General features: G+C 42.7%; 3 protein-coding genes and 1 long non-coding RNA gene across 5 annotated transcripts; 1 reads left to right on the forward strand and 3 right to left on the reverse strand.

The window, feature by feature from the left end:
• Positions 1-9951: 9951 nt before the first annotated feature.
• Positions 9952-15528, reverse strand: LOC119792150 (glycoprotein hormone beta-5-like). 2 transcript variants are annotated; one of them, XM_038298643.1, is made up of 4 exons: positions 15380-15528; positions 15236-15308; positions 12987-13182; positions 9952-11593 (listed from the first exon to the last, which is right to left on the reverse strand). In XM_038298643.1, the coding sequence occupies exons 2-4, from the start codon at positions 15262-15264 to the stop codon at positions 11402-11404; spliced, it is 417 nt and encodes a 138-aa protein (XP_038154571.1). In that variant the 5' UTR covers positions 15265-15308; positions 15380-15528; the 3' UTR covers positions 9952-11401. The 2 variants fall into 2 exon arrangements, with proteins under 2 accessions (XP_038154571.1, XP_038154570.1); XM_038298642.1 differs by having other exon boundaries at positions 15236-15439.
• Positions 15529-26439: 10911 nt separating this feature from the next.
• On the forward strand, positions 26440-175803 carry LOC119792143. Its single transcript, XM_038298627.1, has 99 exons — positions 26440-26560; positions 35176-35302; positions 38267-38328; positions 41254-41349; positions 41431-41508; positions 43503-43595; positions 43714-43916; positions 44164-44363; positions 47667-47767; positions 47886-47975; positions 53574-53687; positions 54111-54248; positions 54510-54674; positions 55577-55689; positions 56087-56255; positions 56465-56558; positions 56704-56903; positions 57779-57955; positions 58622-58765; positions 58861-58962; positions 59136-59315; positions 59425-59583; positions 59664-63059; positions 63461-63595; positions 63790-63856; positions 64683-64926; positions 65536-65608; positions 65690-65778; positions 65887-66007; positions 66097-66396; positions 67192-67787; positions 71690-71845; positions 74577-74727; positions 74816-74974; positions 77101-77268; positions 77350-77451; positions 77536-77727; positions 77805-78012; positions 78999-79111; positions 79194-79396; positions 79478-79585; positions 81733-82012; positions 83703-84023; positions 84103-84432; positions 84690-84989; positions 85080-85307; positions 86845-86961; positions 88383-88706; positions 92109-92453; positions 92604-92782; positions 95284-95500; positions 95582-95680; positions 95760-95924; positions 99018-99365; positions 99479-99615; positions 100289-100418; positions 100551-100724; positions 100826-109426; positions 111479-111601; positions 111739-111894; positions 111964-112205; positions 114859-116920; positions 118196-118530; positions 119937-120081; positions 121106-121306; positions 121836-122095; positions 123506-123665; positions 125103-125246; positions 125584-125724; positions 126563-126739; positions 127418-127555; positions 127654-127839; positions 128000-128113; positions 128190-128342; positions 128412-128489; positions 129040-129171; positions 133115-133234; positions 133740-133808; positions 134861-135022; positions 140393-140482; positions 154209-154502; positions 156107-156265; positions 156556-156722; positions 160307-160469; positions 163651-163838; positions 163912-164062; positions 165520-165702; positions 167006-167143; positions 167493-167687; positions 168414-168690; positions 168951-169087; positions 170998-171127; positions 172508-172719; positions 172810-173010; positions 173093-173206; positions 173717-173908; positions 174061-174111; positions 174919-174965; positions 175363-175803. Exons 2-99 carry the CDS (start codon positions 35215-35217, stop codon positions 175559-175561), a joined length of 30228 nt encoding a protein of 10075 aa, XP_038154555.1. The 5' UTR covers positions 26440-26560; positions 35176-35214; the 3' UTR covers positions 175562-175803.
• Positions 175804-175918: 115 nt separating this feature from the next.
• On the reverse strand, positions 175919-215180 carry LOC119792139 (estrogen receptor beta-like). The gene is made up of 10 exons (XM_038298623.1): positions 215016-215180; positions 202605-203097; positions 199823-200010; positions 199629-199745; positions 197758-198108; positions 195621-195759; positions 193053-193186; positions 179265-179448; positions 177339-177653; positions 175919-177171 (listed from the first exon to the last, which is right to left on the reverse strand). The coding sequence occupies exons 2-10, from the start codon at positions 203027-203029 to the stop codon at positions 177069-177071; spliced, it is 1956 nt and encodes a 651-aa protein (XP_038154551.1). The 5' UTR covers positions 203030-203097; positions 215016-215180; the 3' UTR covers positions 175919-177068.
• LOC119792140 lies at positions 184260-184884 on the reverse strand. The gene is made up of 2 exons (XR_005281944.1): positions 184826-184884; positions 184260-184369 (listed from the first exon to the last, which is right to left on the reverse strand). It is a non-coding gene; the product is annotated as an uncharacterized LOC119792140 (long non-coding RNA).
• Positions 215181-264387: the final 49207 nt, after the last annotated feature.

Genomic DNA, 264387 nt, shown 5'->3' on the forward strand with positions numbered 1-264387 from the left:
CACAAGTCTCTGGGCACTGTTGTTTTTATGAGAAGCTCTCGGATTGTTTTTGTCTACCTGTGTCTATGCATTGTTCACCACCCGGCCGTCACACCTCTGCACAGAGACAATTTTCCGGAAGACGTTATTAATGAGCATTGCAGGCTGTTTGCTCGTCTCTTCATGTCATTCCCATTGCATGTTTTAGGGATGCAGTAAATCGACTTTCAGTTGAGTTGGGACAATAACCGAGGTGAGAGCTGGGTCACAGAACAGCTTCAGAAGTTTCCATCTAATGATTATCAGCACAAAACACAGATTCATTTTAGGTTTTTAAAATGCATTGAAAACATAATTATATTACACAACGAGTTACCGTAGTGAAATTATTAGCAAGAAAAGGAAACAACGTTGAATGTCAAACCTGTTTGATCAACAAAAATCAAATGTATGAATAAAGTTTGAAATATAAGCATACGCCCACTTAATCAAAAAAGACATGAAAAAAAAACTTTTTTTTTCTTTTGGCCATCATCAAGCTTCTGTTCTAATTCAATCTGAATATGTTCAGGTTTATTTATCTGATTGGTTTCTTGGTACAAACAGATCCTTCAGTGTTAGCCAGAGTTTTTCATCAGAAAGCAAACCGTCACCTGATATCTGCAGGAATACTGGAATAAAGTCATCAAAATGGAGCAGATGCTGAGGACAGAGAGCTGGTGAAGCGCTTTGTGGCATGATGTGGAAACAATCATCTGATCCTGAAGGTCAACAAAACAAGGAGATGATTGGAGATTTCAGAAGAAACAGGAACAAGTTAAATCCTGTTAACATCCTGGGAGAAGAAGTGGAGGTGGTGAAGATGTAGAAATCCTTTGGTGTTCGCCTGGACAATAAACTGGACTGGAGACACAACTGGGAAGCCGTCTGCAAGAAGGGACAGAGCAGACTGGACTTCTAGAGGCTCCATCATCATCATCATTATCATCATCATCATCATCATCATCATCAGAGCTAATAACTGAAAGAAGCTCAACCAGCTGATAAAGAAGATCGGCTCTGTTCTAGGAACTCCTCTAGAACCTCTGGAGATGAAGAAGATGATGGACAGCAATGAACATCCTCTTCATCAGACTGTGTCTTCAGTCAGAGGCGGATCCAGACCCACTGTGCGACAGACCTCTACAGAAGACAACATGAACTTTTTGAAAAAGAATCCCACAGATTTCATTCAATTAGCTTTTTTAAATGAACTGCATAGAAACCTTAGAACCTGCTTTATACTGATTTACTGCTTCAATGGAGAAAATTAGCTGCTCATAGATTATTAAACTTTATTTAACCAGATTTAACCTGCTTTTTTTCTGTCCTGGCCAAGAGGCAGAAAAGTTACACATTGAGCAGAAATATGTTAAATGAAATGACAGGCCAGTTTCCAGTCTCTTTGTAAAAAGCGTGGATAAAGGCCTTCTTCTCTAGCTCTGAGCTGATCGATGGATCTCAGGGGAATAAATGAATGAATGAATGAATGTGAATCTAAGTGTCCCTTAGCTCAGAATAACAAAGACAGGTGCAGCAGGTCTCTGCAGCCCATTTAAGATCAGCTTCAGCTTTTCAACATCGTTTTTTATGAACAGTAATTCCTGGGTTTACTCTGGGGTTTATTCCTGGGTTTACTCTGGGGTTTATTCTTGGGCTTATTCCTGGGTTTACTCTGGGGTTTATTCCTGGGTTTACTCTGGGGTTTATTCTTGGGCTTATTCCTGGGTTTACTCTGGGGTTTATTCCTGGGTTTACTCTGGGGTTTATTCTTGGGTTTACTCTGGGGTTTATTCCTGGGTTTACTCTGGGGTTTATTCTTGGGCTTATTCCTGGGTTTACTCTGGGGTTTATTCCTGGGTTTACTCTGGGGTTTATTCCTGGGTTTACTCTGGGGTTTACTCCGGGGTTTATTCCTGGGTTTACTCCGGAGTTTACTCTGGGGTTTACTCCGGGGTTTATTCCTGGGTTTACTCTGGGGTTTATTCCTGGGTTTACTCTGGGGTTTATTCCTGGGCTTACTCTGGGGTTTATTCCTGGGTTTATTCCTGGGTTTATTCCTGGGTTTACTGCGGGGTTTATTCCTGGGTTTATTCCTGGGTTTATTCCTGGGTTTACTCCGGGGTTTATTCCTGGGCTTACTCTGGGGTTTATTCCTGGGTTTATTCCTGGGTTTACTCCGGGGTTTATTCCTGGGTTTATTCCTGCACATTCGAGGGTTTCAACTCAGCTCATCTTTAGCATCAGAGGCTTATATCAGATTTTTTTTTTTTCATTATGCTGAATCTTATTTCTTGTTTTTTTATTTCGACTCAGTCATATCTGACATTAAAAGTGATAGAAATAGATAAAAATGATGCCGCTGTTATTTTCTTTATTATTGTTAATTGATGGGAGAACCAAGCAGATTAAATAATTGAACTCAGTCTATTTAAAACCAAACTTCTGATCTCAGGCCTGGATATAGAGATGCTGAGTTTGGAGGTGGAGAACAAGCCAATGTTGGATGAACCTAATTATCCTCTATTACAAAGATCCACAACGAAAAGAAAATGTTTGGGCAGAAACATGTGATTGATACTGATGGTGGGTTTTAATGATGTCATATTAATCTAAGGGTTCATTACTGCATGTTTTGGTCCTATGAATTTAATAGTATATAGTGCATGCTCTTTTCACGCTCCAGGGAAGTTGGAGCAAAACTGGAGGAACCGTGGAGGCCATAGGCTTTGCTTTGCAAAGGCGGTCTGGAATGGAGCGGAGCAATTACGGAGGATGTGGGATTTTCGGGTTAGTCCTGCCAGGGTCGGGTGATACCTATGTTTAGATATACTTTGGATTTTTTAAATTTCTTTATCATCGTCTTTATCTCTATGTTTCTACAACATTGATTATTCATTCTATCTATTCCTGTCATGAGACCATATGATTGTTTAGTTGTTGATTTGTGTGATATTTTGGGATGTTTTGGAGGATTTAGGAAACACCTTAGTTAGTTTCATACAGGGCTGCTCAGTGGCACCTGGGGTCTTTCTGCATGGAGTTTGCATGTTCTTGTTCTCCGGGTACTCCAGCTTCCTCCCAGGGTCCAAAAACATGACTGTTAGGTTAAATGGCGTCTCTAGATGAGTGTGTGAATGGTTGTTTGTCCCGTTTGTCTCTATGTTGCCCTAAATTGGACTGGCAACCTGTTCAGGGTGTACCCCACCTCTCGCCCATTGACAGCTGGAGATAGGTGCCAGCAACCCCGCTTGGGATTAAGCGTGTAAGAAAATGGATGGATGGATAGTTTCAGTAATTTGTCAAAATCCATCCATCCATTATCTGACACGCTTGTCCCAAGTAGGGTCGCGAGGGGTGCTGGTGCCTATCTCCAGCAGTTATTGGGCGAGAGGCGAGTTCCACCCTGGACAGGTCGCCAGTCCATCACAGGGCAACACAGTGACACACAACCATTCACACACACACTCACACCTAAGGACAATTTTAGAGAAGCCAATTAACCTAAATGTCATGTTTTTGGAATGTGTGAGGAAGCCGGAGTACCTGGAGAGAACCGACGAATGCTCAGAGAGAACATGCAAACTCCATGCAGAAAGACCCTGGGCCGGGAATCGAACCCAGAACCTTCTTGCTGCACTGAGCAGCCCAATTTGCCAAAATATAATACATAAATAAATGCATCACAGGAGTCACGGCACTCAGGTGACAGCCGGAATGGATCGCTTGGCATATACAGTATGACATAGGGTACATTTCCATACGGGTCATTCATCAGTGAAGTGTTTTTTTTCACCACCTGAAAAGCAGGACATGTTGAAGATTAATTTATTTGTATTTATTTTCTGTTTCAAATAAATACCAATTGTCTATATTTGTTAAGTTTCTGTGTAAAGCCGGGCATACCCTGTACGATTTTTTGCTCCTTTCAGGGCGATTCTCCAGTCATGTGAGAATTTTTCAATCTTGCCGACTTTCACCCTGATGGTGCAAGAAAATGAAACATGTTTGAAATTCAGTCGGCCGTCTTAAGGTGGTCGTTGGCAAATCACTCAGTTGGCAAACAAGGATTCTTCTTCTTCTCAGAGGAAAACCCAGAAGCATGGCGGCGATGCAATGAGTGAAATGGAGCCACGTTTGCTCAGCCATGTCTTTGTCCAAATACGTCGTCGCCTTTTCTTTTTAGGTCTTTCAGCACAAAATTGCCCAAATTGCCAAGGCAGCGTGTTTCACTCTAGTGAGCTTCATATTCCTCTTCTACTCGTCTGGCTTCTGGATAGATGAGTCTGAGTAGCGCCACCTCACTGTGGAGCTGAGTGCTACCTGGTTTTTAGATGAGGCCGTCCAGTGTGAGCGTGAGCTGTGAACTCACACTGAACGATGAAACCCTGCGGCTTCATCGTACAGTGGGAGCTGCAGCTGCGTGCAACGATTGAAAATATCCCACACTGGCTTAAGCCAGATAGAATGACTTTCAATTCTTGACCTATGTTGACTAAACAGGTTCTACCATCACCTTATTTGGTAATGCGGAGGTGTCGGGAGAAGGCGAGATAGTGACTCCTGAGGCGGCCCCGCTAGGTTTGGGGTATTTTTAGAAAAATTATAAAACATTTATTATTTCTGGGTCATTTAATAATATAATAATAAATTTCCACTTTTCAACTTTTGAGCAACACTAGATTTAATTAAATATGCAATTTTAGGCGGAACTTGCTCCTAAAACCTTCTGGGCTTAAGGAATTGATGTTGTCAGAGGGGAACATGCAATTCAGACGCATCTGGGTTTTATCCCATTATTTAGAGGCTTGAAGAAACAAAAGGAAAAAGACCTGCAGTCAATCCCATGAGGAGCTGCACACAGCAGGGACTAATGGAGCTACCGGTTAAATGAAGGTAACACAAAGTTCATAGTTTTTCTCTTTTGGTTCAAATTACATTGTTTGCTCATGCTTATCTTAAACAATACATGCAATACTTAATTAATTATCAAGACATGTGGTAATAAACTGCATCCAAGGAAATGTGCTGCAGGAGCTACAAATATCCACGAACAGCCTGAATAAAGATGCTTCCAGCCATTTCCCCGCTCTAATTCATTAGTTTAAAACCTGTTATAGCCAGCCCCCCCTTTGGTGCCCAAATAAGTTTTCACGCCCCACCCAAGTAAAGTCCCTCTGACCAGCTGTTCAGGCAGTCCAATAAAACTGCTATAACTGCCACCTCCACAGTGTAAATATTTGAAAGGCAACATTTAATTTTACTACATAACAGAACTGAATCATATTATTAATACTAATTTAATTAAACTCATTTCAGTTTATTTATATGGTGTCAATTCACAACACATCATCTCAAGGCACTTTACAGTTCAACCAGATCATAGTCAAATTGATTCAAAGTTTTCTATCTAAGGAAAACCAGTTGATTGCATCGACTCATTGACTCTTCAGCAATCCCTCACACTAAGCATGCTTGTAGCGACAGTGGAGAGGAAAAACTCCTTTTAACAGGAAGAAACCTCCAGCAGAACCAGGCTCAGTGTGAGCTGCCATTTGCTGAGGCTGACTGGGGTTCAAGGAGACAGAATCAGAGATAGAAAAAGCAGCTGTAAAAGGCGGCCCCATCCAGGAAACACGCAGCCAGACAGACGAGCTCCGAGCCAGCTCCCATGCCAGAGAACGAAGAGAGCACATCCAGCCAGTCACGGTCAGAGAAACAGGAATACACTGGAAAAGAGGCAGATCTCCAACATCTAGAAACAAAGGTGTTGATGGCAGCAGCACAGCTGATATTTCTCTCCAGGATGGAGTCACAGCCAAACAGGAACAGACCAGATGAAGCTACTATGAGAAAAAGCAGAGAGAGCAGAACGTTAGAGATTGAACTAACAGATAAATCAGAATAGGAGAATAGAGAGAGAATGAAGCAGAATGATGAGAAAGGGGTCCCTATGTCCTCCAGAAGTCTAAGCCTATAGCAGCATAACTATAGAGATAGCTCAGGATAACCTGAGCCACTCTAACTATAAGCTTTATCAAAAAGGAACGTTTTAAACCTACCCTTAAAAGTAGACAGGGTGTCTGCCTCACTGACTAAAACTGGTAGTTGGTTCCACAGGAGAGGAGCCTGATAACTAAAAGATCTGCCTCCCATTCTACTTTTAGAAATTTATTGAATTAACCCCTTAAAGCTGGTGGAGAAAAAGCCTTAAAACCCACAGAAGACCTGCAGTCAGATGGATTATTCAATGTTGCGATTCAGAGAGACTGAAAAAAACATCTTAACCAGAGTATTAGTTGTTAAAAATACAAAAATAATTTCTATGAACTTTACAGTCATGCTCGACTTTGTGAACTCCAGGTAAATTCAAGTTTTCTGCAGTAAAATGGGTTAACAGAAAAAGAAAAAAGATTTTTTTAGGCTGTAGAATATTTTATTGTTCTCCTTTGAGATACTATGTTCTACTCTAGAGTGCATGTAAAATAAATGATTAAAGATCATATGAAGCTAATTTTCTGATATTCTTTTATCTGTAAGGATGTGTTAGCATGAGAAACACTGCTCTGTGACTCCTGCTTGGTTCTGCTTCAACCTTCAACCCTCTAAATGCAGCAGAAGAAGGAAGCAACAATGTCAGAAAGGATTAGGACAGCAGTGGCTGTTAAACGCTGTCTTGTCAGAGTTGCTGAAGATAACAGAGTTCCCAGGAGCGACAGCAGCCCGGAAAACCTCCCGCCCACCGCCCACCTCTGGTTCCCTGTTTAACATGACATCCTATCCTCCGCTGAGCTTCAGTAATAAACGCTTTCACACCCAAAGTTTTCTGAGGGCAAAGGTCTGATTAGTTTGGCAGTTTCTGGTTATACACACTGTAGAAAGTAAAAGTGATGCTAAACTGTTAAAATACTCTCTAACCCAAAGTTACTCTCAGGATTTAGCCTGATTGAAGCTTTGGTTTGTTGGTGCCATGACCAGCGGACTGGGCTCATTACAAACATCCAATCAGACAAAGAATATTTATTTTCTAACTACTGAGTTTGCTGGATATCAGAATAATGAGGAAGAGGAGTTTTTAATGCCTCCCACCCTCAGACCGCTGCAGATAGACGCCCGCCTCACCATGACCCTGATGATGGGATAAACCAGAGAAGATTTATTGGATGGAGGAATTTAATTCAATGTTTAAGATTCATGAGATTCAGTGGAAATAAATATACAATTGTAATTATACCAACTATTAAAAATAAAAATTATAAAGAAAAGTGTTTTCTAATTGAACATGTAAACTGAGGAATTATACATTTTATTTTTAAATGCATTATCAAATGCTGCTATTTCAGAATATGGAGAGATATGATCTCTGTTTTTCATTTTCATCAGAACTCTGGCTGCAGCATTTAGGATCAGCTGAAGACTTTTAACTACAGTTTGTGGACTTCCTGATAGTAAAGAATTACAATAGTCCAGCCTTGAAGTAACAAATGCATGGACTAGTTTCTCAGCATCACCCTGGACAGGATATTTCTAATTTTTGCAATATTCCTCAGACAAAAGAAGGAAATTCTAGAAACCTCTTTGATATGGGATTTAAATAACAGGTCCTGATCTAAAATAACACCAAGATTTTTTATCTGAGATCAGTTTAATCCCATCCAAATGAAGGGACTGACTAACCAGCTTTTTTTTTTCAAAGACTCTGTTCCAAAGACTATAACTTCTGTTTTGTCTGCATTCAGGAGCAGAAAGAGTCATCCAGGTTTTTATCACTTCAGACATGCCTGTAATCTATGTAATGGGTTAGCTTCATCTGGATTATAGACAGATATAGCTGGGTATCATCAGCATAACAGTGGAAATTAATAACATGCTGTCTAATAACCGATCGGGAGCATGTATATAGCAAAGAGAATCAGTCCTAGCACTGATCCCTGTGGTACTCCACAGGTAACCCTGGAGCATCAGCAGTTGCCTTTCCCCTTTATTTAACCCTCTGCATTTAGCTTTTCAATGACTTTTGGTCTCTGAGCGCATTGAAAACCAGTTAAACCAATCACAGTAGCTTCTCAGATGTAAACATTTCTTTCATTGGGTAATTTTGTGAGCCAAGTGAGGCATTCTAACCAATGAGAGAGCCGGTTATGTCTGGGTCCCTGGCTGTTTAGGAACTGCTGGAGGACCAGGGCTGTTTCTCAATATGCGTTCTTGAGCGTTCTTGTGTACTCGTGATACGTCATCAGCCTCAGCCCGAGTGCTGCTCCAATTGCCGAGAACGCCAGGCTGAGAGCGCACCAAATCCCCAGAAGTTGTTCTCGCCCCGCCCTCTTTATCAAGTATGCATCAGAGCAGACTTGTCCGTTCTTGAGATTGACAGCCGACCCAGCATGCACTGCGGCAGCAGCAGCGTTCAATAAAGTGCTCCATTGAAAGTTAAAATTTTTTTTGTTGTTCAATAAAAGTACGTTTTAAGATCATTTGAGGCGAGAATATTATACTTTAAAGCGTCACTATATGGTCAATTTACTGATTTAATGTGTAATTGAAAAACAATTTTTGAAGTTGAGAGGACCGCGGCAACCAGCAGAGCTCCGAGGGTAACGGCAGCCAAGGCTAACCACTGCCAGGCTGCAGCAGCCCTCTCTCGACATAGCCGTGTGTGAAGGACCTCTGGCTCTCATTGTGATTTTTTTGTTTTATTTGGCAACGTTTTTATTTGATTTGTGTTTATCTAACTGTGTCCATCATTATTCCCCCACTAAATGAAAAAAGTAATAATTCATTATTATCTATAGCAGTGGTCTCCAACCCTGGTCCTCAAGATCTACTGTCCTACAGATTTTAGATGCATCCCTGCTTCAACACAGCTGAATCAAATGATTGATTACCTTTTCAAGCCATTCATTTAATTAAGCTCTATTTAAGCAGGGATGCATCTAAAATCTGTAGGACAGTAGATCTTGAGGACCAGGGTTGGAGACCACTGATCTAGAGACTTATAACAGGAGGTGAAATGCAGCTCTAGAAGAGCCAAGCGTTTGGTGATGTCATGAGTATGTTTCTGTTCCAATTGACCCATAACTGTGCTGCGTGCTCACGTTCTCGCCAAGTCCATACTTTCCCATGTTCTTGCCAAGACCGGACTTGACATGAACGTGAGTCCGTACTTGCGTGTTGCGTGAAACGGCCCAGTACTTCGATTTGTCCCTGGTCTTGGTGGCTCTGAGCTTTTAGCTACCAGGCCTGGTCTAACTCCTGGATGTTCAACATCCTGAAGCCCGAACTCTAACTCTGACCCCCTCTCCTCCAAGGCTTCAAAAACACTACAACTGTTTCACATCCCATTATCACTAAAAGGGGCAGAGGGATAACTGAACATCTGACACGGAAATACAGAGAGGGCAGCCAAAGTAGTGCTAGGCTAGTGCCCAGTTCAAAAAGGGAGACAAGTAGAGGACGTGTTTCTCAGGGCTTCTGTACAGTTAAAGTGCTTTAGAGATTTCACGGATTGAGTGGAACCACAGAACGTAGGTCTAGAAAAACCAAAACAAGAAGTGATGCAATACTATCGCCAATTAGACAACAGGGATATTATTGAGACTTTAATTGACTGTGCTGCTTCCTGCACAGGTGAATATTTTCAACGTGGACGAGCTTCCGCTGACTGATGGACGCCTGCAGCAAAGACAGGTGCTGAAATTCAAGAAGGACGCAACCCTTTAGCTTAACGAATCCTTTGGGCTTTGGTTTCTATTCTATGTTCATTTGGAGGTTTTATTTTAGTCTAAGTAATTCTTCTAGTCGCCAGGAGTTTGTAATGAAACTGCAGTGTTTTTACCTTCAAGCTTTTTCTCCCAGAGATCATAGGGAACAAATATTTTAAATCAAACTTTTCAATGTTTATTCATAAAATGACTACAGAAGACGATGACAGGTTTAACAGAATTTAATTTTATTCAGACCAGAGGAATGGCTAAGGGCTCTGACGCTTCAGAAAAGGTCCTAGATAACATTTAAAAGAAGCTTTTTATAGATCTGCAGAATCACATCCTGCTGCCTCATCAAACCATTACACCATTTAAAACATTTTTCAAAATGATGATTGCTGGCTTCAGCCTTATTGACACCACCAGAGCTCTTTCTGTTAGGAATTATAATGTCTGATGTGAATTAGCCTCCATACTTTTTAGTAATAAACCATGAGTAGGAAAACTATGTAAAACATCTACTATACCAAACAGGAATGTAATATCAGGGTCTAACTCCTTCTGATAAGGTCCAGTTTTTACAGAAACCTTCAAACATCGGACCAAACATCCTCAGGCACCAGGCTGGATCAGATCATGTCTGTAATGGGGACACTCTTCTGGATTTAATGTCCAAAAAAAAACCTCCCTCCATGTTCATGACCAGGATATCAGAACAGAAGTATAAAAACGAAAAGCGAAGATCTGCTGTAACATCATGGAATCTATATTAAACAAGATAAATGTTGCTGTTCTGTCTTCACGTTTACTTTACTTCTGTTCTAATCCTAATTAATAATTAGTTACTGCTTTTAGACATTTATGAGTATTAGCATCATTGTTAGCATTTAGGTATATTAAGTAATCAATCTCAGTTCTCCCCATTAGTTAGAACTGAAGAACCTCTTGGATGAGAGGAGAAACGTCTCCTAGAAAACCTCACCTACATAGACTGAACCTTTCAGGCTGATTTTGACCTGGAGGACTGATGGAGGTTACAGAAGCTATTAGTCAGCTTTATATGTTTTCGATATATAAAAACTATTTTCTGAGAATGTGTTTATTTAAGAGCAACTATGCACATGAACAAACATGTAGAAAAAAGTAGACAATATTATATTATTTTCCATGTGAATCCCAGATTGTACTTTAACGTTAGAGATTGAAGTACTTGAAATCAGTCCTATCTGTCTTTATCCATGCTGGCTCAGATCCTGACCTTTGAAAAAGGAGGCAGGGAAACCAGGATACAGAGATTTTTGCACCCAAGGCGGAAATACGTCACCAATCTGACGACGAATGAAACAGCTTTAATTGGCATTAAAGATTAAATATTTTTCTTGCACATCTGAAAAATATATATGTACATTTCATGTCTTTATCAAGGTCATTGAGTGGGTGGGGCGGCACTCTAGTGCCCTCTATTGGCCAACCACCACTGTTTGCATAGAAGGAGTCTGAACCTAACCTGAGCTTCATGTTCATGTCAATTTGACGTTTTTATCTTAAGGACATTCAGATAAACCCGTAATATAAAACAGCTGTGAGGTCCGACCCTGATATTAAATGGTGAGCTCACAATTTGCCTAAATATACATTTTATCAACAACAAAAAAAAGAAAGACTGTCTGGATGAGTCTTCAGACAGAGGTTATGCATTCAGTGGTACTGGTCAGACAGACGCCACAGGAGCATTTCAGGGCCACAGGGTAGGTGTAGGTCGGGTCCATGTTGTTCCTGCAGTTGGGTAGTTTCACCGTGACCAGACGGCTCAGGTTGTAGGTACAAACTCGCTGGTAGGACTCTATGAAAGGAGGCTCCAGGACGGGCTTCTGGAAGACGACAGAGGATGAAGTTAATTAAGAACAAGAATTTACTGAAATCTAAAGCAGTTCTGAAAACAACCACCCCCCAAACAAGCTTTACAGCAGCTGGCTACCATGGAGACTCTGGATCTAGTGGAGCTTTTATAACATAGAAAGTATTTATAGATCAGAGCTTCTATGTTTCTTTTCTATGCCTGCTTCTGTCTCCTTGAATCCCAGGTGGCCTCAACAGATGGCAGCTCACAATGAGGCTGGTTCTGCTTGAGGTTTCTCCCTGTTCAAAGGGAGTTTTTCCTCTCCACTGTCGCTACAATCAGAGTCAATCTCTCCTGCCTCTACCTGCTCATCCAGGAGGATAGATTCCTGTAGAGTCAGTTACTGGATTCAACCAGCTGCATTTCCTTGGACAGAAACTTTGAATCTTTAATCCGACTGGGACATCTGGTTGATATGGATCTATATAGAGATCCAACATTACATATGTTGTCAATTAATGGTGCTGAAATAAAAGTTAAAGTGATAAAATTAGAGCTGATCCAGTGTTTCACGGCCAGGATGAAAACCACACTGCTGCTCCTGAATCCGAGATTCGACTATCCGAAGGACCCTATTTTCCAGAACCCCTGAATAGACCTTACCAAGAAGGCTTAACAGTGTGATTCCTCTGTAGTCGGAACCCCATCTGCGGCCCCCTTTTTAAATAGGGGGGGGCAACACTCCAGTCTACTAATCCAGGGGAAATGCCCCCGATGTCCACTCAAAGTTGCACAGGAGGGTGCATGGGAGTTTGCCAACCAGTCTACATGTGTTTTAAAGATCTGGAGAAGGTATTTAAATGTGTTCCTTAGGGTGAAATGTGGGGGGTACACTGGGAGTATGGAGTACCGGGCCTTTAATAAGGGCTGTTAGGTCTTTGTATGACTGGTGTCAGAGCCTGGTCCGCATTGCCAGCAGTAGGTCGGACTTGTTCCTGTGAGGTTTGGACTCTGCCAAGTTTGCCCTTTACCACCAATTCTGTTCAGAACTTCTAAGGACAGAATTTCTAGGCACAGCCAAGGTGTTGAGGGGATGTGTTTTGGTGGCCTTTGCATGATGTCTCTGTTATTACAGTAGAAGATGATGTGCTTCTATTGGCAGTCGAGTGTGAATCGGCCGGGATGAGGATAACTAGATTCTTCTTGAGAAGTATTTCTACATGCAGGGTTTCTATTCATCCGTGTGTGTTTCTGTCTGGATGTTAGTTCTGTTTCCTCCGTGTCCTTCACTTTCCTCAGCTCTACGCAGCAGGCTAACTCTCTTCATCAGTACAGTCTGCTTTATCTCACTCTGCTAAGATCCCACCAACATGCAACTTGTACTTGTATTACCCTGAAGAAGGAGTCTGGTTTGTGCTTCTCACCTCCCAGGTCTCACAGCGCCCCCAGCAGGCATCAGTAGTGATGTGCAGCCCACCACAGCCAGGTTTCTTGGCCAGGAAGGTGAATTCTCGAACTGCACATCCAACGAACTGCCGCAGGTTGACAGCCGACACATGGTGTAAGGGGGGAGGTGGTAGAGAGGTCATCAGCATCCAGCCCAGCACCAGGGTAGCAATCCTAGGGGGGGAGAAGATTCTTCAAATGTGGTAGTACTGTATTTAAACCTGAGTAGGTGACAGAGCAGCTCTGACACTGAGCCCAGGTTCTGGTCAGTCCGACTGGTTCAGCGTTAAACTACTGTTGGCTAATATCAAAGCTTCAGTCACGACACACAGTTGATTCATTTCATCATTTTAAAATTAGAATTATTTAAAAGTAAATAAAAGGTTCTGACAGCCGAACTGCTCAGGCTGACCGTGACCTGGATGACTGCGGATCCTCACAGACATGACATCCAATGTGTGCCTATGAATTTATGACACCAGTGAAAAACGAACAAATTGAAATGAGAGTTAAAGTGGAGGCAAGCTATTAGCCAATGCTAAGGCCATCATCAAACGTTTCTATCTAAACATTATTAGTTACCATTAGTCCTTTTTTAAATGATTTTATCTTTTTATCAGTCATTCAATGCTGTTTATATAACTGTCTTTGTTATGGTTCTCCCCTTTTGGGACTCTGAGTTTTTAGTTTTCAGTTATTCTGTTTTGTTGATCTTTGGTTATGTTATGTTTTCTAGTTGTTTGTTTTCCCTCTGAGGTTGCCTTGTCGCGGATGAGAAAGTTACACCTGAATATTCCTGTTAATAAGTTGGTTTCCTACTTTTATAATGTCCTGAATCTGACTAATGTTAAACAAACTCCAGGTTGCTGCTAATCACAAGATTATTTAATTCAGGTGGGTTTAAGTACAGACATATCCAAAAGCTCAGGGCAGCAGCTCCAAAGTCTAAGTTTGTTATGTTTGATGACAAAGATCAGGACTGATGAAGGTCCTTTCTTTTCAGGGTCTCCGCAGTAAGCTCTGACACTCAGGCCCCGTCCACACGAAGACGAACCCTGGCCTAAACGTACAAGTTTTTCACCAAACCAGCCTCTCATCCACACGAAGCCGGCGTTTCGGGGGTCTGTAAAGGATCTTTTTTTTATTCAGCCTTCAGAGTGGGAAGATTTCGAAACGCCGTTTTCGCGTTTCCATCTTTACGCTCTAACCGCATATTTTTTTTTACACGCATGCGTCATAGCGTCGCCTCCAAACACGCATGCGCGACACATCACAACAACAATGGCGCTGTTGCTGCTAATGCTACTCACCCTGCTGTCGGGCTTACAACAGAATCTTCTTCTTCTGGAATATCTCCAGGAAGAACAGAGCAATATAGATGACATAGTTCAGCACCTGAATTTGACTTAACCACGAAAATGGACCCGCAGGGCAACCATGTATAAATATTAGTGCCATGCCCAACATTTCGTCGCTTATTTTTGCTTTGGCACCACAGCGCCACTTACAGGCCTGGCATACATTTTGCAGCGTTTTCATGCATTCGTGTGGACGCTCACATTTATTTTACGTCTCCGTCTTTACGGCAAACGTTTTGGAAAATATCAGCGTTTCGTGTTCGTTTTGACTTCGTGTGGACGGGGCCTCAGACCTGCCTCCGTCTTTACACCATATTTACTTTACGATCTTTCTAATCTAGATCCAGAATTCTAGATTGGAGGTGGAGGTGTCATAGTTTGGGGATGCTTTTGTTCTTCAGACCCAACTTTTAAACGTTTTAATCAGTGAAGCAAAGATGGCCGTTTACCTGTCCCTCTGAGACAGACGGCAGGAGGGAGCTCACCTTGATGCCGTGGCTCTGTGGAAGGTTAAAGTCACAATAAGGCTGGACTTTCACTTCCACAGAGACACACAGAACATGGAGGATTGTATTCAGCTTCGGGGTTTTAACAACATTTGATGTACTGAGTCAGATGAAGGACCACTACAATTTAAAGATTTTTAGCGGACACTTGTTTTACATTAATTATTGATTCTATTAGTTGAATAGTGTAAATATAGTGTTGTTAAAAGTCAGTTAATTACGGTCTCATTAGGGAATGAGGGAGGTGGGGTGTTCATTTCTTTAACTGTAAATTAATCCTTTTTTCTAACAGATCAGAGAAATGAGGCCTGCATGTGGGAGAAGGTTTTAGTAATAAAATCCAGCAGAGCTGAATCGACTCACCGCTGGTTCTTTGTCCTTCTCGGCATCATCTCCTCTCTGACCAGCAGCTTCTCTCTGGGATCTAAACTCTCAGCTGAGTGAAGAAGGTTTTAGTTTCCAACGAGCCTCCTGCCTCCCCCCCCTGCTCCCCAGTTACCTTCCTACCTGTGATGTTTTGGATGATGGAGCTCAGACCTGAGCTGCTGCTGATGGATCTAACAGAACAATCCAGCTCTTTTTATCTTCTCCTCTCAGGCCAATCAATGGCTAAAGTTCTGCTCACTCTCTGAACCCCCAGAGGCCTTTCTGCATGTCATTGCCCATCTGCTTTACTCACCAGATTCTTCCCACTCCATTACCTTAATTAGGCAGAGAAACTGCTCTTTTGTTAATATCCACCCACCTGGAAGAGCAGGAACAACATGACGGCTCCTCCTTCTTAAAGCTCAGTTAGCTGGCTCCACAAACACACTTACTCTTGTCGCCACAGGCCAGCTGCACTCATTTCACACTGCTCCCCCCCCCCCCCCCCCCCCCCCGTGTTTTCTGACTGTGACAGTTAGATGGCCGTTTCTTTAGAAACTGAAGAATGAGGCATCAGTCTTCATGGGTCATTGTGACCGAACAGGGTGAATTAAATAGAGACCATCAGAGACTGCGGCCATTTGGATGCTTCAGAGGAAAATCAGGGTCTTATGGGGACCAGCAGGCCCCATAAATGGAACTTTAAAACTAAAGTTTAGACATAAGTCAATTAGAGATAATGAAAGACTATTTAAAGATGTTCTCCATCTGCTCCTTGTGAAGGACACTTTAGTCTCCCTCCACACTACAGACATGAAGTGATGATGAAAAACAAGTTCTTGCAGACACCATGGCTGTGTTTCAAAATGTGTTCCTGTTTGGACTAAAACTAGTCAATCCACATCAGCCTCAGAAGAAAAGCAGCAAGTCAGACGCTGGAAGCCTTTTTTACCAAAATCCACGCAATGACGATGATTCCAGAATCAACACAGTTCAACTGAATGAACTGAATCCACTTTGATTCCATCTATGAGCTCTACATCTATGAGCTCCAGTGCCAACAACAACAAGCCTGATAGCATAGACACTACCTGGAAGATGACCTCTGCAGAATGACAGCCAGCATACCAGAGGTCAATGTCCATCCATCCATCCATCCATCCATCCATCCATCCATCCATCCGTCCATCCATCCATCCATCCATCCATCCATCCATCCATCCATCCATCCAGCCAGCCAGCCAGCCAGCCAGCCAGCCAGCCAGCCAGCCAGCCAGCCAGCCAGCGACAGGTTCCAGGACAGAAGCAGACATAGAAAAAGAAGCATAGATACAAAAGGAAACTGTCAACCAGCTCCACAGGCGGCCCCGTCCAGGAAACACACAGCCAGGCAGACCAGCTCTGAGCCAGCTCCCATGTCAGAGGATGAAGAGAGCACATCCAGTTAGTCACAGTCAAAGAAACAGGACTACACTGAAAAACAGGCCAAGCTCCAACATCTAGAAACAAAGGTATTGATGGCAGCAGCACAGCTGATATTTCTTTCCTGGATGGAGTCACAGCCAAACAGGAACAGACCAGATCAAGCTACTGTGAGAAAAAGCAGAGAGAGCACAATGATAGAAATTCAACTAACAGATTCTGCAGAGTGGGAGAATAGAGATGGAATGAAGTAGAATGATGAAAAAGGGGTCCCTATGTCCTCCAGCGGTCTAAGCCTATAGCAACATAACTATAGAGATAGCTCAGGATAACCTGAGCCACTCTAACTATAAGCTTTATCAAAAAGGAAAGTTTAAGCCTAGCCTTAAAAGTAGATAGGGTGTCTACTTTTGTTTGTGTTTTTATCTTACAATTGCTTAGATAAATCCTTAAGAAAGAAATAATCCAGTCTACAACATTGTGCTTTTCCAAAAACACCAAAGCAAGAAGGCAGCTGCTCATATTAAACCCCAGCTTCCCTGATTGCCAGGCGAGTGGAGCTTAAATGGAGCTGTTGTGAGATGGAGAAGCTGGTGGTAAACCGTCCAATCAGGCTTCAGCAAAATGTCTCCTGGGAGGAGACAGGAGAGGCCAACCAATCCCAGACATGTGACAGAACAGCGGGGCAACAAATAAAGATACAACTGCACGGCTTCATTGGAATCCAAGATGGTTTCTGGCCATTAGACATAGACTTAGACTCAACTGTATTGCTTCCTTGGGATTAGTCCTTCAAGAAAACTCTGGTTCCAGTAGCTTATATAGAGTTGAAAGAGCTAAAGCAAGATGCCATTAAAGATAAAAATGCATTCAGACAATATAAAAAGACTGTATATAGTACCTGCGATGGACTGGTGACCTGTCCAGGGTGGTACCCGCCTCTCGTAGACAGCTGGAGATAGGCACCAGCACCCACTTTTTAGAGTGCACCAACAAAGCCTTGTTTTAGCTTAGAAAACATGCAAATTTAACTGGAAGAACAGGTCCACCCCTCAGTAATGGGGAGTCGTTAAGGTCTTAGTTAATCTGCAATACCAGATACTGGTCTATGCCCCTGAAGAGGTAGTCGTTCGGGTCATGGATGGCCTGCCATCAATGCCATCAATAACAGGTGAGATATCTTGGTCCCCTGCATGGTGAAGAGGATTATGATTGCAAGAAGGAATCAACTCTATCACTGCATTGTAGGATTTTGAAAGCTGAAATCTGAGTCCACTTCTGCTGTTTAAGGTTGGTTTTTCTTTCTTATAGGTTTGAGTTTTGAGAATAACTCAGAATGTATGAAAATTCCACTGGTAAAATTTTTACCAATATAGACAGGTTAGACATCATTGGAAAGCTTAGATTCTTAGATTTTATACTCCATTTGTCCATAAGGGTCCGCAGATTCTAACTAATCCAGCATATTCAGAATAAAAATATTCCATGATGAGAAAATCGCCCATAATCCGATTGTTGACATCAGAAAGGTTAGCTGGTCATAGCGTATTCTCAGCATCTTGCCAATATTTACTTCTGAATAATTATCCTCGGTTGTTGTTATGTTCTTTACATCGTGTTCTTATCTACAAGACACAAGTGTCTGCATATTTTTATGACACGATTTGAGCCAGATATAGTCCCCGAAATCTCACTTCCGGTCCACTTCTGGTCACTTCCTGTCAGCCAGTGACACGCAATATTCCGTGTCATAATTCTCTGCTGTTATTGATTAAGACTCGTGGGCTGTTGGGCTTTGTAGCCAATGAAATAAGGTTTCGAACGAGCCCAAATGGGCCTGGTTTATTTAAAGGGGTACCATATTACAGGCTTGTGTTAGAGAGAAACACAGACACCAGCGGGTGGAGACATTGCGCGCCGCTCCAAGTTCAAAACCCCACAGCTCTGGAACTGTTGTAGCTAGAGGTCTGAAATTTTCTGCCTTTGTGATTGACATAATGTAGAGCAAATATAATACAATTAGACCTGCCTATTCTCAAGAATGTATTTATTACTGCTGTTCAAAAAATATCTATCATTTCAAAGAATAAAAAAAATACTTTGAGTCATGTTTGAACTGATGCAGCTTGGTCTTGGTAATTTATGTAGTCAGAAACTACGGTGTGTTAGCTTTCTAATAATATATTGCACATGTAATTTGGGCTTACAGTTCCCTAAGTTATTTGCTTTTCTAATTGGCTCTGCAAAATAGACCAGAATTTCCCAAAATGAGGTGGATTTTAACATAGATGGTTTCCTTCACACCCTTCTCAAACCACCTGTCTTCTTTGTCTAAAATCTGAACATTCTGGTCCTCTAAATAATGTCCTCTGTCCATAAAGTGTAGATGTACCGCAGTATCTTGTCCAGAGGAGGGCGCTCTTCTGTGTTGGGCCGTGCGTCTGTGGAGAGGTTGTTTGGTTTCTCCAACATAAAGATCAGAGCATTCCTCACTGCATTGAACTGCAGGCACCGCTTCGCTCAGATTTGGTCTGGGGGTTTGGTCTTTAGGAGGAACTAGTCTCTGTTTAAGGGGCTGTTTGGTTTGAAATCTTCTGGGATTTTGTGTTTGGAGAAAATCCTCTTGGGTTTTTCAGAGACTCCAGCAACATATGGGATGGAGATGTTGTTGCCTTTATTCTTCTGACTGTTATGTTCTGCTGCGTATCTTTTCCTTGCTGATTTGACAATCGCCCAGTTTGGGTATCCACAGGCCTGGAGAGCATCTTTGATGTGTTTCTGTTCTTTGTGCTTATGTTTTAGTAGGGACATGCTCTGCCCGCTGTTGGAAGTTTCTGATAACTGAAAGTCTGTGTTCCAGTGGGTGGTGTGAGTCAGAAAGAAGATATTGGTCTGTGTGAGTGGATTTCCTATAGACTTTAATGTTGAGGTTTCCATATCCTTCCATGCTCACCAAACAGTCCAGGAAAGGTATATTGTTGTTTTTAACTTTTTTGGAATGACTATGACCTGAATGACTGAGAATCTTTACCAGCATTCTGGAATATATATAAAATATCTGCACAGTAGAGAGCTAAGGGATGATCACACAGTAGTTGACTTGGATTATTGCACTTTTACTGCAGAGATGTACTGACCTTATAAATAAGCAAAAATTAAACAGGCTGCACGGTATTTGGCATGAGTTATTGCACAGTGAGAGGGAAGAGTATTGTACATGAGTGACAATAGGTAATGTTTAGCATCAGATGTCCAAAGAGGGGGGTGCTGACCCTTGTCCCTCTTCCTATCCGCTCCTCTTTCCCCCCAGTGAGGGAAGGAGGTCCAACTTTTTTCTCATAACAAAGGGAGTGGTGACCTAGTTGTTAGGGCGTTGCACCTGGGTCCCAGAGGTTCAGAGTTGAAGTCCCATACACTACCACAGACTGCCACTCTGGGTACCTGAGGAAAGACCCTTAACTCCACACTGTTTCCTGGGCGCCAAACAATGGCAGCCCACTGCTCCCCAAGGGGATGGGTTAAATACAGAGAGTGAATTTCTCCAGTGTGAGATCAATAAAGTTCAATTATTATTATAATGGAGATAGAAGACCAGTTGATGAAGTGAAGACAGAGATCTTAGATATGAAGCTTCATAAGGAACTTGTGGGCGATTCTCCAAAGACAAGAGGAGGTGGAGCAGCCAGCAAACACCAAGGAGGCTGGGAGGGAGCACTTCCTGTCAACTGATAGGAGGTGCAGCAGGCTGACTGCAGCTTGATCAGGAGTTTATCTTCCTCTCACAGATTAATTCTCCAATTTCTGCTAAAGTTCATCTTTACAGTGAATCCTTCTAATTACCTACAGACGTGGTTTGATGGATCTCTAGTTTTGGTTAGCTTATTTTATTTGAAATGTGAACATTACTGAATTAAAATGGAAAGCTGCACCTTTTATTGTAGTGTGATGCTAAGCTGTCCTCTAGTGTTCACTGGTGAGACAGCAGTTTTAAATGATCAAAGATTTCATTAACTGAGCCCAGATGAATGAATGAATGAACAAATAAATGAATGAATGAATGAATGAATGAATGAAAGAATGAATGAATGAATGAAAAGGGATTTATTTCACAACATTTCAGAAAATTTTGACAAACACTAATAAATGAATAAATCAACCAAATACACATAAACAGAGAATACTGTAGGTAACATCAACGAAACCAAACACCAATTTCAAAACTAACTAAATTCAACTGAACATAAATAGAAACTAAACCCTCCACCAAATAAACCTGTCGGTATAAACAGCCATAGAAATGACATCCATTCATGGAAATTGTCTAAAATTGTCAGCAGCACAAAGGCAGTTCAGGTTAGATACAGTGTAGATTTAGGGCAGGAGAAAATTGCCAGAATGGGTTCTCCCGTCTCTGGTGTTGAAGTCACTGAGGTGGTTAAAAAGCTCCTCGTGGCAAAGCCCCAGGGGTGGATGAGATTTGCCCTGAGTACCTTAAGGCTCTGGATGTTGTGGGGCTGTGTTGGTCAACGCGGCTCTGCAACATTGCGTGGACATCAGGGGCAGTTCCCCTGGATTGGCAGACTGGGGTGGTGGTCCTTCTATTTAAAAAAAAGGATGGGAGGGTGTGTTCCAACTACAGAGGAATCACACTCTTAAGCCTCCCTGGTAAGGTCTGTTCCAGGGTTCAGGAAAGAAGGGTCCATCGGATAGTCGAATCTCGGATTCAGAAGGAGCAGAGTGGTTTTCGTCCTGGCAGTGGAACACTGGATAAGCTTTTAACCCGCAGCAGGATCCTGGAGGGTGCATTGGAGTTTGCCCAACCAGTCTACATGTGTTTTCTGGATCTGGAGAAGGCATTCGACCGTGTCCCTTGTGGGGCCCTGTGGGGGGTACTCTGGGAGTATGTAGTACAAGGCCTATAATAAAGGCTGTTAGGTCTCTTTATGTGGATCTATTGGCTTCATCAGGGTGTGATCTACAGCTCTCACTCGAGCAGTTTGCAGCCGAGTGTGAAGCGGCCGGGATGACGATCAGTGCCTCCAAGTCCGAGACCATGGTCTTGAGCCGGAAAAGGATAGAGTGCCTTCTCCAGGTTGGGGAGGATGTACTGCCCCTAGTGGAGGAGTTTAAGTATCTTGGGGTCTTGTTCATGAATGAGGGCAAAATGGAGCGGGAGATCGATATACAAAGTGGTGCGACATCTGCTGTGAAGCGTGCGCAGTACCGGTCTGTTGTAGTGAAGAGAGACCTGAGCCAAAAAGTAAAGCTATCGATTTACCGGTCGATCTACGTTCCTACTCTCATCCATGGTCATGAGCTTTGGGTCATGCCCGAAAGAACGAGATCCCGGGTACAAGCGGCTGAAATTAGTTTTCTCCGTAGTGTGTCTGGCTTTCCCTTAGAGATAGGGTGAGGAGCTCAGTAATCCGGGGAGGACTCAGAGTAGAGCTGCTGCTTCTCCCCCTCGAGAGGAGCCAGTTGAGGTGGCTCGGGCATCTGATTAGGATGTGTCCTCCCCCTCTGCTTCACCTCATTAGATCAACCAAGAGAACTCTAGCTCATCTGCAACTGAGAAGAATAGACCCAGACTCAGACTCCCTCTGCTGGTCGTTGTTTCAGACCAGTCAAAGAGGAATCCTGACTACAAAAAAGACATTAGCAACAAGATTAAGCTAATCAATAAGCAGAACGCCCGTCTCTGAAGAAACAACCATCATAGTACAGTAGGTAGCAGAATGACTGCGTTAGCATCACTATAGAGCAGAGGTTCCCAAACCCTTCCAGGAAAGCTATGACTCACAGAGCCTGGTTCTGGTTCTGCTGGAGGTTCATCCTGTGCAAATGGAGTTTTTCCTCTCTACTGTCTCTACAAGGATGCTTAGTGTGAGGGATTGCTGAAGAGTCATTGAGTCGATGCAATCAATTGGTTTTCCTGAGATAGAAAACTTTGAACCAATTTGACTGGATGATCTGGTTGACCTGGATCTATAAAGTGCCTGAGATGATATAAATTGGAGCTATAGAAATAAATTGAACAGAATTTAAACTTAGAGTTGACTCCTGACCCAGATAATTGGTTTACTTTATCAATGTATCTACAAAATCAATTAATCAGTAGTGTAATAATATTACAAACAGCACTGATAACCAAAGTAGTTGGTTTGCTCCATTTCTAAGTGATGTTTTAGATCTTTAAACACGTTGGCATAAATATTATTGTTAAGATGAATTTCTATGGTGGTTGTGAGGGCCCCCTCCTGGTTGATCAGGACCCCAAATGGGGTCATGATCTTTATTTTGGGAATCATTGCTAAAGAGCTTGGGACAAAGTCAATAATAATTCCCACCATCTGCTGTAACGGCTAACGAGCTAAAGGTATCTGACCTTCAGGTCATTGCATAATCTTCTGAGGATTCATATTCTGTGAGAAGCTCAGCTGCTGAACTCATTTAAAGTCCCGTCCACTGCAGCCTCTGTTGCGAAATAAAACACAACAGCAGCACAATGACAGAGGAGGCATCATTAGGATTCATAAGGAGAGAAAACTGATTAATGTTACCTAGAAGGTTCATATTTTCCCAGCACCTCTGCCAGCTCATCCTCACGCTATCCATCTAATAAAACAAAAATCACTGTACTATTCCCACACCTGTAAGAATGTATAAACGTCCAATCCAAAAATAAGCATCTCCGTTGTTTTTAACATACCATGTCCATCCAGATGATAACCCCTCCCAGCTAATATTCTCCAATGGGCATTATGGGCACCGGCCCATGGGCCCATGTGGTCCTATCCATATATGGAATCCAGTAACCAATAAGAGCTGATGTTGCTGATACTTAAAAAGTAGTAATGATAACAAATCTGACTTCCTCTGATACTTTAAGCAATAAGATATGTTGTCACTAATGAAAACTCAATGATGTTGTGCAATTTTACCCGGAGATTAATAATATTTTAAACTAGAAATGGAAGTTATAGTAAATTAATAGATTATTCAAATTGAGTGTAAAACCAATTAATGGTTATTAGCTGAATGATTCTAACTGTAATCTGCAAAGGTAAGGCAGGTTTCCTAGACACGGGAAGGGGGTAAACCAGGATTGGTGAACATGCTTATCTAGAGGCTGAGAAGGTTAAAGACTTAAAAAAGAAGAAATGGAAGAATGTAGTATGAAAAGCTGAAGAGGATGAAGAAGGTGAGAAGAGTGGTGAGAACAGCAGAGAGGATCATGGGGGCTCCTCTTCCCTCTATTAAAGACATTTCATCCCAGCGCTGCGTGTCCTGAGCTCGTAACATTATCAAAGAACCCTCACCGTCCCACCATGGACTGTTCTCCCTGCTGCCCTCTGGAAAGAGGCTTCACAGCATTCAATGCAGGACCAGCAGGTTCTGCAACAGCTTCTTCCCCACCGCCATCAAAAAAGGGGTTAAAAAGAAAGAAAAAAAGAGCGCTTATGTTTACTTCCGTAAAAATTCAAAAAAATATCCACTGGACTTGGTTTCCAAGATTTGAAGACGTTTCGCCACCTCTCCAGGAAGCTTTCTCAATTCAAATGTCTGGATCCGCAGTGAGATTGAGTCTTATATAGACAAAGCCTTGTATCGGTTGGAAACATGCAAATGGTAACCGATTAATGGGTCATTGGTTCCATCCATATGGACAAGGCTTTGTCTATATAAGACTCAAACTCACTGCGGATCCAGACATTTGAATTGAGAATGCTTCCTGAAGAGGTGGCGAAACGTCTTCAAATCTTGGAAACCAAGTCCAGTGGATATTTTTTGAATTTTTACGGAATGACTATGACCTGGATGACTTAGAACCTTCATCAGCGCTTATATTTACATTTTATCACTGCTGCACTTTAAAAATGGAAATGTCTTGAGAGCTGTACTGAACCAAATTTATTTTTGTATACACTCTATGTGTACAAAATGTCAATAAAATCAGTGTAAGTCTAAAAAAAAAAGTCCAAGTCTCAATGACTCAGAGATGGAGGGAAGGACATGGAGAACACGGAGGACATGGATGTCATTGAGGATATAGAGGACCCATAAAACTATTTTCACAAGGATATAATTGATCACTGCGTTTACAACGGGGCCGTTAGGTGATCTGGGTCAGCATCATTTCAGTGTTAGAGATGTGGATCAGTCATTATAATCAGATTGTGGGAGGGAATGCATTAATATAAATAGATCGTAACATAACGACTATGTTTTTTTTTTCCTGTATAAATACATTAAAGTGTAAAGGTAACAAACAGTTGTTTCATTGATAATAGTTCCAATCTCCACTGGTTAAACTGATGGTGGGTATTAGTATGCACGTTTTTAGGTGTAGATTAAATTAGTGAATAAAAAGGGGTGTGTGCGTTGACGCGTGCAGCTGGATTGGAGAGGAAAGGGCAGATTAGACTTCCTTAACCGCACACATCAAATGTCGCTTGGGTCTGGTCGTGAACCAGTTTTGTTGGTATGCTTCTGCACCGTCGGTGTGGAATTTCTAGGGACACACGGCAGTTTCCCGCCAAAGTGAAGGGGGAGCATATTCCAGAACTTGCAAGAACTTCAGTGGATGGTCACGAGAACTTTGTTTTGGCAGAGACCTTGGCATCTTTATATAATTTGTCTGAGGCATTGTACAAGTGGTTGTACTTCCGAACCTCCTCGATTAACCTTTCGTAGTAAGTGTCCATTGTTCCTCAGTTTTAAAAATGGCGCACCGCGGCACCGAATCATGAAGAATGACCACAAAGACAGCCGGAAAGGCATACCAAGGACCAATCACAGCTGCTTTTTGTCTGCACACTTCTGCGACCCTCCGCAGCGTTTTCAGGGTGTTTTTTGAAGTGTTCAATGATGGTCGCAGTACCTCTGCTCCAGGGGTGTGGTCGCCAACAGAGCCAGATTTGACGGTTGCATGGGTCAGAAGCATAAATTGGCCTAAAGACGCTCTATGGCAGGCCGTTTTGACAGTTATTAGAAGCGCTGTCCTCTCTATTGTTCCATTTGTTGACCTTAAAAATAAGATTCTTCCTAGTCAAAACTACATCCCTTCTAGTCAGAAATGTGCATATAGATATCCTAAAATACATTTTTGCTGGCAAAAATTTTATTTCAGGCTGCCAAAAATATAATTGTACTGGTAAGAACCAACTTTCAAATACCTAGGCCCTTTTGACATGTATTAGCTTGACTGAATATATATTTATGATGTCTAAATGCATTTCCACGTCTCTTCCACGCCTGTTGCATAGAACATTTTCTCCCAAGGCCTCTAATAAACTTTGATAAATCATCAAATGGCTCCAGCTGTAAAGCAGCATTGAGACATCAACACTACATCAGGGCAAGTTTTTCCTCTTACTGTTACTGCGTGCATGCTGGGCTGCAGAGTCAACAGTAGCTTCTCTGACTGGATTCATGAGCTTTGATCTAAATAATAAACTGAACTTGTCTGCATTGTGGAATGATGAGGATCAAAGATAGTGTTTGACTGAATGGTTGTGATTTAAGGACTAAATGGTGAAACTGAGCTGCTCTGAGTAAACAGGAAGGACACAGAGACTCTCCAGGTGGAGCAGAGCTCAGGCTTTAGATGCCAAGCTTCACTTTTTGTGCGCTCTGGACAGGAGGATTGCTGGACTGGAAGAGGTGTTGTGAGCTGAAGCCTGACTCCTTCTAAATTTAGCGCCCTGGCGAGTCCTCTGCTATGGCTGTGGTGTCTCCAGTGACGGCCCGTCCCATCCAGGACCCAGCATGCCACTGATCTGGCAGACTGTGCTTTAGGTTTCATCTGCAGCCACTACAGCAGCAACCAGCCAGAACCAGAGATCCACTTTGGACTTCCTCTCTTTCTGGGCTTCCATCTGTAAAAGCCTGTTTCTCTGTGTGAGTACTTCTTTCTGACCGTCTGTCCTTTCAGGGCAAACAATCAGAGCTTCCTGTCCTGTTTCTCAGTGACCTTTTAGAGCCTGCAGGGCAGCTGTCAGGTTTGTGTCTTATCCAAATGTCCTTTGGTCTTCCGGAAGGAGGCCTGGACCGTTTGGACCGAGGTGGCGTGAAAACTTCCTCATGTTCCTGCTGCTATTCTTAACCACAGCTCTATCTGACTGGAGGAGAGCACTTAGTCCCACTTCATGTTACAGAGCCTCTAGATGATGATGATGATGGTGATCCTCTGTCTTATGACTTCTGACAGTCAAGCTCGGTTCTGATATCTACTGAAAGTTTTAACACCCAGAAATCAATCACAGGGATTTAAGGATAAAGTGTAGAAATATTCTTGGTTCATGGTGGAAACATCTGGAATGGATTAACATTCAGCCATTCTAAGTCTGTAGATCCACATCTGTCTCTGCCTCTCCAACAGCATAATGCTGCCATCACCATGCTTCATTGTGGCAAGGGAAACATTTCCTGAGCTCCTTTGTTGCATTAAAGGGAGGTGTTTTGGATCCAAAGCTTAAAAAAAGAAAGAGGAAATGAAGGATCCTGGACTGTCGTAGTAACCCATAAGGAGACCGTAGAGATTGGTCTTTGTCTGGGCAGTTGGTCACAGCGTGTCCTCATGTGCAGGATAGCACTTCAATCTAGATTTATTGGGCTTTGATTGATTATTTGATTTATAAATGTTCATCTGATACCAACCCAGCAGACCCATCAGCTCTGGAGGGATTGCATTTCCTGCACAGCGACTAACTCTTTGGTTCCAGGACTTCTGGCCTTGATTCCCTGATGGATCCTTTATTTCCTCTCATAGAAAATCTGTTGATGAACTCAACAGTTAGTCTGTGGGGATTGAACTGGGTACTTGCAACTTTCTCAGAGCACTGCTCTAACCACTAGGCTATCACTCCCCTAAATCTGAGTATCAAATGTGTTTCAGTATATTTATACTGATGTTAAGAATAACAAGGAAAATCACTGGGATAAAACTCAGAAAGAAGAAATCAGTCCCGCAGAAAGCTTCATTTTACGCTTTAAATCACTCCAGCAAACATTTTCAGTTTTGGTTCAGTAGAGAAGCAGCTGAATCTTTTCCAGTCTGAACCAAACCAATGATGATGTCTCCAGTAAGGATGAACTGATTAAACTGGTCCGTGTTCTGTGGGCCCATTTAATGCTGAGTCATGTCAGGTGTTTTTCTGTGGCTGATTCCCAGGCTGCGTGTTTGGATCACTGGGTTTCTACGCCCTCCTTCATCTTTCTGCTGGACCTGCACATTAACCCTCTCATAGATGACTGTTGGTGAATTGCTGCACATTAACCCTCTCATAGATGACTGTCGATGAAGTGCTGCACATTAACCCTCTCATAGATGACTGTTGGTGAATTGCTGCTTATTAACCCTCTCATAGATGACTGTTGATGAATTGCTGCACATTAACCCTATCATAGATGACTGTTGATGAATTGCTGCACATTAACCCTCTCATAGATGACTGTTGATGAAGTGCTGCACATTAACCCTCTCATAGATGACTGTTGGTGAATTGCTGCTTATTAACCCTCTCATAGATGACTGTTGATGAATTGCTGCACATTAACCCTATCATAGATGACTGTTGATGAATTGCTGCATATTAACCCTCTCATAGATGACTGTTGATGAATTGCTGCACATTAACCCTCTTATAGATGACTGTAGATGAAGTGCTGCACATTAACCCTCTCATAGATGACTATTAATGAATTGCTGCTTATTAACCCTCTCATAGATGACTGTTGATGAATTGCTGCACATTAACCCTCTCATAGATGACTATTAATGAATTGCTGCTTATTAACCCTCTCATAGATGACTGTTGATGAATTGCTGCACATTAACCCTCTTATAGATGACTGTTGATGAAATGCTGCACATTAAAACTCTCATAGATGACTGTTGGTGAATTGCTACTTATTAACCCTCTCATAGATGACTGCTGATGAAGTGCTGCACATTAACCCTCTCATAGATGACTGTTGATGAATTGCTGCACATTAACCCTCTCATAGATGACTGTTGATGAATTGCTGCACATTAACCCTCTCATAGATGACTGTTGATGAAGTGCTGCACATTAACCCTCTCATAGATGACTGTTGGTGAATTGGTGCTTATTAACCCTCTCATAGATGACTGTTGATGAATTGCTGCACATTAACCCTCTCATAGATGACTGTTGATGAAGTGCTGTTCATTAACCCTCTCATAGATGACTGTTGGTGAATTGCTGCTTATTAACCCTCTCATAGATGACTGTTGATGAATTGCTGCACATTAACCCTATCATAGATGACTGTTGATGAATTGCTGCATATTAACCCTCTCATAGATGACTGCTGATGAAGTGCTGCACATTAACCCTCTTATAGATGACTATTAATGAATTGCTGCTTATTAACCCTCTCATAGATGACTGTTGATGAATTGCTGCATATTAACCCTCTCATAGATGACTGTTAATGAATTGCTGCTTATTAACCCTCTCATAGATGACTGTTAATGAATTGCTGCATATTAACCCTCTCATAGATGACTGTTAATGAATTGCTGCTTATTAACCCTCTCATAGATGACTGTTGATGAATTGCTGCATATTAACCCTCTCATAGATGACTGCTGATGAAGTGCTGCACATTAACCCTCTCATAGATGACTATTAATGAATTGCTGCTTATTAACCCTCTCATAGATGACTGTTGATGAATTGCTGCTTATTAACCCTCTTATAGATGACTGTTGATGAATTGCTGCACATTAACCCTCTCATAGATGACTGTTGATGAAGTGCTGCACATTAACCCTCTCATAGATGACTGTTGGTGAATTGCTGCTTATTAACCCTCTCATAGATGACTGTTGATGAATTGCTGCACATTAACCCTATCATAGATGACTGTTGATGAATTGCTGCATATTAACCCTCTCATAGATGACTGCTGATGAAGTGCTGCACATTAACCCTCTTATAGATGACTGTAGATGAAGTGCTGCACATTAACCCTCTCATAGATGACTATTAATGAATTGCTGCTTATTAACCCTCTTATAGATGACTGTTGATGAATTGCTGCATATTAACCCTCTCATAGATGACTGCTGATGAAGTGCTGCACATTAACCCTCTCATAGATGACTGTAGATGAAGTGCTGCACATTAACCCTCTCATAGATGACTATTAATGAATTGCTGCTTATTAACCCTCTCATAGATGACTGTTGATGAATTGCTGCACATTAACCCTCTTATAGATGACTGTTGATGAAGTGCTGCACATTAACCCTCTCATAGATGACTGTTGATGAATTGCTGCTTATTAACCCTCTCATAGATGACTGTTGATGAAGTGCTGCACATTAACCCTGTCATAGATGGCTGCTGATGAAGTGCTGCACATTAACCCTCTCATAGATAACTGCTGATGAAGTGCTGCACATTAACCCTCTCATAGATGACTGTTAATGAAGTGCTGCACAGTAACCCTGTCATAGATGACTGCTGATGAAGTGCTGCACATTAATCCTGTCATAGATGACTGCTGATGAAGTGCTGCACATTAACCCTTTCATAGATGACTGTTAATGAAGTGCTGCACATTAACCCTCTCATAGATGACTGTTGATGAAGTGCTGCACATTAACCCTGTCATAGATGACTGTTGATGAAGTGCTGCACATTAACCCTGTCATAGATGACTGTTGATGAAGTGCTGCACATTAACCCTCTCATAGATGACTGTTAATGAAGTGCTGCACATTAACCCTCTCATAGATGACTGTTGATGAAGTGCTGCACATTAACCCTGTCATAGAGGACTGCTGATGAAGTGCTGCATATTAATCCTGTCATAGATGACTGCTGATGAAGTGCTGCACATTAACCCTGTCATAGATGACTGCTGATGAAGTGCTGCACATTAACCCTCTCATAGATGACTGTTAATGAAGTGCTGCACATTAACCCTCTCATAGATGACTGCTGATGAAGTGCTGCACATTAACCCTCTCATAGATAACTGCTGATGAAGTGCTGCACATTAACCCTGTCATAGATGGCTGCTGATGAAGTGCTGCACATTAACCCTCTCATAGATAACTGCTGATGAAGTGCTGCACATTAACCCTCTCATAGATGACTGTTAATGAAGTGCTGCACATTAACCCTCTCATAGATGACTGTTGATGAATTGCTGCTTATTAACCCTCTCATAGATGACTGCTGATGAAGTGCTGCACATTAACCCTCTCATAGATAACTGCTGATGAAGTGCTGCACATTAACCCTGTCATAGATGGCTGCTGATGAAGTGCTGCACATTAACCCTCTCATAGATAACTGCTGATGAAGTGCTGCACATTAACCCTCTCATAGATGACTGTTAATGAAGTGCTGCACAGTAACCCTGTCATAGATGACTGCTGATGAAGTGCTGCACATTAACCCTCTCATAGATGACTGTTAATGAAGTGCTGCACATTAACCCTCTCATAGATGACTGTTGATGAAGTGCTGCACATTAACCCTGTCATAGATGACTGTTGATGAAGTGCTGCACATTAACCCTGTCATAGATGACTGTTGATGAAGTGCTGCACATTAACCCTCTCATAGATGACTGTTAATGAAGTGCTGCACATTAACCCTCTCATAGATGACTGTTGATGAAGTGCTGCACATTAACCCTGTCATAGATGACTGCTGATGAAGTGCTGCACATTAACCCTCTCATAGATGACTGTTAATGAAGTGCTGCACATTAACCCTCTCATAGATGACTGTTGATGAAGTGCTGCACATTAACCCTGTCATAGAGGACTGTTGATGAAGTGCTGCACATTAATCCTGTCATAGATGGCTGCTGATGAAGTGCTGCACATTAACCCTCTCATAGATGACTGTTAATGAAGTGCTGCACATTAACCCTCTCATAGATGACTGTTGATGAAGTGCTGCACATTAACCCTGTCATAGAGGACTGTTGATGAAGTGCTGCACATTAATCCTGTCATAGATGGTTGCTGATGAAGTGCTGCACATTAACCCTGTCATAGATGGCTGCTGATGAAGTGCTGCACATTAACCCTGTCATAGAGGACTGTTGATGAAGTGCTGCACATTAACCCTCTCATAGATGACTGTTGATGAAGTGCTGCACATTAACCCTCTCATAGATGACTGTTGATGAAGTGCTGCACATTAACCCTGTCATAGATGGCTGCTGATGAAGTGCTGCACATTAACCCTGTCATAGAGGACTGTTGATGAAGTGCTGCACATTAACCCTCTCATAGATGACTGTTGATGAAGTGCTGCACATTAACCCTCTCATAGATGATTGTTAATAATGTGCTGCACATTAACCCTCTCATAGATGACTGTTGATGAAGTGCTGCACATTAACCCTCTCATGCTCTTTTGATGTTTAGCTGTTAGTGCCGCAGTGTCTGAAGCCGCTCTCCCTTTTAAAGTCAGCCTTCCACTCAGCCACATACCGTGACTTCAGGCCTGCATATCCAGTTTTCCTGCTTGTTAAGCTAATGAACAGGGTGTGATTATATCTCGTAAGCAGAATCAGCTGTGAATTATATTTTTTCAACTCTTAAATTAGACGCTCCTTTGGTCGCCTTTGGTCAGCCACACAGACTAACAGCAGTAAAACCATCATCTAAAGCTTGGTTTGCCTGGAAAGCACTCTGAAAAGTGCTTTATAAACACGTTAACCTTGACCTGTTGACCTTGTCAAGTGGTTCTATTGTCTTTTTCTCTCAGGTGTGTCAGTGAAAGCACAGAGAGACAGGTTGAGCCGCACGGCCTGCAGGTTTGATCAAAGAGCAGCTGATAGGGCGTTTCCTCACCAATGCAGGGTGAGGCTCTGCACTGATTGGAACACCTCCATGTTAAAGGTTAATGGTTTCAGGGAGGGTTGTTTACCAGCTGACTGAGAAACAGGCAGGAAAAAAGACTTCAACTCCAAACACATGTCATCTCAAGGCATTTTCCAGTTCACCAGATCATCCATTCAGATTGATTCAAAGTTTTCTATCTAAGGAAAACCAGCTGATTGCATCGACTCATTGACTCTTCAGCAATCCCTCACACTAAGCAAGCTTGTAGCGACAATGGAGAGGAAAAACTGCCTTTTATTATCTGCTGAGGCCGATCGGGGTTCAATGAGACAGAAGCAATGAGACAGAAGCAAATATAGAAAAAGAAGCATAGATACAAAAGGCAACTGTCAACCAGCTCCAGAGGCGGCCCCATCCAGGAAACACACAGCCGGGCAGACGAGCTCCGAGCCGGCTGCCATGTCAGAGAGCCCAGTTTAAGGACTTGAGAGATGATATATTGAATAATTTTTATCACTGCAATGAACCATTTCAGCCCAGTGTTACCAGATCTCAGGTTGAACCTGGTTGTAAACCAGAGGATACACTCTGGATGTTTACTCTGGATGTTTACAGAAGCAGGAATCCCCTCCCCCCCGTTGGTTTTCCAGTGCAGTGTGTTTCTAAACTCCCTGAATGTGTCTGACAGGGACCAGTCTGTGGCTGGCAGTCCTGGGATGGCTGACATGTTGAGCTATTGTGGTCCTGTGAGTCCTCTAAAACGGTTTGGTGTTTGGATCTGAGGTAGATAAAAACCACTGAGACCTGTAGGAGTCATTAGACTGGTTAACAGGATTACTAATCAACACCAGCTTTTATTTTACTAATATTATCTATGATAGACTGAAACCTCTGTTACTGAATGAATCAGTGCGTCCTGTAATGGGATCTGGACCAGATTCATTTAGTCACTCTCTGATGCCCCCTTAGAGCTTCAGCTACATCATGATGGAGGATCTGAATTTAGTGTGTGGAGTTAGGAAGATGAGGCAGAGGTATTTCTTGCAAGAAGAAAGGTTCCAATTTATTTAACGTCCTCTGACGGAGAGATAGACCTCAGTAAAAATCCCAACACACACACTCCCCTCAGTGGAACCAACCCACCCACCTTCTCACACTTGAACATTTGGAGGAAAAACAACTTGAGTTCATCAAGGCTATTTGCTGTTAGGTTAATATATTGATCTATGGATCTTCTCTAAACAGCAGTCCTCATTCTTATCCCTCATAACCTTCGTTTGGAGCCTGTGAGGCTATCTCATCTATCTCATATCTCAACATATTTTACTCCACAAGTGTTAAAGAGCTTTCCTCTCGGATCTAAGCTCAGGTTATGGACGGTTCTGCATTCTACCTCCGCCTCCAATGTGTGGGGTCTCCCACTGGATCCTGGCACCACTACTTTTCTATTCTGACCTGAAGGTGTTGGAGTAGTCTTTCTGGCTATGGGGCATCCAAAGCAGCAGGCAGAACCTTCAGAATCCTAACTAGGTTCCAGGCAGATGTTCCCTTTACGGACCTAATCCCCACATCTGCATGAACTACTGTGATTTCATGCTTTGCAGATATTAATGTTGTCTATTTGACATAAATAAAAGGCGTGGACCTCAGTGTCTTCCTGTCTGTGATACAATCTCTTTGCTGTAGTCAGATTAAGGTTCTGCCTCTACATGCAGCGGCAGCATGAAGCTTCCTTTTTGGCCAAAGCAATGATCATTGATTGAAGGATCAGAAATATATTAAACATTGAGCGTTCTTGATGTTCTAGTTCTATGACAGACAGCGTGGGGCTCATGGATATTTTTATAGATGTTGTAGCTTGGCCTGTTTTTCAGTGTAGTCCTGTTTCTCTGACTGTGACAAACTGGATGTGCTCTCTTCATCCTCTGACATGGGAGCTGGCTCGGAGCTCGTCTGCCTGGCTGTGTGTTTCCTGGCCGCCTGTGGAGCTGCTTGACAGTTGCCTTTTGTATCTATGCTTCTTTTTCTATGTGTGCTTCTGTCTCCTTGAACCCCAGTCGGCCTCAGCAGATGGCCGCTCACACTGAGTCTGGTTCTGCTGGAGGTTTCTCTCTGTTCAAAGGGAGTTTTTCCTCTCCACTGTCGCTACAAGCATGCTTAGTGTGAGGGATTGCTGAATAGCCAATAAATCGATGCAATCAGCTGGTTTTCCTTAGATAGAAAACTTTGAATCAATCTCACTGGATGATCTAGTGAATTGTAAAGTGAGAGATGACGTGTTGTGAATTGGCGCTATAGTAATAAACTGAATAGAATTTAATTGTATCCAAGCCCTAAAGTAAAGCAGAGCTGCAGATGTTCTGTAGGTACTTTGGGTTTCTAATCGTCTGCAGGGTCTGAGGGAAACAGGCTGATCAGTTTGGATCAGAGGGAGGAAGGCTTCTGGAGCTGCAGAGGAGATGCTTTTCTATGAAATGGTTCGAGGGCCGCGTCCTGGAAGAGCCTCATAGCTTTCTGGTTCAAAACAGAGTTTGTTAAAGAAATGCAGTGAAAGACTTGTATCATTGTTGGAAAAGCTGCAGAACGGGTTGCGATGTCAGGATTCCTGTTTTTTCCGTTTCTCTCTTCTTTGATGCTAACTGCATGCTACCTCTCTCTCTGTGCCTTGCAGGGCTGCAGCATGCTTTCAGGAGCCTGTTGACCAGACAGGATGTCGTCAGACCTCTACCTCAGCGATGGTCAGTCAGAGAGGGGGTTCGTCCCCTTGGACATCGACAATGTCCAGATTCTGCTGCAGGGTCAGTCTCCTCCTCCTCCAGTCCATGCTGGGTTTGGTGTTCACAGTAATACTGGGCTTTCCTGGAGAATGTGTCCTGATCCAAACCCCTAGATGTTTGTCTCCTTCAGGACGACAGAGTTTAACCTCATTTACTGGGATGTTTGCTGATAGACCAGATGTTTCAAACTCAGTCTATTCCAGCTGCACAGTTTAATAACAATATGTTGATTTTAATGCTAATAGGTTAGAACATTTTTATATGGCTTAATGGGAAATGTTTAATACCTACTTAAAGGTTATTATTTTTAGAGGACTTTATCTGTGATGTGGAGCTGCTGCAGAGGTGAAGACCAGGACAATGAGCTGTTCTAAGAGCAGAACCTCCAAACCCAGAAGCACAGAGACATGCCAGCATCTCTCCTCCACCTGCAGTCCGCTTCCACATGGCTTATCTACACAAAACATCCTGTCATCAATGTGAAATTTCCAGCATGCACCTAACAGGCCTCCCAGCTTCCCATTCAGATCAGTAGTGGGGGTTATACTGGGCTGAGTCTCTGAATGTTTGCCTCGTATCTCTGACTCACCCATGATGCAGCCAGATGTTAGCTTGGTTTGGGGTCATGTTTGAACAAGCCTGAGGTGTGAGTCAGCATCAGAGGAGGTGGAGCCCAGGTACGCTCACCTGCTGCAGGCTAGAAATGGAACCAGACTTCTAGCTGGTTGAACAGGAAGACGTTTCAGGTCAACTTTCCGTTCGCTGCTGCTCTGCAGACATGGAGCCGCTGTGTTTACTGACAGACGGTTAAACATGTTCCCACATGGTGCAATGTTTGCTTTCAGCTTCTTTAGGCTTTGCTGACTGTTTACAGCAGAAGAGGTTCAGCTGAGCGGTTCCATCATGGGTGAGTAGAACTGTCACCTATTGAGAGATAAGCTTCAGAAAGCAGCAGATAGAATCTGGATCCATAACTAGAACCAAGAACATCAAATCAGTCCTGCTCTGAGATTGTTGGGTCTGCCTGTTATATGTGGCACTCATGCAGAAAGCTGAGATGGAGACCAGGTTGCATAATGTTCCTCTGATGCTGCTACTCCACCAGGACTCCTCTGCTGCTTAAACGGTTCAGAACAGCAATGATGGAGAGAGTCCAGGGGTCCAGGGGTGAAGGACGGAGGAGTTTGTTCTGTAGCCACAGGGTCACTGGGTCAAACCTACTCTGATCACCTCCTTCTGTCTCTGTTCGTCTCTGTCTCAGTCCACCACTGTCCAACTCTCTCTCCGTCTCTCGCCATCCCTCTCTGTCTCTGTCCACCTCTGTGAATCTGTTGGTCTCTGTCCATCTTGGACAGTCTCGGTCCCTCTCTGTAATTGTCTCCTTGAAGAAGACACTTCTCCCCTCTGTCTGGTGATGGTGGTCAGAGGACAGGCGGTTCCTGTGTTTGGCAGCCTGGCTTCTTCAGCGTGCCCCGCAGCAGCTGTGGCTACAGCGTAGCTCGGTGGATGAATGGATGAATGCAGCCAAAGCACTTTGGGTTCCTGATTAACACACACGGATGTTTCTGAGCCTTTCATTTTCTGCTTCCATTTAACATCACATCATGGCGGGCTTCTTGAAATACAAAAGGTTAATTTAATCTTATTAAAGAGATACTAATTTACTGAGTTTGGTAAATCTAATTTAATCAGGAAATGACCAAAGATGGATTTATCTGCTTCAGATTCAAAAAGCAGGAAATGTTCCCACCAAATATCGGCGGAGCGTCTGGCAGACGGAGCTGATAAAGATATTACAGCTGCTGTTCCTCCAGCTGGTGTCGCTCTAGTAGACCTCATCTATCAGCTTCCTGCTTTTCTTCTGTGGAAGAGCTGATTGTTTCCCTTTAAATTAAAAACACATTGAGGTCTCCTGAGAAGCAGGGTTGAATCTTTGGTTTAACCATAAAAAAAAGTGACCTAGCTTGTTTTCACAGATAACACTCGAAGGCTGAGGCTGTTCACCACTATTTATCTTCCTGTATGAAACACAGATTTAGTGAATTTACTGTATGACATATGACTGTAGTCATATATTAGGTGCAAAATAGGAAATAAAATGCTGTTCTGGTTTTATGTTCACATTTAACTTTACCACACGCACTTTTTTAAGTGGATCGCTGACATTTTCTCCAAGTGTATTCTGGGTAAATCACCACTTTTTAATATGCCGCTGCTTTGTTTTCATGAATGCTTTTATCAGATGAACATCAAAGCAGATACTTTTTACACCAGGTTATTAATTGGAAAAAGTAAAATAATGTATTTATATATGGTTTCCATTGAACATAACAAAATCTGCTGTTTGTAATTATTTTGATCTTAACATCTTAGGTAGCAGACAGAGAAAGAGAAACTGCACGCTGTTAAATTTTAAACTCTTTAAACTCTGAATTGATGAATGTTTAGTGCATTAAGTGTAATAAAAATTATTTGGGTTTAGAACACATGAAACAATTTAAGTTCAGCATAAACTTGAACCTTTGTTATAATCAAACGTTTTTATGATATTCAGTCAATTTTTTTCTTTTCCGTTAAAAATGAATTTCATGCTAGTCCTATAAAATAAACACACTTATTTCTTATAGCTAAACCAGTTTTAAAATAAAATAATATGTAACTAACTATCTAACTATAGTATTTCACCTTTACATCATGTTGCTGTAGACATGAACTAAAATATTTCTGTCAATTCAACAGTCTTCATTTGTTGTGATGACATCACAACATTTTCTGTCATGGAATGATGACACTAAGCTTTATGTTTGCTTTTTACTCCAATTTACATTTGACAAGACAAGTTTTCACAGGCTGGAAATTCTTTCCTAATGATTATATATGAAAATATAATGAATCCTTATCAGGGGCAGTGGTCATTTGAACTCTGCAGAGTATCTGTGACCAGGAGAGAAAGTTATAGCTGTTTTTCTTTTCTTTTTTTAACAGTGGAACAGGAGCAGATCCAGAAGAGAACCTTCACCAACTGGATCAATGCTCAGCTGGCAAAGGTGAGGCTGCAGCCTGAACATTGGTTCCACTTATAAACCAGTAAACGGCTGCATCTGGTTACCAGAACCACCAAGCATCAAAGAAACATCAATGGGTAGATTTTACGCAAGAGCACCCAGAGAGATGATCTAAAGTAGATCTCACTCAGCCTGAAATTAACCAATGACGTGTTTCAACATGTCACAGAAAATATTTGCTCCTTTCAATTTAAACGTTTACTTTTGACCTTGATAGATACTGAGATTCAGTGTTATCAGTGTGATAGAGCTCCCGTAGAGCTCACAAAGAGCTCACATAGAGTAAATATAGAGCTCACATAGAGCTCAGATACAGCTCACATAGAGCTCCCACGGAGCACACTTTGAGCTCACATAGAGCTCACATTGAGCTTACATAGAGCTCACTTAGAGCTAACATAGAGCCCACATAAAACTCACAAAGAGCTCACATAGAGCTCACATAAAACTCACAAAGAGCTCAGATAGAGCTCACATAGAACTCTTGTAAAGCTCACATTGAGCTCACATAGAACCCACATAGAGCTCACATTCAGCACAAACAGAGCTCACATAGAACACACATAGGGTCCACATAGAGCTCATATAGAACTCACAAAGAGCTCAAATAGAGCTCACATAGAAGTCACACAGAGCCTTACATAGAGCTCAGATAGAGCTCACATAGAACTCACGTAGAGCTCACATAGAGCTCATATAGAGCTCAGATAGAAGTCACAAAGAGCCTTACATAGAGCTCAGATACAACTCACATAGAGCCCACATTGAGCTAACATAGAGTTCACTTAGAGCTCACATAGAATTCACGTAAAGCTCACATAGAGCACAAATACAGCTCACAAAGAGCAAAAATAGAGCTCAAATAGAGCTCACATTGAGCTCACATAGAGCTCAGATACAGCTCACATAGAGCTCAGATACAACTCACATAGAGCTCACATTGAGCTTACATAGAATTCACTTAGAACTCACATAGAATTCACGTAGAGCTCACATAGAGCTGACATAGAGCACAAATACAGCTCACACAGAGCAAAAATAGAGCTCACATAGAGCAAAAATAGAGCTCACATTGAGCTCACATAGAGCTCACTTAGAGCTCACATAGAGCTCAGATAGAGCTCACTCAGAGCTTACCCTAGAGCTCATATAGAGCTCCCATAGAGCTCACATATAACTCACATAGAGCTCACATAGAGCTCCCATAGAGCTCACATAGAACTCACATAGAGCTCACATAGAGCACAAATAGAGCACACATAGAGCTCAGATACAGCTCACATAGAGTGCAAATAGAGCTTACATTGGGCTCACAGCTGAGGGTTTGAAGGTCACCTTGAAAATGATCTCAGTTCTTCAACTTTCTGATCACTTTTGTTCTTTTGTTTAGATTTTAACTGTTCTTGTATTTTTATTAAGAAGGGAAGGTGAAAGTTGTCGGTTTAAAACCGGGGACGTCCTTGTTATGATTTCTGATTATCAGCTGTCGCCTCTCCGCTCTGTCTATTTTTAGCAGCCATGAGTGAAGCAGTGAAGGGCAGTGGAGTGGCGGTCATGGTAACGTGTGGGGGATAAATATAGCAGTCAGGGTCAAAGTTCACAGGAGGCAGACTGACAGCGACAGAAGGGACCTCCCTCCTTCGCTCTAACATGGTTGTGCTGCTGGTTTCATTTCATGCTTTAATCCACCTCTGCAAACCCATTCCCACATGATTTGGTTCTGAGTCCAGAACCCAGGTTCTGATTACTGATGGAACCAAATAGCTCCCAGCACCTCCCTGCAGACCAGGCAGATGATCTAATGACTGTCCGAAGGAGTAGGAAGCTCCTCCTGATCGCGAACATAAGCTGTGCTTCATTTCCAGCTTCAACCACCTGCGCGCCTCTCCTGGGGGCCCCAGAAGGCCCGACTGGCCTCGAAGTGACGTTTTCAGTATCTTCTGTTGAGCTTAGAAAGACGTGCATCAGGTTGTTTTCATTTCCAAGCAGGAAATGTTGCATAATGTCTCCTTAAAACAGAGGCTGCAAAGGCTGCAGAACGACCATCGTAATCACCGTCTGAATGTTCCAAAGCACATCTGATTGCAGATATAAAACCAAGGCTGTTTCTGGTTTGATAACTTGATGCTGTCAGACGTCATAAGGAAGAAATCATCCGCTTCATTCACTGGAGGCTTCTTCCAAGAACTGCTGATTAATCCAGTTTCATTCTACAGGGTTATTCTTTATTTATCATTCCTGACTGGATGTGCAGCTCCTGATTTAGGTCCCATTTCTGACTGTCCAGATTAACTACCTATTATTTACTCTTGATGCTGCTGAACCAGACAGGAAATAAAGACTGACCATTTAAGCTAAGCTAGTGATTGGTATAGCCAGCTGAGGCCATCAGTCTATCTGAGGAAGTAGATCCTTACCTGAGTCTGAGGTTCCCAAAGGCTGCAACACATCAGTAGAACTGAAATAAACACGGCATCTCTGAAAACTGGAGGCTCCTTCAGTAAGAAGCCTGCGTCCTAAAAGCACAAAGGATTAGAACCACCACTGCTCCCTTCGAGTGAAGTTAATCTTTTTATTTGCATTATTTTCTCAGCACCTGTTTACAGCCATGCTGATGTTTGTACAGGTCGTCCCTTTTTTTCCGTTAGTTCTGAATCCTGTTGGAGAATCATGTTGTATGGATTTCCAGTCCCCTGACTGTCAGATTATTTAATTTAGTTTAATGTGGTCTCTCTGATAACCACCACTTTTTTTTTTACCAGAGGATAATGATCTGATTGATTCCTGATCTGCTCTTCCTCGCTTCAAGAACCCATTAGGTTTCCAGATGGGATCAGTTTGAGCAATAAAACAGCAGCAACTTCACTTAATGTAATGTCTAAAACATGTTTGTTTGCGTTGTGACAGCGGAGGCCGCCATCTAAGATTAGAGACCTGTTCCATGATTTCCGTGATGGCTCTAAGCTGCTGGATCTACTGGAGGTGATGAGCGGTCAGCGCATCGTGAGTACCACCGCAGCTCCACCGCCTCAAAGCCAGACTTCGCTCTAAGCCACCTGTTGACTCGGTGGGTTTGTTTTTCAGAATCGGGACAAAGGACGAGGGATGTTTCAGAGCAGGAGCAACATTGAGAAAGCACTTTCCTTTCTGAAGAAAAAATCGGTAACGTATTAAACTCATTTAAGTTTCAAGAATACAAACTTTACTGGTGTCACTGAGAGGACATGTAAAATGCACATTTTGCTGAAAACAGAAAAAGTAACGATTCCCAAGTCATTTAACTCAGATGTAGAGTAGAAATGCTGATCTAGGTGCTAATCTGTGTCATCATGGTGAATCTCCAGATTAATCCGGCAGTGACCAGAGATTCCCGTTTTTGGGAACAATGGCTCCACCTTATAGAAGCTTCATAGACCCATTAGATTGTTGCCAGAAGGTCTAATGGCTGAAATCAACCTGTCGTCATGTACGGCCTTCTTTTAAACACAGGATGAAATATTAGAACATGGTTCCCTGCACGTCAATGGTCCAGATTTAGTGTTTAATCTCTGATTTATTGCTGTTTGATGCGGCTGACCAGCCAATGACCAATGAAGCTGCTAGATCCCTACCATGACCAGCGATGCTCTACTGCCTTCACATTGAAACCCCCAACCTCAAACATCAGAGAGCAGTTTGCTGATTTCAGCTCTGCGTTTAAGTCCCTCCTCTCTCAGTGGATAACAGAGGCTAACCATAAGGATCAGGACCCCTACATCCTCCACCATTATCTCCCTCCTTAGTCTGACCCTGGAGACAGTTCCATTGATGTGGAAGACCTCCTGCCTTGTTCCAGGACCAAAGAAGACTCAGCCAGCAGTCCTCAGTGTCTACAGACCTGCTGCCCTGACAACCACATCCTGAAGGTCCTAGAGAGACTTCTGTTGGTTCACCTCAGCAAGCAAACCAGCAGTTATCAGGACCCCCTGCTGTTTGCTTATCGCCATGGAGATGGAGTTGATGATATCATCATCAACCTGCTTCAACAAACCCACTGTCATTTAGACATGGCAGACAGCACTGCGAGGATCATGGTCTTTGATTTCTCCACATTTAGCCTGACTGACTTTGATAGAAACTCCAGCAGACTCAGGTGGAGGCATCAACAATCCCCTGGATCAACGACTACCTGACAAACAGACCACAGGTTGTTAGACTGAAGGCTCAGCTGTCTGATCCAGCAGGACAGGAGCACCACAGGGGACGGTACTCTCTCCATTCCTTTTTCCTCTGTTCACCTCTGACTTCCAGGACCAGACAGAGTCCTGTCATCTGCAGAAATACAGGGATGACTCTGCAGTCATTGGGACATGGTGGCATGGCATGGTGTGGAAACAATCATCTGATCCTGAAGGTCTACAAAACAAGGAGATGATTGGAGATTTCAGAAGAAACAGGAATAAGTTGAATCCTGTTAACATCCTGGGAGAAGAAGTGGAGGTGGTGGAGGCGTAGAAATCCCTTGGTGTTCACCTGGACAACAAACTGGGAAGAGGTCTCCAAGAAGGGACAGAGCAGACTGGACTTCTAGAGGAAGCTTAGGTCGTTCAGATGCAGCAGATCTTCTATCACGCTGCTGTGGAGAGTCTGATCTCTTCCTCCATCATCATAAGAGCTAATGACTGAAAGAAGCTCAAGCAGCTGATAAAGGCTGGGTCTGTTCTAGGATCTCCTCTAGAGATGATTTCACAGAGAAGGAAGAAGATGAAGCACAACATTGAGCATCCACTTCATCAGGCTTCTCCAGATCCAATCAAAGACAGACCTCTACCGAAGATAATCCCTGCTTAGAACTATCAACATCTACGAGTGGTTGAACAAAAAGCCAATAAGTTACGGCAATATCTCATTACCCTTTGGGTTTATTGTATTTTTAAAGAAGTAAAAGTTTTATCTGTTGAACTTCAGTGCTAGATTACCTGGAATCTGCATTGATACCAGTTTACTGCAACTTAAACTATGTCCATGACTTTGGTCTTGATGGATGTTTTTAACACCAGAGTGAAAAAAGGTCCAACATTTCTTCATGATGCTGTCAATTTCCACAGAAAAAGCTGAATCTGTGTAGAGTAGTTTTACAGACATACAAAATAAAGATGCTCTGCCTGTGTCTTCAGGTCAAACTGGTCAACATAAACATTCCTGACATCATTGAAGGTAAACCCTCCATCATTCTGGGCCTCATATGGACCATCATCCTTCAGTATCATGTAGGTTTACTTCTTCACTCTATTACACCTTTTTTCCTGTGTGTTACAGCAAAGTAGGAGCTGGTGGGCAAGCCTTTGAATGTTCTCTGGGTTTTCTGAACTGTTTTTGTTTTCCCAGATCGAGGAGCTGGCCAGCTGCCTCTCCTTTGATTCCCGCCAGTCGTCCATGGAGTCTTTGGCCAGTTTGGACACTCGCTCCACGCTCTCCAGCCGCTCGGCCAGCAGCAGCCCTGTTCCTGCTAAAGGCTCTCCTCTACACAGTCGCTTTAGGGTTTCTGCAAAGAAAGCTCTGCTGCTCTGGGTGCGGGAGCAGTGCCACAGGTAAGACGATGGTTGTTTATCAGTGAATGTGTGGAGGGTGATCTTCCTCGCCATGTTGACCAAAAATCTGAAGCAGCTGAACTAGTTTGAAACGGGACCGCTGGCTGTTACTGTAATAATTCTGACCTTCTCCTTAGTTCTGCTATGAATCCTTGTTTGAATGTTTTTTGTTTTAAAGTAAACCGGTCCAGGTTTAGAGTGGACGAAGAACTCCACCGACCTTAAAATTTTTTCTTTTTTTCTTTAGAGCTGGCTGCTCACTGAGCATAAAGGACTTCAAGGCAAGCTGGAGGAGCGGCGTCTTGTTTCTCGCCATCCTGAATGCTCTCAGACCCAACCTGGTCAATCTGTCCAAAGCCAGAACCAGGACCAACAAGCAGAACCTGGAGGAGGCCTTCCACATGGCAGAGATGGAGCTAAAGATTCCTAGACTCTTGGACCCCGATGGTAAGTACCTACAGTTAGACTTTCTCATGAAATTGTTGAAATGCATTAACTGTCAGTAGAAACCATGACATCCTCATGAACTAATGATCAGAGCGATTTTTCTTATCTGAGAGGAATATGGATCAGCTGTGCCACTGAAGTGATCCTATCGCAGCTTAAGCCACTCTGATCTTCAGTTTTTTATGTCCATGTGGGTATTGCTTACTCTGACACAACATGTTGTCGTTCTGAAGCTAAAACAGCTTCTAGTGTTATCCTTAGACCAGGGCCGTTTCTCCATTCATGAGAACGTGAGTACTGACTCGCGTTCTTGTCAAGTCCGGTCTTGGCGAGAACGCAAGCATGCAGCATAGATATGGGTCAATTAGAACAGAAGCGTACTCTTGACGTCACCACACGCTAGGCTCTTCTAGAGCATTAAATCGCTAAATGGACCATATAGTGACGCTTTATAATAATAATAATAATAATAATAATAATATTCTCTCCTCAACTTATCTTAAAAAGTATTTTTATTAAGAGAACATTTTACTTTCAATGGAACGCTTCATTGAAAGCTGCTGCTGCCTGATGCATACTCGATAAAGAGGGCGGGGCGAGAACAACATCTGGGGATTTGGTGCGTTCTCGGTCTGGCGTTCTTGGCAATTGGAACGGTGCCCGGGCTGAGGCTGATGACGTATCACAAGTACACAAGTACATGAGAACGCTCAAGAACGCATAATGAGAAACGGTCCAGGTGTGTCTTTGCTGAAGTGGAGAGACATCTAGCCAATGCTTGGTGTTCTGGTACCAAGCATGTGTCCAGTCCCACCCCACTGATGGACCTTTTTATTCCTCCAGCAGCTAAAGCAAGGGGCAGGGACTATGAAAGCTAGAAGTTGTCAGGATTTTTCTTTGATGAACCCAGAATGCACACCACACACATGGAGCTAGTCTTGAAGGTTTATTGAAAATAATGAGTTGTGGATGAAGGTAACCAGAGGCTGTACCGGACTAGAACTGGAGGTGTAGATGGAACCTGGAGAACCGGAGAGAGTACTTGGAGATGCAGGGCTGTTGTTGAACCGAAGGAGCAGCTAGAGGGAGTTTTCCTTGGACGTGGTGCTGCGGAAGCAACCAGGAAAGCAGTAGGTAGAGAGTCCATAGAATGCATGGCTGCAGTGGTTCGAGATTAGCACAGAGTGAGCATCAGCTGCAGTAATCCACAGGGAAACAGCAAGAGTTCTTGGAGAGACATAGGCTGCAGTAATCCACAGAACAACAGAGAGAGTTCTTGGTGAAGCAGAGTCTGCATAAATCCAGAGGACCACAGAGAGTATTCTAGAAGACGCTGAGCTGCTGTAAATCCCCAGGTGCAGATGAGAGAGTTCACTAGGCAGATGGCAAAAAATCCAGCAGCGCAGCAACAGAAGCACAGAACCTGACTAACAAGGTGCTGGGTTAATAGTGACTGAATACGAACAAGCGGGGAAGAGCTAACTGAGGGAGGTTTTTGTAGAAAAGCTGGCAGGTGGAGTGGGTATTGACTAACTGGTGCTGAACAGGTGTGACTAATTGTTGAGTGAGTGAGGTGAGCTGTATGAGAGGAGGAGGTGCTGGAAAATAACAGGAGGTGATAGCCAGGCCAAAACTGAACCATGACAGAAGTAGGCACCGGAAATCTGTTTCATCCGAGGTTAATTAAGCTGATCTAACTCTGCTGACCTTAGGTTAAGGTTTTAATCCCACAATGTTATGATTTAGATGGTCCTCAAAGGAGGACTAAACTAAAGCTATGAAATTAGGTTTAGATGTAAAGATCACCAACCTTAAGTGTATGGTAAGCTATGCACTAGTTATGGTTAGGGTTATTTTCAGGGTTAGGATAAAGACAGGGTCAAAAAACACTGAAAAGGAATTGGAATCAACACATGGTCCTGCCTACGTGTAGAAAAGACAAGTGTGTTGTTTTAATTTTAAGTTGTTAAGTTTTAAGTTCAAAGATCCTTAAAGTGTTAGAGGCGGGATAGAAGGACCCAATAGACAGTGGGATAATTCAAAGGCGTTTATTAAATTACAGAAAAACGAAGCAGCTGTAGATCTGCAGTGGCTTTAGACAGCCCACCACTGGAAATTGGTCCGGGGTTCCAGGTGGGAGCAAACAGTTCAGGCAGACCATTCAAATGGGAACAGGCAGGCTCAGTGGCTCAGAGGCAGAACAAGGCAGGATATCAGGAACCCTACGTTACCCTAAAAACCTTCTCTCCACTGAGCCAAAAACAGGAACAGGGCACACTCCGTGGCAGATCAGGATCAGGAAATCAGGACCATTATGAAATGTTAAAAAAGTCTTTCTCATCACTGTCCCCAGAACGAGAACATGAACTATGGAATCAGCAGTAATTTTCCAACCTCAGCAATAATCCCCAACCTCAGTAATCACAAACTCAATAATCTGGCCCCGATAGCTGGGACTGAGCTGTGTATAAGGAAGCAGGAGCAGGAGCGTTACATGAATGATAATTGGAAACCAGGCCGTTAGGCAGGTGAATGAAATTAGCAATTAGGCCAGCTCTCAGAGTCATGATGATGACTTGAAGACAATAATGTTTTGTTTATAAGAACGGTAAAAGCTGCAAAATAATTCACTTTTATTCCTGCATTTTGTCTTCATAATGACTGGTCCAAACTGGTATGACCTCCATGGTACATATCAGTGTGTTATTATAATTGTTATGTAGTAAAATCAAACTGTTCTAATCATGAAAGCATTTTGATATTTCTGTAGTGGAGTCTTTGAGGTTGGACGGCCTCCTTACCATCACCCTAATCACCACCCTCTGTACAGTGGTACATGAATAGACCTAACTCCTGCATGGATATGCAGGGCCTAACATCTGATCTATTAGTTGTTTTCTACAGACAGCTATTAGCCTCGTCACCAAATCGTTGGAGGGTTTTACATGTTTGAGCTGCCAGGCTGTGAAACTGGTTTAGGTGATATTTTTAATGATCTCAGTGCTGCTAAACCAGTGGCTGTTCCACAGCGTTTCTAACCGGGACGTCCTGAGGGAGAGTTGGATGACGCGTAAGACGTCTGCTGACTCTCTGCTTACATGAATTCCTCATTTGTTTTCTCTGATCCGCCTGCTGATTTATGACCACAGACACACTGGGGATTTTTTAAAGGAATTAGCCCTCCCCTCCACAGATTTGTTCCTAACAGCATTACCTCCTCATGCCTCTGGAGCAATTATGGTGTTGATCGTGGGGTTGGTGGAGCAGTGAGGCTGATTATGGAGCTCTGTGATCTTGATCCAGATGTAGATGTCAGAGATCCAGATGAGAAGTCCATCATGACCTACGTGGCTCAGTTCCTGCAGTACTCCAGAGACGTGCCGGCCCAAGAGGAGGAGATGCAGGTCAGTGTCTATCTGCTTCTCTTATCTGCATCCCGCTGGACTAAACCCGGGTCTCCCTTTGAGATGTTCTTTAAAATGTCCTCCTTTCACCTCTTTTCTTCTTCTCCTTCCTCCTTAGACACAGATCTTGACTCCTCCTAAAAGCCCTTCACCTGTCAGCCTGCCTGTTCACTACACTCCTGCTATTTCTGCTTCACCTCTTCGGCAGGTACGCCAAACTGGCCCCGCCTCCTCTGTCCTCTACACCGTTCATCCTTTCTTCTGTTTCTCAATCATGCAGCTGAACATGTCTGACTGAAACCAATCAGGAGATTTAGCAGAAGCGATCTGATTGGCTGGGAACTACCTTCACTTTTTGGAGTGAACCTTTTTAGATGATTTAGTTTATATTTTAGATCAGCTGCTTGGAAGTTTAGTTTAGTTTAGTTTATTTAGGATCCCCATTAGCTGTAGCAAGCTACAGCTATTCTTCCTGGGGTCCAACAACAAAACATGAAATAAAAAAAATTACAAATTAAATAAAATTATGTGGACATTAAAACAACATCTCCCATAATCTATACATATACATATATACATACACACATATACACATACATATACATACCCATATACATAAACAGAAACAATCCAAACTAATCAAAACAAACTACAAAGCACAGCAAGTGAAGAAGACAGTCCTAATCGTGTTTTACCTCTATATTTAATAAATGTTCTTTCAATGATTTTTTAAATTTCCTTAAATCAGTTATCAGTTTAATGTAATTTGGCAGTAAATTCCATGCTTTCATACCTCTATACATAACAGTTCTTTTTAAGGCATTTGACTTTACTTTAGGCAAACTAAAGTTTCCTTCAGTCGCATGCCTAGTCCTGTATTCGTGATTCTCTGAACTAAAAGCAAGGTTTGTAAATAACATATAAGATGTTTTTAATACAGATATGTTTCTAATCATAACAGTCAATGAGTATGAAAGTCTGTCTTTAACCAACAACCAGTTTAACTTTTTATGCATTGTTATGATATTTGTCCTTAAATCACACTTCAATATTATTCGGGCAGCTCTATTTTGTACACGTTGTAGTTTATTTAGCATCTCCCCAGGGGCATTTGACCAAACGACTGGGCAGTAATCCATTTGAGAAAAAATCAATGATTGGATTATCATTTTAAGAATATGTGGGGACATAAAGGTTGCATGTCTTCTTATGACTGTGATTCCTCTACCCATCTTTGCAATCATGTTATTAATATGTTTTCTCCATAATAACGTGTTATCCACCGTCACTCCCAGAAGCTTGGACTCATGCACATTCCTTATCGAGACGTTATTGATATTAATATTCAATATATGATTACTGTTTACGTTGTAATTTGACCTCACAATCATGCTGTTAGTTTTTGCTGTATTCAATACCAGCTTATTTGCTTTCACCCATTTATCCACTCCCACTAGTTCGTTATTCATAATAATTTCTAATTCATTATTTGTTCTTGCTGATGTATATATAGTGGAATCATCTGCATACATAATTATTTTAGTTTTTTTGAGTATGTATGGTAAGTCATTAGTAAATATTGAAAATAATAAAGGACCCAGGCAGCTCCCTTGAGGCACACCACATGTTACAGTTTGTTTTTCAGAAAATGCACCATTAAAATATACCGTTTGCGACCGGTTAGTTAAATAACTGTAAAACCAAGTAAGTGCAGATTGTTCAAAACCATAGCAGGAAAGTTTTTCTAATAGTAGATGGTGGTCAATTAAATCAAAAGCAGCTGAAAAATCTAGAAACACAACTCCCACCATATCTTTTATTTCAAAACTCCTAAGCCAGTCATCAGACATACTAATTAGTGCTGTTGCTGTAGAATGAGCCTTTCTATAAGCATGTTGAGAGTGACAAATTATGTTATTAATCGACAGATAATTATTAATTTGTTCATATACTATGGTCTCTGTTATTTTTTCTAACACAGGTAGTAGACTTATCGGACGACTATTTGAGCTGGAAAAGGGCAGTTTCTTATTTTTCTGTAATGGGATTATTTTGGCTGTTTTCCAGGCTTGTGGACACACTGAAGACATAAAACTTAAGTTAATAATGTGAGTAATTACAGGAGCGATTTCATCAGCAACCAATTTGAGAAGTCTGACATCCAGTTCATCAACACCCGGTGGTTTATCTTTGCACTCTTTCAGGCAATCCTTTACCCTCTGCAAGTTAACCATTTCTAATTTAAACTTGGACCTTTTCCCTTTCATTATTTCGTTTCTTATTAATAAGTGAGATATTTCATTACTTAGGTTTGGAAGATTCTCAAAGAACGTCTTCCTCTATCAAAAGTATTTTTTTAAAGCCCTGAAACAACAAAAGATTTCTCAAAAACCTTTATAGTTGTCATGAAGCTATCATGCTGTTTCATTAGGAGGGCACACATCATACACTGACATACTGTAAAAAACACGCACCATGAAACCTGATTTACCCCCCCCCCCCTTAAATAGAAACCATAACACTCACGAGATTGTCTCTGGCACCTTCAGTGGAAAGAACTAAGGAGACCTTAATATAAACTGATTATTATCCACAAATAAACCAAAACAAACCAATGTCCTGCATGTCTGTTTAGCTGGAAATAGAGTACAGGCATATGAAAATACACTAGACCTCCACCTGTTAAGTATTCCTCGCCTTTTTGCAGACCCACATGGAAAAACAAAATAACTAAGGAATTGTCCAAATAACATGTGAGATGCATAATTTGGAAGCTAGCCTTCTAGTTCTAGAAAATTTAAATCTAAACTGTGTGACTAAAACACAGCCTAAACTGCATCAGTTGAAACATGACTCAAAGTTGGTTTTATTCCTTCTGAAAAATAATAAGTCTATTTTGAATAGCAGTAGAAGAAACATGCTTGAGAAAAGGCATGTGTCATTGTTTTACATTAATTCTGCATTATGTCAACAACTGCAGAAAATTTCTGACTTTTAGGTATAACAGTTCTAGAAATATGGGACTTTAACTTTTAGAGTGATCAGTGTCTCCAAACCTCTCCAAATGTGGCGATGATGGGCGGTAATTTTGTTTTGTAGGCTGGAAGGTGAGGAAAACAAACATACCCAACATTGACATGATATATCTATGTCACCTATGGTAATCAGCAAGACGGTTGCATTAGCTATAAGGATTGAGCTTTTCTGATGGTAAAAAACTGACTTTATGTGGCGATATTCTCATCATAGAATATTTTTATTATGCTTGATTACTTTTATCTGTGGATCCTTATGGACCAATGGAGTATAAACAATTAAAGATTTGATTTATAATACGGCTTCTGGATGCCTTGAAAGGGATGTAGTTGTGGCTGCTTTGTATTACCATGCTGCTATATCTGTGTTAATTGTGCTTTGGTGCTCGCTGTGTCCATAAAATGAACCTGGTGGACGAATTGTGGCGAATCTAAGCTTTCTAACGATGTCTAACATGTTTCTATTGGTAAATATTTTACCGTTGTTAACGAAATATATCAAACCACCCGCGGGCGTCCAGGTGGATGTAATGACAGTAAAAGATTAACATCTAAGAAGAGTTCTGTGCAAAAAGTATATGGATAAATCTGATGACCACAGGAAAATTGTTTGCCATAGGATTTAAAATGTCCTTTTCTTCTTAGTGTGAACAACCAGCATTTACTGTGTTTATTATGGAGCTTAGGGTCTGTTGAAATCAAACACGGACACATGAGGCACGTGCAGTTAGTGATTTCCATCTATCTCCATGCACTTCCAAGACACTTTCAGCCACAGCTAAACTATGACTGATGTGAATGCAGCATGTAGGGCAGTCAGAGTGGTTAAAGAATCTGAGCCTCTACCAGTAAACCTGTTAGGGATTGGATATGGTTGTGACTCGGTAAAGGAGAGCAGTGGAGGGGACGTCTTTTAGAAAACTCAGCAGCGTTAGTAACACCGTTACTCCCATCACTGGCTCTCCAATATGTATCTTTAAAAACATCTCGATAACACACAGAAGAACGTGGGAGACATCTCCATCTTAGCAGGTACTAATTTTTTCTCACTCCAACAAACACAATATAGCACAGAGGTTCCTATCTGCCAATAGCCTGATACTACACACGGTTTCAGGAAACACTGCGTTCAACTTGTCATGATGCTTTTAAGTGATCTGACCCAAAATGCAAGAGAACCACTCAGACAGCATGGCACATTTTTAACAGGTTTATTGTGGTAAGGGTTGAGGGGTTGGATCTGGTACTCAGAGGGCTGGTGAACCGGAAGTTGGGGGGGTCTTCTCTCGCTTTGAATCCAGTCAGTGTGGGTTGACCTAGTGAAGAGGGGACTCGTTGGAGAGCGGACAGAACTTGAACAGCACATGTGGAGGTTTCTCCCCTGCTCAGTGTGAACACAGATTATCCTTCCAGGGGGAGAAGGCCAAACATCCAGTATGCAGGAAGATATCCTGCCAAAGGCAAAGACAAAAACAATGTTAATCTCAGAGAAACAAAACCCAGATTAGACTCAGCTAAACTCAGCTTGGCTAGAGTACCCATAACTGTCAAAACTTCTGGCCACGAGGTAGTGGCAGTCAACAGCTCAAATACTCCCCAGTGATTAACCAACAAGCCGCAGGTGTGCAGGAGGGCCAACGAGGACAGGGCGCCACCTGGTGATAAAGGGAGAGACAAACACAAAACAATAGACCACACAAACTGGATTCCTGACACAGCTAGGTTTGAAAAGCAGGAAGAAAAACAAAGACAGTACGTTCAGCTCCTTCTGAATCGTAGGAAAGTTAGCCTGGCTCGGTCCAGCCGGCACAGACCTCTCAGAAAGTTTAGCTAGTCTAGCAATTAGCAGCTATGGGGCTACCATTAAAAGGAATTTGAACAGGAAGTTCTTGCTTTTTAAACTCCGTTGGATGGGTGTGCCTTCAGGGGGGGAGTCGTTCCGGTTATGTTATTGACATTTGATCCCAACACTAGGTTCACTGAATTAATTACTGTTAATCCAGAACAGCTGTGAAAAGGGTTGAAATGTCCAGCTAATATAGCCAGAAAACTGGTCAGATTTGTGTTTCCTGTGAAGTAACCTTTAGAGATGCTAACCGTTCGGATTAAAGGTTGGTTTTATTATTTATAGATATTAAACACATGTCTCTGTAATCCTATTTTATGCTCATGTTTAGTGTTGCTGCTTCATGAGGTTCTTTGGTAAATGTCTCTTTGACTCGATGCCTCAGAGTCTGCAGGTCTTTTTAATTCTTCTCTATAAATATAGTTTGTTTTGCAATAAAAAGTCCAGCCGCAGTCCTCCAAACCTAGAAAAGATGTTCCCCAAGGCTCAGTTCTTAGATCCCTTCTTTTCTGTTTTTCAGATTAATATCTCCTGGTAAAGTTTTCTTTATGGATGTTTCCAACCGAATCTGATTATTCAGTTGTTGATCCACAGCTTTGTTTCTAGAATCTGGGAAACAGTAACCTGAAAGAATAACCTTAGAGGCTGGACAGTAGTTGGGCTGTTCAGTGAATTCTTTGTCTGTAAACAGAACCTCATTGCCCTGTAGAGTTCTCTGTTAATATTAATGACCAGGATCCATTCAACTAGTTGCCCTGTTAGTGCAAGTTAGGTGCGTTACTCTGCAGAAGTTAGAGCTCTAAATCAGCCAGAATGGTTCTCATCACTCACTACATCTAACTTGTACTGCTATAAACGTGTCATCATGCTTTGCCCTTTTTTATTGTTTGTTGATCTGTTTCTGTTTTCTGTTTAATGGCTCCAGGCGACGCCGGATCGAAAGGCGCAGGAAGTGACCTGCTGGCTTCTTCAGGCCTATGATGAGCTGTTGGAAGGATGGGACTCCACAGAAGGAGAAAGCTACTCTGAGCGATACCACGTGAGTCTGAAGGCCGCAGTAAAAAGTATTCACGCCCCTTAAAGTGTTCACATTTTACCTCAGTCAAGTCACAGTTATTAATTAAAACAGGCTTATGTTTGGGATTAAAGAAAATTAGAGTTTAAAGGGAAAGAAATTGGGTAAACATTGGATATCCGTCCATCCTGATCCTGATTAGGAACAGTGCATTTTGGTTTTTTTTATTAATGAGGGGACTTGGATTTTCTTTAGGGGCAGCACAGGATAGGAGGCTTAGTTTTAGTATTAGGTTAGTTTTTTTTTAATGAGCTGTTGTGTGTTTGTTTATCTGATAAATCAGCTGACCATGTTTAGTCTGTGGACATGCAGTGACCTCCTACTCTGAAGTAGTTGACATGGGTTAAAATACGATCACAGTGACTGATGCAGACTGGCTTTCTTCAGGTTTTCCAGACCTTCCTGGTGTCTTTCAATGAGCAGCGCCGGCCCATCATGCCCTTACTGACCTCCATGAAACGAGCCCCAAAGCTGAGCGAGCAGCAGCAGGCTCTGAGGGAAGCCTGGGAATCCCTCAATCAAAAGGTTCTGCTTGCTTCTCATGAATTCACTAGATTCCAAACTTTCTTTAAAAAACAGAAAAAACACTAAGAAGAAAACTTCTAACAAATGCTTAATTCCTAATCTATTACATCAGTTGTACACAGAAATCTCTTAAGTCTGACTCTCTTCTAACAATATCTGCAGTTTAGCGTTAAAGAGCAACTTGGTCCCGAATAAGGCGGGAGACTACAAGAGTAATGGGCTAAAAGTGTAATGGGCTTTATGTTCTGTGTTTACACCCAGCTGCAAGAATACAAAGCTGAGTTAGACCGGAGTCTCCCGGCCCCCCTGGACACCATAGCTCAGTGGTTGGTTAAAGCAGAAGGAGCTTTGGCGGAAGAACAGGGGGAGCCCCCAGATCACGGCCGTGCCGCTGATGAAGCCAGAGAGAAACAAGAGCTGCTCAAGGTAAAGGATCCATTCTTTGATGCAGACTTGGAGGGATGGACCATCTGGGACAGGTTCCGCCATTTTGAAAGGTTCAAAATGGCCTCTGCAGCATTCAGCTGTAGAAACAATACTTTCCTCCCTATTCTTCTGGTTTTGCCTTTTTGTCTTCATGTAAACCAGCAAATAAAGAGAAAATGAATGAATGGGAGGAATAATCCAGGAGCTATGGTTGTTTAAACTGTAACCTATTATAAAGCTTAATCCTAACCCAAACAATCCCTGGAAAAGGATACATGGCCAATGGTGGGTTAATGTGGTCAGGAGGATGAATATGGACAAGAAATCTGATGTAACTTCTTCACCTAAGTGTTTACAGTGATGGTCTAAGCTCGCTTAAATACTCACCTGTAGAATGCTCCTCCTGACCCCCATGGCGGCGCGTCTCAGAGGATGGTAGCTCTAGACAGGAAGCTCGAATGACGTCCGCTCAGACATTACAGCCCCGGGCCTTTTGCTGAAACGCCGGCCTGTGGTGCTCTTAGCAGTAGGAGCAATAAACTCAGTTGCTGTTGCTTTGCTTCCACCCATAGAGGGCAGCACTAAGAAACTTCAAGGCCAAATGTTGCAGAATTAGACAATTTCCTGGAAACTGTCAAAACCTGTGCAGTAGCATTAGGATAACATTTCTAGGTTCCTGTTTCTACAGCTGATCTGCAAAGAAGTTGATTTAGGGTTTATCTAATCTTTAAAAAAACAATAGATTCAGATGTAAAAAATATAAATAAATAAGCATCTTTCTCTTGAAATCCATGATAAAACGTGTGAAAGAAGGTCAAAAAAACAAAAAAAAACAAATTGTCGATAAGTCGATCACTTCTTGGGGTAGAAGTCGATCATGGTGTGTTCTTCTGGTGTTGCAGATCTGTTTGGAGGAGATGCCGCAGCAGCTGAAAGTCTTCCAGTCCTTCCCAAACCTCAACGAGTTTGGAAACACAATGGTTCCATCAGAAAAGATGGATGAGCTGAAGAGAAGGTACTTTAACATTCAGCACCACAGAAACTCTTCCGGCATTCCTCCCTGTTAAAAGCTTTGTGACATAAAGTTTCTGAACTTTCCTCCAATTACCATGTAACACATTTCCATTTAGATTCAGTTCCAATTTTTAGTCCTCTTCAGTTATAAATCAACAGATTTTCAGTAAATTAGTGTTAAATAGTTTTGATGTTCCCAAAATTACGTAATTTGCTCGCAGCGACGTCACAAACAAGCATTAGCCACCACATCTATGCATGTCCTGTACTGAGCCCCCACCTCTCTATCTACCAGAGCTTTGGTTTGAGCTGCCATGTTAATACTGCACTGACAGGGAACAATGATCTGCTTTATCCCGATTGTTTTATGATGTTTGATCTTTCCACAACTGTACCAGATTCACCAGTGTGCGAGTGTCTGCTAAGTACCATGGAATCAAGCTGGAGTACAGAGAGAACCGACACACAGTTCTGGATCTGCTGGGACAGATCAGATCCAAACTCTGCATGTGGAGGAAACCCTACATTTCTCCAGAGGCTGTCAGAGTTCTGCTACAAGAATGGCATGTAAGGACTGAGGATGCATCCATCCATCATCCATCCATCCATCCATCCATCCATCCATCCATCCATCCATCCATCCATCCATCCATCCATCCATCCATCCATCCATCCATCCATCCATCCATCCATCCATCCATCCATCGCCTCATGCTTGGCTGTGGAGGTCCACTGTAGAATCTATCCTAAAATCGATGTCAAATCTTTCTTATCAGGAAATAAACAAACAGGAACTGCCATCTGTGCTGGAAGCTGCCCTTCAGAAGCTGAAACACATTGCAGAGAAATATTCCAGTAAATCTGCCCTTGGTAAGTTTATATACCTATACCGCCAGTTCCCACGCATGGCGTCTTCAGGCCCTTTACTGAGTCAGTTCCAGTCAGATTGGTGAAATTAACTTTAAGTTCTGAGCTTTGGAACTTGGCATTTCTCACTGTAGCGTTTGCTCCTCAGCTGCAGATTACCACCGTGTCAGTCAGCAGGTGAAGCAGCTTGAGGAGAACACTGCTGCGGTTCTGGAGGAGATTTCCTCAGCCAGGATCAGGATGAGCCGGGTCCTGTCCGCCTGGGACTCTTACAATGACTGCCAGAGCTCCATTCAGGCGTGGCTTGAACAGGGCTCTGTGACTCCCAGCCATGGACACTCATGGATGGTAGGAAACCCTGATATCTAGTGGAAATGATTATTGGAGGGAATATTATTTCTATCACTCAGATCCTGCATAGAGGTGTATTATCTACGTATGAGGCCTCCTATAGTCGGGATCTGTTTGGTGTGTATTTAAAAACCCGGGATTTAGTTTGACAAAAAATTGCTTTTTAAACAATCAATGTAAAATGAGCTTTATTCTTACATTTCTAACTAAACACCTTTGTTTTAGTCATTTAAGCAGTGGCGGACTTGGTCCCTCTGGGGCCCCAGCTTTCCTGTCCCAGTGGCCCCTGACTGTGACGGGTTGTGTGGATCTGCCTCAGTGTTCCTGATATTGTACCGGGAACCAGAGGGCAGCTCAGTTGTAGCTTTGACTGTCGTCTTACATTTCTTTCTGCTCCAAAAGGATGTGCTCCTTTCTTCTGCTAAATCATAACTCTTTTATTGCATTGGTAAACAAATATTCCAACATGGCTGTCAGATTCTGCAACAGCTTCTTCCCCACTGCCATCTGACGGCTGAACTGATGAGAAAACTCCAAATCATGTCCCAGACTCTGCATCACACTGATGACACCAAACCAAAACACTGCAGATTTGTACCATATATACTAATGCTTTGAACTACCAGATCAATGAGTTTTTTTGCACCATGTTTTTTTCTCCCGCACTATTTACATGTGATGACTGCCGCACTTTATGGAATGGAAATGCGCTGAAAGCTGTACAAAAGAAAATCTTTTTTTGTATACAGTCTATGTATACAAAATGACAATAAAAGTTTCTAATTCTAGTCTGTTAAAAATGAATGGTCTCTGTAGGAGTTAACATAAAATGTAATTTCTATTGGCTCTCTGTCTGTCCTCTGCTGCTGCAGGCTTCTCAACGGGTGACGTCTGAGTCCATGAGTGAGTGGGGCTCCAGGCATGCCCATTTAAATGAGGTGAGCCAGTTCCTGATGGAGTGCACAGACCCTCAGACCAGCAGAGCTCTGGCTGAGGAGCGGCGGAAACTCAACAAGCACTGGGCAGAGTTTGTCGAAAGAACCAATCTGGTGAGTTTTCTACCAAACAAGATGTGGGATCTAGATATGATCTAACAGAGCAGACATACCTGCCTGGATTTCAGATCATGGATGAATACACCGTCCAAACTTTGCAAACCGCTTTAACTTTCTGACTTTTTCAATGAATTTTATTTTGGCGTTCATAGAAAAACAAAAATTAGCTCCATATCAAAGAAAAAGGCTTAATCAGCTATCATTAATTTCATCACGTAAGACACTGAAGCATGGAGTGTATTTTTATTTACATTTGGATAGTCATTTGAATAGTCTGCACTTTGACTAGGCCACTCTGCTAATGCTTAAAATAGGCTTAAAAAAAGGAAAACTACAATAACAACATACATAATAAAATAGATGTTATTATTTACACGTTATTAGCTCAATCTTGTGTTCAGGTTTGATATAAACAATTCCAGAGCTGCTCTCTCTAGATCATCAGGGTGGTTCTGCTGCCGGAAGGTCAACCTCTGCTCCAGTGTCAAGTCCTCTGCACCCTCTAAAAGCTTTTCATCCTGGATTTAGCTTCATCCATTTTCACCATCATCTCTGACTCTTTTCCATGTAGACATCGATCATGATGATGTCATTGTCAATAGGTTGGGAGAAGTTCCAGCATTTTTTCACATTATCTTTTGTTGCGATTTTTGTTCTCAGGAAAACTCAACAGAGCGGAGTGCTGATGTCACAGCTAGCACCTCCCAGGACCTCCAGCATTTGGTCAGAGAGGCCACTCTGATTCTTAAAGAGCCTCTGGAAGCAATGGCGGGTCCTTTAAGAGTGTACAGGAAACGGCTACAGGTAAAACTACTGGAAACATTAGATAATTATTACAAAGACAATTCCTTCCCTTTTTCCATCATCATGGAGTCACTTGAGATGTTTTCCTCTATTAGTTCACAATAAGAAAGATAAAGGAAGTAAATCTTGGTACCCTTGAGCCATCTGCAGAGTGTCCACCTGATCAGCTACAGAAACTCCGGCTTGCTATTCCTGAAGTAAGAATGAGTGAAAATACATCGATATCATATATATATATATATATATATATATATATATATATATATATATATATATATATATATATATATATATATATATATATATATATATATATATATATATACCATACATAATATCTTATCAGAGTTCTTCTTTATTTTCATTTCAGGTAATGCAAACCCTGTTTGAAGCTGAAAAGGTTTGTGCTGAGCTCCAGCATAGTGTCACTGGGTTGGACACCAGACTAGCTGAACTCCTTCTCTGGGAAATCGAGGCCAGGGAGCTGTACTCAGTGCTGAGAGCCACAGATCGACAACAATCAGTACAAGGCCAGGACCCACGAGCCAGGGTATGATGCCCCACAGATCAGAGTGCAGTCTGTCTTAGGTTATTTCATAAGGAATGCCGACAGTTTATCTGGTGAAACAATGTTTACTTAGGAGCATTTTTATTTGCAGATCATCATTTCCCGTGGTCTTCAACTAGAGGGCCAGGTGGTCACAGAGGAGCAGGACCTACAGGTTATCGTTATGACTAGTCAGAAAACCACCCCCATCCAATACCTTCATGCATCTGCTATGCAGAAACGGGTCCAAACTGCCGTTTCCCAGTCCCAGGCTAGTTGTTTTCTCACATGCATGTACACACATACATAGGCTACAGACAGATGTTTTCTAAAGTATATGTTCAATTTCAGGAAGCTATCGGTTTGCTCAGTAGCCTGGGTTCAAGGAGAGACAGAAGCAGAAGCCCTCCTGAAGCTGTCCAACCATCAAATGTCTTCATCCAGGCTAAAGCTACACCTCAACACCTGAGAGAGTCAGAGACTGCACTGCCAACTCATCAGTCAGAGATGAACGTCATCTCACATTGGAGTCAGGAAACCTTTGTGCCAAAGATAGTAGTGCAAGAAAGCAGAGAAGAAAAGATGTCTCCACCAATGCCATATACCTATGCAGAGGCTGTGATGCAGACAGGTACAAGGGCACGCGAAGAGGTCCAATTTCAGGTTTGCCAAAATGCCAGCGTGGAAAGAAATCAGAAAGTTCAAGATACCCATGAGCAACAAGTCCTGCAAAAGGAACTTTCCAAAAAATCTGATCAAGAAAAGCTCGAAGCATTAAATTACAAACTGGAACCCAAACCAGAAGAAAAGAAAGAGAAAGAGATGGTTCTAGAGCAACCACGCAAGGCCAAGCAGAAGGAACAAGAAAATGAGAGCAAAGTTTTTCAGGTTCAATTTGAACAGCAGAGCATTGCAAATGTAAAAGAAGAAACCCCTTTTAAACTGACAGCTGACCTTTATCAGGAGAGTTCACATCAGCAACCACCTGCAAAGAAAAAGTATCTGAGTTCAAAAGAACTCCAGAGCAGAAAGGCTCAGGCAACAAAAAATCGACCATGGCTTCAGAAAACAACCCTAGCAGAAAATAAAAGCCCAGAATCTTCTCAAAAACAAGATCCTGTCCATTCAAGACAAGTCAAGTCACAGTTAAAAAGAGAAACAAAGTCTGCTCAGGTTGTTTCCCAAAATACACCCAGAGGTAGGGCACACCCAGAATTACAACAAAAGGTGACAAAGCAGTCACCAAATGAACAACACCAGTCTTTAAGGTTAGACCAGCAACAGCGACAAAAGACGCAGGTTCAAAGCTTTCAGAAACGGGTACAACCACCTGTAAAGCAGGCTGAAACTGATTTAGAAAACAAGGGTCAATCCCAAGTCCAGTCTTTTACAAAGCCAGAATCTACTGCAAAGGTTCAGCCTCAGTCAGCGGCCCAGCCTCAAGAACAGTCAAAAAGTCTGGCTTATACTTGTGCGAATAGTCAACTAACAACCATGTCCCAAACCAGAATAGGTGAAACTCTGTCACAGAAACAAACATCCCCACTAAACCAGAGTCCCTCTCAAACAAGTGTCTTTTATGGATCTCGGCTTCCCTTGAATACGCTGGAGGGGCCTCCAGTCAGACCCACCCCTACAGTTCAGGCCCCTCTACCAGGTCCCATCCAACTCCCTTTGCCTTCCCATATCCAGCTTCGTAGTCATCCACAGTCTTGGGCTCCTGTTAGACCACCTTCTCCTAAGCCACCAACAACTGATAGGCCTGAAACCTCTGGTCAGCAAAGTTCCACTCAGTCTCACCCCCAGCTGCAGTTTTTTAAGCAATCTCATCTTCTCAGTCCTCCAACTCCACAAATCCAAGCAAATGATCAATCTCCTGCCCCACATCAGCCTCGGGCTTATCTTCAAAGCCCTTCCCAGTCAGTTTCCCAGGCTCAAATCAGTCCTCAACAAAGAGCCATCCTTCAAACTGATGCCCTTTCCACAGAGCGAGCTGTCAAATCAAAGTCAGGGGCCAATCAGCCTCAAACACCAATTTATGATGAATCAAAATGTCAACCTGTAGTCCATTATCAAGCTCGTTCAGCCTCTGATCCCACAAGTCTCACTCAGCCAGCAGTCCCACACCAAGGTCTTTATTCTCAAGGCCAACTGCCTGCTTGGCATGAAGTTGGGACACAAATGCCTATCCAACATCTTCAAACTACTGTTCAACCTTTTCCTTACCTTAATATATACCCCCAGCCTTGTTTTCCATCCCAGCAGTGGGCAGAAAAACAAGAACTACAAAATCAAGCCATTTCCCAACACAGGCACCCAGTTTCACAATTATACCCTCAGCAGATGACTCATGCTTTACATTCTCAGGGGTATCCAGCAGGTCAAGCCTCACCCCAGTGGGCTCAGCAAGGATCTCAGATCAGTCCCCATGGGTATATGGTTGGTCTATCCTGTACACAGCCTCAAATAAGTCCCCAGACAAGCACACCATCCTGGACTCAAGCCCATTCCCAACAGAGCCATATCCAACAGGGTCCTCCAACAGGAGCTTATCATTTAGTACAGAATGAACAAGGTCAGATTCAGCAAAAGACCTGGTTCCAGCCTCAGCCTCAGCCTTACCACCAGCCTGTGTCTCAGACTTATTTCCCAGCTCAGCAATCAATCCACGGGCAACATCACACTCAGCCTCAGATGCAAATTCAAATACCTCTACAACCACCACCCCCACACCATGCTCCTCCTCAGCTCTCTACACAGAACCAAGGACACACTCCTCAAGGCCAGTCCCAAACACAAACCCAGCAGCAACCAGTGCTACAGACTAAAATACATACCAAAACCAATCAGCTTCCTTCTATAACCCCCATTCAGTGGTCCTCTCCTCAGCCCACACATGCCCAGGTGCTGCCAAACCCAGTGCCTGAGAGCAAAAGTTCTTCACCTCCAGAACCCAAACCTCTGGCCTTAGCACACTCAGATCCATCAGTTGTGTGTTTACCATCTCAGCCAAAGGTGGAGCCATCAGTTGGCTTAGAGAAAGAAGGTGTAACTGATCACAAACAACAAATTGCCACAGCAACAGTAAATATTGAGTCTTCACCAAAAGACGGGGAACAGAAATGCAATGAAGAAACTGTGACCCAATCAGAGACATGGTCCAAAGCACATTCTCTAGCTGTAACTGGTACTGTGTCTGTCAAACAACCTTTACCTGAACCTCAGGGGCAGAAAATGTCTGTCGTTGTAAGACCGAGCAAGATTGATATTGAATCTACACAGCCACCCGGCATGACATCAGAAACTGCCTCAGAACCAACAGCTCAGACACAAATTCAGCCTGTTGTTCAACCAGCGACTGAACTTAAGGCACAATCACTAACACCGTCCAAACCCCAGAGCCAGTTCCCAAGTCCAACCCAGCAGCAGCCTCAGTCACCAATGCTGAACAAGTCCCAAACTTCAACACAACCCAGGGCCTCATTTTCACCTCAGACAAGTCCTAAGACTAGACCAGTACCTACAATGGCTCCTCAGAATAAGGAAGAATCATCAAATCTCTCTCCTGAGACATTTCTTCTGCCTCAAGCTCCTGCTAAGGCCTACACAGAAGCCTACGCAAAGGCCCAGGCTCTGGCCCGCAACCACTTTGAAGAGGCCAAGCACTGCCTGCAGGCCCACATCATCGAAGCAATCTCTGTCTTCAAAGATAGACGCTTGTCACCTGAGCAGGTCTCAGCCAAAGAGGTAGAAAGAATTTCCTTTTATGCATGATATACTGTATAGTTAAGACTGATAAAAAACCAGCAGCACACAGATTACCGTTTCCAGGAAACTGGAGGTAAAGGAGACAGCTGGAAACAAAAATGACATAAATTAAACTTACCTGATAATATAGAATGTCTTTCCTATATCTTGTAGCATAAAATTAATAAAAAAATGTCTCATCAAAGCAACATCGGTGGTCTAAGTTTATTACAAGCAGCTTTTCCGTGTTGGCTAAACTAAATCTAAAAAATGTTTGTGGTGTGGAATTCATTTAACACATAGTAAGAGATTTAGGGCATTTTTAGGCTTTTACCTCTTTGGCCAGCATAATAAAGACCTTTGCACTTACCTTTTTTGCCTCTTTTTGCCTCTTTCCTCAGCGGACTCTAAAGACCCTTGACCCAGAGTTGCTAGAGGAGTTCCTGAGAGCAGCCAAAGGCATGGAGGCCTTCTGCACTCAATCTCAACTCAAAGAGATGGAGTTCTTCACGCAGTCTGTGCAGTCACAGTGGAAGGTAGGACAGTAAGAGCGCTGCTCGTGATTGGTGTCTGGTTTTAAATAATCTAACCTTTAAAATGTCTTAAACCATTTTAAATCACATAAATGTAAATTAATATTAACCTTAATGTGTGTATTTGGTCAACCTTGTCTGTATGGCGTGTAGCTTCTAATTGCTGTTTTCTGAACTCATTCTTTTGTTCTGTCCAGGATGTGAGAGCTGATATCTCAGGGTTTTTGCAACAGTTGAGATTTGAAGTAGCAAGAAAAGCTTTTAGCACAGGTTTGAGGGACAGTGAGATGAACTTAAGATCCTCCAGAAAAGGTCAAACACAGGTAGTAAAACTTCTGGAGTGTCTAAGTGTGCTTCAGGTGATGGGGATGGCGCTTATGGTGTCTGTTTGCTTTTATATCTTGGTCTTCTGTGTTTGCATGCCTCCTGTCAGTGGGGCTTTGGGTGTCTGGAAGTTTTATCATGGCTTTAACGGGAGTTCTGTCTTTTAGCAATATCAGCAGGTTGTGTCTGTAGAAGTACTTTAAGCAGACGTCCACTTATGATGAAGAATAGATCAACTGTCATTGTTGGGGAAGAAGAAAACTCTATATTCTGCTTTTGTTCTCTGAGCAACACCCAGCTTTCCCTTGAGCTCCCCGAGCTCCTATAGGAGAAGCAGAGAAACCCAGTCAGCTCTACCTTAACCTTCTCCTGGACTGCCAAACCTCACCTTAGCTCCTTAAATTATCTCTAAGGAAGGCCACGGTCACCATGCGTAGAAAGCTAGGCTTCTTGTTTCCCATATTTTGGCCGTGGCTAAGATTTCACAGTTCTAGGAAAGAGTAGGAATGCAGACCAACCAGTAAACTAAGAGCTTTTTCTTTTGGCTCAGTTCAATTGATCCAGCTTTTCATTTCCTCCTCCATTATTCTCTCACTCTGGTCTCAGAGAAAGAGAAGATAAAATAGACTTCTATTCTTTTATTTAGCCTCTTCCATTATAAACAAAGCTTGGCTAGCCTCTTCAGTTAAGCTGTGTTTCTTTATGTTTTCTAGTGGGCATCAATATAAAGTTAGAATAGTGATAATCTCACTGGTTTTAGAGTAAGAATGTTTAATCATTTTCTGTTTTTTCCTTCCTTGGATGTGCGTGATGGTTCCCCAGGCCTGTTTCTCAGCTGACTTTACGAAGGCCGAGCAGCACTTGGAGGCTCTGCAAGGGCTGAGTAGGACCCTGAGTCCTGAGGAGGCTCACCGCCTGGCTCAGACTCAGCTCCTGGAGTGTGAGAAGAGGCTGGCTGCCATTCAGCATCAGCTCAGCAGAGAGCAGGATTCACCGCAGCCTGATTCAAGGTAAGCTGATGGAAGGAGTCCAATAAAAGCTGGTCAGTGGATCTCTGAGTGCTGAAATAACTCAGCTAAGTGGCTCCTGTTCACATTCGTTAAAGGTATTCATGTTTAGTACTCCAGCAGAAAGATAAATCCTGCTTTTATAGAAATTAGAGGATCAAATTCAGATTTTTACTCCAGTAAAAGTGTAAAAGTACAATTTCTAAAACTAATTAAAGTATAAAAGTAAAACTGGAAAAACTGTTTTCTTGTTCTTTACTGCCCTAGCCTATTAAAGGAAAATTTTTCTACAATTCTGGATGATAACTTCCTTAGACTTCAGTTTCTTAGTTTTATAACTAATGGTAACGGTGTCACATTTAACTTTGCATCATCTTGAAAAACTTTTTATTTTGCTATGTGGTGAGCAACAAGTTGGGGCAGCACCGAGTCCAACCACAAAGAACTTGATTGTCCGGATGAAACTAATTATTTTGGTGGTTTATGCAATCACTCTTCTGAAATATTCCTCTAGATTTGATTGGTTTAGGAAAGTAGACCAGGGAAACTATATAAAAAACATCCAGAATGTGCCTGCAGAGCCCCTGTCCTCATGATGATTGTTTCATTTAGTGGACCTAATGAAGCGTCTGTGGAGAGCACTTCGACTGGGCCTGAGGTGACAGGAGAGGAACCACCTTCAGAGGTACGACTGCTGCAGAAACAGAATCAGTTCTTCAGAAACAGACACAGAGATGTGACGGTGTCTGCTCTCTCTGGGGTCCAGGTCACCGAGCAGAGGACGTCTGAGGACAGGCTGGACGCTGACATGCAGACATCCATGGAAGAAATCACAAAGAAGGAGGCTGTAGAAAGGTGCATTCACTGCAGAGTTCCTACATTTTAGGAGCTTTTCTCACATCTACATCACATTATTCTGCATTTAATTTTGGTCTCCTTCTTTTCTATTGATGAAATCTCCAGATATGAAACCTGCAAACGGACGCTGCAAGCTCAGCTGGCCAAAAACGAGCAGAGCTTCAGAGAGGATCCCTCTGACTTCATCTCCCTGAAAGGCCTTCACACACGACTCCAAGAAATACAGGTCTGAACCAGCAGGGGCAGAGTTCAGAGGTAAACAGATCCACCCCAGCAATCAGTCACTGTCTGACATCCTCTCTGTTTCCCCCAAAGTTCCTGAGGCAGGAGACCGAGGTACTCTGGTCCGAATATGTAAACCAGTCTTCCCAGTGTTCCCAGTGGAGTGGGGAGTCATGGGTGGAGCAAGAGAAGGCCGAGCTGCTGGAGCGGTGGCGCCATCAACAGACAGCCCTCCAGAGGAGAGGCAGTTCTCTGGGCGCCGCCCTCAGACAGATCGATTCCACAGAGAACCACATGGTGGACTTCAACGACCGCCTGGACCGCTACTTGAGACACTCCAAGGACATCAGTGGCTTCACGCTGGCCAGCGCCAACATCCTGAGGGACATCAAGGTCAGGGGGGGGGCACTAAGTTAGACATATTTAGTAGATTCATGCTTTCTGTTCATCATGAAGATTTTCTGCAAATCACTGATAAAAAAAAAATTAAGATTAAGATAAAATCATCAGACCAAGAAGGAACACAGAAATCTTTTCACATGTAGCAAACTATTCCTATTTAATTCTATTCAGTTTATTTCTATTGTGCCAACACACGTCATCTCAGGTCACTTTCCAGTTCACCAGATCATCCAGTCACATTGATTCAAAGTTTTATATCTAAGGAAAACCAGCTGATTGCATCGACTCATTGACTCTTCAGCATTCCCTCACACTAAGAATGCTTGTAGCGACAGCGGAGAGGAAAAACTCCCTTTTAACAGGAAGAAACCTCCAGCAGAACCAGGCTCAGTGTGAGCGGCCATCTGCTGAGGCCAACTGGGGTTCAAGGAGACAGAAGCAGACATAGAAAAAGAAGCATAGATACAAAAGGCAACTGTCAACCAGCTCCACAGGCGGCTCCGTCCAGGAAACACACAGCCAGGCAGAAGCGCTCCGAGCCAGCTCCCATGTCAGAGGATGAAGAGAGCACATCCAGTTAGTCACAAACTGATTCAGTCTGACTGAGTTTTTATGTTTATTTTTTTTTATTTATTCCAGATAGGTTTTTGGAAGATAAACCAACGTATTCCAGAATCCATGCTTAGTTTAGATCTTGTTTTTTTGTTTTTTTTTAACCTGACCTTTTTTTGGACCTAGGATTTTTAAATATGTGTTCTATCTAATCATTGTCACCTTTCCCTACAGGAGCTCCATGACAACATTCAGAGCGAGTTGGACCAGTTGTCCCGACTGGACCTAGAATCCAGTGACCTGGACCCCAGAGAATGCTTCCCTCTGACTCGAGAAGTGGAGACCCATAAAGCCAGCCTTGATCAGCTACGACAACAGGTCCAGAAGAGCGAAGCGGCGGCCCGCGCTCTCGACCGATTTCTCATCTCACTCAGCAAGGTGGACGATGACATATCTGGGGTCCAAGGGGCCCCCTGCAGTGATCCTGTGGTACTGCAAGACTGTCGCTGCAAGCTGTCTCTGATCAGACAGAGCATTGACAGTCTGAAAGAAAAGGCCCCTCAGCTGGACCTGCTGCTGCAGGGGGCCAGGCTGACCGTCACCAGGGACGGGTCCCCGGCCTCCTGCCTCGACATGGTGACCGTCCTGCTGAGGAGGCTGGAGGAGGCCAACGCTGGGCTGGCCAGCCAGCAGAGGGGCCTTCAGAAAGAGAGCCAGAGCAAATCGTTTGGCCTGAGGAAGAGGATGGTCCTGGGGGAGCTGAGGAGGCTTCAGGATGCTGTTGAAAAACAAGGCCTGAAAGAGCCAACCATGCCCGCTGTGCAGCACATGTAAGTAACCCACACTCTGATGTCAATAGGAGCTTCTGGGCAGGTTCCTGTCACATCTATGCTGTTTATAGAGGAACCTCTTCAAGTGCACTGCAAAAACTATCTAGAAATAAGTCAAAATGTCTTAAATTAAGTGCATTTACCCTTAGTTTGAGTAGGTAAATAAAATGATCTTCCAATGGAATGAGTATTTTAACTCTTTCAAAAAGAGAATTAGATAATATGGACTTAATAACCCACTTATTGTTTGTTATTTTAAATGTAAATTGTTCCATTGGCAGATGGTCTCACCTCATCAGTTTAAGAACAAATGCACTTATTTTAAGAAAAAAATTACTTACTTAGATTTCAGTTTTTAGCAGTGTAAGAACAAGGAAGCACATGGTGGTTACCATGACTACTGGTTAAGCCTCAGGGTGAAACTTTAGTTGTTGTTTTGCATTTTTTTTTTTTATAAGACTGGCCTGCAGCCCTGAACTGCTGATCTTCATTTTAACAGACTGTATGAGCTGCTACTGAGGGAACCGTGTACAGTCAGCATGCTTTACAGAGTAGCTATGTGTTACTATCAATGTGTGTGTGCAGGTGTGAGCATATTGAATTTTATGTTAGTCTAATCAAGGCTAATCTGCTTTAAAACACATTCTCATTAAAATAAGACCCGGAGTTATTTAATACAACATGTCCATGAAGAACGAGGACCCTAAAGTCCTTCAGCTGATGGTGCCCACCCGCCCTGAGCCTCTCTGACCTACAGCTTGGTTTAAGCTTGACTCATCAGCAGGAATACACTGGAAAAAATGGAAATCTAGATAAGTCATTTTTTCTTAATATAAGTGCATTTGTTCTTGAATTGAGGAGATAAAAGAGACATTTTGCCAATGATACAAGATTTTTTTAGATTTGAAATAAGAAAACACAATTGAATTGTCTTTTTTCAAGTGCATTTTATCGAATTATCTTATTTCAAGAGTAACAGTACTCATTCCATTGGCAAACTATCTCATTTACCTACTCAAATTAAGGGTAAATACACTTAATTTAAGAAATTTTTACTTATTTCTAGATCATTTTTCCAGTGTAAAATTAGAAATTTACATAAATAGGACATTTTTTACAGAGCAATAACTTTTTTACAAAGAGCATATATTTATTCAGTTAGGACATCTTTAAAAAGTAGAAATTTTTACAAACTGAGGACATTTTTACAAAGCAAACACATTTTTTACAAAGAGCACTTTTTTTTTTTACAAAATTATGAAAATTTTACAAAGCAAATATTTACCAATTTGGACATTTTCACAAACCAATTACAGTTTTACAAAGTAAGGATATTTTGACAAACCGGACATTTTTACAAATCGAGAACATTGTTAGAAAGTGAGGATATTTTTTACAAATTAATGACATATACAGACATAAACACGTGTTTGCTTCTGAGAATGTGAGACTATTAAAGATCTGACTTTTTTTAAATTTACAGCACTGCTAAATGTTGTTGTTTTAATCGGAAAAAAAACCCCACTGGATTGAAACAGGAGGAGAAAAATAGAGGATACTGTAAAGGCTGGAGAGGAAGGACAACACAGCCTGATGAGGACGTCTCAATTAGCTTTGTTGTCACTGAGGCATAAAAACATCACATGATGTTTATTTTCACCAAGCATGCTTACTGTGAGGGATTGCTGAAGAGTCAATGAGTCAATGCAATCAACTGGTTTTCCTTAGACAGAAAACTTTGTATCAATTTGACTGTATGATCTGGTTGAACTGTAAAGTGCCTTGAGATGACATGTGTTGTGAATTTGGCGCTATATAAATAAACTGAATTGAATTGAATTGAATCCATTAGACTTTTGAGGGATTCAAGTGAGAGAATACCAGTGAGGGTTTCACTCAAAGTGGTAAAAACGTACTGGTCAGTTTTCATTACTAACAGGTGGCAAACGCCTCAGGAAACAAACTGAAAACCTGAGTATTTAAATATTTGACTGTTTTTGATTTAGTCTTTTAAAGAATACTTCCACCTAAATGCATCACTTCGTTTCTTTCTCTTAGCTCTTAATGTAACATAGCCTTCCTAAGTGTGCTTTCCTGCTTTTAGAGACATGAGGAATGTGTTAAAGTAATGCTCTCCACTTCAGGACTCCTCCTATTAGTTTTACCCAACATGGAATTAGTGAAAAGCAAGAGTCCTCAGTCAGCAGACTGGCAAGCACCCATGTGACGTATCTGTGATGGAAATCAGCTAATTAATTGTTAAGAACAATAATCAGTCATGCTCAGTGGCGGCTGGTGAAAAATATTTTTGGTGGGGCTGATATAGCCTAGTGTATGTCTCCAACTAATCCGGAATAAGAATTCAAATAAACAATTGGACAATGCATACAATTTAACAGTAATGATTTATTTTACTATATAATAACAATAACAGTGATGATTTGGGTCACTGTGACGGGGTTCTTTGGCATCCAAGAATCCAGTCTCAGTCGGGTTACCGGTGTTGGTGATTTATTGAGCTCAAAAACTCAAAACAGGGTGCAAAAGAAACTAAACATATACAAGATACTCTGGGCCTCAGCCTCCCTCCAGTTACCAGCAATGTAACAAAGAAACAGAAAAACAAAATGGCCGCTCTTCTTCCCACAGCCCTCATTAAATAGTTTAAGCCCCTCGCTTCAGGCTCTCTTATTTCTGATTTCTTCTCAATAATCAGTTTTGTCCATATATTACCTCCACAAACAATTGATGTACAAAAACAAATAATTTTTACAACTTAATTCTTTTACACAGATTCATTGACTTATTCAATTACACCAAACTGGGTTTGAACCCAGCAAAGACGCCGCCAGACTGAAGATGACAAGTCCCAGTAACATAAACACACACACACACACACGGCTAACCCCACTGAAATATTAAGTGTGCACCCTCAATACGCCAGCAGGTAACCAGGAACAGCTTGTGTGTTTTAAGTTAATGGAGCTACTGGGCCCAGCGCGAGTGAATTGGTCCTCACAAGCACAGTATAACAGGAATGTGTGTGTGGCACGCAAAGTTTTAAGCGACGAGGTGGATTCGTCACAGTCACAATAACCATGACATGAAATGTTCATATCCTACAACAGGGATGTTCTTCTGGCCACGGGTAGATAAATAAGGATCTCACCGAATTTGGTGGAAGCTGCATCTCGCTCGTTACGTTCGCCATCGTCCCTCTAATTGTCTGCACCTGCGCTTGGGTGCAGAAGCCTGTTAAAGTGCAGTATTTTCAGCGCCCCAAGACCATAAAGTTCTGAGACGCTGATTGGCCATTGAATTCACCTAGCAATAGTACATGATTGACAGATTCTCTGCAAATGTGGGTCTGTCTGATCAGCGCCCCCAGAACAGAGACGGTAGGAGTCTGTCTGTGGAAATCCACAAATGAATGACAGTAGATAGGGAAATGTAGTTTATATAATTTGTTTTGCTTATAGGTGCACACTCTAGAGAGTAAAACTGACATTTATGAGTTAATTTCTAAAAATATATTTTACGTTTCTCTCTTCTTATCAGGGAGGGCGGTGCCCCAGCGCCCCCTATGGGCCGGCCGCCACTGGTCATGCTGATCCTGACAATGCACCATTACAGATATTGTTCGATAATTTTTCGTTAAAAGTTTTGGCCTCAATGTCTGTTTGTGTGAGAACAGTGTTTGCTAACAGCACTGGTTGTGACGTTTTTCTCTAAAATACTGCATTTAGCGCTTAAATCCATGTAAAAACGGTCTTGGTAACCATTATCTGCATCAGGCCAGGGTTTTTTCTTTTTTTATTTTCTATTCCTCATAGCATTAAATCTGCAGCTTTCACATGTGTCAGAATATCGTGAATCGGCTCTAAAGGTTATTTGACTTCCAGGCTTCGTGGTCTGGTGGACTTAGAAGGACAGCTTCACACTCAACAGTCGGAGGTCCAGAGTCTCCGTGGACTGCAGGAGCAACAGGGTGGAGAAGAGAACCTCCTCCAGGATCTGGAAGCTCAGTGGGAAGAGACTCAGAGAATTTTCTTTGACAGGTGAGGCAAACAGAGGAATCCTAACCTGCTTAATCAAACAGACTCTCTTAGTAATATTGGCGAGCAGTGATCATCTCATTTGAGCCGCCTTCTTTTTTTTTACTCACTTTCATTGAAACCAGTTCCAAAGTTATTCTACTGTACTTTTACAGGATTTGCCAAGGCGCATCATATGTAGCCCATACCTGATGTCCAAATTATCTTTGGTAATCTTGGTAACTTGATTCATTACATCCAGAACCAGACGAGAAAGATGACATTCTGGTTAATTCCTTTCTTTAGTTATTGCTTTCCATAAACATATAGTTAGCAGATGGCCGCTCACACTGAGCCTGGTTCTGTTGGAGGTTTCTTCCGGTTCAAAGGGAGTTTTTCCTCTCCACTGTCGCTACAAGCATGCTTAGTGTGAGGGATTGCTGAAGAGTCGATGAGTCGATGCAATCAGCTGGTTTTCCTTAGATATAAAACTTTGAATCAATTTGACTGGATGTTCTGGTGAACTGGAAAGTGCCTTGACACGACATGTGTTGGGAATTGGCGCTATAGAAATAAACTGAATATAATAAAGATAGATCCCTGTATACATGCATATATACCAAAGAAAAAGAAATAACACTAAAACAATCATTTAGTCCCCAGCATTAAACCTTGGGGGTCTGCTGCACCACTGTTCTGTCTCAGTCCATAAACCTGATCTCAGTGGTGAAAGTGTCACGTTTTGGTTGGTTTGAGGACCCAAAATGCAGAAGCAGAGAGACTGAGGGGATTTCTTGCAGTTTAATGATGAAAGCAATTAACAAAGGCAGGAATCCAAAAATCCAACAAAAAAATGTAAAACAAACCAGAACCATGGAGACATCAGGGAAAACCAAACACGAGGAGCCAGAGAGAGACGAGGTAGGAAGACAACAACATGAGAAGCCAGCAACGACAAGGAATCAACAAGGAGTGACTGCAGAGGGAGAGAATATATAGCTGACTGAGATGAAGGCAGGGCTAATGAGCAGATAAGGAGCAGGTGTGAGAGGAGACAACGAGGGAGCCAAGGGGAAAGGAACACACACAAGAGGGCAACAGAGGACAACAATAGAAACACCTGAGAATAAATCTAGAAACTACAACAAAACAGGAATTAAACCAAAAAAACTAGGAAACATGAAGCAAAGAAAAGCACAACAGAAGCAAAACCATGACAGTTAGAAAATCCACCCCGTGTTTTCAATACTTCTCTAAGATGCCAGATCATAATAGGTGCCTGCCATAGCGATGATAGGAGCATGGAAGGCCATGCCATGCATGGAGGCACCTACTATTATTATTATCTCCAAAAACCGACTCTTTATATCTTTGTAAGTTAAGATTTTTTTCTTCCATCAACAATAATGTGGCCTGAACCGAAGAGTTACCATGGTGACCCATAGGAAATCCCATAGGAATGAATGGTGAGAGGGGAGAAAGAAGACATAAAAACCCACCAGTTTTGAGCCTTTGCTGTGTGGTCATACATTCACCTACAAACACAGTTTAAAGCTCAGTTTGTAGATACATCTTTCACCTTTCTAAAACTGAAAACGATTTGTTGAAAGCTGCTACGGTTTTTCTAAAATCAGCCTTCAGTTCAACAAAGCCTTTTCAGGCTCCCACAGAACGATTGTTGATTTTCTTTACGCCGGTCCCTGATGTTCCCTGTTCCATTTCTCCATGGCAGGAGCGCCTGGCCTCACTGACTCCGCCTCTCGCTCCGCTGTCATGGCCGGCGTCTCATAACTGATTTGACCGTTTTTCATGCAGACTTCTGAACCCCTCTATGCATAAGGGTCAGAGGGTGTATATAGAAAGAAGAGAGAGATCTGGGCATATGCTAGCAGTTGTTAGTGTTAACTAGTTTGATTTACTAGAGTCACTTTTAACCAAAGCTTTTTAACTTTTATAATTAGTCTCTGCAGTGTAGTTTTTACTTTTACTTTAAAAATCTCTACATGAAGAATAACTCCTCTTTCTTGATTGAACCTTCAGTTGATTTTCCATTTTTACTGTATGCAATCAAAATGCTATAAAACAAAGTTTATGTAAAAATAAATTGGACTGGATGACCTCAAACATACATTACTACTTATAATGTTCTGGTTTATGTATTAGAAAAGGGATTAGGACACATGTCTCCTCTGTCTCATTAGTTGGTATTAACTTTTTTTAAATGAATTCACTGCTGAGACTTCCTGCTTCCATCACCTGCAGGAAGCAGAAGACAACTAGGATTATTTCTATGAATTATCTTATTTGGAGTCTTTCAAATACCAGAATTTCTCTCCGCACGCCTTTTTTATCAAATAATTTTTTACTCTGCAATATTTTCTTGGATTGTTTCCTACTTGGTGGGCAGGTCTAAACTCAGGAAAGGGGTTTCAGCTTAAACTGCGGTGTTCTGCTTGGTCCTAGTGCTCCACGAATGTCGGCACATTGTTCTTTTGTTCGGACCAAATGGACATGGCCCCCCGCAACCCCTCCCCATCCATGGTTACAGGCCCATATTTTAGGCAGTGGTGTACATTAAGAAATACATTGGATCTGATGTCCTGGCTTCTTGTTATCTGCAGCCAAAAGTCTTTCTTCTTCTCTCCTACTGTCTTCAGATTTGTGGTGTCACTTGTTGTCAAACCTGAAATATAAGTGAACTAGATGGTTTCAGCATTGATTGAAATGTCCTTTGTTGTGTTTGTTTTGTTGACAGGAAGAAGCTCTGCAATGTTCTGCTGGAGCTGTTGAAGAAGTTTCAGACCTGCCGCAGTCACCTCAACACCAGCATTCAGAAAGCTGAGCAGACCATCGGTGATCAGGCCTCCTACATGGGCAAGGATTACCTGCAGAGAAGTGTGTCAAAGGTCAGCCCTTTAAGCCTTTAGTTATGCTCTAAAGTGATTGTGTCTCATTCCATAGAAACGTTGTGTTCTCATGTGGACCCTCTTTCAGGTTTGTGAAATGAAGGAGGAGTTGGCTGGTCTTGCTGAGAAGATGGAGGAGATGAGGGCTGCTTGCAAACAACTTCAATCAGATCTGAAGAAATTCCCAGATTGCACCGAGACTCCCTTTGAGGCTGAGGCTGAAACTTTGATGGACAACTGGCTCGATGTAAGAACTGATGCACATAAACATATGCAACTATTTACTGAAATCACTACAACATTCAGAGTATGAATTTTACATTTTCAATCAATAAATAAATGTTCACTATGAAGTTCTGTAAATTAATCTCTATTTTATTAGTTTAACAGCTTTTGGAAATGAAGTTGTTGAGTCCAAAGTGACCCAAAGATACTTGAATTCCTGAACTTGACTTACAGAGTTTTAATCCGATTTTCATCCGATTCTACAGAAATCGTGTCGTGTCTTACTTCATTCAAACATAACTCATTACATTTAAACCAATCATTTATATTAGCTAACAAAAAGTACTTTAAGAAGGACATTTATTGAATATGCAAAGTGATTTTATTTATTTTATTTTTTATTTATTTATTTGTTTATTTGTTTATTTAACAGGGACAGTACAATTAAACATTGCAACCAAACAGGTGGCCGATGTCCAAGAACATAAGGCTTGTAGCCATGGGCTAATTTGCAGCCTTCGTCCCTGGTTAGGTTTTTAAAAGGTGTTAGCATTAAGGGGGAGGGAGGTTAGTAACGGCACAGAGTTGCATAAAAAAAACAAAACAAGAGAAGTTAAAACAAACAAAAAAAATGTACAGTACAAGCCAGTTTAGTGCTCACACTCTTGATTGTCTTTGAGCCATTTTTTCAATCTTGTGGAGAAAAGTTGAATATCAGTCTGTGACTTAAGCTCCAGAGGCAAAGAGTTCCAGAGATGTGATGATTTCAATAGAAATTTAAGGTTACAATGGGGATTGCTGTTGTTGATTTGCATATATTGCTTAATTCCAGAAAAGTCAAGATCAATGGTATCAAACATGTCATGTGTCTCTCTGGAAGTGTCTGCACAGGATTGCAGCCTTTAAATTAGATTAGATTAGATTAGATTCAACTTTATTGTCATTACACAGGTAAAGGTACAAGGCAACAAAATGCAGTTTAGGTCTAACCAGAAGTGCAATAGCAGCAAGTGCAGGATAAATAATGGTTCCATAAATACAGGAGATGGGTTTCTACCAGAGATGGGAAGTAAAAAAGTACAAATACTTTGTTACTGTACTCAAGTAGATTTTTCTGATATTTTTACTTTACTTTACTACTTATTATTATGGCGACTTTTTACTTCTACTCCTTACATTTTTACACAAATATCTGTACTTTCTACTCCTTAGATTTTAAAAATTGGCTCGTTACTTTAGTTTTGAATCATTTCAATGGAGTTACCGTTATTATTTTTCACGTCATCAATACCAAATTCAATCTAATTGGATGGGAATCTAAGTTGCATTTGACGCACCACTACAAGATGAATCGACAGTTTCTGCGGTATTAATTCGCGGCAAATCATTGCAGCTTGGTGGCGGTGGTGTTAGCATAGTAGTATGGACGACGAGATGATTGAAAATGAACACAACGGAGATCTAGTCCTAATGGCAGACATCCATTTAAAATGTAGGCAACGGCATGAAAAAAGTGGTTTCTACTTTTACTTTTATACTTAAAGTGAATTTACAAGCCTGTACTTTGTTACTTTTACTTTTACTTGAGTAAAGAAGTTTAATCAGTACTTCCACTTTTACCAGATTATTTTTTAACATAAGTATCTGTACTTTTACTCAAGTACAGAAAGTGAGTACTTTTGCCCTGAATGAGTATAGAGATGAATAAAGTTATAAATATTGAATATAATATATAGATCACTAGTGTTATGAACCAAATTTACAGCTGGATATGTACCGAATATAATATGCAGGTGGATATTAATATAAAAAGGGTTTTTACAGTTATGTACAATAGTATATATACAGATGGGTTTTACTATAAAATGATAAATAAAGTTTGGACAGAAGCTATCTTTAGAGTTTACAAAGAAGACTAGCACATGAGAAGACAGTCCTAAATATCCAAAAATAATAACACAGCTTATAGAAAGACCATAAAGAATTAGAATTTAATTTGCATAAGTCTATAGATTGTTAAAATGGAACATAAATTACAGGGTGTTGCAGCAGAAGTAACATAAATAGATATTTACTCAATAAATCATTAGTACATCAGCGACTCCCCATTGAACCCCAGTAAAAATCAATATCCTGATGTTTACGCAGGTAACTGAAAAGACGGATGCCTATTTGGATAACCTCCGGGTGGGGCTGGAACTCTGGGAGAAGCAGCTGATGTTAGGAGGAGAGGTGGACAGCTGGGCTGGAGCTAAACTTGCCTTGTTTGCTGAAGGAAATCCCTTCAACAACGAACAACAAGTTCTTGCCTTTAGGGTAAGTCTGAGTCTCTGAGTCTTAGAGAAAGACTGTCCAACACCATGAGATGTTATTCAGGAAAATGCTTCTGGCTTGCAGGATGAGATTCACTCAAATGAAGAGAATATCCAACATTTTCACAAGAAGTCAACTGAAATTCAGCAGATGCTCCAGAGTCAGGAGGCTCCTTTGGAACTCCAGGTAAAAAAAAACACCACAAAGTTCAGGTTTTTAATAGCTGGGATGTTTTTTAGTTGTTTGCTATGTATTCCTCTAAATGTCCAGGTGATGGAGACCCAGCTGAAGAAAAGAATGGAGCAGGTGAAGGAACTGTTTACCGACTGCACAGATGTTTTTGAGGAAATCATAGCTGTGAAAAAACATCTGTCTGAGAAGATAGAGGAGTGTCAGACGGCTGTGGATAATATTCAGAAGAGTCTCAGCAGAACTAATGCAAAAGCAGAAGCTCAGATACAGGTGCAGAGCTTGGTGTCAGAATAGCCTCTGAAATACTGTCAGTTCACTGATTAACACGACCTTCCACTGCTTCCCAGGACCTCTGTGCCGACCTGAACTCACAGGAGGAGCAGGCTGAGGCCGTGCTGAAGGAGGTGGGCTTGGTGTCCAGTGTAGCCAGTCCACTGGTGCTGGAGGAGCTATCTGCAGACTGCAGCAGGCTGACAGCGGCTATTGCCCACACCAAACAGTTGATCCACATGAAGAGGGAGGAGAGGGACAAAGGCCTCGACAAGGTCATCAACGGTCAGTTTTTACATACGTCTAAGGGGTGATGCTGATGCACAGAAACAGGAACTGATGCATAGACTCGTTCCTATCGCTAATATAAGAAGCTGATGGGGAATTGACAGCTTCCAACCACCTACATGACTGTCTGGTGCTCAGTAGTAAGAGCCAGGAGGTTAGAGGCCTGAAGAAGCACCAGAGGGACATCCAGGACGAGGATGAGAAACAGTTCCAGGTTATGCTGATTTATACTCAAAAACCAAGTCGTCTGCATGTGTGTTGCAGTGAATACAAATGTGCCCCCCCCCCAAAAAAAAAATCTACATCTGCTCTTCACTATGTGTATTTCTTCTTTGGTACCTTACCGTCTTGTTTTGTTTGTCTGACTGCCATTGTGGAAAACGACTGGTGAAGATGGACTAGCTAGAAGAGCGAGGTGCGCGAGAACGCTGGGACCCTTTTTCCACCTGGATCCCCGCTCTTTTTGGCCCTCATGTCCCTCCGTTGTCGCACAAACTTGCTCCCACTTCCTCAACGCCTTGGCTGTATCTAGACCCACAGCTAATTCCTGATTGGCCCTCTGGCGCCTTGACGCGGAATAACATAGCGCACACCACGCTTCAATATTGGGCATAAATCTAAAATATTGGCGACAGGCTCACTGCGACACACTGCTGCAGGAGGAGAACCAGGCCATTAGGCGTTGGGCAGGCAGACAAACAGGGATCAGGCCGGCTTAGAAACAGGGAAAAATCAAGTCAGGCAAACAGGCAGGAAGTCAGGAATCTGAATGCTGAAAACCCTCTTACCTCGGGTGATCTGGCACTGATGACTGGTCAGAAGGCTGGTTAAATAGAGGCTGAAGCAGGGGGATCAGATGAGCACTATTGGAACTGGGTGGAGCTAGGCAGGTGAAATCACTAATCAGACCAGACATCAGAGCCAAGATCATGATAAGAGACACATCAGGCTGGATGATAACTTCTGAAATCCTTCCTCCCCAGATGAAAGGGAACTATTTGAGGAATGGTTCCAGGATTTACAGCTGTCTGTCAACGAGTGCTTTGAGAGCCCAGAGAGCAGAACAGATGTGGAAACATCCGTGCAAAGACTTACAGTAAGAATTACACAGGTTAGTGACTGACTGCGGCAAAGTTGAGAGGCTGGTCAGCTCAAACCTCTCCTCTCACATGGACCAGGGTTTCCTCAAGTCAGAAGATACAGAAAGACGTCTGAGCCGGCTAAGTGATGAGCTGGAGAGAGCAAGGCAGCAGGTTCCTCCTCAGCAGCTATCAGAGTTAATGGACTGGCTGAAGGAGCAGCAAGAGGAGGTGGCTACATTCAGGACCCACTGCCAGAACCGCCAACAGCAGATGGAGTCTCTGCTGGATGACTTGAATGGGTAAGAACCTCCTAGACCTTCCTCATGGAGAGCCATGCTGTTTAAAAGAGCTGAGAAATGACAGGTTTGATCTAATCTCAGCCTAGAGAAGCAGCATGGAGATCTGAGTGACTGGCTGCAGGACAAAGAGAAGCAATCAGCTCTACCAGAGAACAGGAAGCTTCTCCTCATAGAACTTCAGGATCACAGGTATGTATGTTAGAGAGTCAGCCATTTATCTGGGAGGCAAGAACATCAAGATGATCCAAAGGTTTTTATCAACCCAACAGATTGATTACTGATGATGGCAATGAACAGGGACAGTAAAAGCATGATTGGTCACATCTATAGACCAGCAGTGGGAAAATCCAGGTCCAGGGCCGCTATCCTGCAACTCTTAGACCTGCCTTTGGTTCAAAACACCTGGATCAACTAATTACATGATTGAGAGGACTCTGGAGGAACTGACTGCTTGCTGAGGTGCTAGCTCAGCCATTTGATTCAGGTGTGTTGGACCAAGGATGGATGTAAAAGTTGCAGGAAACCGGCCCCCAGAAACTGGAGCTGCCCACCCCTGTTTCTGTCCACGTTCTTTCATCTGAGCAGCAGAGCATTTTTCAGACCTAAATAATAATGAAATGAAAGCTTTTACAGAGCGGCTTCCATCCATCCATTCATCCATCCATTCACCATCCATCCATCCATCAGTTCATCATCCATCCATCCATCCATCCATTCATCATCCATCCATTCATCATCCATCCATTCATCATCCATCTATTCAGCATCCATCCATCCACCATCCATCCATTCATCCATTCATTCAGCATCCATCCATTCATCATCCATCTATTCAGCATCCATCCATCCATCCATCCATCATCCATCCATCCATCCATCCATCCATCCAACACCAAGCCATCCATCCATCATCCATCACCAAACCATCCATCCATCCATCCATCCATCCATCCATCCATCCATCCATCCATCATCCATCACCAATCCATCCATCCATCCATCCATCCATCCATCCATTCATCCATCCATCACCAATCCATCCATCCATTCATCCATCCATCACCAATCCATCCATCCATCCATCCATCCATCCATTCATCATCCATCCATCCATTCATCATCCATCCATTCAGCATCCATCCATCCATCCATCCATCCATCCATCCATCCATCCATCCATCCATCCATCCATCCATCCATCCATCCATCCATCCATCTTTATGTCCCAGAAGTATTTCAAACACAGAAGGGTCCAGCTTCTCAGTTAAACATTTACTATTTCTTAAAAACATATCAGACCTCAACATCATATTTTGATTGGCTACGAGTCAAACCCTCATCAGGTCCAGTTCAGCAGTCCAGTGCTCTACTTCCTTTCTTTAAAGGATTATCATTATGGAGATTTTCCCAGGTTCCTCTGCTAACCTCACACTAGAGGAAGACACGTTCATTCTAAAGCACAATTTAGTATGAGGACAATTCAAAGTGCTTAAATAGAAGAATAAATAAGTGAAAACAGGAAAAAGCTAATGAAGATAAAAAGCTTATAAATGCAGGTAGTAAAACAAATCAATCAGTTGGACCACAACCTAAAGCCGGCATACACTGTAAAAAAATTTTCAATCAGGCCGACTTTCAGCCTCATGGTGCGTCATGTAGTCTACAGGGAATCATAAGGTCGGGAGAAAAATTAAACATGTTTGAAATCCAGTTGGTCCTCCTGAGGTGTTTGTGGCTAAATCCTGTCGTTGAAGCAGAGCTACGAGCCAATGTACCAGAACCTCCAGCACTGAGCATGGGCAAACAAGGGAGTTCTTCTTCTTCTCCCAGACTAACGAGTCCGACCAGCGCCATCTTTTGGAGCTGAGTCCCACGTTGTTTTTAGACGTACAGTGTGAGCAGGTAGATCGCATCAGAGCGTCGGGCCGCATAGTGTGAGAACATACATCCTGAGCTTTGAACTTTCGAAACCTGCGGTTCATCGTACAATGTGAGCTGTAGCTGCATGCAACGATTGAAAACATCTTACAGTACTTTAAACTAATAATGAGTAATAATGAAAGTAGAGTTTTTAACTCTGACTTCAAAGAACTCAGGCTTTCAGCTCTTTTCCAGTCTGCTGGGAGTTTGTTCCAGATCAGTGGAGCATAGATGCTGCTTCTCCTTGTTTGGTTCTAGTTCTGGGTGGACAGAGTAGGCTGGAACTAGAAGACCTGAATGGTCTGGAAAATAGATCCACTGAAAACAGATATGTTTTGCGGCAGAGACGGATTCCTTCATGTTCTAGAATGACAGCATCCAGTCGTTTATCATTTTGTGTTTCTTCTGTCCATCAGTAGGAGTGCTGCAGCCCTCAGTGAGCTCCTGGCATCCATACGCAGGCAGGGTGTTAGAGCTGAAAACATCCTGAAAGATGGGGACAATTTGTTACAGCGCTACCGGAACCTGGAGGCTCGGTTGCAGAAACAGGCTGCAGACCTCGACGTTCTGGAGGAGAAGTACAGCAGCTTTAAAGCTCAGGCAGAGAGCACCAGAACCTGGATTACTGACCTCTCCCAGCCTCTGACCTCAGCAGGGTCCGACACAAGGACTGAAGAGATGAAGCGCAGATCTCAGGTTAGTAGAACATTTCTAAACTGGATCCAGCCCGTGAAGAACTCCTATTCTTTCCTTAAATGTTGGTAGAAGAAGCTGTTATCTGGAACTGATCTTCTTCCTGATGCTGAGTGACTCGACATCTTTTAAAGAATATCAACACGATTAGAACTAAATGTTTCTTTGGGCTTAGTGCCGAAGGGGAAAAAGCTCTTCTGGGAAGGATTGAGGTTTTCTTGATGTAGAGAATGCCTTAAGCTATTTCCTAATGGCTAAGCTGTCTGTGAGGAAGAGCCCAGCCACCGTGGGGAGACCATGGAGGAGCTATGACCATGGGGGAGCTATGGATGGTGGAGGAGGTGGAGGAGCTATGAACCATGGGGGAGCTATGGGCCATGGGGAGCTTTAGATCATAGGGGAGCTATGGACCATGGAGGAGCAATGACCATGGAGGAGCAATGACCATGGGGGAGCTATAGACCATGGGGGAGCTATGGGCCATGGAGGAGCTATGGACCATGGAGGAGCAATGACCATGGAGGAGCTAGACCATGGGGGAGCTATAGACCATGGGGGAGCTATGGGCCATGGAGGAGCTATGGACCATGGAGGAGCAATGACCATGGAGGAGCTATGGACCATGGAGGAGCTTTGACCATAGAAGAACTATCGCCATGGGGGAGCTATGGATGGTGGAGGAGGTGGAGGAGCTATGGACCATGGGGGAGCTATGGGCCATAGGGGAGCTTTAGACCATGGAGGAGCTATGGACCATGGAGGAGCTTTGACCATAGAAGAACTATCGCCATGGGGGAGCTATGGATGGTGGAGGAGGTGGAGGAGCTATGGACCATGGGGGAGCTATGGGCCATAGGGGAGCTTTAGACCATGGAGGAGCTATGGACCATGGAGGAGCTATGGACCATGGGGGAGCTTTAGACTATGGAGGAGCTATGGATCATGGAGGAGCTATGGACCATGGGGGAGCTATGACCATGGGGGACCTATGACCATTGGGGAGCTATGGACCATGGAGGAGCTATGACCATTGGGGAACTATTGACCATGTGGTAGCTTTAGACCATGGGGGCTATGGACCGTTGAGGAGCTATGGACCATGGAGGAGCTATGGACCGTGGAGGAGCTATGACCATGGGGAGCTATGAACCATGGGGGAGCTATGAGCATGGGAGAGCTATGGACCGTGGAGGAGCTATGACCATGGGGAGCTATGAACCATGGGGGAGCTATGAGCATGGGAGAGCTATGGATCATGGAAGAGCTATGACCATGGGGAGCTATGAACCATGGAGGAGCTATGGACCGTGGAGGAGCTATGACCATGGGGAGCTATGAACCATGGGGGAGCTATGAGCATGGGAGAGCTATGGATCATGGAAGAGCTATGACCATGGGGAGCTATGGACCGTGGAGGAGCTATGGACCATGGAGGAGCTATGACCATGGGGAGCTATGGACCATGGAGGAGCTATGGACCGTGGAGGAGCTATGACCATGGGGAGCTATGAACCATGGGGGAGCTATGACCACGGGGGAGCTATGACCATCGGGGAGCTATGACCATGGAGGTGCTAGCTTTGGACCATGGGGGAGCTTCTCACAGAAGGGAGCAGTTCTAAGCTGATATGATTTACCACTCTATGTATGTTATGATGTATTTATGTTCTCATCACCATCTTGTTCCTTACAGGCTATCCTAAGCTGCAGAGCTGAAGGAGAGTCTAAAATGAAAGACCTGCTTGGAGAAATGGAGAAGCTGTGTAATCAGGAGGACCCCGATGGAAGGAGGACACTGGATATTTGTCTGTTGGTCAGAGAGATGCAGAATCAGTGGAGAACATCCCTCCAGACTGCAGAGGAGGCTCTCAGGAAGGCAGAGACACAAGCCATGGTGGAAGAGCTGCTGGCTGCTTTCCAAACCCACAGTGAACGCTTTGAGGCCTGGATCAAAGACCAGAGAGATGTTCTAGATTCTCACATGGAAGCTGAAGAAACCCTCCAGAAAGCAGAGGTGTGTGTTATCCCCAAGGTGAAATTGTTTAGGATAAAATGTTAAAGCAGCTTCACAGGTTTTCATCCCCTTCCTTTAGGCCATCCTGAGCTCCAGGCCTCAGGGGGAGTCCAGGCTGCAGGATCTGAAGCAGCAATGCCAGAAGATCTGTGAGATCTTAGGCTCTGATGACAACTGGAGGAAAGAGATCTGTGATGTTGTGGAATGCATGGAGGAGCAGTGGAGGAGTGTCCTGCAGGACGCTGAGGTGACTGAGAAGAAAGCGACAAGCCAAGCTGCCACTGAGAGGGAGCTGGAGGCTTTCAAACATCTGGATGAAAGCTTCCAGTCCTGGATCAGAGAGCAGAGGCAGAAGCTGCTGGGGCTGGATGCTCGCCTGCCCTTTGAGGAGCGCTGGCAGGCTGTGCAGGTAAGCAGGACACCTGATTGTGGAGGTTTGATTTATTCTGTAGGAGGTTATCTCTGACCTGGACCTGACTGACCCCATCACCTGCTCAGCAGTGACCTTTTCACTTATGGTTCCCTTTATTTCAACACTTATCAGCTTTTTATTGGAATTAAATAAATTTAATCTATTTATTTTATTGTTTATATTATCTACTTCTTCCAAAGTACTTTGAATTACTTTTTAAACAAATAACTGCAAAGCAGAAACTTGTTTTTCAGGCAGTAATGAGGTCCAGACCTGAAGGAGAGTCCAAGCTGCTTGAGCTGCAGGAGCAATCAGCCAGTCTGTCTCAGCAGCTTGAGGAGAGCAGGCAGGCAGAGGTGGAGCAGCGGCTGAACGTTTGCAGACAGATGTGGGACGGTCTGCTGCAGACCTGCAGACAAACAGAGCTCCGCAGTCTGCTGGACGACTTCGACCACCAGAGCAAAAACACCGAGTCCTGGATTAAAGACAACCAGAACAGGCTGCAGTCAGTGGGCCAACACTGCCCCCCTGAGGAGAGACACCAGCGGGCACAGGTCTGCTCCACCCATCCATCCATCCATCCATCCATCCATCCATCCATCCATCCATCCATCCATCCCTCTTTCTTTCTGTCCTCCTTCCAGGCCATCTTGAGCTCCAGGCCTGATGGTGACTTCAAAGTGAACAACCTGAGGAGGCGGGGTCAAACTCTTTGTGATCACCAGGATGCAGAGGAAGGACGGAAGGTAGAGGTTCACCAGACGGTCAAAGAAATGGAGAAGCAGTGGAGGATGGTCCTCCAAGCTGCCCAGCAGGTGGAAGCAGCAGCAGCAGCTGAGATAGCTCAGCAGACTGAAAGGAGACAGATGGATGTGAGAGCAATGTGGAAACAACTGGATCCAGTTGTTTCTGCTCTGGTAACCAATTTGTACCTTTACACGTACACATGTATCTTTAATCGTATCTTTAGTCGTACACGTTAGACACCTCCATCTTAGCAGAACATCCTCTTTTCTAATTGACCCAGTTTGCTTTAGATTCTCAGATCCGGTAGCTCTCAGATTGGGTCAAGCTGATGCAGTGGAATGTAGCGGGGCAGTGGAGGATCAGTTACTAGTTATATTAACTTAGTTTTTCAGAAAGGTAACTGCTGAGTGAAAGGAACTGCTCAGTAGCCAGAGTAACTCTGCAGTTAGTTTTCATGTTTTAAATTGTTGAATAATTGGGAAAACTTTACTGTTGTTGGATTTTTAAATATAATGTTTGTTATTAATTGATAAACAGAATAATTAATGTAAAGCTCTACACATCTGAAAACTAATCTGCCCTATTTCTCTGGTTTGATAAGTGAGATGTAAGATGATGTTTCCCGTTTATATAAAAGAAAAATAAGATGTTTTTTTTTTTTTTTTTTTTTGCACATTGACAGCCTTCATTTGGCTATAAAATGGGTATAAATGTGAGAAATAAAGCTCTTAAAGCCATTTAGCAGAAATAAAATCTATACTGCAGTAAAATTAAATAGGAGTTCCTCTATACCAGAAAAAAAAAAAAAAAACAAGAATGAATGATCCCTGGATGTTAGAGGGAAAAAAGATATGCAGGTAAAATGATTCCATCCCTCAGACGTTAAGAAGATGTTGATAAAAGGCAGCAGCTGTCAGTCAGGGTTCAGATGATGGGCGGAGCTTCTTTAGGTCGCAGCTTTTAACCAACGCTGATAAAGTCTTTGTTCCTTAACATGAAGAGAAAGTCCCAGAAACATTCAGCAGCTCTGCTCCATGACCCCTCCTCTCTGCTCATGCTGAAGGTGCACAGCACTGTTACCTGCATGCCTCTTTAGTCCTTATCTATACACATTGAGTAACTAAGAGCTAATCCGTTTAAAGCGCAGCAATTATTAGGTCGTTACTGACTTTTATGAAGTAAGCAGTTACAGCGCTAGCTCCTGATAATGTAAAAGAGTTACTTTAAGGCGTTATACCCGATGTTGGTTTCATGGAGAAAATAGAAAAAACATCAAGAACAAAGTTTTTGCAGCTTGTTTGGTGTTTATCTGCAGTTTAGGCCTAAAACTTCTACTTCTTCCTGGACCAACAAAGATTCAGACTGCAGGCGAACCGCTCTGATGTCCAGATAAAGTAGTAGCAGTAGGCGCCATCGTGTCTGGGTTAGGTTCTAGGGTCCTCCTCTGATTTCTCGATGGCTTCACATGGACAGGATCCCGTCCACAAACCAAACTCTGGCTCAGTTAAAAATCTGTCAAAAATTTAGTCTGAATGCTGCTTTGCTCTGATGCCTTCCTACTCATGAAAGCTTCAGTTTAACATTAAATCCACCTTGATTTCTATAAAATGATGTTGAGCAATATTTGACATCTTTGATGAAAAAATCTTTTTGGTTTTTCAGTTGAGAGAATTGGAAACCCAGCAACAGGACACTGACTGCTGGCTGGAATGTCTGCGTCAGCAGCTGGGCATCCTGAGAGGGAAAAGCGACGCTGAGGAAAGACTTCTTGCCGCCCAGGTGAGCTGAAGCAGCTGGACTTTAAGGAGGATTAGGTTCTTGGTGGCTGAATTGGAAACATTTTCCCATTTCCCATTGTCTGTGGGCATTTTTATCAAACACTAGTAGAAATATTGGAATTCTGCTTGTTAATAAAGATCTTTGTTTTTAAAAGCACATGAACAGCTGCAACAAAACAACATCTGCTTTATAATCGCTATGTCCATATTTAGATCCAATGTATGTAACATGGAGGTCACAACCCTCAGCATCCTCTTCATCCCTCTGTGGGAGCACAGCAGTGTCTCAGCCTTCTCAGAGCATTTGTCCTCTACAAGAGAAACCGTATTATATAAACTACAGCAACGTTTTATCTCCTTTGGTAGTTAGAGAAGAATTTTGGAAGAGAACCATTTTAAGGACAGGATGCCAGAGCAGAGGCGCTGCAGCTGCTGGAGCCAAATGCAGAGAAACTGATTCCGTCACCTGAAAACCACTGGAGAACAGAAGCTAATGCTTCAATCCAAAAAAGTAAAAAAAAAACAATCCAGTGGACTTTGTTTCCAGGTTTGAAGACATTTCTCTTCCCATCCAGGAAGATTTTTCAATTCCAAATGTCAGAAATAGCGTTGAGTTCCAGGTTTTATACAATAGCCCAACAAAGCCTTGATTTTATGTAGAAAACATGCAAACTGAAACGGACGAACAGGTCCACCCCCTTGGAATGGGGGTCGTTTGGATTCTTTGTTAGACTGCAATGCCCGAATTAACTCTATTGCTGCATTTTAGGTTTTTGAAAGCTGAACCCTGAGTCCCGTTTTTTTTTTATCTTAACAAAGATAGCTTCCTTCACGCCCCTCTCAACCCATCGGCTAATTCTTCAGTATTAATTTTTTTATAGAATAGAATTCAATAGTTTTTCTTGTTTTTTTTTTTACTTTTTATTTAGTATTTTTTTCAATTTTACATTAAAACAAATAAACAAATAAACAAAAAAAAAAGAATATGAACAGAGAAGGGCGATAAAAATACAGCAAAGGTATAACAGAGTCCGAGTTTAGTGAATGTGGGGGTCACACAAGTCTTAGAAAAGGTTTATCTGTCGTTCAAGTCTTATTGAGGGTGTAATCAAACCATTTCCTCCACTGTTCTTTCAGGTATTTGTTCTTGATCCTTAGGTGGTAGGTCATTTTCTCTATTGTAAAGATTGAATCGAATTCAATTTTATTGTAATTATATTATCACAGTAAAGAGCAACAACATCCCCTCTCTGCATTTAACCCATCCCCTTGGGGAGCAGTGGGCTGCCATTGTGCGGTGCCCAGGCAGCATTGTGGGGTTAAGGTTCTTGCTCAGGGACCCAGAGTGGTAGTCTGTGGCAGTGGGGCTCAAACTCAGAACCCCTGTTGGTCTCTATGGTGACATCTCTCCTTCTGTTTTAGACCATCATGAGTTCCAAGGCTGAAGGTGATTCCAGGCTGAAGAACCTCAGCAGATGTCAGAGGGTTTGTTCTCCGGATCTTGATGAGCAGAGAAAGAAAGACATCCTGCAAAGAATACGAAACTCTGAGGATCTCTGGGCGAAGCTGCTAGAAGCTGCTCAACAAGTAGTGAGGGAAGCTGAAAGGCAGCATGCTCTGGATCTCCAACTCAGCAGCTTTGATGCCCTGAAGGAAAGCTCCAGCAGCTGGCTGGAGGACAAGCAGCAGATCCTGACCACTCTGGATTATGAGACTGATCCAGAACAAGCCATAAAAACAGCACAGGTAGGTCTGAGGCTGCAGGAGAGGTGGGGGAAACCATAACGCTGGTCCAAACACAGATTATAAATTAAGCTACACCTTCAGACTTCCTCAGCCCAATACATTCAATTCTGTTCAGTTTATTTCTGTAGCACCAATTCACATCATATCATCACAGTTCACCAGATCACCCAGTCAGACTGATTTAAAGTTTTCTATCTAAGGAAAACCAGCTGATTGCTTCGAGTCATTGACTCTTCAGCAATCCCTCACACTAAGCATGCTTGCAGCGACAGTGGAGAGGAAAAATTCCCTTTTAAGAGACCTCCAGCAAAACCAGGCTCAGTGTGAGCGGCCATCTGCTGAGGCCAACTGGGGATCAAGGAGACAGAAGCAGACATAGAAAAAGAAGCATAGATACAAAAGGCAACTGTCAACCAGCTCCACAGGCGGCCCCGTCCAGGAAACACACAGCCAGGAAGACGAGCTCAGAGCCAGCTCCCATGTCAGAGGATGAAGAGAGCACATCCAGTTAGTCACAGTCAGAGAAACAGGACTACACTGGAAAACAGGCCAAGCTCCAACATCTAGAAACAAAGGTGTTGATGGCAGCAGCACAGCTGATATTTCTCTCCAGGATGGCGTCACAGCCAAACAGGAACAGACCAGATGAAGCTACTATGAGAAAAAGCAGAGAGAGCAGAACGTTAGAGATTAAACTAACAGATTCTGCAGAGTGGGAGAATAGAGATAGAATGAAGCAGAATGATGAAATAGGGGTCCCTATGTCCTCCAGCAGTCTAAGCCTATAGCAGCATAACTATAGAGATAGCTCAGGATAAGTTAGAGTGGCTCAGGTTATATGCCTTCCTGAGAAAATATCACTATGAACAAACACTTTAATCTTTAACCCTTTCCTATGGATGTTTGTTAGATGAAGGTAAGACTTGATTGAACGTGTAACAGACTTTTATCTTATCAGGAAAGACCCCTAATAACAGTTAAAGCATCTTTTTATAGATCTCCGGAGTCCATGCCACACATGTGTGATGATTTTAGATCAAGGACAATCACATGCACACTACCAGAGCTTTTCTATAAGAATGATCATCTCAGTCAATCTGCCCACATTTCATTCCCAACACCTTTGATCCTGACAGCAGAACTGATCCAAATTAGATAAGCTGCTGGGAAAACCTCTCTACTTTATAGAGTTATATCATGGGTAGGAGAACTACATAATATATCTTCTCTGCTTAAAAGGTTAGGAGTGATAGTACTTCCAGGTCAGTACAGGAAACATAATCCGCAAAGTTTAACTGCCTCATGTTTCTAATCCTTCATCATTTCTTTATGTAAAACTGAATCAAATCCACAGGATTCACATTATTTCACTGTTTGACAAACGCTGGCTCATATCTTTATCTCACTCAGTCATAAGTCATTATGGAAAATACAACATATATAAGGATTCATGGAAGAAATTAAAAAATTTTTTAGATTACAACCATCAATATTATTTTTTATGTGAGTCACAATTTATTTTATTCACCAGATATTTGCATAAAAAAAATTCTCTTAATTTACTGTAAATTTATGGTAATTTCTTGGCAATAACCTCGTCAGTAGAATACTGTATTATTGCACTGCTGTATTTCCGAATGACAGCACTTTCCTGTTAATTTTTCGACAGCTGTAATACTACAACTACGTCTGAAACTACCGCAGCTACTATTAGAAATATTAATAATAACAAAAAGGATATAAAGAATTGAAAGCTGGAAAAAAAACTCATAGCGTTTTTACAAACATTTATTTAAAAAAAATAGTCCAACACAAAAATTACAACAATAAATATTAAACCATAGGATTTTTTCCCTCTAATGTGTGCGTGCACTTGTATAGACACCAGAGTGTGGACCATTTTTCCAATTTATCCATCAGATTGAGGACCAGTTGCTGTAAAGTGAGAACATTTTGCTGGTCCTGACGAGCTATTTAGCTAATGGTTAGGTTCAGGTCTAAGGTGTCAATTGGGCTAGGGTGAGATATGCATTGGTAATGGTTGGTTTTAGGGTGAGGGCATAGAAGAACATAAAGAGCCAAGAGATGACATGGAACCAGAAGGTGTATATATGGGAGACAGAAACAATGGGAGGACTAATTAGCTAACGAGGAGCAGGTGTGGGAGCTAGGGGAAGAATACTGACACAAGAGGGCAAGAGAGGGTAAACAAGAAATCCATAGAAACTCAAATACACCCAGAAAACACCAGAAAATGGGAATAAAACAAATATTACAAATATTATGATCAACTGTATCAAGTACAGATACAAGTCAATTATCTGAGGCAATAAGAATATCGTCAGTTACTTTTACCAGAGCTGTTTCAGTGCTATGATGAGCTCTAAAGCCAGACTGAATCAGGTGAACTGTAAAGTGCCTTGAGATGACATGTGTTGTGAATTGGCTCTATAGAAATAAACTGAAATGAATTGAATTAAAAGTAGAAAACACAGAAAAACTGAAATCTTAAACAGAACCAGAAAGTTCAGAATCACGACAGTCAAGCTAAATTGTAAAGAATTGTAAACAGGTTCTAAGTGGACAGTGTGAAGAACGTCAGGCAATTTTCCTGTTTTCTTTCTCCTTCCCATAATGCTTTGCTGTTTACGGTAAAAATTAAACCGTCTGAAGTTGCTGAAATATTTTTTTCTCCCAGATTGCTTTGCAGCTTAGAGGATGATCCCCGTGGAAACAATACAGTAAAATACCGTTAGATTTAAGTGTAAATATACATCAAAGGTATACAGTGTAATACAAAACAAAATAAAACAAGCAGAAAGGGACATAAGGGGATAATTTTTTACATGTCCAGAGACTTTTTTTCCCTTATAAAAAAAAAAATAGATAACGAAGCGCGAAGAGCTGAGAAAAAAGGAGAAACACCGGAGGAGACGGGAGGGAGGAGCTGAAGATGAGAGAATCTGAGAAAAACAGAGAAGGAATCTAAATGTGCAGAAAGAGGTGAAGAATAAGTAGAGAAAAGGATCAATAAAGACGACAACAGAAACAATCGCTGCTGATAAACCATCAGCAGGGTTATGACAGAAACAAATAAAACCACCTTAGCAGCAAACTGTCCAGCTGTCTGCATCGGTCCCAGCATAACTGCAGCTCAGAGGGTGGAGAACATTAAAGAACAAGCAGCTCCATGAAGCCAGTAGATGAATCAGATCAGGGAATAATCTCCAAACCTTTGAACATCAGGCATGCCGCTGTAGGGATGCTGCTGGTCATCATCACAATAATCCCACTCAGCTTTTTGGTTCTTTTATGGTTCTTTACACAGATTTAGCTTTTTGACAATTAGAATCATTTCATTTAACTGAACATTCAAACTTAGGAAATGTTTTTAATCATCAGAACATCCTGAGTCTGAAGCCTGAAGGAGACTCCAAACTGACTGAACTGAGAAGAAAGAGTCAGACTTTGTCTGAGCAGAAAGATGTTTCAGAGCGCGCACGGCTGGAGGCCCAGAAAGCAGCAGAAGCTTTAGAGGAGCTCTGGAAGGCCGTCCTGCAGACAGCTGAGGACACCCAGCTGAAAGCTGAGCGCCGCTACCTGCTGTCCAGAGAGATGAAGGCCTTCAAGAACCATGCTGGCAGCACTAAGAGCTGGACTGAAGGGCTGCAGGAACAAGCTGATTCTCTGAACGACTGTATGCAGGGCAGTCAGGCCCAGCTGGAGGAAAGGCTGAACACTGCACAGGTAAGAGATACAGAAAACTAAATATGTTCCTGGAAGGAAACCTACCCGCCAGAGGGGGATTAGTCAAACCAGGTTTCCATATCTGGACCTCTGCAGACACAGAAGTCTGTGGTTTATTCTGATTAGTTTCCATCACCACCCTTTGTTCAGGCCATCCTGAGCTTCAAGTCAGCAGGTGAAAGTCAAGTGATGGAGCTGAAGAGACGAGCGCAGGCTCTCTGTGAGCACACAGACATGGAGGAAGACGGGAAGCTGGAGGTTCAGCTGATGGTCCAGGATGTGGAGACACGATGGGGGACCGTTCTGCAGGTCGCTGAGGAGACTCGGAGGTAATAAACAGGTTTTAGAGTCACAGAGGTTTGATCAAGCAGGCTTCACAGATCTCTGTGTTCTGTCTCTTCCTGTGATGATCCACTGATTGTAACTCGTTACCAGAGTCAGTAGTTCTCTACTGAAGTAGAACCTCATATCTGTCAGTTCAATAACTTTCAAATGATTTACTTTGTCAGAAGGAATCCTACACTCAGTAAAGGACCAGAGGCTTGTGGCATGGTTTGTTGGAGCACATATTTGGGGCATTTGTTAATGCATGCTTTGCCAGCGTACCAAAGCCAGGAAAGTCAGGAGAGCATTGAGTGAGAGCAGCACGTTGGAGTGGAAAAGAAGAGAAAAACGTTTTATGGGATTAAATGAACAGAATCAGGCGTACGCTTCATCACCCTGGTAGCTTCAGAAACCCCATGAGAGGAAGTTTCTTCTCTGTAGTCTTTCCTTCTGGATCAGAGAAATGCTTCCAACAGCTTCCAACATTACCAATGTAGAGCTCAGCAGTGATCAGAATGTAAACAATGAAGAAAATAAACCAGTTTAAACAATGGGGCAAAAGGGCAGAGATATGAAAACGTCCAGAGCTGTGCAAAAATAAATATGATGCAAAATCCAGTAGAAACATTGAGTTTTGTTCCATTTAAATTGATTATAAAAGTTCAGCACTTTTGTAGCACAGAATAACCCCTATTTGTTTTTGAATTAAGCAAATAAATGCGATGTGTTCCTTTCTGGAACGGAGGATGTTTGCTCCTTCTTTGTGATCTGAATCGTTTTGTTTTAAGAATTTACTCTGTGAAACATATCAAGACTTTGATTCGTATCAGATTCTACTGCTGCTGTGATTGGCTAAAAAATCTATTGAATTTTTACAGTTGACCCCCCTAAAAGGTGAAGAGACAAGAGCAGAAGAAAAAGGACCTATAGAAACACGAACTATAGGAACAGCAACTATAAGAAAAGGAACTATAGAAACAGGAACTATAGGAACAGGAAAGATAGGAAGAGGAACTATAGGAACATGAAAAATAGAAACAGGAACTATAGGAACAGGAAAGATAGAAACAGGAACTATAGGAACAGCAACTATAAGAAAAGGAACTATAGAAACAGGAACTATAGGAACAGGAAAGATAGGAAGAGGAACTATAGGAACAGGAAAAATAGAAACAGGAACTATAGGAACAGGAAAGATAGAAACCGGAACTATACGAACAGGAACTATACGAACAGGAACTATAGGAACAGGAAAGATAGGAACAGGAACTATAGGAACAGGAAAGATAGGAAACGGAACTATAGGAACAGGAACTATAGAAACAGGAACTATAGGAACAGAAAAGATAGAAACAGGAACTATAGGAACTATACGAACAGGAACTATAGGAACAGGAAAGATTGTAACAGGAACTATAGGAACAGGAAAGATAGGAACAGGAACTATAGAAACAGGAACTATAGGAACAGGAAAGATAGAAACAGGAACTATACGAACAGGAACTATAGGAACAGGGAAGATTGTAACAGGAACTATAGGAACAGGAAAGATTGTAACAGGAACTATAGGAACAAGAAAGATTGTAACAGGAACTATAGAAACAGGAACTATAGGAACAGGAAAGATAGAAACAGGAACTGTACGAACAGGAACTATAGGAACAGGAAAGATTGGAAACGGAACTATAAGGACAGAAACTATAGAAACAGGAACTATAGGAACTGAAAAGATAGAAACAGAAACTATAGGAACAGGAAAGATAGGAAACGGAACTATAGGGACAGAAACTATAGAAACAGGAACTATAGGAACTGAAAAGATAGAAACAGGAACTATACGAACAGGAACTATAGGAACAGGAAAGATTGTAACAGGAACTATAGGAACAGGAAAGATTGTAACAGGAACTATAGGAACAGGAAAGATTGTAACAGGAACTATAGGAACAAGAAAGATTGTAACAGGAACTATAGAAACAGGAAAGATAGAGACAGGAACTATACGAACAGGAATATAGGAACGGGAGATATAGGATAAATTTATGGGAACAGCTATAAACAGCTATAACTAAGTTTATTTCAGTTGATGCTGCTTGAAGCTGACCCTAAGATTCTTTAAAGAATCCTGTAAACTAAAGGTTATAAGGTTAACATTCTTTTTCAGAACAGATTCAAAGATAGAGCAAAACATTAACCAGCTGCTCTTTTATTAGATATCATTAATCGATTTAAAAAATGTGGTCATAGTTACCAGAGTGACTAACTTTATAAAAACAGGTGTCTCTGGATAAGAAAATTTGTCAAATTGTACAGATCCAGCAAGATCAGATCAGGAGATCCTGGTCAAAGCTCCTTCTTCCTGTAGACCAAAGGGTTTGTCTCGCTGTGTGGATTTGTTGGTGAAACTCTGTTCCTGAAGTTGTGAAAGCCTTAAGGTTCTAATTTCCTGCTGCATCATGTCTGAATCTGTTTTTCACATTTCTGTCTACCATCTGCCACCTTATAGCCAGTTGCAGGCTGTTATGGAGAAACTGCTATCTTGCAAGTATGAGAAAGACCATGCTGAGGCCCGTCTGGTAGAGATCCAGAAGCAAACATCCAACCTTCCTCAAGTATTCCCCTGGCCAGGCCTGGGAGAGCGAAGGCAGGCCGTGGACCAGGCCAGGAACCTCCTAGACCAGAGCACAACCTTGGTCCCTGTGCTGTCAGCTGTCCGCTCACAGGTAAACACAGAGAAGTCTTCAGCTAATGAAAACTCTTTCATTCATCAAACTCCAAAGACTCTACCTGACTGTTTGCTTAAGGCTGAGGAGCTGTTTGAAATGACAAAGGACCAAAGTTGGACCGATCCTTCTTGGACAGTCTGGGAGGAGGCCATTCCTGCTCTACTGACACAGCTGACCGTGAGTCTGAGCAGGCCATGGCTGTAGAGCTTAACAGCAAGAAATCTGTTTTATTTAAACAATAAGTATCTGTTTCCAGGATTTGGTGACAAACTTGGAAGAGGGAATTGAAAAGGAGCGACAATGTGCATTGCTCATTGAGCAGCATGAAGCAGCCCAGGACTGGCTGAGGGAGCAGGTCAAAGGCTTGGGACCCCCACCTGCAGACAGACATGGGCTCCACAACGCTGTCAACACCCTGAAGGTTAAACACATGTCATTTCTTTTGTTTCTGACACTTTGGCTCCTACGTTTGTCCTTTGTGTCCTTTAGGGACTGGCTACATGGTCAGATCATAGACGGTTTGGCCTTTGCTCTAACTTTAACTCTGTGACACGCTACTTTTCCACATCATTGTGGAAAGTCTGTCTCTGGGTTAGTAAAAGTTGCTAATGGTGACAGTGTTGATTCCATAACTGGTTTATGTTATTGACCTTTGGCAGAGTTGGGAGGAAGTTTGCTTCCGTTGATGAGAATTGCTTCCATGGGATCTGTGATTGCACCAGAATCCTGTCCCTCCCACTCCTCACTTATTGAAACTAACCTGGGTTTGCAGACTTTTGCACCCGCCGAGTAGACCTGAGCTAATTGACTCATTCCTAAAGACATAAAGATGTTCTACCTAGGGACTTCCTGCTTTCACCGGTCTCATTAGTTAAAAGATTTCTGCCATTGAGATAGTTTTATCATTTAGGTCAACCATTTTTATTGACGAGTCCAAAACAGGTTGTTTAGAAAGGTAACCTGCTAAGCTCTCAAGGTATGGTACACTTAAGAGCAGCGCCCATGCATGTGTTTTACACCACTGAAAATCTTACCCATACAAATGTGACACACCACTATATGAACTTTAATATGCTTTATTGGTTGGATCTGGCAGGGGATTGATACAGCAGTATTACAGGTGCTGGTCATAAAATTAGAATATCATGAAAAAGTAGATTGATTTCAGTAATTCCATTTAAAAAGTGAAACTTGTATATTATATTCATACATTACATACAAACTCATATATTTCAGATGTTTATTTTGTTTAATTTTGATGATTACAAATGACAACAAATGAAAATCTCAAATTCATCATATCAGAAAATTAGAATATTGTGAAAAGGTTCAAAATTGATGGCCCCTGGTGCCACACTCTAATCAGCTAATTAACTCAAACCACCTGCAAAGGCCTTTAAATGGTCTTTCAGTCTAGTTCTATAGGCTACACAATCATGGGGAAGACTGCTGACTTGACAGTTGTCCAAAAGACGACCATCGACACCTTGCACAAGGAGGGCAAGACACAAAAGGTCATCGCTAAAGAGGCTGGCTGTTCACAGAGCTCAGTGTCCAAGCACATTAATAGAGAGGCGAAGGGAAGGAAAAGATGTGGTCGAAAAAAGTGTACAAGCAAGAGAGATAACCGCACCCTGGAGAGGATTGTGAAACAAAACCCCTTCAAAAATGTGGGGGAGATTCACAAAGAGTGGACTGCAGCTGGAGTGAGTGCTTCAAGAACCACCACACACAGACGTATGAAAGACATGGGTTTCTGCTGTCGCATTCCTTGTGTCAAGCCACTCTTGAACCACAGACAGCGTCAGAAGCGTCTAAAGAGAAACAGGACTGGACTGCTGGTGAGTGGTCCAAAGTCATGTTCTCTGATGAAAGTAAATTTTGCATTTCCTTTGGAAATCAAGGTCCCAGAGTCTGGAGGAAAAGAAGAGAGGCACTTCATCCACGTTGCTTGAAGTCCAGTGTAAAGTTTCCACAGTCAGTGATGGTTTGGGGTGCCATGTCATCTGCTGGTGTTGGTCCATTGTGTTTTCTGAGGTCCAGGGTCAACGCAGCCACATACCAGGAAGTTTTAGAGCACTTCATGCTTCCTGCAGCTGACCAACTTTTTGGAGATGCAGATTTCATTTTCCAACAGGACTTGGCACCTGCACACAGTGCCAAAGCTACCAGTACCTGGTTGAAGGACCATGGTATCCCTGTTCTTAATTGGCCAGCAAACTCTCCTGACCTTAACCCCATAGAAAATCTATGGGGTATTGTGAAGAAGAAGATGCAATACACCAGACCCAACAATTCAGAAGAGCTAAAAGCCACTATTAGAGCAACCTGGGCTATCATAACACCTGAGCAGTGCCACAGACTGATCGACTCCATGCCACGCCGCATTGCTGCAGTAATACAGGCCAAAGGAGGCCCAACTAAATACTGAGTGCTGTACATGCTCATACTTTTCATGTTCATACTTTTCAGTTGGCCAACATTTCTATAAATCCTTTGTTTTTATTGGTCTTCAGTAATATTCTAATTTTCTGATATGATGAATTTGAGATTTTCATTTGTTGTCATTTGTAATCATCAAAATTAAACAAAATAAACATCTGAAATATATGAGTTTGTATGTAATGTATGAATATAATATACAAGTTTCACTTTTTAAATGGAATTACTGAAATCAATCTACTTTTTCATGATATTCTAATTTTATGACCAGCACCTGTACAGGAAGATTAAAAAAAGACAGACTCCTAAAAGAATCAGTTTCTTACTCAGAACCCTAGAAAGTGATTCCTTTAGCTCCAGGATGGCCAGTCCTCTTGTCCTTTGTTTCTACAGGACTCTCTTAAGAAACTAATGTCTTCAGGCTGGATAGCCAATCAGATCCACTAATCCACAGATCCACTGATCAGGTTAAACTACAATAAAGTACTAAGGTTTCCTGTTCCCCGGAACGTCAAATTGAGGAATGTACAGCTTGTACTTCTGCTAAGATAGAACAGATAGCTGTCTTTTAAATCCTGAGTAAAGCAAAAACTATTGTCAACATTTCCCCACTTGGCTGGTCGTTGGTTGGTCCTTGATTGGTCCTTTGCTGTGCCTTGGGTGGTCATTGGCTGGTCCCCTAAAATTCCTCTTTAAACATCAATCTTTGTACTAAAATATTCTTTCTGTCATGATTTGTGGACATAAAGATCTAAAGAGAAGTGCCATCTCCTGGTCAGACCCTGTAATTCAGTGAATGGGTGGAGTCAGAGTAAAATGATAAGGAAGCCCAGGAGAAGGCCACTGGTTGGAGGGGATTTTGCTGGGAGTTGCAGGGAAGTGGGCTGCCATTCGGCTGGCATTTGACTGGGAAGGGCTATTTTGAATGGTTGCTATTGTAAGTTTATTGATTACGTTTCGTTTACAAATTAAAGTGGACTACAGTTAAAATAGCATTGAAACAAGGATAAACACTCGTATAAACATCATGGGAGTCTGGACTTCCTTTTATTGTTTTTTTATTTATTTCCAGGCTTTGCTGCAGACAGTGGACAGGGAGCAGAGGGAGATGATAGAGCTGGATTCTGCCAAAGACTCTTTGCTGATTCTCTGTACTCCTGGAGGTCAAGATGCCCTCACACTTGAGGTCAGCCACCTCCATGAGCTGTGCTCCACCTCAGAGCAGGAAGTAAGTGAGCGACTGCAGACCTGCAAAGGCCGGTTAGAGGAGATGGACCGTGAGTTGGCCCGGGTGTCCCAGGAGCTGAAGGAGAGAGCAGCTGCGCTTCAATGGGAGCTCCGCTCTCTGGACCAGGCGTTTAGCTACAGCGAGCCGCAGAACAACATGGCTCAGCTTCAGCAGCATTGGCAGAGTCTGCAGGTAGCAGATCAATCTGTCATTATTAAAAACATTTCATAAAATCCATTCAGACACAAAGATTCATCTTCAGCTTTGCTAATAGTGACTCATGTCACCTTTTGTTTTCCTGACAGAACTGTGAGGACTCATTGCAGGACTTGGGGGTCAAAGTTCATGATCTGTACCAAGAAGTAAAATCAGCAACCTTTACCAATGAGCTTCCTTCAGAAGTTATCAGTTTGGTTGCTTCTTTATGCCAGCAACATGCCAGGTACTCCTCTCATATTTCAGTAGAGCAATCATGATAAAGTTGTGGTAGAAACAGGTCAAATATGGATGTTTTTAGGTGAGGTTTCTACCCAGAACTACATTTCAGGGGCATCTCAAATGGACGGAAAAAGCAGGGTTCACCCAGAAACATCACATCACAGGGCGACGTCAAACACAGGAACGATTAGTGATGAATAACCCTAACCCTAACTAACCAGGGATTATTATGAATAAAGTCTTTATAACAGAAATAACATTAGTATATAGATTTGGACATAAAATTATTCAAACTGAAATATAGGTTCTGCATTATTAACCCAGGCAAGAAAATCTTAAATAACAACACAAGAAGGATTTTATTGGTTCAATAAAACTAAAGTTTAAAGAATGGATTCTAATTCAACATTAAATTCAGAAAAATATAATACTAAGAATTGATCTACGACTCGTTCTTTTGTGAAAGATGGTTTAGCTGCTCTGCTGTGGTCCTTTGTTTCAGTTAATGTTCTGTTTGACTAAAAGCCAGAAATATGCGCCATACTGTAGGTTCCTCATCTCTAATACTTACACAGAAGTCATTTGCTTTAGTTGTTTCTTATTATTTGAACCTTGAACACATATTTATTTATATCTGGAAATAATAATAATATATTCACATTTCCCTGCATTTACAGTCTGGAATGTAGGCTCAGTGACCACCAGGGGGCGTGCTCTACCAACACAGCTCATTATCTGAAGGACTGTATCTCTGCCATGCAGCGCTGGAGCCACAGCGACCTTTCAGGCTCAGCTTCTGCTCTGCAGGTTTAAATCCTTTTCTATCAACCATAACCAATAGTCTGCTATCCAGTTACAGCTTGCATTACGCTCCTTCATTTCTGCTGTCTTGCTCAATAGCATGTAATACACAAAACTGTTTATTTTTCTTTCTTTAAGGTTATTTTAGAAGAAAGTGAGAAGCTGCAAAACAATCTGCAAGAAGCTCTTTCTCATGAACAGTTTCTTACATCCTGCCTGACAGCAGATTTGTTTGAGAAATTTAAGAAAGAGTGCTTAGAGACCCTCGGGAAAGTAGAAGTACACAAGGCCTTGCTAAGTCACAGATTGAAGGTAATGATATTACTTGATATTTTGTTTCTTTCCCTAAATAGAGAAAATAAAGTTCTCATAAGAACATGTTTTAAATAACTCTCTTCTCTGTTTCATTGGAGGACATTGAGCAGAAAGACAAACAGCTGCCTGATGATTCCACCTCAGATGTTAAACTGTTGGACAACAAAACTGCTGTTGTGGCGCCACCGCGTAAGAATAAGCGTCCCCATGAGAAGCAAAGTGTAGCAGATAAATCCACATCTTCTCGGGAAGAACTGTCAGTTGAGGAAACACAGATAAAAGTGCAAACATGTGACGTCTTAAAACATCCTACCTGTGAAGAACCTTCACCACTACCACCAAGAAGAAAATCAAAGAGTTTTGGAAAAGAATCGGGTCCTAAAAAGATGGACTCTGAAGTGAAGAAAGCCATAGCAATCCACAGCACTGATGACACATGTAGAGAGCCACAGGCCAAGATAGAAGAAATCAGTAGTGAGGCCAGAAATCGAGCAGTACCCTCAGAGACAAATGATGCTGAATCGGAACCAGATCAGGAATGTCTGAAGAATGCTCCATCTGTTGTGGAGGCAGATGTAGGTGCTGTTCATGATTCACAGTTTGTTCAGGACCACAATGATCCGTCTCTTATGGGACAACAAGAAGTTTTGCCTCCGAGACGGAAATCAAAGAGTCCAAAATTTACCCCCAAAAATCTGAACCAACAAACTGAGACCAGTAATGGAGAAGACTCCAAACTAGTACCAGTCAGAAGAAAGTCAAAGTCTGCCATGCCACCCGTAACTTCTATACCAACTGCTATTGTTGGCAGTAGAACAGTGTCTGAACCTGAAGATAATAAGATCACACCTGTCAGCTCGGAATCTTCAGACATCCACATTGAAACAGAAACAAGAACAACCACCAATGCAGAGATAGATAAACCTCCAACCAATGGAAAATCAAAAAACAAACTATCGGAAATAACTGATAAAAAACAACCTAAGGCTGGTGTTACCAATCCACTACTTAGTTCTGAAGAGCAGCAACTTAATGTTGTTGGAAGTGCTGCAGTTATACCAAGTGGACAAATTTCAAAGAGCATTGAAGATTCTGCAGCCCCTGAGCCGGTTTACTCTGCCAGTAGAATCCCAGGCGTGCACCCTAAGGGGACCCAACATGAAGCCCTGAGGTGCTCTGCCACAGAAACCTTTACAGTACAACAGAAAAGTAATGTTCTGCCACCCAAGAGAAAGTCAAAGAAAACAGAACCTTTTCTTGTACCTCCTCCTAAGACCGGGGATGAGCCTGAAGGTGGTAAACCTCCAGAGTTTTCAACTTCAGATGAGCACAAAGGATTAATTGAACCTTTCCAGATGGAAAAAGGAAAGACTTCACCAGCCACAAGGACCTCAGGAATCCTGGAACCATTGCAAGACCCCCGCGCTTCAGATGGAACAGAGATTGCAATTTTAACAGAAACAGTTAAGAGAGAATTTCCAAGTAGTGACCTTTCAGCAGCCGTCCAGTCTGTGACCCTTCTGGAGTCTTGTGAAACAAAGGAAGTACCTGAAAGTGTAGGAACTTCTGATCAGGAAGAGCATGGGCTCTCCCCAACCACAAGGTCAAATATTCCTGAAAACCTTAACAAGGAAGAAACAGTGGGCATGCAAAATGTTCAGATAACAAAAGGTGAAGATGTCTTACAAACCCAGTTAGCAGGTTCTGACAGTCTGCTTCTTCTAGGCCGACAGTTGGTCACACCATCAACTGAAACAAACTTCTCACTTTTGCCTGAGACCACAGAGAAATCCAAATCTCCAAGTTTCAAAGAGCAGGTAGCCATTGTTGATGCAAACAAGGCTGACATTACATCAACTATACTTACAGAATATGATAATCGGGAAACTCAAAGTGAAGAGCCAGTTTTAGTGGAAGAAGGACAGGCTGAAATATTAGCAAGCGTGTCCATTAAATCTTTAGCAAACAACGAAAAGTCAAAGAATGGGAAGCTTTCTGTTGAAAACCTGAATAATGATACAATTCCAACAAATGTTGAGTGTAATAATAAAAGCTCAATCCAACCTTCCACTGAGCAAACAGATTTTATGTTGGTAATAACTGACCCTGGTCAAACAAGGGAAGACCCTAAAAGAGCTGAGCCCTCAGCAGTTCTGGAGTCACAATATAATCCTGAAACAAACGCCGATATAGTCACTAATGAAGCTAAAATAGAGCATGACGGTGCTAAACCAACCACAGCTATGATGTTCCTTACAACCAAGACAGAAAAGGATGGCGTGGACAGTAAAACTACTACAGAAGATCTAAACTCAGAAAATGAAGATGTTTTCCAAGACCAGAATCAACAAGAAATTCCTACAGTTGTGCCTCAAAACCTGGAGGAAGAATCTTCAGCCTTCTCAGTAGTACCCTACAAAACTTGCAAACCACGATTACAGATTTTAGAGAAGACCGTGACAGATGCTTCACGGCAAACAGATGCCCAATGTTCAGAAGGAGACTTGGACAGCGCTTCCAGAGAGCAGTTCTCTACTCCCTCTGACTCTACAGGTGGTTCTACGGCCGCACAGTTACAGCTTATGGATGAATGGTCTGGTGGTTTGCAGGCAAATGAAACAGAAAAGGAGCCTAATACAGCGAGAGGCTCTTACACCCAACAACCAGATGCACCAACAACCAATCAGGTGAAATGTGACTTATTCATAACACCAGCAAGTCCCCTAGTTGCCCGAGTCCCTCCGAAAAAAGAGGAACTAATGGACATGAAAGCATCAGAGAGTCAGATAACAGAAGAGGCTCCTGGGGTCATTGACTTTAGAGAACAACAAGAACTTCCAGCTTCAGTGATAAATGAACAAAGTCCAGACTCATCAATAAATCTAAAGAAATGTGATGAAACTGAACCACCAAGTCAATGTGGAGAAGCAACATTTGCAGCACAGGAGGACCAAGTGCAACGGGCTACAGAAAAGGACAAAGTAGAACCTATTACTGCTGTAGTGGAACTAGAACCTTATATGTCAACCAAACAAGAGATAGAAAGTCCTGAGGACTTGGATGGAATTAAGGCATCCATCGCTAGCCAAGTAATCACTGCAAAGACAGAGCATGACGATGCAGACAATCAATCTGTTATAGAACAATTCAGTGAACTAGGCAAGAAAAATGAAATCCAAATATTTGAAGATCAGGCTCTAGAAACCAATAAAGTTGCCACAATCATTCTTGATATAAGTGAAGCATCTATGGATGAATCAGATTCTCTCTCCTATAATGTGGAAACTTCTGCCTTAGGCTCAGATGCTAAAAAGCCTGAGGCAGATATTTCAGTGGATGCTGCTACCAAGGAGCAGCTTTCTACCTCGTCTGACTCCATTGATGGATACAAACCTTTTCACCCAGAGGCCATGGTTGACTGGACCAGTGGTCTGGAGATGAAGGAAACAGGAAAGGAGACAGACACAGCCGGGGACTCTTTAACTCAACAATCAAGTGAATCAACTACCGATCAGGAGAATAATAGCAGATTTACTGCAACAACACCAACAAGTCCCATAGTTGCCCCAGTATCTCCTGACAAGGTGATAATACTGGACCTTCAAGCAACAGACAGTCAGTTAGCAGAAAATAAAGTTGAGTTGATAGAATTTGAAAAGCAACCAGGACTTACAACTTCAGTAAAAAATGACCCTTTTCAAGACACGTTTGACTCAAAGCATCGGAGGAAATATGATGAAATTGAAACATCAAGTAAAAGTGGAGAAGCAACTCTTTCAGAAAAGGACAAAGTAGAACCTGGTACCTCTGTAGTGGAACTAGAACCTTATATGTCAACCAAACAAGAGATAGAAAGTCCTGAGGACTTGGATGGAATTAAGGCATCCATCACTAGCCAAGTAATCACTGCAAAGACAGAGCATGACGATGCAGACAATCAATCTGTTATAGAACAATTCAGTGAACTAGGCAAGAAAAATGAAATCCAAATATTTGAAGATCAGGCTATAGAAACCAATAAAGTTGCCACAATCATTCTTGATATAAGTGAAGCATCTATGGATGAATCAGATTCTGTCTCCTATAATGTGGAAACATCTGCCTTAGGCTCTGATGCTAAAAAGCCTGAGGCAGATATTTCAGTGGATGCTGCTACCAAGGAGCAGCTTTCTACCTCCTCTGACTCCATTGATGATTCCAAACCTTTGCACCCAGAGGCCATGGTTGACCGGACCAGTGGTCTGGAGATGAAGGAAACAGGAAAGGAGACGGACACAGCCGGGGACTCTTTAACTCAACAATCAGGTGACTCAACTACTGATCAGGAGAATAATAGCAGATTTACTGCAACAACACCAACAAGTTCCATAGTTGCCCCAGTATCTCCTGACAAGGAGGAATTACTGGACCTTAAAGTATCAGACAGTCAGTCAGCAGAAAATAAAGTTGAGTTGATAGATTTTGGAGAGCAACCAGGAATTACAACTTCAGGGAAAATTGAACCTATTCAAGACTCATTTGACTCAAACAACCACGGGAAATGTGAAGAAATTGAAACATCAAGTCAAAGTGGAGAAGCAGCTCTCTCAGTAAAGGAGGACAAAGAAGAACCTGGTACTGCTGTAGTGGAACTAGAACCTTATATGTCAACCAAACAAGAGATAGAAAGTCCTGAGGACTTGGATGGAAATAAGGCATCCATCGCTAGCCAAGTAATCACTGCAAAGACAGAGCATGACGATGCAGACAATCAATCTGTTATAGAACAATTTAGTGAACAAGGCAAGAAAAATGAAATCCAAATACTTGAAGATCAGGCTCTAGAAACCAATAAAGTTGCCACAATCATTCTTGGTATAAGTGAAGCATCTATGGATGAATCAGATTCTCTCTCCTATAAAGTGGAAACTTCTGCCTTAGGCTCTGATGCTAAAGAGCTAGAGGCAGATATTTCAGTCAGTTCTGTAATGACTAATCTAGAGTCTGAGAATGGACCAAGAGAGTCTTCAGAACAAATGGTTACCCAGGATCCAAGAAGAGACGTGGATGCTGCTACCAAGGAGCAGCTTTCTACCTCCTCTGACTCCATTGATGGTTCCAAACCTTTGCACCCAGAGGCCATGGTTGACTGGACCAGTGGTCTGGAGATGAAGGAAACAGGAAAGGAGACGGACACAGCAGGAGCCCCTTTAACTCAACAATCAGGTGAATCAACTAATGATCAGGAGAAGTTTAACAAATTTACAGCAACAACAACAACGAGTTCAATAGTTGCCCCAGTATCTCCTGACAAGGAAGAAATAGTGGACCTTCAAGCATCAGAAAGTCAGATAGGAGAACATATTGAATTTAGAGAGCAACTAGGACTTATAATTTCAGTAAAAACTCAACCTGACTCAAACAACCATGAGAAATGTGATGAAATTGAAACATCAAGTCAAAGTGGAGAAGCAGCTCTTTCAGTAAAGGAGGACAAAGAAGAACCTGGTACTACTGTAGTGGAACTAGAACCTTATATGTCAACCAAACAAGAGTCAGAAAGTCCTGAGATCCTATCAAGCTTTCATGCTAAAGAGCTTGAGGCAGATAGTTCAGTCAGCTCTGTAATGACATGTCAAGCGTCTGAGTTTGTAACAAGAGAGTCTCCAGAACAAACAGTTGTTCAGTGTTCAGAAAGAGACATGGATGCTGCTACCAAGGAGCAGCTTTCTACTCCCTCTGACTCCATTGATAGTTCCAAATCTTTGCACCCAGAGACAATGCTTGAATGGACCAGTGATCTGCAGATGAAAGTAACAGAAGAACTACCAACAAATATTGACATGTCAGATAATAATTCTGTTGTAGAACAATTCCGTGAACTGGGTGAAAATAGTGGACAAAAAATCGTTGAGGATCAGGCTCTAGAAACCAATAAAGTTGCCACAATCATTCTTGATATAAGTGAAGCATCTATAGATGAATCAGATTCTCGCTCCTATAATGTCAAAAAATGTACCTTAGGCTCAGATGCTAAAGAGTTTCAGGAAGATATTTCAGTCAGTTCTGTGATGCTGTATCAGGAATTTGAGGTTGGACCAAGAGAGTCTCCAGAACAAACAGTTGTTCAGTGTTCAGGAAGAGACGTGTATGCTGCTATCAAGGAGCAGCTTTCTTCTCCCTCTGAATACATTGATGATTCCAAACCTTTGCACCCAGAGGTCATGGTTGACTCGACCAGTGGTCTGGAGACGAAGGAAACAGGAAAGGAGCCGGACACAGCAGGGGCCTCTTTAACTCAACAATCAGGAAAATCAACTACTAATCAGGACAATTATAACTTCTTTTCAGCAACAGAATCAACAAGTCCAGTAGTTCCGCCAGTACCTTCTGACAAGGAGAAAACATCAGACCTTAAAGCATCAGATAGTCAGATAGCAGAAGATTATGGTGAGGAGCAGCCGGGACTTACCACCATTCCATACATGGAGTCTGAGAATACACCCAAAGACTCTCCACAACAAACAATTCCTCTGTGTCCAGAAAGACCACCAGATCCAGCTTCCAAAGTTCAGTCCCCCACTGATTATACAGCTGCTCCCAATTTAAAGGATTACATCGAGAATTTATGGAGAAACACAGAAGAAACGAAGAAGAGATATTTGATTCTTGATTTTCCTGGTATGGCAGTCAGTCAGACATGTGAGCTAGAGCTAAAGCAGCTGGAAAAAGATGCTGAGGGCAACAGTCATTCCAATGGGGTTCATTCTGCTGAGCGTACTCTTGCTTTTTCTTTAGAGGGAAAGGCAGAACTAAAAGAAATAATCCCCACTGAGGAGGAAAATGTAAAACTAAACCACACCATAAGTGAGCAAAATGAGTGTGAGCAGGAAATATCACAGGGAAGAACTACAGAACATCAGGAAAGTGGTGCACATCAAGAGATCAGTGAAGCAAGATCTGCTCAAAACGAATCTGTCTGTATTCTACACCTGGACATCACCACCAGTCCTAAGGTCATCGACAACATGTGTGTCACAGTAGATAAGCCCACTAAGGAGTCTGCTGAATCAAATGGACAGGGAGGTATTGATAAAAACACTTCAGCTGAGGCCAAGCCTTTTGTGTGTGAAGAGGTTTTGGAAAACTTCACAGAATTTATTGAAATAAGCTTAATTGAGCAAGACCAAAATCATCCGATTGAGGCCAACCTGGAAAACACGCAAAGTATTCCAGATGAACATCCCGCTCTTCTGACATCTCTGGTTGATTCAGAATCTGGCAACTTGGAAAATTCTCAATTGCTGAGTGAAGTTCGTGTTCTACAGCTAGAGATACAGACTGGTCCAGAAGACAGTGAAGCCACCTTCAACCAAGAAAGAATAGAGACACTCATAGATGTTACTGAAACACCTACCCAGGATGAAGACATTTTAGTTATCCCACAGGAAACTGCCACTGAGACTAGCGTTACCGAAAATATAGGTGATGTTTCACAAGGTGATTTTGTGAAACGCAGTTCTTCTGTTTATGAGTCAATAAAACCACATGAGACCAGAGTCATTGAAATAAGCTTGACTGATAAGGACATACATTCAAGCAAAAGTGAGACAACAATAGAACTTTGCACAATAGAACAACAAAGACCTGGGCTTACAGAAAAGACAACACCAGAAAGTTTTAATGGAAACTCAGAGGAGGGGGAAATGACTTGCATGGAATCTAAAGAACAAGTAACTTCCAAAACCAGTGAAGAGGAGCATGAGAAAATTTTAGATGTGCCAATAATAGATAAAACAAGATGGAAATCACAACCAACCTGTTCCACATGGAAAGAGAATGTGCCTCAGAGTGACTCCTCTCAACATAGCTCTGCACCGTTCCAGTCAAGTGATGCCGACATGGCACTGGAGGAAAAAATGGTCATGGAGAAAGATTTCCTTAGACCACAAGAAGGGATTACTCAAGACCTTTCAAAAACTATACAAGACAGACCCGGAGACCTCCCTCTAAGTCCCAAAGGCACAGAGTTGCTGATTTCAAACCCAGACACTCAGATGCCAAAAGATACCTCATCCGTTATAATAACAGACATGCCAAACACTAATCCAAATGACACAAGTATTCAGAGCACAAAAGAGATAGAAAAAGAAGATCTGCATTCTTACGATATTGACCATGAAGAGTTGACAGTGGTAGAAACAGATGCAGCACAGCAGGGTCAGCAAAGATCAGCTGAAACTGTGAGATCTGAAAACAATAGGAAGGAAGAAAGGCATGATGATGCTCATCCAGAGTCTCTCAAAGGTGCATCGTCTGGAGAAGTTCAGGATCACCGTATTACAGAGCAGCCCTCTACATCATTCATACAGGAGACAGAGACTTTTTCTGGGACGCTTGCTGAAAACAGAGAAATCCTTTTCAGTAAGTTTGAAGTTCAAACTGTAGAAATTCAAAAGTATCCAGAGATGGAGCCAAATATAAAGTCTGTGAAGGTCTGTGGAGATAAAGTGCTTAAAGAAGCTGCTAGAGAAACCTCTACCTCGTTGGAGTCTGAACACAGTTTGGTCCTTAAGGTCAAAGAGGATGAAAAGTCAACAGATGAAGGAGAAGAAATGAATCAAGAAGTTGAGAGAGAGCCTGAAGAAAGATATGTCAGTCTCGAGGTTCCACTCCAAACTACTGATGATGAAGTAGAACCTCTGGATGAGAAGTCAAAGGTAAGTCATTCTAATATTTCAATATATTTTAATATTTTATCAGCTTTGTATAGTTGAAGAAACATAGCACAAATCTTTATTTCAAGTAACCGACAAAGATTACTGTGGTAAGAAGGAAAGTACCTCACCTAAGGGAGCTTCTTGGACAGCTTGATTTGTCCCTAACCAAGAATGCAAGAGTTCTTGTATTGGATTCTGCATTGTAAGGTTGGGAGAAACCAATATGGTGAAGTAAATGATAGACTTTAGAGAGGCTGGGGATCCCAAGCTTGTCCATGTGGTTAATCAATACAGGCTAGAAAATGTCAGCCTGGGTCCTTAAAGCCAGGAGCTTTAGAGGTTTGACTCTACAGCTCTGGAGTGGATCACAGGGAGAGGTGGAGGGTTTTTCAACTAGTTCACATGGACTTTGTGGGGAAGCTCCAGGGGCCATCTGATGTTGGGACAAGTGGAGCAGGAGTCTGATCCACATTGCAGGCAGAGGTTGCCCTAGTTGGAGCTGTCCTTGGTGCTTGTCGGACTCCAGGGCTACCATTTGTTATGGGCCCCGTTTATAACTATAATGGACCTGAATTATTAACGTAGTGCTCGGTTCTTCTGACTGCCTCCAATCAAGATCCACAGCATGCGTTACATGAGTTTACAGCTGACTATGAACAGGTCAGGATGAAGATCAGCTCTTGAAATCTGATTCCATGGTTAGTTTTAAAATCTATTTTTGTTGTTCCTTTATTGATGAAATTATAATTTCCTGCTAAAAACACGTCAGCATGGTGTTCCATGTGGCCCAAAGCCTTAGCTTGTCTTACACAACAATAGTAAAAGAAAATAATTAAAAACCATCTAAATATTGTTGACCTCAAACTCTTTCCTTAACTATGCCAGACCTGTAACCTGATTTCTGAAAAAGTCTAAGTGGTCTCCAGTATTAAGCAGTTTCGTATATCAGTCCTGCAGGTTCTTTGTGCTCAGACGCTCCACTCTCTCAGTCTCTGGTATCTCAAAGTTTATCTGTCTGTTTTTGGAGCCATCTGTTCATTAGCCGCCATCTTGCTGCTAATGATATCTGGCCATTCAGGTGTGCAGAATAGCACAGAAGCTACAGCAGGTCAAAGATGAAACCCTGGAGCTTGTTTCCCAGGTAACAGAGAGACTCCTCCAGTTAGCCTTTGATTCAACCTGCAGATTCTGGTCTGAGGCTTGTGGCCTTTTATCGTGGCCTTCCTTCCAATAGGAGCCTCAGGAGAGACTAATCGCAAAAACGATGAGAATCTCAATTCATTCCTTTTTTCCCCCCAGCAGCATGGGGGCAGGATTGCATGTCCTCATGGGAGTGTCTTGGAAAGTTTGCAGAAATTGGAGAAGTGAGTCCAACAGCAGAGCAAACCTGCATCCTCCTACACCAATGATCACAGCTAAGATCAGGATGGACATTGGTCTCTAATGTTAAAATAATATCATGATTTATGGCCCAACAGCATTTATGAGAAGACCACCCAAACTGCCAGGTAGTTTGCTCATGACAAAATATCTGCTAAATGATAAATAATAAGTGGTTCATCTAAACTTTAGCATCATGTATTTCCCTCTATATTACAAAACTACTTTTTTCTTTAAAGTTTGATTGATTATTCCTTCCTAAACTTTCATGCAAAACTAATCTTAAATTGCTTGTAGAAAACATGATTTTGAATCTATTTGGGGAGTGTTGCCCTAGCGGTTAGAGCCGAGCACTGTAATCTGGGAAAGTTGCAAGTACCCGTTTGATCCCAACAGCCTGCACTCTGGGTCCCTGAGCAAGACCCATAACCCCACAATGTTCCCCGGGAGCCGCACAATGGCAGCCCACTGCCCAGCAAGGGGATGGGTTAAATGCAGAAATGGAATTTATCCATTGTGAGACAATAAAGGGATTTAGATTATTTATTCTAAAATATTTAGGTGGGTTTTAGAGTTAAGTAGATGCTAACAGGATCTTTGGAGATGGTTGAGCAAACATTACCTGATGCTGCTGCAGTGGAAGTAAGTCATCCGCACGGAACTTTATTTCAGGAAGAAGAAACCCAAACATCTGAGAAACCTTATCTGAAGGAACCTGAGAGGACCATTGTAGACAACATCTTCTCAGAAATGCAACGACTCAGTGGGACAGAAATCATCCCGCAACTCAGCAAGGTACGGTGACCATGATCTGTTCTGATGTTTGTTTTAAAAAAGAAAGTCGTAGCTTACCTGCTAACTTTGGATTATGACACTGATGCATAAAGCAAACCTTTTCTTCAACCTTTCTAATGTTTATGGTTTGTTTCAAGGATGAATTGCAGAAGAATGTCCCAGAAGAACTGAACACCTCCGCCAGAGATCTGGGTCTTCAGCTCAGCAGACTCGCCTCCAATGTCCTTCACATTAAAAACAGTCCCACTGATCTTAGCCTGGAGGCCATGCAGCAGCAGGTGGAGGAGCTCCAGGTGAGTTCAAGGCTCTGCTCCTCTGGTTTACATCAGAAAGAAAAGCTTAAAGAATTTCTCGTTGAACAGAAAGGATTAGAGCTGTCCAAGCTTCAGAGTTCACTACTGCCACAGCTGGGAGAAGCAGACGCCATTAGAGGGGATGTTCTGGAGGACCTAGAGTACCAGTGGGCTACTGTGGCAGAAGAAGCAGCTGCTGCTATCCAGATTAAAGAGGCTCAGTTGCAGCTTGTGGCTGATTACTGCAGGCAGAGGGCAACAGCAAAAATGATGCTGAATGGACTTAATGCAGAAATCGTTACCATTAAAATGTAAGTATCTTCCATATTCCATTACTTTGCAAAATACCTGGAGGGGAACTACAACAAATACCTGTTACCTTTTCCCTGTAATCCCTTTGCTGTTTTTCTTTAATTGATTCTCAAAGGAAGTTTTCCTAAATCCGTCTTGGAGCGATTTGGTAGATGGAAGCAGTTTGGATCTAGTTTCAGATCAGATTGCAGATTTTCTCAGATATAAAAACAAATCTATTGCTATTAACTCTATAAATATCCCCTAAATTTCCCAGCTTGTGAGTTTTTTCCATAATTCACTTATTAGTTGATAATTTTCCTAAAACTTTTTTTTTATATTTAATCGTGTTTTTCTTCCAGGGAAAAAGGAAGAGGGAAATAACACACATTAAGAACAGAACTATCTACATACAAGGAGTTTGTCACATACATGTTCATACAACAGGATACATTTTACATTATAAAGTCATCGTAATCGTAATAATGTCGGGCCACTTTGCTGGAGCAAAGAAATACCATTCCAACCATCGCTCTAAGAAGAGCTCCATTTTCTGGTTAACATAGGCTGTTATCTGTCCAATCTTACATATTTCCAACACAATGGAAAGAAAACACTCAGCTTTCTGGTTGTATCCATTTCCTGGTGATAGCGTTTCTGCTGGATGTTCATTAAGTATTTGTCCACTTTCAGCCAGTCTAGAGAGGAACACATCCCAGATACAAAGTCTTAAAGTCCAGTGGAAAAATCCTCTCTGAAAATGTCTTGTAATGAGTTATGTATGTCTGAATTTTTGGGAAATCCCCAAAGACATGGTGGTGATTTTGCACTTTGTTGATCACATTGTCTCCAGCAGACAGGGGTGGTGTTACTGAATTTAGATTTCTCCGATGGGGCAGTAAAATATTTAATTAAGTTATTCTAGTTAGATATCCTCCAGGTCATTGAACTGGAGCATTTCCATATTCTTTTCCACTCTTCTTCTGATATTTCACTCCCTGTTTCCCTCTCCGATTTTGCTTTAATATATGCTGTGGAGTGAGTGTTTTTTTCTATTTATGTATTTGGGTGTAGAGGCCTGTAGAGCTACAATCCTGCAGCTTTTATTTGCATCTAGTGATGGCCTTCTGTAGCCTGGGTGCCATTCCGAACTTAGTCCCGCCCACAACATTTGAGGTCGGGAAGTTTCGGTCTGGCATTGCTCAGTAGTAGCGCGAGTATGCTCGCACAATATCTGGCGGGCCAATCAAATTGTCAGGGCGGGCTTTATACGTTGATGGACAGATGATCAACATTAACGCAATCAACCACGTCACCAATGCGCGCTTGGGTGACAACAACAATGGCTGCCGCTGGAGAGTTGAGATGTGTAGATTCTGCTATTAGGTCTGTTCTAGAAGATATCGACAGCAAATTAATTTTAAAAGAGGAACAGAGAAAGGCGATAAAGGCTCATCTTCTTATTCTAGGCGTGCAACTGCACGCTTTGATTTTTGTTGACAACAACTATGTGTCGCTTAACATACGTCACACACTCCGTTGCTCTTATTGGTTGTAGGTCTATCCAATTGAGTGCAGAGGCATTTTTTTTACTGGTTCGTTCAAAACACGCCCCATAATCACAGCTCTATGGAGGAGTATCAGACTCATTTTCTGACTAGAATTGAGTCGGACTACGTCAGGCTAGGCTTTCTGTGCCAGCATGATGTTCAGCTCAGTCCTGGAAACAAGCCACATGAAGGGATACATCTGCTGGATGGTGGCCCTCAAGGAATGGACCTGGACTCTCCTATAAATTAGAATGAATAGATCAGCCTGTAATTCTTTTATAGCTATTTTAAAAGAGCATGTTTATGTTCAAAGGGAAACAAAGAAATTCAAAAAGCTTCCTTATGCATATTATTAACAGGGACAGTTGTAGATCAGTCTGGTTCATTTGCATTTTATTATATGTTATATATAGTATTGTTTGCAGGCATGTACAGCTGTTCCTGGTTTGGGTTCAAGAAATAAAGCAAACATGGAGAAAACATGACGAAGTACGAGGTTTATAGAAACATTATGATAACGACACACACAAAAATCTAATGTAGATGACAGATTTAGGAATAAATCCAATAATGGTTGAATAGAGAGCAAAACCAAAGATGGAGTTTATTCGGATGGTAAATTAGTTCAATGAAGATTGACCAAACGTCACTTTCTGCTTTGAACACCTGTTGTTTCACCTGCTCTTCTTCAAACTTCAGTTAAAATGGTTAATTTCACCAACATGTTTAAACACAGGAAATTAAGTTTAATAACAAATCTGTTGATTGCATCGACTCATTGACTCTTCAGCAGTCCTACACACATGAAGAAACCTCTAGCAGAACCAGGCTCAGACCTCTGCTGAGGTTGACTGGGGTTCAAGGAGACAAAAGCAGAAATAGAAAAGGAAACATAGATACAAAAGATTTAGATAGGTTAGGAGTTTTCCCTTAAATGCTGACATTTTCAATGATTTAAAGTGGGCACTGCCTTTGTTTGTAATGAAAAAATAAAATGCATATGCTAACACAGGTCGCCAAACAACTGCGATATGTGAGTCACATCTCAATGTGCCCTCCATTTTTTATTTTTTGTCTAAAGCTGAGAAACAGAGCGGTTTGAACAGATTTGTTTGCCCTTTAGGTCCCCAGAAGACAGCAGTCAGAAGCAGGCAGAGCGAATATGCTGCTTCCAGAGAAGGATGGAGGAGAACAGAGTGATGCTCGGGGAGTTGCTGATAAAACTGGCAGAGATTTGTCTCCACCTCAGTCCAACGCATCAAGAAAGTGTTCAGATTGAGAAAAACAACCTGCTGGAAACATGGAAGTCTCTAGAAAGGACGGTGGAGAGCAGTCTTTATCATGCAAACGTCTATTCTCAACACATCAACACTCTTCTAGCAGATCTGAATGGTTTGCTGGAGCGCGTCGATCCAATCTGCAAAGACCTTCAAGTCAAAAGTTCTTCAGTTAGTCTGTGGAGTTGCAAGGAAGCCCAACACCTGATGGAGGCGAATGCTGAGATTAAAGCAGCCAAGCAGCAATACCTTCATTTACAGCGAATGTCAGAGGAGTTAGTTCACAACTCTCAGTGGGGTCAGGATTCAGAGGAGGTAACCAACAAGCTCCAGGAGGTGCAAAACAAGCTGTGCCTCACAGAGGAGCTGCTATCCTCTCAGACAAAGAACAGCAGCAGCCCTGTTATGGAGAAAATGGTTGCTGTGATGACACATGGCCTGGCATGGGCCAAGCAGACAGAGAGGGACATTGAGGGTCGGAGGAGGTGGGTGCCATTACTTCCTGAAGAGGTTCACCGGCAGCTCAACGACCTAAAGAAGCTTCAGTCTGAAGTGACGGCCAAACAAGGCCAGCTGGAGCTGCTGGTGGAGGAAGTGACTGAACTGCTTCCTCAGCTTGACCAGGCTCAGGAGGTGCCATTTGTACAGACTTCTCTTACAGGCCTTGAAGAGCTTTCAAAGTCCACCACCGCCAAGCTGTCCAAAGCTATCAAGGAGGTGGAGTCTGGACTCCAGATCAGAGAGAAGCTCTCTGAGCAGATGGCTGAGTTGGACTCCTGGGTTGGGTCTTACCTGCAATCAGAGGTCTCCAGGAGCACAAAGAGAGAAGCTATTGGCCACAGTGATATGGATCAGGAAGTTCTCCAGGTCCAAGAAGGCCTGGCTGAGGCGGAAAGGCAGGCAGCCATCTGTGAGGCTCTGCTCATGACCAGCAAAGACATTGCAGTGGAACTCAGTGCGATGGAGAACTTCCAGCTTTTTGACAAGATCTGGAGGCTTCAGGAAGATGTCAGAACCATCATCAGCCATGAGAAGAACCAGAAAGAGCAGCTGGATCATCTCCTCATGGCTGCAGAGTTAAGAAGGAACTCTTTAGACAGTATTGATAAAAGTCTGAGGCAGATGTTAGCCGAGATGAGCGGACTGAAGTTTCCCATCACCAAAGAACCCCTGAAACTCTTAAAGCCTCTAAAACTCAAGCTTTCAGAACACAAGTCCCAGGTGGACCTCCTGATCCCGTGGACTCCTCCAGAGAAGCTCAAGGAAACAAACGACGCATTTTCTCAAGTTCAGAGTAAAATAGCATCATTAGAAATTAAATCCAAGGACCATGAGAATTACCTGAACATGAAGCAGCGTTTGGAGACGGTGAAGGAGGACATCCAGCAGCAGGTTCTCCTGACCAGCGATGACAGCAGGGAGTTGATGGACCGCTACAGAAGGTGCCTCAGCCTCTTCCTCCAGTTTCCTCAAATGAAAGGACTGTGTGAGGAGGCCCGCTCCAACCTTGACTTGATCTCTGCAGACCTGTATCCCTCACAGCTGGTTGCTGAGCAACAGACCATTAGACAAACCGAGGAAGTCCTGGACGCCTTGGAGATCACTCTCAGCAACAATCTGGATCTCATTGAACTAGATGCGCTCAAAGGACTGGACCTTGAATCAGTGAGGACCTCCACTCAGTACTTCCTCTGGAGGATCCTCAAAGAGCTTCAGGCCCCTCCTACGTTGGAGCCCAGCCAGGTGACGGTGGACAAGGAATACTGGAGACTCCTGTCTCTGAAAAAGGCCGCAGAGCTGCAGATGAGGGCGCTGCAGGTCCTGGAGCAAAAAGACGGTGGCGACCAGAGGAAGCAGGAACTGATGGACTTAAAGAATTCCGTCTTAAAAGAATGGAACTCCAAAATGGTAAGTCATGATTTCTGTTAGCCGTAAATAACCCTTACAGGTTATATGATCCAAAACCATCCAAAGATGAGGAAAAATGTCTGAAAATAAATGGATTTACTCTTAATTTGATCAGGTAAATATCATGGTCTGCCAATTGAGTATTTTAGCCTTAAAATAAGAGACTGCGTTTGTTTTTATTTGAAGTAATAATTGTCCAATTCCACTGGAAAAGTTTAACTATCTCATATTAGTTGATAGAATTGACATCTATGAACAGTTTTTATATAAGTTTGTGTTGCAGAGTGAAGGTCTCAGGGGACGTAGGGGGAATGTCTGCAGGGATTAGATTATGGGTTATCCTGTTTCTGTCTTTCAGATTAAATAAAAGACTGTCAGGTTTGGTGGAGGTTTGAGGTCCCAAATGCAGAGAGGAGTAGGCATGGATGAGTTTGGATGGTTAAATGAAGTCAGAGGGAAACAGAGGCAAAAATACAAAATACAAAAATACTGAAAACCAAACAAAACCAATAAACGTCATGAAAAATACTCAGGAAGCAACTAAACATCTTCAAAATGCAAGAAACCAGCCCTGAATGAAGGCTCTGGTCCTCTTTTATGCCCAGCACTATGATTTTATAGATCTCTTTCACCTGTGTAGGCTACCCAAGTTCTTCACAAAGATCCTCTATTAGTAGATATGCACAACTCACACTAACCCACACAGGAACCCTGACAAGAACATGATAACCAGACTTATTTTTGGTATTTAGGATTTCCAATACTAGTTAATTGTTTATGCTCACCCTAGCTAGGAGCTCTATTTTTAGTACTTTTCTTAGTGTTGGCATTAAGGCTGTGCCATTGTTTTAAACTGTTACTCGGTCTTAACCAGAGGCATCAGTTCAGTAAATCCCAGCTTACAGTGATTTTTCACCTCTGCTTTATTGAAGCCCTCCAGTCTTTTTCCTTTGCCGCTGGGTTCTTTAGTTTGCCTCCCATCTCCACGCCCTGCTTCTGCTCCTTTCCAGAATATACTGAGGTTATTGTTTCTTCTTAAACGCTGATTTTGAAGACTCCTCTGCACTTTGACTTAACAGAACATCAAACATCCTGATTATTGCATTAGAGGATTAAGTTGTATTTTAATCGGGTTATTGGCTGTTTTTTTCCCGATATGTTCTAATTTAATACATGACATGAAATAATTAAAAGCTCCATCTTTTATTTCTTCATGCTGTAATTCTTCAGTCTGAAATATTTCATGAACTAAACCAGAATCTGTTTTATTTTCAGGAGGAAGTTGTGAAAACCAGAGAGAGCTGGAGGAGCTACACCCTGACAGTGAATAGAGCAGCTCAGTTCCTGCATGACATGGAGGTGTCTCTGCTGCCTCTGCACGGTTCTACCGGGCCGTGTTATGAATCCCAGGAGGAGACCCAGGAGGCTTTGACCTCCCTGCAGAATCAGTTTCAGAGCCACATTGAGAAGCTTCAGGAGCAGGAGGTGGTGCAGACCTGTCTGTCTCCACAGAAGCTGGAGCAGCTCCAGGAAACGATCCTCAGCCAGCTTCTGGTTCGGATGTCCACACTGCTGGCAAAAGGACACATTAGACTGGAAAATCTCTCCAGGTAAATCTGATTTCTGATGGAAGAAATGATTTATGTTGTTTTAAAGATGTTATCATTGACCCAGTCGCACAAAGAACTGTGATTGCGGATCTATTTTGTGTATTTCTTGCTGCTAAAACTGCTCATGTTTCCAAGTTCCAGACTTTACTGATTTATTTGGGTTTTTAGTCAGTGACCAAAGAAAAAGAGTGAAGAAAATGATAGGCGGTTTTCTGTAAGGTGAGCATACCTGGTCAGACCAGCATACCCATAGTCAATACGCATGCACAATATGTCAGAATTTAGTTTATTCCTTTAGTCATGTACAAAAAAAGCAAAACAATTTAAGGTCAGGTCACCATATGCTTAAAAAAACACCAAAAAGTAAGTAATTTAATTGTCTTTTTATACACGACTAAAGGGATACACACCTGTTGAAGTAGTTTAAAGTCTATTTTTCGTACAAATTCAAAGGGATAAACTAAAGGGGTTATGCTCATCTGACAGTACAGCGGTTGTTATTTTTTGAAATATAGATGCAGCTCTTCTGGTTATGTCCTCAGAGGTTAACCCAGCCTCATGCAGAGAGAGTAACCCAGCAGGCAGGAGGTTCTGGTTAAAGAAGCTTTAGCTTCTAGAATAATCTCACAGGGAATGGCCTACCTGCAGACCTACCAGTACATTAAGGTCCAACCAGACTGGCCATTGTGGCTCTGGTTGTAGATAACTGTGCTCTCGTGTAAATGTAAAGGTTCTCTTGTTATTTGCACCAAATTTAAAATGGAAAGCTTTATTTGAAAAACCAGCACTGCCTCTTCATCTCCAACAAACCATCAGCGGAGTGACGCACGGCAACATGTAGCATCATTATCTGCTCAGAGCTGAGGGAAGATATGGAGCTAAATCAGGACAGGCTGCAGGAGACCACGGAGAAGACCATGAACATCTGCTCAGTGGTGTAACGCAGGAGGACATGAAAAGTAAAGACTCGTCCTCTCAGTCAGACACTCTTTGAATCTGGTTTGGGAGTCAGAGGTGTTTTAGTTTGGTGGGAAAGGCTCATGGTGTGGGATAATTTCACAGTAAAGGAGGATTAAAGTGGACCCTGACTGAGGACCATGGAGCTCAATGAAGACCTGGTAGAGCAGGTCTGGTCTGTGAGAACTTTGGCTGGAGAGTCAAGCTGAAGGAAGAGCTTTGGGTTGAATAAGGCTAAGACTGACATCAGGCCTTAGGTCCAACATCAGGGTCTGGCCCAGACTTCCCAGATGCTGAGCTTTGTATTTAGAAACCCAAGATCCTTTTCTTCCCATCTCCCGTTTCTATTACAATAATTGTCATTGTTAGATCACAAAGAGCTGCACTGTACCTGTGAGGGGCTAAATCCCAGGCTAGCATCCCGCTGCTAATGATATCTGGCCTTTCAGGTGTGCAGAGCAGTACAGCAGCTACAGAAGGTCAGAAGATGAAACCATGGAGCTTGTTTCCCAGGTAACAGAGAGACTCCTCCAGCAGATGTACCAGAAGGTCACCTGTCTGTCTGACTGCACTGACCAGGTGGAAACACTCACAGTGAGTATTGAGCACCGAATTCATCCTGGAGTTCAGATATTCTTAATCTTTACCGAAACCAGTTTCACTAAACCACCACAAAAAGGCTGCGTTCACACTTCAGGCCTTAATGCTCAATGCAGATTTGTTTTCTTGCGTTGCCGTTCACATTTACATTTCTATACAAGTCGGACAAATATGCGACTTGTATAGAATAGAATAGAATAGAATAGAATAGAATAGAATAGAATAGAATAGAATAGAATAGAATAGAATAGAAAATAATGGAATATCTCTTTAAAAGTCCCTCAATGGGGAAATTCTGGTGTTTGCAGCAGCAAAATGATCATAGAAAAAATGGTCACAAAAATGTGGACCTTAGCAAAATGTATAAGAATAACATAATAGTGAAGAGTTAATAGATAGACAATAAAATACTGTAAATTGTTTTAACAATATAAATAAATAAATAAATAAATTAATAAATAAATAAATTAATAAATAAATAACCAATATACAGCTATGGACATTTTTACAGTATGTGATCTCTTGTGTAAAATGCATTCATAAGGGACGTCACAAGCCAGCTGCTCTATGTTTACCTACTTACTGTAAACACAGAGTAAACATCTAAGTACATGGATGTAGTGCTGGAGCACATCTAGCGATATTTCCTAACCTTGAAAACTAAATTATTTCAAGATGGTTAAGAATAAAGACTGATATCCACATCATTGTTCGCTATGCTTGTTTTTCTTGCCACTTCTGCTTAGCTAGAGGCAGAATGGTGATCTTTGTCCGTATTAATGGCATTCAGGTTGGATGGATGCGACTTGGCCGTTCAGACACAGTTCGCATTTAAAAAGATCAGATCGGATTCAGGACCACAGAGCCAAGTGGCCTGGGTCGCATTGGAAAACATAAGATCTGCGTTGTTCAGACAGCCATGAAAAGATCAGATCCAGGTAGCATATGGGCAAAGAAATGGGATTCGGGTCACTGCAGGCTGCTGAGTGAATGTAGCCTAAGTCTGTCTCTTGCTCAGGCGCTGTGTGACGAGATGGAGTCCATCCTGAGGCGTCTGGAGAACATGACAGAGTGGTGCTCAGAAACGAGCTGTCGAGGAGGCCGGGAAGCTAAGATGGCCGCTGTCTGGAGATGGATGTCCAGATTACATAGCGGCATGCAGAAGCTGACAGCTCGCAGTAAAGGACGAGTCACAGAGTGGATGGACGTCACTAACAACGTAAGGAGACCAAGGAAGTTCATTATCATCGTTAAGAGGCATGCTAAGATCCATGAGCTCAGCGTAAAGCTTGGAGGAGCTCTGATCATGCTAACCAACTTAATGTGGACTTTTCAGCATATAATTGTTGTTTTAATGAAAGGAAGTGTGTTTCTGACAGGGATGGAGGTGTTCCTCAGGGTTCTACTGTTGGTCCTCTGCTTTTCTAGACTTTACAGATTTCCTCAGCTAATTTAGTTCTATGGATAAATGCAGATCACACCGTTGTACATGAAAAACATTCATTAGGCATTAAAGATTTTAGGCTGGCGGCTTCATAACAAGCTGCTCTACTTACGGAGGAACAAAGGAGGAGACTCAACCTTCACCTGACCTTCTACCTGCTGATGGAAATGAGCCCCTAAGGCTGAATCCTCCATGTTTCTCTGATGGGCTGGAGATAGTGATGTTTATTTATGTGCAACCCCTAACCCATTAGATGTCATAAAGGTGGATGAATGGAACGCTGATTATTGGTTGTGCTGTTTAGGTGGAAAAAGCCTCAGCTGTGTTGGAGAAGGTGGAGGCAGAGCTTCCTTGTGCCTCTGAGATGGAGGCCTCCACCGAGGAGCTCCAGGAGCTGCTGCAGTCCTGGGAACAGTTCCAGGAAAGGCTGGACTATGAACACAGAGCCCTGTCTGCTCTGGAGCTGCGTGCAGCCAGGCTGCTGGGAGTCCCCGCCCACTTGGAGCAGGCTCCTCCCATTCCCCTCTGTCAGCACCTTCAGCTGATGCAGAGGCGATACAGCAGGTATGTATATCGCAGAGATTCCTGCTGTGCCTACCTCTAAATGCTGGGAATAGATTAGTTTGGTGCTGTAGAGAAGCAGATACAGAGTTTCCATCGAAACATGTCTGAATCTTCTACAGCCTTTAAACATTTTAACATTTCATCCTGATACAGCAAACACTTTTTACTGGAAAACACATTTAGAAATGTAAGGAGATAAATGCTGTTTGTCACATAATAATCTTGTCAGGCAGGAATTTCATCCCAGTAGCTTTCAGTGGGAGAACACCTCCAGGGTTTCTGAGGACATCTCTACCAGCTTACATTTATTAAGGGCTGTCCAGACAAACATAAAAAGAGGCAAATGAAACTGCTGTAAACAGGACATATGGACCCAGAATTCATGCGAGTAAGACAATGGGAAGTTTAAAAACGTTTAATGACAGAAATAATTAAACAGAATAGATCAGAAACGCGGGCAGCAGCAGCTGCAAGGTGGCAGGGCGCAACCAATCACTGGCACTTACTTGTGAAAGAAACACAAGTAAGTGACCACAATCAAAGTCATTTACCCGGTTTAACAGTTCAGTCTTTTCTCTCAGAGGAAGTCAGGATCCAGCCGATGGAACGCCAAACAAGATGCGATGCTGAGCCGTCCAAAATGTACATGATGCAGCAACCCCATTCAGCAGGCAGGAGACCAATCCAGATCAGAGAAACAGTTCAGAAAGGGACAGTTTGCAGATCCACTAGTCCGTAGCTCAACCAGGGGATTTCGATCCAAACAGGAAGAGGCAGATCCAGGGTTCCGGGAATCCTCAGAGCATTCATTCAGGTCCAGAGTTCTATGAATCCAGCAGTGAGATCAGACAGAACACAAACAGGTGGAGACAGGCAGGCTCAGTAATCTTGGAGCCAGGATTACGGGACTAAAACTGACCTCCCCCACGTTCCGAACCAAAACCCTGAGGGCTCCACGAAGAAGAGTCGGGACACGATCAGGAGACAGGAGACAAACAATAAAACCTCTAAATCCTCTGGGCTCCAAGACTCAGGACAAGAACCAGGGACTTAACTCTCATGAAACAAACATAAATAACTGACACAACAACATAACATGAATAAACAAAGAATAGACAAATACAGTACAAATACAAACGAATAATGATCTAGCCCTGATAGCTGGGCTGAACTGTATCAATAGCAGGGGGAGCAGGTGAATAAGATCAATGATACTTAGAGGCGGGAAGGGAACAGCAAGTGAATGAAGTGAGTAATTAGATTAGCTACTGGGACTGCGATCATGACAAAGTGTGAATAAATAACCAATCAGGTGGTTTATTGTTGTCATGACTCACCATATTCTGACAGAAGCTCTGTAAAAACTGTCCCCAGGCGTGTGAATCCTCTAGCATGGTGTTGTGTTTTCAGGGCGGGGCAGAAGAGCAAAGAGGGTTTACTGGGTACCAGACGGGAGCTGGAGGAGAGGGAAAAGCTCAGAGAAGATCTGCAGCTTCTCCGTGTTTGGCTGGACACTGCAGAGACTCGGCTGTCAGAGATGGAAGAGGGCAGCGGCTCACAGCAGCTTCAGGTGAGGATCTACAGCCGTGTCTTCTCTCTGTCACTGCTTTAAACCAGCTTTTTACCAGCTCTGGTTCATGGAGGCAGAAGAAGCTTTCCCAAATGAAACAGTAGCAGAAAATCTACCTACTTATCTGATCTACTGAGCTGTGTAGTAGATCCATCTATCTGAGCTTGCCTATAAGCTATCAGCCCCTTTTTGAAGGCAGGACTTCCTGACAAAATGCTGCTCTCTAAGTCCCCCAAAATATATCTGTTTTTTTTTCATAAAGCCTCTTCAGAAAGAAAGATTGGATATAGGTCTATAATTGACCAAGTCCTCTGGGTCAAGAGACAGTTTCTTAAGCAAAGGTTTAATTACAGCAACCTTAAAAGCCTTTGGTACATATCCCTGTAACAGAGATAGATTTATCACATCTAAAATGGAGGAGGGGATCAAAGGGAATACCTCCTTAAATAACCTGGTTGGTACTGGATCTAACATCCAAGCTGAAGGCTTAGATGAAGACAATAGTTTTGCTAACTCTGAAAGTTCAACTGGATCAAAGCAGTCTAAACCCGGTTCAGATTCTAAGGCTACCTCAGATGCTGCCCCACCCTCCAGAGATAAACCAATCGTAGATAGAGGAGTGCCTGTTGAAGAGTCGTTGAGGGTGACAGTAGTGACTAATTCACCAGGAGCTCTGCTAGCCCCTCTCAGGGGGGTTTACCTCAGACAGCATTTTCACTCGAATCATCCATACAACCAAACTCTTCCATCATATTCAATTGAGTGCATTTACCCATTATGCCTGTTAAAGGGTTTTTACCAGATTTTTAAGCCAATTCTGAGAATTCTAGCTCTGGAATTTGGGCATCTATCCGGTTCTGACTCATTAGTCCACAGCTTCATCTGCCAAATACCAAAAACATTGAAGTGAATGTTTTTTGGACCAAAGCTGTTAAGTGGATCCTAAAGATGAGCCCAAAACAGACGTGGACCGTTACTAAATCAGCCTCCTACCATCCTTCTAACACTGACACCATGTGATTGGATCAGAAGGACTTTGATGAATTCCTGTAATGTTCTTCGATTTGTCATCGACACAGATTGATCCATTGAATCCACCAGAACTCTTGATCGGTAGAAACCATGAAGAGTCTATTTATTCTGTGATGCACTGAGGTTCTTACCGAGTGTATCCTTCTCATTCTCTCCTCTAACTGTCAACACATTGAACAGATTTATCCTGCTTTTTATTTCATTTTATCGACATTCATTCTTGTTGTCAATAAACCCCCTTGACTTACTGTTGCCAACAGTCCCACTCATTCAGGGTTAACTTGCTCTAGATTTTCTAATCCTCTCCTGAAATTGTCAGAATAACTAGAAGAGTCTTTCTCTGTGAGACACTGACTGATTATTCCTTTTGATCTTAGTTTCCATGGCATTGTTTTCTGATTGTAGGAGTTGTATAGAGAAATGTCTGCCCACAAGGCCATCCTACAGCACATTACGGACAGTATTAGGACAAAGTATGCTCTGGTTCCCACTGAGATTGACGGTCAACTGCAGGAAATCACGAAGTCGCTGCATCAAGTGGACACAAAGGTAATCACCGGAATCCATTTTAAGGTCCAAATGTGTCGCCATTTCTGGATTATTGGGTAAGCTTCAATGATCATATTGGTAAGTTGATGTGTCTAATTGTCTTAGATAAAAAAAAAAAGGTTGGAAGCTCATACGTAGAGATCAATGCCTTTTTGTTCTGTAAACTCTACGAGATCCAGCACTGGTAACCCTGCAGCTTGAAGATTAGATAAAAGCGTAGGATTGGCCGAAATGTTTGGATTAAGAGAGGATTTCTTATTAAAGGTTGATTATAGGTATCATGCAGTGCTCCTTCTCTTCTTAGATGCATGATCTTTGTCCCTAATTCGTCCATCAGGTAGCAGAGGCTGTGGAGAGGAGTGGTCCTGTTCAAAGACTGGGGACCAAGCTGTCTGATGTCCTGGCTGGCCTGACATCCGTTCAGGACAGAATGAAGGACAGGAGCCCCACTGTGGTTGAAGCAAAGGTGAAACAGAAGGTGGGTGCCTGTTTGTGGAGGGTGGGTTAGAGATATACCCCATTTACAATACCCTTGAAAAACCGTGCCGAGACCAGTCCGAGCTCAGTAACTGAGATAACTTATCATTTGTAAGTGGAAAGCAAACTGAACTGAACCGAGCTAGACACAACCGAACCGAGCTAACTCTAGACAAGTTCCAGAGGTGGGCTCGGCTGGGTTTTTCCTTGGCTCGGTTCTCTGATAACAAGAGCGCATGAGCTGGGGGTAATGCCCCTCCGAAAGTTGCTTGCCAACCAACACAAAACAGAAGAACAACAACTATAAGCAACATATCCACGAAAGGTTGCCATCTTCGCCTGACCCTCCGCAAACACAGAAGTACAGCAATAATAATCAAGCATAACTTTCTGAATCTGGCGCCGCCATTTTAATTTGTTTGATTCCCTCCTTCTTCGTCTTCTTCTTCATGTGTTTTATGGCGGTTGCAAACAACCTTTGGTGCATTACCGCCACCAACTGCTTGATTTCCTCCTTCAATACTCGCAGTAATACCGCAGATTGTCACTAGGAGGCGAGGAGTCGAGGAACCGAGATAGCATGATGTGTAAACGGTCGTCAGAACCGAGCTTGGCCTGGTAACTGATCCGAGCTCGTACCGGTCTCGGCATGGATCGGTTTTTCAAGGGTAGTGTAAATGGGGTAATAAAGTCCCTTAATGGACCTCAAAGACTATCTGTCTGTCCAATTAGCAACTTATTGCTATGAGGATCATTGACATCCTCTATCACTATTTACCTCTTAATCAAGTTGATACCTTAATGAAAAAGTTGATAACCTGCAATCTGTCTGTGATCAGCGTGTTTGGGATGAGCTGGATGTTTGGCACTCCAGACTGGCAGCACTAGAAGTGGAGATGCAGGATTTGGAGACGCCACAGGAGATGCTGGTCCTCACAGAGAAACTGGTGGAGGTCCAGCAGCTTCACTCCCAGGTAGCCAAACAGGCGGAGCAGAGGACAACTCTACTCAGCAAGGTGAGAAACGCTCAAAACCAGTCTGACATGTTCATTGGCTGGCTGTGCACAGCCTGGCCACTCTGGTTTACTGCTGCTGACTCCAACCGCAATAATTGCAGCGAGGAAGGCGGGACTGAAGAACGTATCAGAGAGCTCACCCTACATCCTCAGATGTTTTAGGCAAAACCTGCGGAAATGGTTCACTGGAGAGTTCTCTGACAGTTTGACAAAATGACAGAAACAGTCGTTAGGTAGAAACTGAGGCTACATCTGTAGTGATCTGATTGGTTCTAACCGGATTAGGCTTACCTATTAGTCCCACCTTTGAAATCAAGCCATATCAGTTCTTTACCAGACTGATACTCTGTCTATATGCCATATACCTTCCACATCAATGCATTTTCCACTATGTTTTTTCTTTTTTTTCTCCCACACTGTTTACATTTGATCACTGCTTCACTTAATGAAATGTAAATGTTAATTTACTCTCTGACAGCTGTACTAAACGAAAAGTCATTTTGTATACACTGTTTATATAAAATGACGATCAAAGTTATTTAAGTCTAAATGCCTCCCTAGCTGTTTGAAGCTGTAGGTTGATAATGTCATGGACTAGAAGAGATGAAGGCTAAGCCTGTAGCCGGGACCAAACATGCTGATCATACTTCCTGCTGAGGTGATTGTGTTCCTCCTCAGATACAGACGTGGCTTCGGGAGCACCAAGAAATGATCAACAGCTCAAAGACCTGGATAATTGAGGCTCAGTCGTGGCTTGCCGCTCCCTGCACCTACACCACGGCTAAATGTCTCAGCAGCCATGTTCACGCTCTGCAGGTCACTGCTGCTCTGATCGCTTCTCTATTTTCCAACCTGGATCAGTCCCAGAATGCTGAAGGTGTGTTTTTATGCTTCTTCTTGTGGCGTTGCTGTAGATTGTGCTGGGTGATTCGTCCCAGATCCGATCCACGCTGCAGGGCTTCAGCTCCGTCCTGAAGGAGATGTCCCAGGTCTGTGATGTCACCGCTCTCCAGGACCAGCTGCTGGAAGCAGACCACCGAGTGGCTGAAGTTCAGGACAGCTTCACAGCTCCTCTGTCTCAGCTGGAGCACGCCGCCGCTGTGAGATTCTCTTTTAGGGAAACCTTTTCATAGATTTACTGACACCAACAGCTTCTGACCCCGTTTATCTCAGTTTAATATTTAAATTTACATCTAAAGGTTGAAAGTTTTTTAGCCGGTGTTGCGTTTCCAGTCACATTGATGTGTTGTGTGATCAAAGGAGGTGGAGGCCATAGAAGATGAAGTACGGCGGATGGATGGCGATGTTGCTGAGATCAAGGTGCTGCTCTCATCTCCAGAGACGTTTCCCAGCCCCAGGGAGGATAACCTGAAAGTGAGCCCAGAAATCGACCCTCAACAGATTGGTCGGTTATATTTTATTCACCCGGTTGCTCTCCTGCTTTGCTCAGATGATCGAGCAGAGGATCCAGTCAATGAGAAGAACAGTAGCTGAGATCCAGAAGTGCAAACCAGGCCTTTGTCTCCCTGAGAAGGCGGAGGAGACGCTGACTGTCTTCAGTGTGGTGGAGCAGCTCCAGACGCTGCTCCTGGACCTGGAGAAGGTTTGTTCAGGATGTCAGGCAGGCTGGGCTGAACCGGCCTATCCTAAAGGACGTGTTCTTATTTTACAGAAGGTGCCGGCCCTGTTCCTCCAGCAGCCTCCCAGTCAGGCCAAAGAGACACAAAAACTCCACCCACCCACATCTGAGGTATGTTAATGATAATCATCTGAGGGTGTCACTACTCCTATCTAAGTATCTTTTTACTCCTCCCACCAAGAGTAACCTGAGTTATTTACACATCAGCTGAAAATCTAGGAAACAGTAGATATGGTTGCTGGAATTTCTTAATCCTTTACTGACATAACAAATATTACCTACTGATTAGTTTTATATGTTTGAGCTGAAAAAAATATTTTAAAAGGTTTTTCTTCTGCTGCAATTAGTTATATTTAATCATGTTATTAATGTTTTATTTTATTTTATACTTTAGACACCATCATTGACATAACTCTGTCTGATTTCATCATGCTGGCGCAGCTTCCAGGCTGCTATGATTCCTTGATTTCCTGATAATAAAGGTTATTTTTTACAGTGGATGAAGTCGTTCCTCTAGTTAACGTGCCTGAAGATAGTTTTTGATTATCTGAAACAGTTTCCACAGAAAGACGAACATGAATGGAATCTGTAGCGAACATGTAGCAGCGTGTAATGCAGAGAAAAAAGGCTCAGCCCTGCGTCGATGTGTTCTCTGTCCTAGAAGGAGGAGCAGGGCCAGATTACAGTGGTTCATTTTGAGGAGGACATCCTGAGCAGATCTGGAGGAACTCTGCAGACTGTGAAGCAGGCTTCTCCTGAAGAGAGACGGTCCAGGAGCCCCGACAGCATTCCGGTAAGATCCCAGCCTTCAGAGCAAAGGAAGATATATCCTCATTGTTTCCACGCCAGAATTAAACAGACAAGTTTAATTTGCTGTGAGAGAGACGACCATGGAGGGAATGTGGCTGGTCTGTAAGGCTGTCTGCATGTGCAGAATAGTTTGACTATCCCAGATCTGTGTGATGAACAGAGATCTGCTCTCCTGCATGTTGTCCTACTAACTGGCCTGCTGATAGTTTGAAGTTGGAATCTATTTTGTTCTTTTATCAAACAGGGAAAATATTTGATCCTTTTCCCTGATGAATGGAGGACTAACTTCTGTATTATTCCACAGATTATTTTAGATACTATCCCCCTGGATACAAGCTCCTCCTCCTCTGGTGAAGATGAGTGAAAACATTAAAGGAAATGTATTTTGTATTGATAGAGTAGAAACCCAGACATAATAATCAAACCCAGAGTTTAGTTCAACTGACTGCCAGAGGGTGGAGCTGAAAGCACTGAACGTTCCCTTATCACATGCGCAGTAATTATACCAACAGAGTGACACCTGTGACACCCTGGATGACCAATCAGAAGCTATAGATGCTGGCCTCATTGAGAGCGTGGTTCGCCTTATATGTCATTAGGTTTTTTGGACCATTCTTTCCTCGGTTCCGTGCTGCTGGAAGCCCTGTGGCTTACTGGCAACAACAGCTTGATCTTTGTACGGGACTTTAAGGCCTGCATGCTGGGTGTTGGTGAAAATGTCAAGATAAATCAAATCAGAGTCAAGGATTTGGGCCTGAGTTTGTTAAAAGCTGTTTGGTGAAACAGACCTCAAGCTGATATTTCAGGAACAGACCAGATGAAGCTACTATGAGAAAAAGCAGAGAGAGCAGAACGTTAGAGATTGAACTAACAGATTCTGCAGAGTGGGAGAATAGAGATAGAATGAAGCAGAATTATGAAAAAGAGGTACCTATGTTCCTAAGCAGTCTAAGCCTATAGCAGCATAACTATAGAGATAGCTCAGGATAACCTGAGCCACCCTAACTATAAGCTTTATCAAAAAGAAAAGTTTTAAGCCTAGCCTTAAAAGTAGACAGGGTGTCTGCCTCACGGACTAAAACTGGTAGTTGGTTCCACAGGAGAGGAGGTAAATAACAGTTTATCTTTTAACATCATTTGAAAATAATAACATTCTCCACTTTATTCTGATCTAAACTTGACCTCAAATAAAAAGAAATGCAGTGCTGAATGTGACCCTGATGGATATAAATCGACCCCAACATAAAAACTAATAGTCATTATTAGGAATGGTTGCATTGCTGTGGTGTGAATAGCTTCAGTTGGTAAGCCTACTAACCTTTGCATCATGGCTCTAAAGACAGAGTGGTAAATATCTATGTAATAATTGTTTTGGTTGAGAGCCTTGATCTGTGCCAAAGATCTGTGACGTCTGCACACTAAAGCCTGAGTTCAATAGTGGCACACAGTGAAGACAATATCTCCAGTGTCCTACTCCAAGGACACTGGAGTAGGACAAACTTGAATACCTTTAAGCTTCATGGAGCAAAAGTGAAGAATAAAAAAATGCATTTGAGAAAACCCATAACAGTCACTAAGCAGTTGTTTAAAGGTTTGACTATTACTTAGATATTGTCAGGTTTTAATCCATACTGGTTCTGTATTATAGGTCACTCCCAGAAGATAGAAATGAAACAGTGACTTATGTGCTTTTTTCGTAGCTTTTTTAATAAATGTTTGAGATTATTTGTGGGAGAGGGCTTAAGGTCAAACTGTTTAAACTGAAACTGATGATGTTCGGTTGATGGACCGGTATATAATGGTGGGTAAATGGAAGTGGAATTAAAGGGAAGTTGGTTTTTAAACCTGATTAGAAGACGCTGTAGTTTTCCACTTTTATTCAGCCCTACTGGCTGGACGCTCTGTTGATCAAGTCTTTCCAGCAGCCCCAAGACTTCTACAGTAGGTCTGAGTGTTTGGATTTCAAGCCTGATATTTAGGCCAGTCCCCCTTCTTAGAATGGCTAAGACTCAGACAGGTAGTCCCAGCTTCTCAATAACAGGATGTCCTCTCCACGCTTATACAGACTATTCAATGTCTTCTGGACTATGCTGGTGAAGTTTCTCAGTAATCCAGGTTAGAGTCATTCCAAAAAAGTTAAAAACAATCTACTGGACTTTGTTTCCAAGTTTTAAGATGTTTCTCTTCCATCCAGGAAGCTTTTTCAATTCAAAATGTCAGAAATAGCGTTGAGTTCCAGGTTTTATACAGCAGCCCAACAAAGCCTTGTTTTTATTTAGAAAACATGCAAACAGAAACGGACGAACAGGTCCACCCCTTTGGAATGGGGGTTATTTGGCTTCTTTGTTAGCCTGCAAACCCCCATACCTGTCTATGTCTCTGAACGGGGGGTCGTTAGAGGGAATTGTTGGCCTGGCTGAATAGGTGAGGTCTTCTGTTCCCCTGTAAAGGGGTTGGGGTTGCGACGATAGCAGGAAGGAATCAACTCTATTGCTGCATTGTAGGTTTCTGAAAGCTGAAATCTGAGTCCACCCCCTCTGTTTAAAGTTGTTTTTTCTTTCTTAACATAGATGGCTTCCTTCACGCCCCTCTCAAACCACCTGTCTTCTTTGTCCAAAATGTGAACATTCTGGTCCTCTAAAGAATGTACCTCAGAGTCTTGTCCAGAGGAGGGCGCTGTTCTGTGTTGGGCCATGCGTCTGTAGAGAGGTTGTTTGGTTGAGCATTCCTCACTGCATAGAACTGCAGACACCACTCTGCTCAGATTTGGTATAGACGAAATATGTGCATCCTGGATGGGAAGAAAAACGTCTTCCAATTTGGAAACAAAGTCCAGTGGATTGTTTTTGAATCTTTTTGAAATGTCTTGTTAACTAAGACCTCATCCAGATTAGGTTGGGTTTAAGTGTTTATGAAGGGCCTTTTGGTTCAGGGGTCCTATCATTTCAGCTTATTTCTATACAGAATGGCAGGCCACATTACAGATCCAGTTCACCTAGATCATCAAGTCAGATTTAAAGTTTAAAGTGTCCCTCTAAGGAAAACTAGCTGATCGCATTCAGTCATTGAAGTTCCTCAGCTTGTTTCATCTTTACATTTGAGCATTTCCTGTGAGAAAACCTTATTCCACCGATGTGGCTGCAGCTTCCTTCCTTAGCTGTGGTTCTCTGCACATCTATTAGAGCCTTCATGCTCCTCTTCTTCTCTGGTTAATGCTCTCCTGGTCCAGCCTGGAAGTCTAGCATTGGGGTGTTAAACCCCAGTCCTGGAGATCTCATGTACTGCAGTTTATAGATGCATTCCTACTCCAGCAGAATTTATTGCCCCTTACCAGATCTCCAAGCTGGAATGCATTTTTGCATAATTTGGTTTAGCTGGATAGACCTATAATATGCAGGGTACCAGATCTCCTGGAATGCAGTTGGAGACCCCTGGTCTAGGTGGACGACCATGACCTGGAGGATCTATCCTATCTCCATGTTCAGATAGTGGAATGATCACAGCTGTGGGAAATCTTCCGAACTTGGTGTTCTGGAATCTGCTTTAAACAGAACCAGAACTTCCTCGCTGAGTTCTGCTGGGTTCCTTGGTCTTCATGATTTTCTTTACAAAACCACTGGGGCAGGAATCAGACCTGCTGTGCGTATACCCAGATTACCTTCATCAGCTGGACTCTGCTGGATGTTAGGCTGATGGAGGGTTTTATTCAGGTGTTTTAGAGTAGAGGCTGAATTTAGGTGAAAGACTGATTTTTACGGTTTGACATTTCATCCATTTCAGAATCTCTCACCACTTCATGTTGGTCTGGTGTAATTAGAAAGAGTCAGAAAATAAGAAATGATTCCAGCTTTCTGTTTAGGATACGTCAACAGCTTGATCTCCCTGGTAAACGTTTACCTCCTCATAAGAGCCTATCTCCATGTCAGCAGCATCATCATGGTGAGCTCCCGGCTGAAGAAGCTGGCCGTGAGGAGCAGAGCGCGGCAGATGATGGAGGAGGTGTTTTTTGGTGGCTCTGGGAATCTTTCCTGGGGTTCTCACCTGAGGTAAAGCAGACTGAGGGCCGTCTTACATTCACACTGGTTTACTGTACTACTGAACCCTCTGGTTAGCCTCCTCATGTTGGTGTTTGTGATCAACTAAAGGTCAGGCTGCTCACAGTGTGTGGGGCATGTGTCCCAGAGAGGAGCTCACACGTTTAGGGAAGAAACGCTGTGAAACATTTAAACCTTGACAAGCAGAGGAGAGCAAGCATGATAAGCTGTCCCTACCTCTAATGGCTGCATGATACCCCAGAGTCGGGTGGCTCTTCTTTATTGATGTAATGTCTAACTCCTCCTAAGCACTGTCAACATTTCCACTAACATTAATTCCTTCCATTGTTGCTAATGCATGTTTTGATCTGATGCTTTTTCCAGCTGCCTTGTATGTAGCATGTTGAACTTGCATTGGATGACTTCCTCCATTAGAGGGCGGTGTGTGATAGGGACGGTGTTAATGCTGAGGTCCTGGTTAAAGTCTCATTCTCTCACTCTCACTCTCTGGTGTTAGGTTGCTGCCTCTGAGGGGAGCGGAGCCATGACTGAACGAGACGCTGATCTAACTGCAGAGCCTGGAAAGGTAACACTCTGCTTCTCACTGAGATTGTTGGCGTTGGTTGGTTTTAGTAGGATATATCTGATTACATTTAAGTGATGTAAAGAATTAGGTACAGGCTGCAGTACAGGTTGTAATACAGGCTGCGGAACAGGCTATTGTACAGGCTGTAGTACATGCTGTGGAACAGGCCATTGTACAGGCTGCAGTACAGGATGAAGTACAGGCTATTGTACAGGCTGCCGTTCAGGATGTAGTACAGATCGTTGTACAGGCTGCGGTACAAGATGCGGTAAAGGCTATAGTACAGGCTGCAGTTCAAGTCACAGTACACAATGCGGTACAGACTGCAGTACAGGCCACAGTTCAGGCTGCAGTTCAGGCTGCAGTACAGGCTGTAGTACAGGCTGCAGTACAGGCTGTAGTACAGGATGTAGTACAGCCTGGAGTACAGGATGTAGTACAACCTGGAGTACAGGATGTAGTACATGCTGCAGTACAGGCTGCAGTTCAGGCTGCAGTACAGGCTGTAGTACATTCTGTAGCAAAGGCTGTAGTATAGGATGTAGTACATGCTGTAGTACAGGCTGCAGTTCAAGTCACAGTAAAGAATGCGGTACAGGCTGCAGTACAGGCCACAGTTCAGGCTGCAGTACAGGCTGTAGTACAGGCTGTAGTACAGGCTGTAGTACAGGCTGCAGTACAGGCTGTAGTACAGGCTGCAGTTCAGGCTGCAGTACAGGCTGTAGTACAGGCTGCAGTACAGGCTGTAGTACAGGATGTAGTACAGCCTGGAGTACAGGATGTAGTACAACCTGGAGTACAGGATGTAGTACATGCTGCAGTACAGGCTGCAGTTCAGGCTGCAGTACAGGCTGTAGTACAGGCTGCGGTACAAGCTGTAGTACAGGCTGTGGTACAGGATGTAGCACAGGCTGTAGTACAGCATGTAGTACAGCCTGGAGTACAGGATGTAGTACAGGATGTAGTACTGGCTGTAACACAGGATGTATTGCAGACTGGTATTTAAAGTAACTGACCTAAATGATCTTCTAATGCTGCTCCTGTTTATTCAGGATGTTGAAATCTCCACTGGCTCCACAGAAGCAAGTTCATCTGCAGCTTTGTCCAAACCTCTGGGTACAGTCCGGACCCAGTCAGTGTCTGAGAGCGTGGTCGACACATCCTCCACCGTCAACATCTCCAGGACAGACTCCAGGGCCCAGCAGAGATGTGTGGTTTCCTAGATCTAGACCTCATAACCTCCCACTATGATTCTCCTCCTGGTGTCTTAAAATGCATTGTAAAATGCCATTGTAGATTACACATTGACCTTAGAACTATCATTTTCTTCTTAAAACCAGCTCCAACGCTTCCAACACTGTTAGAGACCTAGTTAAAGGTTGACCTGCCAACATCTGGTCTGTTTGTTTCATTTCTATTTAGAATCTGCCATAGAAACCACTGGAGCTTCCACCTGTCTTTTACACTAGCTTAGATCTAACTAGAGCCGGGCAAGGATTTCTTTCTACATCCCATTATGTTTGAACCCAAAGGCTCGCAGCCATGAGGAGGTTTTCTACATTGAAAGTCCTTTAAATCCAAGCCTTTATCTTTCACCCTGCATTAGAACTGCTTCTTTGTTTTAAAAATGCCCTGATATTTTTTGACATGTTTTGGAATCTACTTTTGTTTCTGAAATCCTAATTTTATGAGCAAAGCAGGGATGTATTCATGCAGCCTGATCTAGTCCGATCTGAACTGGCCCAGTCTGATCCAGTCCGGTCTGATCCAGTCCAGTCCGGTCTTGTCCAGTACAAAACGCTATATTAAAAATTATAATCTATTTGTTGAAGGTGATTATGGGGGGATGGATAGGTGTTATATTTATTTTTTCCTGGGAAATACCTGTGAGAAACCAATCAGTGTTTTAAGGAACCTGGAATCTGGTCTGCTGATCCATTAGGGTGACATTAGTTAAACCAAACAGGTTAGATCTTTATAAGATAGACTTCACCAGAGGGAGAGCTGTGGTCTTTAGGTAATCTCTTCCTTCTGGTCTGTCGGTCTAAAATCTCTATTAACCCAGTCAGCGCTTTAACCTGACAGCAGATAGCTGAATATGCTCTGTTATTAGGAGGAGTGTTTTAGGACTGGACTGAGGTGGGAGGAGATGGAAACCAATGAAGTACTTCTTTCCTGTGTGAGTCCATGTAGGGGCTGATCTACTGCTAACTTAGTAACTCAGTATTTAACCTTAAATAGAGTGAAGGATCCTGTAGTACCAAACAGATGAAGCTTCGATGGTGTTCGCCATGCAGGGCGGGGTCTGTGTGATGATGGGGAGGAAGTTTCCTGGGGAAATGTTTCATAATGTATATTAGACAGATTGCTGTGATGTTTAACCCATTGACCTTTAATTTTCTGTTCTTATTGATCTGTGGGTACAGAGAGAATTTGTAACAATAAACCTTTCTTTATATCGGTCTGCTGTTTGTGAATAATTAATAAGTGGATTTGGTTCCTTCAGAGGCCATTCATTCATTAAATGTGTTTTTCTCAATGCTATCAGCTCCGCTTCTGTTTGACCAATCAGATTTCCCTCCTTTGATTCATATACAGTGACTGATGTGATTGTTGGCCATGAAATGCTGCCATTTTACCAGATTAATAAGATTAATAAGCTGCTGTTGGTGAGTGAAGTTAACACAGATGGCGCCGACTTCCATCTTCAGCTGGTTTTTGCTTTGATGCATCAGTAATGTCTGTGTTTCATGCAGCTGTTGGTCCTGCTTTGGTTCGCTCCGCTTCACTGTGCAAACCCAAACAAGAAGCTCAATAAACCTGCTTCAGTGAGCTACTGCTCAGTGTTGTCATTTCCTTTTTTACGTATGTGTGTGTTTGTGGCGGGGGGGGGGGGTGTGCTGTGAAATTCAGTTGGTAAAGTTTAAACATAGCAGCTAATAACTGGTTCTCAGCTGATTTCTGTATTTCCTCTCTTTGGTGGATCATGTTTTCGTTTGCTCATTGATCAGGCCTTCTTAGACACTTGAGTTCGCCCTGAACTCAGATTTATCATGTTGAACTGCCTGAACTGAAAATCCTGAATACCAGAGAGGGTACTTAAAATTCTAGCTTGATAGCTTCTTGGTTTCAAAATCTAGGCCTCCACTTTTATTTTGAAAACAGGAAGTCATTACACAATGTAGCCGTTTTCTCTCGCAGTGTTTTTACTGTAAAATCTATGCAATTCAAATATTGGGGGGCTTTCTTCAATTACAGAGTACCCAGAGCGAAGAAGAATATCCAACTTAAACCTAACCTCACTGCAGTGAATCCAGCAGGATTTCAAAGGTAAACAGAAACACTAAGGTTAAGCTGAAACACTCACTACTGGCTCCAGAATAATCTGGCCCTGATGACTGGATAGAGGGCTGGTTAAATAGAAGGTGGATCTGATGAATGGTAAAGAGAAAATGTGAGGAGCTGTGCAAGATCTTTAAATAAGTAATCCTGCCAGTCATCAGTGCCATGATCATGACAATTGATGTCCACAGAGAGAGAAGAGGAGAAGTAAATGGACACAGACAGAAAATTCAAAAATTTTGACCTTTTATAAAATAAATTGAAAGAAATGTGTGTAAAGCTACATATAGAAATATGTTTCTTATGGTAAAATGTACGGTGGTTGACAAGGTCAAATGCACAATAAAGGACAAAAGAAGTTGCAAATACATGTGTGATGCAAAAACACAGAAAAACAAACAAACAAATGCAACAGAAAAACGCTGCCATAAGAAGCCAGTTTGAAGCTGGATATTGGATTTTCAAGCTTTGCTGAGTTAGGGACCGTCAACAAATTTCTGAACCAAACACTCCTGAGAAACAACAATAAATAAATTCCTTGTCTTGTGGCCAATTGAAACAAAACCAATGAAAAATCCTGCAGCTAAGTTAAATAAATAAATCACAAATGTTCTAATTTATTTGAAGCCTTTTTCATATTTTTAAGATTTTTCTTTTTATTCTAAATGTATTTTTTTTCTTCCATAGCTTCCATTTCATGGGCGGCTGTCTGAAAATGAGTTCCACTGGATGAGACAGATGACGCAGAGCCTTAATGCTTCTGGAAACAAAAACTACTGTATTATTTTCATCTGCTTAGCTGTTTATTTAACACTATATTCTCCTCTCCTTTCACTCAGTAATGTGCATTAATGGGGGAGCTGTTCCTGGAAGGATAAAAGCTTAGACCTCCTGTCTGTTTTAATAACCTGCCATTAAACAGCAGGAGACTTGTTAGGATGATAAAGGTCCTGTTCTCCTCTCCTCCAAGATCTGAGCAGCAGGAGGCCACGCCAATCATAGAGAGGATGCTGCATGCTTTTCTAACGCTAGATGGCAGTGTTTTTCCACACACCTGTCCTCCAGCTGGGCTCTTCTGATCAGATACTAGTGATTTAATGGATGTAGCTGCATCTCCACCTTCTGAAGGTTTCCATCAGCTCCTAAACTTTGCTATAAATCAGTTTCCACAGCTTTGCTAGTGTTAATAAAATGAAATCATCCTTCAAATGGAGATTCAGTTCATCCAGAACATTCAGGCAGGCTCTCCATCAACCTATTGATCTATTGTCACATCTATTAAATGAATGAATATGAATGAAAAGGTCATTAATCTCAGTAGCTTTGCTGCTAAGTAACATTTTAAATATTAATCCGCCCAGATTGATGATATCAAACCTTCATTTCTGCTCATCTGTTCTCAGTTGAACATCACAGAAAAATAAAAATATTTTTATAGAGAGAAAAAGGTATTTTCATTACTGAGACATCATAAAAACACGTCCATGTTTTTAATCATGTAAATAAACAATTCCAAGCCAGTTTAGAGCTTTAGCTCCACTACCAACTGCCTTACCTCCTCTATTTTAAGAAAACTATAAAAGATAAGTGGACTTTACACCTGCGATGGGCTGGAGGTTAAGCCAGTGTCCTTAGGTTTCCGTTCCCTCTCATCCACTGGCCCTCTCTGATTTGTTCACCTGAACCATGGTTGGACTCCTGCCGGATTCTGTCTCTTTCTGTGCGTTTCTGTCTGAGCTGGATGTTCGACACGCAGGACTCTGAACCTGCCTTCATGCTCTGAGGGATTCCTGGAACCCAGATCCATCCGTTCCTGAGTGGATCAGAACACCTGACCGGACTGAAGACTCCTGGATTCCAGAACTACTCCCGTCTGAACTGAGGCCCCGTCCACACGAACGTCAAAACAAACACGAAACGCTGATATTTTCCAAAACGTTTGCCGTAAAGACGGAGACGTAAAATAAATGTGAGCGTCCACACGAATGCATGAAAACGCTGCAAAATGTATGCCAGGCCTGTAAGTGGCGCTGTGGTGCCAAAGCAAAAATAAGCGACGAAATGTTGGGCATGCGCACTAATATTTATACATGGTTGCCCTGCGGGTCCATTTTCGTGGTTCAGTCAAATTCAGGTGCTGAACTATGTCGTCGATATTGCTCTGTTCTTCCTGGAGATATTCCAGAAGAAGAAGATTCTGTTGTAAGCCCGACAGCAGGGTGAGTAGCATGAGCAGCAACGGCGCCATTGTTGTTGTGATACTGTGTCGCGCATGCGTGTTTAGAGGCGACGCTATGACGCATGCGTGTAAAAAAAAATATGCGGTTAGAGCGAAAACGGCGTTTCGAAATCTTCCCACTCTGAAGGCTGAATAAAAAAAAGATCGTTTACAGACCCCCGAAACGCCGGCTTCGTATGGATGAGAGGCTGGTTTGGTGAAAAATTTGTGCGTTTAGGCCAGGGTTCGTCTTCGTGTGGACGGGGCCTTAATCCCTGTCCTAGACCGTAGTCCAGCCTGCTCACTGGGGCTGCTGCATTGGGGACGCTCTGGATGGCTCAGGGCCGTCTGTCGTTGGCAGTGCATCGGCTGATCCTGCCTATGATTGAGAGGATGGACTGAACTGTTAAACCAGGTCAGTGACTCGGTCTGATAATCATCTCCTGACAGATGATCGTGGTCACTTACCTGTGTTTCTCCCAAAACCAGAGTGTCAGTGATGGGGCGGTACCGTGCCTCCTCCTGCAGTCGCTGCAGGTCCGCAGATCCTCAGCAGCGCTGCGCTTCAGTTCTGTTAATGTTTTTATTTTAATAAACGTTTTGAACTTTCCTATTGAATGTCTCACCTTGAATACTGGGCCCATCTGTCCTATTTTATGACTCAGGGGGCCTCCTTGTGCCTCCTGGGGCCTCTTGGTGCTTCATGGGGCCTCTTGGAGCCTCCTCCAACCACTGTGGATCCAGTCCATCTGCTCCTGGCCTCTGGACGTCTCCTTCTGACACCAGAATCTCTTTATTTTCTCTCGTTACATCCCAGCTGCAAAGTCACCTGTTCAACCATCTTGTTATTTTACCAAGATATTGTTTAATTTTATTGTTTTGTGTTTAATCAATTTTGTTCATTGTATGTGAAATAGTTTTTCCTAAAAGAAAGCTTGAAAATGTTTTATGCAAGAAAGAAGAAAGGAAGATAAAATAAGTCATCTGAGGAGGGGTTGTTCTATTGTCTCCTGCTGTCTCCAAGGAGGAGGAGGACAGAGCTCAGAAGAAGTGGGACGGCCTTCACAGTCGGCTGTTTGCTTTGGAGGAGAGCTGCCTGCTTCCTCCATCTAAGGTAAGGCCTTCATCACCAGAGATGAGGAGCTTGATTATCACTTTCCAGACACAAAAAGAGAAGAAAAAAGGCTGTTCTCGCCATGCTTGATTATCACCTTCTTTGAGCAGAAGCCTCTCTGTCGTCCCGTTGGTGCGATGGAAGCTCCTGCAGGGCCTGATTAGACTTCTTGTGTGTCTTCAACTTCCCTTCAGATGTTTTTCTCTCCCTGGATGCTTTTTGTGCACGCCACTCCGTCTCTTTCTCGCTCTTTGAAGGTGACAGACTCATCTCTGAAGGGTGAAGATGGAACAGCAGGACGTATGATTGGCACAAAACACCTGAAAAGGCTGCAGAGCCCATCAGACATCTGAGAGAGCTGGAGAATCAGGTTGGGGGGGTTCAGGGAAGCCTCAGACCTTTTAGAAACCATCTTTATATAAATCTAGTTTTAAATTGTGGTTCTTCACCTCTGATATTTAGTTCTGTCTGAATTTAAAAGGCTTGAAAATATGAAATCCACGTTTACATTATTCATGCTGTAAACACTGCAAATCACCATTTTTCTGTTTCCGGTCAGTTAGGATCAACAGGAGCTTCTCTCTTCTCTATAAAGCAGAATTTGAACCCGCTTCTCCCATCAGGAGCAGAGCAGAACTCTTAGAGTTCAGAAGTTTCTGGATCGCCGTTTTTGTTCTAAACTCATCTGCCCAGATGCTGTTTCCTCCAGGCTGAGTCCTCTCTCATCGTCAGACCATCTGCTGTATTTCTATGATGTGACCCAGTCCCTCCTGCAGCCAAACAGTCCCACAGCATTGTGCTGCCACCTCTGTGCTCCACTAATTGGAGGCTGTCGTCTTTTTCAACTAAATATGAACACAGTTAAGGATTAAACGATGGAAACAGGTAATTGATTTATATTTGTTACACTGTAAAAACAATCTATTGAATTTACCTAATAAACCTCAGGTAATAATTTACACTGACTTTATTGGGGTAGATTTAGTTGTATTTATTGGGTATAAAATAACTTAGATTAACTGCTGGAACAAATTGGGTGAGATTTACCTCACATTTTGCATCCATTCAGCAGCTACTTACTCAGTGAAATGAGGCAAGTTTTCTCTTTTCTGCCAGTAAATACCTGATCATTATTAATCAAAGGGAATTATAAGAGTTAATAATGATTTATTCAGAGAAGGTAATATTTACCCCAATGAGAAATCCAGATGTTTCATAATTTCAATTATTTTAAACTGTAAAGTTATACAGAATAAAGTACAGCATAAACAAGAAATTAAGCTTTAAATGTTTTCATGAAGTTGGACAATAAAACACATCCCTGCTTTAGGAATCCCTCGCTTTGTAATTATACAGTAGTGAGGAGATCAGCATGAATCTGAATCTAAACCCTTACTTAAATCTTCAACTTTACTCAACAGTAACTGATGGAAATAAACGCTTGAAGAATATTCCTACAATAAATAACCATGAAGAGAAAGAATAAAGCCCAAAGCAAGAGTTAAATAGCTTTCAATGACTAACCTGCTTTTATAACTGTTCTTCCGGCTTAGCGTCATTCAACTGGCCACTGTGTATTAGTTCCCCTGGGTAGTGATGGCCTAGTGGTTAGAGCGGTGCGTTTGTGTTCAGTTACGTCCACCAGGCTTGTTTGGTGGGGGTAACATTAAAGGAGACCACACAAGGATTTTCTTTAATGCAAAAATTGAATTTATTAAATTATGCTAAAGAAACAATACCTGAAAAGGAATAAATAAAATGGGGAAAAGGAAATGGCTTAATGCAAACCCTATAACCAAACAGAAATAAGCAAATGCAACCAAACCTAACAAAACCCAACCATGGGACAGGATACAAACCAAACCAAGCCAAACAGGGTTCTGAGGAGGCAAGAGAGAGAAGCCTCCTGTCTGCTGCTTGCATGACAGCTTTTAAAGCAGGCGAGCACCAATTAGGGCAAAACAGATCACCTGGAGAAGGCCTGCATCCAGAACCCTGCAAAGAAAAGTGGAGAAACCCACTGCAGCCGTAACAGTTCTGAGAAGGTTGCTGTACTTGGTTTGATCCACACAGCCCCTGAACGAGACCCTTAACCCCACGCTGCTCCCCGGGCTCCGCACAATGGCAGCCCACTGCTCCCCCAGGGGATGGGTTAAATTTCTCCAATGTGAGATTGATAAAGTTCAATTATATTATTTCTCTGTTTCACTAATGGAAGCAGAGGTCTGCAACATACGTTAAGTATTTATGTATCCATGTTTACATATTTTTTCTGTGTCTGCAGCAGAGGAGGGAAGGGAAGAAAAAATATAAAACTAGACACAGACAAATTCGTTCACTGGAAAAGCGATCTAGAAATAAGTAAAAATTTCTCAAATTAAGTGTATTTACCCTTTTTTTGAGTAGGTAAATAAGATGATTTGCCAATGGAACGAGTATTTTTACTCTTAAAATAAGATATTTAGATAAAATGCACTTGAAATAAGACAATGCATTTGCTTTTTCTTATTTTAAATGTAAATTGTCTTGTTCCTTTTTAAGGAAAAATTACTCATCTAGGTTTTGATTTTTTCCAGTGTTCTGAACAAAAAATCCTCTGGGAACACAAGTTTATTGCTTCAGCTTCAGTTTTAGGCTGTGGACCAAAAATAAATTTTTTAAAAAAGCTTCTGACCGGTTCATGAGCTCTTTGGATATTTTAAGTTAAGGGGGAAAATCTGTCCCATCAGCAGCACAGGCTGTTGTTCCATCAATGGGTTCCCCTCAAACTCAACCCCTGATGACTTCTGATGACTTCTGATGACCTCTGATGGCTCTTCTTCAGTCATGATGTTTTCCCTCATCATCACCTTCATCGTTTTGTCCCAGAAGTCCTCACATTCCTTCTTGTTCATTGATTGGTTGACTATATTGATCTCAAAGTGTAGAAGTTTACTTGTTGAAAAGTAGGAAAAAAACATTTTAATTTTAAGATGCTGTTTAAAGTCCGCTGCCAAGCATCTCTTCCTGACTATAAAACTCAGACTATTAGCAAAGAAAGTTTCTCTATTTTTCCAAGATGAAATTAGTTATTTTCAGCCCCAGAGAAACATACTGACTCAATATACTGTAGATCTACATTCGTGCTAATAAAAAAAAAAAATATATAATAAGGGTCCTGGAGTTAAACCATCACCTATTATCAATATGGCATAAACAGAGGGAGGTGATGAAACAGCAAACAGCTGCATTTCCTCAAGAATTCCTCTGAGTCTGTAAGGAGAAATTCCTTTCTCTTCAGGCTTGGCTTACTTAATGAAGTGGAGTGTCACGATTACAGAAGAGGCCTGAACTCAACACACATCCAAAAACAAGATCGAGTAAAAAGATTTGACCAAAACACCACAATGGTTCCGTCAGAACTGGGAGTATCTAGTAGTCCTGGAACACAAAAATGGAGATGAGAGCCTGACTGGTGAAGATTCAAAAATTATACAAAAACAAAACAAACTTTAACTGTAACTCTAAGCAACTTCTCTGATCTGAGTTAGATTATAATTTCTATCAAAATCTGTTTTCATCTCTTCTGGTTATTTAATACATAAACATTATGAAGTACTAGAGTTTGCTCTGAGTGATCTCTGCTCAGGAAAAGAACCTGAGGGAAAGAAAGTTTGAAGGTTGAAACACAGAGATTTCTTTAACAGGTTTCTAGGCAACAATCCAACTCCAGTCTGAGAGGGAGCGAAAAAAAAGTCTTAAAGCAGAGAAGTGTAAGATCTGAAAGCAGAAAAAAAGATTTGATGGAGAAGAGAAAATATATATACTGCAATCTCATGAAGCTGTCTGCACAGCTGCAGAGAAGGAGAGAGAGAGGAGAGATTGCTTGAGTTATATTTGCCCTTAGTAAATAGGGCAGATGGTCATTATTGTATAAAAATTCTTGTTTTCCCTCTCTGCAGTGTTCCAGCTCATGCAGCTGTTTTAATTGTACAGATCATTTATGGTCTGATCGCAGCGCTGGTGGCTCTCCTGTCTGAAATCAGTCCAGTGCTGGTGACACTGATGACATAGACCTAGTTAGGTCTATGTCATCATGTAGAAACCATCTCTCAGGTCAAGAGAGAGACTTATGCTAAAACCGAAACTGAAGGGGGAGGAATGGTTCTCCAGACACAGCGCTAATAGGGCATTCATATCTGAAAAGGGATTCATAAGTTGATAAGTACTGCAGGGGGGGGTTTAGTTTGACTGGAGGCTGTCGAAATTTATCATATCTCTGGGATGTCTGGCGCTAATGCGTACTACTCTTTGCCTGTTTTGAAGGATGGGTCCACTGTATCCTCTGTAGACTTGGGTATCCCAAGAGTCATTGCGAGTCCAAGCAAGCCAGCAGCTCCATGCTCAGAGAAAAAAAAAGGGAAATGGTGCCAAACAGTGGAAAATATTGGAAGTGCAGTTTAATATAATCCAAGTCTGTGAATAGCTTCGTCTGAAATGAATGAAAATAGTTGTTTTAATGGTTATTGGCAATAAAACTGCTCCAGTTCCTTGTATATTTTTTTTCAGAGTGCCCCCTGCCACCCCCTTCAAACTGGTTTGATAATTTTAGGAAATTAATTTTATGGCAAAATAAATGGCCCAGGATTTGAATGTCACATCTTACATTTGCCTCACAATAAGGGAGGACTCGAGTGTCCAAAAAGGAAGTGGTATTACTGGGCAGCCCAACTAAGGACTATTAGATATTACTTTAATGCCAGGGACGCACCCCAATGGACAAAAATGGAATCTAAATCAGTAAATCCATCTGTGCCATTATACCTTTTTTTCCTGATTCAGTCCCAATACTGTTGGGAAAAACGGTTAACCCTATTGTTAAAAACATGATCAAAATATGGTATGATGTAAAGAAATTCACAAAAGAATCAGTCATACTATCACAATGTACTGCATTATGGCCAAGCCTTTACTCATGGAAAAGGAGACAATGTATTTAAACAATGGCCACAAAGGGAAGAGATAAAATTCATGATTTATATCAAGCAAATTCAACTTACATAATGCATTTTCAGTATTTCAGGCAGAAATTTTATATAAATAGAAAATACTTTTCAAAATACCTTCAGCTCAGAAGCTACATTAGGACAAAAAACAAAGATTTAACCAATGCACGGAAATCCCAACTAGAAGAAATTGCTTGTAAAAATAACACGAGTAAAGGTGTGATTTCAGAATTCTACAACTTCTTGATTCTGAATTCCCCGGAAGACTGAACATGAAACTTGAAGCCTGGATGTTAGACCTAGGAGTAAACCTGCCATTGCAGGATTGGCAGTCTGTCTGTACAAGGGCTCAGAAACAAACGGTTAACTCAGATTTAAGGTTACTGCAATACAAATGGTTAATGTGAACCTATATTACACCAGTCAATTTAAATCACTACAATCCTAATATAGTAGATATATGCTAAAAATGTTTAGATGAAAAAGGGACTTTGATTCATTGTTTCTGGGAATGCAGAGAAATTCAAACATTTTGGAGAGCAATAAAACTAACTATAGAACATCTTGTCTCTAAGTAAGATCCGGTTTTCCTAAGGTTTGTATCCGAAAAACAATTTGCTTCCCACATGTGAACAATTATTGATTAATATGTACCTACTACAAGCTAAAAGACTGATAGCACTATTCTGGAAGAAAACAACAGGATCAGGTATCCAACAATGGACCATTCAAATGCTGAAGACTTTACCTCTGGAATGTATAACTTATCTCCAAAAAGGGAAAAGCAAATTATTTGAAAACATTTGGAGACCCTTCTTGAATTTTGTTGAAGGAGTGGACATGTCTCAAGATGAAGAAGCTAAAAAGAAGCTTAATGTCGGAACATAAGTTTAATCAAAGGAGCCTCAGCAATTGTTTGTTATCTTCTGTATACTTAAAGGAATTTATGTAGATATGTGTCTAAGAGGACGTTCTGTTGTTGCTGTTGTTGATAGTATTGGTTCTATGACAGTGACATCTGTAAAAAAAAATATAAAAACATTTTGGAAAAGGTCAACTCTGGCTCATGAGTTTGCTCCTGTTCTGTAGCTCCAAAATCCAGGCAGAACATCCAGAAAAATGTTTATGATGTTTAAAATGTTTAAAATGTTTCAGCTGGTTAGGGAAAAATATACAGAACGGGTAGAACCCTGATTCCTTTGTGACCGGCCACCGGCCGACTGCCATTAAACTTTTGTTTGTTGGTATGATGAACTGCAAATCAAGCGAAGAACGCCGTTAATAGACACTTAAAGTAGGTCCTGAAGACAGCGCATGTAAAACTGAAGCATTGTTTTCAACCGGCTCACAACGGCACGGAAAGACTCAGTCAAAGGAAAAACAGAATAGGGTTACAGTAGCTGCTCCACCAAGGTTCTCCTTTCGCTTCTCTTAGTTCAGTCAGGCCAAGCCTAAAGGAACCAGAGCTCCACCACCAGGACTGCAGGTTCTGATCCAGTTCTGACATGACCAATCAGGGATAGAGTCTCATTCTGTAGCAATACTTTCTAAAAAGTAAGCCAGAGACGATTTGCTGCATCCTCTGAGATGAACGGCACCATCCAGTTCATCTTATAAGTTCACATTGGGTGGGATCAGGCCATTCCCTCCTCTCCTGGTACCCGGGACAGCTCCTCTGGTCTTACAGGGAAACGCCGTTTTTTTTTACATTGGGCCCTTGATTTTATGTTATTGAAGCGGCGCGTGTATGACATTATCCGCGCACGCCGGCTACCATTTATTCACTAAACTGCTGCTAGTTTTCCTCACATGCCTGGAAGATGTCTAGTGCTACTACCACAGATTATCTCGCTCTCTAAACGGAATTGAATGATTGAGATTAGCTAGAATGACTAGAAGGGGTAGAGCGTAGCAGCCTGTGGCCCGGGCTGCCTGTCACAACTCAAGTCCAGCGCGCGGATGATGTCATACACGCGCCGCTTTGTTTTTAAAAGATATAAACGTAAAAAAATATAATCGCGGGTGTCTTGGGGACAGTGATTCGCCTACATGTTATGAATGCTGGCGTACCATAAATAATACATTATGAACAGTTTAGTTTGTGCCTTTGAGTTGTTTGCCCATGGGAAGACATTACTTGGATGTAACCTAGCAGAATATCTTCAGAATAGTTCCAAATGACACAAAACTCATATGGGTGAATGTAAAAAAAAGAGTGTTTCCCTTTAAAGATCCCAACTGTCCAGGTTGGTCCCACTTGGTCCATCTGGGCATTCACAGAGGTCAGTCAGGAGTTATGGTTCCTGGTGCAGTTCACCTCACCCTCCTCAGACCCACAGATGGATCCTTCAAGGGAATCACTGAAACAGGAAGTCATTGATGATGAGCTGCATCAGGAGGCCCTGAGCTCTCTGCATATCAGAGGGAATAGTTCCTCACCTAAAGTCAAAGGGACTGTTATGCTTCCCAATTACTGTTCCACTTTGCAGTTTCTTAATTAGAATCATTATTTAACACTGAACTTTTTTTGAATATTAAATCTACAGTTGAGGTTTAAATTAGAATAGCTGTTTGATTTTGGTCTGAAGATGAATTATTCTTTAGCTCTTTCCTCCCCCAACATGTCACGTCTTTCTGATGTTTGTCTTTTCTAGCAACTAAAATAAACTGATTCCTTCCAGGCTCATTCTGGCTCCATCAATCTGTTTTCTTCCTCTGCCTCCGATGTGGACACAATGGAAACATCCAGGCGTCATTAACCAAGATGAGGAGGGGCAACGATGAGGACCAGGTATCACAGAACCTCTCTTTCTGAATGCCTTCTTTCTAAACATCTAATTTCCTATCAGGCAGCAGACTGGGGGACAGAGCACAGTTTGCAATCTTCCTTTTTACTCATTTGGGGCATATTGGGAACGCCATCCACCCTGTGCTCCCTGCATTGCACTCAAAACCTAATTGGCTCAATCAAATCAAGCGCAAAAGGCTTGTTTTGTGTAGGAGTACGAGATGTTCCTCAGCACTGATGTGTTTTATTAGAGCTACTGAGAAAACGAGCTGAATTTCAGCTTTACTTCCTGTTCCCTGCTGCTCTGCTTAGACCTTCTCTGACACACAGAAGATGGAGGAAACCACCATGTAGGGAGTGAAGCATGTGATTGATTTTAAGGGTTTATGTCTGTTGTTAATGAGGATGGGGCAGAATTCCTGTTTTCTTTAATTATTTTTTCTCTATGTGGAAACGTACCGACAATGACAATTTCAGACCCTCCATGATTTCTAAGTGTGAGAACTTGCAAAGTAGCAGGGTGTTCAAAACTTAATTTTCCCGACTGTATATATTCTCCACTGAGAACGACCTAGCATGGTTAGGTAGAAACTAGAATGTACAGTTTGGTATTTAATTTATATGCATTTAATATTTACAATTTAGTATTTACAGTTATCCAGGTAGCTGTAGCCTAACACCAGTGGTGTATTCACATAAAGTCACATTAGTGATGAAACAGCAACGTAAAGACTGAATCACATTTATTCCGCCAGGCAAAAACAAAACGGTGGTCTTTTAATGCTGCTTTTAGTGGCTGGAGAGGACTGTGGAGGACCGATAGTGGCAGACTCTCCTTTGCTTTCATCTGGATGGTTCAGTCTAGGTTTACAGCATGGTTTGGTTTCAGTTGGCCCCAGAACCCAGATTTCCATCCACCAGAACAGAGCATCACCGTATGTCTCCGCCTGTGTGTAGTGAACTAAGGTAGCAGAGCTTTGAGCAGAGGGGTGAGAGCTGGATGGCCTGCCCGCAGAGGATGGAGGACTTTCTGGCTGGGGATGTCTCTGGTTCCTACATTATTCTCAGGCAGCAGCTCTGGATGCACAAGCTACCAAATACAAAGATCAACTAAATAACAGACATGATGGAGGAACAGTCTGGATAACAGATCTATCCTGCTGTTGTAGAAGTTTCAGGTAGAGATCCTGCATGCCGTCGTCGCTGATGCTCCACATCTACTCCACAAAGGCGAGGCGGAGTACAGGTGAGAAGATGAACTAAGGAGATTCAGAGAATCTTCAATGTCTCGAAGCTTCTGCCTTCCTTTACCAATTTCCTTAGATTCAGTTGGTTTACATTGATAGTTTTGGAAGAACCAGCTTTGTTTGGACCCTGATCTGTCATTTAGGAAATGGCCTGACTCCTTCTGTTAGATGTAAAATAGCGCCTTAAGGCCATAAGGCCAAAACACCCCATTACAAGCAGAATTCTGAAGTTAGGGATGTATATTTTTATTAGTTCCCTTTAGGTCAGAACGTCTTAGAAGCTCCTTCGCCTGAAGGTTCAGCAGCAGGTCTGTTTGGATCTTTTTGAACCAGCTTTGAAGATCTACAATCTAACATTTTGTCCTGTCCTGTGTGTAAAACGTCTCGTGCTCCATCAGAACAATTGTCCCACCAAAATGTCCCAAATGAAGCTTCTTCTTCTATCCCAGATTCTAGCAGCCATTACCTTCTGCCACCAACCCATCCACATCTGAGTCTGACAGCACAGCTGAGAACCGTTGCTGACCAGCTGGGTCTTCAGAGAGTCTGGCTGGATCCCAGCAGCAGCTTTTCTTCCAGACCATCCATCTCTGTGTGGTTTGGTCCAAACTGTACTAGCCTATCAGCTGTGAGCTTCATCCAGGACCTGACCAGGTCTGAAGCCATGAAACGACCAGCTAAGATTTCTGCACATGTCCTGGACATGAATTGTTCAGACTCTGACCTTGAGGGCGGCGACACAGAGCATCTTTCTCCCAGCCGTCAGTCTGACCAACATTTATCAGTCAAAGGAACATTATTATTAACACCACTAATAAGAGCTTGTTATTCATTATGAAGTGAAACACAGACCTGATGCCGTGTGTCCTTCCTAAAGTCTGAATGAGTTAGTGAATAGAAAATGCTTTAATTGAAAAAAAGAAAAATATACAGTTATACATAAAATCTGCAAAAGTTGATGGGGAAACCATAAACATTTACAGGCTGTTTTTTTCCTCTGGGTTCTTCCTAGTAAATCCCTAAAAGCAGGTCAGGAAATTACACACAATTACACACAGTTTTCTTTTTGACACCTAGTTAGAGCTCTGATGTCTTTAAGCAGCAGAGAACCAACCTCCTGAACACATTCCAATTTCGATGGTTATCAAACAGCCGCCGTTTGTTCTTCTGGATTGTTGGAGCCCTTGTTGTCAATGATATCTCTGATTGGTCGTTTGAATCATAATGGGGGTGAAGATGTAATTTCTTGGGAATGACATCCATGCCTGAATTGTAAATGTTTGGAAGCTTAAACCTCAATCCTCCCCCTCTTTCCAGTGATGACTTTTCTCTTTTCACCAAGAGAGCTTCCTTGATGCTTCCTTCAAACTATCTGTCCTCTCTGTCCAAGGTCTGATCACCTAGGTGTTCAGACCAGTGTCTAGCTGAATCTTTCCCAGAGTTCCTGGCTCTCCTATGCTGCTGCATGTGTTTATAAAGTTATTGTTTGGTTTCTCCAATATAGGTGGCTGTACAATCCTCACTGCACTGGATCACAGACACAAGACCACTCAGCTGAGGTTAGGCTGTTCTGTCTTTAAGATTAACCAGTTTTTGTCTGAGTGTGTTGTTAGTTTGGGATTTCACAGGTATGTTGTTTCCAGAGAAAATCCTTTGGAGTTTCTCAGAAATTCTTGACATATAAAAATGACAATGTTTCTGCGTTTCTTTTTTTTCTTTGTAAGGAGCCAGACTGAACCCTTACTGCAACCAGAATGGAACCAGACTGGACCCAGACTGGAACCAGACTGAACCCTTACTGCAACCGGAATGAAACCAGACTTGACCCAGACTGGACCAGGCTGGATAAAAACTGGACCCAGACTGGAACCAGACTGAATCCTTACTGTAACCGGAAAGAAACCAGACTGGAGCCAGACCGGATAAAGACTGGGACGAGACTGCAGCCAGACCGGATAAAGACTGGAACGAGACTGTACCCATACCTGAACTAAACTGGAACCAGACTGCTACCAGAGTGTCCCAGATTGGAACTAGAATGCAAACGGAATGGAACCAGACTGGATAAAGACTGGAACCAGACTGAACCCTTACTGCAACCAGGGTGGAATCCAACTGGAACTAGACTGGAATCAGACTGCAACCGGAATGGAACCAGACAGGACTCTTAATTAAACCAGCTGGAGCCATACTGGAACCCAAATGGAACTAGACCGAACCAGACTGGAACCAGACTGCAACTGGAACAAGACTATAACCAGAGTAAACACGTACTGGAACCACACTGCAACAAGAGTGGGATCAGGCTGTAACCACAGTGGAATCAGAGAGGAACCAGAGTGGAACCAGAATCCTGAAACACAGCAGTTGTTTTGATGAAAGAATGAATGAATGAATGAATGAATGAATGAATGAATGAATGAATGAATGAATGAACGAAGGAAAGAACAAATGAATGAATGAATGAATTAATGAACGACCAAACAAATGAGTGAGTTCCTGTTGAGTTCAAGCAAAGTTTCCAAAGAACTCCCAGGACATAGAATCTGGTGGTTTTATCAGAGGGTTCACATTGTTCAGAGACTGAGATGATTAAATAATCTATTCATTGCATTTAATTCACAGAACTTCCTAATCTGGATTTATCTTCTCATTTCCATTCCTGAGGAGCTTAAATGAGATGAATGGAGTGACGTCTTAACCACACCCATCTCCTCAGGAAGCCCACCCCCTATAGCAGCTCATCCTCTCCTTCTCCACACTGCTCCTCAGTTCCTGCTGCAGAGGAACCAGGGCACCTTTATTCACAGGCTGGAGGCCAACCGGCAGCTCTTCTTAATGGTGGATGAGGAGTCTCAGACCCAGCTGCAGCTCCAGCTCTAGCTAGGAGTTCTACAAAAACAGTGGGATAACTTTCACAGGCTGCTGGTAGGGAGGATGGATCTGACTGAGGTCATAATCCAGGTGATCTTCCACTCTGAACTTCCTGCTTATTGTCATCTGGGTTAGTGGGAGAAACTCAAAGCAAACAGGTAGAGAAAGATGTTTAATATAGCAGGAATCGGTTTAATATAGGAAGAATCCTTTTTAAATAACAGGGATCATTTTAATATAGCAGGAATCCTTTTAATATAGGAGGAATCTCTTCCTGTGAGCCTTTAGTCAGTAGTAGCTGAGATATTAAAGTGACTCCAGCCTCTAATCTGATCTGTTTTCACTGTTAGCAGAACTGAATGGAGACCTAACTCAGTTCTCCAAAGGCTCAGGACTTTTCCACATCCCAAAGGTCTCATCAGAGCCAACTTGGTGTCCTTCATGTTATCTGCTCTCTCTGAGTGAACTCTAAACCTGCCAGTTTCTTCTTCTGTTTCTAGTAAATATAATTTTTGTTCATTTCAATTAATTTCCGTTTATTTATAGCACCATTTAACAACACATGTCATCAGAGACAAATCAACCAGATCATCCAGTCAAATTGATTCAAAGTTTTCTAAGGAAAACCAGCTGATTACATCGACTCATTAACTCTTCAGCAATCCCTCACACTAAGCATGCTTGTAGCAGCAGTGGAGAGGAAAAACTCCTTTTTAACAGGAAGAAACCTCCAGCAGAACCAGGCTCAGTGTGAGCGGCCATCTCCTGAGGCCAAGACATGTATAAACAGAGGTGTTAATGGCAGCAGCACAGCTTATATTTCTCTCCAGGATGGAGTCACAGCCGAACAGGAACAGACCAGATGAAGCTACTATGGGAAAAAGCAGAGAGAGCAGAACGTTAGAGATTGAACTAATAGATTCTGCAGAGTGGGGGAATAGAGATAGAATGAAGCAGAATGATGAAAAAGGGGTCCCTATGTCCTCCAGCAGTCTAAGCCTATAGCAGCATAACTATAGAGATAGCTCAGGATAACCTGTGCCACTTTAACTACAAGCATTATCAAAAAGGAAAGTTTAAAGCCTAGCCTTAAGGCTTAAGGCTGATGGGGAAGCACAGAGACGGGTCATTATTTCAGTCAGACGTACCAATCAGCCGAGGACATAAACTCTCCACTTCTTTTTTATTCAGTGACTTTGTTTTGCTCCTGCAAGTCTCCATGCAGGGCTGTTTAACCTACCGTTAATGGACTCATCCATCTGTCTGTCGTCTGCAGCACCGCTAATCCAATCAGGCTGATTAACGGCTGGCGGTTTGCAGACAGCAGAGGTCAACAGGGTGTGACGTGTTTGCTGTTGTTCTCAATTCTATTCAGTTTATTTCTATAGCTCCAATTCACATCATGTCATCTCAGGTCACTTTATATAGATAATTCAACCAGGTCATCCAGTCAGGTTGATTCAAAATGTTCTATCCAAGGAAAACCAGCTGATTGCGTCGACTCATTGACTCTTCAGCAATTCCTCACACTAAGCATGCTTGTAGCGACAGTGGAGAGGAAATCTCTTTAAACATAAAAAACTTTGAATCAATCTGACTGGATGATCTGGTGAACTGTAATGACAAAGGTTAGGTTTAGGGTCTAGGTCCAGTCCCTCTTGGTTCTAGGATGGTCAGGTGGTCCACCTGCTCTCCAGCTATCAGGATTCCATTTGTTCCCTCTTTAAACAGCCTGTCTGACCCATGCATAGCTCAGAAACTCTGACCCATCAGAGCATTTATCCCCAACCCTCCCCTCCCCCAGCTGTCACCCCTCCCCCTCCTGCCTCTGACTCTTAATCCTCTCATGGGTCAGGCAGAAGAGGAGAGGAGCGAACAAGGAAGAGGAACGCTTTGAGCAGAGGACAGACTGGGAGTGGGACAGAGTCCCTAACACTTTGGTCTGCTGCTCTGTGTGTTATGGTATGCAGGAGAACAAGGACTCCCTGGAGGACTGGGCTGAGAGCCTGACAGAGTTGAGCACCATGAAGACGGACCTGTGCCAGTACATCATCACTGATGATGTACTGCTACCGCAGGAGCAGGTGGAGGATCTTCACTACCATTGGGAGGAACTCTGCTTCAAGGTCAGTCTGCATGGACACTCCCTTAAGAAAGTGGAGGAGCTTTGGTTTGCTTAGAACCAGATCTAAGTCCTACAATTTCTACAGACCAAGCAGTAGATCCAAACAGACAGAAACTGCAGCAGCAGGGGGTTCAGGTTCAGGTTGGTGTGGCAGCCTAGTGGTTAGGGCATAGGGCTTGGAATCCTGAGGTTGTGAGTTTGAAACCCACTCCCCCAGACTGCCACTTGGGGTATATGAGCAAAGACCCTTAACCCAAGGACCCTTGCCATTGAAAACACTTAAAGTGTGAAATTTGTCAAATGCTGGTCAAGTTGCTTAGACACTTTAAAGCTTACAATCAACCCGTTGATATTTAATAATTTTTCATATGCAGAATGTCTTCAGAAGCTAAGACAGCTTGCAGGTAGTGTCTTTCTCCCCCAACAGTCTTCTGGATCAGCTTTTCTGATTGGTTGACGCTCTGGCATCCGACGGCAAAAGTAAAAGTTTCTAAATTCCAGCGTTGAACGCTTTGACGGTCCGACACCAGAACGTTAGAACGCACCTCTGGAGCTGTCTACGCAATCCCCCGTAGACTCTGCATGTAAATCAGATGCTTTGATGCCCAAAACACATTTGGTGTGAACGCACCATTAGATAGGGTTAAGCTTAGGTCTAAAGGTTAAGGTTAGGCCTCATGGCTTCATAGTGTTTTATGTGAGTCTGCCCTCGGTGGGGTAAGGAAGTTTAGATTGTGAGTCTTTAAAGTTACCCGCAGGGCTAAGTGGGGGTTGTGTTAGTTGATAGTGGATGGGGCACTATGGGGAAAGAGGGTGTTTTCATTATGCCTGGTGATTATAACCAGGCTAACTTGAAGACTATTCTGCCTCATTTTTACCAACATGTAGGCTTTACAATTCGGGGACAAAACATTCCAGATTTAGCCTTTTCTAACATCAAAGATGTATTCACAACAGCCCCCCGCCCCCACCTTGGGTAATCAGATTACCTTTCTGTCATGCAAAGTGAACTCTATAGGAACGCTGAGTTCCTAAAGCACAGAACTCAGCTTTCAAGTCTGATGACAGAGAGGCGCTGAGGACAGTGAGAGCCAACTGGAACCGTTGTATCGATCATGGGGGCTCAATTCATCCCAGCATTGCGTGTCCCGAGCCAGTGACATCATCAATGACCCCAAACACCCCCACCATGGACTGTTCTCCCTGCTGCCGTCTGGGAAGAGGCTTCACAGCATTCAATGCAGGACCAGCAGGTTCTGCAACAGCTTCTTCCCCACCACCATCAGACTGTACTGTTGAGGAAACTCTACATCATGTCACAGACTTTGCATCACACTGATACCAAAAACCAAACTAAAAACAAACTGAACTTCCACTATTTTTTGCACCATATATATTTATTTTTGCAATTCTCTGAACTTCCATAACAATGCCTTTTTGCACCATGCATTTTCTCCCATGCTGTTTACATTTGACCACTGCTGTAGTCATACTAAAGTTGATGCTAAAGGTCAAGATTCGGTGCAGCAGGTGCTGCAGGTTATTCTGCAAATGAAACCTCCAGTCCTGAGGCCTGTTTGCTTTCTACCCTCCTACCTTCGATAGGTGTCTCTGCGCAAACAGGAGATTGCTGACCGTCTCAATGCGTGGATCATCTTCAATGAGAAGAACAAAGAGCTGTGTGAGTGGCTCACCCACATGGAGAACAAAGTGGCGAACAACGCTGACTTTAACATTGAAGCAATGGTGGAAAAGCTGAAGAAGGTGGGTGACTGATGCAGAAGCAGTGAGGGACAGCTTTTAGAAAGTTTTTCACACTCAATGGTTTCTCTCTGTAGTTAAACCTGTTCAGACATATGGGGACTCTCCACAGCGACTGCTGTGACCTTTAGGGATCTTTAAATTCATGTCCATAATGTTTAGCCTGTCCATAACAAATAAGAGAGTCAGAAAAAACATATTTTTTTGTTAAGAGATGGATTAACTGTTCTAGCAGAGAACTAATCTCTGTCATGTCTGGGTCTGACTGATCTATTTCTGTGGTTTCTTCACAGGACTGCATGGAGGAGATCAACCTGTTTAGTGAGAATAAAACCCATCTGAAGCAGCTGGGAGAACAGCTCATCACTGCAAGCAACAAGACCAAGGAGGCAGAGACCAACGTGAAGCTGAAGGATGTCAGCGACCGTTGGCAGCATCTGTTCGACCACATAGAAGCCAGGTAGGAACCAATGGAAGAGAAAACGGAAGTTATAAGCAAAGGGTTTACCTGCTGTAAAGAACTTCTATATATTCGCAAAGTGTTCCTTCCACCATCCAGTGATCCTAAGTCAGATTCCACCTCCAGAAGAGGGAAGCCTGAAAGCTTTTTGGTCTTTCTCTAAGGCCTTCCAGGCCTGAGTCTTTGTTTCTGTTACTGCCGGGGTTTTGGCATGGTTGCCCCCACGATACCTGCTCGTTGCGTTTGAAGCTTCACAAGCCAAAAAGGCTTCATAAAACTCCTCAGCTTGACAGTATCTCTTACCGTCAGTACCCACCTATAGAGGAACAGATCATATATCGCTCACGCTCTATGTCTCCACCCTCCCCCTCACTCTGAGAGGAGCATTCATTACAAAAACTAACTAGATATACAGGTACTAGTTACTTCTCCCCAAAGTCAGTATATCAGTTATAGCTAATTACAAGTATCTAGTTACTAAGTAAAGTAATCGGGTACTGTGGAAAATCTATTCAATATCTTTTAGTTTGAGTAACTTTCTAGATCCTGCTGGACATCAGTCCTTTAATCCTGGAGATGCTCTTCAGGTGATCAAAGGCTGACTTAGTAACTGCCTTTCTGAGCCTCTGAAGGTTCAGGTCTGATGGTTCGTCCACATATTGATCTGTTCTCAGCATTTAACCAATGCTCTGATGGGTTCATGGTTACCTGCTGACATTGGGATGTAAAGCTGAGTGTTGTCTGCACCGTCATGGTAACTGATCTGGTTGTTTGCAATAATCTGAGCCAAGGGGAACATGTAGATGTTGAGCATGTAGATGTTGAATAGAAGGGGCCCCAGAATGGATCCTTGAGGAATGCCAAATGTGATTTTTCTGGTGTCTGATTGAAAGTCCCCTACTGACACATAGAAGATTCATAGAATCAAGCGCTACACTGAGGTCCAATAATGCCAGCACTGTGGTTATTCCAGAGTCAGAGTTTATACGGATGTCATTGAATAATTATTATTATGTCATCTCAAATCACTTTCTAGAGATGGTTCAACCAGATCATCCAGTCAGATTAAAGTTTCGAAGTTTCTATCTAAGGAAGACCAGCTGATTGCATTGGTTTATTGACTCTGAAGCAGCACTGAGGTATAACAGGACAAGTACAGATACAAGTCTATTATCTTAGGCCTTGAGAACATCATTAGTGACTTTCACCAGAACTGTTTCAGTGCTATGATGAGCTCTAAAGCCAGACTGAAACTCTGCAAACAGTTCTCCTTTATGTTCCTCCTATTTAGAGCAGGGTGGGTCTCGGTGCTGCCCTGTGTGGATCAATAGTCAGGGGGCAGAAACCCAGTAAGCTGTTAAATCCAGGGACTGTCTGCCTACATTAGTCAACTCAAGCTGCTTAACCTGATCAGGAAACTGTTTACATGGAGCAAAGTCTTTGTCTCTGTAACATTTTCACCCCAGAGAGCTGAAGTAGAACCAAGTTCGAACTGCAGGCCTGGGTTGGACTTTCTCTGCATGATGTGTGACAGAAATTAGACAGGATATTCAGGATGGTTCTGCTGGATGGAGAACCTCCACCACAACCTCAGGTTTTCTACAGGTTTTCTTCTAGAATCATCTCCCTGTCCCTGGTGGAGAAAACAATGCATGACACAGCCACCACCATGTTTCACTGACAAGAGCCCGAGGTGGTATTGTAAATCATCTATTTCTACAGTTCATTCCATATGATGTCTGAGGAGAAAAGCTGCTTCTACTGTCCTCTTGGCTGCTTGTCTGATTATTGCTGACCTCCGGCAGCCTTCCATGTCCAGGTTGACTTTCATGTTCAGGTGGACTTCCATTTCCGGTTTGATCAGCAGAAAATCCAGCATCTCCCCATTTTTAAATCATAGATTGATCAGAGATCTGGAAAGTGTTCCAAGTTTGGAACAGAACTAGAATTTCCTCAAATATCTGTCTGCTGGGTTCCTTCTTCTTCAAAAGGTTAGAACCAAAACAGCTAGAGTGAGACTGAGAGGAACCATTACTGCTGGCCTCCTTTTCCCGCTGCAATGATCTCTACAGGTTTCTTCTGGGTGTTATCTAGGAGGATCTAAGTAGAGGTTATCGCTAATGTAGTTTCTCTTACTTTTTGAAGGTACAATCAATCAGATTAGGTTTTGTTTGGTTTTCACCGTGAATCATTAGAAATAAACGGAACCTTTCTGTCTCATTCTGATATATGAAGGAATGTCTCTGTTTAGCTTTATGAAGCAGTGAGGAAGGTTAACAGGGCTGACCTGAGTCGATGCCCTGTGGGCTCCAGCAGCCTCATATCACCTCTTTCGACCAGCAGAACTAGAGTTCCGGTGCAGCAGATTCAGGGTCTGCTGGGTCGGCTACATACTGGTTTTCTCTGCCTGACTTGGTGCGATGAGATGACTGCTGGAGTCTGACCATCAGAGGGATTAGAAGCGTTGACACTGGATGCCCCCGGGCCTTTGTTCATCCAAAGCAGCCCGGCGGTTCATCACGCAGCCCAGCAGCTGCCTACTGCTGACTCCAGCCTTTCATGCAGCACATGTTTCTATGTGGACAGGAAGAAACCTCCAGCAGAACCAGGCTCAGTGTAAGCGGCCATCTGCTGAGGCCGACTGGGGTTCAAGAAGACAGAATCCTGTATTACCGATATTCTGGCTCGGTCGTTGCTAGAGTATGGGTGTTCTTCTACTTTCTTCCTAGAGATCTCAGATTACCCATGATGATTGATGGAAGATTTGACTTAAATTTCTTCTTCCTCTCTCTTTCTTTGGTCCTGCTCTGCTCCTTCATAACTCAGCTGGTTATTGTGGAGGTAGAAGTATTATATCAGCTTTAGAGATGTTAACTAGCTGCTCCCAGGTGTAAAAATATGTATGTTTATGCATCATAGCAGGTATCCAAAAAGGAAAAAATATCATTAAAAATCCTTGCAGTTTCCCAGCAGAGGCAATAAACATCAGAAAATCTGATTCACAAACGAAGGACCTACATTTCTCTAGTCAAGCTAGCAGAGCTACTCCAACCTGCAGACACCTTAAGTGGCACAATTCTAGAATATAATAATGCTTAAATCTGACTTTTATTGGTTTTATTTTATTACAGAAATTTAATTTATTAGTACTTTTTCAGACGGACGGGACAAGGAAGTATATTGGCAGCAGAAAGGCAGGTGAAAGTGATTCAGGTTCTGGCTCTTGTGGGTTCAGGTTACTCTGCCTCTACTGTAAAACCATTTAGTTGACTGACTGAAAGCTGAGGTTCACCTCTGAGGTCAGAAATCATCAGCATTCTGATGGACATCATCATCTGGTGATGTTCAGGAACGTGGGACTCCTAACCATCTGTGTGCAGGAAGTCCCTGACCTAAAGGCTTAAGACAGGTTGCCATGTGGCTCGCTCTGATCAGGTGACAGGTCACTTTAGAGGGATAGTTACTGAGACCCAACAAAGAGCTCAGCTCTTCACTTTAGTCGGCAGTTAATCAGCAATAAGATGGAATGAACAGAAACATCACTTCCCTCCATTCAGCAGCTCTGGCTTCTGTTTTCCCTGCAGGGTGAGGAAATTGAAGGAGACGTTGGTCACGGTTCAGAAGCTGGATAAAAACATGAGCAACCTGCAGACGTGGCTGTCCTGCATTGAGGCAGAGCTGGCCAAGCCGGTGGTCTACAAGGATTGCCACAGCGAGGAGATCCACAGGAAGCTGGCTGAGCAGCAGGTAGGGAAAGGCTCCGTAAAAGTCCTAACGCAGGTTTCAGGTCGGTCCGGAATGAGGATGGGGAGGAGAGGACACATCTTAGAGGGTTTAAAGCAGGTCTTCACAGGAAAGTCCAGTTCATAGTGTGGAGGTTTTAGATAAACTCTTCATTGTGTTCAGAACCGGAACCCTAACTATGTAATATTCTGCAAAGAAGGCTAAAGGGTGGGAATACTTTAGTGAGGTCCAGAGGAGAAGGTCAGAGAGCATCAGCTTAGCAGATGGTGACAAACAGCAGCTCTGGGTTGGTCTACAAAAAAACAACAGCTGGGATTCAGGACCAACAGTCAATAAACATCCTCCCAGCGTGAAACCAGTAACCAAAACTAAACCAATCAGCTCAGAGTACGTCCAAGAAAAACAGCGTGCTCCTCCAGAACGCCACCTCGCTCAGGTTAGCTACACATGTCTTCATGTCAGAACCAATCAGTGACTGAGACGCTTCTGTTCTCCTCAGACAATAAAGGACAAAATGTCATCCACCTGATGTATTCACAGCTGTCTTCTCACTGAACACTAGGGAGGCTAAACCGCCCCTGGAAATGTCCTAAAATTATTGGTTAAATATGCTTAATTAAACTTTATAAATGAAATCATTAAACTGCATTAAATATGCACTAATCAGTGTAATTCATTAATCAGCTGTGTCATGATTTTACCCACATGCAGAAACCCAAACAGAGAGACCAGGGGAATGTTTAACAAGTTTATTGAGAACTGGTAGAGATGGGTCCAGTGCTTCTCTGAACACTGGTGAACTGGGACTGAAAAATTAAGGGGAAATTCCTGTGGTTAGTTCACGCTCAGTGGGAAATTTGAGCTTCGATTTACAAAAGGGAATAAAGGCAAAAGGACTCACTTTTCCAGAAAAGGTGTCTTTCTCTGAATCCAGTCAGTGAGGGTTGTTCCAGTTATTGACTTGCTCGTTGGAGGGTGGAAAGTGTTTACCAAGGTTGAGGTGTTTCCTTGAGGAACGGAGGAGCTGACTGCCACTTAGATTTCCAATGGTACTTGAACGGTTTCTTGTGGAGATGAATCCCCTGCTCAGTGTGAAGCTCAAACAATCCTTTGGGGAAAAGTAGATCCAATCCTCCAGTTTGAATCCTCAGCTCAGTTTGATGCTCAGATGATCCTTCCAGGGAGAGAAGATCCAAAACATCCAGTTTGCAGGATGACTTCCTGCCGAGAGGCAAAGACAAAAACAACAAGGTTAAGACTCTGGTTGACTAAAACCCAGTTTTACTCAGCAAAAGTCAGCTTGGCTAGAGTACCCAAAACTGGTAAGAACTCTGGCGTCGAGGTAGAGGCAGTCAGCAGCTTAAGAGTCCTCAGGTAATGAGGCAACCATCCGCAGGTGTGTGAAAGGACCAACGAGAACCAGGCGGCACATGGTGGTGGAGGGAAAACAAACAAAAAACACAACCCACACAGACTGGATTCCTAACAAGCTGTTTATTTCACTCTGGCATGCCATCTCCCCTCCACTCTGCAGTAACAGGTCGCTGCCTGTCAGTCTCCATGTTAGAGCCCCACTCAGGCTTGAGGCTCTGTCTATTGAAGCAACCAGCGAGAAAGTAGAGCCCTGATTGGATAATGCCAAAATCTGTGATGGCCAGTTAGGCTCAGCCTCTGATGGAGCAGTGGCGGGTCGTAAAGCTGATTGGCCGAACATGATCTGACTGACAGTGGCCAGACAGGGAGGTGTTTCTCATCATGACACTCAGACCAGGAAGTAGGGATCCTTTAGTAATCTGGTGCTAAACTGTTGCCATGGTTACTGGAGCAGCTATTTTCACTCGATGTAGAGACGAGTTTGATGTTTTTTAACATTTGTTAATAAAATACATGACGTTTGGGTTTAATTCATTCCTCTGAGCCTCCACTGCTTCAGAGAGCAGCAGCTTCAAGGTGTTTCTGCTCCCATTCCTCATGTTTATGATGCATGCCTGACTTCCAAGATCTCTGCTCCTTAGCAGCTGTGCATCAGGACAGGCTGCAGATGTTTCTGCTCTTCATTTCAAAGATTTAAGCTTCAGCTGAAGATCATTGATAATCTCTGTACACCAGATTATAAAGAGCAGCTCTGTGTCTGCAGGATTATCTCTGCTATGGCGGTCTGACTGCCCTCACTGACTCTGACCATGTTGGTCTCCAGAGGTCCACCAATCAGGGCCTTTTTTTAACCCAAACATGGTCAGTTTTTATCATGGAACACGACCATGAAGGCAGATAAAGAGTTGATTCTACATTCATGGCTCAGAGCCTCCTGCTAACGGAACCAAACCGTACAGCCACAACAGAACCATAAAGTTCTGGAATTATTAGATCTAATCTGATCATTTACAAACAAAAACAAGCAAACTGGTCCAGCAGTGCTTTCTATGGAGGGGAAGGTCTCATTTAGTGACATAGAAGACCCTTAAACCTTTATCAGAACCTTGATCTGCTGATCCAGCTGTATCAGAACCAGATGACCTCTGAACCTCCAGTTTTTCTCTAACTGATCTGGTTCTATGCTGAGGGACACTGTCCATCTTATTGACAATGCATGAGATGATGCACTGACTATGAAAGTAACCTTTAACTAATTTGGTACGTAGATTGTAAAACAGACCGTTTGCTGAGAAATAAAGCGATGGCAACAATCAAGACAAACAAATAATTTTCCATGGCAAATCTTCCTTTATAAACACATATATATAAACATTTCTATATATATATCTTTTTACAGCTTTGCTCATGTAAAAGGTGTGATAAAAGTTTATGTTTCTAAATTCCAAAAATTTCTGTATTTTGAAGTATTAATAACCCTAACTATTACAAATGTTTGGTTAACCCTAATTCAGACCCACTGTAACCAACGTATGGTTAACCCTAACCTGAGTTGAATCCACACCTTAGTCCTAAACCTAACCCCGGCTCAAAGAAGGAACAGAAGTTTGGTCCCCATAAGGAAATAGGTCCTCATGATTGTGTAAACAGGTTATCTTCCCACACACACACATCATCCAGAGGCCGGCGTGCTTTTGGACCCGGGAGGATGAAAACCAAAATTAGAAAAAGAATTAGAAAAGTTTTTGGGGGGAACTAACATCTGATGAAGCAGAAAGATTCTCCATCTGCATGTTTTATGGACCTGCAGGGTTTACAGCTCGACATAGAGCAGCACACTGAGAGCGTGGCATCGGTGCTGAAGCTGTGTGACATCCTGCTCCATGATGCTGATGCCTGTGGCGGGGATTCAGAGAACGACTCCATCCAGCAGACCGCTCACAACCTGGACCGCCGCTGGAGGAACATCTGTGCCATGTCCTTGGAGCGCAGGATGAGGTTTGGCTTCTCTTTAAGAACTGAGGAAAACCTGGTTGATAAAGACTTACCTTGTTTTATTTGTCGTTTCCAGGATTGAGGAGACTTGGCGTCTCTGGTGTAGGTTCCTAGATGATTATTCTCGTTTTGAAGGCTGGCTAAAGTCAGCTGAGCTCACGGCAGCCAACCCTGCTTCTTCTAATGTCCTCTACACCTGTGCCAAAGAGGAGCTCAAGAAGTTTGAGGTCAGGCAATTACTGTCACTTTTCATCTTTGCATCTCCTCAACCACAGCAGTTATTTAAGCTTCCAGCTGTGCTGATAAAAACACATCTGGGCTTCTGAACATTTCCATAAACGATCAGTTTGTTCAAAAAGACCTAGCAGTTAATTCAGTTATTTTAAATAAATCCAGAAACAGATTATGTAAAAGGTATTAAATGCAGGGACCTAAAGTCAGCCTTTATGCAGATGATGAAGGACTCTTTCTCCAGCACTCACAAACCTCGCTCTCTCTCTCCAGCTATTCAATCTTTCCTCAGAATCTCAGATTACTCTGTATATTGATCAAAATCCCAATTCATTAATTGTAATTTGCAAAAATGACTCCAACAAGTCTTTAAAAATTGTGGATTTAATAAAATTAAACCACATATCCTGATTAAAAACGTGGAAGATGATCCTGCTGGATGGAAATCCCATATCGCTCATTGGTAAAGTTGCTTCTATAAAAATCGTCTTTCCAAAAATAAATAACCTTTTTTTTAATGGTTCAAAGCAAACCAAATATTTAAACCAGAAATCTTTAGACTCTTCCATTACCAACTTTTTCTGGAACGATAACACCCCACCTATTAGCTTAAAACCCTATAAAAGACCAAAGACAATGAAGGATTAAATCTGCCCAACTTCCATCATTACCTCCTAGCAAATAGGCTAAAATTCATGAGTAAATGGTCAAAACCATAAGATGAGTCCTGGTTAGATGTAGAAAAGTTTCTATCATCTGATATTAGTGTTGCAGATCTTACATTCATTAGATTAAACATAATAGGCAATAAACTTTAAAAGCTTCTGCATTAGCTCATCTCTGACAGCTTGGGGGGAGTTTATTAAAATGACTGAATCCTCACTAACCGTACGGCCATCTTTAGCAACCCTGATATCACGCAAAATTATCTATGAGAAGATTTCCCAAATGGATCAGGGAAGGAATGAAATTCTTGGAACATTTAGTTTGGGATTTCAAAAACCAAATTTCTGGAAAATCAACAGATTAAGTCTATTAGGTCACTCTTTCAGTGAGCCCCAGGGCAGCTGTGGCTACAAATGTAGTTATGCCACCATGTGTGAGTGAGTGAATGGGTGAATGACTAAATGTAGTGTAAAGTGCTTTGGTCAAGTCTCCTGACTTAAAAAAGTGCTATATAAGTACAGGTTATTTACCATTTACCATTATAAAAGACTGATTTAAGATTAATGAAGACATTCTACTAATGCCACCACGTGTAGAGGGTTTACTAAACTTTAATTCTCCTAAATTACTGTCCAAAGTACATACTGCAGAAGTTTATCTAAAATAGATAAGTTCCCACTGGAAAATGGGAAACTCATTTATCCGTTAGGTTGGATCACAATGTTTGGTCTCTGTCAGAGAACCTTTATCATGGCTAGAAATCCTAATTTACAACTTGTCCATTAAGGCATTCCAGCGGCAGGTTCATGAGCGGCTGACTCAACTGGAGCTGGTTAACAAACAGTACCACCGCCTGGCCCGGGAAAACCGCACTGATGCTGCCTGCAAGCTGAAGCTCTTGGTTCATGATGGGAACCAGCGGTGGGACTCCCTTCAGAGACGGGTGGGGGCTGTGATCCGCAGGCTGAAGGTGAGAGCAGGGTGTGGGTTCATGGTCAGCTGCTGACATTGGGATGTAAAGCTGAGTGTTGTCTGCACCGTCATGGTAACTGATCTGGTTGTTTGCTATAATCTGAGCCAAGGGGAGCATGTAGACGAATAGGAAGGGCCCCAGAGCCTTTGGTACATATCCCTGTAACCGAGATAGATTAATCACATCTAAAATGGAGGAGAAGATCAAAGGGAATACCTCCTTAAATAACCTAGTAGGAACTGGATCTAACATCCAAGTTGAAGGCTTATATGAAGACAATAGTTTTGCTAACTCGGAAAGATCAACTGGATCAAAGCAGTCTAAAATCATCCTTCTCGCCCAGAACTTCTGTGTATGTGAAAATTTAAACAACTAGAAGGAATAGCCTCATTTATGCTCACATCATCCTCTTGCTGCAGCCAAGTTTCTGTAAGGCAACATAAATCAATGTGATTATCATAAATCAAGTCATTAACTAGCAGACCTTTAGAGGAAAGATATCTTATGTTAAATATACCAGATTTAATCGTTTTAACTTTTTCCCCAATTGAAGTTATTTTAATTTCTATTATATTATCATGATTTACTCCTTTAGAATTATTTTGTAATTTGTGATTTTGGTTGTGGGCAAGACACTGTCTGAATGCAGGGTGTCATTACCACCAGCGTGAATAACAATCTTACTGTATTTAACCTTATCCTTAGCCAGCAGTTTCAGGTAGGATTTGATGTGACCCATTCTGGCCTCCAGCAAACATTTGACTATGGTCCCTGGTGTCTCTAATGCCACGTGTCTGACTATGGAGCTGCCAATCACCAGAGTGGGCATTTCAGTGGGTGTGTCACTGAGTGGGGAAAATTGGTTAGAGATGTGGACGGATTGTTGGTTACCAGTGGGCAGAGATCCACGACTATGCTTTCTGCGTACAGTTACCCAATCGAAGTGCTGCTCAGGCACTGCTGGAAGACAGCTACGTGGGGGGCCTACTTTAATTTCTGCATGTTCAGCAGCCTGAAGCCTGGATACTAACTTTAAAATCCAGAGGTTCTAGAGGAGTTTCCAGAATACAGCACAGCTACTAGATCAGTGTTGTTTTCATCAACAATGATGATGACGAAATCTTTTCGTTGACGGCCCTTTTTTTTTTATGACGATAAGGAAAACTGACGACGAGCTAAACGTGGATCTCTGATAACTAAAACATTACGAGTCATAGTTTTAGTTATAGATGGTCACCGTAAACCTCACCTCAGACATCCTGCAGCGTGATTCTGAAATGATGATTTTTGTCCCATGCAGCACTTTACTTCCCAGAGAGAAGAGTTTGAAGGAACCCGTGAAGGGATACTGGTCTGGCTCACAGAGATGGACCTCCAGCTCACCAATGTGGAGCACTTCTCCCAGAGCGACATCGAAGACAAGATGAGGCAGCTGAGAGTAAGACCTCCTGTTCTCCTTTACATGGTAGTGACAGAGCCTACTGGAAACGCAGAGATGTTGGAGCTTTATATCTTCATCTTGGCATTTGGCATTTCATTCTGGCTTTTATTCATTTAGCCTACAGGAGAGGTATATAAATATTCTCATGTATGCATAAGAAGAGAAGGTAATGAAGTAGTTATGATGCTATTTTGCAATCACCAATAGTCAGGTCTCAGAAATGCTGTCAGTAAAGGCTGAGTATTGTCCTAATTCGGGGTCTAAATAAGCAATCCTGCCACATAAAATCAATGGTTTGGTCATAGGTTGCTCTTCCTTCTCATGAGTCTAAACCGTTTTTCTGCAGGGCTTCAAGCAGGAGATCACCCTCAACACCAACAAGATCGATGCCCTGATAGTTTTTGGGGAGAATCTGATCCAGAAGAGCGCTTCTCTGGACGCTGTGCTGATTGAGGACGAGCTGGAGGAGCTTCATTCCTACTGCCAAGAGGTGTTTGGCCGGGTGGCTCGCTTCCATCAGCGCCTGATCAACAGAAGACCGGTCAGTAGCTGAACCGGCAGCAACCAGAGGAAAACTATCCTCATCAATTCATGCCAACATAGTCCAGACCGTAGCAGCTTTTTCTGAACCATAAGAAATATCACGCCACAGATTGTTAATTAAAGCCTTTAAGCTTCCATAACTATTACTAAAACCTCCTAAATCTTCAAAACTTTTCAAGACGTTCCTTTTAGGTTCCAGCAAAGCTCCTCTGCAGGTTCAGAAACATCCAGATAAGTTCTGGGAAAGTTCCAGAAAGTATGTTAGCAAGTTCAAGTTTGATCAACATTCAACAATAACAGAGCCTGGATCATTAAAGCGACTGGTAGAGGCGGACCCTCCGCGTTTAACCCAACCCAATCCAAAGGACGAATTCACTGCAAAAACGATCTTGAAATAAGTAAAAAATTTCTTAAATTGAGTGTATTCACCCTTAATTTGAGCAGGTAAATGAGACAGTTTGCCAATGGAATGAGTAATTTTACTCTTAAAATAAGATAATTAGATAAAATGCACTTGAAATAAGACAATGCAATTGTGTTTTCTTATTTTAAGTGTAAATTGTCTTGTTCCACTGGCAAAATGTCTCTTTTACCTCCTCAATCCAAGAACAAATGCACTTATTTTGATAAAAAATGACTTATCTAGATTCAGATTTTTTGCAGTGTAAGAACCTGGATGAAGCAATGAAAATTTGAATCTTTACATGCTGTCTTTAACCCACAGGTTGTGGATGAGGAGATGTCAGACCAGGAAACTGACCTGGACCGGTCCTCCAGTGTGAGGAGGAAGAAGGAGGAGAGTGAACCTTCAGGTCTTGGCGGAGTCTCAGCTGGACGGCCGGCAACATCCCACCTATTGGTGCCTCCTCCAGAACGCTCAGGAAGAGAAACCCCAGTCAGCGTGGATTCCCTTCCCCTGGAGTGGGACCACACCGTGGATGTGGGAGGGTCATCTTCCCACGACGATGAAGAGGACGCCCTGTTCTTCAGTGTTCTGTCAGGTGACCAGCTAATATGAATCTCTTCCTAATTTAGGATGAGTTCTCCAAGATGTTCGCAGTTAGCATGCTTCTCTTTGGAGTTTCTAAAGGATTTTTTTCTCCATCCTCCAGAAACTCACCAAGTTCACAGTGAGGTGTGACATGGTGACCAGACCATGCAGACATAATGCAGACAGACAGACCCTGCTGTGGACCACCTGTCCCCAGCTAAAGCAAAACTAGGATTAGGTTGTTGATTTACTGATTTCTTTGTCTCTCAGTGAAATCCATTACTGAGCAACCCAGCTGGCATCAACCTGGCTCCCCGCAGAGGAACTGTGTCGCCAGAGACCTGAGCCGAGGTCTGTGCTCCACCCCGACTCACCGCAGCAGCTTTTTGTTTCATCCAGGAGAACATGTAAGAACCAAAAATTTTCACTGTCAAAGAGATGAAAGAAAAACTCCCCAGAGTGACCAAGCCTAGGAGTCAGACTCTTAGTGATGGGCTCTGGACCTGTAGGTTGGTGGATCTGTGGTTCAGAACCTCAAGATCGGTGGGTCTGTGGTTCTGGACCTCAAGGTTGGTGGGTATGTGGTTCTCGTCCTCAAGGTTGGTGGGTTTGTGGTTCTGGACCTCAAGGTTGGCACGTCTGGGGTTCTAGATCTCAACGTTGGCAGGTCTGGGGTTCTGGACCTCAAGGTTGGCGGGTCGGTGGTTCTAGACCTCAAGGTTGGGGTGTCTGTGGTTCTGGACCTCAAGGTTGGTGGGTCTGAGGTTCTGGTCCTCAAGATTGGCGGGTCTGTGGTTTTGGACCTCAAGGTTGGCGGGTCTGTGGTTCTGGTCCTTAAGGTTGATGGGTCTGTGGTTCTGGACTTCAAGGTTGGCGGGTCGGTGGTTCTAGACCTCAAGGTTGGGGTGTCTGGGGTTCTAGCCCTTAAAGTTGGTGGGTCTGTGGTTCTGGTCCTCAAGGTTGGCGGGTCGGTGGTTCTAGACCTCAAGGTTGGGGTGTCTGTGGTTCTGGACCTCAAGGTTGGTGGGTCTGAGGTTCTGGTCCTCAAGATTGGCGGGTCTGTGGTTTTGGACCTCAAGGTTGACGGGTCTGTGGTTCTGGTCCTTAAGGTTGATGGGTCTGTGGTTCTGGACTTCAAGGTTGGCGGGTCGGTGGTTCTAGACCTCAAGGTTGGGGTGTCTGGGGTTCTAGCCCTTAAGGTTGGTGGGTCTGTGGTTCTGGTCCTCAAGGTTGGCGGGTCGGTGGTTCTAGACCTCAAGTTTGGGGTGTCTGTGGTTCTAGACCTCAAGGTTGGTGGGTCTGTGGTTCTGGTCCTCAAGATTGGTGGGTCTGTGGTTCTGGACCTCAAGGTTGGCGGGTCAGTGGTTCAAGACCTCAATGTTGGGGTGTCTGTGGTTCTAGACCTCAAGGTTGGTGGGTCTGTGGTTCTGGTCCTCAAGGTTGGTGGGTCTGTGGTTCTGGACCTCAAAGTTGGCACGTCTGGGGTTCTAGACCTCAACGTTGGCAGGTCTGGGGTTCTGGATGTCAGATTTAGTGGTTCTGGACCTAGGGGTTGGCGAGTCTGGGGTTCTGGAACTAAGATTTGGTGGGTCTATGGTTTTGGACCTAAGGGTTGGTGGGTCTGGGTTTGTCGGTCTCTGTAATTTTCTCTGGTCCCCTCCCGGATCTGACCAGTGATGGCATGTTTAGTCGTCATTCAACCACTGGTTGTCTAGGTGGTGTCCTGAAAACAACGTGGGCTACATTAATAATTGGCAATCCTTTTGGGGAAAGCCTGGTCTGATTCGGAGAGATTCATCCCACTTTGGAAGGTGCAGCTCTTCTTTCTAGTAATCTGGCCACATTTATTAGTCCTCCAAAACCCTGACCACCCAGGGTGCAGACCAGGAAGCAGAGTCGTAGTTTAACACACGTCTCTGCAGCTTCTCTACTGTTACCCACTCATTACTCCATACTAGTTGTTCTGTTTGATTTAAACAACGCTTAACATTGAGTAATAATTAATTATGATTTTAATAATTATCACCCTAAATAAATGATGTGTTTGCTCATATTGACGTGTTGGACTTTGACTCTTCAGATGTCTTGACCAGGGAAGAAACTTGAGACTTACTGGTGACTTTATCTCAGTACTGCTGCTTAAGTGGGGCCATTCTGGGGCCGATTAATTTTTGCTGTTCAATTAATAGATTTTGATCCAGTCTTTCTCTTTAAAACTCAACATTTCCTTGACTGGATCTTCTGTTTTTAGCATGTGAATATATATCTATAGATCCACATAGAATGGCTTCCTCTCTTTGCTGTGTTTCGTGATCAGACTTCAATCATGTCAGACGGCGGTGGGAGCATCAACACTGGGAGGAGAGTCAAGCTGATCCTCAATGACGACCAGGAAGTGGAGGTGGAAGGCCTGAACAGCAGCACAGCCAACAGGCAGAACAGCGCAGGTATGTTACCGTGGTAACAATGGTAGCCTTATCAGCTGTTCTCCATGTGTACCGCGCAGGAAGCATTCTAAGATCAGGAGACAGGATCTGTTCATTCTAAAACAGAACGGACCAATCATAGCAAGGGAGGCGGGAATCACCCATAATGCAACAGCCCAGATTACCGTTTTAGTCAGTCCTCAATTTGATTGGGGATAGCATCCATTTTTTTTTTTAAATCTTAAAAATCATCCCCCTTCTTAAATGACCATGCCCCTTACCATCCCCTTTGACATTTTGTCACTGAATGTGTCAAATTTCTGCTACATATCACCAGTAATAGCAATAATATTGCCCTTTCTGTTCAAGCTGTCTGAAACTTTTCCGGATTTTTGAAACTACCGCTGCATCATTCATCAACAGCAGCTGTGCAGCAATATTTTAAATATGAAGCATGTCATGGACGTTGCGATGAAGATCGCTTGCTCTATTCGGGCCGAGAGTTTTCAGAGGCGTTTATTACGTGCCCAGCTCGAGGAGGCAGGTGCAGACCACACTGTTCTGCTGCTGCATACTGACGTCAGGTGGCTGAGCCATGGCAGATTCCTCAAAAGATTTTTGGAACTTTTGCCCGAAATTAAAAAGTTTCTGAAACAGTAGACAACCCATTCTCCTGTATGTTACATCTTCACATCCACATATTTTGTACTCAGTATTTTCCTATTTTTATCTGTTTTCCAGTTGAATTTTAATCCATCTGGCAGTTTCTCTGCCAATGCCCAGTGAAGTTTATCATTCTGAAATAGTGGAAATTTAGTTTGGAACAGCTCTCTGGACAATTTAATCTTTTTTTTAAAGTGCAGCCTTGAAAAGTAGTAATATATATATATATATATATATATATATATATATATATATATATATATATATATATATATATATAATACTGCCCATCCGTTGTGTTTGGCTTGGTAGATTTCGGCATGCCATCAACTTCAAAAGTAGATCTTGGTTTAAAAAAGGTTGGGCACCCCTGCTCTAGATCATTGGCCGGGATACCTGACATGGAACAACCAGACAATGCACAGTGCTTTAGGTTAATAGAATATAGTCATTAGGCTATAGATGCTTCCAAAAAAAAAAAAATATTCCACCATCCCCCTTCTTTTTTTTTTTTTTTTTTTTTTTTTTTTTTTTACAAATAGATTACTGGTTTTAGTGATGGGCTTTAATTTTACCATGATATCTGAGTCACCTCAACACTGATCTGATTGGTTCTGTTAGGCCCCAACTTGGTCCACCTCCAAAAACCTGGTCATGGCTCAGGTCCGTAGCTCAGATACAGCCTTCTGGCAGGGTCTGGTTCCGCTCATAGAATCTCACAGAATCTCTGCTCCTCAGGTGTGATGGAGCGCTGGGAGCTGCAGCTGACCCCGAACCTCACAGATCAGGCAAACATCGAGGATATCTTGGAGCAGTGGCACAAACTCAACTGTGAGCTCTGTGATGTCACTTCCTGGCTAAGCAGGGTGCTGCCAGAGCTGGAGAGATTGCAGCGCATGGCCCCGCCCACCAGCATGCAGGACCTGGAGGCCCAGATCAGGAAGCTTAAAGTAAGGTCCTCATCTGGATGCTGAACCCGAAATTACTGATCAGGAAAAGAAGCAGACACTAAAGCTGCTGTGATGCATTTCCCCCTGAAGGAGATGCAGAGGACCTTCAACAGCCACAAATGTCTTATGATGTCTGTCAACCTGAGAAGCCATCACTTCCTGCGGACAGACGGCACCGAGCTGCAGGAGCTGCAGGAGGCGCTGGGCTCAGCCAGTCACAGCTGGGCTCAGGCCTGCAGCGCCTTGGAGAACTGGCAGAGGAAGCTGTACCACGCTGTCCTGCAGTGTCAGGTCAGTGTCTGGACCTCAGTGGTAAGGAGAACTTCCCCTTTAGATGTCCTTCTGGTCTCAGACTGCTGATCTCTTCCTGCAGGAGTTCCATGAAGCTCTGGGGTCCCTGCTGCTCCTCCTCTCTGAGGCTGAGAAGAAACTGCATGATGTCAGCATCTACAGGACACCGGCGCCCCTGAAGAGAGACATGCTGAGGGTGAGGGACCAGGAGGGAGGTTCTGGGACCAGGAGGGAGGTTCTGGGATCAAAAGAGAGGTTCTGGGATCAGGAGAGAGGTTTTGGGATCAGGAGAGAGGTTCTGGGCTCAGGAGGGAGGTTCTGGGATCAGGAGGGAGGTTCTGGGATCAGGAGGGAGGTTTTGGGATCAGGAGGGAGGTTCTGGGCTCAGGAGGGAGGTTCTGGGATCGGGAGGGAGGTTCTGGGATCAGGAGGGAGGTTTTGGGATCAGGAGGGAGGTTCTGGGCTCAGGAGGGAGGTTTTGGGATCAGGAGGGAGGTTCTGGGCTCAGGAGGGAGGTTCTGGGATCGGGAGGGAGGTTCTGGGATCAGGAGGGAGGTTTTGGGATCAGGAGGGAGGTTCTGGGCTCAGGAGGGAGGTTCTGTGATCAGGAGGTTCTGGGATCAGCAGAGAGGGGTCCTAAAGACCTCTCATAAGGTTTCCTGTTGGTGTGACTAAGCCTCCTGCTCTCTGCCGCCCCCTGTTTTAGGCTCTACAGGAGGAGCTGCAAAGCAGACTTCATCAGGTTTCAGCTTTGCAGGAGATCTCCTCACTCCTCCTGGTGGAGGCCACCTCTGAGGAAGGTCTGGAGGCCAAGGAGAAGGTTAATGTCATTAGGAATAAGCTTAAGCTGTTGCTGCAGAAGGTTGCTGCACACCTGGGTTCTCTGCAGGAAGTTCTGGTAGGTCCACATTGACCTCTACTGGGAATTAGATGGATTTACTATTATTTCTGCCTCATAAACTGGCTCAGTTGTAAAATCTAAAGGTTCTGTTGGTTGTTGGGTTTGGTTCTGTTCACTTAAAGTTCCCTTTTGGTTCCTGTCTGTTCCAGGACTGTTCCACTGGCTCTGCAGATTTCAGGTTCCCTCTGCTGCTTCCTCAGGTAAACCTCAGTTGGTCTCAGACCAAAGTTCTAAATCGATTAATTTTGATTCAGTCTGTTTTTACAATAATGAAAGTGGTTCAACTGTGTTTCAAAACACTCATGTATTTTATTTTTTCCAGTCACATTAAACTTAAAGTGCAAACTTGTATATCAGGCAGTTTAAACATGAGATGTGAACAAAACTGTCTCAAAAGTGCAAACTTGTTTGTGAAAAGTGAAAAAGTAAAGCTTCACTCGAGCGAGAAGACGTGACACAGCAGACATGCATGAGCTGCATTATCTCCACTGCACAAACCATATTTGCAGCGTTGTCTGAAACAACTACAGGGTGTCTTCTGGTCAGCCCCAATTTGTTAATGTCTTCAGTCAACCTGTTGGCTATATTTGCAGCTGTCTGGCTTGAAGTCATCTTGAGTGCATCTTTCCTGCTTATTTGAATGTGAACGTCGCGCGCGTCATTATAAAATGAATCGATCTCATTCCCTAGACATCGATTTTGCAAAATTGTAAAAGAATCAATTCAAAATCGATTAAATCGATTTTTTTTTACCCAGCCCTATCCAAGAATAAAGGAAAATAACGAAAACTGGCTAAAAGTTTGACAAGGTTTGAATTGTAAGAAAGTAGAAAATTTGGTCATCATCATCATCAGTTAGAGGAAACTTCCTGTGAACTGATCTGATCCCTAAAGAAAAGAGACATAAACGATTGAGGATCCCTCCATGTTGGTTTATTCTGCTGACCAGAAAGAAAAGTATTTTTTTTTCTGAGCTGATTCCGATGTGTTTTTGTTTTTACCTTCAGGAGGCCGTTTCACGAGCAGCTCCCCCCTCAAAGGCTCCTCCTGTCAGGTAACGTCTTGAATTTCCTCCTCCTCCTTCATCTCTTCATCCTCTCAGAGCCTCACCCAAACCCAACATGGCCGCCGTTAGTCAGTCTGTGGTCACAGCGAAAAGGGGCTGACTCCAAGGGGTGGGGGGATCTCACTGTGAACGACCGACACAATGAATAGAAAAGTAAAAGCTGTTCTAATAGATTTGAATCTTTTTCTTTGACATCATGGTCTGATACAAAAACCCTCCAGATTGTCTTTGTTGGAACATGTGAGCAACCTGAAGGCAGAGAACATATGAGAGGAGAGAGATCTTTGAGTCTGGTCCAGAACATTTGGACCTTCTGAATGTTTACCGTTTTAAATGTCCACTATAAGAAGGAAGCCGTCCATCACTGATGTTTGTCCTCCTGCAGAGAACAGAGAAGGGACGTCTTCTCCCGGCTCCTCCGTGCCGCCTTTTCCATCCACCTGCTGTTCCTGGTTCTGCTGGTCCTGGTTCTGCTGGTTCTGGTGCCACTGTCTGACCAGGACCACAGCTGTATGCTGTCCAACAACTTTGCTCGATCCTTCCACCCGATGCTGCACTACACCAACGGTCCTCCGCCCACCTGACGCTGCTGGGATCTCCTGACCTGCTCTCCTGCAGGTTCTAGAGGTTCCCTCTGGATGAACTTTGAATTTAAAGCCATAGTTAGGCCCGAGCAGCGAAGCGCTGCAAAGGCCTATTGTAATTCTGCTTGGTTTTTTAAATCAGTATTTATTTTCATGTCTGAAGCGAACGAACAAGAAGTAGAAAAAGAAGAAGAGCGGCCATTTTCGCAGAAGGACAAACAAAAATGGTCGTTTTGCGTTTGAATGTCTTGAATGAATTTCTAATATTTATGTTGGGGGGTGGGGAGGGCTATGAGGTTCTGTAGATGTATGTAGAAGGTTCTGTGCTCTAAATGAACAGAATCGGACCGCAGGAAGTGTAAAAAGTTGCTTTATTTATAACACTTAATAAACCGGGTTGATGTTCTGCTCTGTTTGCTCTGGTTCTGGATTCTGACGGACGTTAACATCAGTAACATATAAACAGTAAAGTTCTCTGATTGGATCAGACGGGTTCATGCATGTGATAGAAAGGTCAAAGGTCAGATGAAATGCTGCCAAAGGCTGAATTTACACTGAGCTCCAAAAAGCACCTTCATCTTTAAAACTCTACATGTTTGAGGACTTCGGAGAGTTGGGATTAAAACTCAGGAAGCAGAGACCAGAAAAGTTCAGGGGATGGTTATGACCTCACCAGAACTTCACGCCTGGTCCCAGTACTGGTCTTCATGCCCTGTTTTCTTAGACGGGCTGGAGATCCACCTTCCAGGAGGAGAATCAGCCTGAACACCCAGGAGATGCAGAACCAGTAAGAACTTGTCCAGTTGGTCTGAGCTGCTTTGTGAAGGTGAAGCTCCACCCACTCCGTTCTGAGCAGCATCAGAACTCATTCGATCTGGGAGCCTGTGGGACCAGCAGATCCAGACCTGCTGCAGGTCAGAAGATGGCTACTGACAGCCTTCCTCCAGAATCTTTGGATGCACCCAGAACATGCTGGTTCTGCTCATTTAGAGACCAGCTTCAGGTTTCTGTCGACAATTCTTCTCCTTATGGAAACACCTTCAGCAGAGAGGAGATCCAAGGTGATGGAGGTAGATGAGATCCTCTCAGCTCCAGGAGCTCATCCAGCTGATCAGGTGTTTTAGTTTTAGCTTTAAAGATGTAAAAAAAAAGAAAAGAAAAGAGTTGAAGTTTGATTGTATAAATTCAGCCTTAGTGGAAGCAAAGCATCAGAGAAGGTCTTAACAGTCACTTTGGTAAAAGGCCACAGAGCTCAGAGCTGCTCCACCGACACACAACAGGCTGCAGGTTCATATCAGAGTACAGAAAGAAGTAGTGCAAGGTCCTCCAGGATGGTCAGCATGCAGCTTCACAGATGTTCTGGATGTTTCAGCAAAATGGAGAGAACAGAACCCAGAACTGGACCAAGTTCTCATCAACGTCCACAGAAAATACTGACCACTAAACCCGCTACAGTCGAAACAACATCTGAACAACAACTCTTTGTCCATTTCCTTTTCTGGATTTTTCACTTATTTTGTGAGGTGGTTTCCATGGCAACCCGATCAGGGATGATGTAACCTAGGGGCTCATCCCCTCCGTCCAGTGACCACTGAGCTGCAGCGACATAGCTGTGAGAGAAACAAACAGAGTAACCATCAGCAGCAGAACAGATCTGGAAATCTAGATCTAGGTGAAAGAGTTTTATTAACAGTCTCTTTGTTTTAGGGTTGTTATAGATTAATGATTAGGGTTAATCTGGACTGGATGAACCCAGAACACGACCCCTCCTACTCACCTCTCGCTTTTCATTTGAGACAGAGGAGAGGACAGGAGGCCTCGAGCCTGCAGGTGCCTGACCATGGCGTGGTCCTCATCAGGTGCCACTGGACCATCAGAACCTGGATGGGTAGTGAGGTTCTGATCTAGATCAGCCTGCAGGTAAAACGAAGGAGGAGGCTGGTGCTCCTGTAGGTCACCGTAGGCATCGGAGGAAGACGCCGCCGTTTGGCTGCTGCTGGATGTGTTGGCATCCAGCATTTCCAGGAGGAGGTTGTACACCAGCACCACGTTCTTCCTCTTCATGGTGGACAGGTGGTCCATACCTTTGTTGCTGTGGAGAGAGGAGGAGGCAGTTAGCCTGAGTGACCAACAGCTAGCAAGGCAGCCAAAAGAAATCCCTCCCTCAACAAGGCCTTAACAGATGGCCACTCACACTGAGTCTGGTTCTGCTGGAGGTTTCTTCCTGTTCAAAGGGAGATTTTCCTCTCCACTGTCACTACCAATATGCTTAGTGTGAGGGATTTCTGAAGAGTCAATGAGTCGACTCTCTGTTCAATCAGAAAACAACAGATACGTGTTCATTTTAATCTGTAACTCTGAGTAATGGTCCTCCGAGAAGCCCAGCTTTTTTAACTTATATAAATGTAAACTCTGTTGCCATTTTTTGCTGAAAAAGCTCGGTATGTGTAACAAAGGGGTTTTTCTGTGGCATCTCTAACTTTTTTAACCAGCCCATCTCCTAACTTTTACTGAAACATATATCGAAGTAGCTGCCGGTTAATATTCACTGAGTGCTGCTGTGTCTCTCCGCCTCCATGTGGCGACTCTGTATGCAGTGAAGAACGACCCCAAACAACTTAATGTCCCAAAGCGACAGATCTGATGATATTTCACCGAGAGGTGGGATTCAAGAGCTGCGGGAGAGCAAGGAAAAAACACTGACTGTAAACGCTCTGAACACAGTTGCCAAAGTTGGTGGGAACATGTCGACACCAGCCCTTCAAAAAGTTATGCCAGTGCTCCGGCGGCATCTTCACGCTGGTTCTCCAAGATGAACCTTCACCCCAGTTTGAGCACTTTTCCAGCCTCTAACTGTTTTTTTTCCAGAGCTCCTCTGATTTAGCTCCACCCACCTTTCCATCATCTCTACCAGCTTATCTGTACAACCTCCCCACAGCATGATGCTGCCACCACTCTGTCACACAGTGGGATGTTGTGCACTAATCTATAATCTCTGGTTTTTAACTTGTGTGGAATTTCATTTTTATCCAAATAATCCAATCCTGGTCTCATCAGAAGGATCCACTTCATGTGTCTGTTGGCTCGGGCCCCTACATGGGGGCCAAATTAGGAAAACTAATTTCTTATGTTTTCTCAGATAATAAAGAAAACAGGAACCCAGGAAACCTAAAACCTCTTTGCCAACCCAGGACAGCCACTGGTTACACCAGCAGGAAGAAACACCCCTTCATGCTGATTGGTCAGTTGGTGAATGTGTGCATGTATGATTGGTTTTCTGGATTAAAGGTTTTATTTAAATGTAATCTATGTGGTCACATGTAAACGACCCTGAAGAGGACCACCAGCTGAACCAGGTTGGTCTTTAAGGTCGTTCCTCCCCTAAGTTAAAATGTTTAGGATTTCTCCGTATAAAATTCCACCTTTGGATCAAGGTGCCTCCAAACCATCCTACATCCCTAACCGGGTGGTTTTTTGAGTAACTGGTCCACCCTGGGTCTCTGACTGGTTTTGGTTCCTGCACTTAGAAAATTAGTTCCTGAAACGTTTCCTTCGTGGAAATGGGATTAATGAAGGAAATTAAATCCAGGGTTCCTAACAGACATGCAGAGAAATGCTCCTCCTAGTGCTGGCTCAGACCAACAGGTAAGGCTCTACTGACAAAAACACGAAGCATTCTCAGCATGCTGTGTCACGGTTGTACCTGACGTGGCGAATGTGGGAGAGCAGCATGGTGAGATGGCCAAGGCGAAGGGTCTGTTGCTGGGTGGAAAGCCCCAGTTTGGAAATGGCCCAAACCAGAGCATCAATGACAGAGTCTAGAAGACTCAGCAGCTTGTTCCTGCTCTCCAGCTCCTCGGCCGTCTGTGGGGGGCTGCTGCACAGATCTGAGGAAACAGAACCGCACATATATTTTCAGGCAATGCAGAGTGCACCTGCAGGGCAGGGCTGAAAGGAAGAACCAGGAACAGAAAGTCAGCGAATCCCAAGCAGATTTAACAGTTAAAACATGAAATGAAAATAGAAATACTGTAAAGAAATCAGGATTTTTATTATAGGGAAATATGAAAGATCTAGGCCAGCAGATATCTGAGAGAAATATAAACAAAGGGGAAAACTACAACCTTAAAGTAACTGTAATAAAAGCACCAAAAATCAACAAAATAGCCTGATGTGGTAACAACAGGGATGACAAGCTAAACCGTCTCCTCTTCTCCAGGAGAAAGACAATTCTCAGTAATATAGGATCACTATTAAAGGATCACTATAATAATGTAGGATCACTTCATAGATGACTGCATAGAATCTGAACAGGGTTTAGACTGCTTTGATCCAGTTGAACTTTCAGAGTTATTAAAACTGTTGTCTTCATCTAAGCCTTCAACTTGGATGTTAGATCCAGTTCCAACCAGGTTATTTAAGGAGGTATTCACTTTGATCTCCTCCTCCATTTTAGATGTGATTAATCTATCTCTGTTACAGGGATATGTACCAAAGGCTTTTAAGGTTGCTGGAATTAAACCTTTACTTAAGAAACTGTCTCTTGACCCAGATGACTTGGTCAATTATAGACCGGTTGTGTAAATTATAAGCGGTTGTGACGTATCGGAAAAAAATAGTTCTGGGATTTACAAAATGCTAAATAAAACAAGACAGGAACGGTTTTTCTTCACGAAACTTTTTTTGGAACGTCATTGAACAGCGCTGACGACCCGGTGAGTAGCATATTTAAAAAAAAGAACGTTTAAGGTTGTTTTAAGGACATTATCGGACATGCACTATGGAAGCCATTCTGAAGCAGCTAGGGGGGGATTCTGCATGAGCCAAATAGCAGAGACAGGACCAATCGTCAAAATTTTGGTGTCGATCATTCGAATGCATCCTGGACACTACAGAAAATGGGCTAAAAGTGTTAAAAACCGGAATTTTCCTTTAAGCCTGATTGAAAAGAAATTTCACTTCATGCAGTTCTCTTAATATATTATACTAAAAGAGCACTTCACTCTCAATCTGCAGGTTTACTAGTGGTTCCTAGAATTTCTAAAAGTAGAATGGGAGGCAGATCTTTTAGTTATCAGGCTCCTCTCCTGAGGAACCAACTACCAGTTTTAGTCTGTGAGGCAGACACCCTGTCTACTTTTAAGGCTAGGCTTAAAACTTTCCTTTTTGATAAAGCTTATAGTTAGAGTGGCTCAGGTTATCCTGAGCTATCTCTATAGTTATGCTGCTATAGGCTTAGACTGCTGGAGGACATAGGGGCCCCTTTTTCATCATTCTGCTTCATTCTATCTCTATTCTCCCACTCTGCAGAATCTGTTAGTTCAATCTCTAACGTTCTGCTCTCTCTGCTTTTTCTCATAGTAGCTTCATCTGGTCTGTTCCTGCTTGGCTGTGACTCCATCCTGGAGAGAAATATCAGCTGTGCTGCTGCCATCAACACCCTTGTTTATAGATGTTGGAGCTTGGCCTGTTTTTCCAGCATCCCGTTTCTCTGACTGTGACTAACTGGATGTGCTCTCTTCATCCTCTGATATGGGAACTGGCTCGGAGCTTGCCTGCCTGGCTGTGTGTTTCCTGGATGGGGCCGCCTTTTACAGCTGCTTTTTCTATCTCTGCTTCTGTCTCCTTGAACCCCAGTCTATGGGGCCAAAATGGTAGCTTTAATATTTGCAAATGTGTGTGGAGAGTTGTGTGTCTGTATCTCGATTTGTGTGTGTGCAGTGGGATTTGAAAATGTGTAAATAAATCTGTAAATGTGTGAGGAGATTTGTGTGTCTGTACAACAATCTGCAAATGTGTAAAACTACTTGTGTGTAATATATATGTAAGGTTATTTAAGGAGGTATTCCCTTTGATCTCCTCCTCCATTTTAGATGTGATTAATCTATCTCTGTTACAGGGATATGTACCTAAAGCTTTTAAGGTTGCTGTAATTAAACCTCTGCTTAAGAAACCGTCTCTTGACCCAGATGACTTGGTCAATTAGAGACCTATATCCAATCTTCCTTTCTTATCCAAAATTCTTGAGAAAGTAGTTGCCAAACAAGTTTGCGATCACTTCCACCATAATGAACTTTTTGAAGAGTTTCAGTCTGGCTTTAGAGCTCATCATAGCACTGAAACAGCTCTGGTGAAAGTCACTAATGATATTCTCATGGCCTCAGATAATGGACTTGTATCTGTGCTCGTCCTGTTGGATCTTAGTGCTGCATTTGATACAGTTGACCATAATATTCTTTTAGAAAGACTTGAATATTTTGTTGGAATTAAAGGAACAGCACTAGACTGGTTTAAATCTTATGTATCTGATCGAATTCAGTTTGTTCATGTTAATGATAGATCTTCAACACGCTCAAAGGTTACCTGTGGAGTACCACAGGGATCAGTGCTAGGACCAATTCTCTTTACTTTATACATGCTCCCAATTGGTAGAATTATTAGACAGCATGGGATTAATTTCCACTGTTACGCTGATGATACCCAGCTATATCTGTCTATAAATCCAGATGAAGCTAACCCATTACATAGATTACAGGCATGTCTTGAAGACATAAAAACCTGGATGACTCTTAACTTTCTGCTCCTGAATGCAGACAAAACAGAAGTTATAGTCTTTGGACCAGAGTCTCTGAAAAAGAAACTGATTAGCCAGTCACTTCATTTGGATGGGATTAAACTGATTTCAGATAATAAAGTAAAAAATCTTGGTGTTATTTTTTATCAGGACCTGTCATTTAAATCCCACATCAAAGAGGTTTCTAGAATTTCCTTCTTTCATCTGAGGAACATTACAAAAATTAGAAATATCCTGTCCAGGGGTGATGCTGAGAAACTAGTCCATGCATTTGTTACTTCAAGGCTGGACTATTGTAATTCTTTACTATCAGGAAGTCCACAAACTGTAGTTAAAAGCCTTCAGCTGATCCAAAATGCTGCAGCCAGAGTTCTAATGAAAATTAAAAAGAGAGATCATATCTCGCCTATCCTGGCTTCTCTTCATTGGCTTCCTGTTAAATCAAGAATAGAATTTAAAATCCTCCTTCTCACATATAAAGCCTTAAATGGCCAAGCTCCATCTTATATCAGAGATCTGATTGTTCCTTATGTTCCTAACAGAGCACTTCGCTCTCAATCTGCAGGTTTACTAATGGTTCCTAGAATTTCTAAAAGTAGAATGGGATGCAGATCTTTTAGTTATCAGGCTCCTCTCCTGTGGGACCAACTACCAGTTTTAGTCCATGAGGCAGACACCCTGTCTACATTTAAGGCTAGGCTTAAAACTTTCCTTTTTGATAAAGCTTATAGTTAGGGTGGCTCAGGTTATCCTGAGCTATCTCTATAGTTATGCTGCTATAGGCTTAGACTGCTGGAGGACATAGGGACCCCCATTTCATCATTCTGCTTCATTCTCTCTCTGTTCTCCTATTCTGCAGAATCTGTTAGTTCAGTCTCTAACCTTCTGCTCTCTCTGCTTTTCCTCAGAGTAGCTTTGCCTCGTCTGTTCCTGTTTGGCTGTGACGTCATCCTGGAAAGAAACATCAGCTGTGCTGCTTCTATCAACCCCCTTGTTTATAGATGTTGGAGATCGGCCTGTTTTCCAGTGTGGTCCTGTTTCTCTGACCGTGACTGAGTGGATGTGCTCTCTTCGTCCTCTGGCATGGGAGCTGCCTTGGAGCTCGTCTGCCTGGCTGCGTGTTTCCTGGACGGGGCCGCCTTTTACAGCTGCTTTTTGTATCTCTGCTTCTGTCTCCTTGAACCCCAGTCGGCCTCGGCAGATGGCCGCTCACACTGAGCCTGGTTCTGCTGGAGGTTTCTTCCTGTTAAAAGGGAGTTTTTCCTCTCCACTGTCGCTACAAGCATGCTTAGTGTGGGGGATTGTATTTGAGTCAATGAGTCAATGCAATCAACTGGTTTTCCTTAGATAGAAAACTTTGTATCAATTTGACTGTATGATCTGGTTGAACTGTAAAGTGCCTTGAGATGACATGTGTTGTGAATTTGGCGCTATATAAATAAACTGAATTGAATTGAATTAATCCGTTTTGCAAATGTGTAAAAAATCCACAAATCTGTATTCAGATCTGCAAATGTGTACTGAGATTTGCAAATGTGTAAAAAATCCACAAATCTGTATTCAGATCTGCAAATGTGTACTGAGATTTGCAAATGTGTAAAAAATCCACAAATCTGTATTCAGATCTGCAAATGTGTACTGAGACTTGCAAATGTGTAGATCAATCTGTAAGCACACACAGAGACACTTGTGTCTGAAGTATTTTCTCTTCAAGACCCAGAAATACAGACAAATCATTGATTACAAGTCAAGCGGTTTTTCGGTTGGCTCTCTTTACACACGTGATTTTTGCTACTCTTCTGCCGCGTGAGATGCACAAATGCGTAGAAGGATTTGTATGTGTATTTTCGCGATTTGTAACCCCTTGCGCAGGCTCGCAGGCTCACATGCTGCCCTGACCGCAGGCTCGCAGGCTCACAGACAGCCTCTCTCTGCTGCGGCAGTTCAGCACAACTTGCTTCACATACAGCCACATACCACCAGTTGGCGGTATTGTATTGCACAGTACGTGACGTTACTGGGGTCCTAGGGGTTGTACCTGCTAAGTTGAGAGCAATGGAATCCCGTCAGCTTTCTGTAAGTATATTTCTTTAATTTTTTCTATAGTTTGCATTAGTAAAACTGTTTCTTCTTCTTCTGCTTCTGTTTTATGGCGGTTGGCAAGCAACTTTATGATGTGCATTACCACCATCTACTTCAGTGGAGTGTGGATCGGGATGCTATGTATTTTCCCACTGAAAAATAAAAATAAATATTAACAATATTTACATAAATAAACTTATATCCTTTTTACCAATTTCGTTTTTTCAAGATTGTTTATCAAATTACAAAAATAATCATAAGTAGATTTTTCCCCCCAAAATATCTTGTATATTTAACTGCAATTTATTTTCTTGTAACCCTTCTCTCCATAGAATATTTATAACAAAACAACAAAACATGCTCCACCGTCTCCCCTTGATAACAAAAACCACAACCTCCTGTTCCCATTCTAAATAAGTTTCCATTTAACCCCGTGTTTCCGAAACTTAATCTAGATATAACCTCTTTTTTATTCCTTTCCGTTCTCCTCATTTCACCAATTTTCCTTTGAATACTATAAAGCCAACTTCCAGTTCTATGCTCTTCCCACAGCTTCTGCCATCTTTCCGTAACCTTTTGTTTAATAATAGATTAAATTTTTTCCTTACTGAATGGTATCAATATATCATCCTTGTCACGTCAACTCCCGCAGCGGAGGAAAAAAAAAGGTAGAGGCTGTCTGTGAGCCTGTGAGCCTGCGGTCAGGGCAGCATGTGAGCCTGCGAGCCTGCGCAAGGGGTTACAAATCGCGAAAATACACATACAAATCCTTCTACGCATTTGTGCATCTCACGCGGCAGAAGAGTAGCAAAAATCACGTGTGTAAAGAGAGCCAACCGAAAAACCGCTTGACTTGTAATCAATGATTTGTCTGTATTTCTGGGTCTTGAAGAGAAAATACTTCAGACACAAGTGTCTCTGTGTGTGCTTACAGATTGATCTACACATTTGCAAGTCTCAGTACACATTTGCAGATCTGAATACAGATTTGTGGATTTTTTACACATTTGCAAATCTCAGTACACATTTGCAGATCTGAATACAGATTTGTGGATTTTTTACACATTTGCAAATCTCAATACACATTTGCAGATCTGAATACAGATTTGTGGATTTTTTACACATTTGCAAAACGGATTACACACAAGTAGTTTTACACATTTGCAGATTGTTGTACAGACACACAAATCTCCTCACACATTTACAGATTTATTTACACATTTTCAAATCCCACTGCACACACACAAATCGAGATACAGACACACAACTCTCCACACACATTTGCAAATATTAAAGCTACCATTTTGGCCCCATACCAGTCGGCCTCAGCAGATGGACGCTCACACTGAGCCTAGTTCTGCTGGAGGTTTCTTCCTGTTAAAAGGGAGTTTTTCCTCCCCACTGTCGCCACAAGCATGCTTAGTGTGAGGGATTGCATTCGAGTCAATGAGTTGACGCAATCAACTGGTTTTCCTTAGATAGAGAACTTTGAATCAGTTTGACTGGATGATCTGGTGAACTGTAAAGTGCCTTGAGATGACATGTGTTGTGAATTGGCGCTATAGATATAAACTGAATTGAATTCAACTATGATAGGATTAACTAAGATCTGATCAGAATAAAATCATTTACTTGAACTTAGTGAGAAAATGATGCTGCTTCAGTTGCTTTTCTGCTCCAACCAAAACAGCAGGAATTATTCTGATCAAATTTCACTCATTTATCTTTTTTTTTTGACAAAAAAATGGAAATCTGGACTGAAAGGCTAATTATTGCTGCCTCGACCTTCACACGTTGTTCCTCTGACTGCTAACAGCTTGACCACCTTTCTGAGTTTCGAAGCTGTTTTTATTAGGCAGTTTCAGGAACACAGAAGAATCAGTTTTTATCCACCACAAAGTGAGCAGATCTTTATATATTGATTAATTATTGAATAAAGTGGATTTCCTAGGCTTCATATCAACACCAGAAGCAATTTCTTACCAATAACAGCATACCAACACCTGGGTACCTCCACCAGTTTAACATCACCTTCAGAGTAACACCTTTGCACCAACACCAGATTTAGACCATCACTGTGTACCAACAGCATCAAGCCATCACCAGGATTCCAACACCGGCTCGCCAAAAACAGCATTCCAACAATAAACACCTGCGTTGGTTCTACTAACATCCAAACAAACACCTTGGTTACAAAACCTTTGAGCTTAAACTATGCAGAGGTGTTTCTATGCTGCAAACCACACATTACCAACAGTTCCATACCAAGACCTTTTAACTAACACCATTCCACTATCGGTCTCCGCCAGTCACGTGACTTTTGTTGCTAAGACGCCATTTTAGGTGGAAAAGGTGTAGTGTAAACAACCGCAGCATAGCTAAACGAAGGACTAAAGGCCTGTTTACATAGCAGCCTGTCCAAGATAAGTCATTACAGTTAACATAAGCCTGAAAACAGGGGTGGATTTAGGAAAATCGGTCTCCGCCAGTCACGTGACATTTGTTGCTAAGACGCCATTTTAGGTGGAAAAGGCATAGTGTACCGCGCCCGAGGTAAACAATTGACGTCACTTGGCGGAGACCGATTGTAGAAACTCTTATGCATGACTGTGTATATATATATATATATATATATATATATATATATATATATATATATATATATATATATATATATATATATATTATATTTTTTTTTTAGAAGATTTTGCTTTACAATCTGCTGATCCTCATTTGAGCTGGTTGCCCTCCCTCCTTTTTTTTACCTTCACTTCCTGAAAAAACTCTCTCTGCACATTTGACTGGTGTGTGCCCAAACACTATACTAAAGTATGCCTTTGAATAAACTTATAAAGATATCTTGTCTTTTGGTTGAAACAGTGTCTTTATTAATTTAAAATTTCCATAACAGTACCAACACCTCTGTACCAAGGTGCACAGGCATACCAAATTCCCTGCAGTGAAAGTGGTGAGACCGGTCATTGCTCTCTACTCTCTCTGTCTGCTCATCCATAGAACTGAGGTGTTGTTAAACAGCCGCACCACATGGAGAGAGAGAAAGTAGTGCTGACTGCTGGAGTTTTAAATTCAAAACATTTTTGTGATATTGTGGCACAGCAACAATCAGGGACTAGTTGTGATTATGACCATAGCACAGCTAAGACGTCTTTTTTTATTAGTCAGAATGGAATATGGAGAGAATCATGTTTCCAAAGGTTAAAATACCAAATGCTCTGAATAGGTTATTATGTGGCTTTAAAAAAAAGCAGTATAAATGTAATGCTCGTCCTTCATTACCTCCAGCAAAGACCCAGCCCAGCCGCTGCCTCTCTCCAGCACTGGTGCTCTCTAGGTGGCTAGATAAAAGGAAGAATTGGATAATCGACTGTCATCAGATGCACCAAAGTGGTTTAACTTTTTCATTGCTTCTAGGCCTTTTCCTCCCCGGCCAACGAAAAAGTTGTTCATAGGAAACAAATTAGCAGACCTCCTTATTGTTACATTTCACAGTGAAATTTCCACCTGAAATGCTTTGGGGTTGCCAGGGTAACAGCAGGGAGGATGATGAAATATGGTGAAATATTCATCCCACCCACTAATTAAGGTTAGAATGTCCACCTTTATATACAACATAGGGATATACTATATTATACTATGTAATAACTTCATATTCGGAAACAAGCGCAGCATCAACGTATGAATGGATGGTGACATCGGATGAAAATAAAAATCATATCTTAAAAACTAAAGCAGCATGAGGGTTTGGCCTCATTATTGCGAGGGGAGCTGAAGCTGCAGATATAAACCACCCTGAATAATAGTATCAGCACAGGTTCTGACTCTGAGAGATACTCGCTGCTCTGGAAGCTTCTTTTTTTTGCTAATGTTAAAAACACCTACAAAACACTGCAGCTTTTCAAATCCCTGGGTGTTCACGTCAATAATAAACTGGACTGGACTCATTACAGCCTGTATAAGACGGGCCAGAGCCGCCTACCTCCACTTCCTGAGGAGGCTGAGGTCCTTTGGAGTGAGCAGGTCCCTGCTTCAAACCTTGTATGATGACTCTGTGGTGGCATCAGCCCTCCTCTACGCTGTTGTCTGCAGGGCCCCTGGCAGCGCAGAGCGGGACAAAAAGAGACTGAACAAACTGGTAAGAAAGGCTGTTTCTATACTAGGCTGCATTCTGGACTCAGTGGAGGAAGTGGCTGAGAGGAGGGTGCTGTAGAAGCTTCCATCCATCATGGACAACACCTTCCACCCTCTGCAGCAGACTGGAGAGGAGATGAGCAGCTCCTTTAGTCAAAGCTTTTTACACCCTGTTTGGAAAAAGGGGCATGCATTACAATGCCACTGCCCTCTAACCTGGTTTAATAACACTGCAATAACTTAACTACTTAACTTGACTACTGATCTATTTACTAAACCAGAAACAGCACCTTACCTGCCACCACTTTACTGAACATAAGACACTGTATATATGTCACCTTAAAATTTCCTTTATATTCTACCCTCCACTGTATAAATCTGGATCCACTGTATTTCTCCATTGTGAGATCAATAAAGTTCTATTCTATTTAGCGATCTTTACTTTGGTTCTCTGTTGTCTTCTTTTTGCTGTTAGGTTTGGTTTTTTGTTCCTCTCATCCAGGTGTGGAAGCAGATTTGTGTTCACCAGTTTAGTTAAACCTGATGAATGTGCTGGTTCTGTTTCACCTGGTTAGGGTGCTGGTTACACCTGGTTAGGGTGCTGGTTACACCTGGTGAGGGTCCTGGTTCTGTTTTAATTGGTGAAGCTGCTGGTTACACCTGGTTTATGTGCTGGTTCTGGAAAACCTAGTTAAGGTGCTGGTTACACCTGATGAAGGTGCTGGTTCTGTTTCACCTGGTGAGGGTGCTGGTTACACCTGGTGAAGCTGCTGGTTACACCTGATGAAGGTGTTGGTTCTGTTACACCTGCTGAAGATGCTGGTTCTGTTTCACCTGGTGAAGCTGCTAATTACACCTGGTGAAGTTGCTGGTTCTGTAGCACCTGGAGAAGGTGCTGGTTCTGGTACACCTTGTGACTGTGCAGGTTCTGTTACACCTGGTGAAGGTGTATGATACACCAGGTCAAGGTGTTGGTTGTGTTACACCTGGTGAAGGTGCCAGTTACACCTAGAGTAGGTGCTGGTTGTGTTACACCTGGTGAGGGTGGTGGATAAACCTGGAGAAGGTGTTGGTTGTGTTACACCTGGTGAGGGTGGTGGTTACACCTGGTGACAGTGCTGGTTCTGTTACACCTGATGAGGGTGCTGATTCTGTTACACCTGGTGAGGGTGCTTTTTCTGTAGCACCTGGAGAAGGTGCTGGTTCTGGTACACCTTGTGAAGGTGCTGGTTATGTTACACCATGTGAAGGTGCTGGTTCTGTTACACCTGGTGAGGGTGCTGGTTACACCTGGTGAACGTGTTGGTTCTGTTACACCTGGTGAGGGTGCTTTTTCTGTAGGACCTGCAGAAGGTGCTGGTTACACCTAGTGAAGGTTTTGGTTGTGTTACACCTGGTAAAGCTGCTGGTTACACCTGGTGAAGGTGTTGGTTGTGTTACACCTGGTGAGGGTGCTGGATACACCTGGAGAAGGTGTTGGTTGTGTTACACCTCGTGAAGGTGCTGGTTACACCTGTTGAAGGAGCTGGATACACCTGGAGACGGTGCTGGTTGTGTTACACCTCGTGAAGGTGCTGGTTACACCTGGAGAAGGTGCTGGTTGTGTTACACCTGGTGAGGGTGCTGGTTACACCTGGTGAAGGTGTTGGTTGTGTTACACCTGGTGAAGGTGCTAGTTACACCAAGTGAAGGTGCTGGTTACACCTGTTGAAGGAGCTGGATACACCTGGAGAAGGTGCTGGTTGTGTTACACCTCGTGAAGGTGCTGGTTACACCTGGAGAAGGTGCTGGTTGTGTTACACCTGGTGAGGGTGCTGGTTACACCTGGTGAAGGTGCTGGTTGTGTTACACCTGGTGAAGGTGCTGGATACACCTGGAGAAGGTGCTGGTTACACCTGGTGAAGGTGCTGGTTGTGTTACACCTGGTGAAGGTGCTGGATACACCTGGAGAAGGTGCTGGTTGTGTTACACCTGGTGAGGGTGCTGGTTACACCTGGTGAAGGTGTTGGTTGTGTTACACCTGGTGAAGGTGCTGGATACACCTGGAGAAGGTGCTGGTTGTGTTACACCTCGTGAAGGAGCTGGATACACCTGGAGAAGGTGCTGGTTGTGTTACACCTCGTGAAGGTGCTGGATACACCTGGAGAAGGTGCTGGTTGTGTTACACCTCGTGAAGGAGCTGGATACACCTGGAGAAGGTGCTGGTTGTGTTACACCTCGTGAAGGTGCTGGTTACACCTGGAGAAGGTGCTGGTTGTGTTACACCTCGTGAAGGTGCTGGTTACACCTGGAGAAGGTGCTGGTTGTGTTACACCTGGTGAGGGTGCTGGTTACACCTGGTGAAGGTGTTGGTTGTGTTACACCTGGTGAAGGTGCTGGATACACCTGGAGAAGGTGCTGGTTGTGTTACACCTCGTGAAGGAGCTGGATACACCTGGAGAAGGTGCTGGTTGTGTTACACCTGGTGAGGGTGCTGGTTACACCTGGTGAAGGTGTTGGTTGTGTTACACCTGGTGAAGGTGCTAGTTACACCAAGTGAAGGTGCTGGTTACACCTGTTGAAGGAGCTGGATACACCTGGAGAAGGTGCTGGTTGTGTTACACCTCGTGAAGGTGCTGGTTACACCTGGAGAAGGTGCTGGTTGTGTTACACCTGGTGAGGGTGCTGGTTACACCTGGTGAAGGTGCTGGTTGTGTTACACCTGGTGAAGGTGCTGGATACACCTGGAGAAGGTGCTGGTTACACCTGGTGAAGGTGCTGGTTGTGTTACACCTGGTGAAGGTGCTGGATACACCTGGAGAAGGTGCTGGTTGTGTTACACCTGGTGAGGGTGCTGGTTACACCTGGTGAAGGTGTTGGTTGTGTTACACCTGGTGAAGGTGCTGGATACACCTGGAGAAGGTGCTGGTTGTGTTACACCTCGTGAAGGAGCTGGATACACCTGGAGAAGGTGCTGGTTGTGTTACACCTCGTGAAGGTGCTGGATACACCTGGAGAAGGTGCTGGTTGTGTTACACCTCGTGAAGGAGCTGGATACACCTGGAGAAGGTGCTGGTTGTGTTACACCTCGTGAAGGTGCTGGTTACACCTGGAGAAGGTGCTGGTTGTGTTACACCTCGTGAAGGTGCTGGTTACACCTGGAGAAGGTGCTGGTTGTGTTACACCTGGTGAGGGTGCTGGTTACACCTGGTGAAGGTGTTGGTTGTGTTACACCTGGTGAAGGTGCTGGATACACCTGGAGAAGGTGCTGGTTGTGTTACACCTCGTGAAGGAGCTGGATACACCTGGAGAAGGTGCTGGTTGTGTTACACCTGGTGAGGGTGCTGGTTACACCTGGTGAAGGTGTTGGTTGTGTTACACCTGGTGAAGGTGCTAGTTACACCAAGTGAAGGTGCTGGTTCTGTTACACCTGGTGAAGGTGCCTTATCTATGTGTTCAGGTAGGTTGTAGTCATGAAAGTTTCCCAGATGTTTAACAGTTTTCGTGCTGAGGGTCAGATGAGAAGCGTTCAAAAACAACAGCAGGAGAAACCCGATGAAAACTCTGTATCATATAAAATGCGGAGAGCAAATGAAACTGGATTACTGCAGCTCCATAAAGCAATAACTGACTTTATTTGCTCCTAAAACCAAGTCATCTCCAAGCCAACTGAAACCTGGTCTGAGGCCTGGATGTTTGCACGGTCCCTTCATCTGGGCCATCTGGCCTGTCACAGAACCACCAAGACTCTGTAACAAACTGTCTGGATGAAACCTGAGAGGGTGGAGCAGAGGAGAGGCTGTAGATCAACCTGTCCGCCTACAACCACAGCCGAGGTTCAGCTTTCTACCCGTCCACCCCCCAGCTTCCCTTCACTGGTTCCTCAGGAGGTCCAGTCCTGCATTCTAACAGAAATGTTCAGGACCCACCAAGAAGCGGATGAATGAACTGAGCTCAGTGTCTGCTGGCCAGAAGTGGGCGCCGTAACCACTGGAAACAAGCTGGCAGGTCAGTTCATCCCCATGTAACTAGAAACCAGCAGGGAAAAGCTTCCCCTGATTTATCAATAAAACTAAAAAAGCTTAATGAGGTTCGAAGAAATGATAGGGTCTATTTATGATAGAAACATGTCAAGATATCCTCAATATAATAAGAATCTAACAGAAAAGAGGAAATGAGAGCTTCACACACTGAAGGGACGAATGTTTTGGGGTAAGAAGCCGTCAGTGATGTGAGAGAAATGCCTCAGTTCTTGCTTTCTCTACTTGGACTCGTCCTTCATGCTGATCAGAAACCTGTCTGCTTCACATGTTCAGACTTTATCAAGCACTCCTGAACTTAATCCTTTATGGTAAAAACTGACAGGAGATTAAACATTTAACTCTCTGAAAGATGAATTTCTGGGAACAAAATAAACCAGCAATGCGCTGGAAGTAGGTGAAGCAGCTGTAGTCTGGCTCTGAGTACAGAGACTGTGCTGATTGTTGTTTTTTGTTTTCATAGTGTGTTCTGGAGATGTGGTGGCAGATTCTGCACCTCCTGAGCCTCCAGAGCCTGAGTAGAGCAGAGGGTCAGAGCTATCTAGGTTACATAAGGACCTAAAGCACACATTGCCTTACTGATTACACACAGCCAAGTACACTCTGTATCTTTGTGTGACCTTGGTGCAGCTCTCTGCTCGTTCTGCAGGGTGTTGGTGATACTCACTAGAGTTGAGGAGAATCATGGCCTTAAGGCAGACGTACTCCTCCCTCTGCAGCTTCAGCTCCCGGAAACGAGAGGTTGCTGCTAGGAGCATGTCGAAGATCTCCATGATGCCCTCCACACACTGTCCCTCCTCCCTGAAGAGACACAGAAGCAGCCAATCAGAGAGATGGATGCTGGTCAAAGCTGAGCACTACTATATTAGATCACCGTACAACAAAACTAAAAAGTAAACATGTTCTGATTTATGTTTGATCACAGTTCTATAAAATGCAGGTTTTATTTTAGCTGAAAAAGGACTTTGGACCTCTGAACAGTCTGTCAGTTTTACAGAAAGAACTCCATTTCACTCAATGCATCCCCACCATGCTGCTGTGGTTACATCTGAGAGGAAGAAGAAGAAGAAGAATCTTTGTTTGCGCACTGAGCGATTTGCAAATGACGGTGGGGAGAACATTAAACATGTTTGACCTGACGATTCCTGATGGTGAGGTGGTCGTTAGAGGCTGATCGCCCCTTGTAGCCCCCTGTACACCACACGACTCACGAACAAGCTGAAAGTCGGCCTGATCGAAAAATTCTCGCTCGACTGTAAAATTTTCCCGAAAATTGCACAGTGTACAGTATGCCAGGCTTTAGGCAGTGATATAGGTTCACTGCACAAACCTGACAGAGGTTCTTGTAGCAAACCACCCGTTTGGTTATTAAAAACAATCAAATATTCCTTTACCATATAGTTGAGCTACTTTTCAACGCATTTATTTTCATGATTTAAGCGTATAAAATACAGTTCATGATTTGTATTTACCATAAGAAATGTATTTCATGTGTTTTGATATGCAAATTGCTCGGTTTTGAGTTTTTGGTTATAATGAGCTTTATTTTGAAAAACCGCTAACTACTTCCTGTCAGTATCACACTGGAAAAACGGAGGCAAAAACAGAACAAACTACCGATAAAAGTAAGAAGTTTAAGGAAAACAAAAAGGAGATAAGTAACAGTATGAATAATAAACATCTGCAAGATAAAGAGTAACCCCCGGAGGAGGCACAAGTTATAACAATGGTTTCAACAAGTTACTTTCATGGAGCCTGGAAATAAATACTGAAAACCATCAGTCGAGTCTGCAATCTTTCGGAGGGTATTCTACAGTTCTGCTGAGTCAGACTTGACTGATGATCCTGCGTGTTGGTTTGTATTTCTTTGACGCCCCCGCCGAATCACAACCAGAACCAGTGAATTTTAAAATTTTATTTAAAAGTCAACAAGAATCTGGAAGCGCAGATCTGCAGGAAGTCAGCTGAATTTCCTGATCAGTCTGAGGGGAGAAAGCAGATCAGGAAAGAGGACTGAAGCCCAGAGGTCCAGGAGAATGTGAGGGAGATCCCACACCGTTGGTACTTGAAGACAAGTGGTGCTGGAGAGCAGCCAGGGGTTGGAGACTGAGAACTGCTGCACACAGGTGAGACCTTTCCATGAAGATCAGAGAAGAACTGAGGTTCACTGGTTGCCTGGAACAATAACAGAGTCCACATTAAAACATTCACAGGAAGATTTAGACCAGAAAGATCTTCCTGGTTTAAGACTTTGTCTAGAATCCTATCAGAGGGAATCATCAGGCAAAGAGAGATTATCCTTCACCTCCTTATTTCCATGGTAACACCATCTCTTCATCATTCTCAGATCATGCAGATCTTGTCCCATTCAGTTCTCCTGTTACTGACTTATTTTTTTCATGAGGAACTTTCATCTCTACAAAACTGAATGGTAGAAAACCACCCCAGAGCCTGGAAGCCTCAGCTTATAAATCAGCTAAACTACGTACTTGTAACTCTACTTACAATAACTTACAAGGGAAAGACATAAATTAAACATCCCCGATCATTTTAACATCTTTAGAGGAACCGTTGGTGTTTCTTGGAGAACCACTAAACCAGATCAGCTCCTTACAGGAAGTTTTCCATCATTCTGTTATATCATATCTGAGTCTATTTTATCCGTGCCGGCCGCAACCTGCGCTCCTTTCTTACCTGTTGTTAATTAACTGGGTTTATGTTACTTTTTGGCTCTTCATATTTAGTAAAAGACAGAAAAAAAACACCAAAGGCCTATTTAAATATTTATCTGTTTTTTACCTGAGCATGAACCAAACATTTATCATAAGGATCAGTCCAATCTAAATAAAATGAATCGATTGACACACTCACCATAATACCACCATCAGCTCTGAAAATGACCTTCTTCTTTTTCCTCCTCTTCTTCTTCTTCTGTTTTAAAAGGGGTGCACTCTGTCCCACATCTTAACGTTAACAGTGTCACAAAGAGGCCAGCTGTTTCTGCTCTTCCTACCGTAATAACCATCGACACGCAACATTTAATTCATAACGGGTCAAATCAACGGGGACATTTCCAGGGACAGGTGCTACTAAATGGGGACTGTCCCGGGCTACTGCATTTTGAAAACATCCCAAAATAAACTCAACCATATTTTCTGAATGTTCATCGTACAGCCTGAGAGGACGGCAGATCTTAGAAACAAATATGACACCAGATGGTAGAAAACTTTCTGACCTGCTGAGTCTGAAGTCCGGAGAGAAGATGAGCTTCCCAGGATGGTCCACAGACCTCCACATAAGGCCCAGCATCAGGATCTCCAGCCAGCAGCACTTCAGCAGGTGGATCTGGTCTGCTAGACTCAACTCCACAAAGCCTGGGGAGGAGGATAAAGACAAGCTGTTACTTCAAATCACCTAAAATAAACATCCAGATGAACAGCGACTGGTCGTCGAATCGGCCAATCACACGGCAGGATCCCAGATGTTAGGAAGGCATCAGAATGAACTCTGCAGATACAGATTCCCACAGCTAAAGACCAACCGACGGATGCATCCTGAAACTTAGCATCAGCAGCTATCAGATGCCATCATCTGCTTATCATATGACGTCTGCTTTAAGTCCAGTCCAGAAGTACACTGGTTCAGGTTCTTACTGTAGGTTTCAGCCTGGAAAGAAGCAGGGGAGCAGCTGGCTGATGTCAGATGATAGGGAGGACCACTGGCTCTAGCTAACCGCTGTCAGACACCGTCTCTGAATCCAGAACATGTGGAAACGGAGGAGCAAAAGGAGCCTCAAGCAACAGCAGCTGAGAACCGGAGGAAAGACCTTCCTTGATCACCAGGATGGTGATTGTCCTGGAGTTCAGCTGCAGGATCAAATGGAGGCCTGGTTCATCCCGGAGGCGATGCAAACATCAGACGGGCTTTGACATGCGTTGGCTTGAGGAAGGGCACCATGCGTGCACTGCAGGATTTTAATCCTTGACGGCGTAGAGTGTTACTGATTGTTTTCTTTGAGACTGTGGTCCCAGCTCTATTCAGGTCATTGACCAGGTCTTGCCGTGTAGTTCTGGGCTCATTCCTCACCTTCCTCAAGATCAATGATGCTCCATGAGGTGAGATCTTGCATGGCGCCCCAGACCGACGGAGATTTTCCGTTATTTTGTATTTCTCCCATTTTCTAATAATTGCACCAACTGTTGTTGCCTTCTCACCAAGCTGCTTGCCTATTGTCCAGTAGCCCATCCCAGCCTTGTGCAGGTACACAATTTTATCCCTGATGTCCTTACACAGCTCTCTGGTCTTGGGCATTGTGGAGATGCTGGAGTGTGATTGATTGAGTGTGCGGACAGGTGTCTTTTATACAGGCAATGAGTTCAAACAGGTGCAGTTAATACAGGTAATGAGTGGAGAACAGGAGGGCTTCTTAAAGAATAACTAACATGTCTGTGAGAGCCAAAATTCTTACTGGTTGATAGATGATCAAATACTTACTTCACACAATAAAATGGAAATTAAATATTTAAAAATCATACATTGTATTTTTCTGGATTTTTGTTTTAGACCCCATCACTCACAGTTGAAGAGTACCTATGATAAAAATTACTCTTCTACAAGCTTTGGAAGTGGGAAAACCTGAAAAATCAACAGTGTATCAAATACTTGTTCTCCCCACTGTACCTGCATGTGAAAAAGACATTTTTGTAGCTCTTTGAAATACTGAACTTGTGAAATTGAAACTGTTGTTATAAAACTGTTTTAATTTTTAATTTTTATTTTGTTTATTAATGTCATAACTTATTTCATCTGTCTTTTAGAGCAACTCCCAGACTCCCAGTAGAACAAACTATAAGCTTATTTAAATGGGGCAGAGCCTGACCTGTTTTACATTTAAGCTGTAACATATCAGGCTCTCTTTATTCAGGCTCATATTAGATCAGAGCCAAACATTCAGATGCAGCTCATCTTCTCCTCTAAATGGTTTTCTTGGTGCTTCGGGGTTTAAAAGAAGCTTTCACCAAAGAGGAATCATTTTAACCATAAAATAACTGAACAAACAGAATCCGTGTTTCACCTGACAGACGGCGCCTCTCCCAGCTGCTAGCTCTCATCTCAGAGCAGAAAATGTGAACTCATTTTCATTTCGGAGAGAATGAACCAAATCACAGCAAATCAGAAAAAAAAAGTCTTCATTCAAAGCTAGAGTCTTTGTGAGCTCCTTCAATCAACGTCTGGAAGCTGCCTGTGAGCAGGAAAAGATGCAGATGGGAGGGAAACCGAAGTTAAAGCCAAACTCAGACCTTTGACTTTCTCCTACCTATCCATGAAGACCAGCAGAAAATGTTCATCTAAGGAGATGTTAAGCTTCTTACCTGGGATCTTTTTGGCCCAGCTGATCATGAGCACCAGCTCCTTGTCTGCCAGGCTGGTGAGAGACATCATCATGCTGGCCTCAGTGAAGGGCTTCTTCAGGTCCTCCATCAGGTAGATCTCAGGCGGTTCTGCCTCCATGATCCGGGAGATGAACTCCTCAGGGGTCATGGCCGTCGGGTTAGCGTGGCTGAGCTGAGCCGGCGGGGAGAGAGGCAGGTCCAGTGGGGGAAGACGCTGAGCGCGTGGAGCCATCCCGACCCTCATCAAACTTCTGTCTGATGCATCTCTAAGGTGGGGCCCTCCACGGCGATGCCGGGCCCCGCGGTAGCTGCAGCGTTCACGCCTCACACCTAGTGGACAAGAAGGCCAGAGAGAATGAATGGGGGACCAAACATTTGTGAGGGATCAGAGCGGTCCGTCTGGGATCAGGACTCTGTGTGACATTCAATCCTGGAGAACATCACTTCTAAAGGAAACTACCGCTTCTAGTGGAATAAAACATCATTTAATAATTATGTTTTATTCAACTTTTTTATTGTTAATGGGGTTGCTCAGTGTTACAGTGGGTAAAAACTGCTTCCTGGCAGCAAAAAGGTTCTGGGTTGGATGGATGGATGGATGGATGGATGGATGGATGGATGGATGGATGGATGGATGGATGGATGGATGGATGGATGGATGGATGGATGGATGGAGGATGGATGGAGGATGGATTAATGGATGGATGGATGGATGGATGATGGATTAATGGATGGATGGATGGATGGATGGATGGATGGATGGATGGATGGATGGATGGATGGATGGATGGATGATGGATTAATGGTTGGATGGATGGATGGATGGATGGATGATGGATTAATGGTTGGATGGATGGATGGATGGGTGGATGGATGGATGGATGGATGGATGATGGATGGATTAATGGATGGATGGATGGATGGATTAATGGATGGATGGATGGATTAATGGTTGGATGGATGGATGGATGGATGGATGGATGGATGATGGATGGATCGATGGATGTATGGATGGATCGATTGATGATGGATGGATAGATGGATGATGGATTAATGGTTGATGGATGGATGGATGGATGGATTAATGGATGGATGATGGATGGATGGATTAATGGATGGATTAATGGATGGATGGATGGATGGATGGATGGATGATGGATTAATGGATGGATGATGGATTAATGGATGGATGGATGGATGGATGGATGGATGATGGATTAATGGATGGATGGATGGATGGATGGATGGATGGATGATGGATGAATGGATGGATGGATGATGGATGGATGGATGGATTAATGGATGGATGGATGGATGGATTAATGGATGGATTAATGGATGGATGGATGGATGGATGATGGATGGATGGATGAATGGATGGATGGATGAATGGATGGATGGATGGATGGATGGATGGATGGATGGATGGATGCTGAATGAATGCAATCAACTGCTTTTCCTTAGACAGAAAACTGAATCGATCTGACTGGATGATGCAAAATAATATAAATAATATAAATAATTCTCAGTGCAGGTAAATAATATTTATTTTCCTTTATTGTTTCTATTGTAAACCTTAATATCTGTAATGCTGCTCTTCTAACATTTCTAGATAACTTTCATCTGTTGATTCCAAATCTTTTCATGTTCTTTGATGTTTGCCTTTGAGTAGCAGCTGGTTAGCAAACATCCTTCCCACTTATGATTCAGATTTCCACAGCATGATTATGCTGCAACTGTACTTTCCTACATTTGAACAGTGTTTTCAGTGAAATAATCTGAAGCTATTTGTTTAAAACTGCATGACTTGTTGTGGACATGATGGTGGAGAGATGGTTGATGATGCCTACCACACTTCATCATGCCCACTTCGTAGCATTTCCGTAAGCGGCAGGCCTGGCAGCTTTTACGACGGTTCTTGTCTATAGTGCATTGGTTTGTTGCAGGGCAAATGTAGTCGTTGTGTCCTGGAGACAAGAACAAGTTTTTCTAAGTGATGAAGCAAACTAATGAGGATATGAGGGGCTTAGAGGGAGGGGAATACCTTGGATACTCCTCTTGAAAAAAGCTTTGCAGCCCTCACACGACCACACGCCATAGTGGTAGCCAGATGCGTAGTCATGACAGACGGCGCAGAAGTGCATGTCTGCTTTCCCTACAGAGGATGAGCAAGAGGAGGACTTCCCTCCCTCTGCTTCTTCTTCTGACTTCCTCCCCAGCAGCTTGCTGCAGCTGAGGACAGAGCAGCAGGAAGAAAACAGACTGAGTGGCAACGACAGCCTCCCATCATCATCATCACTCACTGGCTGGTTGGTCCTTATTCAGATTCTGCTGGCTGGAAATAAAAGCTATCAGATGATTAAAACATCAGTGGTTGTCAGGTTGCTCCACATATAATGACTGATAACATTACCTCCTGATTAACCTGAAAGTTTTCACTGTAACCATAGAAACAATCAACACACAACACATATTGCAAGTGACAAATTAAAATAGGGCTTACAACAACCCCCTCTGCCACCCCCCCACCCACCCAACCACACACACACCTTTAAAGGGCTCCTTTAATTCAAATCAATTTTCAATTCAGTTTTCAATTCCAATTCACAACACATCATCCCAAGATGCTTTCCAGAGATAATTAAACCAGATCCTCAAATCTGATTGGTTCAAAGTTTCAAAGGAAAAGCAGCTGATTGCATCCAATCATCGAACTCACAGGATTCTCTGCTCCCATATGAGCAGGTAGAGACATGAAAGCCTCCACTTGACTCTTGAGCATCCCTCACACTGAGCATGGATGCAGCGACAGTGGAGAGGAAAACTCACTTTTAACAGGAGAGGAGCCTGATAACTAAAAGACCTGCCTCCCATTCTACTTTTAGAAATTCTAGGAACCACTAGTAAACCTGCAGATTGAGAGCGAAGTGCTCTGTTAGGAACATAAGGAACAATCCGATCTCTGATATCAAATGGAGCTTGGTCATTTAAGGCTTTATATGTAAGAAGGAGGATTTTTAATTCTATTCTGGATTTAACAGGAAGCCAATGAAGAGAATAGAATAGATTGGATTTCAACTTCATTCTCATTACATCATCAGAAGTACAGAGCAATGAAATGTAGTTTGCATCTATCCAGAAGTGCTATACAGGATATTAATATATATTTACATGTAAGGCAACATAAATTCATTTGATTATCAAAAATGGAGTCATTAACAAAAAAAACTCTGATGAAAGTGATATTAAGATCACTGAACTAAAGTTATTGTTTTACTTTTTTTCTCAGTTGGAGTCGTGCTCACTTTGATTATTTAGGATTTACTATTTGGAATTTTTTAAAAGATATTCAGTTTTCCCCAGTCAGAGAGTCAGGTGCATCACAACCAAAGCAAATGATTACCAAGTCGTCCCTACTGTAGCTTTGGGGGGCGAGGCCAGGGTCATGATACTAGTGTGACGACAGGTACACCTTTGGCGAAAACAGCAAAACAAGAGTGCAGTCGCACCTGCGAAGTACGCAAGCCAAAACTCGCAGAAAAATCTGAAACTGGGACTAGATGTTGCTGTGAGGTACAGTGATGGGGAACAATGGAGATAAAGCTTGTTTGTCAAATGGGGAAAAGGGTCAAAGGATGGAGGAATGCTCCTAAGGGGTTCAAATAAAAAGATCTAGGAGTATTGTTCATCTCCCTCCCTTATCTCCAGCACAGGCACAGGCTAGTCGTCACCTGTCCCTTTCTCTGTTAGACTCCAGAGCTAGCTTCCATCAGCTGCTCCCTCTCCTTCACTCTGTCTGCCTGGTAGGCCTCTCCAATCAAAAACTTTTATTTCTGATCTACCACCGTCTGAATGCCGTCATACCAAACTATCTCGAGAATCTGGTTGACCCAGAGAAACTAGCGGCTTCCTTCAGTTTGCCCTCCAAAGGAAATACCGCCGTACAAGTCCCTCTGTAAATGTCTCTCTGTCATGTTGAGGTTAAACTGACAGCCAACAGGCTGCCTGACATGGTTGGAGATTTTTTGCCTGATGTGCAAATTGTTTTCGCTAGCTAGAAGAACGTCTGGCAGGCAAAAGCACTTTCACAATTTCTGCATGTTTCAGGTTTGGTGTGAGCGCCACATTAAACTACGACTCTGCTTCCTGGTCTGCACCCTGGGTGGTCAGGGTTTTGGAGGACTAATACATTCGGCCAGATTCCTAAAAAGAAGAGCTGCACCTTCCTAAGTGGAATGGATGCCGTCTCTCTGAATCAGACCAGGCTTTCCCCAAAAAGATTGCCAATTATTAATGTAACCCACGTTGTTTTCAGGACACCACCTAGATAACCAGCGGTTGAATGACGACATGCGGCTAAACATGTCATCACTGGTCAGATCAGGGAGGGGACCAGAGAAAATTACGGAGTCCGACATTGTTTTGGCAAACTACACTAATCCAAAAAGCCACACTAATCTTAATGAGATGGAAAACCAACTAAACCTGTTAACGAACACTGCAGCTTCTGTTGCCCCTTTAATGAATCCTAAGTGCTCATTCAAGCAGCTTCCTGTTGTGTCTCTGAAGGTGGAACACAGATGATGACTGTGTTTCTCTAATGTCCAGCGTAGTTTTCTGGGAGTCCTCTGTTTCCTGCTGAAATCTGTAGTTCAGTTCTGCACATTACGGTTCTCCTCTGCTTCAGGTTTGAAGCGACACTGCACTTATTTGGCATGCAGGACAAACAGCTTTTACCAAACAATGACTTTAGGTACAAATACATGAACCACTACCGGCTTGGTCATTACTGGATGTCTCCGAAATGTGAGGCTCGTTATTCCTACCTGCTGGGGTTCAGGCTGTGGGGTTTGGACTCCAACCAGGGGCCATGGGGGCTGGTTTCATGGTAGACAAGTGGCTGGGTGCAGTGCAGAGTAAGAGAAGGTGTGCTGTGATTGTAGGAAGGCCAAAACGTAGAGGGGCTAAGTGGGGGGCACAGGGAGGACGGACTGTCTGTTATAGGTGCCCTGGTATAGCCCAGGACAGATGGACTGTAGAAAGTCAAGGGTCCGTGTCCATGGTAGTCATGACTACTGTCCGTATAAGGAGAGGGGATGCAGACAGTGTGACTGTCTAAGCCCACTGGAGGACTGTACATGGTGGGGAGGAGTCCAGGAGAGGCAGGTCTGTCTGGTTCTTTGACTGCGTCTGTCTCCTGCAGCTGAAGCATGGGCAGAGGGTCAGGGCTCAGTCCAGGGGAGGACGCCATTCTGAGTGGACAATGAGGAGTCTCTGGATCAGATCTTCATCCGTTGCATGTTTGGCTGGACATAAATCCTGTCAAAAGAAAAAAAATGAATTATGGAAGCGTATAAGAAAAAGCAAATGTCTCCATCTGATAGAAAAGGTTATTGAGTTAATTCCCCCTCCCCCCCAACTTCTTTAAATAAATGTCAAAAGGTAGACCAAATGTAGCTGAATCGATGGACAAGTGCAACTTAGAAGGACCAGCAGAAGATGCACCTCCTGCTGAAGTACATCCTGCCAGAAAGGATTCTGATATAGACTTTCTGAAATATATTAAGAAGGAACAGAATGACGCTTTCCTCTCCTGGCAAACAAGATTTAGCATCTGACCTGGATCCAGGACTAACACTGCTGTCCCTCAGCATCACTTCCCTTTTCACCTGGAGACCCACCTGTGAAGCAACAGGAACAATAAAGGAACCAATTGTTTGGACCCTGCTGGACCTGGTTTCCCTCAAATTACTTCAAACATGATGACATCTGATGGGATCTGATTGGTGGAATCTGACTGATGGGATCCAACTGATGGGATCTAATTGATGGGATCTGACTGATGGGATCTGATTGATGGGATATGATTGATGGGATCTGATTGATGGGATCTGACTGATGGGATCCAACTGATGGGATCTGACTGATGGGATCTGACTGATGGGATCCAACTGATGGGATCTGACTGATGGGATCTGACTGATGGGATCTAACTGATGGGATCTGATTGAAGGGATCTGACTGATGGGATATGATTGATGGGATATGATTGATGGGATCTGACTGATGGGATCTGATTGATGGGATCTGACTGATGGGATCCAACTGATGGGATCTGACTGATGGGATCCAACTGATGGGATCTGACTGATGGGATCTGATTGAAGGGATCTGATTGAAGGGATCTGACTGATGGGATCTGATTGATGGGATCCAACTGATGGGATCCAACTGATGGGATCTGATTGATGGGATCCAACTGATGGGATCCAACTGATGGGATCCAACTGATGGGATCTAATTGATGGGATCTAATTGATGGGATCTGACTGATGGGATCTGATTGATGGGATCTGATTGCTGGGATCTGACTGATGGGATCTGACTGATGGGATCTGACTGATGGGATCTGACTGATGGGATCTGACTGATGGGATCCAACTGATGGGATCTGATTGATGGGATCTGATTGATGGGATCTGATTGATGGGATCCGATTGATGGGATCCGACTGATGGGATCTGACTGATGGGATCTGACTGATGGGATCCAACTGATGGGATCTGATTGATGGGATCTGATTGATGGGATCTGATTGATGGGATCTGATTGATGGGATCCAACTGATGGGATCTGACTGATGGGATCTGACTGATGGGATCTGACTGATGGGATCTAACTGATGGGATCTGATTGATGGGATCTGATTGATGGGATCTGATTGATGGGATCTGATTGATGGGATCTCCAGTGTCACTAACTCTGGCCAACCTCTGAATGGAGGAAGTGTAAAAAAGCGATGATCTTCCCTAATGTGGAAACACCACAGCTTCTGCTACGTTGATGACACCTGGTCTACAGCACAGGTCTACAGCATAGGTCTACAGCATGGGTCTGCAGCATAGGTCTACAGCATAGGTCTACAGCATAGGTCTAAAGCATGGGTCTGCAGCACAGGTCTGCAGCATAGGTCTACAGCATGGCTCTACAGCATAGGTCTACAGCATAGGTCTACAGCATGGGTCTGCAGCATAGGTCTACAGCATGGCTCTACAGCATAGGTCTACAGCATAGGTCTACAGCATGGGTCTGCAGCATAGGTCTGCAACATAGGTCTGCAGCATAGGTCTACAGCATGGGTCTGCAGCATAGGTCTACAGCATGGGTCTGCAGCATAGGTCTGCAGCATAGGTCTGCAGCATAGGTCTGCAACATAGGTCTGCAACATAGGTCTGCACCATAGGTCTACAGCATGGGTCTGCAGCATAGGTCTACAGCATGGGTCTACAGCATAGGTCTACAGCATAGGTCTACAGCATAGGTCTGCAGCATAGGTCTACAGCATAGGTCTACAGCATAGGTCTGCAGCATGGGTCTGCAGCATAGGTCTACAGCATAGGTCTGCAGCATAGGTCTACAGCATAGGTCTACAGCATAGGTCTGCAGCATAGGTCTGCAGCATGGGTCTGCAGCATGGGTCTGCAGCATAGGTCTACAGCATGGGTCTACAGCATAGGTCTACAGCATAGGTCTGCAGCATGGGTCTGCAGCATGGTTCTACAGCATAGGTCCAGCACAGGTCCGCTGCATAGGTCTACAGCATAGGTCTGCAGCATAGGTCTGCAGCATGGGTCTGCAGCATGGGTCTACAGCATAGGTCTGCAGCATGGGTCTGCAGCATAGGTCTGCAGCATGGGTCTGCAGCATGGGTCTACAGCATAGGTCTACAGCATAGGTCTGCAGCATAGGTCTGCAGCATAGGTCTACAGCATAGGTCTGCAGCATAGGTCTGCAGCATAGGTCTGCAGCATGGGTCTGCAGCATGGGTCTGCAGCATAGGTCTACAGCATAGGTGCAGCACAGGTCCGCTGCATAGGTCTACAGCATTCAAACCACTACGCTGAACACAGATGATGAAACAGAATGTGTGGCAAATATGAAGTGATATCGTCTTAAAGATAAATTGGGTGGGATGTCTGTTGCTTCTACAGGCTCCTCCTCTCCTCCCCTCCCTGCATCAGAACCTGGTCTGATGGACTGATGGTCTCTCTTCTACTGAGCCACGGCCTGTAAAGGTGTTTGCTATGAAATATTATTTTAGCTTGTATCAGTGGTACTCTGACCAGTTTCCCAGAGGATGAGAGGCTCACTGCTTCCTTCCTCTAGTCAACAATCATTGACCTCTGAGTAAAAAACCGTCCAGTGTAAACTAGGCCACGGTTCAGAGGTTCGAAACAGATCCATACTGTCAGTCACTACCATGTTTACAAGTCTGGAGCCATTTTAAGACGGCGGTAGTCCAGTTGGGTCTTTGCTCCTCTGATTAGTTAGTCTACAGATTTGGGACCAACCAATCTAGATTTATAATCTAGAGTAAAGATGGCCTAAGAAGTGAGATGCAGGTACTTTAGGTGCAGATAAGAAATTAACTGATTTAAAACCTTTAATAGAATTAAAATCTCTGATTAATGTAAAATTTTATTTAAACAAGAGAAGATGGACAGGTCAGCTGGAAAAGTTTAGCTAAAGGTAATTCCACCTCTGTATCCCCAGGAGATCATAGATATACGGTACCGTCTGCCCAGGCCTTCAACTGCAGTCCATCATAACAGACCTGGGCAGACCTCCTAACAACAAGAATCGCCATGGATAACAGCCAATTAATGCAGGCGGGGACCCACAGCTGGAACCCCACCGGCCCCGGGGCCAGGAGCAGGACCGGGTAAAAACCACATCCAAATGTTTCCCACCGGACAGCAGAAAGGGACCTGGTGCTTGGATCACTCGCTGCGACTGGATTACCGAGGGACCGCCTTCCTTGCTCAGCAGCAGTGCTCTTGACCTTTAACTGTTATTGTGTCATTGAAAATGAACATGCCCCTGTTCAGGGTTTCAGGGGGACTGGTTGATTTGGCCCCTTCTGACTGATTACTTTCTTGGTCTTTTCTTCACTATTTAAATTTAATACTTATTTTTTTCCCAGCCTTTCATTTACTCAAGAAAAACTAAACTAAACTAAAAAATAAACTAAACTAAACATTAAACTTAACTAAACTAATACTAACTAAAATGAAAAATAAACAAAACTAAACTAATTTAACTAAAATCTAAAGTAAACTAAACTAAAAACTAAACTAATCTAACTAAAAACTGAACTAAACTAAACTAAAAACTGAACTAAAAACTAAACTAAAATTAAAATAAACTGAAAACTAAACTAAACTAAAAACTAAACTAATCTAACTAAAAGCTAAACTAAAATAAACTAAAACCTAAACGAAACTAATCTAAAATCTGAACTAAAAACAAAACTAAACTAAACCGAACTAAAAACTAAAATAAACCAAAAACTAGAATAAACTAAACTAAAACCTACAATAAACTGAAAACTAGGCTAAACTAATCTAACTAAAAACTGAACTAAACTACATTTAAAACTACACTAATTTAACTAAATACTGAACTAAACTAAACTAAAAACTAAACTAAACATAATAAACTAAAAACTAAACCAAACTAAAAACGAACATAAACTAAAAACTAAACTAATCTAACTAAAAGCTGAACTATACTAAACAAAAAACTGAACTAAACTAAAAACGAGTTTAAACGGTGCGAGTCTGAGTCTAAACAGTGGGAGTCTGAGTCTAAACGGTTTGAGTCTAAACGGTCTGAGTCTAAACGGTCTGACTCTAAACGGTCTGAGTCTAAATGGTCTGAGTCTAAACTGTCTGAGTCTAAATGGTCTGAGTCTAAGTCTAAATGGACTGAGTCTAAACGGTCTGAGTCGAAACGGTCCAAGTCTAAGTCGAAACGGTCTGAGTCTAAATGGTCTGAGTCTAAACGGTCTGAGTCTAAACAGTCTGAGTACGAACGGTGTGAGTCTGATGAGGAGGGTCTTTTTTTTGTGATCTGATGAACTGCTCTGTTCCACCTCCAGCTGGTCTCCATCATTTTAAACTCTGCTGAGTTTAATCCACTAATCATGGCTTTGGACTTGAACAAACTGACTGAGGACTAGTCTTTATGTGGAATTTTATCCTTTATTTCAGCGTCTAACTTTACAGGAAGTTCTCACCAAGCAGCTCAGCGAAGAAAACAGCCAGCTCTCCGTGTCAGGGCGATCTGCTCCGACAAACAGACATTTTTCTCTTGTCACAGATAATTTCCTTCTGAATTACCTTCTAACTACAGTTTGGGATGGACAGATGTGGCCAGAGATATTTTTCCTTGATTTTCCTGCTTAGCGCGGTGACAACTCCTCTGGGCAAAATGCTGGCGGTGGAATAAAAGCCAGACAGGCGGCGGCGCTCTGCTGCAAACGGAGGTCCTCAGCTGAAGGTATAAAACAGACCATAAAAAGGCTTTCTATGATCCAGCTGCATCAGGGACTGAGGCATAAACTTCCAGGAGCCGATCAGGATGGAGAAGAAACATCTGAGAGGCTGAAAGCCAAACTGCCACCTGGTGTCCTGGTTAACATGGCGGCTGTTATGGTAACTGGGTTTAAGGCCAGATGCCAGGAGAGCTCAGCCCTGTTTGCTGCGGAGCTCAGCTCAGGTAGAGCTCAGCTCAGAGCTTAGCTCACCCAGCCACCTCACAGCCGGCCTTCAGTTTTTCCTTTTACTCCCTGTTTCAACAAAGTACCCTTTCTCGTCAGAGGTCAGACTATGTGCTTTAAGAAATCACCTGCTGACATACTGCATTATCCTCCTGATTAGTTCAGTTAGGAACGGAATGATCTAAAATGATTAAATGATTTATTAAATTTAACTCAGATCTATAAGTGAATTATTTCTCTTTATATTCATCGTTAGCACTGCATCCATTTCCTTCAATTTCATATCTCAAGTCTTGACTTTGCCTGTTGCAATAATCAATTAATCACACAATAGATTCTAATTAAATTTTAAATTAGACTGAATTCAAAAACTGAAGAGCAGGAATAAATCTGCTGATCTGCCCCGACCTACAGCAGGAAAGCTTCACTCCAGCTTTTAGAGTTAACAGCTGTAAGTTTTAGTAGAAATGTGCTGAAATCCATGATGACTCAATAACAGATGAGAAGTACAGAGAAAGACGGAACATCTCAGATATTTTAGGAGCAGAACCAAATCATCTTTACACACGGAGCTCAGATAGAAGCCTGAAGAACAAACCTAGAAGCTGAGCATTTCCATGTTTGTCTTCTCCTCCCTGTTACTGAGCGCCGTGCTGCACCACAGTAGGACCAGGCAGCCTCCTCCCTGCAGGCTGTCAGACTGAGGATCACACATGATGGAGGACGGAGCAGCGTGCGGACAGGCTGATTACAGGAAGTCATTTCACCTGTCAGCTGTCACTGCTGCAGCTCCATTACAGAACAAGATGCCTCCTCTGGAGGTCATCCCTCTAATCTCAGCCTCTGGAGCCTCTTCCTAATCACAGAAAATAACCAAAGGACGAATGAAGCAACAGAACTTTATCTGGTTCAGTTTTAATCGCTGTAATATTTTCAGACACATCAGGAACTAAAACTTTTCAGAAAAACAAACCAACCTGGATGGTTCTGCTTCATCTGGATGGGATTAAACTGATCTCAGATAATAAAGTAAAAAATCTTGGTGTTGTTTTTGATCATTTAAATCCCATATCAAAGAAGTTTCTAGAATTTCCTTCTTTCATCTGCGGAATATTGCAAAAACTAGTCCATGCATTTTTTACTTCAAGGCTGGACTTTTGTAATTCTTTACTATCAGAAAGTCCACAAACTGTCGTTAAAAGTCTTAAGTTGATCCAAAATGCTGCAGCCAGAGTTTTGATGAAAATTAGAGATCATATCTTTCCTATCCTGGCTTCTCTTCATTGGCTTCCTGTTAAATCCAGAATAAAATTTAAAATGTTACAGTGGGTACAGAAAGTATTCAGACCCCTTTAAATTTGTCACTCTTTGTTTCAATATTTTCCATTTCAATTGAATTTATTTCTAAAGCACCAATTCATGACACACGTCAGCTTTTATGGTCGTTCACGGAGTGAATGTAACATGACATTTAGTTTAGTGCAGCTCTTAGAGAGAGACATTTTCATTTAATAAAGTGCAGCAGTGATCAAATAACAAGGAGCAAAATGCATTAATATGAAACCGATCTTTGATTATTATATTTTCTTTGTGCATAAATCTAACCAGTCTTGTTACAAAAACTTTTCTTATTCTTTTGAACGTTGTGGCAGAAATTAAGCCAAAAACTCTTTTCTTCTCACTGACCTCTGCTGGCTTTCTTCCAGGATGGTGCTCAGATTATTCTAGAACCCAAACCTGCTTTAAATGGTTCCAGAACTTTCTCCCTGACCCATTTGCTGAGCTGCCTGCTCTTTCTGATGATGTATGTTCTTGAATGTCCTCTAAAGAACATCTCCAGCTAGAATCAACCCAGCTTCAGTAAAACGGTAAAATGGACTTCTGAGCTCCAATTCCCAACACAGCAGCTCTCCTTCCAGTGAATCTGACCCGACCTGACCGGAACCGACCCGGGCCCCTGGTCATAAAGCTCAGTCTGACCCAAGCCCGACCAGCACAGTTTAACTGTGGCCTGGGGAGCATCTGAAGGAATCCATACAGATGTTCTAAAGGAGTTTCTGCTCGCAGACACACTCATTCAGTGGGTCTGCTATGCTGTTCTTTACCTGCAAGCAGACAATAATGAAAGTTCTGCAAACACAAAAACAGCCATAAAAACTCAAAGACATAAAACGCTGACTTGGAGGTAAGAAAAGCTGGAAAGTAGCTCAGAAGTCCTCCACACCACTAGGGGGAGAGGTTAGCTCCGCCCACAGGAGCAGAACCTTAGTTAAATTATCATGGACATCTTCCGTCATACAGAACTAGTTTGCAGTTTTTTTCCTTGATTTTATGCCGGTGAGGATTCTCAGTCCTCCAGCTCACAGTCCTGAAAAAGTTTTAAAAAACAATACACAGGACTTTGTTTCCAAATTTCCATCCAGGAAGCTTTTTCCAAAAGTCTAGATTGTTTTTTTAACATAATTTATGTGCTTGCAGTGTTTTTTATATTTGCAGCTCATCCATGTCTCTGCAGGGTGTTTTCTCCTGGAATCTGAGCTGGTTATGCTGAATCCACTGTCCTCTCAGACCATCCTATGATCAGATTCCTTTTATGGTCTCTATTAGATCAGGACTTTAATCAACAGGAACCTGTTGACACGTCACTCAGTGAACATCAACCAGCTGCTCTATGTAACCCAGCCTGCTTCAGTCTGGAGGCAGAACAGTTGGGAGGAAATCTTTCATGGAATTCATTTCAGTCCAATCAGGGGAGCAGGTCTGTTGGCCCCGTAACCACAGTAACAATAAGGAGGCCTGGCGGCCGCTCCTCACCGCCGCCTCACCTGCCTGGAAACCAGCAGCAGGCAAATAAAGCTGCGTTCAGAGCCGTACAGCCGCTCGTATCTTCCTCTACTGTATCAGTATCAAGGACCTTTGGCCTGGATGTTGGGGGCGTGGCGGGTGGGGGTGTCGGGGGGTCCTTGGTGAGACTTTGGCGCCAACTGGAGGAATTCTTTACAACCAGAAAGACGAGAACGGAAGAGGATGTAGTTGGACTGCAGGTTATGGCAGGACTTCCCTCCATCCTCCCCTTCACGCTCACACACACACACCCCTGTCCTGCTATATGTAGTGAGGACCGTGTGTTAACCCTTTCTATGCCTTAAAGGTAACAAGTGCAGACCTCACCCTCAACCTAAACTAAACATTTAGCTCTAAACCCAACTGTTTGCAAAATAGCTTATGAGGACCAGGACAAATGGTGTTGCTATAGCAACCGGTCTTTGCTTCAGGAAAAACGGTCCTCACTCAGATGGTCAAACAGGAAGACACACACACTCCTTGACTCCCCCACATCAGAGGAATCTGATATTTCCAGCCTGACACAAAGAATTACACTGGGAGGATTTTCAAGGCTGAACAGGCTGGAAGGTCCAGAAAATGTTCTATAGAAGCTGCTACGCTAAAGTCTGTTCTCATCTAGGTCTGGATCTTAGCAAATGATACGCTAAGGTCTGCTCTGCTGCTCTGGAGGCTGACAGGGAGAGGCAGGCTGAGGGACTCCAGGAAAAGTTAACTCGTTGTTCTTTAACTTATAGCAAATATCACCTCCACAGAATCTACAGGAGAAACGAATCTAATAATAAAGTTCTAAAATATTTTAGCTACACTCCTTTAGGTTCCTGATAAAAACAGTAAATCAGGTTTTAAGGAGTAAAGTCTGAAAAGACAAACTGTTTTATCTCCTACTGAACAAGGTTACATGCTAACCTTTGCCTTGCTAAGCCCCAAAAGCTAATCAGCTAATAAGTAACATTTAAAATGCTTTGAATCCCAGCCTGGGATCTTTCTGGATGGAGTTAGTCTGTTCTCCCGCTGCTGGCCTGACTTCTCTCTGGGTACTCCAGCTTCCCCGCACACCCTGTTAGGTTATTGGCTCTCTGTAGAACACTATTAGTTGAGGAAATCAGACCAACACCTTTAATTCATTAATTTAGAATAGTTTTTTTTCTTATTAAGACTCTTCCAAATCCTTCAAATATGTGATATAAACATAACCTGATGCTTTGATTTTATTTACCAACAGTAAAACTAATGGAGTCACAGCCAAACAGGAACAGACCAGATGAAGCTACTATGAGAAATAGAAGAGAGAGCAGAATGTTAGAGATTGAACTAAAAGATTGTGCAAAGTGGGAGAACAGAGATAGAGTAATGAAAAATGGGTCCCTATGTCCTCCAGCAGTCTAAGCCTATAGCAGCATAACTATAGAGATAGATCGGGATAACATGAGCCACTCTAACTATAAGCTTTATCAGCTGTGCTGCTGCCATCAACACCTTAGATTATAGACGTTGGAGCTTGGCCTTTTTTTCAGTGTTAAGTCCTGTTTCTCTCTTATAGCTAAAGTCAGGGACTGGATGCAATCAGCTGGTTTCTCTACCTTTAATCTGATCGGAGGATCTGCTTAGTCTGGATCTATAAAGTGACCTGAGAAGACAGGAATGGAATTGGAGCATAGAAATAAAATGAACTGAAATTAAGTGAAAGCTGATTTTAATTATGGAGAAACTAACAAAATGTGATGATAAAACTAAAAGTGAAATGTTTGTTCTTTTGCTCCAGAACGTTTTAAATGTATCTTCTAAAAGTCTAAGCTGCAGGACAGGACATCTTATAAAAGATTTATATGTCTGAAACAATGTTGAACTCCCCAAATTTCAGTTCATGTAAATCTGCTTGATTCCAACCAATTCAATCCAGACAGAGAGACTGAGTGAAAGTTTGACACGGGTGTCACGAGGGGAGACGAGTGAGACGGAAGGCGCTGTGGGTCCCTGCAGCGGCCCGGCCATGCTGTGCCGGTTCAGGTATCAGGCATGAATGTTTCTTTTTCTTCCATAATCCAGCCCTACTTCCTTTAGAAAAGAACGGGTTGACTGACCAATATATACGTTAAACTTTGAACATTTAACCAAAGATTTTACAAATGAAGAAATTCATATTTAGAACTTTTCCGGTCATTTAGAATAATGTTATTTCTCTGATATTATGGATTAGGGACCTATTATTCCTCTTAGATTATAGATTAGAAATTAGTAATTCCTCTGATATTAAAGATTAACAATCAATTATTTTTCTGATATTATAGATTAACAATCAGTTATTCCTCTGATATTATAGATTAAGGACCTATTATTCCTCTCAGATTATAGATTAGAAATCAGTAATTCCTCTGATATTAAAGATTAACAATCAGTTATTCCTCTGATATTATAGATTAAGGATAAATTAATTCTCTGACATTATAGATTAACAATCAATTATTTTTCTGATATTATAGATTAAAAATCAGTTATTCCTCTGATATTATAGATTAGGGACCTATTATTCCTCTCAGATTATACATTAGAAATCAGTCATTCCTCTGATAGTATAGATTAACAATCAGTTATTTCTCTGATATTATAGATTAACAATCAGTCATTCCTCTGATATTATAGATTAACAATCAGTCATTCCTCTGATAGTATAGATTAACAATCAGTTATTCCTCTGATATTATAGATTAAGGACCTATTATTCCTCTCAGATTATAGATTAGAAATCAGTAATTCCTCTGATATTAAAGATTAACAATCAGTTATTCCTCTGATATTATAGATTAAGGATAAATTAATTCTCTGACATTATAGATTAACAATCAATTATTTTTCTGATATTATAGATTAAAAATCAGTTATTCCTCTGATATTATAGATTAGGGACCTATTATTCCTCTCAGATTATACATTAGAAATCAGTCATTCCTCTGATAGTATAGATTAACAATCAGTTATTTCTCTGATATTATAGATTAACAATCAGTCATTCCTCTGATAGTATAGATTAACAATCAGTTATTCCTCTGATATTATAGATTAAGGACCTATTATTCCTCTCAGATTATAGATTAGAAATCAGTAATTCCTCTGATATTAAAGATTAACAATCAGTTATTCCTCTGATATTATAGATTAAGGATAAATTAATTCTCTGACATTATAGATTAACAATCAATTATTTTTCTGATATTATAGATTAAAAATCAGTTATTCCTCTGATATTATAGATTAGGGACCTATTATTCCTCTCAGATTATACATTAGAAATCAGTCATTCCTCTGATAGTATAGATTAACAATCAGTTATTTCTCTGATATTATAGATTAACAATCAGTCATTCCTCTGATATTATAGATTAACAATCAGTCATTCCTCTGATAGTATAGATTAACAATCAGTTATTCCTCTGATATTATAGATTAAGGATCAGTTATTCCTCTGATAGTATAGATTAACAATCAGTTATTTCTCTGATATTATAGATTAACAATCAGTCATTCCTCTGATAGTATAGATTAACAATCAGTTATTCCTCTGATATTATATATTAACAATCAGTTATTTCTCTGATATTAAAAATTAATAATCCTCTGATTAATTCTGGTTCTTTGGGTCAGTAGACCAGTTTCAGGCTGCAGAGCTCTGATGAAGCAGAACAACAGACTAAATTTAGTAAACTCTTCCTCTTCTTTCTTTCTAACCGAACGTCTATGAGCGGATTCCCGTTCTGATTGCAGGATCCCCAGGATCTCCAGGACCTCCGCTCCCCCAGCCCAGCATTGCAGAGAATCAGCAAAAAGCACCAACCTGTCTCTGACCCGCAGCTTCTCTCCTCGATCCGCTCTCTGCCTCCGAAGCTGCAGCTGCAGAGCGTCCCGGAGCTCCGCGAGGAGGAAGCAAACTTTAAAACATCCGCGGCACAGAGTCCGGAGGTATCACAGAACTTCATGCACCCCCCTCCCCACTCCGAGCTGAAGCTGGCTCACTGGGACGTCATCGGCCACGCCCCCTCCGACGCACAGAGGGGGGTTCGAAGGTCTGAACTGAGCAGCAGGGGGACCGCCAGGAGCTTGGGGCCTCACCCCGAACCAACATTACGCCAGCTTTAATGAAAATATAAAATATCAGAACATAAAAAAGTTCAATAGACATTAACTTTAAATTTACATCCAGTCAGAAAGCACAGCTGTATCTATGAACACATGAATTAAAAATAGGTTTAAGATTGTGAAAATATATTCCCATTAGGTTTCACAAAAACCTCATGAAAGGACAGATTATTTTGATACCCTGAGAGATTATTTTTCATTCATGTAAATGTGTAATGACAATAAAACATGTATTTTTCGTTAGGCTGCTTCATGAGAATGATCCAGATTTATAGATTTCTTTTAAATGCTTGTATTTTAACTTGAATATAAAAATCTAACTAGTGTATTAATAGTGACAGATTTAAATCCTGGAGGCGACCCAATGCACTGCAGCCGTCCAGGATACAGTAGAAACTACTGGAGGACATTTCATTTTATAGCTATTTTATAGTTCATAATTATTCTTTAAAAAATTAATGTTTTTATTTCTTTATTTTGTGTATATATATATATATATATATATATATATATATATATATATATATATATATATATATATATATATATATATATATATATATATATATATATATATATATATATATATCAAATGGTGAAAATAGGTAAATTCCCACTGACTCTGTACTGATGCTAACGGCCCCTGAACATAATGTTGGTCACCTGTCACTGGGGGGGTCAACTGTTGCCATGCAGGAGCAAAGGCAGTTATTTCATGTAAATATCCTGCTAAACACCTTCTAGCGTTTAGCTGTTACCGTAACTAAAGGCTGATTTATACTCAGAAACAATGTGGTCTGCTTGTGTGTTGCAGTGAACCCAGATATGCCCCGCCCCTTCCGCTGACACTCTGCCGCACCTCTCCCAAATTGTAGGAGAGCGCAGACAGTGCCGCAGACAGGAGGCCTCTGATTGGTCAAACGACTGGTGAAGATAAACCAGCTAGAAGAGTGAGGTGGGACGCTTTTTCCACCTGGATCCCCGCTCTTTTTCACCCTCATGTCCCTCCGTTGTTGCACAATCTAGACCCACAGCTAGTTCCTGATTGGGGCGCTGCATTTTTCAGCCACGGACATTTTTAGCACCCTGCTGCTTATTTACACATTTTCTAGTTATTTTGTTTCTTTGGTTATCATTACGTCAAATGAGGTGGGCATGGCATTTAAGCCCCGGGAGGAGCAAAATGCCCGTTATTGATTTTACTGATGGATTTTCTTTTTATGTTTGAAAAATACAGTGGGGCAAATCTTCTTCTTTTGGGCCCCCCTCAGTCAAGGGCCCTTAGAACCGTCCTAACGTTCTTCACCATACGGCGCCCATGCTGAAGAGCACAGAGCATGGAGGAGTCCTGACCTTGACCCAGAGCAGGTCATGGAGATGAGCTGCAGCAGACTGACAGTCAAACCTTCTCCTCCAACATTACTGGAAAGAAGCTTCACTGAGAGCAGAAGCTGGTGAAGGTCTTTACCTTGGTGCTGCATAGCGGGACCAGACTGGACCTGCAGGTTCTGGGACTGTCCTCCCATCCCTGGACCAGAACCCCCACAGGACCACCACTGCTTCACCAGCCCTTAGAACTGGAACGTCACTGGCCCTGAGTTCACCAGCTGTTATCCAGGTTCAGACTGTCAGAGCCGTAGTAGAACGCAGCAGATGATGGAGGGAAGTGGAGCTCCGACGTTTTCTGACCTGAACCTGACAGTTATTGTTTGCACTCTCTCATAATGCAATGCGTTCTGGGTAATCGGCTCAGCAGAATCTTTTTTTAAACTTAATAACATTTGAAATGCTGATAAAACATGTATTTTTTCAAATGTTTTAAACTATAAAACTTGATCAGAGGTTTTTATCTCCAGTTCAAACCAAGGATGGATCAGTAACGCAGACCAGACAGCAGAGGGTGCTGTTGCTGCATTATAACACCTGGATAAAAGGGAATTAAACGCCGCCTCTGCTTAAAGAGAAGCTTTTCTACATATTTCTTTTCTCTAAATGTCTGCATTTAAACTGAACCATTCAGCTGCCAAAGGACGAGTCTGTTGCTTGGTGATCTGCTGACCTCTGACCTCTGTGGAGCTGATGACCAATGCTGCACAAGACCACGGCCAGGAAACCACTTCATTTAGGTGAATTGTCGTGTTGTTTGCTCGTCGTGTGTCAGAGAATCATATCTCACTTCTAATCACAGAATAATCGATGCAGAACTCCTCCAGTCAGATCATTGATTCAGATTAAATTCAGATTGAATTTAGATTAAATTCAGATTGAATTCAGATTAAAATTAGATTGAATTCCACTGTTGACCCAGCTGGTACAGTTCCTCATTCTAACCACAGCATAATAATCATTCAGATGGTTGAAGGAGCTGTTTATGTCTCAGCTGGGATGGGGTCCATCAGAGGGCAGAGAGAGGGCAGGAGGTCCAGATGGTGACCTGGAAATCTGCAGCATTTATAATGTGAACGGAGATGTGATATTATCCACATCCAGACAGACTTTGAGGTCATCCTGTCTCATTCTGGCTAAACTGACTCTACTGATTTTTCTCCTTTTGGTTTCAGTAGAAGTTCTGATTCTGACCCAAACTCAACATTCAGCTCAGGTGTTTAGTGATTGGCTTTTATTCCCTCAGTCAGAGCAAACGGCTGATCGGCCAAAACTTCTTTCATGTGTTGGAAATAGTTTAGGATCATAACTCAAAGTCAGATTTGCCTTTTTTAAAGTTATGCTTTGAAGAAATTAGATTTTTTTCTAAAGAAACATTAACATTAACATTAAAAGCTTAATAGAACAGCCTTTCTATGCAGCCATGGTCGGAAAATTACTGGTAGCTCAGGTGCAAATAATAGAAGGAGGCTCACATGTGAATTTATGATAAATAAGGCAAAATAAATAGACATATTGAGGTTTTTAGATCCTGCAGTCATTCTTTGAGATCTTATGTTGCAGACGGTAAAAAATAAAAAAGTGATAAAGATGTGAAAAGTGGTAGTTTTCATAATTTCTAATAAATGAGAGCGCATGTACTGACAGTTTACCGATAATGAGGGGCAGGAACAACCTAATCCATACTGTAGGCAGACCCCAAAAACAGGAGCAATCAGGGGCCATCAGAGGTGATCAAGGGCCATCAGTGTCCATCAGGGGCCGGTCATATTCTTCAGACCCCTCCAAACTGGCATTGTTTTGTGCCAGCTGTTCCTCCATCTTCCTCCTCTAGTCCTTCTTTGCCAGAAGCCATCAGAGACCATCCAGGAAGCTTTCTCCAGTGGTGAAAGCTTCCTGGATGGGAAGCAAAAGGTCTTCAAAGCTTGGAAACAAAGTCCAGTGGAAAGTTTTTTAATGTTTTTCAGAATGACTATGACCTGATTACTGAGAATCTTTACCAGGAAAGGACTGTTTTCATTCACAGTTAAATGACAGAGAAAGGAGGCATTAGAGATAAAGACTAGAAACGAGAGTTTAAAGACTGACCTTTTGACCTCTTGAGGGTGAGGAGAGGGTTTCATGATGCTGAGGATCAAAGGATGGAAAGCTGACAGGATGGAGCCAGGAGCTGCACAGGGAGCCAGAGGAACTACACAGGGAGCCAAGGAGCTGCACAGTGAGCACGAGGAGCTGCCCAAGGAGCCAATGGAGCTGCACAGAGAGCCAGAGGAGCTGCACAGGGAGCCAGAGGAGCTGCACAGTGAGCACGAGGAGCTGCCCAAGGAGCCAATGGAGCTGCACAGGGAGCCAGAGGAGCTGCACAGGGAGCCAGTGGAGCTGCACAGGGAGCCAAGGAGCTGCACAGTGAGCACGAGGAGCTGCCCAAGGAGCCAGTGGAGCTGCACAGAGAGCCAGATGAGCTGCACAGAGAGCCAGTGGAGCTGCACAGAGAGCCAGTGGAGCTGCCCAAGGAGCCAGTGGAGCTGCACAGAGAGCCAGTGGAGCTGCACAGAGAGCCAGTGGAGCTGCACAGGGAGCCAGAGGAGCTGCACAGAGAGCCAGATGAGCTGCACAGAGAGCCAGTGGAGCTGCACAGGGAGCCAGTGGAGCTGCACAGGGAGCCAGTGGAGCTGCACAGGGAGCCAGTGGAGCTGCACAGAGAGCCAGTGGAGCTGCACAGGGAGACAGTGGAGCTGCACAGGGAGCCAGTGGAGCTGCACAGGGAGCCAGTGGAGCTGCACAGAGAGCCAGTGGAGCTGCACAGGGAGACAGTGGAGCTGCACAGGGAGCCAGTGGAGCTGCCCAGGGAGCCAGTGGAGCTGCACAGGGAGCCAGTGGAGCTGCACAGGGAGCCAGTGGAGCTGCACAGAGAGCCAGTGGAGCTGCACAGAGAGCCAGTGGAGCTGCACAGGGAGCCAGTGGAGCTGCACAGGGAGCCAGTGGAGCTGCACAGGGAGCCAGTGGAGCTGCACAGAGAGCCAGTGGAGCTGCCCAAGGAGCCAGTGGAGCTGCACAGAGAGCCAGATGAGCTGCACAGAGAGCCAGTGGAGCTGCACAGGGAGCCAGTGGAGCTGCACAGGGAGCCAGTGGAGCTGCACAGGGAGCCAGTGGAGCTGCACAGGGAGCCAGTGGAGCTTCACAGGGAGCCAGTGGAGCTTCACAGGGAGCCAGTGGAGCTGCACAGGGAGCCAGTGGAGCTTCACAGGGAGCCAGAGGAGCTTCACAGGGAGCCAGAGGAGCTTCACAGGGAGCCAGAGGAGCTGCCCAGGGAGCCAGAGGAGCTTCACAGGGAGCCAGAGGAGCTGCCCAGGGAGCCAGAGGAGCTTCACAGGGAGCCAGTGGAGCTGCACAGGGAGCCAGTGGAGCTGCACAGGGAGCCAGTGGAGCTGCACAGGGAGCCAGTGGAGCTGCACAGGGAGCCAGTGGAGCTGCACAGGGAGCCAGTGGAGCTGCACAGGGAGCCAGTGGAGCTGCACAGGGAGCCAGTGGAGCTTCACAGGGAGCCAGTGGAGCTTCACAGGGAGCCAGTGGAGCTGCACAGGGAGCCAGTGGAGCTGCACAGGGAGCCAGAGGAGCTTCACAGGGAGCCAGTGGAGCTTCACAGGGAGCCAGTGGAGCTGCACAGGGAGCCAGTGGAGCTTCACAGGGAGCCAGAGGAGCTTCACAGGGAGCCAGAGGAGCTTCACAGGGAGCCAGAGGAGCTGCCCAGGGAGCCAGAGGAGCTTCACAGGGAGCCAGAGGAGCTGCCCAGGGAGCCAGAGGAGCTTCACAGGGAGCCAGAGGAGCTGCACAGGGAGCCAGGGGAGCTGCAGGGAGCCAGAGGAGCTGCCCAGGGAGCCAGGGGAGCTGCAGGGAGCCAGAGGAGCTGCAGGGAGCCAGAGGAGCTGCCCAGGGAGCCAGTGGAGCTGCACAGGGAGCCAGGGGAGCTGCACAGGGAGCCAGGGGAGCTGCAGGGAGCCAGAGGAGCTTCACAGGGAGCCAGAGGAGCTGCAGGGAGCCAGAGGAGCTGCCCAGGGAGCCAGTGGAGCTGCACAGGGAGCCAGTGGAGCTGCACAGGGAGCCAGTGGAGCTGCACAGGGAGCCAGTGGAGCTGCACAGGGAGCCAGTGGAGCTGCACAGGGAGCCAGTGGAGCTTCACAGGGAGCAGGTGGAGCTTCACAGGGAGCAGGTGGAGCTTCCTCTATCTTCTCTCCACACCTGCTTCTCTCCAGTCATTGTTTTAGTTTTCTCCTCCCCAGGACTTATACCCTTCCCTTCAGCCAATCATTACTGGATTGTCTTCATCACCTCCAATAGGTCCTCCATTCTGCTTCCTGTTTTCCTTTGCCTGTTTTTCCTGAATCCATGGTTCTGTGTCAACTCCTTCAATAAATTTACAAGAACTAGTCGTTACCTCCGCCTCTCTTTCAATAAACTTCAACCACACGCTGATGGACTTTGTCTCCAACTTCAGACACAAGCAGCAAATCCAGGAAAGCTGACCTGCTTCTAGCGCCATGAACATGGTCCCCCTTGATAGAATAGAAAAGAAAATCCCTTTATTGTCCCACAGTAGGGACATTCTGGTGTTTACAGCAGCAAATAGGTTAAATAAAAAATGGTCACACAAATGAGGACTGTAGAAAATGAACAGTAGTAGCTATTTCAAATTTCCCCAATTTGCTTGGCTGGTCCTTGGTTTGTCCTTGGCTGGTCCTTGGTTTGTCCTTGGCTGGTCCTTGGTTTGTCCTTGGTTTGTCCTTGCCCGGTCCTTGGCCGGTCCTTTGTTGGTCCTTGGCCGGTCCTTGGTTGGTCCTTGGTTGTTCCTTGGATGGTCCTTGACAGGTCCTTGGTTTGTCCTTGGTTGGCACTTGGCCGGTCCTTGGTTTGTCCTTGGCTGGTTCTTGGATGGCCCTTGGCTGGTCCTTGGTTTGTCTTTGGCTGGTTCTTGGCTGGTCCTTGGCTGGCCCTTGACTGGTCCTTGGCTGGCCCTTGACTGGCCCTTGACTGGTCCTTGGCTGGCCCTTGGCTGGTTCTTGGATGGCCCTTGGCTGGTCCTTGGTTTGTCTTTGGCTGGTTCTTGGCTGGTCCTTGGCTGGCCCTTGACTGGTCCTTGGCTGGCCCTTGGCTGGCCCTTGACTGGTCCTTGGCTGGCCCTTGACTGGCCCTTGACTGGTCCTTGGCTGGCCCTTGACTGGTCCTTGGCTGGCCCTTGACTGGTTCTTGGCTGGCCCTTGACTGGTCCTTGGCTTGTCCTTGACTGGTCCTTGGCTGGAGAAGTGCCATCTCCTAATTGGATCCTGTAATTCAGGGAAAGGTTGGAGTCAGAGTAAAAACATATGCAAGAGGGGGTCCCTGCAGTGGCTTTTGCTGCCCTTTGGCTGGTGTTTGACTGGGAAAGGCTATTTTGGATGGCAGCTTCCTAAAAGAATAGCATAATATAATAATATAGTATAGAGTTAAAGGATGAACAATAAAATACTGTAAAGTGTTTTAACAATATAATATGCCCTACATGCTATGATAATAATTTTGTTCATTAAAATAAGGTCATACGCCTGGAGATGACCTAATCGCCACAATACATCTGGGGCTGTGACGGTGTGTTTCCCCACCCTGCAGTGTGATGCAATAAACTGATTCTCTGTGACAATCCGTGATTCCTTTACATTTTTCTGAACCTGGCATCAAACTGTAAGTTACTAAACCAAAAAGAGCAGCAAGACCACAGTGGACATTTATTTTTGTGCATTGAAGGTCTGTCATTTGTACTGATTACAGTTTCATAAAACTGCAGTTCCATATTATTGGTCAGATTCAGCAAATCAAAGGCAGTATTCCATCATTATGAAACAGCCTGGATGAGCATCATCTCTTCTACTTCTGTCTAACAAAAGCTATCTGTGCCTTTGTTAGTTTGTTGCAGAGATTTTTCTTTGCAGAGCATGTGGGAATCCAGAGGAGTCGCAGGACGGGTTATACTGAACTCTTGCACCTTCAGGGGCGTGGATATCCATCTCTTGTCTGAGAAAACCAGCTTTTACTAATTCTGGTGGAAAATTAGCTGCTCTCAGACAAACTGCATGAAAGCAGAAACTTCAACAAGGATGTACAGTAAATATAATTCCTGTAAAAAAATGTGGAGAATTTCTTCAAGGAAAGATAAGAGGAAAAACGAAAGTAGAAAGTAAAAAAAAAAAACTCCAAAAATGTTTTCTCATTTATCAATGTTTTTATAATGACAGAGGTTCTGATTATTTTTTAAATAAAGGAGTTTATTTTCATATTTTTTTTAATTATTTTTTATTTTTTCTGCGTTTATTGTAGGCTTAAAGCTTTCCTTTTTGATAAAGCTTATAGTTAGAGTGGCTCACGTTATCCTGAGCTATCTCTATAGTTATGCTGCTATAGGCTTAAACTGCTGGAGGACATAGGGACCCCCATTTCATCATTCTGCTCCATTCTATCTCTATTCTTCCACTCTGCAGTATTTGTTTTTTCAGTCTATAACGTTCAACATAAAAAGTGTTTATCAGAGCTTCTGTGTTGTTTTTCTATGTCTGTGTTGTGCCATATGCCATGATCATGGTTTTTGGACATTGGGAACCAGTGTCCACATTTCATCTTGACATGATGATCAGAGAAGGAAAGGCAGTTTTGCTGAATGAACAGCTCTGAGATCTCTGCAAACCCCTGCTTTTCAGCCAGCTCCTGCCCAGCTCCTCCCACAGAGGTGTGACTTGCCAGCCCCCTCTGTGTGAGGACAGAATAAACCACAGAGGACAAGATCTCCGGCAAGATGAAGATCCAAGGCCCAGGGGGAGGCCAGATCTCCAGAATCATCAAAGATAAGTCATCATGGAGCTTTCAGAACCAGACTGCTGCAAAACAGACCTTTTGCAATACATTTCTCTTGAGTTTCAGAACTTATAGAGCCAGACTGGATGAGAAAGCCTTACTTGATGAGCCACTGAGACAAAGTAGAATCCTGCTGTGAGCCGCTGAGACAGAGAGAGACTGCCTTGCTGTGGCCTGACTACTGAGCTGTTGCTTGATGGAAACTCAACCTTCCAAATGTGTTGAACTGTTGTTGAAGCTTGGACAAGCTTTATTTCACTAAGGGTTTAAACACTGATAAAGCATTAGTGTTCATGTGTTCCTCATATCACTAGAAGTCCCAGATAATTTCAGTTTTCCTGCAAGCCCCCCTCCCCTCTACAAGTTTGTGTATTCACTCTATCTTGCTAACTGTCTTTGTTGTAATGCAAATAACCTGTGATATGACCAGTCCTTCTACATGAGACTGGATAAAGGCTGAAACAAACTGGCATCAGAACAAGAGCATTTTTTCCTAGCACTTTTCATTAGCTTTCATTACCTATATTGATAAGTCGTATCTAAATCTTTAGGCAAACCTATTGAACAACCAGATATCATACGGGTCCTAGACGCTGAGCTGAGAACAGGTCATGCTTTTCCAACAAGTCAAGGCAGAGCCCATTTATATTGACCATTCACCAAAGGACTGATTAATATTGCAAAGCTCACTATGTGAAAGAAAGAACAACTTAGAGAATAATTGTATTTTGTCTTTTCTCACCATTTCATGTCATTCAACATTTAAGCTTAGAAAATGACAAACAGTATGACTTCAGTATAGCAGTAACATTTATTCCACCCAAGGAAAAGCACTACATATGAAGCTACGATTGTCCCATTTAGCAGTTTTCACAAATCCAAGGTGAGTCCTTCCTGCATTTGTGACAGGTATACTTTGTGCCGTGCACACAACGCTCAGTGCTGTGGTTCCTGTTGGAGAGATTGCACACCTTGCCTGCTTATAATAACAATGAATAACAATGAAAAAATCTAAAAAAAAAATAGAGTTTAGCACATATTCTGAAAGTAAGAGTTGTAGTATGAACTAGAGGAGGTTATCTATGTGTGCTACATGTTTGGTGGCACTGCAATGATCTATAGTGTAGTAATTTCTCATTTTATACTTATTCTAATCATAAAATAGACGTCAATTTATAATTTATTAGGATATAAATCCACAAAATTAACATGGCATCCAACCTGCATGAGCATTGAACATAAAATCACAACATCTGCTTCTGTCTCCTTGAACCCCAGTCAGCCTCAGCAGATGGCAGCTCACACTGAGCCTGGTTCTGGTTCTGCTGGAGGTCTGTGCACTTTATTTCTTCACTTCTTAAAAAAAAATTTTTTTAATAGTGGAAATAGATCCAACCACCTCAAACCTTTACGTCAACTCTGTCAGCTGTCCAGCAGAGTATTAAGGGATGTTTATCTATTTTACCAGTATGTTAGAAACGTGAAATGTGACGGAAAACTTTCTCTGGTCCATGAAGTATTCATGCCCTGCTTTGAAAAGATGTCTAACTGAAGATCTGTCATTCAGGTTATATAAACTCATTAGTAGTTTCCTTAGAAATAAGACCTGTCTATACCTGTAAGTATGATTATGCTTAAAAAGACAGAAAAAGGAAAGTCTTTTTACCCATCCCTCACTTGAACATTACTCCTGTCACCTAGCAACCAGGACGGCCTGAAGCTGTTAAAGAGGAAGCCAAATTTTGGATTTTTTTTTTTTTATTGTGATAGTCTTTTTTTTTTTTTTTTTTTTTATGGGGAAGCACATAATATAGCAGCACATTTCTTATGGCAATATTTTTTATAACTATTTCTAACAGAAGTAATATGAAAAACAATCCACTGGACTTTGTTTCCAAGTTTGAAGACGTTTCTCTTCCCATCCAGGAAACTTTTTCAATTCAAAATGTCTGAAATAGCGTTGGGTTCCAGGCTTTATACAGTAACCCAACAAAGCCTTGTTTTGGTTTAGAAAACATGCAGATTGAATGGAAGAACAGTTCCACCCCTTAGTAATGGTGAGTCATTAAAGTAGTTGTTGGTCTGCAAATTAACCCGATACTGGTCTATTCCTCTGAAAAGAGAGTTGTTAGGGACATTGTTTGCCTAGCTGACCAGGAGAGACATCTCTGTCCCCTGCATGGCAGTGGGGGTTGTGATGATGGCGGGAAGGAATCATCACTTTCTGAATGCTGAGTCCCCCCCCCTCTGTTTAAGGTTGTTTTTTCTTTCTTAACAGAGATGGCATCCTTCACGCCCCTCTTAAACCACCTATCTTCTTTGTCCAAAATGTGAACATTCTGGTCCTCCAAAGAATGTCCTCTGTCCATAAGGTGTAGATGTACAACAGAGTCTTGTCCAGAAGAGGGCGCTCTTCTGTGTTGGGCCGTGCGTCTGTTGAGAGGTTGTTTTATCCTGACTCCGCCAGATGGATTTGCTCCGCATATCCATCTGGAAACCTTCCGTTGAAGTCATTTTGGGAAGGGGTGAAAATACTGGTTAGCTGATTGGCGTATGTTTGTGATAGACGGGCCAAATAAACCAATCAGATCAACGCAGCATATGACGTACTAACGAGTGACAACGAAAACACAACCACAAGCTAGTCGGGAGAAGAGCAAGACATATTTTCCTCTGAGAAAAGCCTCCAGAGCAGTGTTTTGCTCTTCTTTCAGTGAAGAAATACTCTGTAATTCCGATAAAACTTGCTCGATAGCAACGCTAATGCTAGTTTCATCGGCTGAAGCCGCCATGTTCTTTAGACTGAACTGTCGCGCTTCTCGTTGCATCACACCTCAAGCCGCCTCAAAGCCAACGCTGATTGTACGTTCGTTTGGTGAACGGCTCCAAATTTTCTTTAACGGAGAGTCTCCAGACCGATCTGCGAGTGAAACCTTGAAAGCTCGCAAGATCAGGATGGTCTCACAAGGCTAAGGTTGTTTGGTTTCTCCAATATAAAGATCAGAGCTATCCTCACTGCATTGAACTGCAGACACCACTCTGCTCAGATTTGGTCTGGGTGTTTGGTCTTTAGGATGCACTAGTCTCTGTTTAAGGGTCTGTTTGGTTTGAAATGTTCTGATTTTGTTTTTGAGTTGCAATGCATTGATAGAGTTGATTTCTTCCCACCATCATCGTAGTCTTCATCCCCATGCAGGGGACCAAAACATCTCGCCTGGTCAGCAAGGCCAACAATTCCCCCTAATGACCCCCCTTTCAGAGACGTAGACAGGTATGGGGCATTGCTAACAAAGAAGCCAAACGTCTGTTAAAATTTGCATTTTTTCTAAATAAAAACAAGGCTTTGTTGGGCTACTGTATAAAACCTGGAACTCAATGCTATTTCTGACATTTTGAATTGAAAAAGCTTCCTTGATGGGAAGAGAAACGTCTTCAAACTTGGAAACAAACACCAGTGGATTGTTTTTTTAACTTTTTTTGGTATGACTCTGACCTGGATGACTGAGAATCTTCACCAGCAGAAATCAGACACCAACTTTAGCGCCATCCCCAACAGCCACTCCACTTCTCTCAGACTTCAGCATTAACGCTGCAGTTTTTGACCACAAGGTTTTATTGTTATTTCCTGTTATTTCAGTTCTGACATTTAACAAACCCTTTCAATCTGTTACTGAAAACTTCTCTGACTTCCCTGATCTGCAAAGTTTGAGAACAGAAACGTGGAAAACTTTCCAAAAAGCTTAAATGCCTTAGTTTCTCATATAAAGTCAGCAAACCGTTTAGTCTCATTAAATCCACGGCAGATTCTGTAAACACAGCTTTATTAGAGCAGAGAACCGTAACCTGATAGGAGTGTTTGCTCACTTTTAATCAGTGATCTTTTAAAATCTTGGGAGCTTTATAGCAGAGACAGGAAGGTGAGAGCTGAATACTCTGCAGGCAAATCCTACATTTATTCAGAAGACTTTAATACCTTTCATTTGGCTCCAGCTTTATTGATGGAGCAGCTCTGAAAAAAAAGGGGGAAGTTTCTTTATCATAATTTTTTTGTCAGCCTTTTTACTAGACATGTCTTTCTCTTCCATTCCCAAATAAGTGTCTTCAGTCTGAGCTAACAGACAGCCTAATGCAGGGAGCAGAAGCAGCCAGTGTTCAGAGCTGCACTGAAGCATGATGAGGTCAATAGGAGGAGAAACTAGTTCCCGAAGAATTTAATCTCTTCATTGTTCTAAAGTTACAAAAAGGCCTTTCTAAATCCACATGTGGAGAAGATAGAAACTAAGCGATTAAAGGTTAAAAAGAATAACATCTTTGCAAAGTAGACAAACTTTAAAGGTCAATAAATCCTAGCTGCATGTTAAAGGAAATAAATTGTTTATATAATCTATATGTATGCTATATATTATCACCTATGAACTGAAATAATTACACAGAATTGGGTTGGTATTTATTAATTTGGTATTTCTTTCCGTTTCCATTATTGCAAACAAATCAAACATATGTAAAGCTGCGGTATATAGTGTCCTGGATTAGAAAACAAGACATAAATGTTGTACATAATCCTGAATATGCATTTAATCAACACATCATAGTAATTGACGGCGTGATGCTAGATAATAGCCCTGTTCAGCTACTTTGATCACTATACACAGCAAATATAGTCAGACTAAGCAGACCTTCATTCATCTAGCTAAAAAAATCATATTGATCAGATATTCTTAGCAAAAAAAGAATAGATAAATTCAAACTAAAATTCTGTAATTGTTTTCCAGAGAGAGCTCAGCTCATTTCCATCAATACGCTGCTCTGACTGCACCTGCCAGGGAGGAACCTGGATCCACAGACTCCGTCCTTCAGGTCTGCTTTCCTGCAGCTTTTACATTTCTGAATTATGCCAGAAGTTCTCAGAGTTCAATTAATGATCAGATTAATTGATTCTGGTGTTAAAATAGAGACAAATATAAAATCTGCAGGACACTGGACCTCATGGAAAGTCTGACAGCCCTGAATTACAAAGCTGCCTTTACAGGATTGTTAAACCGTGGATTTCAAGACTAAACTGGTAATAAAAATTACAGCTAAAAAGATCAGAGCCTGTTAGAGTGAGTTTGATGTTGCCGTAATCTGCTAACTTCAGATTAAATTAAATATGGCAGATGTTTGGTTGAATTAAACTCTTTACAAGGCTTAATCAGTCGTCTTTCTTGTACTTAATATTTCATTTAGCAGATCATCCCTGAAATTCCAAAATTTAAATTCCCAAGTGAACTTTGACTTAATATTCATCATGTTGCACTATTCGAGAAGAATGACGTCTGATCTTTTCCAGCTGCTTGTTTCTCAACAGTAAAGTTGTTGAGATTGTTTCTCAACAATAAGGCACCATCAGATACATTGAATTTGTCAGAGACATCCAATATCAGTCCACCAGAGCCCTCTTGTGGCGTAACTGGGCCACAACATATATACACATACATACATATATATATACATATATATATATATATATATACACATATACATACACACATATATATATATATATGTGTATACACACACACACACACACATACATACACACATATATATATATGTGTATACACACACACACACACACACACATACATACACACATATATATATATATGTGTATACACACACACACACACACATATACATACACACATATATATATATGTGTATACACACACACACACACATATACATACACACATATATATATATGTGTATACACACACACACACACACATATACATACACACATATATATATATGTGTATACACACACACACACACATATACATACACACATATATATATATGTGTATACACACACACACACACACACACATATATATATATGTGTATACACACACACACACACATATACATACACACATATATATATATGTGTATACACACACACACACACATATACATACACACATATATATATATGTGTATACACACACACACACACATATACATACACACATATATATATATGTGTATACACACACACACACACACACACACACACACACATATATATATATAAGGTGGGGGACACGTCCCGCTGCTTCACAGGTGGGGGACAATTCCCAGAACTTTGCTTTAACCGTTTAACCTCGACTTCAGTGAAGATTTTGGGGATCCCAGCATCAGTTTCTGCATGTGCTAAAATTATTGTGATGATTGACTCCACTAATCCTACCTTTGTTGTTCAAATGAGTTTATTTGTGTTTTTTCAAAAGAAGGTTAAGTCAGGAAAATCTGTTAGACTTTAAACCATACTGAAATAAAGATCTATATAACACTAAATGCTGTCTTAATTTTACACCGGATGTTTATCGGGGGGGGGGGATTTACCATCAGGCAATATTAGGCAGCTGCCTAGGACCCCAAGTTCCTGGGGGCCCCATAAAACTCTGTTTACTTGTATGGTTAATACAACTATGTTAAGGTTTGGTTGTGGTTTTTGGACCCAAATGCAGAGGCAGGGAGGCAGAGGTGAGTTTCTTGAAGATTTAATGAAATGACTTACTGTAGTACTCACAGGCAATTGAGGAAGGAATCCAAAAATCCAACAGAAAAAAATACAGAAAAAAAGAGAACCTTGGAGACATCAGGGGAAACAAACATGAGAAGTCAAGAAAAGACGAGGGAAGACAAAGTAAGACGAGGAAGGAACTGCACAAGGAGAGTATTTATGGTAGATTGAACAAAGAGAGGACTAACGAGCAGATTGGGAGCAGGTGTGAAGAGAGCAGTCTAGGAAGGAGCTAGGGAAAAGGGTCTGGGACGCGAAATGGTTTGGGGGTCCTTGTCGGAAGAAGGAGACGATGACAATGACACTGATCCGAGTCAAAAGCCAGTTTGTGGGATCAAGATGGCGGCTCAAGTTGTAGAGGATGAGGAAGAGCTAGAAAGTGATTCGGATATGGATAGTTGGATGCCAGTTGGTAGTTACCGGAGAAATGGAAAATCCAAAAGTAGTGAAGCGGGCAGAACTTGTGAGAATTCAGGAATCAAAAGAAACCTTGAAGACGAAAGCACAGATGATGGAAGCAAGGGTGTACGTAAAAAAATCATGAAAGAAGAGGTGAAGATAATATTAAAATTCAGAAAGGAAGATGAAAATATTACTCTGAGCCCAGTAATAGTCTCTAAGGAGCTAAAAAAGAAAGTGGGGGAAGTTGAAATGGCTAAAACTCTGAGAGATGGAAACTTGCTAATCGTCTGTAAATCAGAAGAGCACAAAAGGAAAGCAATGAGTGTTGAAAGCATTGGAAAGAAAAGAGTGGAGAGTAAAAGGGTGTTGGGTGAAAAGAAAGAATCCCGAGGAGTTATTTACGGAATTCCGGTTAATGAAGATCTGGAGAAATTAAAACATAACATCCATAATGTTGAAGTCAGTGATATAAAGAGATTGCAGAAAACAGTGAACAATGAGAGAGTTGACAGCTTATCTGTGCTTCTGAAATTTTCTACTCCAGAAGTCCCGGAGAGAGTTAAAGTGGGTTTCATGTGTTACCCAGTCAGGCCTTATGTTCCTCCTCCACTTCGGTGTTACAGGTGTCAGAGATATGGTCACATTGCTGCAGTGTGCAGAGGCAAACAGAGATGTTTAAAATGTGGAGGGGAGCACAAAATACAAGAATGTGGTGAAAATACTCAGATTAAATGCTGTAATTGTGGTGGAGAGCACAGGGCAACATATGGAGGGTGTGAAGTTAGGAAGAAAGCAGTTGAGGTTCAAAAAGTGAAATCAACAAACAACCTAAGTTATGCTGAGGCGTCAAAGAAGGTTCAGGAAAAGCAAAAGGAATCTGTGAATAACATTCAAGTATTAAGGCGAGAACCAGAGCAGCAAGCCAGGGTTTATAAACCTATTGACTTTGACAAACTTGTTTTGTTTGTGGCTTATGTTATTAACTGCACGGACCAGGTTAAACATAAAAATGAGAAAATCAAAATCATTGTTATATGAGCTGAGAAATTCTTGGGGATGAGGAATATGTCGTTGGATCAAGTTATACAAAAACTTGAGGCAGATGGCAATAAACCAAAGTAAGAGTGATATAAAAATCGATATGAGTAAAATAGAAGTTAAAAGTTTTTAAAAGAAAGATCCGAGAAGATTGGCAAAAACAGTGGGAAGAAGATTCAAAGGAAGATTACTTTTTCGTTATTTATTGGCTACAGGTTTAGTGAAAAGAATTTAGGGTTTTTTTTCCCCTTTTTTTTTTTTTTTTTTTTTTTTTGAGCATGTCTGTCTTGATCCACACTCATTACTGGTTGGTGGCGGTAATGCACCTCTTAGGCCCCGTCCACACGAAGTCAAAACGAACACGAAACGCTAATATTTTCCAAAACGTTTGCCGTAAAGACAGAGACGTAAAATAAATGTGAGCGTCCTCACGAATGCATGAAAACGCTGCAAAATGTATGCCAGGCCTGTAAGTGGCGCTGTGGTGCCAAAGCAAAAATAAGCGACGAAATGTTGGGCATGCGCACTAATATTTATACATGGTTGCCCTGCGGGTCCATTTTCGTGGTTAAGTCAAATTCAGGTGCTGAACTATGTCGTCGATATTGCTCTGTTCTTCCTGGAGATATTCCAGAAGAAGAAGATTCTGTTGTAAGCCCGACAGCAGGGTGAGTAGCATTAGCAGCAAAGGCGCCATTGTTGTTGTGATACTGGTCGCGCATGCGTGTTTAGAGGGCGGTTAGAGCGTAAAGATGGAAACGCGAAAACGGCGTTTCGAAATCTTCCCACTCTGAAGGCTGAATAAAAAAAAGATCGTTTACAGACCCCTGAAACGCCGGCTTCGTGTGGATGATAGGCTGGTTTGGTGAAAAATTTGTGCGTTTAGGCCATGGTTTGGCTTCGTGTGGACGGGGCCTTAATTGTTTGCCAACCGCCATAAAACAAGGAGAAGAAGAAGAAGAGCTAGGGAAAAGAAGACCAACACAAGAGGGCAACAAATAAAAACCTTAGAACTCAAATATATCCAGAAAACACAACAAAATAGGAATTAAACCAATAAAAGTAGAAAACATGGATCAAAGTAAAACATAACAGAACCAAGACCATGACAAACTATTCCTTATTTGTGCACATTAAATGTTTTTAATAAAAATCCTTTGGCCAAAATGCCATCAGAACGCCTATATTATTAAGTGTGTCTCAGCCCCCCTTTCAGTGTCCACCATATTGGATCCGTCCATTTGCTGCACATGTTCAGAGAGGTCCAAACAGACAGCAGCAAACCATTTAAAACAACGCTGCCAAGAGCAGTGTTCCCAGCTTAGCTCTTTAGTCGCTATAATTAGAATATATGTTTTAAAGTGAAATTTTAAATATATAAAATTTTTGTACTGCTATCATTTCAATGATATTAATAATATTTTGTCTGATGGATGATGAAGGTGGGGGGGCAACTTCACTCAGAATTCGGAGTTCCCACATTCCGTGAATGCGCGATGGAACTGCTAGCTGTCAATCACTTTCCCCCGCCCACTCCCGTCAGATTGGGGTCAAAATCTGAATGTAAAAAAAATAATAATATTTGTAGTGTAACAAAAATTTCTGAAACTAAAAAAGGAACTGAATGAAACGGATTTGAATCTGATCAATATAAAATCTGAAACCGCAATAAAAGAGAGATTAAAAAAAGAAAAAGTCTAATTAAGATACTAAACTCAGTTATGAGTTTTTCCAGCTGAGCGAAATAATTTAGAGTCAATGTTTCTTATTCTACTTTTGCTTTTTTAGTTTTCATTTCTTCTTCATTCTATGATTCTCCTCAGTCATGCTGGGTTTTTCCTGCAGGGGGTGCTGTTGTCCCAGGAATGCTCCCAGTTTGTAGTTTGTGAACACTGAACCGTTCACAGGATTATAAGAAAAAACTGTCTCACTGGGCCATTTTGGTCTGCCTGCATCATCATCATCATCATCATCCCCTTACCAGGGTCGCTCATCACTGACTCATCTATAAGGTCACAGAAGGGCCCAAACCAACACCTAAAGCTTTGCAAGACTGAGAGGCCGGATGAGCATGGCCTCCATGGGACGGAACTGAAAGGCCCGTTTCTCCTTTCTAATGAAAACTGCTTTCCTCTGTCAGCAGCGTCTCTACCTCTGACACATGCCCAGCGGCTAATGCATGAAATGATTTGGCATAACCTGTTTTCTGAATGCGTGGGAAGTTACCTGAAGCTGTCAGTAACTATGGAAACGTCTAGATCCAAGGAGCAGAATGTGGAAACTGCGATGAACGATGAACACACCTTTAGACCTTCCTGCTTGTCTGACTTTATTCAGTAGATTCTTCATGTGTTCACCTGTAGAAAAAGCAAATGAAAACATTTGGTTTGGAAACATCTCCATGTCTGAATGTCTATGAATGAGTTTGCCCACAAAGACACACGGTGGTCCCTCTGTTGATATTTTTACAAAACTCTTTGACCTTGATCTTCGAAGGGTTAGATTACAGAATAAGTGGCTGTTCTGCAGGTGATTTCTGCACAAATTATAAGATGTGGAAATGTTTTTAGTTCTGCCATATATGACAGATTGCCAGTTATAGAGGCACTTAGAGAGCAGCAGCACAGGATGAGGCTCTGAACCATCAGGGAATAATGATGATCATTACAAAATTAAATAATAATAATAATTTTAAATATAATTGCTGGTTAGTCTATGTCCCAATGTGCTGTGAAAGGAAAAACAGACTAGACTGAGTTAAAATAATTTAATTTAGTTTATTTCTATATCTCCAATTCCCATCATGTCACCTCAAGTCACTTTATAGATCCAGATCATGCAATCAAATTGATTCAAAGTTTTCTAGCTAAGGAAAACCAGCTGATTGCATCGACTCATTGACTCTTCAGCAATCCCTCACACCAAGCATGATTGTAGCGACAGTGGAGAGGAAAAACTCCCTTTGAACAGGAAAAAACCTCCAGCAGAACCAGGCTCAGTGTGAGCGGCCATCTGCTGAGGTAACCATACATTTTTTTCTGTGTTAAATAGATCCTATATGGAGAAAGATATGGAGCAAAGAACTGCTTCTACCTGGAGCCAACTCCCCAACTGACCCCAATAAGCACCCTGTTCTACACCCTCCACCAGGGGAACAAGTTGCCATCCACACCCAGGCTGGGCCCCTTCACCAGTCCCAACCGGGGGGGAAACGACAGCCCAGACTGGTCCCCCATCAGTCTCACCCGGGGGGGAAACTACAAACCAGACTGGGACCCCCCACCAGTTCCAGCCGCAGCTCATATTCCCTCCCTCCACCTGAGATAGGTAGAACCAATCTTGGAACCGCTTATTTAAATGTCTGTGGGCATTATGTCATCTATAAGAGCCGCACATACTGACATGTTCACAGTTGTCTGCGCTCAAAGCTTCCTCTTTACCAAAGTGGACGCTGTGTTTCACTACACGTCTCAGTGAGAGACTGCTTCCCCACAGGAAGTCCTCAAGCGAGACATGTGGTCGATGCAGACTTGTTAGAAGACTTGTGTCCACTGCTTTCTGTGATCACAGTTTGTTTTGTTTTTGTTGTTATTTTGCAGATACTTGATACTTTTTGCAGATTCTTCCACTGGTTGGATGTGTCACTCATGCAGCCTTTGTAGAAAAAGCAAAGTTTGAAAAGAAAGATTTGAGTAAAGAAATTAATCTTCTGCCGACGATGGGAGTGTGAGCAGAGAACAACTGCTGTGGGACAGCAGGTGTCCATGTGAGCAGCCATCTTAGGGGACAGTCCTGCTGTTGTCCACTGGCTGACTGCTGCAGCACTCCATGCCTCTAATATGAATAGAGAGCAATAGATCAGAGGCTTTAGCTGCTCTGTAGATATTTGTGAGCACAGCAGGATGGCAGTTTAGTGGGATGAGTAAAAGCTGTGTTAATGGTGCAGTGGAACTTAGTGGGCTTAGCAGGAACATCCAGCCAGCTGTTGGAGAACTGAAGCTCCAGTGTGTCTCCAGTTGCTCTGCAGCTCACAGCTGTGAGGGAAACCCTTTCCCTCTCCTTGTCTTCCTCCAGCTGTTCGGCTTAAGATTATTCAGTTTATGACCCAGCGCAGACACACAGAACCGTGCAAAGGTATTCACACTTGTTCTTTATCCCTACAGGTTAGAGCCCAGAACTTTAATCTATTGGGGTTAATATTACAGATTAACACAAAGGGGCAGAAAATTAAACAAAGTTTAAACTAAAAAATCTAAAAGGTAGATTTTTGTTGGGGGGTGACAGTGGCGTCGGGTGTAGGAGTTTGCCCTGAAATCGAAGAATTGACGGTACAAGCCCCGGTTTTGGCTTTCAGTGTTGTTGTGTCCTTGGGCAAGAAACTTCACCTGCATTGTCTACTGATGGTGGTCAGAGGGCCCGGTGGCGCCAATGTATGGCACCCTCACTTCTGTCAGTGAGCCCCAGGGCAGCTGTGGCTACAGTGTAGCTTGCCACCATCTGTGTGTGAGTGAATTGGTGAATGACTGAACATAGTGTAAAGCGTTTTGGTCAAGTCTCCTGACTTGGAAAAAGCGCTATAGAAGTACAGGCCATTTTATTGGCATGCATTTACCCCTGTAAACTTTGACACCCATAAAAAAAAATCTATCGCCTCAATTAGCTTCAAACAGCTGGTTAGTATTGAAGCTGTGTCCGATGCAGCTGTTCTGGTTCTGGTCCCAGAGGTTCTGCAGAGAACATCAAGCTTTATTAGGACCATGGATCTCAGCAGTGGTGAGGCTGCGTCTGTAGGTTGTGGCTTGATACACAAAATGTGACAAATACACAAAATGCATCTACGATACTTCGGTTGATGGAGCTTCGGTCACAAAATCTTGTTTCTGGACTTTTAAATTCAGCCACTGGACCATTTAACATTTAACAAGCTGCTCAGACAAGTGTAAACATAAGGAGCAGGCACGGCGTAAGAAGCGCTGTAGAGGCAGGCTAACAGCGTAGCTAAGAAGGAATTATCACAGACCACGGCTACTCTCGATCCTGTTCTCCAACGCCCGCTCACTGGATAATCTCTGACTCCAACTCTCTCGAAAAAAAGAGATTAGTAGCTGCTGCGCCATCATCCTGACTAACTCATGGCTTCATTCATTGATACCAGACAACACTGTTAGCCTGGAGATGTTTACCCTATATCCTGCTGAGAGAAACAGCGAACTCAGCAAAGACTCGGCGGGCTCTGTGTTTACATTAACAACAGCTGGTGTTAAAATGCTAGATTGGTCTCCAGCTTCAGCATCTCTGCTGCTCTCCACCTGAGCCTGGCACACCTGGAGGAGAAGAACACCCAGGTGCGGATCCTGTTCCTGGACTTCAGTTCAGCTTTCAACACCATCATCCCACAGCATCTGATGGGAAAACTGGAACAGCTGGGATTCCATACACCCCTCTGCTATTGGCTGCTAGACTTCCTCACCAACAGACCTCAGTCCGGGTCGGACAGAACACCTCTGATGTCATCAGTCTAAGCCCCTCCCCTCAGGGCTGCGTCCTGAGCCCCCTGCTGTTCACCCTGATGACACACGACTGCGTCCCCAGGTTCACCACCAATCACACGGTGAAGTTTGCAGACGACACCATGGTGGTGGGCCTCATCAGAGACGACAACGACCTGGACTATAGAGAGGAGGTGGAACAGCTGGTGGTGCAAAGATAACAGCCTGATCCTGAAGATGAAGACCAAGGAGATCATCTTGGACTTCAGGAAGAACCGTCCTAACCACGCTCCACTGCTCATCAACAGCTCAGCTGTAGAGGTGGTCAGCAGCACCAAATTCATCTCACACACCCTCACCTGGACTGGAAACACCACCTCACTGGTCAAAAGGGCCCAGAAGCGCTTGGACCTCCTGGGGAGGATGAGGAGAGCTCACCTGCCCCCACCCATCCTCCCCACCTTCTACAGAAGCACCATAGAGAGCGTTCTGACCAGCTGTCTCACTGTGTGGTGTGGAGGCTGCAGCACCTCAGACTGGAAGAAGGTGAGAACAGCAGAGAGGATCATGGGGGCTCCTCTTCCCTCCATCAAAGACATTTTATCCTAGCTCTGCGTGTTCCGAGCCCGTGACATCATCAATGACCCCTCACCCCCCCACCATGGACTGTTCTCCCTGCTGCCCTCTGGGAAGAGGCTTCACAGCATTCAATGCAGGACCAGCAGGTTCTGCAACAGCTTCTTCCCCACTGCCATTAGACTGCTGAACTGTTGAGAAAACTCCAAATCATGTCACAGACTCTTCATCACACTGATAACACCAAACCAACAATACTGCAGATTTGCACCATATAGATTAATGCTCTGAACTTCCAGATCAATGCGTTTTTTTGCACCATGTTTTCTCTCCCACACATGTGATGACTGCTGCACTTTATGAATGCTCTGAAAGCTGTACAAAAGGAAGTCTTGTTTCGTATACACTTTATGTATACAAAATGACAATAAAAGTAGTCTAATCTCTGCAGTCCAAGTGCAATAATCCAAGTCAGCTACTGTATAGTCTTATCCTAGCTCTTTAATGTGTAAATATTTTTATATCTAAAGGACATATATTCCAGCACATTACAAATATTTTTATGCTTTTTTGTACTATAAACACTCTTTTTATATATTATAAATATTTATTGCGTGTTGTATTTTTATCTTTAATGGCATCCTGCTTTAACTCTTTGTACTCTATATAAGCTGCTGGAACCAGGATTTCCCTGAAGGAGGAATCCCAGGGATTAATAAAGCATAGTCTAAATCCACTAACTGCACCACAGTGCAGCTCTGTGCAGGCGATGATTAATTGAGATTCGTCCTTTAAAGTCCTTATCAGTGAATCCTAGACTGAGCCTAGTGTGAATCACTGCCGATCTATGTCTTTTTTTTTCTAGGTATTGCTTCAAACAGAATCAAACAATAAAAGATAGGATGTTCCAACAATCTTTAAAATAATGTCTGAGATTTTTTCCCCCTCCAGAAAGGATCATGACTTCGGTTTGAGGGAGGTGTGGTGGTGATCTCACAGTACTCATGGTGGTGTGGGATTGTGACCATGCCATGACCCTCTCAGGTCTTAATTATAGAGGTGGACTGAAAGAGACAAATACAGGGAGACATGCTGGGACGTCCCGCTTTGGGCTCTGTGATCACAACAGACCCCACTTAGAGAGCTCCTTGGTGGGTCACACTGAGGGGGGGGGTTAGCTTTACTGTCGCTATTTTTTCTTGTGAAACGATGCTCACTTTGACAGACCAATGACACAATCGGATCTGATCAAAGGCTTGTGGTTCTGAAACAAACAACACAAACATGAAAGAAAAAACGCTTCTTAGAGTTTTTCTTTGCTGCCTCATCAACTGGCTTTGCCCTCCTCACTGCCACTAAGGTCACATATGAGCAGTACAGGTCCCTCCTGAGCTGCAGCAGCTCCTCCAGAGTATCCATGGTCCTTTCCTCTATGACCAATGCTCCACTCTTATAAAAGTTATATATAAAACTTAAATATACATTAACTTTAAATTTTACATTTCCATCCTATCAAAATAATAATAGCTTATTTAAAACAAAAAGGACAGCTGCTTCTTTGAACACATGCTGAAGAGACAGGGCTGCTAGTGGATCATCTGCAAAGGCAGTTATTTCATGTAAATGTCATGCTAAACATCACCCAGCGTTTAGCTGATGCTAACCCTCTGATGGTGTTTCCTGTTGCCTGGTCTGACTGGTAACGGTAATCTCTTAGCTCTGGGAGTTTATGGCCTCTGTGTTATTTACAGACACACAATAGACTCATTAAATGCTGGATTAATCCTGGATTATTTGTTCTTGAAAACTAAAAATGAAGCAAAAATAATAAAAAACTTGCAGTCATGCTCCATTTCAGAGGCACCCAGCTAGGCGGCATCATTAATAAAGTGATTCTGTCACGATTTGGCTATGGTTAGTTGACCCAAAAGCAGAGGCAGGGAGGCAGAGGTGAATCTCTTGTGGATTTAATAATGACTTAACAGAAAACAGAGGCAGGTTATCCAAAAGGAAAACAAAGTGCAAACAAACATGAAACCAGAAGTCCAAAAATCAAAAAACATGAAAACTAGTCAAAACTTACCAGAAACCATGGAGACATCAGGGGAATCACAATCATAAGGAGGAAGGCACAGAGAGAAGGAGTTGGAGCAAGTTAGACGGTGTTTGACGAGGACCCAGCAAAGGGGAACTAAAGAGAGAGGGCTTTTTAAAGGAGACTGAGACAAAGAGGGGGCTAATGAGGAAACTGGGAGCAGGTGTGCAAAGAACAAGACAGGGAAAGAGCTAGGGAAGAAGGAGAACACAAGAGGGCAGCAGAGAGCAACAAATAGAAACCTGGAAGACTGGAAATAACAACAAAATGATAATCAAATAACTAGGACTATAAAACATGGAGAAAAGAAAACTAAACACTAGAAAACAAGGAGTAAAGTAAGACTGAATACTCAAAAGAAAAACATAACAGAAACCTGACAGATTCCCCTCCAACAATGTGGAGGATTAACTATGATCTCTCTTTTTCATCAGAACTCTGGCTGCAGCATTTTGTATCAGCTGAAGATTTTTAACTACACTTTGTGGACTTCCTGATAGTAAAGAATTACATTAGTCCAGCCTTGAAGTAACATATACATGGACTAGTTTCTGTGCATCACCTCTGACAGGAGATTTCTAGATTTTTGCAATATTGCACAGATGAAAGAAGGAACTTCTACAAACATGGAAAAAAATGGGATTTAAATAACAGGTCCTGATCAAAAACAGCACCAAGATTTTTTACTTTATTATCTGAAAGCAGTTTACTCCCCTCCAGATGAAGTGACCGACTAATCAGCTTCTAATAACTCCCCAATGGCTGCATCATCTACGTATTTCTATGTGACACAGCTCAGAGTTGTAGCACTGCTGCTGGTCTCCTCCCACATCCCTGAGACATCACTGGTAGAATTATGGGTGCATCTTAAGCTGAGGTGTCAGTGGTTGGTTCTGTCTCTGTGTTGTCCTGCAATGGACCTGACCAGGGTGGACCCTCCCTCCCAGGTTCTAGTTCTGGTTCTGGTCCGTCACTCCCTGCACCATGGACGGTTGCTAGGTAACAATGCTGCTGATAGACTGGTGGACCCTTCCATCAACACCTGACCATCAGCTGCTAAAACCGTTTTTTCTCCCACAACCCCTAAACCACTTCATGTTGATTGTGACTCATGGAAAAGCTTGAGGTTTTCTTTTTTTCGTTCACTTTAACATGTGAAAGGTGTGGAAACACGATTGCTTTCTGGTTCCACGTTTGTTGATTTTCGCCAACATCACATTCCTTCAAAGCTCCAATTCGAACAAGACCTCACAGGTCCCTAGAGACTCTGCCTGAAAGGCTGCGTGCCAACTATTACAGGCATCCAGCTGCTGACCACGGGGATGCCCCCCTCCCCCACACGCTGCTAACAAAGAGCTGAACTACCTGAATCTGGTGCTGGCAGCTATGATGGTGGCTGTTTATCTATCTACGTACGTAAACTTAGACAACTTTTATTTAGACACAGAGTATAAAAATTAAATGTTTTGTAAAGCTTTCAGAACATTTCTTGTTCCATCCATCCATCCATCCATCCATCCATCCATCCATCCATCCATCCATCCATCCATCCATCCATCCATCCATCCATCCATCCATCCATCCATCCATCCATCCATCCATCCATCCATCCATCCATCCTTCTTTCTTTCTTTCTTTCCTTCCTTCCTTCCTTCCTCCCGGACTCTTACTGCGTTCCCTGTCTCATCTCAACCAGTCCGGCAGAAGGCCGCCATGTTGAGCCCGGTTCTGCCAGATGTTTCTTCTCATTGAGGAGTGTTTCCTCTCCACTGCCACTTCATGCTTGCTCATCATGGACAGGATGCAACCTGTGTTATCCAAGCTGGACTCACCTGCTCCGATTTAGAACAAATGCAGTTATTCTCCCTTTTAGATCAGTTTTTGCAGTCTAACTCTAAATATATTTATAAAGATGATATGTGATGAAAGAAGAGACTTTTACTGATTTGACCCTTAAACCAATTTAATACTTAGAAAATGTCCTTTAACAATTATTTAGTTAATGCAGTCAGCTTGAAGCTAAAAGGGATCAAAGTCATAATTTGTCTTACCATGAATAAAGAATCGAAATAATAAAATCCTATTATAAACTGTTTTTATTAAACTGGAGCTCCTCGGTGTAAATCCCTTATAATCACATTTAAACTGGATAATTAGGAACAATAATTGTTGTCAGACTGACTGAATTAGTTTTATTTGTTTGATTTGGATGCTTGTCTCAGCTGAAGATGAACTCACAGAAAATCTTTGGTTGATAACAGCTTGTCTATTTTTTCTATTGGGTCATTAGAAAGCAGAAAGCGAACTCACGGTTCGCTTATATGAAGTTTGATGATCATTGGTCATATTTACTGCCTTTCTGTTGCTTTTAAAGTTTGAAAGCAGAACTCTGTGTTGTCATGGTGACAGCGATGATAACTGTGAAATATAATCTGAAGCCGAGAAAGTCAAAGTGTTTTCACAGCTGGAGATCCTGTGAGGGAGAAGTGGAAACTTCTGAGTTCCCAGTAGGAAGCAGCAGGTGTCCTCTGGTTGGGTTCTGCTTTCCCAGTTCCTCCCAGCAGTATTCATGTTTTGGCCTCAAGTGCTGCAGTGATTTATGGTTTTGGTGCTTCTGACATTCTGCTTTAATTGCCCCGCTGCTGCTGACAGAGGGCCACACCCAGTCCTTCCCTCCTGGAGGGGCAGTGGGATATTTCCACAGGAGGTGGGCACCTGCTTCAGCTTCCTCCTCCATTGTTGTCCTGACATTTTTACAGCAAGGCAGTGTTTCCTTGCATTATGGTCACAGAATAACTCCTCTTGTTCATTACATCGCACGTTAAGCTCCACCTGGGGGGGGCGTTCCTTTCAGACTGTCTTCCTCATTCCTGCCTTGTCTCCGATCAGTGCAGCTCTGACCCAAGGTCCTCTGCTGCAGACAGAAAGGACTGTCCAACATAAGTTCACAAAACTCAGAACTTTAGATAAAATATTTCAAGAAAAAAAAGACTGAAAGATAAAAGTTGAATAAGCACATAAAATACACACATATACTGTATGGCCCACAAGGGCTTTTCCTTTGCCAACAGCATCATCAGGAACTACATCTAATATATATTACGTAACAGGTCCAGTGGCAGGTCTACAATGAGAGTAACTGCCCAGTAATTCTTTAGAAGGTCTCACACTAGTTTACAATTCCCCTAGCTTCTGTTTGATGATCCAAGGTGCTCTGAAGTACCTGAGCTTTATTTTCCAGTTTGATTCATTCCATAAAGGAATTTTAATCATCTTTTTGCTTTTTCATAGGCTCTCTCTAAGTCTACGTCATCAGTAGATTCATCTCACACTTCCACTTCCCCTTGTTACCCACAAAGTGGGACTCTAAGCACTTACAGTAGTATTCATTCAAAATTTCCGCACTGTCCTTGATGGGTCCTTGGCTGGTTGTTGCGTCCTGAGCCCCCTGCTGTTCACCCTGATGACACATGACTGCGTCCAAAGGTTCACCACAAATCACATGGTGAAGTTTGCAGACGACACCACGGTGGTGGGCCTCATCAGAGAAGAAAACGACCTGGACTAAAGAGAGGAGGTGGAGCAGCTGGTGGACTGGTGCAAAGGTAACAGCCTAATCCTGAAAGTGGAGAAGATGAAGGAGATCATGGTGGACTTCAGGAAGAACCGGCCGAACCACGCTCCACTGCTCATCAACAGCTCAGCTGTAGAGGTGGTCAGCAGCACCAAATTCCTGGGGGTGCACATCACAGACACCCTCACCTGGACTGGAAACACCATCTCACTGGTCAAAAGGGCGCGGAAGCGCTTGGACCTCCTGCGGAAGATGAGGAGAGCCCACCTGCCCCCACCCATCCTCGAACAATAGATTATTTTTCATCAGCAGGTTTTAACATTTCTAGTTAATTTGGGTATTTATAAACAGCTTATCCATACTTCATAAAAAATGTTTTAGTGCAGCAATAATGATCAGAGCTCTCTGTTCCTTTTACATGACAATAAATCCTTGATATTTATTTATTTTTCACATGCAGAATGTCTGCAGAAACCATAACAACTGGCAGGTAGTGTCTGTCTCTCCTCCAAAAATCTCCTGGATAAGCTTTTCTGATTGGAAGAGGCTCTGGCATCCAACAACAAAAGTTCAATTATCTGAACTCCAGCATCTATTGCTCAGACGCCATGATTGACATCTCAACACCGTCTCCCAGAGACTTTACATGTAAACCAGATGCTCTGACTCAGAATGCACCCAGTGTGAAAGCAGCATTAGTGTCATTACACAGCAAGCTGATTGATCTATATAAGCAACAACCTGAATGTTCTTTCCATTCTCTGGGGATTAGATAATTGCTTAAACCATGTTCTGTGTAGGCTGCTAAGGTTCTGGGTTCGATTCCCAGCATGGGGTCTTTCATGGAGATAACATGTTGTCCCTGGTTAAGCCATCTATTCTTGTGCTTTTATTCTTTCATTGTTTATTCAAGTTCTTTAGGAATTCATAGATTTCTTTGCTTGTATTTCACTCTCGCAGTTATTTTTGAGTCATTATCTATTATCTTATATCGTGAAATCTTCCCTAATATCCTTTTGTTTTTTCTTCTATTTTATCTCTATTGAATCTCATATAGCTTTATGATATGTGGAAAAGCTTCGTCTTTTGAATGGGAGAGTTTTTTTTTAGAAGATGGGTCTAATATTTTAACCTTTGCCGTTACTGCATCAGTAATGATTTTGGTCAGCAAAGCGTAACATTCTTTCTGCTTTGTGAGTGAAAAGGTCATTTTATGTGTCTGGTGGATACTTTAAAATGTATCCAATGTTATTGCCAGTTTGTGCTTCCATTCCTAAATCTTTATTTGTTTTTCAAATTTGTTTTGTTCTTTAATCAATTCTAGAGGAAATTAAAGTTATTTTGCCCCAGAGGACTACTTTTGCAGTATTTTCCCATAAAGTAGACATGGACATCTCTCCACACTCATTATGTTCCAGAAAGTTATTCTTGTTTGATACTTTATACTATTTCTGGGATATTAGGATTGAATTATTTATTATCCAGTGTTTAAAATGCTTATCATTACATAAATGTCATGATCTTGACATTGATGACTGGCTTAAAGTTTCATTCCTTTCACCTGTTTAGCTCCGCCCCGTTTCTCATCACTGTTCATCTGCTCTAGTCTCTATATAAAGTGCTTGCTCTCAGTCATCAGGGCCAGATTATTCTGGCCTTCGGTGAGAGCTCTCTAGCGTTTGTGGAATCATATTTTACCTTGGCCTATTTATGAGATAAAATCCTCTACCATTCACTATACTGAGGTAGGGGAGACAGAAAGCAGATGCCTCCCTACTCTAGACAAGGGTGAAGGGAAGGTCATGAGAGATAATAATGAGTTCACACAGCCTTTTTCTTGGGAATAACAAAATGTTCAAGTGTGAGAGAGATCTTAACGCTGGGGGTGGCTTTGTATGAATTGAATGATTTTGTGCAAGGTATAAAAGTATGTACTGAAATTCCTCAGTCAGAGAGAGCTCTATCTCCCTACGTCCTAAGGACATTAATTACATTTGAACATTATTCCTGCAAAAAAATGCTTCCTCCTCAGCTTCCTAACTTCACACATACCTGTTTGTGGTTCTGATTGCCTGATCCCGACCGGTTCAGCCTTCGGATCTTTGAGCTTGCCCGACCTGTCTATGGACTGCTGCTGTTTTCTGCCTGTTTACTTGTTACACTTAATTATTTTGTTTATTTTTCTTTCTAGATTGTTTAGTATTGACTTAAGGTGAATGGATTTTTGTTTAGTATATTTGGAGTGTAGATAGTTCTTTTTTGTAATTCATTTGGCCTCGTTAAATTGTGGCTGTTGGATTGCCTATAAATAAGCTGGGTTTTTACACGCTTGGTGGGAGCCCTACTGCCCTTCTACTCACCATGAGGCGTCCTTTAAAGGGGCGCGCCCATTTCTAGTAGCTGTAGGTCGCAGCTAACGTCTCCATCCTGCCATGCAGGGTTTTTGTTGGTCTTTGTTTGTTTGCTGTTTTGTTGTGATCTCTGCCTGGTGGGACCGTTGTCCTGTTTTCGATTCTTTGTTGCTGTAGTCTGGTATTAGTAAGGGCTTCATCGGCCTGTATAGGGTTGGCCCCCGGCTGCACCAATTTTTCTCTTTTAGTGGCTCACAAGGTCAAACTTTCTGTTAATACTTTGTTTTTGTTTTTTTTTGCTTTTTCCTTTCTTTTTTTCCTCTACAGAACATCTCCGAAGCTGAACCGAAAGAAAGGTTCAAGAGATAAAAAAAAATAAAATAAATAACACTTTTTTGAACATGCCTTAAATATGTTGTGCCCTTATGGGTGTAACAGTACTGAACCTGTCACGTCTTGGTTGTAGTTAAGAGGACCCAAAGTGCAGAGGCAGAGGTGAATTCTTGTAGTTTTAATGAAAAACACTAATAACAGAGGCAAAATCCAAAAATCCAACTAAAATGTAACTCAGACCAGAACCACAGAGACATTTCACAAGGTGCCAGGGAGAGACGAGGTGAGAGGACAACGGCGACGACAGGACCAGCAACAACAAGGAACCAACAAAGAGTGAGAGCAGAGGGAGAGCATATATAGCTAACAGAGACAAAGGGAGGGCTAACGAGCTGACAAGGAGCAGGTGTGAGAGGAGACAATGAGGGAGCCAAGGGGAAAGGAACACACACACACAAGAGGGCTACAGAGGACAACAGAAAAACATGAGAACTAATAAATCTAGATATTACAACAAAAAAGGAATTAAACCAATAAAACTAGGAAACATAGAGCAAAGTAAAGCACAATATAACCAAAACCATGACAGAACCTGGATCCGCCTCCTAACTTTGACTATGATGTGACTTGATTAATCTCATAGCATTGTAACAATACAGACTCTTTTAGTGTTGCATGTTTCTGCAAAAGTGAGAAGAAAACTTTCCCACCAGTGTTCAGATAGAGCTTGAGTTTTGCTGGGATTGGGCTTTCTCATTTTTTTGCTCTTTCAGTTTTTTAATTAGCTCCGTTACTTTTTTTCTTTCTTTTCCTTTGCACAGCAGATGAGTCATTTTGGTTGACATACACTTTGTTCCCCTGAAACCAAAGACCCCGTTGCTTCAAGGCTTGCTGCCATACTGTTTTTTATTACTCAAAGTTCCAGGAAACGAATGATAACAGACCGTAGGAGCTTAGCTGTATGTTCCATGTGTGCTCTTTCTAATTTAATAATAATTTTGTCTTAAAGTTTCATTTAAAATCTGGATCATGTTGTGGCATTCGTCCCGTTTCGACACACCACACAGCTGTCTCCTATTGCAGCGAAATTCGTATCATCATAGGTATTTGCAAGGTTAGCATGTAGCCCAACACTCGCTCATGGCGTCTGCTCTTGTCCTCTTTGGCTATCGCACTGCTCTGCTTCACTCATTCTCTGGTCAAACCCCTTAGTTTGCTGGTTCATCTTCTCCACAGATATTTCAAGCCTGCAATGGAGGTTTTAAGTCCTGGAAGGATTCCATGTTCTGATGAGTCATTTGTTGACTTAGGTGTTTTTAAGGTTAAATAATTATCAGTCACACCTCAGCCATGACAAAGGAGAAAATCCCTGAAAACTGAAAACAGAAAGCAGACAAACTACGAAAGAAGACCAACTAATCACTCCTGGTTATCGTTTTTATCTACTGCTACATTTAATTTTATAATTTTAGTTGGTCAGAAACAGTGAAGTTAAACCAAAAAATCTAAGCAAGTGACAGGCGGGTGAACACTTTTTGCAGCACTATAAACAGCTGCTAATCTGGACACTTTCACAGGATAAAGATCAATTTCTGTTTTAACTGAAAGAATATGAAAGGCCTGAATGAGATGTAAAAAGGAAAGATTAATATTTCAGAGGGGTTAGAACAAAGGCTTTCTCTAAAAGGAGCAGAATTCCTGTAAATTCAGGCAGTAAAGGGGATCACCTCCTGTACTAAAGCTGAAATAGCTCTGTTGGCCAATGCAAACATGCCCACCTACACAAATATGCAGTCAAGCACACACTTGTTTGTTCTGAGATGGTGGTGAGAGGGGAGCTGCTCCCGCATCCATTGGAGATATTGTGCAAAGATAAACTAAATAATAAGTCAAAAGTACCTAAAAGCTAAATGCAAACCTTGGAACCCAGATGACATGTTGAGACTGAAAGGCATTCTTGGAGTCAGAAAGTCGGCTTTAATTAGGCCACAGCATGTTGGTGCTGCTGCTGCAGTGATAAGCTCCCAGGGGGGATTGTCAGGGAACTGTATGGTACTAAATGTTATAATGGTTCGGCAGCAGGGTCAGGTAGAGTATGCAAAGCACGTTAAACTTGAAGCAACCACAAAAACACAAGACTTGTGAGACCAATTTATGAAAACAAGCTTCCAGGTATGATTAGCTCCAGCTACAGTAAATAAATTGGCCATTCATGACCAGACGTGGACAGTACTATAAGGCAAATCATTATTTTCAATTGAAATATGTTTACAGTAGTACCATTGTCCAACACTTGATAATGTTTATGCTTTAAATAACTAGAGATTCGACTATCCGACGGTCCCTCCTTTCCAGAACCCCGGAATGGACCTTACCAGGGAGGTTTAAGAGTGTGATTCCTCTGTAGTTGAAACACACCCTCCCATCCCTTTTTTTTCAAATAGAAGGACTACCATCTCAGTCTGCCAATCCAGGGGAACTGCGCCTGATGTCCGTGCAATGTTGCAGAGCCACGTTAACCAACACAGCCCCACAACATCCAGAGCCCTAAGTTACTCAGAACGAATCTCATCCACCCCTGGGGCCTTGCCACCGAGGAGATTTTTAACTACCTCATTGACTTCAGCACCAAAGATGGGAGAACCCGACCCAGAGCCCCCAGTCTCTGCTTTCTCAATGGAAGATGTGTTGGTAGGATTAAGGAGTTCTTTGAGGTATTCCACCCACCGACACACAATGTCCTGAGTTGAGATCAACACCTCTACTATAAATAGCATTGGTACCGCACTGCTTCCCCCTCCTGAAACGCCTTCACCCGAGTGTCCAAGACATGCGGCCGCAGGTCAGATGAAACAATTTCAAAGTCAATCATTCAACTACGGCCTAGGGTGTCCTGGGGCCAAGAGCACGTATGGACACCCTTGTGCTTGAATATGGTGTTCGTTATGGACAATCCATGAGGAGCACCTAAGTCCAATAACAGAACACCACTCAATTTCAAGGGCAGGTTGGCCATTCCTTCAAACCACAGCTCCCCTAGGTCTCACTGTCTGTGGCCAGGTGAGCGTTTAAGTCCCCCAGAAGAACAAGGTAGTCCCCAGGAGGGGTACTCTCCAGTACCCCCCCAAGGACTCAAAAAAGCGTGGGTAATCTTTTTTCAGGAAGGGTATCAACTGATCAGATCCCACCTTCTTCACAACTTTAGATAAATGGAAGTTTTGAAATGGGCCTGAAGTTTTTTTAAATCGGTAGGGTCCAGATTAGTTTTTTTGAGAAGTGGTTCCACAAGGGCGTGTTTAAGAGAACTGGGAAAAACACCAGTGGAACGTGAAAGATTGATCAGTTTGGTAACTCAGGGGCCATCATTAAAAGAGGACCGTTCATGAAGTGCCTGCTCAACAGCACCAGGAGTGCACAACGAGAGCATTGGAAATTGATCTTTAATTTTCTGGATTTTATCAATAAAAACTTTAGAAAATCATTGCTGTCAGCTTTACAAAAATCAGCAGTAAGGGGAGCAGCAGGCCAAACAATAGAGTTAATGGTATCAAACAATACTTGAGTTTTCTCCCTATTCAGAGTGATCAGCTGGCGGAAGTAGTCAGATCTGGCCTTTTTTATTATTTCATTTAAAGAAGACTTAAGTTCAGTTTTTCGACAAAGTCTATTCATACCTCGAACACCATCATTAATCCAAGGGGACGTTGCTTCACAACTCACCAGGTGATCTAACAGGTTCTACAATCTAGGATGAACTCAGTGTGGCTGTTAAAGCTCTGAATGAGGCTGTCCACATCATGGAATCCCAACAACAAATTACAGTTAAGCAGAGAGGAGAAACTAGCTGCAGTGTTCTCAGTGATGATACGCCTCTGTTACCGAAACTCAATGGGCACAGGCTCAGGAATGGTTATTAAATCAAATAAAACACAATAATGGTCATTCATGTGGACATCCTCTACAAAAAGGTTGGTAACATTAAGGCCAGGAGAAAAAACAAGGTCTAAAATATGACCGTTTTGATGGGTGGAGCCAGAGAAATGTTGCTCAAAACTAAAAGTCTCAGATGATGTTAAAAGTTCCACTGCTGGCCTGTATGTACTGTGGTCAACATGAATATTAAAATCTGCAAGGAATAAAACATTGTCCGACTTTAAAATTGAAGACAAAAAGTAATTAAAATCCTTTAAAAAGCCAGCCGTGGGTCCAGGAGGACTAGAAACCAACACACAGTAAAATGAGCTGGAGGAAATAACTTTAAGCAAAATCACTTTACGAGTAAAACTGTCCCTGTAAGCCCCAGCAAGACCTCCTCCGTGAGGCGGGGGGCGAGGCCTCTTAAAAACCAAGCAGCCATCAGGACAGATTTCAGTTAGATTGAAAAAAATAAAATTTTTCCATCTAAATGAACTCCAAACTCCCCATTTTGGAATCCCAAAATGGGAAGCCCGTCTGCGTTTATCTTGGCCGCCGGACCAACAGCCTTGTTTCCTCCTGCCTCTGTAATTGTCCTTTTAGATCTCAGTGCTGCATTTGATACACTTGACTATAACATTCTTTTAGAAAGACTTGAATATTTTGTTGGAATTAAAGGAACAGCACTAGACTGGTTTAAATCTTATCTATCTGATTGATTTCAGTCTGTTCACATCGATGATAAATCTTCCTCATGCTCAAAGGTTACCTGTGGAGTACCACAGGGATCAGAGCTAAGACCAATTCTCTTTACTATATATATATATACTCCCAATGGGTAGAGTTATTAGACAGCATGGGATTAATTTCCACTGTTATGCTGATGATACCCAGCTATATCTGTCTATAAATCCAGATGAAGCTAACCCATTACATAGATTACAGGCATGTCTGAAGACATAAAAAACCGGATGACTCTTAACTTTCTGCTTCTGAATGCAGACAAAACAGAAGCTATTCTAGAAGTTAGTCTTTGGACCAGAGTCTTTGAAAAATAAGCTGATTAGTCCGTCACTTCATTTGGATGGGATTAAACTGATTTCTGATAATAAAGTAAAAAATCTTGGTGTTATTTTTGATCAGGACCTGTCATTTAAATCCCATATCAAAGAGGTTTCTAGAATTTCCTTCTTTCATCTGTGGAATTTTGCAAACATTTAAATCTCCTGTCCAGGATTGATGCTGAGAAACTAGTCCATGTATTTGTTACTTCAAGGCTGGACTATTGTAATTCTTTACTATCAGGAAGTCCACAAGCTGTAGTTAAAAGCCTTCAGTTGATCCAAAATGCTGCAGCCAGAGTTCTGATGAAAATGAAAAAGAGAGATCACATCTCTCCTATCCTGGCTTCTCTTCATTGGCTTCCTGTTAAATCCAGAATAGAATTTAAAATCCTCCTTCTCACATATAAAGCCTTAAATGGCCAAGCTCCATCTGATATCAGAGATCTGATTGTTCCTTATGTTCCTAACAGAGCACTTCGCTCTTAATCTGCAGGTTTACTAGTGGTTCCTAGAATTTCTAAAAGTAGAATGGGAGGCAGATCTTTTAGTTATCAGGCTCCTCTCCTGTGGAACCAACTACCAGTTTTAGTCTGTGAGGCAGACACCCTGTTTAAGGCTAAGCTTAAAACTTTCCTTTTTGACAAAGCTTATAGTTGGAGAGGCTCAGGTTATCTGAAGCATTTTGCACATGTAGAAAGTGGTTAGGCAGATTTGAAGCACTGAAGAGGAGGATCGTGGAAAGTCTCAGCCTTTCCAAATATAAAACTTTGGAAACTTGAAGTTTTGAACAGCAGACCAGTAGTCGTAAATGCAGGTTTCATGGGTTGGAGGTTCTGAGCTACCTGATTAAAGCCATGACTCCAGGTGAAGTATTCAGCGTGGATAGCATCTCACTCTCTTTGTTTGGTTCTGCTGTTTATAAAGACCTAGAGCACTGCTGCTTAGGCTTCTGCTTCCAGACTTTTGTTGGTATTTGAGTTTGACATGTTCACCTGTGGCTGCCTGTCAGCTTCTGTTTAACCTCCACCCTGTGAGCAACCGTGATCTGTCATAATAATAAACTTTATGTTTTTAATCTGGAAAGCAAAGGCTTTGTTTCAACGCTTTCCTTCAGCTTCAATGTTTCTGTGCTTCGAACGTGACGATTCGCTCCAGGAGGATATAATCCGCTGCGTCCGTGGTTCAAACAAGCTGCAACATGGCCATCTAAAGTTTACTCTTCTTTCAGATTGAGGTAAAGAACGTGCTGCTAGTGTTAGCATTCTTCAGGACAGGACTTGTAAACGTTCCCATGGCAACTTGTTCCACCTCTGCCTGCTTTGTGTGCAGCTTGATTCAGATTAATGAGCACAAGATGACGACAAAAGTGAAGCTTTGGTGTCCCTCCTTCAAAACACTCCTTGATTTCCAAAAATAGCTTTTAGAGAAACGACTATTTTTCATTTGGAAACAAAGACATGTGTAAGAGGATGAAAATCGGAACTAGAAACAGAAGAAAAGTTCTGGCAAATGGATTCTTCTTAATTGCTGGGCAGTTCCAAAAGCCCATTGCTGCATTCTAATTGATTACTTTTCTCTACTTTAAGGTTTACAAACATATATCCACCTGGATATATATTTCTGTACATAATACATAACATTTGAAAATCTTAATAGTAATAGGAAAAGTGACAGCTGAGATTTCCCCCCTTTTTTTGTCACCACCCAGGGTAACCCCCTTTCCTGGCCGCCATTTACTCACCTCATGTCATCACATTTTTTTCACGTGTTGTCCTCCATATTGTACCTTCCACTCCGACATCTTGTTTCGTACTGTTGGCTATTATCTCTGTGTCACTTGCAGGACATGGCCTACATATAACCTTTTGTTGAATGAATGCCATGTCCCCCACACCCCCATGACTGGTATCACTGAAAAATAGTTCTCCAACAATGTATAACACATCTTTCTCTGATGTGTCCCGTTGACATCATTTCTTTGCCAAGATATAGGGATGAATAACTCAGCAGAAATGCTTTGCACACGATGTGCTTTACGCTTCCAGTGGACACAAGTGGCTTGTTGAGTTGTGATTGCTGTGGATATTTTTTAAAACAACTGTAGTCGTGAGGACATAAAGTAGAATGAAAAATGATCCACCCAGGAGGCTTTGAAGGACATTCTGAGGGACAGTGATGCTGAAATAGAGGTATCTTAAATTCAATTTCAATTCAATTCAGTTTATTTTTATAGCTCCGATTCACGTCAGATCATTTCAGGTCACTTTACAGAGATAATTCAACCAGATCATCTAGCTAGATGAAAGGTAATAAAGGTTTCTTCTTCAGAAGTTTGCTCGGATTTTCTGGAGGATGAGGATGAAAGTAGTAATGAAATGAAAAAGAATTTGTTTCAGACAATTTTGATGAACAACAATAAATAAATCACTTTCAAAAAATATTTCAAACAAAAAAAAAACAACCAAATACACGCAAAAAAAGACTGATTATCATCAAGAAAACTAAACTCCAATTTATAAACCAACTAAATTCATCTGAACATAAAGAGAAACCAAACCCTCCACCAAATAAACCTTTTGGTATAAACAGCCAAAGAAATGTCATCCATTCATGGAAATGATCTGAAAAAGGAAATAAAGAAGTAAAACTTTTTTTCGTACCCCCACCCCCTATAATTGCACTTAAATTGACAGTAGGGTAACCTTCCTGATATATTTTTTCCAATATTCACTTAAACTATCTTTATATCTATACACACACACACACACACACACACACACACACACACACACACACACACACACACACACACACACACACACACACACACACAGTATATATATATAAATAAATACATCTACAAACATACATTTAGACGTACACATTGATACCTACACAAAATCCACATTCAAACCCTTGCATATAGGCACTTAAAGTTACTGCGACCCCCAAAACCCCCAGCCATCAGTGCTACAGCCCAACAGCACAGTCCATCCACCCGCTCCTCCCACCCCACAGAAACATGCACCTACCCTCCTCATCACAGTACATGTTGAAAAACATCAGTTTGAGCCTTTTTTTAATTGATTGAACTTTATTAATCTCACATTGGAGAAATTCCCTCTCTGCATTTAACCCATCCCCTTGGGCTGCCATTGTGCGGCACCCGTGGAGCAGTGTGGTGTTCAGGGTCTTGCTCAGGGAGCCAGAGTGGCAGTCTCTGGGAGTGGGGCTTGAACTCAGAACCTCAGGATTCTAAGCTCTGTGCCACTAGGCCACTGTTCAGTCAGATGAGCATACCCATAGACGATACAATACGCAAGGCGTCAGATTTGTGTTTATCCCTTAAGTTTTGTATGTAAAATAGACTTTAAACTACCTCAACGGGCGTGTATCCCTTTAGTCACGAACAAAAACACAAAACAATTTAAGGTCATATCACCATACGCTTAAAATACCAGCATAAAGTAATTAATTAAATTTTTTTTTGTACATGACTAAAGGGATACACGCCTGTTAAGCCATGCCCAGAGGACATGGCTGAATGGTTAAGAGATCTTTGTCCATGAATTTTCAAGCTGGCGGTGAGATCACTGTGGATTTAAATGTTAAAATATAGTTTTGTTGTCAATGGCTCTATTCTAATGGGATCATTGACGGCCGACGATTCACTTTTGCCATTGCTTAATACATTAAGGTTCTCAAATATGAAGTGCCTAATCTTGAAGCTGACTGGTTGAGAATAGATCTTAGATCATTTTCATTGTCGAAATCTCTCCCTCCCATCTCCCACATGAATAAAAGGAGGTAGATAAAAATTAAATTTATGCCCAAACCCAACACTTCCTTTTGAATAGGTTAAAAGCTCATTGTTGCATCGATGAAAATAGTGCCTCGAACGCATTGCAACCAACTAACATTCCCACATTGTTTGATGAAACAATGAAGTGCAGTGAGAATGCAATTAGTACTGAGATCCTCCAGGACTTCAACATGGATAGCTCTGGAGCACATGGGTGTAAATAAGAGGCTATACCTTGTTACTTTTATCTGCCTTTCATTTACGTAAAATGGTCCAAAGCAGTCCATACCACTGTAGCCCAAAAGAGGAGTAACGTTAAGTCTTTCTGTTGGCAGATCACCCTTCTTTTGATCTTGATTACGTTTCCTGCACATTCTGCATTTGACACATTGGTTTATGAAAGATGACACTACTTTACTGCACCGAATAATCCACATGCCATTGGCACATATCCCATTGACTGTCATACCTCGACATTGAAGACGTATCTTCACATGGAAATGCTTAATGAGTAGAGGCGACACGTGATGCTGGATGTTTGATGTCGGGATGTGACATTCCACGTTTCTTGGTCTTTCTCCCATCCTCAGGATGTTGTGGTTGACAAGGTCCTGACATGATTTTGGATCAAGACTCTGGCGCAGCAGCAATACGTACGACAGGAGAACAGAGTTTATTTAAAGGGATTTTATTATTCAGACTGGAAGCAGAGTAAGCAGGAAATCCAATGCGGTGTCTCACTGCAAAACAGGTAAGGTGAGGATTACGAGTTCCAGCTGATGTTGAGATGAACAGTGAGGGCAGACTTACTTCAGAGGCCTCTGAAACAGGCTGACAGGGTGAGCAACAGAATCCACAGACGAATGCCTAAACGAATGTGAGGTGGCGGAAGCACTTCCGGGGGAGTAGCCTAGTTTTTTATGAAATATTAAAATAATGAATCATTAGTTTAGATCTTATACACAGCCCATCATTTTAATCCCATATCAAACACAGTCTTTTAAAAAAATAAATACATAACTAATTTCATGTTTTTAAGTACAATATTATGTTACTGTCATGTTTGGCTTCAGGTGCCTAACCCACATGCAGAACACTTAGAGGCAGGAGAAAAGTTCAAAGATTTATTGTAATGTTTAAGCACAATGAATGAACAGATCCAGAGGGGAGTTTGTCTGGTCACGAATGGGTTCTGAAAAGCACACAGAGTTATCAGGTCCAGGACTGGTCACGAGTTGGTTCACTGCAGAGGGGGACAGAGGAGTTAGTGGAGTGCAGGTTGAGAGAGTGCAGGGCTGTACCTGTTCTGAGCGGCAGAGGGGGGGAACCTTGAGGGTCCAGAGGCTGTCGGCAGGCTGAGGGCAAGACGGAGGCAGAGCTTGGTTTGAGTGTTGGCAGATTACAGATTTGAGTTTCCCTTCCAGTTTCTTCTGAGAGCGGGCAGGCAGATCTTTAGACAGGAATAATTCTCCAGGGTTCTTCAGAGAACGGACAGGCTGATTACTGGCAGAGAAACTGTTCAGGGTTTCAGGTTTCAGGCAGGTTCAATCTAGGAAGCAGAGAAGAGAGAACAGATCAGGTTCAGGTTATCAGGGAGTCAGAGGTTCAGACAAGCTGGTTGGCTCAGGCTTGCTAACCGTTACTGGCAAACACTCTGGGCCTGGAGAGAAGTCCTCTGCCTCCTTAATTACAGATCTCCTGATGAGCAGATGAGCGACAGGTAGTAGCAATCAGCTCCGGCTCCAAGAGATTTACTACGCCCTCTGGTGGAGAAAGTGGACGGACCTCCAAATCCCAACAGTTACTCCACAGCCCCCCACCATGGGGGGCTGATGCTATGACGAGGGAGGCTGCAGCCCCCGCAGCACCCCCCTTCCCGTGCCACTGTCCGGTTCTTTTGGAGGTGAACAGGCAGGTGAGATCGACTTTAGAAGATGTTAGAAGGAAGCCTTTTTGGGGAGAAGTGGAAAGCGCCGTTGAGGGAGGACCAAGAACCAGCCTTCAGCAGGAGGTAAACTAAAAGGGAAGAGAGACATGACTGGTAAGTAAGATGATGAAAACAAGTTCAACTAACTTGGAAGTCTTGACAAGGAACCCAGTTACCACTGGTATAGGTAACCATCTGTCGTCTGCCTCAGGGAATCCACTCCTCTAAATACTGCTTCCTTGATTGTGGCTGATGAGTGCCAGCTGGGAGCTTTACCTACCTGGCACACCCTGAAAATGAAGGTGAGAGAACAAAAACAAAAACTCCAAACCAAAACAGCTCTGTGGACACAACAGGTTCAGGCTTAACTGGAGTAACTTAGCGTGAAATTCTTTGACTTATTTTCTTTAAGGGACTTGATTTCTTCAATTGAATTTATTCAATTAAATTAAACAAATACATTTAATTCAGTTTATTTCTATATCTCCAATTCACATCATGTCATCTCAGGTCACTTTATAGAGACAATTCAACCAGATGATCCAGTCAAATTGATTCAAGGTTTTCTATCTAAGGAAAACCAGCTGTTTGCATCAACTCATTAACTCTTCAGCAATCCCTCACACTAAGCATGCTTGTAGCGACAGTGGAGAGGAAAAACTCCCTTTGAACAGGAAGAAACCGCCAGCAGAACCAGGCTCAGTGTGAGCGGCCATCTGCTGAGGCTGACTGGGGTTCAAGGAGACAGAAGCAAACATTGACAAAGAAGCATAGATAACGGTCAACCAACTCCACCGGCGGCCCCCTCCAGGAAACACACAGCCAGGCAGACGAGCTCCAAGCCAGCCCCCATGTCAGAGGATGAAGAGAGCACATTCAGTTAGTCACAGTGAGAGAAACAGGACTACACTGAAAAACAGGCCAATCTCCAACATGCCACAGCCAAACAGGAACAGACCAGATGAAGCTATAATGATGACAGTTAAGAGAATTGGTCCTAGCACTGATCCCTGTGGTGCTCCCCAGGTTAACTTTGAGCATGAGTAAGATTTATCATTAACATGAACAAACTGAAATCGATCAAAAAGTTAAGATTTAAACCTGTCTAAAGCTGTTCCTTTAATTCCAAGAAAATATTCAAGTCTTTCTAAAAGAATGTTATGGTCAACTGTATCAAATGCAGCACTGAGATCCAACAGGACAAGTACAGATACAAGTCCATTATCTGAGGCCAGGAGAATATCATTAGTGACTTTCACCAGAGCTGTTTCAGTGCTATGATAAGCTCTAGAGCCAGACTGAAACTCTTCAAAAAGTTCATTATGGTGGAAGTGATCGCACACTTGTTTGGCAACTACCTTCTCAAGAATTTTAGATCAGAAAGGAAGATTGGATATAGGTCTATAATTAAGTCATCTGGATCAAGAGACAGTTTCTTAAGCAAAGGTTTAATTCCAGCAACCTTAAAAGCCTTTGGTACATATCTCTGTAACAGAGACAGATTAATCACATCTAAAATGGAGGAGGAGATAAAAGGGAATACTTCCTTAAATAACCTGGTTGGAATATGCTGATGAAGATTCTCAGTCATCCAGGTCATAGTCATTCCGTAAAAGTTCAAAAAATATCCACTGGACTTGGTTTCCAAGATTTGAAGACGTTTCGCCTCCTCTCCAGGAAGCTTTCTCAATTCAAATTTGAATTGAGACGTCTTCAAATCTTGGAAACGTCAAATTGTTGTTCGGCGAGGAGCTGCTAAAAGCTCTGTGAAACCATCCGACCTTGCCCCTTTTGTTCTGTCGCTGTTTGGAGCTATGCTGCTGCAGTCTCTGAGTCTGGATGGATGGATGGATGAATGGATGGATGGATGGATGGATGGATGGATGGATGGATGGATGGATGGATGGATGGATGGATGGATGATGGATGGATGGATGGATGGATGGATGGATGGATGGATGGATAGATGGATGATGGATGGATGGATGGATGGATGGATGGATGGATGGATGGATGGATGGATGGATGGTTGGATGGATGGATGGATGGATGGATGGATGGTTGGATGGATGGATGGATGGATGGATGATGGATGGATGGATGGATGGATGGTTGGATGGATGGATGGATGGATGGATAGATGGATGATGGATGGATGGATGATGGATGGATGATGATGGAAGGATGGATGGATGATGGATGGATGGATTGATGGATGGTTGGATAGATGGATGATGGAAGGATGGATGGAGGGATGGATGGATGGATGGATGGATAGATGGATGATGGAAGGATGGATGGAGGGATGGATGGATGGATGATGGATGGATGATGATGGAAGGATGGATGGATGATGGATGGATGGATTGATGGATGGATGGATGGATGGATAGATGGATGATGGAAGGATGGATTGATGGATGGATGGATGGATGGATGGATAGATGGATGATGGAAGGATGGATGGAGGGATGGATGGATGGATGGATGGATGGATGGATGGATAGATGGATGATGGAAGGATGGATGGAGGGATGGATGGATGGATGGATGATGGATGGATGATGATGGAAGGATGGATGGATGATGGATGGATGGATTGATGGATGGATGGATGGATGGATAGATGGATGATGGAAGGATGGATGGAGGGATGGATGGATGGATGATGGATGGATATATGATGGATGGATGATGGAATGATGGATGGATGATGGATGGATGGAGGGATGGATGGATGATGGATGGATGGATGGATGGATGATGGATGGATTGATGGATGGATGGATGATGGAATGATGATGGATGGATGGATGGATGGATGGATGGATTGATGGATGGATGGATGGATGGATGATGGAATGATGGATGGATGGATGGATCGATGATGGATGGATATATGATGGATGGATGGATGGATGGATGATGGAATGATGGATGGATGGATGGATCGATGATGGATGGATATATGATGGATGGATGGATGATGGAATGATGGATGGATCGATGGATGGATGGATGGATAGATGATGGATGGATTGATGGATGGATGGATGGATGGAGGGATGGACGGATGGATGGTTGGATGGATGGATAGATGATAGATGATGGAAGGATGGATTGATGGATGATGGATGGATGATGGAAGGATGGACGGATGAATGGATGGATGGAAGGATGGATGGATGGATGGATGGATGGATGATGGATGGATGGATGGATGGATGATGGATGGATGGATTGATGGATGGATGGATGGATGATGGATGGATGGATGGATGGATGGATGATGGATGGATGGATGGATGGATGATGGATGGATGGATTGATGGATGGATGGATGGATGATGGATGGATGGATGATGGATGGATGGATGATGGATGGATGGATTGATGGATTGATGGATGGATGGATGGATGATGGATGGATGATGGATGGATGGATGATGGATGGATGGATTGATGGATTGATGGATGGATGGATGGATGGATGATGGATGGATGATGGATGGATGGATGGATGGATGATGGATGGATGGATGGATGGATTGATGGATGGATGGATGGATGATGGATGGATGGATGGATGGATGGATGGATGGATGGATGGATGATGGATGGATGGATTGATGGATGGATGGATGGATGGATGGATGATGGATGGATGGATGGATGGATGGATGGATGATGGATGGATGGATGGATGGATGGATGATGGATGGATGGATGGATTGATGGATGGATGGATGGATGGATGGATGATGGATGATGGATGGATGGATGATGGATGGATGATGGATGGATGGATTGATGGATTGATGGATGGATGGATGGATGGATGGATGATGGATGGATGGATGATGGATGGATGATGGATGATGGATGGATGGATGGATGGATGGATGGATGGATGGATGATGGATGGATGGATGATGGATGGATGATGGATGGATGGATTGATGGATTGATGGATGGATGGATGGATGGATGGATGGATGGATGATGGATGGATGGATGATGGATGGATGATGGATGATGGATGGATGGATTGATGGATGGATGGATGGATGGATGGATGGATGATGGATGGCATGAGCAGCACTGGAGAACGTGGGTCAGAGGGATATAGAATGTAGGCCAGAAGTCAAAACAGGAAGTGACGGGAAGCTGAGTCACTCTTTATTCAGGACTGCTTCTTTAGCTTGATGGCCTCCATTGCTGTCTGTCCCCACCAAACATTTAGATTCACTATAAAAGGGAGCACAGATTATTGATCGTCAAAGTCTGGAGGTAGACTAAACTGGAAAAATTATTAGTGAACTAACTATTAATAGTGAAGCCCACGTAGGAAGCTTGGTATTTGAAAAGTTTGGCTAAAATGGTTTGAAACTGAATTTAAAGCTGATATTCAACACAGACTGTGTTCTTTAAAAGATTGTAGACTTGAACAACCTGCAGGTAAATTCACCTGTAAATAAAGGAATAGACGTAAAGCTGCTTCAGTCTGGTTAACAGGCTGAATGTAATGTTTCCTGTTTTACTGATCATGGGCGTAGGTTTGCATAGGGACCATAGGGACATGTCCCTACCAAAATTTTGAACCGACCTAATTGTCCCGACCAATAATTGGATGTGAGCAACATGTTTCTAATTTACAGCAGTAGTTGTTGCAGCAGTGGCTTCTTTTCCTCTCGCTGCTCCTCTGCCTGGTCTCTCCTGTCCCTTTCATGTAGCAGCGCATGGAGCTGTGCTGCGCTGTTTAACTCCACTCTCATTGGTTGTTCTGCCTTAGGTTCCGCCTTCTCTCTCTCTGATTGGCTGTTTTCTAGTCCTGGCGTGCTTGGAGCACAAAATTGAAAATTTATTCACACTAGAATGCTGCGGTTACTACAATAAATATTAGGCTACAAAACTAGTCCCAATTAAAAAAAATGAATATCATGAACACTAAAAAACAAAAACATTTTTTTTTTTTTCTTTTATAAAGCGAAATATTCTGAGTCAGCCAGGAGTTCTGAAGACACAAAATGGGCAAATAAAGGCTGTAAGCCATCAACATTTCTGATTCTTATCCACAGCCAACTAAAAAAGAAAATGTGAGGGTTTCCTTTTTACCGATATTTAGTTGCTGTTACTGTTTTCATTTTTTTATGACTCTTTGAGAAAGTTCAGGTATAATTATTAGCAGGTGTTATTTCTCTTATAGAGTACAACAACAAGAAATGGGGCCTAAACATCTGCTGTTTTTCATTTAAAAAGCATAATTAGGGTTCCACATAATAATAGTTCTATTTTATTGACTATTTATACTTCTAGAAATAGGATAAAGACAATAACAAACAAAGGAAGAATATAAACATTAATTTTATCTTACATAGATTTCCACACAGTCTATAAGTAAATTAGTACAAACATTAATGTCTGGTAAAAATGCTTGAATCTGGCTGTTTATTTTGGATAATGTTAAATGGGCTCTATGCACAGCTCCACTACTTCCTGAATTTAATGCAGCTCCTTTGTTTCCTGTCTTTCATTACTGGACGAACTGATTAATCCAGGTGTGTCTGGCCAGTTACTTAGGTCATACACACCTGGATTAATCAGTGCATCCAATCATGAAAGACAGGAAACAAAGGAGCTGCATTAAATTCAGGAAGTAGTGGAGCTGTGCATAGAGCCTATTACAGATAAGATAGTGTTATACTGTCTTTTATAATTGTTAAAAATTATTTTATATTTGAATACGGTACAATTAGGCTCATTCTCAGTGTTGTGTTTGTAGATGATTCCACTAAAAAAGAAAATAGACATACAGTAAGGAGCTATTTAAACAGTCAGACAGTAAGCAATATAGGACAATGATAAAAGGTTGTGTTACATTTAATCCTTTACTATTAAAATTGCACTTATACATTATATGATTATAGGAAACACAGATATCCAGTAATAATGATGCAGTGCAGCTTGTAGGTGAAGCAGCTGGCCCTCCAGTGCTTCAGGTGATGTCTAAATAAACCAGGTGAAACTAAAATATTTCCACATTAGGAGTTGTGGATGGAGAATATTGACAGACAAAATTTTTTTTTTAATCTTATATATTATATATATATATATATATATATATATATATATATATATATATATATATATATATATATATATATATATATATATATATATATATTGTATTTTTACAATTTTGGTATAATTACTGATCTAAGTGGATTGCTCTGTAGGGGAAAGGGACATTTATTTTACATTTATATTATGTTTTATAGTCTCCATTCACCAGTTAATGATTAATCACATACTAAATTAGTTGACGATTATTGAAATAATCAATTAATACGATTCATTTTTTCAGCCCTAGATAAAATACATAAAATGGGCTATACAGAGTAACTACAGCCCAGATGTTCAACTTTTATAGTGAAGTTAATATTTTAATGAATGTATTATTTTGCTGGATACAGAGAGAGCATAGTAGGTAAAATATAAGAGTGGGGTTTAACTCTGCACAATTGTATATCTTCAAAAGAAAATACTGTATTTACCTTCTCTATTAGTCATGCAAATGAAACCATTTACAAAGTGGAAAACAGTCCAAATTCCACATTCATCAGAGCCAGTGTTACTTCAAACATTGATAAACAGCATCTAATGAGTGTAGAGCTTATAACATTTTTATTAATGGAGCAAAATCATGCTTTTCTCTTTTAACAATGAATTCGTCTTATCAGTACGGATGCCCACATCGAGCATAAAAAAGGGCACGCATATTGCATAGCACCAATGACACCCGACCAATAGTGTCCCCACCAAAGTTCAAATCAAACCTACGCCCTTGTTACTGATTGATTCTTGCTTATTCCAATGCTTTCTAGTTTTATCGCAGTTTGAATCAGAACTTTTGATAATAACTGGAATTTCCTTCCATAGTCGGGCCATCATGGTTCATTTGGCATCTAAAACATCACCTGTTCTTCTTCTGCAGCAGATCTGCTGATTTTTCTGCCACATCTGGACACAGACTGGGTGTTAAACCCTGCAGTAGCCTCTGACAGTATGATTTCCTGCATAATGAGAAGTGTGAGTTGATCTGGTGGCGCTCTGAGGCAGTCTGCTTTGGAGCGTGCTAACATGTCATTGTTTTCAGAGATTGGAGAGGAGCAGAGGAAGCTGCAGCTGAAATCTGTCTGTAATTAGAGCCAACCCTAAAGAAGCTGATGGATCCACTTCCTTCTTAGATGGAGAGACTGTTGGACAAAGAAAGGATGCCTGGGAGCTGATAGACTCTGGACTCATCATGGTTTCATGTATGGACTCCAAAAACTTCTTTAGCTTTAAATCATCTTTCATCAAATGGAATGAAGACAAACAGCAGCAGCAGCCTCAGCAGCGATCCCTCTGATTCTCATGGGGTCCGCAGGCTGCCGGTAGAGGGCGCTATCAGTGCGGAGGAGTTTGCTTTTAGCGGCGCATTCTCCCTGAACGGTAAGAAAGCATCACAGGGGCTGCTGACAGGAAAGATGCAAGGCTTTGAAAAAGACATCATTACAAGCAGGTGATGCGTTCAGGTGTCTCATCCCTTCATTGCTGAAAATTATGCGTTCAGGTGTCTCACCCCTTCATGGCTGAAGGTGATGAAGCTGCATAGATCCTTCAGGA

This window comes from Cyprinodon tularosa, unplaced genomic scaffold, assembly GCF_016077235.1.
Source record: "Cyprinodon tularosa strain WSP-4 unplaced genomic scaffold, ASM1607723v1 ctg410, whole genome shotgun sequence".
NCBI lineage: Eukaryota > Metazoa > Chordata > Actinopteri > Cyprinodontiformes > Cyprinodontidae > Cyprinodon > Cyprinodon tularosa.

What these genes read in the sequence shown, in the direction of transcription:
- LOC119792150 (XM_038298643.1), bottom strand. Translation starts at nt 15,264, where the DNA reads ATGATGCCGAGAAGGACAAAGAACCAGCG. An exon ending in AGAAGGACAAAGAACCAGCG is followed by an intron (nt 13,183 to 15,235) that starts GTGAGTCGATTC and finishes CTCCCCCCCTAG; the next exon opens with GATTGCTACCCTGGTGCTGG. An exon ending in GGCGCTGTGAGACCTGGGAG is followed by an intron (nt 11,594 to 12,986) that starts GTGAGAAGCACA and finishes GTCGTCTTCCAG; the next exon opens with AAGCCCGTCCTGGAGCCTCC.
- LOC119792143 (XM_038298627.1), top strand. Translation starts at nt 35,215, where the DNA reads ATGTCGTCAGACCTCTACCTCAGCGATGGTCAGTCAGAGAGGGGGTTC. An exon ending in ACATCCTGAGGGACATCAAG is followed by an intron (nt 66,397 to 67,191) that starts GTCAGGGGGGGG and finishes CTTTCCCTACAG; the next exon opens with GAGCTCCATGACAACATTCA. An exon ending in GCTCAGCTTCTGCTCTGCAG is followed by an intron (nt 100,419 to 100,550) that starts GTTTAAATCCTT and finishes TCTTTCTTTAAG; the next exon opens with GTTATTTTAGAAGAAAGTGA.
- LOC119792139 (XM_038298623.1), bottom strand. Translation starts at nt 203,029, where the DNA reads ATGGCGTCCTCCCCTGGACTGAGCCCTGACCCTCTGCCCATGCTTCAG. An exon ending in CACAGCCTGAACCCCAGCAG is followed by an intron (nt 200,011 to 202,604) that starts GTAGGAATAACG and finishes CTCTGTCCTCAG; the next exon opens with CTGCAGCAAGCTGCTGGGGA. An exon ending in CTGGGCCAAAAAGATCCCAG is followed by an intron (nt 195,760 to 197,757) that starts GTAAGAAGCTTA and finishes CCTCCTCCCCAG; the next exon opens with GCTTTGTGGAGTTGAGTCTA.